At 40.4% G+C, this 235,293-nt stretch overlaps 3 protein-coding genes and 1 long non-coding RNA gene across 12 annotated transcripts in view; 1 reads left to right on the forward strand and 3 right to left on the reverse strand.

The window, feature by feature from the left end:
• The window catches only part of Bst1 (bone marrow stromal cell antigen 1), a 20,823-nt gene extending 20,149 nt beyond the window's left edge, over positions 1 to 674 (reverse strand). The window contains exon 1 of one of the 4 annotated variants that reach the window (XM_047566878.1): positions 450 to 674. In XM_047566878.1, coding sequence (XP_047422834.1) covers positions 450 to 643 — 194 coding nt within the window. In that variant the 5' untranslated portion in view covers positions 644 to 674. Of the gene's footprint in view, positions 1 to 178; positions 402 to 449 lie in introns of those variants that run through there. The other 3 variants (XM_047566880.1, XM_047566881.1, XM_047566879.1) reach the window with 3 other exon arrangements.
• Positions 675 to 42,249: 41,575 nt separating this feature from the next.
• On the reverse strand, positions 42,250 to 52,745 carry LOC124994629 (uncharacterized). Its single transcript, XR_007110526.1, has 3 exons — positions 52,614 to 52,745; positions 51,152 to 51,260; positions 42,250 to 42,380 (listed from the first exon to the last, which is right to left on the reverse strand). It is a non-coding gene; the product is annotated as an uncharacterized LOC124994629 (long non-coding RNA).
• Positions 52,746 to 53,677: 932 nt separating this feature from the next.
• Positions 53,678 to 100,683, forward strand: Fbxl5 (F-box and leucine rich repeat protein 5). The gene is made up of 11 exons (XM_047566757.1): positions 53,678 to 53,864; positions 63,939 to 64,154; positions 66,314 to 66,409; positions 67,930 to 68,116; positions 70,134 to 70,316; positions 72,565 to 72,690; positions 77,206 to 77,354; positions 77,911 to 77,993; positions 79,117 to 79,842; positions 93,055 to 93,203; positions 99,899 to 100,683. The coding sequence occupies exons 1-11, from the start codon at positions 53,781 to 53,783 to the stop codon at positions 99,973 to 99,975; spliced, it is 2,076 nt and encodes a 691-aa protein (XP_047422713.1). The 5' UTR covers positions 53,678 to 53,780; the 3' UTR covers positions 99,976 to 100,683.
• A 2,139-nt stretch (positions 100,684 to 102,822) lies between these two features.
• On the reverse strand, positions 102,823 to 211,653 carry Cc2d2a (coiled-coil and C2 domain containing 2A). Of its 6 annotated transcripts, XM_047566708.1 has the most exons (38): positions 211,486 to 211,653; positions 207,133 to 207,189; positions 204,791 to 204,874; positions 202,850 to 202,973; positions 178,425 to 178,513; positions 178,012 to 178,113; positions 176,938 to 177,039; positions 176,053 to 176,223; positions 171,854 to 172,016; positions 169,774 to 169,910; positions 169,061 to 169,192; positions 159,854 to 160,063; positions 158,847 to 158,953; positions 154,520 to 154,660; positions 151,387 to 151,543; positions 150,418 to 150,656; positions 148,011 to 148,188; positions 140,109 to 140,265; positions 138,262 to 138,409; positions 136,346 to 136,484; positions 135,660 to 135,863; positions 133,881 to 133,973; positions 132,735 to 132,826; positions 131,819 to 131,833; positions 130,072 to 130,239; positions 127,693 to 127,798; positions 127,386 to 127,495; positions 125,955 to 126,051; positions 125,376 to 125,474; positions 122,837 to 123,013; positions 118,623 to 118,826; positions 115,749 to 115,838; positions 114,289 to 114,402; positions 112,319 to 112,453; positions 107,993 to 108,115; positions 106,692 to 106,750; positions 104,694 to 104,871; positions 102,823 to 103,604 (listed from the first exon to the last, which is right to left on the reverse strand). In XM_047566708.1, the coding sequence occupies exons 2-38, from the start codon at positions 207,169 to 207,171 to the stop codon at positions 103,416 to 103,418; spliced, it is 4,872 nt and encodes a 1,623-aa protein (XP_047422664.1). In that variant the 5' UTR covers positions 207,172 to 207,189; positions 211,486 to 211,653; the 3' UTR covers positions 102,823 to 103,415. The 6 variants fall into 6 exon arrangements, 5 of the variants coding, with proteins under 5 accessions (XP_047422664.1, XP_047422665.1, XP_047422662.1 ...); XM_047566709.1 differs by lacking the exon at positions 131,819 to 131,833; XM_047566706.1 differs by lacking the exons at positions 207,133 to 207,189; positions 211,486 to 211,653 and adding an exon at positions 204,266 to 204,544 and having other exon boundaries at positions 204,791 to 204,820.
• Positions 211,654 to 235,293: the final 23,640 nt, after the last annotated feature.

The raw sequence follows: 235,293 nt of genomic DNA on the forward strand, positions 1-235,293 counted from the left end.
TCGGAACCCCCACCACAGAGCACCCCTCGCAGTAGACTCCTCACTCCGGTCCCTCACCTCCAGACCCCCACCCTCCACACTGGCCCCTGCCCTAAACCTTACCCATCTATCACGTCAAGATTCGCTAACACCCCCACCATGACCCTGGATCTGTTTCTCCCTCCCCAGGCGCTTTCACCTCGGACTCTCCCCGGCTCCACCTGCCATGCTCACCGCAGCTCCGGCCTCAGCAGTGAGCTGTACTCGGCGCAGCGGCCCAGGAAGATGCTCTGCAGGTGCGGGCTGGTGCCCTCCCCGCCCCACCGCTCGCCCGCCGCGCCCGCCCCCAGCTGCAGCAGTAGCAGCTGGAGCAGCGGCAACCACCACGGCGCGCACCCTCGGGCTGCCATCCAGGGGACTGGGATTCCTCCAGCTCGGGCCTCCTGGGCTCCTCCCACTTCCCCTCCTACCACCAGGGCGGCTCCTCCGAGTTTAACTGGAGCGCGATTAACACCAACCATCCTCGCTTCTCCGCTGCTCCGACCAAGACCGAGAGAGCTTGGGAGTCACCCGGCACAGGGCTATTGTTCTTAGCCAGAGTCCTCGAGATTGAAGCCCCAAAGAAGCAGCGAGAGTGGAGAATAGGCGAGAGGACTTCAGTCATCACAAGACTTCTGGCCCCAAACTGTGTAACAACTTTGGCGTCCTTTTTCCCAAGGGTCGATGGATGGGTTTTGCTTGTTTTCAGGAAATAATAACCACAAAAGCCAATGTTTATTGAGGCGTTACTATGTACCGAGCACTCCACAAGCCTATTCATTTACTTCTCACATTTCCCAAGCTAGGTTTATGATTATCCTTATTTTACAGATAAGTAAATTCAGGTATATTTACAAACCTCTCAGAGGCCACAGCCTCCTTACTGACAGGTGCCCGAGAGCCGGAATTCAGAGGACTCCACGTCGAGGGCCAAGTCCGCAGCTCTTACCGTAACGATGGCTATGGACTCTGAAGCTTTTTTTCTAAACCAAACTTCACATTCTCCTGTCTTAGCCCTTCCTCAAGTCAAAGTCCACTTTCCAGAGATAGGCATTTTCAATAATTTTTCCTGGTACTTACTTCCACTTACATAACTAGCATGCTTACATGCTGTTTCTAGGCTTCCGTTTTGAACATTATTTTTTGACTTCCTAGTATGGAAAAGGAGATTTGGGCATTAGCCCCAGACTTCAAGGCATTCTCTTTCACCCTTCATCCTCCCCTAGGGGGATACCACCACTTTAAGTCAATTCTGCACCAGCACTTACATTATTATGACCTTGTGACTGTTACCGGTGGCTGAGCTTGTACCACTCTCTGATTACATTCCCTTTGGTATAAACCTAAAGGCCATAATTGTCTCTTCCTCCTCCTTCCTGGCTTGTGTTAGTTTGGCATTTTATGTGCCTTAAGACTAAGGTCCAGCTGTCTGCAAGACATGTGCATCTCTCAACGTGCTCATCATGAGCCTTAGTCAATGTTTCAGGGAATGTGTATGATTTCTTTCTCTCTTCCTTTGTGGATTTCCCGGAAACATTCTTCATTGAGCCGTCCAGCTTCCTGTTCCAACCTGTGCTTATTGCTCAGGTTATGATCACTCTTCCCTCTCTCCTGTGTTAGCTGCCCTATTTTCTAGACCTCATGTCTTCCTCCTTCATTGTTTTAGGAACACATCTTTTAGTAGGTTCTTTAGACAATAATAGGAGCTAAACTTTCTGACACTTTCACATAGGGTGAAATATCATTCTTATACCCTCTTGCTTATCTGAGAATTTGGTTACATAAATTTTAAATGGGAAATCATTTCCCTTTAGGATTTTGAAGACAGCATTCCGTTGGTTTCTACATTCTTTGCTGCTGTTAATTAATCAATCAGAAGCCATTCTCCTCCTCTCTCTCTCTCTCTCTCTCTCTCTCTCTCTCTCTGTGTGTGTGTGTGTGTGTATGTGTGTGTGTGTGTCTGGAAGTTTTTAGGACTTTTTGTTCTCAGGAGCATGAAATTGTAGAGATGAAATTGGTGGAGGGTAGTTTTCTTTCATTGTGCCAGATAACCAATGGACCATTTAGTCTGCAAACTCATATCTTTATATCCTAAGAAAATTTTTTGGTTTTTTTCAGTAATTTCCTGTACTCCAATTTGTTTTCTCTTTAATTCCTATTATTCATACAATGACTTCCTAATTAGATTTCCCAGTCTCAAAGTTTCTCATATTTTTGTCTCCTACTTTCCTTTGTCTTTTTTCTTATACTTTCTTAAATATAAAATTATCATCTTCCAACTCCTCCCTTGATTTTTTTATTTGTACTGTCAAAATTTGGAGCGTTTTGATTTTTGTGTATGCTTTGTTTTGTTTCATTTTGTTTTGCGGCTCCTCTGCTGCTTCATAGATGTTTCTGAGGCAGTTACTACAGGTATAGGTTTTCTGGCTTTCTTTTAAAGTTTCTTCTGCCAATGCCTGCTTCCTTCCAGTACCTTTCTATCAGTTTTCATTTTGGTGACTAGATTTAATGTGAGATTTTCTCACATTAAATAGTCTGACCTTGGCTAATTGATTGTTTTTGTTTTTTTTTTTTAAACATAAAATAAACATAAGACACTAATTAGAAGCATCTCCAAGCACTGTCAGGGTTCGTCCAGGGGCGGCTGCCCTGCAGCATGAAACTGTGCTTTCTCACTAGGAGACTTGTCTGGCTTTCCCAGAGAGGAGCTTTAGGACATTCTGCCTGGAAGGGGTTAGCCTGAATGCCAACAATGGGGATCTCGCTACTCACGATGTGGATTTTCAGTTCTCTCTCCTGTCCCACCACATCTACCTAGAGCTTCTGGCCTCATCGATGCCTAGTACCCCAAGGTCAGAGCCTCTGCAGGGAGTGTGTTCTGTCTTCGCCTGGGTCCTGGGTCGCGAGAGAGGAATTGCTGCTGCACAGGGCTGCACAGGGCTGCAGAGGGCGCGCTTGCACCCGCCGCCGTCCCTTTGATTTCCGGCGCCGCCCCACCCCCACCCGCACCAGCTTTCCTCTGGGGAGTTCATGGCAGCAACCGACTTTTCTCTCAGCTTGCACGCCCCGTCCCTGCTGTCAGCTTAGTTGTCAGCTCCATGTCCAGCATGCTGTTGCTTCGTCGCTTCCTTTCTACCTTCCCAGATTCTGCTGCTGCAATCTCTTCTGTCCTCTTTCCCCTGGTGGTTTATTCTACTTTCACTGTACTTACGTTCACTTGATTATCAGTGGGAGCAGGCTGGGGAGTCTGTGTAGAGGAAAGAAGTTCTTCATACCTTAATACACTTGCAAAACATGACTTTCTCCTGATGTATGAAGCAACGGAAAATACACACTACCGCTTCTGAAGTATTCGTGCATGTGAAGAAAATCCGAATCTGAGCAAGCAAGTCTCTCCATGTAACCAATAGTTTTCCGGAGATGCAGGGACTTAGGCACAGGTTAAATGACAGCACAGGAAGCAAGCATTATGCTGGAACTGGCTGGTGATATTTGACAGATGAATTTTCTGGAATCTTGTAAGCCATTATTAAACAACATTGTTAAATGAATGTATAATTACTGATGTATTTAAAAATAAATACTTATAAACTTACAATCCAAGAAATTACATCAAAATCAAAGGTAACAAACACCCCACATGCACCACTTCTTAATTATTTAAGAATGCTGGTCCCAGAATCCTGTGGTGTCATGGAAAAATCAAACCTCAAACTCACAGCCCATGAGCTGAGCTCACTGGTGGCTGGGCAGCTTCACCTCCAACAGAGATCTTGTATCTGCTGCCTAATTCTGGGCAGAAGGAACTTTCCCAAGTCAGCCAGTCAGTGTAGAATCACCATGAATCACCAGAAGACCTCAGAACATTGCCACAGCTTTCACACTGGGCTTCCTCATCTACCCACCTCTGAGTAGCCTCCAACCTAACTGGCCCAATAGCCTGAACCTGGAGTCACACAGAAGACCCTCAAAGTCAGCATCCTTCCAGGAGACCAATCTCTGCTCTCAGTTTGTCCCAATATTGTCTTTATTCAGTAGCAGTTTCTTTAAGAAAACTACCTGTCTATAATTTGTCTGCAGGCTAAGGTCTAATAAAATGAAAATAAATGAAAAAGTCCACATAAAATGCTTGCTTAAAACAGTACCTGAAATTTAAAGAAAATTGTATACCATTTTTATTTCTCTGACATAATTATATATATAATTGGTACCAGGACTCCAAACCCGGGTGCTTAACCACTGAGTCACATCCCCAGCATTTTTTTTTTTTTTGAGACGATCTCACTAAATCACCTTCCCAGCTTGCTGAGGCTGACTTTGAACTTATGATGAGATTACAGGATGTGCCACCACACCCAGCTTGACATAATCATTCCTGAGTTTTCCCTAGTGTATGATTTGTAAAGGCAGGTAGGTAAATGGAACTATGATGTTCAAAGAGCCAATAGACTGAAAACATGATTTTATAGTATATGTTGTATTTTGAACCTTGTTGCCTCCTTATCAGTAAAATGGGGAAGCATGGTTTTTGTTTTCCTGTTTCTGATTTGGTGTGCTCACTGATGAACCTGGAAATGATTTGCTGGGCTCCTTCGTGTGCCAGACTTTATGCCAAGGGTTAAGGATGCAACCGTGAAAATCAGTCTTCACCTGGGAGAGTTTGCTCCCAGCCCTCAAACTTGAATCTAGTCAAGCATCCTGATTTTACTGTTCATTTATAAGAAATACACATGATAGAAAAGGTTAAATACATAGGATAGAATGAAAGTTGTCAAATTCAGAATATGGGAAATTCAACCAGACAAATGACCTAATTTCTACAACATATAAATGTCTAAGGGAAAAAAAGGGAACTCGGGTATATATTAAAAGAGACATAAGAAATGTCAATCAAATGAAATACATGTATGAAGTGTAGCTTCTAATTCAAAAAACAAATGTGAAAAACATTACGAAAATATTAGAATAATCCAAACTGGATATTAGGTGAAATGCTGTATCAGGGTTTACTTTAGTGCAGTTCTGGCTGAGAGCAGGGTAGAGTATGTACACATGTGGATGGGGGTGGGGGAGGGAAAAGAAACAACGCTGGCTAAATGTTGCTCATGGTGAGGCTAGAAGTTGGGTTTTTGGTTTATTACACATTCTTTACTTTAGTGTACACATGAACACATTCATAATACATATTAATTCAATTCTATTAATTTTATGTATCTGCTACCTGGTATATCACTAGTCCTTGTTGAATAAATGAGTTATCTGAGCTAAGAACACTAAGTATTTTAAGAAAACCAACACAAGATCAAAAAAGGTAGTCACTAGCGGTCTAATACAATTACCCAACAAATGATATATATTCTACATCAAGGAAAGTGACACTGAAACCTATAAAAATAATATACTCCATCAGCTTCAACAATACTCAACTCATAGCCCATCTTTAAAAAAATTAAAATTTCCATTAAAGATACTCACAAAGTCCTGTTTTATATCAGAAATGAAAATTTTAAAAGTTCATTGGTTTGACTTTTTTTTTTTTTTCTTTTTCCTTTAGTGGGGGGGTCCTGCTATGTTGCCCAGGCTGGCCTCAAACTAGTGATCTGCCTCAGCCTCCTGGATGGCTGTGATTACATATGACACTGCACCCAGCCCATTGGTTTGACTTTTACTGTGTTGCTTTGCTTTGTTAGTCTATATGAGAAACCATGTTTTAAGCCTAAATACACAAAATCAACTCTATTCCCCATATGACAGACTCATGATCATGCACACATTTGCTATTACCTATCAAATATCACTTAAACAAAAATTTTCAATTAGTATAAGATCGTGAAAGCATATTAGCTAAAAAAATGTGATGCAATCTAGAGGTAAAAGAAAATAACAGAAAGTATGTAACAGTGGTCTACTTTAGCCCTTGCTGTTCTGCCTCTGTGACTTATTTTAAATTTGAACATGTTTCTTTCCCTCTCTTCTTCTTGCAATCTCCCCCCTCCTCCCTAATCTCAGGGAAAACAGGATTACCTGTCTTTCTTTCTTTCCCATCCTAGGCAGTGTTACCTGTCCTGGAGCTTACACCCATGGCAGGAACAAAGTAATTCAGACTTGGGGATGACACCGGAATATCTAAGAAATTACTATCAACCAAATTAACAGGTGAATCACAACTCTAAACAGAGAATATGAATTGGAAGAACACAATTCAGTTCATAACACTACCTCTAAGCTATTAGCTAGGGGAACTTTGGATCCTGTTTGAGAAGACTGGTAACAGTTTAGTTCAGAATAGCAAAAAATATAATGGACAATTCAACTGTGCACTATTTCTAAAACACAATGCTACTCAACCGTAAAAAGGGAAATACTACAGCACAGAATTAAATTTGCATTACTCTTAGAAAAAGTGTTAAATGGAAAAACTTAGCTACATAAGTATACATGCAACAGAACTCCATTTATGCTAAGGTCAAAGAAAGGCAAAGACACAGCTAAACAGCTAGATACAGCTAGACAGCCCTACAACTACAGTCAATTCCAAAAAAAAACAAGATAATGGATAACACAAAATTCAAGAAAGTATTTCTTCTGGGCATAAGAAATATATTCATTCAGAAAGGGACACAAGAGGCTTAAAAAGTTACCTAAACATTCTACTTCTTACCTAGGATGTTGGGTATATGTGCTCATTTTTTGGTATGGAGGATTAAACTCAGGGGCAGACAGGGTCTCACTGAGTTGCTTAGCACCTAGGTTTTGCTGAGGTTAGCTTTGAACTTGCATGTGTTCATTTTATTATCCTTTTGTGGTATAATTTCAAATATATTTGTTCTTTGTTCTGGGTTCCTAGTACACAGCTCTTAAAACCCTTGGAACTTCCTTGAGTGATAGGAATGTTTTCTGTAATTCATAGTGTGTCACTTTCAATACCTAATTTTATGTTAATGAAATGACTCATGGCAGATGGAAGATAAAGACCCTAGGTAGCTTCAGGATGGAGGCTGGTCACTAGAAAAACCAATTAGGTGTATGTAGAGTTGGAACTTTCAGCCCATCCCCCACCTCTGAGAATGGGAGAGGACCTGAAGAGAGTGCCAACTAGTGGCCAATGATTAATCAATCATTTCTGCGCAAGGAAAGGCCATATAAAAATGTTTAAACGACCAGGCTCAAGGAGCTTCCGGTTGGGAGGGTAGCCTAAACAGAGAGGGCGGTGAAAACTTTGCACCCTGTCTCCCACACCTTGACATATCCTTTTTTCATCTGGTTATTCCCAAGTTGGATCCTTCATACTGAAACTATAATGAAGTATAGCACTTTCTGAGTCCTGTGAGTCATTCCATCAGATTATGGGTGGGAATATTGGGAACCCTCAAATTTACAGTCAGTCAGGCACAAGTGCCGGTAGCTTGGAAACACTGGGACTTGTGGCTACTCTCTGCCGTCTTGTGGGAGTGAGCCACTAAGCCCTTATCCTGTGGGATGTGTGCTAACTCTGGGTAATTAGTATCAAAATTGAATAGAATTATAGGACGCCAGTGGTGGAGAATTTCCAGTGGACAGGATGTATATTTAAGTATGTATATGCGTATCTCTTTCTTTATATATTTAAGAAGGAAAAATGCAGCTACTATAAATTTAAAATTAAAAAAAAAAAACTATGATGTTACATATACCTTTAATCAGGGGCAAGTCATTATCCCATGACCTGTGTCTTGAAAGAGTTGGGACTGCCTGAATTCTCACATTTGGTATTTTATCTTTCAATCTAATGAGAATGCCTTCGTTAATTTTATACACAAAACATTATCAATGCATTATCAATATGCATTTTATGGCATATTCCTCAAGAATTTATCTAGAATTTGGCACACAAAAAATTGAACTTCATTGCCATTTGAGTATAGAAATGAAAACAAATCAAAGCTTATCCCCAGGTGGCATTATAATAACAATCATTTTATTTTCCCCAAATTTAGAATTCAAGAGTGCAATAATAATTCATGAGGCTATAATTCATGCAAAAAATGAAGTCATAATTCTAATTTCCCACATAGATATATTCCATATATACTTTATTACAGTCTTAAAGTAACCCTTGTCTGAAATATTTTCCCTAAAACAAGGACACAATAATTTTTGGACAAACCAGGTGTGGTGACATATGCCTATAATCCCAGTGGCTTGGGAGTTTGAGGCCGGAGGATTACAAGTTTGAGGTCAGCCTCAACAATTTTTTGAGGATCTAAGCAACTTAGCAAGACCCTGTCTCAAAATAAAAAATAAAATGGGTTGGGGACATGGCTTAGTGACTAAGTGCCCTTGTTCCATCTCTGGTACCAAAAAAATGTATATACAATAATAACAATAACTTTTAGACAAAAATAATATGGTCTTTTGCCTTCCTTTCTAAATAAACCACTCATTTCAATATATTTACCTGAAACTGGCATCTTTTTTAAAAAAATAAAGCTAGTATTACCTAGTAAATCAGTTTTTAATTATAATCCTATTATTTGATCCTATGGAAAGATACATATAAGGTCACTTAAATATAAATGTTTATCTGTGTTTTAAACTTCTGGATGTATTTCCCCTAAATTATAAAAACCCTTATGGTTTTCAATTCAGAAAAATTTTAAATGTTATACATACCAACTGCAAATACTATAAAAAATTGGCAAAATTTCCAGAACACCTTCAAGAAAAAGTAAAATAATTAAAATCATTTGAAATGTCACTTTCTTCCTCTTTTCATAATCTTCTTCCTGTTTTGTGAAGTGAAGTAATTGACTGCTCCAATTAATTTCAGCTAATGAGCATGTGCTGGAGGCCCTGCAGCACATGCCTGTAATCCCAGCTACTAGGGAGATGCAGACAGGAAGATTGCAAATTCCAGGTCATCCTAAGTAAATTGACATGACCCTGTCTCGAAAATAAAAAATGGGGATGTAGCTCAGTGACTGAGCACTCCAGATTCAAGAAACTAAGGAAAATAAACTTGGGTAACATTTACCCACATCTTTCCTGTTGGTGAATTACTTGTCATGGAGGAAGGCATATGGATTTTGATCACAAAAGATTTAACTTTTCCAAATATCTTTGAATCCTTTTAGACAAATATACCAAAGTCACTGTTTAATGAAAAAAAAAAAAGTTACAGTTCAACAGTCAGTCAAAATTAAGCTTTCCTATCACACAGCAATTTCTTTTTTATATGTTGTTTAATTATTCTAACTCATATCCCCATGCTTTTCAAGATTTTACTGACCAAGTTTTCATCTATCAAAAAAAAAAAAATCAATCAAAAACAGCAATACCACACATTCTCTGCTGATGGACTTCACTCTGTGAAGGAAAACTCAATATATTTATCACATTTACAAATATATTTCTTCTAATAGAGCAGTTTTCTTTTGAGACTCTAGTCACCCCTGCAAATGTAGAAAATGACATGTATTTCCTGAAACACTGTTTCTAATATCCCAAGACTAGAAACCACATATGTCCTTTTGTAGGGAATTGACTATATAAATTGAAATATAGCTACAAAATAGAAAAATGTGATAGGAAAAACAAATAAGTTTAATCAAATACTAGTAAAGAGAAATATCCAGAATATACTGTTAAGTGAACAAAGTGAAGAATGATGCAGAACATACAGGAGGGCTATAGTGAAATAAGAATGTAGATTTTTATTTGCTTGTATCTACATGAAGTATGGAAGGATTAACAAGCACTAATTAAAAATGGTTACCTGCAGGAATAGTACTAGACTACTAGGAATAGTACTAGATTGGTACCAAGGAGGAAGTGAGTCTTCTTAGTGCATTTCTTTCATGTAGTTTGAAACATGTAAAATAAGTATTTGCTAAACAACAACAACAAAAAAGCCGATTTAACAAATCCAACTGAGAGAAGTAAAACATTCAAATTTTTTTTATTTTTAATTGACATAATGACATATTTATGGGGTACAATGTAATATTTCATATTGTATACTATGTGGAATGACTAGTTCAGGGTAACTGGAATGTCTAGTGCCTTGAACTTTATCATTCTTTATACTGGAAACATTTGAAATTCTCTCTACTAGCTATTTTGAAATATACAATTGTCAACCATCATTACTCTGCTGTGCTACATCAGAGTTATTCCTCCTAACTGCGCCCCTGGAAAGAAGCAAAATTTTTGCAATTTCAAGTAATGACTAAGCTATTAAAGCTGTTAAAGGGGGCTAGGGATAAAGTCGGGTTCAATCCCATGCACCGGAAAAAAAAAAAAAAAAAAAAAAAACTGTTAAAGTTTGAGAAATAGAAATGCTGACAAAGTCGCATGAGGTCTTAAGAGTTGAGACTCAAGCTTCGGTACCTTTTTTTTTTTTTTTTTCTATTTCTTAATTTGTAACAAAAGACCATAAAATACACCAATTGGAAAGTTGGTTGTAACAAAGATGCACTGATTTGCACAGTCTTACTTGTTAATGATCAAGAAATGTGTTCCTTTAAAGTAATTATAGGGAAGATAAAAGTATATATATTTCAAACTTATTTGATGACATGCAGATTTATTTTAAAAAATCAATGACCTGCTAACCTGAAGACACAGGACTCCTATGGTTATTAAATGCAATATAGTACTCTAAATAAGTATAATTATACGAAGCTCAAAAGTCTCCACAGTTCTCGCACAGACTCAAAATTCCTTTGGAATGTACACTTTCCGGCTCGGGGCCTTCACCAGTTTGCCCGGAGGCCCAACGGTCCAGAATCCGCAGAGTCCCGCAGGCCGGCCTCAGAGCGTCCAGAGCTTGGTTACCGCCAGATCCTTCAAACAAGTCCCGCGGGAAGAGGAAACGCCGCGAGAACGCCGCGAGAACGCTGGAGGCAAGACCGATCCGTTGCCCCCGCGCCCGGCTTCGCGCATGCGCAGATCCAGTCCTTATCCGGCAGGCGGTCGGGGGCGCGAGGTTATGCCGGAAGTGGCGTAGTGGAGCGAATGGGAGGCCAGCTAATCTGCCGCTTTACGGACAAAAGCCGGAGGCGGTGGGCCAGGCCGGGTCCTGGTGGCTGGAGGTGAGAAGGAAAATGTCCGTTTCTGATGGGAGTGTTCCGTGTCCTCTACAGCGAGACCCTCCGGGGTTGCCTGGGCGAGTCGAGGTCTGCAGGGAGGATGGGAGCAACGGTCCGATGCCAGCGGAGGGTTCCAGGGTCTACTGAGCGGCGCTGGCCGAAGTCCCTTCAAGTCCTGGCTGCGTCCCTGGGGCGCCAGAGGGAGCCAGTCGGCAACCTGGGAAGAGAGCGTTGCAATCCACCTACCTGAAGCCGGCGCGGAGTTCCCACCCGTGCGGCCTGTGTGCGCGGTGACCCTGCGGGAAACGACAGCGGGCCGCGGGGTCCGGGCAATTTTAAGTTGTTGGTTATACGACAGATTGGCAAATCCTTCGGGAAGGCACCGCGCTTTATAAATACTCTTAAAGGAAAGGTAGAAACAAAATTACTGCACGTGTGCACTCACCATCCAGCTGGAGAAATAAATGATAATATAAATAATTGGAGTCCTTCGTCAGCTCCCCCACATCGCATTCTGTTCCCCAGGGGCCTCTTGCTCGTGATAACCACTCTTACAAGCACCTTTATGTTTTGCTTTTTAATTACATGTACAGAACGTTTTGCACAATTTTAACAATCAGCAATTTATATATGCTTTGCACCTAGCTTATTAATGTTATTTTTAAGATTCATCAACATTATGTAGCTCCAGTTCATTCGTAACAGCTGAACAGGTATTCTGTTATATTAATAGATCAACGTCCATTTTCGGTTTTTTGTATCCCCAGTCTCCAGAACTTTAGATGTACTTAACTATTAGTTGAATTAGGAGAATGCTGTAGCTTCTGAGCTAAATCCTAAAAAATACAGAGGATTTCAAGTGTCTAAGAAGGCAAGGGAAATATTCCAGGCAAAGGGCTAGCTGAAACAAAAACAGGCTTGGGGGACGGGCATACTGGCCCATTCCTGCCTAGTTACTTGGGAGGCTGAAGCAGAAGGGTCACAAGTTCCAGGCTAACCTCCTTAGCCCTGAATCAAAATTTTAAAAATGGCTAGGGATATAATTCAGCGACAAAGCACCCCTGGGGTCAAGCCCCAGTACTTCCAAAAGGAAAAGAAACAAAAACAAAAAAACATGAACTATTTCAAAATATTGCATAGTTTTAGAGCTAAAAAAAAAAAAATGTAGACTGTCTGGAGATAACATGATGGAGAGACCTAAAAAGATGAGGCTTCAATTTAAAGGCTGTTACACTGAGGCATTTACAATAGTGTAGAGCCACTAGAAGCTTCAACTGAACAGATGTGTTTTTTAGAAGATGTTATTCATAGTACCTGGGGACTTTACCTTAGAATGTAGAAGGTTAGTAATTTATCAAGTGTTTGAGCAGTGATGATTAATGCATTAGGTGTTTAAGATGACCATGCAGTCTCACTTAAAATTCTAACTTTTCCTGGTCCATTCATGTTATTACTTCCCTGGACAATTGTTTCATATTTTCTTCTGTCAAACTTGCAACATTTTCAGCTTCTGCCTGACACTTAGCTTATGCCTTGTATCCTATTTCCATTAAAAAACGACTTCCCTATGCTTTCTAAACACATTTACTTGGTTTGTACTCTAAGACACTGCTTCTGCTATTCCTGTGGGTGAAGTGTCTGAGTTAGAAATTGTTTAAGACCTTTGAGAATGATTTTAAATACAACAGTAATTGGAGCATAACCAATTATAAACTCCCAAGGAGGATAAAAGACAATTGTTTCTACATTAATAAAAATCCATATATACTGTACTATAAATAAGGTACTGTTTTTTGTGTGTAAGTTTCTTATTTTCAGGTAGATTTAGCTATTAAGTTTTATAAGCTAAATTTACATATAGTTACATATGTTTTTATAGGATCATTGTTTCTACCACTTCTAAACATTGCAAGAAGTTTATTTTGAAAAATGGCATCTGTGATGACCCTATTTTAAGCTACATGTTTTATTAGCTTTTTCTTACCTATTACTAAATGGCCCAAATATAGTTTGATAACTTATTTTACAGTGATCATGATAAAAATAGAATGTATATTATATAATTTACTGTAGTTACATTAATTTTTTAATTTATTCTTTCAAATATATTTATTGAGTACCTACCATATGACAAACACTATTTGAGGAATTGTGGATAAAAATATGAGTGGAAAATTACTGATCTGAAACCAAATCACTTGACCACATGAATGCACCTTCCTGTGTGAGAAAGCTTCTACAAGTATTTGGTCACCTTAGTTGAAATTCTCTGGAAGGATGACTGACTAAATGCAGAATTAAACAAAGAGCACTCTCTGACATCGTAATATGGCTACAACAGCCATCGTTAGTATGTACATCTTAAGCATCAGTGTACACATTTGTGGGTAGGTGATGTTTTGGCCAGAAGGGACCTATCCCAAAAGAAACCTGGCTGGGTTATGGAATCATACTTGCTCATATTCTGGTGTGTGTGTGTGTGTGTGTGTGTGTGTGCGCGCGCACATGCAGTCTGATTTACATTGAGTTCTAACTGAATGTATCTCTGTTTAAATCAAAGCTTCAGAACTTATGTTTAGGACAGATTGTCAGGTTTGACCCTATTTTCCCAAACTCCTTTGGCTTTCCATTAAGCTCCTTTCAAAGGCATAAGTAAAGAAAGAGAGCAAACCAGACTGTAACATGTTCTATTTAGCAGTATTTTTCTTTAGCTATGTACAAATATGTAAAATACCTAGGAAGAGATGGCAGAAGGACAAATGTTCCATTTTGGAACTCTTATCTATGATAGAAGGAGAGTCAATAATTCTTTTTCTTCACCTGTTAAAGGCAGCAGTGCCTCAAGGTTACTATGAATTGCTCTCAAACTTTTCTTATTCATTAAAAAGGGTCTAGATATGGTTACTTTTCCAGCAATATAGTTTTGGTCTAATATATTGGTGATGCATACTGTGCTCGGACATCCAAGAGATGTCTGCCATAAACTCTAATCATTTTGATATCCTTGGCAGGTAGAGGACATAAAACCTCCAGAGAAAAATCTTGCCTGTTTCAAGCCAAGGTTAAATATTTGGAGCATGTCCTCTTTCAAACATGTAACCAAGATTAAGTCAAAGGCACCTACCAGGTCTTGAATTCTCTCTCATATCCACACCTTTCAAAGTATGACCAGATACCACATATAGATCTTTTGCCCCTAAAATATAGTTAATGCATTTAACATTGTTGACTTCCTGGAAGAACTCATGGCCTGTAAAATTTGTGCTAAAAAATAACAAACTATATGGGGCAAAGAGGGTTAGAGCCAAACAATACAACTTCATAATCAGTAACACAATAACATTGTAAACTATTCTCAGGAATTGTTTCAATCCATATGGTGACAGATGTGAAAGTGACTTCAAGACCGAAGAAGTTTTTATACTCACAGATCCCTAGAAATAGGATGCACAACACCCTACACCACACAGGGACACCATACAAGGAAGCACCAGGATCACTAAGTGAACAGAGGATGTACAGTGGGAACCAGGGAAACATTTGTTTGGTTTTCTTGGGAAGGAAGAGGCAAAGCAAGGTAAGCAGGTTTGAACAGGTTTAAGATTAGCTAGTTTGAATAACCTTAACTGGTTTTGGGCAGAAGGGGCTTTCCCTAATTGCCTGGTGCCTGGTCATGGAGTGATTTAATGGCCAGGTGTGTACAATCCCAAAAGGTAGGTGTAGGGGGAGCGCTGAGTTGATTTTTTTGCACAGGAATTAATTAACCCTTGGAGGGGCAGTACCTCTCCTGCTCAGCAAGTCCCCACCCAAGTGCCAAAGCATCAAGAACACAGAAGATAAGAAAACTAAATAATAAGTCCTAATGAAAAGTATTTGAACAGTTAAGATTAAATTCTTAATAAATAACAGTCCCCCCAAAACAGCCATGACCAACACAGGAAGTATATGTGGTGAATGAGCTATACTCCTTGGCTGGCTGTACTCAGCTTTGTTAATACACTTTAACAAAGTTCCTAGTGCTGACTTCCAGGTTTTACTGACTTTATTTTTCAGTATACTGATCTTGAGTGAGATGGTTTGGCCTATGGAAGTAGGCCTATACCAGTGTAAGATGGTGAGGAGAGGAGCTGTGGCCTTCGGCTTCACCACCATGATCCTGGATATCAAGTCCCCATAGGGACTTTGCATTGTGATGCTTTAATATTATGTCTCTGGTCTTATTCCCAGGTCAAGAATGCATTCCAGGAAAGTTCCCTAAAACGTTATCAGCTCCAACCTGATAGTTGAGCTGGCCATGGAAAACCTCATTGGATCCTCACTAGATCTGACCATAACTGTCATTCCCCAAAACTCTTCCTATCAAAAAGTATCAGGAATGAAAATCTAAGACATGTTCCTGCCACTTCAAGAAGTTCCTGTTACAAGGTTTAGCAGATAGGTAGTTTCTTTCATCATCAAGGCAGATACTGAAGCCACCAACACAGAAGAGGTCACAAAATGTCTTTTTGTCAGTGTTCTTCACAGTAGGTGTGTTACCCATTAATGAGTCAATGAAGTCAATTCTGTGAGTTAACTGGATGTTTTTAAAAGAAAATAAAATGTAAAGTACAAGAATGTTTTGTGTAGACCCTTTGCCTAAATTATGCCCATCTCTAGGAATATTAAGGTCCATTTCAATATAGGTGTCACTTGGTGTCCACGATGGCAAGCTTAACATGCACTCTGCCTTCATTATAGCATGACTCGCAACTAGATGTGAAATCTGACATTCATTTGCAAACTCTGAGTACATTTTTTGGAAAGATGTTATATAGACTATGTATTCTTTCCTTTTTTTTTTTATAACATTTATAACATTTTAACCAAACTAGAATAAATTACTGTTAAAATGGATTATTTCTTTATTAAAGAGGAATAATAGAATAAAATATAAAGAAACATGTTCTGGATCTGGAAGTGTGAACTTTGAGCAAAATATTGACTGTAATCTTCCAAATTCAACTTCATTAGAGCCACTTTTCAAAACAAAAAAAGCAAGTACAAGGTATTATAATGAAGATTATTTAAAATATGGTTTTATCAAATGTGAAAAGCCATTTGAAAAGGATAGAGACCTCAGTGTATTATTTTTAATAATATTCTTGGAAAATGAAATCTTAAAACCTTCAAAATTAAAGACATTTGGAAACAGCATGGTAAACTTATTGATAAACCTCTTGAATATCTTCAGAGAAAGAAAAAAGACAAAGTTATCAACACAGTTTCTGCATTGTCCTACTGCTGTTAGTGAGAAAGCCTTACTTGGCAAATTTAGTTGCATATTGTGTGGCAAAAGGAAATGGCTCACACAGCTGCTGAAAAAATTACCCTTCCAGCATGTTTGGATATGGTATGTACAATATTTGATGATAAGTCAACTGATAAAAACTATATGTAGCGACAATACACTGTCTTTTCGAATTTGTACTATTGCAGAAAATTTAGAATCAACACTTATTCCTCGACTACAATCTGGTATAGATTTTGCAGTCCAGCTGGATGAAAGCCCTGGTATTGGAAGTTGCATAGTACTTTTGGTTTATGTCAGGTATGCATGGCAGGATGATTTTTTTTGGAGGACTTTTTGTGCTTTTCAAATTTAACTTCTCATTTAAGTGAATTAGATATTTTTACAGAATTGGAAAAGTGCATTGTTGGACAATATAAATTAAATTGGAAGAATTGTAAAGGAATTACAAGTAATGAAACACCAAACAATTTGAAAACACAGCAGAGTAATTAAAAAGTTGCTGGAAATTACTACTAATAATGTTGCTGTGTGGGGAAAACAGTGATATTTTCCTACATGTAGAACATTTCCAAGCATTCTCAAAGACATTGTTATGGCAAGTAAGGCTTAAAGTAATCATCCTAGCCACCACATGTTCCCAAGGTTTTTACAACATATTGAAGAGAATATTATTAATGAAAACAATTTGAAGGAGATGAAATTAATGGTATTGTTGCATCTCACTTCTCTCTCATACTTTAAACCATTTCTTTCCTGACGAGAAATTTAAGGCATTAAGGAAAAACAGTTGCATAAAAGATCCATTTGCTTTTCAAAACCCTGAATCAATAATCGAGTTGAACTTAGTACCTGAAGAAGAGAATGAATTATTGCAGCTTAGTTCTTCATGTACATTGAAGAACAATAATGAGACCCTAAGTGTATCAGTGTTTTGGGTTAAGGTAAAGGAAGACTCCTTTGCTGAGCAGAAAGAGTATCCGGCTATTACTACCATTCATGACAGCTAGATGGCGTGAGCTGGGCTTCTCCATCTTAACCCAGTTAAAATCACAGGGAGAAGCAAACTGAATGGTGCAGCAGATAGGCGAGTCACGTTGTCTTCCTGTGCTCCAGACTGGAATGAGCACACTGGTCATGTTAAATCAAATCTTACCTAGTTTTTGCCTTTGTATTATGTTTAGTGTTATTTTGTAATATTTTCCATTGCATTTAAATATTAGTGTAACATTGTATGCGATAACCTTATTATGCTTCATGTTATGCTTTAATATTAATAAAATCAGTGATTTTATGTTTATTGAGCTGAAAATTAGTGAAGTGCAATGAGAAGCAAGCAATTCTAGAGACATTTGGGATATAAAAGTGAACATAATAAAGATATTCCCTGGTGAAGTTTATGTCCTGGCAAGAGAGAGACATGAACCTAACTTACCTAAAGGTTAAGTTCTTTAGGAGTAGTGTGATGGGAAAAGTTTTGGGGACCAAATCATGAAGGACTTTGAAACAAAGAACAACAGAAAGATTTAAGTAGAGAGTAGGTGTGATCTGAGTTAGGTTTTAAAAGACTCACTCTGGCTACTATCTTAAATAAAAACGAATAAAGTGAAATTAAATGTTACCTCCCTAAAGAGGTCTTTCTTAACCACCTTAGGGCAAGTCCTCCGCTATTGTTTCCTTTTTTTCTTTGTTGCATGTAATTTGTGATAATTTGATTAACTTAATTACTAACTTGTCATCCTGCTAGCCTGGAATGAATGTTCCATAAAAGCAAAGATCATATTCATTTGCACAATACATAGTGTGTATTCATTATACATTTGCTGCAGAACAAATGAATCAGTGATTACATCTGTAGTTTGCAGTCATGTACCAGAAATAGATGAAGGTGTGGCATATTTCTTTGCTTCTTTTTAAAATTTGGTTTTGTCAAAAAACCTCTATAAACACCCCAAAATGGCATTGATTCATATTGCTTCCTTATTCTTGCTGCTGCTTAAGCAACTTCTATGTCTTAACTCAAATTACTGCAACTTCTGCTCCTTATGTGTTCCCTGACCCTACTGGTTGATATTCTTTTGGCATGTTCTTTTTAAAATCATAGGGTAACAATTCCTTTCTTTCTACCGTGGCACCTAACCTTGTGCTATTTACCAGATTTTCAATTCTATTGAAGGTAATGGATTTTACCCCTTTTTAGGCTGCTTGAATAGTGTTGGAAAACAATTCTCCATGGACAGCTCACATTTTTGCATAGACCAACCCTCTGAATGAAGGTATTATAATTCAAGTTAAGAATGTTTTTAAGGAAATATTCTAAGAGGGTGAAGCTAGACTTTGTAGAAACATCCCAGAAAAGGGAGAAAAGACCTTTTTCCCTCCCTAGAGACATTTGCTTATACTGCATGAGTAATGAGTGATTGCTGTTTAGAGGGACAGTTGTTTGTAAATATCCCATTGTATCATATTAGGAGTCAAAAGACTTAAATAACATTTTTGAAACAGTGTCCTAATTGTGTGTGTGTATGTATATATGTATATATAAAAGATTACAGTGAATAATATGCTTTTCCAAATTGTGTTCCTCTGTAGTCTTATCTCCTTTAATTTTCCTTATTTTATTAAGAGAAAAACTAAGGCCCAGAGAGTTAAATATTTGCCAAGGCCAGACATATGCTTTAATAATAGAAGCAGGGCTCTCTCTTCCCACACCTTTTAAAATGTGGTCCAGTTGTATATACCTTTATCTGATGGTATATAGGCCTTCAGAGAAAAGCCAGAGGTAGTCAGGATGACATTTTTGCCTGTCCAACTAAAGATTTGATGACTGAGAAGTCAAGACTAAAATTTTAGTTCCCTTGAGTAGTTCTATTTTTGTACTGCCACATGGTAGCTAAGGATTGAGTTTGAAGGCAGTTGGGCTTAGATGGGATCTGAGACTGAGGCCTAGTAAATCTAGGAGAGGGATGCAAGAAAATCTTTATAGGCTACAATGGTAGGTCATTATATCCTAAATAATTTTTGTTTGTGATACCTCATTTTTATACTAAAATTCTTAGTTTCTACTTGTCTTATAAATATTAACTAAAAATAACTATAAACCAATATTTGAAGTAAATGAATAATAGAAGAAAATATAAAAAGTGTGAACTAGAGGAGGTTGCATTCTTCTTCAGCTTATATTACTGAACATGAAATCAGTGATGTGGAAAAATCTGCTCTAAGCCTGGTTCCGCTTCACTGAAATGTCTTACAGTTGCTTTGTCTGTTTGGTGTGTAAAGGGGTCGCCACTGGCAGGCTCTCTGCCTTTTTTTTCCCTCAGTGACTTCTAAGGAAGTGATGAGAATTTTGCAAAAGTAATAATTGTAGATATATGAGAAATTAATTTATCATCAAAAGCCATTAATGATCATTTTCTAACATAGAAATTAGATAGCTGACAGGAAGAAATGTTTTATGACTGCAGAATCTTTATATTTGTAAGAAAAAATGTTACTATCACATATAATTTCACTAATATTTAAATGCAACACATAGTTCCAGATCCATTCTACTTAGCAATGGACAGACATATGTTATCAAGATATTGAACAACAGTTATGAAGGACAGTGAACCTGAACAACAGGAAACTAAGTTAGTTATATAATTGCTCCAGATCACTGCATTGAGAGCATTTCCGGGTCCCCAAACAGGAAAGGTGAACATGCATTCTGGTGGAGTCCCTGAGTTGGGACGGAGCCTGGTGAAACCAAGGTGCTAAAGTTGCAGTAGAGAGTCCTAGAAAGGAGAGAGCTGCACAGAAAGAATTCTAGAGATGTGGAACAAATCTCACTGAGTTTTGGGGTCTGATCAGTGCATGCATGTGAGAAAATAACAAGAGGCCAAAGAAAGGAGCACTCAAAAGTATTAGAGGTAATTGTGTCCTGTTCCAAGAGGCCTGTGAAGAGTACCTGTTCCCAGGAGACAGACTGGAAACCTCAGCATTCACAGAACCTCGAGAGTGTGTATAGAAGGCTCTTGCCTCAGTTGTGGGGAATAGATAGTGCTACTCTGGGCTCTTGTCTTGTTAACAAGCGTTTGAAGCATCAAACTATTTCCAAGAAACTGTTCCAGATCAAAGTTCAAGAAAATTTATAGGGATACAAAAGTATCCAGTACCCAGGAAGGCAAATTTTGCAATGTCTAGCAAAGGAAATAAGCAGGAAAACAGGACTCATAATGGGAAGAAAAATAACAGATGTTAGAATTCATAGATGTTATATTGTAACTTCCATATTATTCAAAAAGTTAAGTAGAAACATGGATAAATGTCAATCAAACTTGTAGAGATGAAAACAAGATGTGACATATACACTTGGTGGGATAAATGACAAGAGATTGCAGAAGATTCATGAACTTAAGAACATACCAAGTAGAAACTAGCTGAAGTCAAACTCAAATAGATGGTCAGCAAGTTGTGCACAGCTTTACACAGACTAACATAAAATGTCTCTAATAGGACAAAAAAAGGGGGCGGGGAGGGTCATAAAATATTTGAGGAAATGCTAGTTTAAAAGTTTTCAAATTCTATGGAAACTATTAATCCACAGATCTAAGATCAATGAAACCCAAGCACAGGGGGCATGAAAAAAAAAAAAAAAAACAACACCAAGGTACACCATAATCAAATTGTTTAAAAGCAATGATAAAAAAAAATCTACCAGATGTGGTGGTGCATGCCTGTAACCCCAGCAGCTCGGAAGGCTGAGGCAGGAGGATTAAGAGTTCAAAGCCAGCCTCAGCTAAAAAGCAAGATGCTAAGAAACTCAGTGAGACCTGTTTCTAAATAAAATACAAAATAGGGCTAGGGATTTGGCTCAGTGGTTGAGTACCCCTGAGTTCAATGCCTGGTACCAAATCTCACACACACACACACACACACACACACACACACACACACATACACATAGTGGAACACATAAAGGAATACTACTCAGCAATAAAAAGGAATGAACTGTTATTTATGAGGTTCATTTAAATTACACTTTCATAAAGCTTTTTTAAAAAGTTTGAGTCAAAAAAGTAACATGTAACAATATAATGTTATTTCTTTCTAAATTATCTCCTTTTTATCATATTTTGCAAAAGTTTGAGGAGTATAGAGTAGCTAGGATATTTACTGCCCTAACAGAAATGTCTTTTTGAACCCTTGGATATGTTTGAATGTTGAAATAAATACCTTTAATTGTGCTTGAATATCAATTATATATGTGATGTTATAACTTAGAAAATGTCTTTGGAAATATTTGTTTTAGTCAACTTTGTGTCACTGGGGCCGTAAGAGCTGACAAGAACAACATACAGGAGGACAAGTTTATGTGGGCTCAGGTTTCAGAGGTTCAGTCCGCAGTCTCCTGACTCCATAGCTCTGGGCCTGAGATGAGGCAGCACAAGATGAGTCATCACTGAGATGAGTCCAAGGGTGTGGCAGAGGAAAGCTACTTAGTTCTTGACAGCCAGGAAGTAGGGAGCACTCTGCTCACCAAGGACAAAATACAAAGCCCCAACAGCCACCCCCAGTGACCTACTTCCTCCAGTCAGACCCTGCCTGCCTACAGTTACCACCCAGTAATCAATTCAAATTATTAATCCAACAAATGGAGTAATCCATTGATTAGGTTACAGCTCTTGTAATCTGATCCTCACCTCTGAACAGTCCCCACATTCTCTCACACATGAGCTTTTGGGGGACACCTCATATCACACCATAACACCAAAAAATAAAAAGTATTTGACTAAGTAGTTTTTTGTTGTTTTGTTTTGTACTGGGGATTAAACCCAGGAGCATTCTAATCCTAACCCTAACATCCTCAGTTCCTTTGTTATTTTATTTTGATTCAGGGTCTTGATAAATTGTCCAGTTGGTCTTCAACCTTTTGATCCTCCTGCCGCAGCCCCAGGAGTTGCTGGGAGTACTGCTGTGCACCACTGCACTGGACTTTCTATCAAGTAGTATTGAGTGTTTAATGAAGGTAACGTTAGTGTGAAAACAGCAGAATGTCTTTGAGTGCCAGAGTTCCGTTATCTTGTGCATTAGTTGATACTTGTTGAAGCAGGTATTAGAAACATGGGGGGGGGGGGCGGTATTTCTGGCCATTCTCTTCCCTTTTGTGCTTGTTTTGAATTTTTCATCATAAAACATTTGTAAAAATTTAAATCACCTAAAGTCTATTTTTTACTCCTATAGATTTATGGAATGAAGTTTTACGTGAGATTATATTTAAACAACGTGTCATTTACTAACTGATCCTGCTACGCATATCTAACAAGCTGAAAATGTTATGCAGTTTGTTCTTAGCAAGCTGGACTCTGATATCTGCACAGACTTGTAGTGAGCATTGCTTCTAAATGTTCTGCAGTGGTAAGTCAGTGGGCTTGGCTGGGGCTGGGCTGGAGGCAGAGCACTGGCCTGCCATGTGTCAACAACGCATAGTTCCTGATTCATTAGTTGAGATTTAAAGTTGTACATACCAAATGTAACACGTTGGAAGAAAATATGTGAGATGTTGTTTTCTCCTGTCCCACAATATTCTTTGTTAAGGATAATAAGACTTTATCACTAACAACAGTGAAATAAATAAGGAATGAGTCTTGGAACATGAATATAGTGTTTTTCCCTTTCTTTACCAATAAATTCAGCTTATTGTTTCCAAACAGCTTTTTAATTTTGAAAATTTTAAACTTTTATTTGAAGAATATGATTGGCATATTTGATAAACCCACATAGTAAGTTATCTTCATTATAATATTTGGACCTTTTTCTTTTTAAAATATAGGTTGAATGAAGTCTGAATTTGTTGTTTAAACTCAACATTTCCCTTCATATTATTGCTTATTTTACATCCCAGGTCCAGCTGGTGGACATCAGTGCTGTTTGCTCTTTATCATTCTTTCTTATTATTTTTTCTGAAAATATGTTTTAGGTGCAATTTATGTTGGTTTGATTAAAATGCTATAAGAGCCAGATGTGGTGGCACACATCTGTACTCCCAGTGACTTAGGCTGAGATAGGAAGATAGCAAGTTCAAGCCTCACTTCTGTAACTTGGTGATATCCTGTCTCAAAGAGGAGTGGGGATGTAGCTGGGAGGTAGGGCACCCTGGGTTCCATCCCCAGTACCATACACACATGCATACAGACTACAAGTTTCAAATTCAAATATGTCAAAATAGATCATGTTTTCAACATGTGAACCAAACACTTAAATCTGACACTTCTTTTGTCTTTATACTTTGTCAGTAGCAGATAAAATTCCTTCACACATTAACTCAACTAATTAATTACATTAACCAAAAGCATAATTGTATAATTACTAGATTTTCCATTAAGGTTATGGTTAAACTGAAGTCAGATGAGAAGACAGCAATCAAAATACACTAACCAATTCACATTTTATTTATCACATCCTCTATACAGTAATTATTTTTCATAATAATGGCTACATTTGATCATGGTATTTGTGGGAGTCAACACAGTCCTTGCTCAGCTTTGAGGAAGCTGCATGGGTGCTTTCTATTAAAAATAATATCTGGGTTTAACCCAGAATTATCTTGTAACCTGTATGTGACTCCTAGTTTTTTTTTTTTTATTTATTAGTTGTTTATCAATCTTTATTTATCTGTATGTGATGCTGAGTGCCTCACACAAGCTAGGCAAGCGCTCTACCACTAAGCCACAATCCCAGCCTAGTGATCCCTAGTTTTTAAAAAAAGCACTATCCTGTGCTATTTGATTCAGTGTTTAGAGGTAACATAGGGCTTGACTTGGTCTCATCTGAGTGGAATGAGTCTTTCCAGAGCTACCTGTCAAGCAGGAGGGCAATACAACTAAGTATGGAGCCGGTAAAGAAGATAAGTTGTTAAATAAAAATTAAAACTTCCATTTTAACAAACATTAAGTGCTTATGTGATATGCCAGGCATGCCCCTGGATACCTTCACATATTTTCTCATGGATTGCTGTGAATGTTCAAGAGTGGAACCTAAATAAGGTGACATATAATCAAGTGCCATTTGCACTCCTGTGATTCAAATCACTAACAGTGGGATGAGATTTTTAAGATTATTTAATAGTTGCAATTTCTAATAGTACCAAAATGGTTTATGACAATCACAGTGAACCAGAAAGTCTTCAACATCTAATACTTCCTCTTTCGTAATTAATATTCAGATTTTTGATTGAAATTTTGTATTAGTAGACATTTATGGACTATAATGTGATGTTTTTACACACATGCAATGTGGAATGATTAAATAAATTAATATATCCATCCCTTTACCTATCAGTTTTTATGGTGAACCATTGGAAATTTATAGTTTTAGTTATTTTGAAATATACATTATTGCTGACTATTGTCATCATGCTGTATAACAGATCTGGAAATCTACTTCTTTCTATTGGAGGCTTCCTACCCTTTGATCAATGACTCCCCAGCCCATCCTCCCCACCCCCACTGCCTCTCCTGACCATCATTCTGCTCTCTACTCCTGTGAGTTCAATTTTGGATTCCACTCGAGTGAGATCATGCATTATCTTTCTTTTTGTGCTTGCTGTATAGTAATTTCTTGCTAAATGAAGCTTATTGAATACAGTGAATGAAAGGCTAGCACTGTTTAAAATCCCAATCTAGTAAGCAAGTGGAGGAAGATTCTCCGTTACTACTATATTCCCAAACATGCTGTAGTTTCATCAAAAAACAACGTGACATAAAACAGCAACCCAAATCAACCTTACACTTTTAAAATCTGAAGAGTCAACTTAATTGAAAATATTTTGTTTCATATGAGTAAAATAAGGAAATGGGTTTTTAAAAAATATTAATAGGAAATTGAAGCAATTCTGTATGCATTTGGCCACATGGAAAGTGAATCAACTTCCTCTTGCTTCATGGGTGTGGCATGTGGTGTGGCATGTGGTTTGGGACAGTTCCTTTATTGGCTCAGATTCATTTGGAGGGTGCTAGAAAATAGGTGCAAGTAGGCTGTACTCACTAGATCCCTAGTTATGGTCAAATAAGCCATGTTTTTATTTTTTGTGTTTTCTTCTCCTTTTATTTCAGGATTTCTGTGAAGTTTTCAAGCAAGGGTCAATCCTTAATTTGTGTTCCTTTCCTCAGATAAACTAACTCTGCTATTTGGCATTTTGTTTCTTTTTACTTTATTTTTCAGTGGTGAGGATTGAGCTCAGAATCATATACAGGCTAGCAAGTCCTGTACACTGGTTTCAGCCCCTAACTTTTTATTTTTTTATCACAAATTCTAAAGCATTTGTTGAGGCATTAGCATACACAGAACTCTGTGCTAGGCAATGGAGTTGGGTGGGAAGGGGTGAGACAAGTTATACGTGTGAATTATATACTTTGAACATTATTAGCTGTGGGTACTTTGGGATTCAAATAAATTCAGGCACATCTGGTAAATTTGGCAGTGGCTCTATAAAAGTTCTACCAAGTTTAGCTTTCTTATTAGATATTGAAGTGATGGAGACCAAAAGCTTTGAAGATAAACCCAAAGTCTCTAGAAGGGCTATCATGTAGTTGCCTTAAAAGATACAGGTTCTGCAGCTAGACTGTGTAGGTTTAAATCTTGGCTCTGCTATTTACCAATGGGATAGCCTTGGGTAAGATGCATAACCTCCCCACTTCAGTTTTTATGTCTGTAAAATCTGGATGATAATGGTGTCTATACTTCATACAGTCATTCTGTGAACAGAAAAAATTTCATGCCCAAAGTCCTTAGAATAGTGCCTGCCACTCAGGTTCATTTGCTGTCATTTTCCTAGTTGGGTCACAGCATGAACAGTGGTAAAAGTCAATGACAGGCCGGGAATGGCAGCACACCATAGCTCTAGCTATAGGGGGAGGCTGAGGTGCTAGGATCACTTGAACCCAAGGGTTCAAGATTGACCTTGGCAATATAGCAAGACACTGGCTCCAAAAACAGTAAAAATTAAAAAAAAAATAAAGTCAATGAGATGAGAAAACAGAAGGCTTGGCAAAATCAGAGGATAGAGAAAATGGCAAGTTTACTTTTGGAACATAATGAATCTGTGGTTTCTGGTGCAAGGTAGTCACGTAGTATTTGTTGAGTAATAATAGAAATTAGCAAATTTTCTCTTTTTTTGAGTACACACACATACACATACACAATCACTTGCAAACTCTTTACCTATGTAATCTTTGATGTCTTGGCAGCACAGCAAACAGATTTATGACTTAACAATGTTAGCAAGGGCCTCATTCCCAAGAGGTAAAAGGCATGCTGATTTACCCCGCTGGTATTAAGTGAGAAAGTGGCCCATCTAGGATTGGAACCTAGGAAATATGATTCCAATGGGAATGTGCTGAACCACTGTAGTGGCTGAAAACATCTGAAACTTCCAGCTCCTGATATTTCAATGTTAGTCTATTAAGATATGGTATCTTACTTCATACAGTGTTAGATGCTTAATAGTAAAGATAACTAGCACTTATTGAAAGACGACCATGTGCCAGGCATTATACATACATATATTGCCTTCAGTCTTCTCAGTACGCAGGTATTACAATCAATATTTTACTGCAGCATGTAGAAAGTAAGGCTCAGAGATGTTCAGAAACATGCCTATAGTTGCATAACTAATCTGCTGCAGAGATTTGGACTCAGATCGGTTTGTTCCCAAAGTCTATTCTATTTCTATCTAAATTTAGCTATATTATGCATTTGACCCTCCATGTCTGCAGGTTCCACATCTGTGAATCTAACCACTGTGAATTGAAAGTATCTGTGGGTGAGGGGGTGGGGTGGAATTGTGTCTTTTCTAAATAGACAGAACATGTCATTATTTGACAATGCAGTGTAACAACTATTTACATAGCATTTACATTTCACTGGGTATTATTAGTAATCTAAAGATGATTTAAAACATACAGGAGGATGTGTGCAGGTTATTTGAAAATACTATGCCATTTTACATGAGGGATTTGAACAATCTGGATACCAGGATTTTGGTATTCTGGAGGTTGGTGAGTTTCCTGGAACCAGTATCCCAAGGATCCTATATTATTATATCATATAATTAAGTGTTGCAAATGATGCCATTACTTCCATGGATTCTGAAACTCTTGTCAAGTTTGAAAAATTTTAAATATAGAAGTAGAGTCAGTAACTGGAATCATAATTCTCAAGCTTCAGTTGCACAGGAATCTTATTATACACAATCCAAGACCTTGCCCAAATGCATTGAATCACATTTCAGAGGGTGACCCTCAGATACCCCAGCTTGAAAAGCTTCTCATGTGACTGCATTGCGGGTTCTCTCAGGACCATGCTTGGAGGAGCTGTGCAGGGAACCGGGCTAGTTCAGCTACCCCCAGCATGCAAGCTCTGTGGTTGACGTTTACTGTACCAAGAACCCTGAAACAGCATGCATTCTGCCTCCTGCTCTGCTCTCCGTTACTTGCATTATCTCCACTCTTCACTCCTTTTCACTTACAAGGTGCATGGCAAGGCTGCATGGTCAGACTCTATTTATTTATTTGGTGGTACTGGTGAATGATCCACAGGCACTCTACCACTGAGCAGCATTCCCAGCATTTTTTAAATTTGTAAGATTTTGAGTCAGGGTTTTGCTAAGTTGCCTAGGCTGGCCTCAAATTTGCAATCCTCCTGCCTCAGCCTCTGGAGTAGCTGAGATTACAGGCACATGCCACCAAGCGCTGACAGACTTGTTTTTAACAGTTAGCAAAGGTGTGACAGTTGTGCAGGGAAAGAAGACTGGCTTTAAATCCTACTTCCGTGTTTCTGAACTTTGGTTCCCTCATCTGTAAAAGTGAGCTGCCATAACTTAATTTATAATGTGAGATGACAGGGTGCCTAGTATGCAGTTAGTCTTTCAGTAACTGATGATGGCTCTCACTGTGAATTCACTTTATCCTTTGTAGAAGGTCACTGAACTATTATGCTATACGTAAGAAAGGAATTTCTGAGGCATGTTCAGTAGGAGACTGGCAAGATTACACATGTGAGAAAACACAGTGCTTCATGAATCACCGCACTTTTATTTCAGCCCATCCTAAAGTTGACTCAACATAGACATTTATATTTAGCAAATATTGTACAGTAATCTCATTGTTCACCCTGCAGGCTAGGTCAATATAAACTACTATTTTCTTTTGTTGATCAATTATTCTGCTATCAAGACATTATTTTGCCAAAAATCTGGTAGTAATAATTGCATCCATTTCTACTTTTTTTCTGGGCATTATAATGTTAAATAACAAACTTGGTTACTGTTCTGCTATATTTTACTTTATTCTTTTTGGTACTAGGGATCGAATTCAAGGGAACTTAATCACTAAGCCACATCCCCAGTCCTTTTTATTTTTTATTTTGAGACAGGATCTCACTAGTTGCTTAGGATCTTTTTAAATTGCTTATGCTGGCTTTGAATTTGGAATTCTCCTGCTTCAGTCTCCTGAACTATTGGGATACAGGCGTGTGCCACTGTGCCTGGCTTTGCTGTATCTCGTTTCCAAAAAGCACATGTTTACAAAAATAAGTATGTAACTTTATGTTATTTAAGATGATGGACTGATAAAATTAATTCCTTCCAGAATACTATAGAGGAAAAGGATTTTAATATTTTTAGGTCAGAAAGTGTAAAGGGAGGGTCACTCAACATTGAGTTTTTTATAATACAATTATTTCTAAGCCTTATTTTTTTCAAAGGAGCAAAGCCTCTCTAAAGAGTTCTTTGGATGGTCTTATTTTTCTCCCTTCCCCCCCCACCCCTCCCACCCCTCTTTTGCTTCTATACAGTCCTTCCTTCCTCCATTCTTGCCTCCCTCCCTAACCCTAACCCTAACCCTAAACCTAACCCTAACACTAACCCCTCCCACTCCCCAATATGTGTCATCATCCACTTATCAGCGAGATCATTTGTCCTTTGGTTTTTTTGAGATTGGCTTATCTCACTTAGCATGATATTCTCCAATTTCATCCATATGCCTGCAAATGCCATAATTTTATTATTCTTTATGGTGGAGTAATATTCTATTGTATATATATATATATATATATATAAATATATATATATATATATATATATACACACACCACAGTTTCTTTATCCATTCATCAATTGAAGGACATCTAGGTTGGTTCCACAATCTGGCTACTGTGAATTGAGCAGCTGTGAACATTGATGTGGCTGTATCTCTGTAGTATGCTGATTTTAAGTCCTTTGAGAATAGGCCAAGGAGTGGGATATAGCTGGGTCAAAAAGTGGTTCCATTCCAAGCTTTCTGAGGAATCTCCACACTGCTTTCCAGAGTGGCTGCACTAATTTACAACCCCACCAGCAATGTATGAGTGTACCTTTTCCCCCCACATCCTCGCCAACACCTATTGTTGCTTGTGTTCTTGATAATTGCCATTCTAATTGGGGTGAGATGGAATCTTAGGGTAGTTTTGATTTGCATTTCTCTTATTACTAGAGATGTTGAACATTTTGTCATATATCTGTTGATTGCTTGTAGATCTTCTTCTGTGAAGTGTCTGTTCATTTCCTTAGCCCATTTGTTGATTGGATTATTTGTATTCTTGGTGTAGAGTTTTTTGAGTTCTTTATAGATTCTGGAGATTAGTGCTCTATCTGAAGTATGAGTGGCAAAGATTTTCTCCCACTCTGTAGGCTCTCTCTTCACATTACTGATAGTTTCTTTTGCTGAGAGAAAGCTTTTTAGTTTGAATCCATCCTAGTTGTTGATTCTTACTTTTATTTCTTGTGCTATGGGAGTCCTGTTAAGTAAGTCTGATCCTAAGTCGAAATGTTGAAGATTTGGACCAACGTTTTCTTCGAGAAGATGCAGGGTCTCTGGTCTGATTCCGAGGTCCTTAATCCATTTTGAGTTGATTTTTTGTGCAGGGTGAGAGATAGGGGTTTAGTTTCATTCTGTTGCATATGGATTTCCAGTTTTCTAGCACCATTTGTTGAAGAGGCTATCTTTTCTCCATTGCATATTTTTGGCACCTTTGTCTAATATGAGAAAATTGTATTTATTTCGGTTTGTGTCCATGTCCTCTTTTCTGTACCATTGATCTACCTGTCTATTTTGGTACCAATACCATGCCGTTTTTGTTACTATTGTTTTGCAGTAGAGTTGAAGTTCTGGTATTGCGATACCCCCTGCTTCGCTCTTTCTGCTGAGGATTGCTTTAGCTATTCTGGGTTTCTTATTCTTCCAGATGAATTTAATAATTGCTTGCTCTATTTCTGTAAGGTACGTCATTGGGATTTTAATGGGAATTGCATTGAATCTGTATAGCACTTTTGGTAGTATGGCCATTTTGACAATATTAATTCTTCCTATCCAAGAACATGGGAGATCTTTCCATCTTCTAAGGTTTTCTTGAATTTCTTTCTTTAGTGTTCTGTAGTTCTCATTGTAGAGGTCTTTCACCTCTTTTGTGAGATTGATTCCCAAGTATTTTATTTTTTTCAAGGCTATTGTGAATGGGGTAGTTTTCCTAACTTCTCTTTCTGAAGATTCATCACTTATGTATAAAAATGCATTGGATTTATGAGTATTGATCTTGTAACCTGCTACTTTACTGAATTCACTTATGAGTTCTAAAAGTTCTTTGGTGGAAGAGGGCATCCCTGCCTTGTTCCAGTTTTTAGGGGGAACGCTTTCAGTTTTTCACCATTTAGAATGATATTGGCCATGGGCTTAGCGTAGATGGCCTTTATAATGTTAAGGAATGTTCCCACTACCCCAATTTTTTCTAGTGTTTTGAGCATGAAGGGATGCTGTATTTTATCAAATGCTTTTTCTGCATCTATTGAAATAATCATGTGATTCTTAACTTTAAGTCTGTTGATATGGTGAATGACATTTATTGATTTCCGAATGTTGAACCAACCTTGCATCCCTGGGATAAAATCCACTTGATCGTGGTGCACTATCTTTTTAATATATATTTGTATGCGATTTGCTAAAATTTTGTTGAGAATTTTTGCGTCGATGTTCATTAAGGATATTGGTCTGAAATTTTCTTTCCTCGATGTGTCTCTGTCTGGTTTAGGTATCAGGGTGATCTTGGCTTCACAGAATGAGTTTGGGAGGGTTCCCTCCTCTTCTATTTCATGTAATACTTTGAGGAGTATTGGAATGAGCTCTTCTTTAAAGGTTTTGTAGAACTCAGCTGAGAACCCATCTGGGCCCGGACTTTTTTTTGTTGGTAGGTTTGATGACCTCTTCTATTTCATTGCTTGAAATTGATTTATTTAAGTTGTGTATGTCCTCCTCATTCAGTTTAGGTAATTCATATGTCTCTAGAAACTTGTTGATGTCTTTGAGGTTTTCTGTTTTGTTGGAGTATAGATTTTCAAAATAGCTTCTAATTATGTTTTGTATTTCACTTGTGTCTGTAGTGATATTTCCTTGTTCATTCCGAATTTTAGTAATTTGAGTTTTCTCTGTCTTTCTCTTTGTTAGTGTGGCTAAGGGTTTATGAATTTTGTTTATTTTTTCAAAGAACCAACTCTTTATTTTGTTAATTTTTTCGATTGTTTCTTTTGTTTCAATTTCGTTGATTTCAGCTCTGATTTTAACTATTTCCTGTCTTCTACTACTTTTGGTGTTGCTCTGCTCTTCTTTTTCTAGGGCTTTGAGCTGTAGTGTTAAGTCCTTTATTTGTTGATTTTTACTTCTTTTGTTGAATGCACTCCATGAAATAAATCTTCCTCTAAGTACTGCTTTCATAGTGTCCCAGAGATTTTGATATGATGTGTCTTTGTTCTTGTTTACTTCTAAGAATTTTTTTATTTCCCTCCTGATGTCTTCTGTTATCTATTCAACATATAATAGTGTATTATTTAATCTCCAGCTATTGGAGAAGTTTCTGTTTTTTATTCTGTCATTTATTTCTAATTTCAATCCATTATGATCTGATAGAATATAAGGTAATATCTCTATCTTCTTGTATTTGCTAACAGTAGCTTTGTGGCATAAAGTATGGTCTATTTTAGAGAAGGATCCATGTGCTGCTGAGAAGAAAGTGTATTTGTTCTTTGTTGGATGGTATATTCTATATATGTCCGTTAAGTCTAAATTGTTGATTGTGTTATTGAGATCTAAGGTTTCTTTATTCAATTTTTGTTTGGAAGATCTATCCAGTGGTGAGAGAGGTGTGTTAAAATCGCCTAGTATTATTGTGTTGTGGTCTATTTGATTTCTAGAATTGAGAAGGATTTGTTTGACGTACATGGATAAGCCAATGTTCGGGGCATAGATATTTATGATTGTTATGGCTTGCTGATTTATGCTTCTCTTAAGTGTATGTAATGTCCTTCTTTATCCCTTCTGACTTGTTTTGGCTTGAAGTCCACATTATCTGAAATGAGGATGGATACTCCAGCTTTTTTGCTGTGTCCATGTACATGGTATGTTTTTTCCCATCACTTCATCATTTCTTGTAGGCAGCATATTATTGGATTTTTCTTTTTAATCCAATCTACTAGTCTATGTCTTTTGATTGATGAGTTCAGGCCATTAACATTCAGGGCTATTATTGTGATATGATTTGTATTCCCAGTCATTTGACTCATTTATGTTTTTTGACATGATTTGCTTTCTCCTTTATTTGGTTATTCCTTTAGGCTAGTTCCTCCCGTTGCTGATTTGCATTGTTGTTTTTCATTTCTTCCTCATGGAATATTTTGCTGAGAATGTTCTGTAATGCTGGCTTTCTTTTTGTAAATTCTTTTAGCTTTTGTTTATCATGGAAAGATTTTATTTCGTCGTCAAATCTGAAAGTAAGTTTTGCTGGGTATAAGATTCTTGGGTGGCATCCATTTTTTTTTCAGGGCTTAGTAAATGTTGTTCCAGGCCCTTCTAGCTTTTAGGGTCTGGATTGAAAAATCTGCTGATATTCTTATTGGTTTCCCCCGAATGTAATTTGATTCTTTTCTCTCACAGCCTTTAAAATTCTGTCTTTATTTTGTATGTTAGGTATTTTCATAATAATGTACCTTGGTGTGGGTCTGTTGTAATTTTGTGTATTTGGAGTCCTATAAGCCTCTTGTACCTGGTTTTCCATTTCATTCTTCAGATTTGGGAAATTTTCTGATATTATTTCATCGAATAGATTGTTCATTCCTTTGGTTTGTTTCTCTAAGCCTTCCTCAATCTCAGTAATTCTTAAATTTGGCCTTTTCATGATATCCCATAATTCTTGTAGATTCTGTTCATGATTTCTTACCATCTTCGCTGATTGGTCAATTTTGTTTTCAAGATTAAATATTTTGTCTTCAATGTCTGAGGTTCTGTCTTCCAGGTGTTCTATCCTATTGGTTATGCTTTCTATGGAGTTTTTAACTTGGTTTATTGTTTCCTTCATTTCAAGGATTTGTTTGTTTTTTTTCTTTCAGTATCTCTAACTCTTTATTGAAATGATCTTTTGCTTCCTGTATTTGCTCTTTTTTTTTCTGTTATTTTTTTAATTTATTTTTATTATTGTACACAAATGGGATACATGTTGTTTCTCTGTACATGGCGTAAAGGCATACCATTTGTGTAATCATAAATTTACATAGGGTAATGTTTGATTCATTCTGTTATTTTTTACCCTTCCCCCCACGCCTCCCACCCCTCTTTTCCCTCTATACAGTCCTTCCTTCCTCCATTCTTGCCCCCCTCCCTAAACCTAACTCTAACCCTAACACTAACTCTTCCCACCCCCCATTATGTGTCCTCATCCACTTATTAGTGATATCATTCTTCCTTTGGTTTTTTGAGATTGGCTTATCTCACTTAGCATGATATTCTCCAGTTTCATCCATTTGCCTGCAAATGCCATAATTTTATCATTCTTTATGGCAGAGTAATATTCCATTGTATATATATACCACATTTTCTTTATCCATTCATCAATTGAAGGACATCTAGGTTGGTTCCACAATCTGGCTACTGTGAACTGAGCAGTTATGAACATTGATGTGGCTGTATCTCTGTAATATGCTGATTTTAAGTCCTTTGGGTATAGGCCAAGGAGTGGGATAGCTGGGTCAAATGGTGGTTCCATTCCAAGTTTTCTAAGGAGTCTCCATACTGCTTTCCAGAGTGGCTGCACTAATTTGCAGCCCCACCAGCAATGTATGAGTGTACCTTTCTCCCCACATCCTCGCCAACACCTGTTGTTGCTTGTGTTCTTGATAATTGCCATTCTAATTGGGGTGAGATGGAATCTTAGGGTAGTTTTGATTTGCATTTCTCTTATTACTAGAGATGTTGAACATTTTTCCATATGTTTGTTGATTGCTTGTAGATCTTCTTCTGTGAAGTGTCTATCCATTTCCTTAGCCCATTTGTCGATTGGATTATTTGCATTCTTGGTGTAGAGTTTTTTGAGTTCTTTATAGATTCTGGAGATTAGTGCTCTATCTGAAGTATGATTGGCAAAGATTTTCTCCCACTCTGTAGGCTCTTTCTTCGCATTGCTGATAGTTTCTTTTGCTGAGAGAAAGCTTTTTAGTTTGAATCTATCCCAGTTATTAATTCTTGCTTTTATTTCTTGTGCTATGGGAGTCCTGTTGAGGAAGTCTGGTCCTAAGCCGACATGTTGAAGCTCTGGACCTACTTTTTCTTCTATAAGATGCAAGGTCTCTGGTCTGATTCCGAGATCCTTAATCCATTTTGAGTTTAGTTTCGTGCATGGTGAGAGATATGGGTTTAGTTTCATTCTGTTGCGTATGGATTTCCAATTCTCCCAGCACCATTTGTTGAAGAGGCTATCTTTTCTCCATTGCATATTTTGGGCACCTTTGTCTAGTATGAGAAAATTGTATTTATTTGGGTTTGTGTCCGTGTCCTCTATTCTGTACCATTGATCCACCTTTCTATTTTGGTACCAATACCATGCCGTTTTTGTTACTATTGCTTTGTAGTAGAGTTGAAGATCTGGTATTGCGATACCCCCTGCTTCACTCTTGCTGCCAAGGATTGCTTTAGCTATTCTGGGTTTTTTATTCTTCCAGATGAATTTCATAATTTCTTGCTCTATTTCTGTAAGGTACATCATTGGGATTTTAATTGGAATTGCATTGAATCTGTATAGCACTTTTGGTAGTATGGCCATTTTGACAATATTAATTCTTCCTATCCAAGAACATGGGAGATCTTTCCATCTTCTAAGGTTTTCTTGAATTTCTTTCTTTAGTGTTCTGTAGTTCTCATTGTAGAGGTCTTTCACCTCTTTTGTGAGATTGATTCCCAAGTATTTTATTTTTTTCGAAGCTATTGTGAATGGGGTAGTTTTCCTAATTTCTCTTTCTGAAGATTCATTGCTCATGTATAGAAATGCCTTAGATTTATGTGCATTGATCTTATATCCCGCTACTTTACTGAATTCACTTATGAGATCTAAAAGTTTTCTGGTGGAATTTCCTGGTTCCTCTAAGTATACAATCATATCATCAGCAAATAGGGATAGTTTGAGTTCTTCTTTGCCTATTCGTATCCCTTTAATTTCTTTGGTCTGTCTAATTGCTCTGGCTAGAGTTTCAAGGACGATATTGAATAGAAGTGGTGAAAGAGGGCATCCCTGCCTTGTTCCAGTTTTTAGAGGGAATGCTTTCAGTTTTTCACCATTTAGAATAATATTAGCCATGGGCTTAGCGTAGATGACCTTTACAATGTTAAGGAATGTTCCCACTATCCCTATTTTTTCTAGTGTTTTGCGCATGAAGGGGTGCTGTATTTTATCAAATGCTTTTTCTGCATCTATCGAAATAATCATGTGATTCTTGACTTTAAGTCTATTGATATGGTGAATGACATTTATTGATTTCCTGATGTTGAACCAACCTTGCATCCCTGGGATGAAACCCACTTGATCATGGTGCACTATCTTTTTAATATGTTTTTGTATGCGATTTGCTAAAATTTTGTTGAGAATTTTTGCGTCGATGTTCATTAAGGATATTGGTCTGAAATTTTCTTTCCTTGATGTGTCTCTGTCTGGTTTAGGTATCAGGGTAATATTGGCTTCATAGAATGAGTTTGGGAGGGTTCCCTCCTCTTCTATTTTATGGAATACTTTGAGAAGTATTGGAATGAGCTCTTCTTTAAAAGTTTTGTAGAACTCGGCTGAGAACCCATCTGGTCCTGGACTTTTCTTTGTTGGTAGGCTTTTGATGACTTCTTCTATTTCATTACTTGAAATTGGTCTATTTAAATTGTCTATGTCCTCCTCGTTCAGTTTAGGCAATTCATATGTCTCTAGAAACCTGTTGATGTCTTCGAAATTTTCTATTTTGTTGGAGTATAGATTTTCAAAATAGCTTCTAATTATGTTTTGTATTTCAGTCGTGTCTGTTGTGATATTTCCTTGTTCATTCCGAATTTTAGTGATTTGGGTTTTCTCTCATCTTCTCTTTGTTAGTGTGGCTAAAGGTTTATCAATTTTATTTTTTCGAAGAACCAACTATTTATTTTGTCAATTTTTTGTATTGTTTCTTTCGTTTCAATTTCGTTGATTTCAGTTCTGAGTTTAACTATTTCCTGTCTTCTACTACTTTTGGTGTTGGTCTGTTCTTCTTTTTCTAGGGCTTTGAGCTGTAGTGTTAGGTCGTTTATTTTTTGAGTTTTACTTCTTTTATTAAATGCGCTCCATGAAATAAATCTTCCTCTAAGTACTGCTTTCATAGTGTCCCAGAGATTTTGATATGATGTTTCTTTGTTCTCGTTTACCTCTAAGAATTTTTAATTTCCTTCCTAATATCTTCTGTTATCCATTCATCATATAATAGCATATTGTTTAATCTCCAGGTGTTGGAGTAGTTTCTGTTTTTTACTCTTTCATTAATTTGTAACTTCAATCCATTATGATCTGATAGAATACAAGGTAGTGTCTCTATCTTCTTGTATTTGCTGACATTAGCTTTGTGGCATAATATATGGTCTATTTTAGAGAAGGATCCATGTGCTGCTGAGAAGAAAGTGTATTCGCTCTTGGTTGGATGGTAATTTCTATAAATGTCTGTTAAGTCTAAATTATTGATTGTGTTATTGAGATCTATGGTTTCTTTGTTCAATTTTTGTTTGGAAGATCTATCCAGTGGTGAGAGAGGTGTGTTAAAATCACCAAGTATTATTGTGTTATGGTCTATTTGGTTTCTAAAATTGAGAAGGATTTGTTTAACATACATGGATGAGCCACTGTTTGGGGCATAGATATTTATGATTGTTATATCTTGCTGATTTATGCTTCCCTTAAGCAGTATGAAATGTCCTTCCTTATCCCTTCTGACTAACATTGGCTTGAAGTCCACATTATCTGAAATGAGTATGGATACTCCAGCTTTTTTGCTGAGTCCATGTGCATGGTATGTTTTTCCCCATCCTTTCACCTTTAGTCTATCGGTATCTCTTTCTATGAGGTGAGTCTCTTGCAGGCAACGTATTGTTGGATCTTTCTTTTTAATCCAATCTGCCAGTCTATGTCTTTTGATTGATGAATTCAGGCCATTAACATTCAGGGTTATTATTGAGATATGATTTGTATTCCCGGTCATTTGGTTCATATTTAAAATTTTATTTATTTATTTTTGACACATCTTGGTTCCTCCTTTATTTGACAGTTCCTTTAGGATAATTCCTCCCTTTGCTGATTTGCTTCTTTGTTTTTTATCTCTTCCTCATGAAATATTTTGCTGAGAATGTTCTGTAATGCTGGCTTTCTTTTTGTAAATTCTTTTAGCTTTTGTTTATCATGGAAAGATTTTATTTCATCGTCAAATTTGAAGGTAAGTTTTGCTGGGTATAAGATTCTTGGTTGGCATCCATTTTCTTTCAGAGCTTGAAAAATGTTGTTCCAGGCCCTTCTAGCTTTTAGGGTCCGGATTGAAAAATCTGCTGATATCCGTATTGGTTTCCCCCTGAATGTAATTTGGTTCTTTTCTCTCACAGCCTTTAAAATTCTGTCTTTATTTTGTATGTTAGGTATTTTCATTATAATGTGCCTTGTTGTGGGTCTGTTGTAATTTTGTGTATTTGGAGTCCTATAAGCCTCTTGGACTTGATTTTCCATTTCATTCTTCAGATTTGGGAAATTTTCTGATATTATTTCATTGAATAGATTGTTCATTCCTTTGGTTTGTTTCTCTAAGCCTTCCTCAATCCCAATAATTCTCAAATTTGGCCTTTTCATGATATCCCATAGTTCTTGGAGATTCTGTTCATGATTTCTTACCATCTTCTCTGTTTGTTCAACTTTGTTTTCGAGGTTAAATATTTTGTCTTCAATATCTGAAGTTCTGTCTTCCAGGTGTTCTATCCTATTGGTTATGCTTTCTATGGAGTTCTTAATTTGGTTTATTTTTTCCTTCATTTCAAGGATTTCTCTTTGGTTTTTTTTCAATATCTCTAACTCTTTATTGAAATGATCTTTTGCTCCTGAATTTGCTCTGTTAACTGTTGATTGGTGCGATCATTCAATGCCTGCATTTGCTCTTTCATCTCATCATTCAATGCCTGCATTTGCTCTTTCATCTCATCGTTTGCTTCTCTGATCATTTTAATTAAGTACATTCTGAACTCCCTTTCTGTCATTTCTTCTGCCATGCTGTCGTTGGATTCTATTGATGTAACATCTAGATTTGTTTGGGGCATTTTCTTCCCTTGTTTTCTCATATTGTGCATTAATCAGTGGGTCATTGAGATATTGTAGATTTCCTCTATCGACTTATAATGTCCCTGAAGATTGCTAGTATATCCCCTCTTATCCTTCAGTAGCCTGAAGTCTTGGAGGAAGTTGATAATGCAGAGCTCCACGAAGAAGCTGCCTCTCTAGGGGTGGTGACCCTCAGGTGGCATATATTCCCTGCTAGTGGGCAGAGGTGCCTCCACTTGTTGACCAATGGTCATCCAACGGGGAACTAGGCTATGGGCTGAGGCAAGTCCTGTTTGTGCCTGTGTCTCTGGTTTTACTGTCCCTGTGAGAAAACCTCTCCTGGCAGGGAAGACTCACTCGGTGGGGACGTCTCGCTGGTCAGTTCCCCTCCTAGAGGTTCCCCTCAATCTACAACTACCGCCTGGGCTGGGCTGTCTTCCTCTGCACCGTTCCCAGGGGCCCGGACCTACCTCCTGGGCCTGGGAGCCTCACCCTCCGCAGGCAAGTCTCCTTAGGCTGCCTCTCCTAGAGAATCTGCCCGCAGTCCTGGAAACTTCGCTCCGCCCCTAGGCGTGTCTCTGTGGGGCTCTTCCAGCAAGAAGCCACCTAGCTCCTGGGACCCTGCTCTGCACCTAATCGCCTGGCTATGCAGCCCCTCTTTTGAGCCGCCACCTGGAGCCCCGTACAATAGCTCCGAGACCCAGAGACCCACCACACACCTCCTCCTCTGGACAGGGGCCCGGGTTCTGATGCAGTCACTAGGAGCCCAAGCAACTCACTTCGCGTCTCCTCCTCCCACCAACCGCCCGTAGCCCTAGGCAGTCACTCCAAGCCCAAGTGACCCGCCCTGTTCCTCCTCCTCCTCCTCGGGGTAGCCCCCCGGGTGTTCGGGAGCAGTGGCTCCGAGACCAAGAGACCCACCTCGCTCCTCCTCCAGGCAGGCCACTGGTCTTCAGGAGCGGTCACTTTGAGTACAATCAACTCACCACTCGCCTCTTCCTCTGGCGACCGCCTGTGGCTCTGATGCAGTCACTCCTAGACCAAGTGACCCGCCGCGCTTCTCCTCTTCCTCCAGGCAACCCTCCGGTGTTCAGAAGTGGTCGTTCTGCATCCAAACAGCTCGCCACGCAGCTCCTCCTCAGGCAGCCGGCCGGAGTCCCAGTGGTTGCTCCGAGTCCAAGCGCTGTGCTGAGCCGCCTCCTCTACGATGATCCCAGTTGTCCGTGTTTACTGCTCCAGTGGGGGGAGGGGCGTCTCGCCAAGCAACACTACTTCACGAAGTTCCCTGCGTTCTGGGGCTACTGCCCCATCTGGGACGCCTCCCCAACGGGAGAGACTCACCCGGTGGCCTTGAGCTGGTCCCAAGTCTCTCACTATCTCCTCTTTTGAATCCTGCGTCTTGGAGCAACATGAAATGCAGCCGCCCTCTAGGCCGCCATCTTGAAACCTCCCCTGTATTTGCTCTTTTAACTGTTGATTGGTGCGATCACTTAATGCCTGCATTTGCTCTTTCATCTCTTCTTTGAATGCCTGCATTTGCTCTTTCATCTCCTCGTTTGCTTCCCTGATTGTTTTAATTATGTACATTCTGAACTCCCTTTCTGACATTTCTTCTGCTGTGCTGTCACTGGGTTTTATTGATATAGTATCTAGGTTTGTTTGCGACATTTTCTTCCCTTGTTTTCTCATATTGGTCAGATATCAGTGGGACTCTGAGATATTGCAGATTTCCTCTATTGGCTTATAGTGTCCCTGTAGATTTCCAGTATATCACCTCCCAGCCTTTAGTAGCCTGAAGTCTTGGAGGAACTTGATAATGTAATGCTTCCGAAGAAAGCTGCCCCTAGCCCGCTACTGGGGCCAGGGCTGGGGGCTGGTTCTGCCTGGAAATCCTCTCACTGGGTGGTCCTGCTCCTAGAAGCTGGCTATAGACAGGGCCTGCCCCCGCCTGAGGGAGCCAGGCTGCTGGGGCGGGGGACTCTCCCTGTCCTGCCTTGGTCCCAGAAGCCACCTGTGGGCCGGGGCCCACTGCTGGGTCTGGGGCTTGGAGCTGGTTCTGTGCTGAAAAGCTCTCATTGGGCGGTCTGCTCCAAGAAGCTGGCTGTGGATCTTGCCTGCCACTGGAGGGAGCAGGGCTGCTTGGGGAAGTCTCTCGCTGCCCTGCCCTGCTCGGAGAAGCTGCCCCCTGTCCGGGCCTCCCGCCCGGGGCAAGCTTCACCTGGTGGGAGAGACTCACCCGCGGCTGTATGTTGGTCGGAGTCTCTCAATACCTCCCCTTCTTGAATCCTGAGTTATGGAGCATCGGGAGATGTAGTTACCCTCTAGTCCGCCATCTTGGATCCATTGGTCTTATTTTTTTAATGTACACAATAATTTTAGAGACTATTGAATGCTTAGTGTTCCAGGCACTGTGAAAGCTTGTTACAATTATTAACTCAGTTAATTCTCTATGAGGTATGTATTACTATTTCTTCTGCTTTATAAGTGAAGACCCAGAAACTCAGAGAGTAGGTCATTTGCCCTGGTTCACACAGAAGGATGGATGAAGCTGGGAAGGGTACCTAAATCTGATTCTGAGCTCAGACACCTAACACACAGCTATTCTTTTTTTTGTTTTTTTTTTAAATTTTTTATTTGTTCTAATTAGATGGCAGTAGAATGCATTTATACATTTTGAAAAATCATACATAAATGGAGTATAATTACTCATTTTTCTGATCGTACATATTGTAGGATCACATTGGTCATGCAGTCATATATGAACATGAGGTAATATGGTCTATTTCACTCTAGTATCCTTCCTACCTCCATTCCCCCCTCTCCTCCCTTCACTCCCCTCTACCTAATATAAAGTAACTCTATTCTTCCTTACCTCCCTCCCACACACTTATTGTGAATTAACATTTGCATATCAGAGAAAATATTCCGCCTTTGGTTTTTTGAGTTTGGCTTATTTTGCTTAGCAGGATATTCTTCAACTCAAGTGCCATAATTTCATTTTCTTCACATTCTTTCATTCACAGCTATTCTATCCCTAGTACACACAGAAACACACACATTCATACCAAAAGAATAATTTTTTTAAAAAAGTGAGAAGGTTGAGTTTTAGTCAAGATGCTATAGAGACTAAGAAAGGAGAGCAATGTTTATTAACTGTTCAAATCACAGAGATCTCTGTTCGCTCTCCTGTATCTGTTCCTCCCTTCTTCTACAGTAGCCAACCCCCTGTTGGCTTGGTAGATGGCCAACAAGAACGCGTAGTCACTCTTCTCACCTGTTTACAACAAGGTGATCTATGTGATATAAGTTTCATCCTATGGGAAATAAATGGGAATGATTTTTAGAGACTCTTAGGAGATAACTAATATGTAGGAACGCTTAGACTCTCTTCCTTTCTTCCATTTTACTATCTGCAATGCAAATGCCGCTCTCTGCACTTAAAAACAAAGACCACACCCTAGACGTGGCAGATCAATGGGCTGGAAGGAGCCTGTTCCCCTAAAATGACAAAATGGAGAGCTGCCGAACCAGGCCTGGACTACACTGGTCTTCACATGAGTGTAGTAGTCAGCTTCCAAGAGGGCCCCAAATGACCCTGGTATCTGAGATGTATATCCTTTTATAGTCTCCCCGCTGTACTGTGTTGATCTGTCTGACCCATAGCATCTGGCAGAAGTGGTGTCTTTCGAGAGTACATCATAAAATCCTGGGTAATCTTGGGTGTTCACACTCCTTCTCTTTCTTGGCACTTAACCTTGGGGAAAGCAAGCTGACATACTCTGAGCAGCCCTATGGAACGTCCCATGTGGTGATCTCCTAAAGTCCTTTTATCTAACAGTCTATAGGGGTCCAAGACATCTCCACAGTCACTTGAGTGAGCTGAAGGCAGATCTTTTAGTCCTGTCAAGTCTTCAGGTGACTATAGTCCTGGCTGAAAACTTGACAGCAAGTTCATGAGAGAATCTGATTAATTTTTTTGGTACCAGGGATTGAACCCAGGGGTGTTCCACTGAAACACAAAAAAGGGCTGGGGAGCCCTTTTTTATTTTTTGAGACAGGGTCTCACTAGGTTGCTTATAGTCTCACAAAAGTGCTGAGGCTAGCTTCAAAATTGCAATCCTCGTGCCTTAGCCTCCCAAACAGTTAGGATAACAGGTATGCACCACATGCCTGGCTCATGAGAGAATGTGGGCTAGCATACCCAGCCAGCTGAACCAGCTCTAAATTTCCTGATCCAGAAACTGTGAAATAATAAACATTGCTGTCTTAAACCACTAAGTTTTTGGTGATTTGTTGTGTAACAGTAGAAAACTAATACATGAGACAAAGAAAACCCTATCTTGTTTAAGTCATTGTCATTTTTTATTCTTTCACTTGCAATGAGATCTACCTCTAACTTCCTTCTCCAGTTAAAATTATAGAATTAAAGAAACAGCTTTCAAGATGCTAGACCTAGGGTTTCTAGAAATTGAGAACTGGCAGAGTCTAAAGAGAATGTCTTGTCCCATTGCCTTGCATTAGAGGTAAAAGTAATAGTGTAAAAAACATTTAGTGTTTGCTATGCCAGGCTCTCTGCCTACTTCTATACAGTTCATTCTCAGGATAACCTGAGAGGTAGGAACTGGAGCAAAAATAACTAACATGGTTTTGGCACCATTATGAAAACACAAATAACCGGAATGGAAGCAGACCTCAAACAGATCAGCAAGCTTTCCTTTATTTGGCAGCAATCAATCAGGCAATGGAGGAGCTCATTTTCGGAGTGGAAAATGGTTGTAGGTTACAGAGGGGCTCTGAGTTTTATGTTACAATGAGGGTGAATTAATCACTGGAGACTTAAGCAGAATGTGTCAGTTTGGGCAGTCAGGAAATAAGTTGTAAAGAGTCTGAAACTTATTGTTACTGGGAAGGGTTGAAAGCTCAGAACTCTGCCAGAGTTCACTGTTTATCTTCTTCCTCTGGGACCCATTGTTACCCCAAGCTTCACACTTGGCTTTTCTCCTTCCAGGACCCATCCGCAGTGGGAAAGGGCAAATGTCCAGGTCTCAGTTTCAGTATTCACCTCCTCCCTGCAGGACCTATTGTGGTTGGGATGGGATGAATGTTTGCTTTTGGTGGAGATGCTGCCCATGAACTCAGGAAGGAATGAAAGTTTGCACTCCCCCCCCCCCCAGGGGCCTATTGTTACTGGGAGAGGATTAATGATTGCCTCCCTCCTCCCTCTTCCTCCAGGTCAATTTTGGGGGGTTATCATTTCACTACCCTGGTATTATCATTTTCCATATCCTTCAGGGACTTACTATTCCCTTTACATATGAGGAAACTGGGTCCACACACTTATCCATTTTTCTTTACTATCTTGCTACCATTAAACAATCCAAGGGCTGGGGTGTGGTTCAATGATAAGAGAGTATGCTTAGCTTGTTTGAGGCATTAGGTTCTACCCTCAGCATGAAAAGAACAAAATATTCAACCCCGCTGAAGGTATATACCTGCAATTTCAGCTACTCAGGAGGCTGAGGCAGGAGGATCACAAGTTTCAGGTAACTTAGCAAAACCCTGTCTCAAAATAAAAAATAAAATGGGCTGGGGATGTAGCTCAGTCGTAAAGCACCCCTGGGTTCAATCCCAGGTACCAAAAAAAAAAAAAAAAAAAAAAAAAAAATCCAATTACAAATGTTAACGTCTTGCACACAAGGGAGAAGACCTATTATAGGCCAAAAAAAAATCAATTTGGTAGATATTTTAGGAAGAGTAAATGGAAATGATCATAGTTAAACTGGTTATACAAAGGAAATAATGATTAGCTGAAAGTACCTAATTATTGATTCACTTATCTGGGTAGTTTGTGCCTGATTTCACAGAACAGGTTAAGTATTTGCCCTGCAGAGTCCTTTTTGCATGTGTTGTAGATTAATTAATGTTTTATTAATTATTTAGCACTCATTATCACTCAATAGAATCCCAGGCCAAGTTTGCAGTTGAGGAAACAGAATGGGCATTGATTTGCCCATGGTCCTTTGAGTATAGATAGATAGTGGCAGAGGTGAGATTAGGACTCAGACTAATGTATGTATTAACCACACTGTTTCAAAACAAGTTAGTAGTCAATGAATAGAAATTCCTGTCTTTCTGCCTGTTAGCTGTCAGCATTTTAAAATATTCAGAAGTCTGTTTTATGCAACTATGAACTTTTTTTTTTTTGATACTTGGTTTTTAGGTTTTTGTCTTTTTTTAGTTTTTGAACATCAGGGCTAGAGAGGAAGGAAACAACTGATATTTCCCTGAACACCCCCGCCCCTTTGGACAACAGGGATTAAGCAATTGCCTGCCAGATTTCCTCATTACAATGACTGTAAACCTGATGATTTACAGGAAGCTTATCGTACTTTTTCATCCCAGAAACTGTGATACTTTCCCTTACTCGTACATGCAAATGCTGTGTTGAGATATCCCTGAGGCAGTCACCTTTCCCTTGGGCTATACTCCCTGCGAGCCAGCCATAAAGGAGCCTTTGACAGGCATTCACAGAGTTGGTGTTGACTTGGCAATGTTTATTAAGAACAAAATAGGTGGGGGCTGGTGTGTGGACAGCGCTTGCCTCCCACACACAAGGCCTTGGGTTCAGTCTCTAGCACTGGAAAAAAAAAAAAGAAGAAAAGAAAGAAAAAATATAAAAAAAGAAGCAGAGAAAGAACAAGATAGGTGACATTACAGGCATTTTTAGGAAATCAGAGGCTTTTGTCTGAAATGTTTGCAAAGAAACCACTTTACACATTATATTTCCATATTTGTAATGAAGCAAATTATGTTTTTGTAATATTTAAAAATACTTCTACGATCATTTTAAATGACTTAAGGTTATTCTACCACATTTTATGGTGTGGTTTACGTTCTTCTAGGGGATGGAATTGGAAATCTGGGCCAATAGGTGTTCCCTGCTAAGCCTCACCCAGTATCCAGTTTAGGAATGAATTCCCAACCAAGGGGTCAAGGTGAGAAACTCTTAAAGGGAGGAACTATTGTTGAGCCAGATTGTGGAACCAAACTAGATGCCCTTCAGTTGATGAATGGGTAAAGAAACCGTGGCATATACATACAATGGAATATTACTCCGCAATGAAGAATGATAAAATTATGGCATTTGCAGGCAAATGGATGAAATTGGAGAATATCATGCTAAGTGAGATAAGCCAATCTCAAAAAACTAAAGGACGAATGATCTCGCTGATAAGCGGATGAGGACATATAATGGGGGGTGGGAGGGGTTAGCCTTAGGGTTAGGGTTAGGTTTAGGGTTAGGGATAAGGAGGGTGGTAAGAATAGAGGAAAGAAGGACTGTATAGAGGGAAAAGAGGGGTGGGAGGGGTCGGGGGGAGGGAAAAAAAATTATGAATCAAACATCATTGCCCTATGTAAATTTATGATTACACAAATGGTATGCTTTGACTCCATGTACAAATAGAGAAACAACATGTATCCCATTTGTGTACAATAATAAGAAAAAAAAAAAGAAAGAAGGACTTTAAATGTAGCTTATTGGGGCTTATTTTTCTTAGAAATCATTTATGTACATTACTGAAAAAAGTGAAGGTTTGTCTGCAAAGGCCTTTTGAATTCTCATTTATTCTTTTTCTCCTCATTTATTCCTGCAACGAGAAATATTTTATTCCTATTATGTATGCCTACTACTTATTCTGGGGATATAGATAAAGGCAGATAAGTATATTACCATATAGTGTCAAGTACTTAAAATTGCCAAGAAATAAGACACTTATTCTTTTATTCATGTCATTGTTCTGATATTTTGTTGTTAAAAATATGATGTAGGGCTAGGGATAGAGCTCAGTTGGTAGAGTGCTTGCCTAGCATGCACAAGACCCTGGGTTCAATCCCTAGCACCACCAAAAAAAAAAAATAAATAAATAAATAAAAAAATAAATATATATATATATGTATATATATATGTATATATATATATGATGTAGCTAATGCTGTAGTCATTACAGGACAAAGTTGAATTAATGAAGAACACCTGAAAGATAACTTCAGCTAATTCAGAATGGGACAGGTAACAAATACTGAATTTCCTTAAAAGTTGTGAGGTTTTCAAGAATAGTAATTTAAATTTGTTCAGTGTTAAATGAATAAAAACAAAGTCCCTACAGCCTCAGGTGGGTGATTCTTCTGAAACTGTCAATACTAAGTTCAAGGGTCACTTCTACCAGAAAATCCTCTCTAGCTATCTACAAACTAGAGTGAGAGACCTTTCCCGGTGGGTCCTCAGGACCTCTACTTGGTCTGAATAATTGTATCCTTCTCTGATTATTTGTTTGTTATTCCACTAAGACAGAATAGGAATCCCACAGCAGTCACCTTTGGCTCTAGCTCAGAGGTTAATAGCACATGTTAAACATGTAATTTGTTGATATGAATTAATTAACAGAGTTGTCTTTTCAGTGTAAGATCTGGACACATTGCAAGATTTAAAAAGCACTGATTTAAATCTTGGATTTTTCATTCACTACTTCTCTGACCTTGAACAAATCAATGGCTCTCTTTAAACAATGGCTCTCTTTTCTGTTAAGTGGGAAAAATAGTAGAACATTCCACATATTATGAGGATTACACATGAATTCTTGGAAAACATTTACAGTGCCTGGTACGTGGTAACACTGGATGTATTTTCATTGTTTTATCTCCACCTTCTTTCCTTTACCCCGACTATCATTCTGCTTTTCTCACCTTTTTATTTCTGTCCTAACTGTCCCCTTTCCCTTTACACCCCTTCTTCTTAACTCTTTTATTATCTATGCCCTTGTATATGTCCAACTATTTCTTTTTCTTGTGTATGGGGTATCAGTGAGCCTGTAGGGAAGAGAACTCCACACCTTAAAAAAGGGGAACAGGCCAGGTGCAGTGGTGCACACCCATAATCCCAGCTGCTCAGGAGGCTGAGGCAGGAGGATCACGAGTTCAAAGCCAGCTTTAGTAACTGAGGTCCTAAGCAACTCAGCAAGACCCTGTCTCTAAACAAAATGTAAAGGGCTGGGCATGTGGCTCAGTGGTAAAATAACCCCGGGTTCAATCCCTGGTACCAAAAAAAAAAAGGTGGCACAGTATGCTGTGCCTGCATTCCAATGTGCTTCAAGTCAAGAATGGGAACCGTGTGCTCCAAACATTTTGTTTTAGTCAGTTTTCCACTATTGTGACAAAACCTGAGATAATCAAAGTATGAAGAGATAAGATTTACTCTGGTTCATACTTTTGGAGGTTTCACTCCATCAAGGCTCTGATACTTTTGGGCCTGTGATAGGCATCAATGGCAACAAGTGGCAAAACTGCTTACTTCATGGCTGGGACCCCAAAGAGGAAGGGTCTAGGGTCACTACATGCTTCAAGGGCTCACTGCCCATTGACCTGAAGAGCTCCCACCTGTCTCCACCACTTAAGGGTTCCACTACCTCCCAGTAGCTCCACAGCCTGTGGACCAACCCTTTAATACATGGGCCTTAGAGGGAGCAAACTTGAAGTTCTGAAAATGGATACCAGGACTCATTGGATGCAAAGAGCAGGTGAACAGTCAAATGCCCACAGTGGGGCAAGGCCCCACCTTTATAACAACTATGTGAACTCTAAAAACTGCTGGTGACAACTCTGGCTTGCTTGAGAGACCTGGGAAAATAGTGTCCTGTGTGTGTCGTGGAGGAAGTAGTACAGGGGCTTGGTGGTGGTCTAAGGAATAGAAATCAGGTAGAACTCACTGGGATGGCTTCATGGTGACAAGCTGGGAGACTCCTATATCAGAAGGATTGGACATATGGCAGGAGATTGGGACAAAGATCTCCAAGTACAAATATAGGAAGCATCTGGATATGTCTGTGAGGGAGAATGGTACTTCCAGAGGCTGGACAGAGCTCTGGCATTACAGATCAATGGTGATTGATGCTAAACTGAATGCTTTTTTTTTTTAAAACACTCTTTTTTTATTTAAGTTTTTTTTAGTTGTAGATGGACACAATACCTCTATTTCATTTATTTTTATGTGGTGCTGAGGATCGAACCTAGTACCTCTAGTTGACAAGGTTTTGCTAAGTTGCCCAAGGGGAGCTTGAACTTCAAGTCCTCCTGCCCCACTCTCTTCAATAACTGCAATGACAGGTGTGCAACAGTGTGCACAGCTAGAGGTCTCTCTTATACTTTTTAATGGTGACCTACTTTTCAATCGATTGGATGGGCTATAATTTCTATGATATCCAGTATCCTATTAATGGACATTTATTTATTTCCAAATTCTTTGTAGTTGTTGTAAGAAAGGTTTTATCATATCTTAGGAACAAATTTTTTTCTTTTGTAGTGTTTTGGACTGATTTGTGTTTTCCCAAAATTCTTAAATTTATTAAGCCCCAACCAACAGGACCTCAGAATGGACTATATTTTGTAGACAGGACTTTGAAATGCCAGGTATTGTGAAGCACACCTGTAAGCCCAGCCAAGGGAAGTTGATACAGGAAGAGTACTAGTTAGAGGCCAGTTTGGGCAACCTAATGAGACCCTGTCTAAAAAAAAAAAAAAAAAAAAAAAAGTGATTAAGTTACAACAAGGTGGTTGGGGAGGGCAAGTCAATCTCACTGGTAGATCATAGATTAGACATACAAGAGATGCACACATGTAGAGAAAAGCCTGAGTAGGGACACTTTGAGAAGGTAGCCATCTCTATGACAGAAAGAGGCCTCAGAAGATGCTAAGCCTGCTGACACCTTGATCCTGTACTTCTGGCCTCCGAAAACTGTGAAAATGAATTTCCATTTAAGCCAGCCAGCATGTGGTATCTCGTTATGACAGCCCTAGTAAACTAATATACATAGCAACGTGTCTGTAATTATACAGTAAAAACCAATGGGGCAACAGTGTTCAGTATTTAATTTAAAGAAAGTAAAGATTTAGCCACTCTGGAAAGCAGTGTGGAGATTCCTTAGAAAACTTGGAATGGAACCACCATTTGACCCAGCTATCCCACTCCTCAGCCTATACCCAAAGGACTTAAAATCAGCATACTACAGAGATACAGTCACATCAATGTTCATAGCTGCTCAATTCACAATAGCCAGATTGTGGAACCAACCTAGATGCCCCTCAATTGATGAATGGATAAAGAAACTGTGGCATATATATACAATGGAATATTACTCAGCCGTAAAGAATGATAAAATTATGGCATTTGCAGGCAAATGGATGAAATTGGAGAATATCATGCTAAGTGAGATAAGCCAATCTCAAAAAACCAAAGGACGAATGATCTCGCTAAGTGGATGACGATACATAATGGGGGATGGGAGGGGTTAGTGTCAGAGTTAGGGTTAGGGATGGGGGCAAGAATGGAGGAAGGACTGTATAGAGGGAAAAGAGGGGTGGGAGGAGTGGGGGGAAGGGAAAAATAACAGAATGAATCAAACAACATTACCCTATGTAAATTTATGATTACACAAATGGTATGCCTTTACGCCATGTACAGAGAAACAACATGTATCCCATTTGTTTACAATAAAAAAAAAGAAAGTAAAGATTTGAGGAAACTGTAAACAAATACACTCTCATATATCTGATTAAGCTTCATTTGCATAGAAAGTATACTAAAGGAAAATAAAAACAAATGTAGCATTTGGCATTGCATTTCAACTTGCTGGCTATCTTTTATTTTGCCATCATTCATATTGAAAGCTTTACCCCTAAATCAATTTGGTTTGCTATAGCAGTTGTTGATTGGCTATTTTGACTAACAGGGATGATCAAATTTGGTTAGGATTACGATTCCAACTGTTTTGTAATTACACTGCTTATTTTCACAACAAACCCTGCTTTGGAGAAAGTGCTATGTCATAATGAAATAAACAGAGTTAAATGCTTTAGAATTGACCTTCCCTGACAATCTTTTCCAGAGCCCTCAAAACTAGGGGCAGAAAATTCTACAGAAGAGGCCTGGGGTCATTGTATTTTTAGGTTGCCAGGGAATAAGATTTTTTCCCCCTGTAGCACGCAGTTTTTCAGGGAGAATGAGAGTGGGGAAGAGACCCATCAGTCCTACCAGGCACGCCACCATATGGGTTTTCACAGCTTTGTTCACAGGCCTTATCCTATGCACTCTCTTTGCAGTTGCCAAAGGCTGGTTTCTTTGAATTTGTCTGCTTTTGTACCTGAAGAAATCACACAGAAAGGTGATTCAAGTGACAACCGGGTCATAAGAACATTTCCTATCTATTGTAGTTGTGAGAATCTACAGTTATGACACTACATTGATCAGTGTCTTCTCTCTCCAGCTACAGTGCATTATAAACTAATCATTTATTCTACATATCAGGTGATTAATTGCTATATTACTCAGTATATGGAGCTTAAGTTAACAGCTTCTCTTGAAGGGAAAAATGACCAACAGGCCTTATTTATTTATTTTTATAATTTAATCTCTTTTCCTTTTGTCATCTTAATTTTTTGAAATAGCCAGGGCCCAAAGTAGTTGTTATTATACTTCAGCCAACTTACACAGTTACAAATCTGAGTTATAACCTTTGTGTGTAGATGGACATTTTTGTTGTTAAATACCTTTATAATGTGGTTACTTTGGGAAATATGCAGTGAGCAATGCAGACACAAACAGGTGCAAGAGAAATACAACAAGGTATTTTCAAAATTAGTAAAAATGAGGAAATTACAAGAATTCCATGAATTTACCTCATTCCTTCTTTCTTTATTCAGCAAATATTTTTTGAGTACCAGTGGTATGACAGACACTGTTCTGAGTGCTGAGGGTACAATGAGCGCCTCTCATGGAGCTCAGTTCTCTATAGAATTGGTTCACCTGAGGTTTGATCAACATTCCAAGACAGTTGGTGTGAAAGATCAGTGTGAAGTAAAGAAATAGAGGGGAAATAAGAAAATGTCTTTTGAGGTACATTAAAAAGTACAGAGGCAAAGCCCTAAGGGAAGAGAAAATAAAAGGGGGGAAACAGGGTGAGAGGATGAGAGGGAGGGACTGGTAAGGACTTTGTCTATCCTTCTGTTCCATTAAGCATTCTTCCTATTTCCTCAGAACAGACTGGAGAAGCCATCTGTGTCCCAACTAAGACAGTGCCTGGGAGGGTATTGTCAGACCAGATTCATAAGCCAGATTATTCACTTACCCTAGGCAATTACCAGAAAGTCTTTGACAGTTTTCTACAGCGCTAGCTCACAGAGTTGTACTTATGTACAACTTCTTGTACGTATGTACTTACCGATTGAACCCAGGGGCACGCTACCACTGAGCTACGTCCCCAACCCTTTCTATTTTGAGGGAAGGTTTCACTGAATTGCTCAGGTTGGCTTTGAACTTAACGATATTTCATCCTCAGCCTCCTGAGTAGCTAGGATTACAGGCGAGCCCTGCTTGTTGTATCTAATATTAACAGTTTTCAGACAGTACTTAGTATGTGCCAAGTGCTATTATGAACACTTCAAATCTAAGAACTTGCTTAATTCTCCTAAAAATCTTACGAGGTAGGGATTATTACCCTCATTTCACACATGACGAAACTGAGGCACAGAGAAATCATGTAGCTTATCCAAAGTCGTAGAACCAGTATTTGGCAAAACCAGGAACCTTTCATCTCCAGGGCCTTGTTTTGTGCCACTGCTCGCTCACATTGCCTGTCAATAAATGGCACATGGTACGATTAGAACCGAACAGGTACACTCCAGGGCAAGGTTCTCTCCTACCTCCTTATACTCTTATTTTTTGAATGTTGGGCCCCCATGTTGTCGAGAAACTACGATAGATAAGAGATGCTGGGGTGAATGCATCCATCTTGCCCTCCTGGCTTAGGGCACGGAGCAAGTAACACACCCTCCCCACATTCTCAGCCTATCCGGCCCTTGCCGTTCCTTTTGGGTCCATCACTCCTCCAGCTGAGCCCTGGCGGGTTGGCTGGTCAGGCTGAGCGGAGCCTGGGGTGAGGATGGCCAAGAGACCCGGGGACCTTGCTCGGGCCAGTGACGCCGGTGCAGCCCCTTTCCTCTCGCTAGGCCTCGTCTTAAGATGGAGGGATGCTACTGGGCTCTCCCGCACCCGCCCTCGGCCTCACGCCCGGGTCCTGCCAGGCGCCGCCGCTCCCCGCGTGGGCCGCACGTTCCCCCAGAACCCAGCCCGGGTTCGCCTGGCTGGGCCGGAGCCAAGCCCAGGCCGCGCCTGGCATGTGGGCAAGGCCGCGGGCGCGAATCGGAGGCCGGCCCAGCAGGGCCGGGTCGCGCGCCGGCCGAGGGGCATCGCGGTCGGGCGCCCAGGTGGACTCGGGGCTCGCCTTCGGCCAAGGCGCGGGGCTGCCTGGGCGTCCAGGCCGGCGGGCGCCCCCGAACGCCACCTCTCGCTTCACCCGCTGTTTTGGGGAGGCGAAAATACAGGGCCACGGCTTAGTTTCTTCCTGCGACACACTAAGAGGACAAGGAATGGGTGTGGAGGCGGGAGGCAGAGCCGCGAGCCTCCGCGCCCGGTCACGTGGGCCGCAGGGACCGCATGGCGGCGGCCCGCGCGCCCCCGCGTCTCCGCCGGCCGGGCGGCCCGGACGCGCGCGCCGACGGGGCGGGCGCATGCGCAGGGGGGCGCGCCGCCTCTGCCCCGCGGCGAGGGTGTCTATGGAGAGGCGGCGGCCGCGGCTGCTGAGGCGGAGGCTGAAGCCGCGGCGATGGCGCCTTTCCCCGAAGAAGTGGATGTCTTCACCGCCCCGCACTGGCGGATGAAGCAGCTGGTGTGGCTCTACTGCGACAAGGTAACGGAGCGCGGGGCCTGCGGCTCGGGGCGGCGCGGCGCGGCGGGCGGGCGGGCGGCGAGCAGCAGGCGGGTCCCCGGGGCGGCCTGGCCTGCGCGGCGCTCGCAGCCCCCGGGGTCGCCGCCTCCTGCGCAGCTGTCAGCGCTGCGCGGCCCCCGCGGCCCCCGGCCCCTCGGGAGCCGCCCCCAGCCCGGCCGCGGCCTCGGACGTGCCCTCGGGGCGCGCGGCGCCGCCCTGACCGGCGCGTCCCCCTGCCCGCGGGCCTGGCGCGCGGAGGGGAGGGCGCCGCCCGCCGCCAGCCCCTCGGGGCGCGGGGCCGCGAACCCCGGGACCCCCGCCGGCCGGCCGGCGCGGTGGGGCTTCGCGTCCGCGCGGGCAGGCCGTTGCTGCGGTCCTCTCGCCCGCAGTACCCGCCCTCGGCCTGCTCGGGGCTCCCCGCGTTTTTGCAGACGCGCGTGCATCCTTGTGCAACTCTGGCTCGCTTCCTGGCGCGCCGGGCAGCGGCCCCAGCTCCCCTGCATTTTACCTTCGAGCCGTTCTCTGGCTGGAATTGGGAGAAGAAACGGTTTAGGAGAGAGTGGACCTTCACTCTTCGTTTATGGTTCTTGTTTTTCTCACAACTTTTATTGCCCGGGGTATTTACTCGCTGTAAAATTTGCTAGAAGACAGCTCTTCTCTGCTGGAATTCTTTGCGTGGGCTCAAATAAAAGGGGCCTCGGGAAAAGTTGGTTTGACTGTGGGAACCCTTTTGGATTATTAATTGGTGCAACCAGCATAAGCTGGAGAAGCACTTTTAAAGTGGAGGTAGCCCAGGACCTTTTGCTAATGACTTAATTAAAATTACCCTTATTTGTCAATTTATGTTGGGGAAAGTCATATGGCTATCTTTAAAACTTCGGGCGGTCTTATTTCTTGTAGAAGTGAACCAGATAAATAGGATTTAAATGCATGTTGTTTAAGCATAGAAATCAACTTACGAATTTTCAGAAATTACATAGCATTAAGCAGAACTGCTGTCGACAGCAAACAGAGGCTCTTAACCCAGAGAGTCGGTTGGAGGATGCCCAGAGTGTGCATTGCTAGGCCACACTCAAGACCAGCAGTTGAAAGCGGTAAGGTTGAGTTTCAGATCTTAGCACAAACATCTCCTGCCCCACAAACATCTTTCTCCTCCCCCTTAATTTTGAAAATGAAAAAAACAAAAACAAAAACAAAAACCCCCAAAACCCGACTCAGGTGTTTAAACACTAGAACTGGCCAGAATGGTGGTTAACAACTTGGTTGCCTATTAAAATCATCCAGAAAGCTGTTAAAAATTCTGATATTCAAAACCATTGAAATTAGGAGAGTGGAACCCAGACAGACATAAAGTGTAATTTAAATCTCTCCAGGGGAGTGCAGTGTGCAACCAAGGGTCAGAAACACCTACCAGGAGACTCTTAAGGAATGGATGAGCCTTTCAGCTCATCAGAAGTGAATTTTTCAGTTGTCTGTATTGTAGTGTTTCTGTCTTCCTCGTCTTTTTTATTTTGTTCTAACAGTGTCCTTTAATTGAGGGAAAGAAAAATGGGGAGGTTTCCCCTTTCTCAGAAATCATAAAGAGAAGTTATGATTTTTCTCTGCAGAGTTTTCTCTCCAGTTTATATCCAGGAGGTAGTTTAGGGGTCACCTGCTATTGAGTGGAAAATTTTGTGCATGTATACATTTTTCTAGTTTTTTTCACTTTTCCAAATAAATGTGACCTGATAATCACAATTCATTTATTTGCTGAGAAGACTAACCAGCCTTAATTTTGTTTGTTTTGTGGTGTTGAGGCTCTGACCCCAGAGCCTTGGGAGTGCTAGGCAAGCACCGTATTACTGAGTTATATCCTCAGTCCCAGCCTTATTTCAACAGTTTGAAGAAGTTAGTCATCATTCTTGTGTGTCTTTTCCTATTGATTGATAACATTTGAACAAATTTTGAAAATAAAGTTTGCTTTTTTTTTTTGTTTGTTTTTTATTGTAAACAACTAAAGTTGCCTTTTTAAAAAAAAGCAATATTTGAGTCAAATAAAATTCTTACGTGTTCCCTTTTGCATAACATGTTTAATAAAGCATTTTCAATTTTATATAGCATTAAGTCAAATTTTTCATGAATTTATATTACTGTGAAAAAATTATCACTAATTCTGATTTGATTGCATACAGTTAATGAGATTATTATATGTGTTTATGAAGAAGACTTAAAAGTCCAGTTTTCTGAACTGTGACCAAGGTAATTTAGAAAAGAAAAAAAACCGCATAGGAATTTTACATCATCATTTCCTCTTGATTCTGTTAACCAGTGGAAATCTCTCCTAGGATGTCCTTTGTGAGCAAGAGTGGAAAATTATGTATTTTGTGATGGTTAAATGGTCTTACAGAATTAAGAGTTTCTTGCTTTTTATTTGTCTTTTCAAGTTTTACCATCATCGACCTTTAGTTGTATAGATCAAGGATATCAAATCCATATAGCCTGCAATAAAACTATACCAAATGAAAACTATTTTTTAATGGCCAAACTGAAAAGCTGCAAAGGTATATTTCACTATATTCTAAATTTTGACTCTGAATGTCCATCTGGTATCTACAAAGAAGTCAGTTTTTTACTTTTCCAATATTGAACTTTTTAAATATGGTATATTTTAGAAGCAACTGTTTGTTTACAAACGTTATATTGGTTATTTCTATGCTTAGACTAATTAGAAAATTTCTTCACATGTGGCTGTGTTAAACATCGCTGTATGCATCTGATTTAATACTTTGCTCATGGATTTTCTCTTTTATAAAGATTTTATGGAAAGGTTTTTTCACCTTTGTCATCCTGACAGTGCTTTGGGTTAGGTAAAGGCAGGGAGTATTTTTGTTTTTTATCTAAGTATTTGTAGACCCAGATTAAATAGGCTGAGGTTATGTAAGCAGTTAGTTATAGTTCCAAATGGAACCCAAGTCAGGATTAGGACCCCTGCTTAATTTTCTTCATGTGAAACCACAATACTTACTGATGTTTTTGGTAGTAGTATATTAAGAGATCTTTTTTGCTAATTCACTGATTGGAAGGATTTTGGTAAAAATTTGCATTGATTGATATCCTTTCCCCATTTTACTCCAATTCCTGTCTTTTCTGGAATCCTCAAAACTTCATTAATTCTGTCAGTGAGTATGGAATTTCTACTTGTCAGTCTTGTTTGTAGTAACTTGTTGGTAGTGTGAGATGTGGTCACTATTCTTAAGGAATTCACAGTTTAATATGTATTACCACCTGTGTTAGGATGAAAATCCAAACTGGGAATCATGGGAATAAAGGAAGGCTATATAGTCATTTCAGCAGTGAAGTGTTAGGAATTGTTTCTTTGGATTCATTTCTGAGAACAAAATGGGTAGAATTTGTAAGGACGTGGTTAGTGCCAAGATTCCCAGACTTATATGTAACTCAGTTATAAAATTGCAAGTGGTGCCAGGCATGGTGTTGTTCACTTGTAATCCCAGTGGCTTAGGAGGCTGAGGCAGGAGGATCTGGAGTTCAAAGCCAGATTCAGCAAGGGTAAGGAGCTAATCATCTCAGTGAGACCCTGTCACTAAAGTACAAAATAGGGCTGGGAATGTGGCTCAGTGGTTGAGTGGTTGAGTGCCCCTGAGTTTGATCCCTGATACACCAAAAAAAAAAAAAAAAAAAAAAAAAAAAAAAAATTAAAAATGCAAGTGGCGGAGGCTTTAAGGAATGCCCAAGTTTTTCAGGTAAGGATAAAGTGCTATCTACTTTATTAGTCTGTATAAAAGAATGTTTTATGATAAAAACTCTAAGGAGGAAATATAAGCTCAGAATAACTTGAATAGTTTTTTTAAAAAACACAGATAAATAGCTTTTTGATCAATCTTTCTTTCTTTTTTTTTTTTTTTTCAATTTTCTGCATACCCATAAAAACTATTGACTGACATTTGGGAAAGTTGGTTTAGTGGAGAAGTTATTGAATTGAGAACTGGGAGAGAAAGGAAAAGAGAATTTAATGAGTTCTTACTACATGCTGATGTCATTTCTCCTAATCCTCATAAGAACCCTGTAAGACAAGTATTATCCCTCATTTAAAAATGAGGAAACAGTCTTAGTGGTTAAAATAACTTATCCAACTTGTTCAGGTAGTAATTAGTAGAGCCTGAATTTTAATCTTAGGGTTTTTTCCCCTTTCTGAAACCTGTGTTTTCTGCATTATGTCACTGGTTCTGCTGCTTATTACTCTTACGATTTTATGCAGAACAGTTCACCTGTGGGTCATTGTTTTCTACATCTGTTAAGTAAATTTGACCAGACAATATTAGAGTTTTTTATTGAGCATAAAATCTAAATGAAGGCATTGTCTGGCCATGTAGATAGAAAATAAAAACTTGAGTAGTAATTTTGAGTTTTTATGTATTTTCATGCCTATTTTTGAGTTTACTGGCTTTAAGTGGCACAACACTTAAGACTTAGTTTCAGGCAGGGTTGTTATATTTTAAGATGTAGAGGGTCTGAGACAGCCAGATATAAATTCTCATATGGAAGAGACCATGTGTGACTGTTATTATTGTTAATTGTGTGTTCTGTTCCATATGTACACATGTGTCTCCTTATAAGTATATTCTACTGTAAATCATTGTTTTTAAAAATATGTCCTGTGACCTACATTTTAAGTTGATTTGTGGGTTAGAAACAGCATTTAAAAAGTAAAGTGTAAAATAAATATTAGAGTCCATCATAAGTTAGAGGGAAATATCATGTCCCAAAGTCTGTTTGAACTGCTTGTGATACCTCTGTATCTGGATTGTACTGTGTTGTATGATGTAGGTCATGACAAGTGTTTTGAACAGCATTTCTCAAGTGAAACATTGTTGACATTCTGGGCCAGACTTGGCATGGGGGCTGTCCTCTGCATTGTAGGATGTTTTGACTGCATTTCTGGCATTTATCCACTAGATGTCAGCAGCATTTCTCCAGTGGTGACAGATCAACCTGTCTCTAGATCTTGCTCTTTATCTACTGTGGGGCAAAATTACCCCTGTGGTGAGATCTTTTGCTTTAGAGTAAATGTTCTTCTATTTAGTTCCTTGGATCTGAAAAGATAGCTTTGTGATTGGGCCAGCCTTCATCTCGTGGAAAGAACATAGGCATTGGAGTCTCAGAGACCTGATCTGTTTTGTTTACTACACAGTTGTATGATTTGGGGTAAATTATTTCTCGGCACCTCAGTTGTTTAGTATATAAAATGGGGATTACAATACTTCCTTTCTAGTATTGTTTTAAGAAGTAATACTTAAAAACACCTATTATAGTGCCAAGCCTATTAGAGGCCTCAGTATGTTGTAGAAATTGTTAGTATTTAGCAACCCCCATCAAGTGTATGTGTTTGAATACTTTGGTGGATACAGAAATTTGAAAAAAACCTATTTATGTAAATAGGTTTTTAAAGAGTTATATTTTATATCTTCTGGTTATTTTAACTGCTAAATCGAATTTTCAGTAACATGTTAAAAACATTTGCACTTTTCATGTGGAGAAGAACTGACTTAGTGTTTTTAATGACCCTTTTCATTTTACTTTATTTTTCCTCCTTGTCCTACTGTTCATCAAATTAACAAATGCGTTGCATATTTAACACAAATGAAACTCATATCTTCAATCTATTGTATAAACCTTTCCTCCTTCATCCTTCATCTTTTCATCTGTCGATCATTTTCCCCAACTTTATTGGGGCAAAGTTAATTAAAATTGTATCCATTCAAAGTATACAGTTAGATGGTATAAAATGAATATACATTGTATAATTACCAAGATTAAATTAATCAACATGTCCATTACCACAAATTGTGTGTGTGTGTGTGTGTGTGTGTGTGTGCGCGCACGCGCGCGCACACACATGTGTAATGGAATGAGGATACTTAAGTTCTACTCTTTCAGCAGATTTCAAGTAATGATACAGTATTATTAACTATGGTTACGATGCTGAACATTAGATCCCCAAATCTCAGTCCTTAAAACTGAAAGTTTGTGCTCTTTGACCAACATCTCTACAATTTCCTCCACCCCATGGTCTGTGGCAGCCACTATTCTGCTTCTGTGGGTTCCATTTTTAAAAGTTCCACATATAAATGAAATCACACAGTATTTGTTTTTCTGTTTCTGAATTATTTCACTTAGCATCATGTCTTCCAGGTTTATCCATGTTGTTGTAAATACTAGGGTTTCCTTTTTTAACCCTGCATTCTTTTTTGGGTACTGGAGATTGAACCCAGGGCCTTGTGCATGCTAGGAGAGCACTCTTCCCCAATGCTACATCCCCAGGATTCAGGGTTTCCTTTTTTAATGGCTAAATAGTATTGCTGTATGTGAGATGTGTGTGTGTGTGTTTATGTAATCACATCATCTTTATTCATTCATTTGTTGGCAGGCACTTAGGTTGTTTGTGTATCTTGGCAATTGTGAATAACAGAGTAATGAACATGGGAGTGCATATATCTCTTCTAGATACTGATTTCGTTTCCTTTGGACATATACCCAGAAGTGGAATTGCTGGATCATATGGTAGTTCCATTTTCAGTTTTTTTGGCAAAGTTCTCCATCCTATTTTCCATAATTGTGGTACTGATTTTTTAAAGGACTTCTAATGATACTTTTATTTTGGACCAAATACAGAAATAATAGCAGAGAAGCCCAATAGAGCTAGTTGATGTTATTGTCTGTGTCTCTTTGAATCTGTTAATATATTAATAACTTATAATTATGGTATGTCCATAAATTCATAATAATATATTAAAATATAAATAACATCTCAATACTATATTAATATATTATGAAGTCATCCACATGAACCTTATGAGGTAGTTGATATAAGTAACCCCACTTTTTCTGGTGAAGAAACTGAGATGTAGGGATATTTAGTGACTTGTGGCAGAATCAGTTCACCATCTGGCTTCAGAGTTCATTCTTTTAACCACTACACTGAACTGAACCTACAATGTAAGAGTCATTTTACATAGCCATTTGTTTCTTAGTTTGTAGCATGAAAACTGGTTTTTGCCTTAGTCTGTTTTTAAGTCTAAAAGAATTTCCAATAGTCTAATGAGAAGTTGTGCAAAATTTTTTGCATGTCTTTTAAGATGGTACCTGTCTTAACTCAAGTATGTTTAATTTTTTGCCATTTAAAAATTTTAGCTATTAATGCTTTGCTTTATGTCATATTTCTACAAAATTTTTGGTAGTATTTTTTTATTTACATTCTTTTTTTTTTTTTAGTTGTACATGGACACAATACCTTTATTTTATTTATTCATTTTTATGTGGTGCTGAGAATTGAACCCGTGCCACAACCCCAGCCCCTTGAAGGTATTTTCATTTATGTAAAATGACACATGATATTTGCACCAATTAACTACTAATGAATTTTGTTATAATCTTGTGTGGCATTTCTTAGTATTCTTTAAATCTGCAGAATGGATTTAACCAAATCTCTGCCTGTTGTTTTTTTATAGTTCAACAACTAAACACTGTTTTTGAATTGTCAGTTAGTTGGAAAGAAAACAAAGAAAGTTATATGAAATTTCAAATTTCATGGTCCGTAAATACAAAGTTTTATGGAAATACAGCCACAATCATTTGCTTACTATCATCTGACTGTTTTTGTGCTACAGCATCCTAGTTATATTGTTGCTACAGAACATCTGCCCTACAAAAGCTAAAATATTTACTCTCTGCCTCTTGACAGAAAAAGCTGACATCCTGTTCTGGATGATGTACTCATCATGTATTGTGGTTAATTATTCATTGTCCTATTTCCCTTCACTGGATATAAACTCCATAAGGGAAGAAATCTTCATTTTGTTCACTCATGTATCCCAAGTACCAGGAACAGTTGCTGGCTCAAAATAGCTGCTTAGTAAATATTTAAAGAGAAGAAGTACATACATTTATAAAATAAATGTTTAATTTTCAAAATGATAATAACTCATACTTAAGTATCACAACCGTTTGAAGTAAAGTTATTTCGTTCCCATCTAACACCGAGAAGAAACAGACATTAAGTGAAAAAGTAATTTACCAGGATTATACAACTACATAAATGGTAGAACTGGAATCTGATCCTAGGTTCTCTAAAAGTGATTCTCTTAATTTTGAGACAGGATCTCATTAAGTTGCTTAGGGCCTTGCTAAGTTGCTGAGGCAGGCACTGAGCTTGTGATCCTCCTGCCTCAGCCTCCTGAGCTTCTGGGATTACAGGTGACTTTTGACACCTAACCTATACTGCCTTTTATAGAATATACTTAAGTTAATTCTGTTATGTATAGTGGAACAATTTTGCTTTAGGAGTTTGTGAGTTGTCTTTTTTTAATGCTCTGTCATAAGACCACAGTTGCTACCAAGAACAGGTAATAAAATAGCCTAGATTGGTGCTCCATTTTAGAAATATTAGCTCAGACTTTAGAAAGCAAGTCTAGGAATTATTAGTATCAGCATTTCTCTTTTCATTTATCTATCTGTTGTATTGAACCTGATCAGGCTTCAACTGGGGCACTGTACCACTGAGTTATATCCCCAGCCCTGTTTTTTTTTTGTATTTTGAGACAGGGTTTTGCTAAGTTGCCCACTCCAACTTACATCTCCCAGTTTCCTGGGATTATAGGAGAGTGCCACCACATCTAGCAGACTTCCACCTTGAAAATGAGTTTTGAAAGTAGAATTGATACAGTAGAACATAGATTATTTAATATAAGGTAATGGAGGGTTTGAATATTACTTTGAATTTTAACTTGAACAGATTTCTTGATAATTTGTATATTTTAATTATTAGAATTTAATTTGCCACTATGTGTAAAAATTTAGAATTACCTTGGAATAGGCATTTTTCTTTTGTTGAATATTAGAATTAAAGAAACTTAAAATGTATGTGTTTCTTCCTATTTTTATTGATTTGTATCTTTCCTTCAAGTGGATTTACTTTACTCATATTCTTGTGTGCTAGGTGTCCATTACACTATTATAATGCCTCCAGCCCAGATGAGTAGGTAATTTCCTAATTATTTGAATATTGGTAACAGTTTTCTTAAAAAAAAAAAAAAAAAATTCCCTAAATTATCTAGTAATATTCTAGCAGTCAATATTTTATAATTATTTCTTGTTCAGATCAGCCTCATCTTGATATTAAATTGTAACAAACTATAATAAAATGATTTTGGATTTTTAAATTGTAAATTTTTGATGGGTGGGTAACTGGGGATTGAACTCTGGGGCACTTGACCACTGAGCCACTTCCCCAGCCCTATTTTGTATTTTATTTAGAGACAGTGCCTCACTTTTGAACTCTTTTGAACTCCTGCCTCAGCCTCCCAAGGCTGATTACAGACGTGCTGCCACTGTGCCTGGTTTAAATTATAGAAGTTTAATACCATAAAGAACATCGAAACAAAAAAGCATTTACCACATTCTCGTAATGCAATTCTTTTAATATTTACCACATCCCTATAGTGTATCTGCTTGTATTATTATAAATAAATAAATATAAAATAATGGAATTTTAAGTTTGGGACTGGTTCTGATCCTTTTTAAAGAAACTGTGATTTGTGTGTGCATTATTTTTCTGTATCAAATCTTTAAGGTTGCAAACCATTTGGAAGCTGGGGAGGAAAAAGGAAAAGAAAGGTGTTTTGTGGGGGATAGCTTATGAAAATCAGATCAGTGTAGAGGAAAGAGAGGAAAAGCGGAAACAATAGGGAATGATATTGGCTAAGTTATGTTGTTATGTCATGTGCATGTATGAATTTGTAATGATGAATCCCGCTGTTATGTACAACTATAATGCACACATTAAAAAAAAAGATGGAAAAAGAATGCAAACCAACATCTTCCTGGTCTAGTGTACCTTTTAATCTTACTATTATAACTTGCTTATTTAGTACAAATTTCCTTTATTTGTACTTCAATAAAACCAAATGTAAATATCTTTTATGTGAAAAGTGAATATTTATTATTGATACATTGCTACATGTTTGTATGTATTTATTGTCTTCTTTTTAAATTTTTATTTAGCTTTCTAAAACCAACTTTTCCAACAACAACGATTTCCGTGCTCTTCTGCAGTCTTTGTATGCTACTTTCAAGGAGTTCAAAATGCATGAGCAGATTGAAAATGAATACATTATTGGTTTGCTTCAGCAACGCAGCCAGACCATTTATAATGTACATTCTGACAATAAACTCTCTGAGATGCTTAGCCTCTTTGAAAAGGGACTGAAAAATGTTAAGGTGAGTTGCAAAAATTGGTATGTAACTATTAAAATTTATACTGTCTTCCGTTATGTCATTGGCAAAACTTGTTAGCAATTTGTAGTAAACGCTATTAGGTTAAAGAAAAATGTAGTGTTTCGTTAGTTAAAGATGGCTATGAAGACTTCTTCAGTAAGGACAGTTAGAGATGGCTTTGAAGACTTTTTCAGTAGGGACGACTGCAGTAGGGGCTTGCAGTAAGGAAGAGAGATCTGACTCAACTCCAAATATACAAGTTGGGGTTTATAGCCAGAAAGCAAGATGGGGGTCAACGGATAGAAAGTTACTAAGAGGAAAAATTTTGATAGGAGAATTCTTGCTAGGTTAACTACAGGATTTTTACTGAAAACAGGCCAGGGTGGTAAGAGACTGAGGGTAGAGGATGAGGAATTTGATCAAATATGGAGATGGTCATATACCAAGGGTAGAAGAGTTTTGCTAAACTGACTCAGCAGGATTTTTCCTAAATGTACTAAAAGGGCCAAGGACTGAATCCAAGGTCAGGCCTAGTTGAGAAGAAAGCTCAGAAGAACCTGGTTTAGTTTCATTAGAGTCTGTTAATTTTGACATTATTGCTATTTAACAAAATTTTATAATGGATGTCCCCTACCTAGTCTTAAAGTTGTTTTCATGAGTGAAATATTATTACCATAAAATTGTTATATTCTGTTAACATTTGCTGAATTCTGAAAGGAAAGCTATCAACCCAGGCATTCCTGACTCAAGGTAAAATTGTTACTTAGTCTGAATAAAAACTTCTAACTTTATAAATTTTATTTTAAAATTGAGGGCTGGGGATGTATAGTACAGTGCTTGGCTAGCGTGCGGGAGATTTTGGGTTTGATCCCTAACACCACAAACAACAACAACAACAAAAACCTCAAAACAACAAAAATTGCTTTATAATGTTTACTATATTTTATTTTCCTAATTGTAGGAAGCAGGGTGGTTAAACATGACAATGTTTTTGTATAATATAAAATTAAAGGCAGGTGGGATTGAACCTAGGAGTGCTTTACCTCTGAGCCACATCCCCAGCCCTTTTTTTATTTTTTATTTTTATTTTTTAATTTTGAGACAGGGTCTCACTGAATTGCTAAATTTAATTGCTAATTGCCTTGCTAAATTGCTGAGGCTTTCCCCAAACTTGGAATCTCCTGCCCTAGTCTCCTGATTTGCTGTAATTACAGGTGTGCACCACTATGCCCTGCAAATTAAAGGCATTTTTGAGTATAGTTTAGGATAGTACTATAGAGATTTTCTTCTTAATTCTATATGTATTACAGGATATTCGAAATTTTATCTTAGTTTATTTCCTTTCTGGTTCAGTGAAGCATAGGTTTAAACTACCATGTGCCTGTCTCTTAGATTTGATCCTAGAAAGACTGTTTTGCAGCAGGGTGGAGGATGGTTTGAAGGAAAAGAAACCTCAAGCAGGAATAGTATTATAAACAAATTATTCTGATAGTCTCCAAAAGAATACTTAGTAGCTACTTGTTGGGGAAATGGTTGATTGGGTAGGATACTGAAGAGTAATGAGAGATTTATTGTTCTATTAAATAGTCCTTTGTACTCTCTGAATTTTGTATCATATTCATGTATTATCCATTTAATAAGATCTGAACTAAAGTAATGTCTAGTGGAAATAGAGAAGAGGGAACAGATTTGACATTTATGCAGGAAATGGGACCGATAGAATGTAGTGATTAGGAGGTAGAAAAAACAGAGAAAATAAATGATTATTGAGCTTGACTTCCTAGGATTAGAAGGGGTTCTATTTGAATTGTTTATGTAGTCTTGGTGGACATTTATGGGAGGAGGAGGAGGCCTGGGTGGATTTCATGGGCAAAAGAGTGATATGGTGTAGAAAAACAAATTTGGTAATTAGGGGATATAAGTGCAAATGGAAGCCATGTGGACATGCTTAAGGAACATATGTAAAATTCCAAGAAAATATGACATTGAATTAAGTAAGGTCCTCTAATACTAATAAAAGTACAGAGGCCACTGTGCTGTTTATCAGTGTTTTTTTTTTTTTTTTGAGGTTTTATGTTGAATTTAAACTCACTTTTTGGGATCAGGTACAATATAAATAATGAAGCAAAATTTTCGTTGAAATACAATATTTTTGTTTCTAGAATGAATATGAGCAGTTAAATTATGCAAAACAGCTGAAAGAGCGGTTAGAGGCTTTTACAAGAGATTTTCTTCCTCACATGAAAGAGGAAGAAGAGGTAAGTAATTTTTTTCCATTGTGATTTAGATTTACAAAAATTTAAAAATATTATTTTACCTTAGTTTCTTCAAAATATTACATAGGAAGATATGTCCAGTTGATGGAGAGAAGCCTCCAGTTGATGAAGAGAAGCTTCCAGTTCCTTTTGGGAACCAAAGAAAAACCCAAGGGAAAAAAAATGCATAGTTTTAAAATTCTCATGAAGGCTGTTGCTTTTACAGAATGAATGATCTAATTTCATATACTCAAGAAATATGTGTTTTTGGGGCTGGGGTTGTAGCTCAGTGGTAGAGCTTAGCATTTGTGAGGCACTGGGTTCAGTCCTCAGCACCACATAAAATAAATAAATACAAATTAAGAAATATGTGTTTTTATAAGTGCAAGTGGCACTGGTAATAAATTTTTATGTCACCCTAATATTTTTGCAGAACACTTAGATGATTCTGTGACTTTTGTATTTTCTGTGTGCTAATTACAAAGAGTTTTTAGAGGTTTTTTTTTGTAATTAAATGATAGTTTTAAATTTGTCAGTCTTCTGCCTAATACACATGTATTACAATATTGTTGATTAAACCAGCAGAACATATTCTCTTCTTTCTCTAATATGGAATGAATGTCGGTGTAAGACACAAAGAAAGTACTTTATTTTTTCAACTGTAAAACAGTTACTGTAATGATTTTCAACTATGGTTTCACCTTATAATCAGATTGGTAATAATAATTTTTAAAAAACCTACTTCTTTTTAAAAATTTTTTTTAAGTTGTAGATGGACACAATACCTTTATTTATCTTTATGGGGTGCTGAGGATCGAACCCAGTGGCTCACACATGCTGGGCAAGTGCTCTGCCACTAAGCCATGACCACAGCCCAAGAAACCTACTTCTTAAGCCCATGCCAGGCCAGTTAAATTAGGTGGGTGGCATGGCATGGATCTTTATTCAAGGTTCCCCAACTCATTGTAGCATGAAGTCAGTGTTGAAATCACTGAGTTACTAGAGCAGTGTTTCTTAAATTGTGATCAACCTATTAAAACTATCTGTGGAACTAAAAGGAAAAAGCCTTGGTTCCATGTCTGACTATTCTAATTGTATAAATTTATCTATAAATTTCCACGGATAAGTAGCAAGGAAACCACTGTACTAAAATAATGATTAGAGGAAACATCTTCAAAGTCCTGAAACAATATTGAATAGCTCAAGGTCTCAGAAGCGTTTTGACTTTTATGGTTCTAGTATGCAGGGTGTCATTCTCATTTGAGGAAGAGGCCCTGTTTAAAAGCCTTCTTGTCCTGATGTTTTAAAATTATTTAGGGTCTGACTTATTAACTGATGAAACCATAGAAGGGTCTTTTTGGGGATATTCTTGTTGTTTTTGAACAACTGACTTAGTGATAATAACTAAAATTTTTATCTTATTAAAATATATAGCTACAATACTACACTTGAGTCAGTAATAATTTAAAGGGTATAGAGTAAAATAAAACCAAGCTTCTTTCCTTATGAATATTTTAATTTAGGTTTTCCAACCCATGTTAATGGAATATTTTACCTATGAAGAACTTAAGGATATTAAAAAGAAAGTGATTGCACAGCACTGCTCTCAGAAGGATACCGCCGAACTCCTTAGAGGGCTTAGCCTGTGGAATCAAGCTGAAGAGCGACAGAAGTTTTTCAAGTATTCTGTGGATGAAAAGTCGGACATAGGTGAGATTCATTGTTTGTTTATTTATTGGTACTGGGTAGTGAACCCAAATGGGCTTTACCACAGAGCCATATCCCCAGCCCTTTTTATTTTTTCATTTTTTCAGGCCTTTTTTTGGGGGGAGGGTAAACAGGGACACTTGACCACTGAGTCACATCCCCATCCCTATGTTGTATTTTTATTTAGGGTGTAACTGAGTTGCGTAGCGCCTTGCCTTTGCTGAGACTGGCTTTAAATTCACAGTCCTCCTGCCTCAGCCTCCTGAGTTGCTGGAATTACGGGCATGAGCTACCATGCCCAGCTTGAGATTTGTATACTTAAATAAAGAGCAGTTTACTAGTTCAGGGCCTCTAACATCTTGTTATGAATTGTAGTTTTGTTTGAGGAATCATTTAAGTCAGACTTGCATTGTGATCAGTTGAAATCATTTATTTCCACTTACACAGTCTTGAAAACAGAAGTTTCTGTTTTCAAACTTAGTGTTTATGATGATGTAACATACACACACACACACACACACACACACACACACACACATCCATTTGCAAGATAGGGTTCCTTGAATGAATTTAGATATACTCTGACCATATACAGAGCACTTTTGTAGTATCACCTAACTTTTGCGTTTCATTGACTATAGTGGGTACTTTTCTCTTTCATTGTGTTTTTTCATTAGTTTTTAAAGTCAATGTGTTTATGCCCATGGTCCCTGACTTGCCATGGTTTGACTTAATGATTTTTTAACTTTATAGTGGTGCAAAAGTGATTCACATACCATACTTCAAATTTTGAATTTTGGTCTTTTCCCAGACTAGCTATATGCAGGATGATATTCTTTTGAAATGTTGGGCAGCCGCAGTGAGCTCTCAGTCTTATATTTTATTTAATGAAGTAGGTAAGATTCATGTTGAAACAAAAATTATTTTATAAGTTAAGCTATGATTAAACTCATAAAGCTCGTAAGCTTTATTCTGAAATGCAGCTTGTGCCTTAGATACCAAGCTAGAACTTGTTGTCTCTGGTTTAATTGTAATTATAACATAGGATTTAAAGGCATCACACTTAATATATTTAATTTTCCCACTCCTTCAAAGCATATTATAGCTGCATTAAGTTTAAAATATTTGGCATTTTCAAAGTGACAGTTTAAAGTAATTTGATCATAACATTTGTATGTGTAAATTGCTTTATGAAGACAAATCAGGTATACAACACTAAAATTCTTCATAGTACCTTTAGTGATAAATCTTTCATATTTTATATTCTTTATTGTAACATTCATTTTCACTTTTCTTTCAGAGAATTGGTACTGAAATAATAGATTATAGAAAATTGTATAACCAGTGACTGACTTTCTGCAGTTGTTACTAACAAAAGATTCCTTTTGATGTGTGCCAGGATCAGAAATAGTTACATTATGTTGTCTCAACTAGCACATAATTTAATAATTTAAGTAGGTTAAGGCACCTATAGGTTAAAGAAGTCAGATTTCATAGACCTATTATATGAAATTTGAAAATCAAAGAGAAAATACAAGGAAGGACTAACAGGAGCCATAATGCATGAAAAAAAAATGTCATGAAATTTGTGTGTGTCATTAAAAATACCTTGGGGATCTCATAATCTGGCTGACTCTACTTGTTGATTTAAAGCGGTATAACCTGTTTGGTTCCTTTTTCAAATGATGCTACTCATGCTACAAAGTGAGTATTGTTTTTTTTGTGACGCCTTTGTAAAAGGAAGTCAATTCTGTGTTCACTTTGTAGCTCCCACTGATGAAGTATGATCTGGGCCATGATAGTTTAACCCTACGGGTTCTTAACAAGTTAACATCTCCATGTTACCTCTAATACGAGTTGTTTCCGTTTCACATCTTGCAAGCAGGAAGGAATTAACTTCAGGCACTGGATTTTACTTACAGAAAGGTGATCGTAATTTTTTTACTGCATTTGCTCTTGTGTCCTTTACTGCTAAAAATTTTTTTTTTTTTTTTTTTTTTTTTTTTTAATTTTATTTCAGAAGCAGAAGTGTCAGAACACTCCACAGGTATAACCCATCTTCCTCCTGAGGTAATGCTGTCAATTTTCAGTTATCTTAATCCTCAAGAATTATGTCGATGCAGTCAAGTCAGCACTAAATGGTCTCAACTGGCAAAAACTGGATCACTTTGGAAACATCTTTATCCTGTTCATTGGGCCAGAGGTAGGTATATTGGACTTTTAGTTTGTTTAAAAAATATTTCCATTTGTTTTACTAGAGGGATCTTTGTGGCCAGACAGGGAAACTCAGCTTGACCAAAAAGTAGATTTCATAGTTAGATGTTGTGTTTTCAGTATGCATTTTTAGAAAAACTAGCAATGCTAAAGCATTCATGGGTAAATGATATGTCTACCATTTCCTTTAAAACAATTAGGAAAAAATAGTTGGGAGAGGGAATACAAAAAACATGGGCAAAATGTTGATAATTGTTGAAGATAGGTGTTGGGTATATGGGCATTCATTGTTTTTTCTACATTTGACTATGTTTGGAGGTTTTTATAATAAAAACTTACAACTAAATGTATTAGGTTTTCAGAACTACTTTAATTATATTATTTAAAAATATAAACTAAATTAATTTTGTATAATTTAAAGATGAGGCACCATAATGGCTCTCTGTTGGTGGTGGCTGAATCTTTTTTTGTGTTTAACATATCTTTTTGTTCTTTTTAATTGCTAATGCTTCATTCTCTAAACAATAGGGTTATAATAATTAATTTCATTTTAAGTTATTCATGCATATGAACAATTTAAGAGAAAATTTTCTTTTTGTGAGCATATAATGCAGTCATGGAACAAATACAACTAATATGGTGTACAGTTTTCTGTCACTAAATTAGAATAATTTGTTCTAGGTGAGAACTAACCTCTAAATTTGCATTAATTTTTTAATAGTTTTCTATGTGTGACTTTAATATGGAAGTATGTTTTTTCAGATGTTCAATTTAAATTGTGAGTCTTATTTTAAAATAGTTTATTTGTTACAATAACATGTAGCATTTTTGTTTTTTGAGATCTCTCTGTGTTGCCCAGACTGGCCTTGAACTTGCAATCCTCCTGCCTCAGCCTGCTGAGTAGCTGGAATTACAGGCGTGGGCTACCATACCCAGCTGGTAGAACTTTAAAAATAATCTGTTGTTAGATACTTAATATTTTTCATGTGATGCTATTTGGAGAATTAGGTAGACTTACATGACTCAAATGATTAGGATTCTTATGTGGAATGTGTTTTTAATTAGTCGTAGGATAATGACATTGAGCAAAAAGTTAAATAAGGCAAACATGGATATATCAAATAATTTTTTGTTCAGCTATTTTTAATTGAGAATTTTTAAGAAAAGTACGTAATTAGGTATGATTTGATATGAATGTCACCAAGTGTGATAATGCTGTGCTAATATCCATGAAGTCACCCAAATCTTTAAATACACTTTTTTTGGTTTCAATATATATAAACAAAAAGTTCCAATAAAAAATGGCTTTTGTTTACTTATGATATTTTAGTGTTTTTTTTTTTTTTTTCCTTCTTCAAGGGGATATTTGAAATATCTGGGGATATTTTGGCTTGTCCCATGTTTGGATATTTTACTGGTAGAGGCCAGAGTGCTGCTTAGCACCCTGCAGTACATACATCAGCCCTTCACAACAAAGAATTGCCCAACCTAAAATGTCAGTGGTGTCTAGATTGAAAAACCCTAAATGTAGATATTAAGTTAAAAGTTTAGTAAATTACCTCTGCGTTGTCTCTCACTTTACAGTTTTATGATTTGGTTGCATTATATTCTCCAGGATCTATAAATTTATGGTTTTGCTTTACCTTAGTCTTTCCTTCTCATTCTGCTCCCACCTACTTCTGAATTGCTCACTGATTGCTTACTACAGGGTAGAAAGTTGCGTTTCCTTTCGTTTATTAGCTGTCATCGTAATGGAGCCAGTGTGAAGCCATGGTAGGAGACAAAGGTTAGGTTATTTTCAGTGATTTTTAAAATTGCATGTAAGGCTATTGATAATTATTTTTCAAACAAAATAATAACCATTAAACTTATTTCTGTAAAAGGTAAAATTAAAAAGCTTTTTATAGAGAGAATAGATATACAGCAGAGTATAAATTTTTGTACTTTTGTTTCATTGTTTTAGAAAGATGTATTTGGAAAAATATCAGCTATTAGTTTATTAATTAGTTGTTGAACCCATATAGAGATAGTTATTTTAAGTATGTTTGAAATTAAGCTTATGCTTATTTAAGTGTATTTTTCTTAACCATCATTAAATATTTCTAAAATAATAGCTGATTCATTGTCTAGGGCTCAAACCTTTTTTGTGTAGAGATTTTTATTGTAAATAGGTTAATTTTTTTGTTGTGATAGGTGATCTGATCTTTCTGTGTTCCTCTTACTTATTCATTGAGTAGGTGACTGGTATAGTGGTCCTGCTACTGAACTTGATACTGAGCCTGATGAGGAATGGGTGAAAAGTAGGAAAGATGAAAGTCGTGCTTTTCAGGAATGGGATGAAGATGCTGATATAGATGAGTCTGGTAAGCCACGTTTGGAATCACAATTATTACATGGTGTTTTACTAACTAATATTTAATAGTTATTAGGTGTTAAGAGTCATGTGTTTTGTGTATTCTAAAGAAACTAGTAGGTTTTTAGCCTACTTTTTAAAATTTGAAGGAATAATAATAATAATAATACTTTATTTGAACTTTTAAAAATGTGTAGTGTTGTTTCCCATTTTTTTAATATTCAAATAAAAAAGCCAGAAAAGAATGCCTGTTTCCATATGGAAATAAAATACATTCATTATAATGCTTTATAGTTTATAACATGCTTCTTAGGGCCATTTCATTAAGCCTGTTTATGAGCATTATTGAGTCATCTGTGACCTAGAGGAAGGAACCATGAATCTGTTGAGTCTTTTTATTCATTTCTAAAGTCATAATACTTGCCTCATAAGGTAGTTGTAGAATTAAGAAGTAATGTATATGGAAACTCTGGGCTGGGGTTGTAACTCAGTGGTAGAGTGCATGCTGGGCACTGTGGAGGGAAAAAACAAAAGTTCCACCTATGATATTTCTTTGTAAGTTGTAAAATGTTATAATCCCTGCCCTTAAAGAACTTACAAGTAGAAGAGAATAAGAATAATTACTTCTTAATTTGTGGTACATAATGAAAGATACTGCAATAGATGTAAAGAGAGATCCTGTTTGGGAGTACAGAAGCGAAAGATCTATATTCTTTCATGAGTATCATTTTAGATAATTACTAAAAGATGATGAAATACTCAAATAACAAATGAGATAGTCTTCTTGGTAAAACTGAAACTAAAAAATTTCTATTTATGAAACTTCCCATTTTAAAAAAGAAGTTGGCTTGCCAACATCATTCTAAATGGAGAAAAATTGAAAGCATTTCCTCTGAAAACTGGAACAAGACAGGATACTCCCTCTTTCACCACTTTTATTCAGCATAGTGCTTGAAACTAGCCAGAGCAATTAGACAAAAGAAATTTAAAGGGATATGAATAGGAAAAGAAGAACTCAGACTATTACTATTTGCTGATGACATGATTCTACATTCAGAAGATGCAAAAAATTCCACCAGAAAATTTCTAGAACTCATAAAGGAATCCAGCAAAGTAGCAGGACATAAAATCAATACCCACAAATTAAATATATTTCTCTGTACATAAGCCATGAATCTACTGCAAGAGAAATTAGGAAAACTTCGCCATTTACAGTAGCCTCAAATAAATTGTTAGATTGCTAACAAAAGAGGTGAAAGACCTCTACAATGAAAACTACAGAACAGTAAAGAAAGAAATTGAAGAAGACCTTAGAAGATGGAAAGATCTCCAATGCTCTTGATAGGCAGAATTAATATTGTCAAAATGGCCATACTACCAAAAGCTTTATACACATTTAATGCAGTTCCTATTAAAATCCCAATGACATTCTTTATTGAACTAGAAAAAGCAATCATGAAATTCATTTGGCAAAATAAGACACCCAGAATAACCAAAGCAATCCTTAGTAAGAAGAATGAAGTGGGAGGTATCACACTACTAGACGTTAAACTGCACTACAGAGCCATACTAACAAAAGCAGCATGGTGTTGGCACCAAAGTAGACATGTAGACCAATGGTACAAAATAAAAGACATAAACAAACTCACAGAAATACAGTGTCTCATACTAGACAAAGGTGCCAAAAATATTCACTGGAGAAAAGATAGCCTATTCAATAAATGTTACTGGGAAAACTGGAAATACATATGTAACAAATGAAAATAGACCTCTATCTCTTACCCGGCACAAAAATCAACTCAAAGTGGATCAGAGACTTAGGCACTAGAACAGAGAACTTGTGCCTTATAGAAGAAAAAATAGGCTCAAATCTTCATCATGTCACCTTAGGTCCTGACTTCCTTAACAAGACTCCTAAGGCACAAGAAGTAAAATCAAGAATCAATAAACAGGATGGACTCAAACTAAAAAGCTTCTTCTCAGCAAAGAAACAAAAAATAATGTGACGAAAGAGCCTACAGAAAGGGAAAAAATCTTTAATGTATACTACACGCACCTCAGAGCACTAATCTCCAGATATATAAAGAACTCAAAAAACTGAACAGCAAGAAAACAACTCAGTCAATAAATGGGCTAAGTAACTGAACAGACATCTCTCAGGAGAAGAAATACAATCCAACAAACATGCGAAAAAATGTTCATCATCTCTAGCAATGCAAATCAAAAATACTCTTTAAGAATTTCATCTCACCCCAGGCAGAATGGCAGTTATCAAGAATACAAGCCCTAATAAGTAATGGCGAGGATGTGGGGAAAAAGGTAGAGTCATACATTGCTGGTGGGAATGCAGATTGATTGCATCTAGGATGGAAAGCAGTATGGAGATTCCTCAGAAAACCTAGAATGGAAACCACCATTTGACCCAGCTATCCCACTCCTTGGTTTATACCCAAAGGACCTAAAATCAGCATATTACAGTGATGCAGCCACATCAATGTTTACAGCAGCTCAATTCACAATAGCTAAGCTTGGAACCAACCTAGATACCCTTCACAAACGAATGGATAAAGAATTGGGGTATATATACACAATGGAATACTACTCAGTCTTTAAGAAGAATAAAATTGTGGCATTTGCAGAGTATTACTCAGTCATAAAGAAGAATGACTAAAAAAAAATAAGTTGGCCTGGTGAAAGAATTAAATATGTGGAAAGTAAGGACCATAAGTATAGAGGTTATTATTTCAGCAACTAAAGTAGTTTATTTTTTTGAAATGAAGATGTCATATTTTGGTATAGTTTTGCAAGTTGGAAGGTACTTCATAAGGAAGAGGTCTATTAATACCAGTTAGATTGGGAGGTTCACTTGCCTGTGTCAGACATTGTTCTAGACTTGAGGGATATCATAGTGAATGAAATGGAGAAAACCCTTGGTCTTTTTGAGCTAGAACTTGGAGAGGGGAACAGGCAATAAATACAGGCAAAGTACATACCATAGGAAAAGTGACAAAAGTTATGGAGAAAAAGAAGGGAAAGTATACCTGGAAGAGGGGAAAGTGGCGACAGTTTTAAATAGAGTGATTACGTTCCCTTAGAAATTTGAGCGAAGACCTGAAGATGTGTCTTCTCACATGTTACCTGAGGGAAGACTTAATTTATCTTTTCAAGAAAATTAACTCATAATACTCATGATAAGAATTTTAAAGGCCTAGTATATTTGTTTCAACCTTAAAGGTTGAAAAAAGATGTGCATCTTTTCCCTTCACATCCAAGGAGAAGGTTCAAGGGCAGAGTACTTGCTTTTGCATATGCAAGACTCTGGGTTCAATTGGCAACACCAAAAAACAAAACAAAACAGAACAAACAAAACACCAAGAAATATAAGGAAAATTATACAAAAAGGATTGAGCCATTCTGAGGTAATGTGCCAGTTCATTCATTAGTGGATTCAAGACTACACTGTGGCTGGATGCGGAGGCACACACCTGTAGTCCCAGCCCTCGAAGGATGAGGGGGGATGGATTCCTCGAGTTCAGGAGTTCATGATCAGTCTGGGCAACTAATGAGAACCCTCACAAAAACGAAAACAAAACAAGAAGCAGACTCTGGATTTACCATCTACTTCAGTGCCTTTTCAGTTTGTTTTTATTAGTTGTGGAGAGAAGCTATTTTTTCCTTACAGTATATTTACAATTTTTTTTTGTTTTTTAAGATTTTGCAGTAAACAGTATACAAAAAAGAATGACTTGGAAATAAATTTGTAGTAGAATAAATAGGGTTCACTAAAGTAATCTTTATTTCTTTATATTTTGCATATATAAGAATTAAATATAAAATTATGAGTAATATGGTATTTGATCATGTCCCTTTTGTTTACTATACTTTATTTATTTTAAGTAAATCTTGTTCTCTTAAACTGATGTTTTGGAAACATTCCAGCTAGGTCTTTAGGCATAATAATAATAGGATCCTGAGAAAGGCTTTAAAATTATTAGCTTGTTCTTTTTATTGTAATAAGTATGTTTTTCTTTATATCAAAAATTGGAGTTTGTAGTTTCTGTTGTGGTTGGTGTTACAGTCATGTAACCTGCTGTAAACATCCAAGATTTTCAGCAGTTACTAAGTAAAATTCAAAAGCCATGTTTATTTTCAACTTCTTAATGATTCTAAGGTACCTTCCCTTGCTCAATTCATGATGATCAGACTGGTTGAGTTCTGTTTCAAATTTCTTTTAGTTTCCTGTCCTTTTTACTAAAGTAGAATAACTGGTGGTGTTTTTTTTTTTTTTTTTACTGTGGGCCATTTTTTCTCTTTACATATTATATATTCTGTTCTTTAGAAGAATTATTATTATTTCAGTATTCAGAGTTCTTTTCAAAACTTTTTTCATTGCTTGAAAATGGAATTGTTTATAGAAGAGCATTTAAAGGCAGCACAAAATATTTCATATTTAATTATTTGGTAAGTCTTTAGCCTTATTATAAAATTGGTATATTAAGTTCTGACTTTTGAATTCATTTTGCAGAAGAATCTGGAGAAGAATCAATTGCTATCAGCATTGCACAAATGGAAAAGCGTTTACTCCATGGCTTAATTCATAATGTTCTACCATATGTTGGTACTTCCGTAAAAACTTTAGTATTAGCATACAGCTCTGCAGTTTCCAGCAAAATGGTATGTATAGATTAGCACTAGTTTAGATATTAAGAAAAAGAGTGATATAAGTGGTTTGCTTATTCCTGAGTTTAAGGGGAAAACATTATTGAGTATCTTCCCATGCATAGGTAGCTTTCATATTATTTCAATTCTTACAATAATCCTTGTATTGTGGGTATCATTACCTCCATGTTATAGATAAGATAACTGAGACAAGGAGAGGATTAAATATTTTATTCTCAATTTTATGATTCTCTGTAATATGTAAGGTATGGTGAGATGGGCAAAATGAAATTCATTGTTGTTATTAAAGTATATCTTGTGACTTTTCCTACATCAGAATCTCCTTGGGTAGTTCTTTAAAATGTAAGTTTCATGGGTTCAGTCTCACAGCTTCTAAAATAGATTCTCAGAGACTTGAGCCCAGACGATGTATTTGTAATACGTTATTCAAGTGATTTTGTTTTTACATGCACGTATATTTGAAAACTACTGGATTATATATATTAATAATAATCTGCTGCTTATCTAACTAAAGATGAACAGATCTTCAAAGTGACTTTTTTCCTTCTAGGTTAGGCAGATTTTAGAACTTTGTCCTAACTTGGAGCATCTGGATCTTACCCAAACTGACATTTCAGATTCTGCATTTGACAGGTTAGTTTTTTAACAATATTTAAATATAATTAATTCTGGCTGTGGTTGTGACTCAGTGGTAGAGCGCTTGCCTAGCATGTGAGGCACTGGGTTCGATCCTCAGCACCACATAAAAATAAATAAATAAAATAAAGGTATTGTGTCCATATACAATAAAAAAATTTTTTTAAAATATAATTTAATTCTAAGGATTGGTAGAATTGTTGTGTAATTTTTCTTTTATATAGTTGCAGTTTAATCACACTTTTTTTTTACTATTGTATCTTGTCATGTATGACTGTAACTTGATAGCATCCTCTAGTTCTTTACTTCTTGTCCATAGGTCTCACCTGATCCTGTATCATCTGCCATCTTTACAGTTGGGTAGTGTGTGTAATATAGGCCTTTGAGCCACCATGTAGTGTGATATTATGTTTTTAAGATTTCATTTGGGAGCAGGGGTTGTGGCTCAGTGGTAGAGAGCTTGCCTAGTATTTGTGAGGCACTGGGTTTGATCCTCAGCACCACATATAAATAAGTAAAGGTTCGTCAACAACTAAAAAAAATATATTAAGAAAAAAAAGAGTTCAGTTGGGCTCTTTTTAGCTAAGCTCCCTTTTAATTCTTAGCAGTTTTTCTGGTAGTGTACGACATTTTTCAAGCTTCACCCTACATATTATACTTCCTTGGATAGCTTGGATAAATTTCCCCTTTATTTTAGATTGCCCCTTCTCTCCCATCCTAGCATTTTCTATTTCAAAGGAAGAGATAAATTCTTTTTTTTCCCCAAGGCTAATGATAATCAGTTTCAAGAGCTTGTTTCATCTGTATCTTCAATTAATTATTAGTTATTCTTTCTTTTGTGTGTATACTTTACTTTTAGAATATTAAACATAATTTTTTCCCATCTTTGTCTTTCTTCCATCCTACCTTTCTGTTACGCTAGCAATGCCATGGGTTCCTAATTATTCTTACTATCTTTTTGTATCCTTAGTACCAAAAATAATGCCTGATAATTGTTTCTGTGTTTGAGTATACAGTAGATTTAAAATTTTTCTTCTGATATCCTTCTATATACATGTAGTCAGATGCTTTTGAAGAAATTAACAACATCCATTGATAGTCTTGTCATTCTTAATTATAGTTGGTCTTGGCTGGGTTGCTGCCAGAGTCTTCGGCATCTTGATCTGTCTGGATGTGAGAAAATCACAGATGTGGCTCTAGAAAAGATTTCCAGGGCTCTTGGAATTCTGACATCTCATCAGACTGGCTTTTTGAAAACTTCTACAAGCAAAATTACTTCGACTACATGGAAAAATAAAGACATTACCATGCAGTCCACCAAGCAATATGCCTGTTTGCACAATTTAACTGACAAAGGCATTGGAGAAGAAATAAATAATGAACACACCTGGACTAAGCCTGTTTCCTCTGAAAGTTTCTCTTCTCCTTATGTGTGGATGTTAGATGCTGAAGATTTGGCTGATATTGAAGATGCTGTAGAATGGAGACATAGAAATGTTGAAAGTCTCTGTGTAATGGAAACAGCATCCAACTTTGGCTGTCCCTCAACTGCTTGTTACAGTAAGGATATTGTTGGACTAAGGACTAGTGTCTGTTGGCAGCAGCATTGTGCTTCTCCAGCTTTTGCATATTGTGGTCATTCATTCTGTTGCACAGGAACAGCCCTAAGAACTATGTCAGCACTCCCAGAGTCTTCTGCAGCATGCAGAAGAGCAGTAAGGACTACGTTGCCTAGGGGAAAGGACACAGTTCACTTTGGGAGTGAAAAACCTGATCAAGAGACTGGCCGTGTACTTTTGTTTCTCAGTCTTTCTGGATGTTATCAGATCACAGATCATGGTCTCAGGTGAGTAATAAATTCCAGAGTAATGGACATGTTCTTAGTCTCAAATGACTTACTTAAAGCAAGAGGTTTAACCATAGTCTAACCTACTTCAGAAAGGTAGAACAATATGACTTTTGATACAGGATGAATTTTTTCTGCCAGTTAAACCCTTTGTGATATAGAAGAATTTAAATTTAAAAGTTTAATAAATACTTTGTAAATGACTGCATTATATTTTTAAAGGTATTTTAGTGAATGAATAGGATGGTTTTTACAGATAGTGTAACAAAATATGTATATCATTCGGTTGGTTTGTATTATTTGTGTATATTATGGTTTCACATAGAAGATTTAGAAAATACAGAATATCTGTGGAAGTAATTTAGTTTAGTTACACAGCTGCTGAGGTGTGCACAAAAACCAAAGCACTGACAGAGCTAGACTGTAGATTAATTGTGTAGTAAGAGTTTAGAATTTTTGAGTTTTGATCATGATCTGCTTATGCTTTAAGTCATAAAGGTAGCATGTGAAAGAAGTTCTGCATTTCCTTTTTTTTTCTTTTTTCTGGTAAGCATAATCTTTTAGCAAATTAAACTGAACCACTTTTTTCCCCCCCTAGAGAAAAAGAGAAGTAGAGGTGAAACATTCATTAATCCCAAGAGGTAGTTTTCCTTAATATCCAGGTTCTTCTGTATGTTTCATGGGACCCACTTGGAACTCTGTTGGTCATGAGTATTCTTAGCCGTAGTGTTGAAGACAGTTCCATGGTTCACTGGCTTTGGGACCAGACAGATTTGGGATTAGATTCTGTTTTTCTGTATAGCTGGCATAGCTGTGAGGCTTACATTAGGTGAATAATGTAACAATGAGATGCAGAGAAACAAAATACATTTTCAGTAAGCAAAAGCTGCTTACTGAAATAATTGCTTACTGTAATAATTGTTTGATCTTTGATGTGAGCCTTTAGAAAATTGATTATATATTTCTCTTTAGGAGAGAGATGTCATATATTTTAGATATGAAAAATTTACTTAGCACAAACCTAATACTCCATGCTTAAAAAATATACTTAAGCTATGTGCAATGTCACATGCCTGTAATCCCAGTGCCTCAGGAGGCTGAGGCAAGAGGATTGAAGGTTCAAAGCCAGCTTCAGTAAAAGTGAGACACTAAGCAACCCAGTGAGACCCTGTCTCTAAATAAAATACCGAATGGGACTGGGGATGTGGCTCAGTGGTCAAATGCCCTTGAGTTCAATCCCTGGTAACCTTCCCCTCCCCACCACAAAAAAACAAAGAAACAGACAAACAAAAAAATCCCCCTTACGGCCAGGCATGGTGGTGCACATCTGTAATCCCGCGGGTGAGGAGGCTGAAGCAGGAGAATCAAAAGTTCAAAGCCAGCCTCAATAATTTAATGAGGCCCTAAGCAACTTACTGAGACCCAGTATCTAAATAAAATACAAAAAAGAGCTGAGGATGTGGCTCAGTGGTTAAGCCCCTCTCCTCCCAAATACGCACACACAAAAGCTGTGGTGGCTCATTGTCTATAATTCCAGCTACTTGGGAGGCTGAGGATCATAGATTTGAGGTCACAATTTAGGGAGACCTTGTCTTAAAAAAAAAAAAAAAAAAAAAAAAAAATTGTGGAGTTGTCCTGAGTACAGTCCTCAGTGCTGGAGCAGGGCGGGGGCACAGTAGTGTATGGTTGTGTGTGTGTGTGTGCACTTAAGATGAAATCATACAAACGTTCTATAAGTCATCTGTGGTAAGCAGAAGTGTTTTCTATGAGTAAACTACCATTACAGTTTGACAAATATAACCCTATTCTGAGTTTTATTCCATTAATTTTGTAATACTTTTATGTTTATGTTCCTAACTTTAACAACTTGATTTTAAAGTAAAAGCAATTATTGGTTAAGTTCAGAACATGATGATTCACTTTCCATTGCCATTATTTTTCATTACCATCATACCTTATTAAAATTTGTTTGTGACTGTTCAGCTGCATTTTCAATAAGACCAGTTTTATTGTTTCTTCAAAGAATAAAGTAATTCATACAACCTTTGAAATATTTCAGAGCTGCAATGATTTCAGACCATATGGCAGATTTCCTATCTTTCCCCAGGATATTTTTTTCAGGATATTTGAAAGAGCCTAGAATTTATTAAAATTCTATATAATGAAAAATTGATGTCAGAGGCAGTCATCATTTTAATGAATCTAATTAAGAGGTGTTGTTTTCATTGAAAAAGGATTTAGAAACTTTCTGGTATTAGGATCCTGAGAGTGCTTCTGTGAAAGAAATTTTAAGGCTTTATTTGGATTCCAAAAACAGGGTTTTTTTTGTCGTTCTGGATGAAGTAGTTAATTTCCTAATTAAAATTTGCTGAAGAACAGAAGTGTTTTTTGGGTGGTGTTCCCTGGTATGATTTTTGACCTTTATTGTTAAAACATTCTGATACTATTATCCTTAGAAATCATTTAAATGAATAATTTACTGCTGTTGGGGTTAGAAGTAATTGCATTGCCAGGTGTGGTGGCACACGCCTGTAATAAGGGTTCAGGAGGCTGAGGCAGGCCCTAAGCCACTAGGTAAGACCTGTCTCTAAATAAAGTACAATAGCGGGCTGGGATGTGGTTCAGTGGTTGAGCGCCCCTGGATTTAATCCCCAGTACAAAAAAAAAGTCAATTTCATTTCTTCTTTAGCATTTTCACAAGTAATGAGGATTTTGCTTCTAAGATATTCTTAAACAACTTGGATTTGAAGGGAAGACTTCATAATGGGAACAAGGGAATACCTAGGATCTGTCTTATGTGGTGACTAATTATGAAGTCTGCAATCTGAGTTTCAGATTCTCTTTTTAATCACCTAAAGCACTCCTCCTAATTTAGACATTTACTGAACACCTACTATGTGTCTTGCCCTGTTCTAATTGCTAGGGATCCAGAATAAAGAAGACAAATTTTCTACCTTAATGAAGTTTACAGTCTAATGATAGAAATAGATAGTAAACATAAAATGGATCAAATATTCTAAAGAAAAGTAATATAGGATGACAGGATAGAGAATACAGAATGCTACTTCATTATTTGATGAACTGAAAACTTCTTTGATAAAAAGAGTCTTTTGGGTAAAGTTCTGGATAAAATTAGTGTATTTTGTATACATTTTCTGGGAAAAGGCTAAGGAAATAAAGTACAAACTTAAGATTTAAAAGCACCTCTTTTTACATTCACTATATTGGATTAAAAAATGTTTCAGTTAACCACTTATAGTAATATAGTAACAAGTACAACTGGTTTCTGTAGGTTTGAAAACAAATACAACTAAAGAAAGCATATATCTAAATTTTTGGGAACAGAAATATTCAGGTATACTACTTGGAAACATTCACTGTATCCCTTTGCATTAGTCACTGAGTTTTATTCAGGGATCAGTAGAATGAGTTGGCAAGTTTGTTCCGTGGGGCTCACTAAAAGAGCATAACTGTAAAAATGTAGGTCGACAATCAAGTTTTTAAACTGGAATGAAGTCATAGAATTGCATGCGACCTTCATACACTGTTTTGTGGTTTTTATTAGGAATGGACTAAATCTTGAATTTTGATAAGAAAATAGTCTCTTTTCTAAATTCTTAACCTTTGCACCCTTCTTAGAGTAGAATCAAATACTGGTTCATTTTTAGTCAGGCTTATTTCACTTGGCACGTTTCAAGGATCATCCATATTTTAGCATGTATCCGGACTTCATTCTTTTTTATGGTTGAGTAATATTCCACGGTATTTTTTTAATTGTGTTTATCTGTTCATCTATTCTTGAACACTAGTTTCTCTCATCTTTTGGCTATTATGAGTAGTGTTGCTGTAAACACAGCACACAAATGTTTGAGTCATTGTTTTGATTTCTTTGAGCAGTCTTGTAGTTTTCAGTGTATAAATCCATGATGATATTTAAATTCCTATTTTACATTTTTTTATATTGTTGTAAGTGGAATTGTTTAATTTTCTTTTCATATTGTTCATTGCTTACATATTGAAATAAAACTGATTTTTGTATGTTTTATATCCTCTGCTGAATTTATACACTAGCTCTAACAATTTTTTAATGAATTCTCTGGGGTTTGCTATATATAAGATCATGTCATTTACTAACATAGTTCTTTTTACTTTTTACTTTGCAATTTGAATGCCTTTTTGATTTTTTTTCTTGTCTAATTGTTTTGACTAGAATTTCCAATATTATGTTAAGTAGAAGTGGCACCACTTTTGATTATTATAGCTTTGTAGTAAGTTTTGAAATTGAGAAGTGCGTGAATCTTATTTTTCAAGATTGTTTGGCTATCTGATGTCCTTTGAGTTCCATATGAGTTTTAGGCTTTTTCTTCTTTTTTTCACTGAAAAATGTTTTTATTTTATGTACAAATTATGGGCAGATGTTATAATGATAAATTCTATTTTCCATAACAATTAGGACTTATTTAAAAAAAGAAAAGAAAACTACACAACAAAATTTAAAAGATACTGGGATTTCTTTGCTTCTGGATCATTGCTGGGTGGGGTTGGGAGTGGTGGGGGGAGATTGCTCTAACAGGAATCACAAATTAGAATTGAGTATTCTCTAAAGCAGAAATAATATAGTACCCTTTCAAGTAAAGATTATTCAGCTTTTCTTAAAAAAACAAAACAAAACAAAAAAAAAAAAAAAACCTGCAACTACCTGGCAAGAACAGGTAAACCAGGTCAAAACAGCCCAGCATAACTAGGCTTTGTTGTGTTAGGCCATTATGCTCCTTTACGCTAATAAATGAAAACAGAAAATACTGAAATAAAAATAAATGATTTTGAGATTGTCATACAAATTCTTAGTTCCTTGTTGTATCCTCCCTTCTATAATATAATAAAGGGAACATTTTACTTCAAAGAAAATTTTATTTTATTTATCATTGGCCATGAATTTTTATAATTAGTTATTACATAAATGCTGCCTAGTGTTTTGGACTTTTTCTATTTCTGTAAAGAATTTCCTTTGAATTTTGATAGGAAGTGCTAATCTGTAGATCCCTTTGCTAATGACAGCAATATTAAGTGTTCCAGTGTATGAACATGACTACCTTTCATTTATTTAGATAATTTTAAATTTCTTTCAAAATGTGTTCATTTTCATTGCACAGATCTTTCACACTTGGTTAGTTTCTAAGTGTTTTCTTTGATGCTATTTAAATGGAATTATTTTCTTTTTCACATTGTTAACTATTTATGTAAAGAAACACAACTAAATTTGTGTGTTGAATCTGTATCCTGCTGTCATGCTAAATTCACTTTATTAGTTGTAACAGGCTTTTGTGGAATCTTTTAGGATTTTCCATATATAAAATGGTATCATCTGTAGAGATATTTTTATTTCTTCCTTTCCCATTTGGATGCCTTTTATTTCTTTTTCTTGTCTAATCATTTTTCCTGGAAATTCTAGTATTAAGTAGAAGTGGCAATAATGAGTATTTTTAATCTTGTTTTTAATCTTAGGAAAAAGCTTTAATCTTTCACAATCAAGCATGATGTTTGTTTTGTTTTCATATCTGACCTTTATCGTTTTGCAGAAGTTCCCATCCTATCTTAGTTTACTGTGTGTTTTATCACATACTTTTTCAGAATCAAGATGATCATGTGGTTTTTTTCCCCCTCTATAGTGTGTATTATGTTGATGGATTTTTGTATGTTGAAAGTTGATAAAAACTCTTGGTCATGGTAAAAAATTCTTTCAGTAAGTTGCTGAATTCCATTTTCTAGTATTTTGGTGGGGAATCTTGCATCAAAATACTGTATACATGACCTTGTAGTTTTCTTTCTGTGTCTTTTAGTAATGCTGACCTCACAGAGTAAGGAGGAAGTCTTCCTCTTCAGTATATTTTGGAAGAATTTGATAAGGATTGGGGTCAATTTTTGAATATTTAGTAGAGTTCATCAGTGAAGCCATCTGGTTTTGGCTTCTTCTAGGGAGGTTTTTCCATAACTGATTTGTTCTCTTGCTTGTTGTAAGTCTGTTCAGATTTTCTGTTTCTGCTTTTAGTACTTTTTTTAGTCACTTTTAGTACTTTTTTTTTTGAGTCACTTTTAGTACTTTGTTTAGTAATTTTTCTTGAAATGTGTCTATTTTGTCTAGGTTATCCTATATATACAGTACTATCTAGCAATTTTAAACAATTCCGTAGAATTGATAGCAGTGTACTCACTTTTATTTCTAAGTGTGTTAATTTGTCTTTTAATCTAGCCAAAGGCTTGTAAATTTTTTTTGATGTCAAAGACTCAACTTTTAGTTGTATTTTTTATTTTTAGTCCATTAATTTTGTGTTCTATTTTATCTTTGCTCTAATCTTTATTATTTCCTTTTCTCTGCTGGCTCTGGGTTTAGTTTGTACTTCTTTCTCCAATTCTTGAAGTTGTACAGTTAGGTTCCTAACTTTCTTATTTAATGTTGGCATTGACAGCTATAAATTCCCTTAGATACCTGCTTTTCCTGAATCTCAGAAGCTTTTTTATGTTGTTTTCATTTGTATCACTTTCCTTTATGACTTCTTTGATCCATTGGTTGTAAGTCCATTCTTTAACTTTCACATATTATTTACTTTTCATTTTCCTTCTGATAATTGCTTTGTAGTCCCCTTGTGATTAGAAAAAATTACTTTCTGTGATTTTAATCTTTATTAAGACTTGTATTGGCACAACATACGATTCATTCTAAAGAATATTCCATGTATATGGAATATTATACTAATTTTAGTTTCCTTAGGATGGTCTGTACTATCTTCCATAATGGTTACACCAGTCTACCTTACCACCAAAGGTTCCTTTTTCTCTACACCCTCCCCAATGTGTTATTTCTTATCTTTTTTGATAATAGCTATCCTAATAGGTGTGAAATGGTGTGTCATAGTAGTTTTGACTTATACTTCCTTGATAATTATGTTGAGTGCCTTTTCACGTACCTATTTTTATGTCATTTTTAAAGGAACGTCTCTTGAAGTCCTTGTGCTCATTTTGAAATTGGTTATATATTTTCTTGTAAGTTATATGTGTTCTTTATGAAATCTTGGATATTAACCCCTTATTTGATAAATGATTTGGAAATATTTTTTTTCCAATCTGTAGGTTGACTTCACTTGTCTGATTGCTTTGCTATGTAAAACTTTTTAGTTTGATGTAATTCCATTTATTTATTTTTGTTTTTATAGTCAGAGCTTTCGGTGTGACATCCAAGAAATCATTGCCAAGGCCAGTGTCAAGGAACTTTCTCATTAAGTTTTCTTCTAGGAGTTTTATGTTTTCAGGTCTGATGTTCAGGTTGATTTTTGTGTATAGTGCATATGTAAATCCCAACACCTTTTATTGAAGAGTCTGTCCTTTCCCTATTGTAATTTTTGGTGACCTTATTGAAAATTAATTGGCCATATGTTTGGATTTATTTCTGGGATCTCTATTCTGTTCTGTTGGTCTGTGTGTGCTTTTATGTTAGTACTGTTATGATTACTACAGCTTTGTAACATGTCATTTTAAATCAGGAAACATAATGCTTCTACCCGTTTTTCTCCCATCTCGGAATTTGCCTTGTCTATTAATGATCTTTAGTGATTTCATATGGATTTTGGATTTTTTTTTTTTTTCTATTTCTGTGAAGACCGTCAGTGAGATTTTGATAGGGATTGTATTGAATCTAAGTATTGCTTCAGGTAATATACACATTTTAACAACAGTAATTCTGAGCCATGAGCATGGAAGATCTTTCAATTTATTTGCATCCTCTTTAATTTCTTTCATCAGTGTTTTATACTTTTCACTATTCAGATCTTTTACCTCCTTGGTTACATTTATCCCTGGATGTTTTATTTTTATTTGATGTTATTGTAAATGGAATTGATTTCTTGATTTATTTTATGGTTAAGTTGCTATTTTTGTATAGATTTTTGTATGTTGATTTTTTTATCTTACAACTTTATTGAATTCACTTATTAGAACAGTTTTGGGTTATTTGTGGAGTCTTTCAGGTTTTCTGCATATAGGATTGTGTCATCTATAAATAGAGATAATTTTACTCTTTTATTTCCAATTTGAACTTTTTTATTTCTTGCGTAATTGCTTGTGATAGTACTTCTGCTATTATGTTAGATATAATAGTGAGAGTGGATGTCCCGCTTTGTATAGATCTTAGAGGAAAAGCTTTCACTTCCTCTCCATTGATTACAATGTTAGCTGCGGTAATTTTTTTCCATAAATGGCCTTTGTTATAGTGAAGAACTTTCCTTCTCTACCTAAACAATGAAAGGTTTTATTCAAGAAAGCTTGTAGAACTTCATTGAGTGCTTTTTCGGTGTCACTCGATATGATCATGTGGTTTATGTCTTTCATTCTATTCATGTGATGCATCACATTATTGATTTACTTACTTTAAACAAGCCTTGCATGCCAGGGATAAGTCTCACTCGATTATTAGGCTTTAATTTGTTGTGCTGTTTCCATCTGTGTTCACTCAGACATTGACTTGTAGTTTTCTTGAGGTATCTTGTCTTCCTTAGGTATCTGCGCAACACTGACTTTGTAAAATATCAGATGCTTGCTTCAGCTCTGTTTTGGTTTTTGAAGAGTTTAGAAAATATTTGTGTTCTTATTTGGAAGTTTGGTAGAATGCAACTGTAAACCTATCTATTCCTGGGCTTTTCTTTGTGGTGGGTGTTTTTAATTACTACTTTTATCTTTTTATTACTGGTCTACTCAGGCCTTCTAATTCTTACCAGTTCAACCTTGGCAGATTTTATTTTTCTAGGTCTTTATCAACTTGCTATAGGTTATCAAATTTGGTGCATAATTATTCAAAATAGTCTCTTAGGATCTTTTTTATTTCTGAGGTGTCTGTTGTAATGTCTCACCTCTTATTTTTTATTTTATATATTCAAGTCTGTCTTTCAAATAGCTAAGGGTTTACTGGTTTTATTTTTCAAAAAAAAAAAAAAACACAACTCTTTGTTTTGTGGATTTTGTTTCCTGTGATCTTTCTGTTCTCCATTTGATTTACTTATGTTCTGATCTTTATTATTTCCTTCTTTTTGCTAACTTTGGACTTAGTTTTTTTTTTTTTTTTTCTTTTCTTGAGATGTAATGCTAGAAAAAATGTTAAAAAAATTTCTTTTTTTAACATAGCATTCCTTGCACTAAAAACTTTCCTTTTGGAACTACTTTCTCTGTATCCGTAGGTTTTGGTATGTTGTGTTTTTGCCTTTTGTCTTAAGATGTAAATTTGTTAAGATTTGTTTTGTTGCCTACCATATAATCTTTCATGTGTTAGGGAAGTATGTGTATTCTGAAGCTTTTAAATGGACAGTTCTTTAAATATCAGGCCAGTTTTGTCTAAAGCTTAATTCTATCCTTATTAATTTTTTGTCTAGCTTCATTCATCTGTTGTTGAAAATGGGTACTGGAAGTTTTTCACTATTTTTGTACTACTGTTTCTTCTTTTATGTTCATACTATTTGCTTTGTATACTTGAGTGTTCCAATTTTGGGCATATACATATTTACAGTTGTTTTATCCTCTTAATTGAGCTCTTTTATCATTAAATAATGGCCTTTTTGTCTCCTCGGCTAGAACTCTATTTAGCCATATAAATATAGCCACCCTTGCTCTGTTTTGGTTACCATGTGCGTGGAATTTCTTCTTTCATTCTTTCATTGTCAGCCCATGTGTCTCCCTCCTTAAGACTAATGCTAATCTCTTGTAACTAATGCTAATCTCTTGTAAGCAGCATATTGTTGGGTCTTTTCCAGTCTTTTTGACTACTCTGTCTTTAATTGGAGAACTTGATTCATTTACATTAATTGTTATTATGGGTAGATAAGAACTCATTATTGTCATTTTGTTAATTGTTTTAAAAAATTCTTGTTTATCTTTGTAATTTGGAGATTTTCTGTAGTGCTGTTTTGGTTCCTTTCTCTTTATTCTTTATGTATCTGTTACAGTTGGTTGCTGTGTGTTTACCATGAGACTTGCATAAAACATCTTACATTAGTAATCACTTATAACAACTCCAGTTGTATACATAAACGCTGAACTTTTACCCTTTACCTCACAATTTATATTTTTGATGTCACAATTCTCTTCTTTTTTAAAAAACATTTTTGTCATAGATGGACACAATACCTTTTATTTATTGATTTTTATGTGGTGCTGAGGATCGAACCCAGTACCTCACATGTGCCCGGCAAGTGGTCTACCACTGAACCACATCCACAGCCCACAATTTACTTATTTCATATGTCTGTGTCTTTCTCTTTTTCTTTTATTCAGCTCTTTGATCATTCCATTATCTCCTGGCCTGCCAAGTTTCTTCAGAGAAATCTGCTGATAGTGTAATGAGAATTTCGTTACATGTAGCTTGACATTTTCCTCTTAACTGCTTTAAAATTTTTTTTGTCTTTTACTTTGACAGTCTAGTAAAATTGTGCCTTGTAGAGAACTTAGTTAAATCTCTAGACATGTTTGAGCTCCATGGATCTGGATATCCATCTCTTTTCTAAGATTTTGGATGTTTTCAGCAATTATTTCATTAAATAAACTTTTTTTTGGGGGGTACTAGTGATTGAACTCAGGGGCACTTGGCCACTGAACCACATCCCCAACCCTGTTTTGTATTTTATTTAGAGACAGGGTCTCACCGAGTTGCTTAGTGCCTGACTTTCGCTGAGGCTGGTTTGAATTTAGGATTCTCCTGCCTCAGCCTTCCCATCTGCTGGGATTACAGGCGTATGCCACTGCCTCTGGCTATCATTAAGTAAACTTTCTGTCCCTGCTTTTTCTCTATTCTCTTTTTGTAACCATTATAATGGGAAAAATTGTCTTGCTTAGTGACTTACTGGTATACTGTAAGTCTCGTAGGTTGTCATCACTCTTTTTCATTGTTTTTCCCCCCAGTCTTACTAGGTAATTTAAAAATACTTTTCTTTAAATTCAGATTCTTTCTTTTGCTTGATGTACTGTGCTGTTGAAGTTCTCTTTTGTTTTTATTTCATTCATTGAGTTTTTAACTCCAAGATTTGTTTGGTACTTCCTTTATTTAAAAAATATGCCTCTCTTGAATTTCTTATTAGATCATAAATTGCTTTTTGTGATTTCATTGAATTGTCCTTCTGTTTTTTTTATCTCACTGAGTTTCTTAAAGTCATTATGTTCAATCACATTTGATCTTTCTGTAACTTCCCATTATTGATTTCTGTTCATTTTTTACGTTTCTGTCACAGCTTATGTCAGTTGTGGGAAACCTTTTCTGACCTCCCAATGCCCCTCTGCATATTCCCAGGCGAGCATTCATCATATGATATTATAATTGCTTGTTTACTTTTGTACTGGTTTGATTTCTCACTAAGGGTCAGTAAGGCCAGTGACCACATAAATCCCTTACTCAAGTGTATTTGTAACATGAAATTTTATACCACATGCAGTTTGTCTTGCATTGAGAAACCTCTTGAGAGTTTTTACACCACTTTTTGAAAGCTAAGTATTTTAATTTCTATGAACTGTTCCACTTTGGGGGTGAGGAACAAACCCAGGTGCAGTGGTGCATGCTTGTAATCTCAGTGCCTCAGGAGGCTGAGGCAGGAGGATCACAAGTTCAAGGCCAGCTTCAGCAACTTGGTGAGACCCCCGTCTCAGAATAAGAATATTAAGTAGGAAGGACTGAGGATGTATCCCAGTGGAAAGTGCTCCAGGGTTCAAAAAAAAAAATTAAACTTTAAACCATGCATTGCCTTATTATTTCTAATACTGGGGTGCCATCAAACCACGGAGTTTCTGAACCGCTATTGCTGTTAAAGACTGTAGAGATGGTAGCAATCTATGATTTAAAAACAAAAAGTTCTTTAAAATCCAAATGTAAGTTCAAAACTATATTGATTTCCTCTTTTAAACATGTATTCACAGAACTTTCACCATGTACTCTTCCCATTCTTTACTATGGGGTAGCCTCACTGAATGCATTGGCAATATTTCCATAGTGCTCTCTAATTCCTATATACCTGCATAATATTTTTTTTTTTTAACTAAATTCATTGTATTGTTAGTTTCTTGGCCTTCTCTTTTCTTTTTCTTATTTCTCAATTTTTCCTGTTGCAATATTATTGTTCAATAATCATTGTACAGAAAACTGATATTCTTAGTTTTGTTCTTAAATATATGTTATGGCTCTATCACTGTTGTTTTTGTACCCTTTCACTCTATCCTATTTATATGACTGTTTATATTCTTGCACAGTATGCTAGTAGGTTTTTTAATTGATGTGTAATTCATATACCTTAAAATTAGCTCTTTTTTTTTAAATGTAAAATTCAGTGGGTTTTAGTATTTTTACAAAATACTGAATACTGAGTATTTTTAGTATTCCAAAAAGAAACAGTACTTATTAGCAGTCACTCTCCATTCTTCCTTGCCCCCCAGCCCATGATAAAAGAAGCCCTGCCTTCCCCCCACCATGGACTAACCTGTTCTGGAATAGTAATATTAATGCACTCTTATAATACGTAGCATTTGTGTCTGCTTTTTTCACTAGCATCACGAGGTCCATGCCCTCATTGCATGTGTCAGTACTTTGGGCTACATAACATTTAATTGTATGAATATATGACATTTTGTATATCCATTTTTCAGTGAATGGTCTTTTGAGCTATTTTAAATTTTGGCTACATGGATAATGCTGCTGTGAATAGTCATGTACAAGTTTCTATATAAATGTGTTTTCATATTTTATTGGGTAAATACCTGGGAAAGGAACTCCAGGTTATATATGCTAACTAATTTTTTGAGGAACAGCAATACTGGTCATTAGGTTTAAAACTTTAATAATTTAGTAATTTTTTTTTTTTTTATACTTTTTACTTAGGCAGTCTGGTAGGAGGAACATTACAATCACAGGTTCAGTACTTCCTTCCTGTAAGAGCTGAAGTAATGTTCTTATAAAAAAAATTTCACAAACTTTTTTTACTGAATTTCTTTTGGAAAAAATGTATAGAGTTCTTCTGAGTTAAATGTATTCCTACCTGATGATGAGGTTAGTTATCAGTGTTTTACAGAAATTTTTAAATTTTCTTGTTACCAAGTTGAAAGTTTTGCTGAACTAGTGTGGTTCAGTGAACCAGAGGAGCAGAAATGTTTTCCAGGCTAATGGATCTAAGTGTGGAATCATTTCCTTTACAGGGTTTTAACTCTGGGAGGAGGGCTGCCTTACTTGGAGCACCTTAATCTCTCTGGCTGTCTTACTGTAACCGGAGCAGGCCTGCAGGATTTGGTATCAGCATGTCCTTCTCTAAATGATGAATACTTTTACTACTGTGACAACATTAACGGTAATGCCTTTTAACATTGAGATAATTTTGAAGGAATTGATTTTTTAAAAATTCTATAAGTTCTAATTATTTTTATGGTTTCTATTTTATGGTTTATTTCTAAATTCCTAATTACTCAAATTGTCTTACTTTCAGATTTAGTTCTTTAAATTTGATTAAAATTTTAAGCAGTCACAGATTTTCATTAATTAACTTCTTGAAAGGTAAGTTTTTCTTGGGGGATAGATATTTCAAGTGTCTGTTCTGCCAAACTTTTGAGGTATATCGATTAATCATTTAAAAATGGTAAGTTATTGTAGAAATACTAAAATTCTTATAGAAATTTGAAAATTCCTCTGGTCTTGTGGCTTTCACTAACAATTTAGAGGTATTGATGTTTTAGATACACTAATTTCTTAGGGGTGGTACACACATTTTTCTTGTAGGACCGATTTATTCAGTGCAGGAAAGGAAGGAGGGCTTTCAGCAATGTGAACTCTTTAGGAGCTCTGGGTCTGGTTCCAGGTACATTTCAGTGAAGATTGACAAGTGCATAGCATATGGGGTTGAGAGGAGTCTGAGATGCTTTATATATGGCTGAAGTTTAATAATATTTTGGAGGTTGATTCCTGAACCTACTTTTAAATGTCATCAGATAAATATTTCCTCATTTTTTTCTTTTAAGCCTATCTACAGTGGGCCTAATAATACTCTTTCAAAATACGTTCAGTGCCACTTTGGCACTGATATGTCATTGGTAGAGACTGGATTTCCCAGAATCATAAAAAGCTGTCCTTCAATTATTAGTAAACAAGTGAGCCTCCTATGTTTATAACTGGAAGAAAATTTAGATCACTCAGATTCTGCTGTGTACCTATCTTTTTATACCACATACTGTTTGGTGCCTTTGAGAGTCCAGTTCATTGTAATATGTCAGGAAGACCAGCTGAGTTTTTCTATCACAGAATAATTGACAGGAGCCAGGAAGACTAGAGAATAATGACAAGGTAGATAGGTTAACAAATTGCTATTTCTCAGAATTACATTTTTTCTTAAGATGTGTATCAGGAGATGGGAATTTTAGTTCTAAGATTTACATTGTTTTGCAGGAGATGGAGTTCTTGATATTTAGTGCTAAGTTGGAGCATATCTTTGCTCTCTCTTGCCTTCAGTGTACAATAAGGAACAGTGAAAATGAATGTTATTTTTGTTGCAGCCCACTAAGCCTATAAAAACAAAGCACGTTGATGCGACGAAGCAGTTACCTTTGTGGATGAAAAGGGTTTGAGAAGGGATGTTTTTTTAAACATAAAGTTATATATCATTGAAGTTTCAGTGTACTTTTTAAGTTATAGGACTTATTATCAAAATAATCAGTAAGCGATTGTTTCTCATAAGAAAAACATTTTATTCAGGGCTTGGGCTTAAATCTCACAACCTAATTTGTTACATTTATTTTTGGCTATATAGATGTTTGGGGTTGTGAATATTGGGTTTCAGTTCATTTTTATTATCTACCTTTTTGTATTTACGCATTTTAAAACTTTTGAATCAATTTAAATAACAATGTTTTAATGCTTAAAGTCTTTTATACTTTGTCAATATTCTTTTTATCTTAACCTATTTGAAATATGTAACTATTATAGTGTTCCAAAGGAGCTGCTATATTCCTTCTGTTCAGTGAAAAAAAAAATTCATAGATGCTTGGTAATTTTTGACCAAAAAATCTGACTTTGGAAGATTTGGCAGGAAACTGCAGTGCTTGAATAATTCAGTATTAAATTCTCTTTTATGACTTATCAAAGCATGATTTGGGAGAAATGGAAATCTTCAGATTTACAGGGTGACTTGTATTCTAGATTTCCAAGTAGTTGTCGTTAAATAAATGTTCTCTGGGGCTGGGGAGATAGCTCAGTTGGTAAAGTGCTTGCCTTGCAAGCACAGGGCCTTGGGTTCCATCCCCAGCACCGTAAAAAAAAAAAAAAAAAAGAAATGTTCTCTATTTTCCTTGAAAGGACATATGGACAACCTAGAAAGTATTAGAATTGTTTTCATTTTGGAAGATGACACTTTTGACACAGTGTCTTTTAAAACAGCTCAGCTAATATTCACTAAATATTTAGTGAATGTGGGGGGAGGCTTTTATTATTTCTGAAAGCAGTCTGTTTTCAAAGATATAGTGTTATAGAATAATAAGAAAACATTGAGGTGACAGATCATATTTTAAACATTTGAAAGTAACTTTTAACCAAAAATGTGTTTTGTTGAAATCTGTTAGTAACTAAAAGACTATTGATAAGCATTATTCATTGACTGTGAACAGTAAGTGTTAATTAAAGCAGAATGGTCTGTTTCCTAAGCACTAGCACTAGCAGATTTTGGAAATTAGTAATTGCCTTGAGCTATACCTATATTAAAAGCACTGCTATAAGATGCAAATTTCAGTTCTTCCAGTGATTCTTCATGACTTTTAAATTTGTTACTTGATTTGAATTTAAAAGGCTTCTTAGCCATAACATTTACAGAATTCTTTATCTTTTAAGAATTGTTCATCGGAATGGCATAGATTAGAGCTCTGAAGAACATTTGAATAATGGTAGCAAATACACTTGTACTGATTTGCATTTCAATGCATGTATAGTTTATGAATTAAGATAGATTAGCTCATAGTTCTGCAGGTGATACAGTCTCAGATGATTTGCTTTCTTATATTTCTAATTTAAGTTAAAGAGGAATTAAAGGTAAGTAAAGGTAAGTGCAGATGTACAGCATGAGTGATACATAGTACTTAAAACCTAGGAAGGATAAATCCATTCTGTAGTAAAAATTTGAGGAAATAATAGCCACCTTCATGTAATATTTTAAACATTTTCTTCCAAAAGTTATTCTTTGCCATGCATTTTAAAATTTTACTTAATGCATAATCATAATGCATATTATTAATGATTGTTATTCTTTAATATAGTTTAGCCCTCATACATTATAACCATTTGAATTTTCTCCTATATTGAGGTAGAAATTTGCCTGAGATGAGTCAGATATTTAAAGGAACTCTCATTAGAATTTTTAGTGTTTCTTAAGTGTGGATAGCTGTCTACTTGACATACTTAGCAACTCAAAACATTTCTTAGTTATATTTCTTTCTTATGCTGCCTTACTTTTTCTGTTGTCCATGTGTTTTCTTTTCTCAGCATTCCTTCTGTGATGCTTGTTACGTTAACCTTGCTCATAGTTGCCTTACTTTGGGAATTACTGTTCTTCTTCCCTGTTTTCTACAGTTTAAGAGTAGGTTTTAAACAGAGGTTGTCTTCACTTTTACTTTGATCTTCACAATAAAATGCTTTGATGAATACTATTGCTTTCATGGATCATTAGGATCAGATACCAATAACTGTTCTATTAATGACCTTATGATGGTATTGTAATTATGAGGCATTTAATATATTAGTGATTATGTACCTATAGGCTCCTCTAGTCTGCTTTTATGTTTGAAAACACCAGTATATTAATTTCCTCTCTTTATACATTTAGAATCCCACTGAAACTTATTATAGTACATATTATAAGGAGTTGGCACATTTTATATTAATATCAGCAAGAATTTTGTTTTGTGATGAACTGACATCACTGTTGTATTGACTTTTTACTTAATCCAGGGCACAAACTTTTATGTCTACATTTTTCTTCTTTTTCCCCCCACCATGCCTTAGACTATGAGAGCAAAGTGGCACGGGTGGCCTGGGTGGAAATGGAGGATGCCAGATCCTGTATCTTTGGGGTGGGGTGGAGAATAGCTAGCTGTGTGGTGTCTGATGGGCGTGAGTCTTCAGGAGAATAGTTTCCTTGGTCCCATTGCCCCTTGGAGGTTCCTACTTACTTTTTTCCCTTGAAAACCTGTTGTGTACTTCACTTCCATTGCTTTCAGCCATTGTTTATGATCTTTCCACTGTTGAATTCAGTATGGAATTTCTTCTTTACGTTTCTATCATTTAAAAAAAAGGACATAGCTAGGTGCAGTTGTACATACCTATGGTCCTAGCTACTTGGGAGGCTGAGGTAGGAGGCTCTCTTCAGCTGAGGAGTTCGGGGCCAGCTTGATCAGCGTAGTGAGAACCAGTGTTTTAAAAGAAAAAATTTAGACATTTTGAAGCGTTTTTGGGTGTTTAGCTTGCAAAATTGAGTCTTATTGTCTCATTTTTCCATTAAAAATAGAATTATATACTGATAAAAATCATAATCAGTTATAATTTGGCAAAAACCAGCAATTAAAAATTTCTGCAGACTAAGTGTCATGGCAGGGAGATGGTACCTGAGGTAGGGCTTAGATCTTGGAGAAAGGTACTGTAACCATAGAAAGGGTGAGGAAAGACAGGCTAAGGAGAAATGTGGGGGTCTGGGTGATGCCTGGTAGGTAAAGCTGGAAGCACATTCAAAGGAAAAACGGCCAAAGACTGGCTGTGGGTGAAGAGTTTGAAACCATAGCATTCCTTATCAGGGCATTTCTAGTAAATACTAATGTGTACTAAAAAATTTTATCTTGGGGCTATGGATATTGCTCACTTAGTAGAGTGCTTGCCTTGCATGCACAAGGCCCTGGGTTCAATCCCCAGCACCATGTGTACACACACACACACACACACACACACACACACACACACACAAAAATTACCTTGACTTTGTGACTCACATTGTGTCAGGGAAAATAATATTAACAAAAAATGCTGCTTTGTAAATTTTAAATATTTGGCACATTTAACTTTTGACTTAAAAGTATAGATTTTTGATGAAATAAAAATGACTTGTAGCTGGGTGCAGTGGCACATGCCTGTAATCCCAGCGGCTCAGGAGGTTGAGTCAGGAAGATCATGAGTTCAAAGCCAGCCTCAGTAACAGTGAGGTGCTAAGCAACTCAGTGAGACCCTGTCTCTAAATAAAATACAAAACCAAAAAAATAACAGAATGAATCAAACAACATTGCCCTATGTAAATTTATGATTACACAAATGGTATGCCTTGACTCCATGTACAAATAGAGAAACAACATGTATCTCATTTGTTCATAATAAAAAAAAAAAAAAGAAAAAGAAAAAGAAAAAAAAAAATACAAAACCAGGCTGGGCATGTGGCTCAGTGGTCGAGTGCCCCTGAGTTTATTCCCTATGCCCCCTCCCCCCAAAAGAGGACTTGTAGTAATCTAATTTTATATTTAAAGTAATTTTAAACTTTTTTTTACTAAGGAAAATTTAAAAACATGTAAACAGAATAATATAATGATTCTTAATTACCATTAACTTCAGCAGTTATACAGCTATGGCAATCTTTTTTCATCTATATCATTACCCATTCCCATATTTGCTCCTCCTGTTAATTTGAAGCTAATCCTAGACATCATGTCAATATTAAGTTTAAACATTTGAAAATAAATCATAAGCTTTTGCTATCCCACACAGATGTGTAAAGTTCACTGTTTCTTAAATATATGTTGTCATTTCCATAGTGAAATGTATGAACATTACACTTTAGTGACTGTACATCCCTTTTCTTTTGTGTATGCCTATTTGGAATGCAAGGACAAGTTAAATTTCTGGAAATACATGTATTTTATATGTTCACTTGCAAGGAATTACTGTCTCATAGTGGTATTAGCATAGTGGTCTTGTTGAAATCTTTTTAAAAAACAGTTCAGATTTTAAATACATTTCTAAGTTAAACTAGTCCAGTGTTCTCTAATTTTTCAGTTACAGTCCATTTGCTGTGTTCCAATGTAAAGTTACATTTCATGTACTTTTTTCATTTTTTGATCTTTGTAGTAATCACAATTATAAATATTTTGGTTGTCATAGTGCATATATAAAGAGCTAATTCGTTTTTTGTTCATGGTGCAGACATAGTGAAAGTCTTCAATATAGTTGAAACAACCTTTTCCGCATTTGCCTGCCTTTATGAAAACTCACTTATTCAGATTGCTTAACATTTAAATATGTGCTGTGAAACTTTTTTGTTATTTTCTAATTCTCAGCTATGTTCCTTAATTAATCTTTTATCTAGTGTCTGGGTAGCATAGTATGGGATAATTATTCACAAATATTTTATTACTCTTCTTTGTAAGTGAATACAATTTTTCATTATGTCTTAGATGTTTGTTTAATTACTCATTATATATTCAATTTTGGAAAATAATTTCATCTAACCTTACGTGATTTTTTCTTACTATAAATGTTAAATAAAAATATGGCAAACATGTTAAGTCTATGTCTCTCTAGTATATTTTGTTTTAAACTTGGAATATGATATTTGTTGCTCAATACTGGATTCTTTAGCTGACCTATTACATACAGATGAGCTTGTTTTTGCCTTAATTACATTTCTAGGAAAGAGGTTCAGATTATAAGAATATGTCTTTAAATGAGCCTGGCAGTTTTACTTCTCTAGATTATCTACCTTTCTTCTTGGGTTTTTATTTTGTAAGGTTGTTGCCAAAGAATTATTTCTTTATCTTCCTTAATTTGCCTTTTAGACCGTGAGAGATACATGAAAGTCAAGCTGCTATTGGCAGTTTTATTCTGATTAATTTTTTATACATTCATTATGAGATTTACATCTGTGATATCAGTGTACTGTTGGGAAAACAAACTTCTTTGCTCCTTCATAAGCAAAACTATTGTTATATGATCTCTAAGAAATTCCTCCTTTCACATTTTTCTGTTTTCATGCAGGTCCTCATGCTGATACCGCCAGTGGATGCCAGAATCTGCAGTGTGGTTTTCGAGCCTGCTGCCGCTCTGGCGAATGACCCTTGACTTCTGACCTTTGTCTACTTCATTTAGCTGAGCAGGCTTCCTTTCATGCACTTTACTTATAGCACATTTCTTGTGTTAACCATCCCTTTTGATTGTGTCTTGTTTTGGCCCCATTTATTACCACTTCAGAAATCTTAATTTACCAGTGAATTGTACAGTGTTTCTCTTGCAAAATACATTTTTGTTTTAGGGATTAGGTCATTTCATAAGGGTGAGAACAGTCTTATTTCTTTTAAATGGAATGCTTTGAAAAGTATGTTACTAATGCCATGCCATTTAAAGAATTTTTTTTAGGTTATTTCGAGTTTTAAAGTCAGTGGGGTTATTGCTTCTTTTTATGTAGAAACACTGTACTAAGCTTTGCAGATCTTTTCAGACATACATTTCTGAAATTTTATTTTCAAAGAACACACATTTTGGAAGTGAATCTCTTTTCTGTAATGTTTTGTTTATTTGAACAATTATCAGAGGGCCAATTCAAACATACCCACCTCGGAGATTCTTTAAGGTTGTAGAATAAATTGGCTTTTTGGTGTTAGCTCAGTGAGCTAGAAGAGCACCAGTCTATTTGTATTTGCTTTCTTCCAAGACCCCTGGTTCCCACTGCTGCCCCTAAATTGTCAAATTTGGGAGGGATTTTTAAAAATTCCACAATCATTTGAAAAAATGTATAAATAAAATCTACTTTGAGGTTTTACCAAGTAATATCTTTTGTGTTGTCATTTTATTATGAATCTCAATCCCGATTTATGTTAGCATAAAATAGCATTAAATATTTTGTCTTTTATGTTTCTGTGAAATCATGACCCTGACAGTTTTATACAGGCATTAAGTGTCACTGACCTGAGTTTTCTTTTGAAATTAGTCATTCAACAGTCAAAATTTGAATCTATAATTTTATCTTAATTGCTTTGTAAAAAGATTGTGTGAGACCCACTATTCAGAAAGGCGTATATTAGGTCCATTTTACGTCATCCTTTGTTTTCATTTTTTGTCATGAAGAAGAAAACAGTCAGTAACATGCCACTTTTTTTTTTTTTTTTTTTCAACGAAAGTAATCATAGTCAAGATCTTTGTGGCCTCTGGTATCTTTTGTTTTGGGGAGAGCAGGAGTAGGACAAATATAAACTATAGATAGGCAGATTTTACTTTAGACTCAGAAAACTCTTAGTGCTGTCTAAGGATGAAGAAAAAGTCTCGTTGGGTATAATAAGGAGAATTCACAGATGCATTTTAATTCAACTAACACTTGAAGAAAACACAAGGGAAAGTTATTTTATAAGACTGATGGTTTCATAGTTAATGTATTTTTATTTCCTCAAGTATTAATACAGTTTATTTGAAAAGCTGGCATCAGGGACTATTTTGAGAAAACAAACCATGAGAATTCTTCTGGAGTGAGCCTCATCTTGCCCCTTACTTCCTCTTCTCTGTTTACACAGATTGAGTGGTAAAAATTGCATATTCACAGTGATGCTCCTGAGTCATCAAGGGGGAACTAAGGTTTATCCCTTGTGCAATCAGAAAGCAATATAATATTTTCGAGGGAAATTTTTTGATCATCCTTATGGGGAAAAAAAAGTCATGATTAAATGATGTTTCAGATTTGGCTTAAATGTTATCCTTGATAAATTAATTAACTTTGAGCTGCTAGTTTCCCAGGGGTTCTAAGTATTTGAACTGCTGCATTTTTGTTTTGTTTTATGCTACTTGATGTTAGCAACCCATTTTGGTTATCTTGAACCAAACTGGTTTCCAAATGTCAACATACTGTCCAGTCAAAGCTCTTCTACCACTTCCTCCTCCCCACACCATTGTATGGGATCATACTAGAATCTGCATTTCATTTTTATACATTATCCTGTTTTTCATTATTAACTGAAGGGGATAGTTCATGTTCAATGAAACACTGTATACTTGGTGTAAATTTGTCTTGGATTTTGTGATTGATTTCCTTCTGAGGAAAAAAAATGCAGCAGTTACGTGAAGTACCTCGTGGCACCTGACAGATATTAGGTGCTTAATGCCGGGCAGTGTACGAAGTGCTCTATGTGTACTAACCTGTTCAATCTTTATATATGCTATGAAGTGGATAATGTGATTATTCCCATCTTACATATGGGGAAAGTAAACTAACCTGCCCATGGAACTCAGCTACTAAGTGGCAGAACTAGGATTCATCCATACTTTCTGCTCTTTACTGCTGTGCCATTCTGTATATTATTTTATGGTAACTGTTATAGTCAGTCATGGAACTGTCCCCTGAAGAATTCACATTAGAGATAGCAGAGGTATGTCAACACACAATTACAGACTAGCTTGATGGAGGAACACTGGTAAAGCCAAGTTGCAAGTTGTTCCCTAACTCTCTGTCTTTATGGGTTTATTTTAGTTTAAAGTGAGCTATATAAATAGTTCTTAACTGGAGGCCATTTGTCTCAGAGGAGGTAGAGGCCATTTCAGGAGATATTTTTTCTTATTACCACTTGGCGGAAGGAAGGGCTGCAACCGGCATCTGGTAGGTGGAGACCAGATGCCCAAAAAACGGCTTTCTATAACAAATGGTTACTTGGTCCTGAACGTCAGTGCTATTGTCAAGAATCCTGCTTTATATATTTCTATTTTGTTTCTAGATAAGCAACAGTAAGTCTTTTTTAGTGAATCGATTTTGTATGTATGTGTTTGTCTTCATTTGGGCTGCTGTAACAATACTAGGGAATGGGTGGCTTATGCAACAAACATTTATTTATTAGTTCTGGAGGCTGGGAATCCAAGAGAAGTCCAAGATCTATGAAGCCAAGCAAATCCTGGGTCTGTTGAGGATAGCTTTTTTGGTTTGTAGAAAGTCATCTTTTTATATCTTCACATGGCAGAGAGAAGAAGAAAAAGAGGATAGAGAGCAAGCCCTTTCCCGTCTCTCCTTAAAAACAGTACTGAAGCTGTCAGGAGGCCTCTGACCTCTTGCCCAATTATCTCCTAGAGACGTCACTAAGTATCTTGGCATTGTGGAGTAGGGTTCCTGACGTGAATTGCAGCATGGTACACATGGGAGTCTACAGCAGTGTCTTGAGGTTTTTGTTTTTGTGTTTTCAGGTATTGTTTTTCTGGGTCTTAAAAATATGGTTGACATTCTGTTGGACAGAAAGGAGAAGCATTTCCCAAATAGGAGGTAAGCAAGAACAGAAAGCACAGGTCTAAAACCATAGTGTACCCCACTGTGGGAAATCACAACTGGATTTATGGTCACAGTGGCAGAGGCAAGATAGACAACCAATAAGAACGCTTGTTTTTACACAGTTTGAAAAAGGGTAATGATAAATTTATTTCATTATTTGAAAATATTTTCTTCCTTCTGGTATGATCAATATAATTAAAAATGTTCCCATATGCTAATTGTAATTTTTACATGATGCAGAATTTTCAATGAAAAAAATCACCTGTTGCGTATAAGGGAGGCAACATAGATCCAAACAGACAAAACGTTTTTGGGATATGGGTGGATATATACAGCTAAAGCAAACTCGACATTAGGAACATCGATGTTGTGTACTCCAGTGCTATATACGGCTTCAATTAAAGGCTTCACCTCAGAATAGGGCATATGAAGGGGAAATCCAGAGAACTAAGGGGGAGAAGAAAAACAAAAACATTGGTAGTTGTTAGTGAGGTTTGAAGATTTCAGTGTTTTCTTAATACAATAAGTCTTCTGGGTCATGAGGTCATCTGGTCAGTTTTTCTATTTGGCTATATGTTAACAACACAGAAAACAGAGGACCTTAATACCCGTGTTTATTTAGTTGCCAGCATTTTAGCATAGAAGATACCTGTCAGTCATCTAGTCATTCTTGCCTGTTCCCTTCCCTCTTCATGATCAGGCCTAGTATTTGCAGTAATCTGTGCAATTCCGCAGACCTAGGTTAATCAGTGCACTTTACCCCCATCACAGAGATTAATCGAGAGGAATGGGCATGTGATCAAAGCGAGCCTCAGGAAACTTGCTAGAAATAGTGGTACACAGATACTCTCACCTGCTCTAGACAGCATGTACAGGTACTCTCAGGTGTGTGACTGCTCACCTGTTAAGTTTAACCTAATTAAACCAGTACTGTTTTCTACTCTTCAGCGCTGTTTAGTGTTACATTATTTGAGCTGAACACATTCTGCCTAAGAACCTGTCCTTAGTCTTGAGTTTTACGCAGTGACTAATCCACTTTGACCTTTACACTGTTTAACCTATAAGGTTATCTGTCTTAGTTATGTAATTGCCTTATGGGTGTGGTTATCCAGCTATAGATAATGAACACATGGTACTACCAATAGGCAGTAAAGAGGAAGATATATTGTATGTTAATAAAGCACTTAGCAGGGAAAAATAATCAGTATAAAAGCATGTCCTTTAAAAAACTGATCTAGAGTATTTATTTTCACCATTATGCACATTTGAGTCTAATATGATTTAGCCAGATGTTTTCATTTTAATACTCATGATGTTTCATAAAAGTATTTTTCATAGATCCCTGTTACAAAAAATTATGGTCTTTTAATATGAGGCATTTTGTTATTTGTTACTGAGGCTTAAAAGTTTTTGAATTACATTTTTAGTCTATGCTGCTTTATATATGTACTTGGAGGAGCAATGTAGGTATTATTGGGTAATTTCCAGTATGAAATTGTGAATCCACAGGTCAGTTGAGAAGCCATTTGTGCTTACCCTGTAGTCTCCTAGCTGTTTCAGCAGTTCTGCTCTGTGGTCATCTTCTATATCTTCTCCTTGACTTCTTTCCAACAAAGGCAAGAAGTGGCGCAGCGTGGAGGTACAGTACCTGTTCCACCGCGTCAGATGGCGTGGCCTCCAGTCCATGATTTTTTCTTTTAATATTTTTTCAATCCTGTTCATAAAAAAATAGATTTCATTTTTGGTGATTTGACTTATTCTTTGTTAAAAAAAAATGTGGTATCTGTGCAGTGAGGCGGGGGTGGTGTTCACCGGTTGTAGTGAAGCTACACCGGGTGTAGTGGGCTAACCCCTGGGATTCAAAACTTAACACAGGTTATGTATAGTTGGGTTGGGAAATGGACCTATAAATAGAAAGTGTATGACATCCTAAGGGCCACCACAGATGCTTGAAAAGAACAAAGGAGTGCTGAGTGTGCTGAGTGGAAGCTATCTAAATGCAGTACATTTAACCAGATTTTTTATTATCACAAAATATTTTATTTTATATTGGTAATGTATATGCAGATAAATTAGACCCAGGCATGAGGGGGTCCAGCTTATATTAAAAGCCTCAAGTAGTTGTAAGGCTATTAAATGTCTCATATTGATTATTTTCCCTAGCAACTTTTATTCATGATAGAATTTTTCTAAATTGCCTTAAAACTGCCTTCAAAATATAACCATTAATGCAACTTAATTTTTATTATGTATACAACTTTATTGAGGTGCTGGGGACTGAACCCAGAATGTTGTATATGTTAGGCAAAGTGTCCTACCACTGAGCTATACCTTCACTCCATTTGAGATGTGTGTGTGTGTGTGTGTGTGTGTGTGTATACATACATAACAAATTTTTAATGTATGTATATATTGAGTTCATAGAATATGAAGCTTAAACATAGAACGAAGGAAAATAACCACCATTTATTGAGCCATTATTTACCAGGTACTGTGTTAAGGGTTTTTTATACATTTTTATTGAATCCCAGCAATAACCCAGTGAAGTAGGGGATATTGTCATTTACACGTGGGGGGGGGCATTTTGAAGTAGGATAAGTGACTTGACTAAGACAAGAGCTGAGGTTCAAATTGAAACACTACTGATTAAAGTCTCCTGTACATCCTCTAACCCAATGCAGATTTGGAGATCCCTTGCTTAGGAGCCATAGAATCCCTTCCTTTTTGGCACTGAACAAATTTCTTTGTTTTGGGGTTCAATTTGGTCTGAGTTAAGAGGGTATGGATGAATTGCTAAGCATTTTGATATTGGAGAAATAAGTGACTTGAGACTAATCAGCAGTATGATGAAGCTAAGAGAAGCAGCAGATTGAAGATTGATTGTTCTAGATGGGACTCCTAAATAAGATTTTATAGAAAAACAGGGAGTAAATTGGTATTTTGTAGTAATAATGTCTTAAAAGGAGTCACATTTAATCTTAGGTAACTTGACATGTTCTTCACATCATTTGGTCTAGTGGAAATGGTACACAGAAAGATCTGACTGGGCTCCCCTTTAACACTTAATGAATATATGGGCTACTCTGAACTTTGGTGTCTGCATTTATGAAACTGGGAGAATGTGTTCTGTTTTACAAGGTGAGTGGAATTTCAGGGACTTGTATAGGCTCTTACTGACCTCCATGGGTTGGGTTCTTAAACTAGCGGAAGGTCTGCAAGCCACTAATTGGACCAAAGAGGCATATTTAAGCTGAGGATTATGATATGTCTCAACAGAACCCATAATAACATGATGGTGAGCCCTAACCCGAGGTAAGGTCTTTGGAGAACTGTGTGTTAACTGGTACTCTACCACACCATGCTGATGCTAAAACCTGATTTTGAGCATGGGATTTAGAGGTCACTTTTGTAAACATGAATTAAAATTTAATTGCCCTAATTATTTCATATTGATCTAGGCTGAGGGTTGTTTAAAGTTTGGTATTACACTTCTAGTGGCAGATTATGTGTGAATTTATGAAATAATTACATTACCTGTCTTGGAGCTCAGCTGCTGCTGCTTTGTCGGTGCGTTGATAAATCAGCTCTTCAGGCTATAAGAGAGTTCAGAAATGGGAGAAATCACCTACACCTAGTTGAATAGGTGTGCTTTCCTTTTCTAAATTTACAACTTTAATTTTTTTTAAATAATGAAATTTCAGATAATCAGGCATAGAGAATAGTACAAGGGATGCCAATGAGCCCGTGACCCACCTAAGTAAATTAAAGTGCTCTGAAGTTCCTTCTCAATTTCATTTTTTTCTTCCTCATCAGAGAAGTAATGACCTGCATTTGTCTTTTAACACTCCTTCATTCAACAGATATTGAGTGGCTACTCAGTTTCCAGGCACCTTCCCAAGTGATGGGAACAGAGACATGGCCAAGAATAAAAATCTGTCTTCTTGGTGCATACATTGTAATAAATGAAGATAGGCAAATTAATACAAGGTGTTTGTGATTTTACTGTACTCCTAATCAACAAGTACTCCTAATCAACATTTGTTGTTTTGCACGTTTCCTGAACTTTAATAATTATGAATATTGCTTTTTCTCCCAGTGTACAAAGGATGATCCCAAACATATACTTAGAGTACTTAATAAGATGCATTAATGTTGACTGATTTAATTACTACAAAATATTCTATTGTACCAAAATTTCTTTTATCATCTAGTTCTTAAACTATTTCAAACTGTGTTGCTATGAAAAATCTCGTATATTTCACCTCACATACGGGAGGATTTCTCTAGAACTAAGTGTTTCAGCTTTTTCCAAAGATTTGTGCCACAGTAAAACATATATTTTATACCATAAACCTCGTAATGCATAACACATGTATCTAGTTATCAAATGAACAAGAGTTTCAGTGAACAGTGCTCAAGCTCACCACCTACAGGTCAGAACTCTCCAGCTACATCTGTGAGCCCTTAGTGCACTGGACCTGCAATTGATGTCACGTCTCATTGGCGTAGTTAGGAGATCAATCTAGTGAATTGAGACCGACATTTTAAAAAACTATGTAGACTATATTTTGTGGACTATATTTTTTATGTCATGGGACTTTTTGTATCATAATTTTTTTCTGTCAGGGGTCTAAAACGTATTTGCCAGTTCTTTCATATATGTAAGCATACATGTTTCTTAGTGTGATTTGACTCAAATAGTTTGAAAAGCAAATTCTGTTATAAACTAAATACCTATGAATAGAACTGAGGGCAAAGAAGAAACTAGTTACCTTGCTATAATGATTTAATATTCCTTAATCTTTTGTGCACAAGTCTTAATAAAATAATTATACCTGAACACTGGAAAGGCCAGGATATGGAAGGCTTCTTGAAAAAAAAGATTTCCACAGCTTGGGCTTGGTGACATCAAAGTTTATCCTTAGTGGAGAATCATATTGTTGAATATTAAACCAAATCTAAAATAAAGACAATTACATTCGCATATAGGTGAGCAGATATGTATGTTCACTCTCATGTATGTGTGTATGATACAGAAAGAGGCAGTAGAGACACCAGGTATTCCACAGGCTACCCCCTTTTGTCATTTTGTGATTTGTGAAAATCCTACCCATTTTACAATCAGTGGCATCACACAGTTGTCACTGGCCATTTTTCACATTTTTTAAATCTGAAGTTGGGGTGAACTTTACTGTTGATTATAGGTTTGGTGAAATAAGGTAGTTCCCGATGGTAAGAAACCTGAACACTTAAGATAGGCTGACCTTCCCGACACTGCCCTTCCTGGAAAGCCTCCTGATTGAGCTGTGCAGCCACTTCTTTGTTTCCATGGCGCTCACACTGTCTGAGATGACACTTGTCTTGAGGCAGTGTAGCACACGGGTTGGGAAACATGACCACTTGTGTTGGAATTTTGGTTCTAACATTTACAACTCTGGACCTTGGATGGTTTATGTAACTACCATGTGCCACAGCTTACTCCTCCATAAAAGTGGGGTAAAACTAGTAATAATCTCAGAAGGTTGAGGGGTTTCAATGAGTTGATTCATCTGTACCTCTCACAATAATACCTGGTATGCAATATGTGCTCAATAGTTGTTAGCTCTTTTATTATTTATCATTGTTTCCTATCCTTCCATATCCTCACCACACTTACTGCCTGAGGACACTGGCTGTGTCCTTTATTTACTAGTACCTTGAGCATCTTTGGATCTTCTAGCATGTAGGCATGGTATGGAGTAACTGCATGGGTGGTCAATTTGTTCCTGCAACGTATTTAAGTACTAAGTGTTCACTCAACATATTTAATCAAGCACGGATTCAGTTTTAGTCATCGACAGAGTTGTGAATGAATCCACCCTCTTGGGTCTAAGGGGATGATATAACAAATCAGCAAGTAATACCTGGGGTACGCATGACTGTGAATGAGGTGGAAGAGTGATCCTCAGCCCCATTCTTAACCCCGGACCATAGGCAAACCCTTTTCTCATGTTGTTGTTCAGATCCTTCCACTAAAAGGGACAAAACCTCCTTCCCTGCACCTTGACTTATGACCAGTAGATGGGACGGAAGTCTGTGCTTAAGAGGCTTCGCGTGTTCCTGCTTGCACTTTTGTGCCTCTCGCCACGTCCCAGGTTAAACATGAGCAGAGCTGTTGCATGCTACCCACAGGTCTGCAGAGAGAAGCAAGAGCTGCTCAGCCTCCACTAATGCCCTTGCAGCTGACCCACAGCCCCACAAGAATAAGCGTGTGAAGCCATGTCAGGTGGGGATATGTTTTGCTATCATTGTGGCAATAACTGGAGGCTTTGGGGAAAACTAACATGCAGGAACATGAACTTTTAATGTGGACAGGGAAGTTCTTCCTGCAAAAGTGACCTGTGATCAGAAATGGAAAAAATGAGGGAGAAATTTACAAAGATACCTAATAAGGGGAGGTGGTCATTATATGGGGAAAACAGGCAAAGTGTGTTTGATGTGTTTGACTAAGAACAAGGCATACAAAGTGGCTTTCAAGGAGTGAGCAAGGTGGAGAGAGCTGGTGAGGGGTGACAGCAGCAGAAATTAAAGACTGTGCCTGGGAGGAGAGTGGGCTTGGGGCTGGGACCCGAGAGGGACTTTTACTTTTTATTTGGTACCCTGAATACGTGTATTTAGATTTCTCCCAGGAGCACACCTATTGTTATAGATAGCATCATAGTTAATAATAATAGTTGTGCTCCTGGGAGAAAACTAAATATGGAATCTTTATGAATGTTTTTTAAGAAATGTGGAAAGAAAAGCCAGTGGGGGAAAAAATACACTTTTGCAGAAAAATGAAAAACGTAAGTCCTTTATCAGCAAAACCAAGGAGAAAGAAAGTGGTTTTTCATGAAGAAGGGATTAGCTGTGTTACATATTTGGAAAAGGAGAGAAGAGAGGAATGAGAATAAACCATTGGACTTATTAGCAAGACAATGGTACTTCTTTTTTGGGGGAATGGGTACTGGGGATTGAACTCTGGGGCACTCGACCACTGAACCACATCCCCAACCTTATTTTGTATTTTATTTAGAGATAGGGTCTCACTGAGTTGCTTAGCGCCTTGCTTTTACTGAGGCTGGCTTTGATCCTCCTGCCTTAGCCTCCAGAGCCACCGGGATTACAGGTATGTGCCACTGTGCCCAAAAAGGCAATGGCATGTCTCGAATTTAATTTCTGTAGTGTGATCAGGAAGAGGAACTAGGTTATAGTGGGGTAAGGTCTGAGTGCTGACAAACTGAAGCGGGAAGTATGACTAATATTTGAAGAATTATAGAAGGAAAGGAAAGACAGGCAATGGCGGTTCAGGGTGTATCTAGGTTGGAGGAAGCAGATTTTAGAATTGCTGGACTCTTGAGCAAATAAACAGGTAGACAAGCAAAAACATCTAGGGGGAAGTTGGGTCAGTTGGAGAGCCAGATCTTGGAGTAGGAGTGGAAACAAACGCAAGTGGAAAGGGGAGAAACTTACTTCCTGGAAAAGGAGTGAAGGAGAAAAAGGACTGAACATCCAAAGAGGTGGTGTGGTGGGGAGGAGAGCAGCTGAGGTGCCAGAGAGCCAGGCCACAGTCCGCCGCAGCCAGGTGAGGCTTAGAGCAGAGTTAGGACAGCTGCCATGGCCGTGCACATTGTGAGCCCCTGTTACTGTCTTTAGGAGGATTAGGCAACCATACAATAACTGTCTTGAGAGCTAACAATTGTTTTGAGAGAAATGAGAGTTCTTCAAAGGATTTTTGAGAGCCTGTTGACCGTCTGATTACTAATAACCTTGATACCCAAAACAGATGGAGTTTAGCAGATCATTTATGATTATGACACTTTAAGTGTAATAATTGACATGGTACTCCACAGTACTATTTTCACTTCTGTAATTAAGAGGAGTAGCCATTTGCTGGACACCATGGAAGGCAGGTACTTTGATGGGTGCTTGGCATGTATTTATGTATAATCTATCAAAATGTATAAATGCATTCTACTGTTATGTACAACTAATTAGAACAAAATAATTTTAAAAAATGAGTTATCTTCAAAGTAGAGTACAGACTCAGGTATGGGAAGAAAATATTAGATCTTCTAATTTATTTTTATTTTTAAAGTGCTTTTAAAATATTGCTACACATGTGAATATATATAATTTAGAAATAAAAACACATGTGCTGGAGATACATGCACACTTTTTACCGACAGATGCACAGAGTTCAGTGAGCAGTATGTGATGAGTATAAACACCATCAGCCAAACATGGGAGCGCTGTGAGCATGTGACAGGTGTTCTGCATCCATTTTCTCATTTACTTCCTACAACCCTCCATCTTCACTTTCTACTTAGAAGTAATGACCTCACTATCACCTCCATTTTATCAATGAAGACACAGTTTGTGAGAAATTAGTTTCCCAAGCTCACACAACTAGTAAATGATGGAGTTTCAATTCAGACAATCGGACCCCCTAAATCATATTTGTAACCACTGCTATATAGTATCCCTCAATAAAATCAAACAGCCCCCCAAACGACAGAATCACTTTTGCAGGTCTGCGGTACCTGGGAATCTCCCCTAAAAAAAGAAAGAGGGTTGGGAAGTAGTTCAGTGGTAGACCTGTCGTGTGTGAGGCCCTGGGTTAAATCCCCAGTACTGCAAGGAAGAAAGAAGAAGGGAGGGAGAAGAAACCCGTTCTTTTCAGGAGATAAAGTTACCTTCATTTAGTTTTAAAAAACCTATGGGTCAGGCAATGTACATGCTATTTTTTTTTTTTTTGGCGGTACTGCGGGTCGAACTCAGGGCCTTGTGCTTGCGAGGCAAGCACTCTACCAGCTGAGCTATCTCCCCAGCCCAATGCTATTTTAGAAGAGAGAGCCAGGACAGAAACTGAGGTCCCCAATCCTGTATTTTAAATTTCATTATTCTGTTTCTCTGCAGATCAGGTGACAAGTTTTATTTAGGAGCATTTAAGTGACTAATTCTGCCAGTATACTTGCCACTACATTTCTTCAGCTGTGTGTGTGTGTGTGTGTGTGTGTGTGTGTGCGCGTTAATATAAATTTTTTGGATATGTAAGGTATTTAAATAAATTGATCAATTAAAAAAAAAAAAACAAATCAACAGTTAACCAACCATGTTTAAGAGGAAATGGTAATACTCACATTATCAGGACCAATTAAACAGCCCACACTTTTCAAAGGGCAGAATGTATCAAATTGTCCATAAAAGTGTCCACTGCAAGGATTCCATATTAAATAATGATTTTGTTCCCAAGTTAACACATAGGCAGTTGGACCCTGAAGGGAAATATCCATGAAAAAGTTTCCAATTAATGATGCAAGTAAACTCAATAGTAGTTTGCATAGACATTTTGTTATTTTAGTTGAACCTCGAATTTCTAAAATCCCATGGTTAATGGAGAAAATTAATTTGAAGTTCTAGGTTGTACTGATTTTTAAAATGAAATCCATTTGGGGGGAAATTTTTGCATCTGATGTTAGTATAGTGTCCAAATAAGGACAACAGTAACCCAACCAGAACACTTTAAGATTGGTTGAAGAACTGTCATTATTGAAAATAAGCAGTCATTGGCATTTTCTTGTTAGAGTCAGTAGAATTGCCATTTAGGTATCAAGAAAGATATTTGAATTCTATTTCTGATAAAAAAGTAAGGTATTTGATATACATTTGTAATTATGTACATGCATAGAAGATTTGAAAGGTGTTACAGTTTAAATCTTAACTGTCCCCCAAAAGCTGGCATACGGAATGTCTCATCCCCAGTGCAGCCGTGTTCAGAGGTGGGGCCTTTGGGAGATGACGGGACCCTGAGGGCTTTGACCTCATGGATGAATCCTTCATCTGTGGGTCCACAGCTTAATGGTTTGGAGGCAGGGGTTTGTCACCGAGTGCTCTCTCTTTGCTCTTGGCTACCATGAGATGAGCACTCTGCTCCACCACTCACTCCCTGCTATAACGTTCTGCTTCATCACAGGCCCAACACGGGGGCCAAGTAACCAGGGACTGAAACCTCCAAAATCATAAACCAGAATACATCTGTCCCCCTTGTAAGTTGATTATCTCAGCTATTTTGTCACAGTGATGGAAAGCTGACTGACATAAAATGATACCTGCCTAAGTGTTAAAATTAAGACAATACCTTGGAGGAGGGTAGGTTTGGGGCTGGAGCCTGAAGAGGGACTTTTACTTTTTACTCACAATATTTGTGTATTGTTATAGTCTTTTATTACAATGAGGATTGATTTATTTATTGCTCATGCATAATTTCACTTTACAATATGCTTATAATAGCCTTCAAGTTGTGAAGTAACTTGCTTAGGGTCACTTGGCTAATGAGATGTAGACATGGAACCTTAAACCCAGGTCTTACACTTGCTTGCCGGCTCTTTTTTCCCTTGTGCCAGCCAGCTGCTCTTGCTATCTCATGCTCAAGGATTCCTAGTGTCTCCTTCTACCTCACCTCTATGGCCTCTTTTTGAAATATTCTTTGCATAAGCTGCTTCAACCCATGTGAAATTTCTATCCTTGGTTCTCAATTATTCATCATTCCCCAAATTTGGGGGCTCTTTGCTGTGACTAGGAAATAAAATTCTGATAGTCACTAAGTCTGCAATATAATAAAAATAGCAATAATAACATAAAAATATAGTTGTCAACTATAAAAATATAGTTGTCAACGTTCTTTTCCTTGCTCCTGGGTTATCTGGCTTGTCCCCATTGCCTGCCAAGTTAGCAGACACTCACGTCATGGAAGCTGTGGGCATGAAAGGAGAGATCTCTCGCCTTACCACACTGCTTTGAATCCCTTCCCTCCTTAGGGTGTAGAACACGAGATTCCTAAGGAATCAGAATGCTCAGGAACACGAATAGGGCGAGGCTTATACTAAAAGGACTGCCAAACAGGGACTTTGGATGGTAAAGGGTCTGGGTTTGCTAAAAAACATTTTGAAGTGCTGTGCAGGGTCCTTAATGCCTTGTTAAACCATTTCAAGTTACCAGTGGTAGTTAAGGCATCTCTGGGCAACTGAGAGAATTATTATGAAAACAAGTCCTGCCATGATCTGAACATCTAACTGGGTTGGACAAATACAGTCAGCCTAAGTGTTCTCACCTCAGGAATAGCATTGCCCATCACCAGCCAGGCCTTCCTACCCAGGAACAGAAAGTAATTACATAGCAACACTGCATGCTCTTCCTCATCTCCTGCCAGGAGATCAAGAAATTGCTGACGAAAAGAAAAAAAAAAAAGGTGTTGAGTACTTCATTCCGGATTGACCATGCAGGATTTCAGTAAGTCACAGTTGAAATTAGTGCCTTAAAGCGTAAGACCTACTTTAAAAATCTTTTCCAAAATGTTGACCCTGTATTGATAATGCCTTAAAACAGCAACAACACTTCTGGTGAACAAGGTGTTTTCTTTAACAATAATGCTCTCAATGTGGATTTCAAGAATCAACACTCAGTATGATTGGGGCGGGGTAAGAAGGGAGACACTAATTTCAAAGTTTTAGTTTTTATTTTGTGTATATGAGAGCTCACTATGTGCTCAGTGATCCTTAAAGTGCATTTTTTACATTAATTCATTTTGTCCTAGATTAACTTTTTCAGGGAAGTATTCTTGTTTCCCAGTTTTGCAGGTGAGAAAGTAGAGGCACGGATCAATAAAGTGATCAGGCCAGTCTGCTTCTAGAGTACGTGAACTCTTCTAGTTTTCACATAGCTTCTTATAGATCCCTCAAGGTTATAGATTTTGTTTTCTGAAATTATCAACATTTACGTTGCCAAAATATATTGGGGAACAAAAAATATAAAGTGTACTTAATTTCTTCAATTTAGGACTATCCTTCAAAGGAGGCTGTATAATACTCTAATGCAAAGAGTACAAAGTGAGATCTGGAAACAGAATGAGTACCTAAGATGTTTGTTTCGTATTACCTAAGATTTAGTTGAAAATTCATACACCACGTATCAATTGTAAATTCCACAAAATGGAGGTTTTGCTCATATCCAGGCCTCGGTACAGTGCCCAATATGTGGTAGGTGACTGTCTTAAGTAAACAATGATAATGACATGCCTCAAGAAGTCCACAAATTAAGGATTATATCATTTCCAATTATAGAGTGCAATTTTGATTTTTAAAAAAATATTTTTCTAGTTGTCAATGGACCTTTATTTTATTTATATGCGGTGCTGAGACTTGAACCTAGTGCCTCACACATGCTAGGCAAGCACCCTACCACTGAGCTACAACCCCAGCCCACACAATTTTGATTCTTTTATGAATAAAACAGGTATAGTAAGGTAATAATACTAGATGGATAATTCAGCATTAAGACCTCTGAAGTGTCATTTTTTAAATTCTTTCTTTAATTTTTTTTTTTTAACTTCTGAATTTTGGGATAATTGAACCAGGAAGCGAATCACTGCAGAATTTAGTTCATATGGTCAAATAGATCTTATTTTTGATGACAAATGAGTGTTGCAGTTGAAAATTATGCAAGCCATTTAGCGAAGATGCAGTTATGTTAGCTCAATTTAGTTAACCTCTCCCTGGGAGGGGAACAACTTACATCAGACGTGCTCCAGAGATCACAGATACCGGCGAAGGAAACGGTGTCGGGCAAGAAAGGAATCAAGGACACATATCGCGCGACCAGGGCCTGTATACACAAGACCGCTTTAAAAAATTGTTTCCAATAAAATAGAAAAATTAGAAAGCTGCAAACCCTACCGCATTTCTGAAAACAAGTTTCATATGTCATGAAGAATGACTGCTCACTCTGTGCCCGCTGTTGTGTTACCTTCATCTTCACCAGATAGCCTATGCAGAAGGTTATGGCTGTTGTCCATCTTCCACCAGATGAAGAAACTGACTTTTGTGTCCCTTGAAATGTCCTTATCTTATTCATTCTTTTTCTCTTCTCCCTCTCCACTTCTTCACTTCTGGGTACAACAGGACTTTCCAGGATCATGGCGTACTTTCCCTAGCTCAGTCCTGAAAGCAGTGTTTCTCCAAGGAGCCTGGTTCACTTCAGAGGGGGATGGGATTTAGGGACTGAGATCTGGACATCCTCAGAGATATAACTCATATTTCTTTAATTTAAACACCATGTTTACTGGCCTATCCATGTTTCCACTTGTTTGAATTTTTGTGCATTTCCAAATTTGTGCATTTTCATACTGATTTGTAAGAGGATTTTGTTTTTTGTCTTTTATTCTGGTGCCCATTCCTTTATGTATTATATATGTTGTAAATATCCTCTCCTGATTTGTGGCTTGATTTTTCATTTTATTCATGGTATCTTTGGATAAACTCAAGTTCTCAATCCACCCCACCACTGGGCCGCTGGGGATTGAACCCAGGGCCTTACGCACACTAGACAAGCACTCTACCACTGAGCTACATCCCTAGCCCCTCAAGTTTTTAATTTTAATGTGGTCGCATTTTTATTTTTTTTATGATTTGAACTTATTTCGGACATACATTATTCTTATCGTCTTATTCTGTAATTTTACTTTCCATACTTTTTCTGTGATTTCTTTTCCCCTCCCAACTCTCTTCACCCCATTTCATTTATTTTCTTGCTAGTTTTAGAAGTTACACACACTCTGTTTATTTACAGGCTAATCTAGAAATTTCAATATGTATATTTAAATTAAATTCTAAACTTAGTTATCTTTACCCTTATTTTGAAGAACATCAAGGGCATTAAAATACTCTCATCAGCCCTGTCCTAATACACACAGCCTGCTATCTGTGGATTGAGACCTGAAACCGTGAACGCCATATAAACTTTCCCTCCTCTAAAGTTGTTCTGGTTAGGTCTTACAGTGAAAAAGCTGACTAAAACAATATCTATTTTTCATCTTGTGCCAATAATTCTGTCTACAGTCTTTGTGGTCAGATGCTTCAGGTTATTGTTTATGCTAATTCTTAAACTTCTTTATGGTGACTTATTTCATTGATGGTCTTTTATGGTATATTCATGTCTTTTAGAACTTCTGTGGATTTTGATTTTTTGAGACTGAGATGAAATGACTCTTCTAGAAGGATTTGTGTTTGCTTTTGACAGGGATCTGGGATTGTTACAGAAGTGAATACTTTCAACTAAATATTTGGTTGAAGTTTTTTTGAGTCCTACAGACAATATAAATTCTAATCCCACATGTGAGTAAGTACAGGTCAATGATCAGGTATTCTCTGGTGAGACTCTATTTCTCTTTCATCCAGAGGCAAGGCTAGACAGCCTGGATTCCTTCTCAGGGTGGGGACTTCCCACATTTCCCACTGAGGTCATTGTCCTCACTCATCTTTACCTGAGTCTCTAAGCTGCTAGCCTGCTCTAGCCCGGGTCTCCCATCTCCCACAGCCTGTGGCTCACTGAAACTGGGCTCTAGTGGTCAGGAAGGACAGCAGACATTACTTCAAGCCCTCGCCCATGTGGAATATTGTTTTCTTGTGTCTGTATATTTTCCCCCTTCACTTTACTTCTATTTCAGCCACAATTTTTAAAATATTTCAAATATTAATGTATTTTCACTCTTAAGTGTTCTCTGCAGGGAGAAATCTCCTGTACATCTACTATGCTAGCCAGAATGGAAGTCTTTATTAGGTTTCCAATAAAAAAAGTGACTTGAAAAAATGGCATGTAGAACACAGGGTTGTTTTTTAAAATATACCTACATCTGCAAAACATTTCATCTTATTTCTAAATCTTTATAGGAATGACTATTAGCAGCAGTCACTCCCTATGCCACCCCTCTCCAAAAACATTATGTTACTCACTTAAAAATGTCCTGTTTAACACGTGGCTTCTGTTTCATGAGTTTGTGGTGGCGTGGTTTGAAGTCAATGAATGGACTGTGTATATTTAATGGTCCAGTATGGGTGCACTTTGGAGTGATAACTTAAATGCTGAAAATGCTTAAATTGTTGAAATAATTTTTTTTGCTTAATTTAAATCAATGATGCTTATAGCATTAAGCATGGTACCAAGTAGTTATTTCAGTATAATAGAAAGCACATGAGTTCTGAAACTAGAGGCCTTGGGGTTCACATCCTAACAAAGTTATTGAGAATACACAATGAAGACATGCTTACATAAGACATTTTGAAAGTGCAGAATACCTTCCCAGATGTTGAATATTCACCATCGAATATAATGCCAGGGACATAGTAGGCACTCAATAATTATTAATGGAAAGAATGAATTAAGAACTATTTATTTTCATCCCTGGGACCTACAGACTCTTCTAAAGAAAACAAGTCTTGTGGCAATAAAAAAGTCTTAATCATTACTTTCATCACCAATGACCTTGACATAAGTAATATCTTTTAAATAGTACAAAATATGGTACATATTTTAAATAGTACAAAATATGGCAAGATACTGAAAATTTAAAACATTTTTAGTAATGTCTCTGATTAGCAATAAAGTACTTACTGCTGTTGCCTGTGGATTATTGGGGTAGGCATTAAGGAGCTCCTTAGGAGGGTTTAAAGGCTTGAGATACCGTGTTACAAAAACAGTTTTTCCACTCATGTCAATTACGGTTGTAAGGCACTGACGATTCAGAAACTTTAAGGCACATTCAGCTTGAAACTTCTCTGTTGCTTGAAGCAATTTCTCATCTTCCTGAGACTCAAACTTCAAAAAGAAAGACTTATGGGTTTACATATGCTCATGGGAGACACAATGGTACATGTTCAGATGCAACAGTCAGCGTGAACTAACGGTGTGGTCTGGGCAGCATGAGTAAGTGAATCTTAATAAAACCATTACATCTTGGTGTCCCTGCAGCTTTATTTAACTATATTTATAATTTAAAAATTAGACTGCTTTACTAAACACTTAACATACACATTCAATAGGATTAAAAGAAAATAGTGAACAGGAAAGCAGCCATGTGGAAACACTGGAATATTAAAGTACTCTATAAAAAACAGACTACAGCATGCTGATTCTGATTTGTGAGCCCAAGCAATGGTGTTTTATGTGCATTTTGATGTTGGTTTTAAGACGGGATGACCCAGAAATCTATCACCTCAAATGTAAAATATCTGTCACAGATTTCTAGGATAGAATTGTGAAGCCAGAAATAATTGTACTTTTAGAAAGATGGAAAACTATGAACAAAACTGGTTCAAAAGAAGGTACCCAGTCAAGTTTATCCCTGTTCCTTTAAGCCCATCTATTTACTTATTCATCCAATTACTTGAAAAATGTTTGCTAAGATTCTAGAAGATTCCAGGTATTTTGGATATGTGATTATGAAATAATCCCCTCAAGGAACTTCTAGCCTGGAGGAGAACATGGACACCAGGTGCTCAACTCCTTGCCCAGAGCTTCTACAGGGATAGGCACAGGGTGCTAGGGGAGCAGCTAAGAGAAGCAGCTATCAACGCTGTCCAGGAAGAACACACAGATCTTGAATCAGAACTGACAGCTGACTTTCCAAGTGGATAAAGTGTGTCAGGAACTTTTTCTACCACTTTGCCTTGGTGTTCTGTATCTTAACTCTATAGCAAGCTATCGCGGGCAGGGCCTGTGTTTGGGTGCATTCCTTCCTACCCCTAGCCTGCATGGGGTAACCCCCTAAAAAGTATTAGTAGTCATTAATAGTTGTTTAGGCCACCAGGATGCCATTTTATGATGTGAAACAGGAATTTAAGTAGTATGGTATGTCTGTGATTTAAGGGTCAAGGAAAAGCTAAATGCTAAAAGAATCTGGGTGTTTGTTTATTTTGTACGAGGGATTGAACCCAGGGGTGCTTAACTACTGAGTCACATCCCTAGCCCTTTTCTGTATTTCATTTAGAGGCAGGGTCTCCCTGAGTTGCTTAGGACCTTGCTAAGTTGCTGAGTCTGGCTTTGAACTCATGATCCTCATGCCCCAGCCTCCTGAGCCACTGGGATTACAGGCATGCACCACTGCGCCTGTCTTGGGTTGTTTGCTATGAAGCAAATTTAGGCAGAACTGTTAAATTCAAAATTCACTGGACATGAGATTTGGGGGAGTCTTAGCTGGCTACATTTTTTTTTTAATTTTAATTTTTATTGTAATTAGCTGGCTACATTTTTTGACCTCTAGGTTAATGGTTAATGAAACACTTATGGAAAAAGCAAACAGGTTTATCCTGCCTTTTAACAGCTGCACATGGCAGTCCCTACTGAGCAGAAACAACTGTGAGAGCTAACCTGTCTCTCTAAGGAGCAGCTAACGGACTTGATGTGAATGGACACATGGGGATAGCTCTTGGTGTGCAGGCGACCTTCACACTAATGCCTTCTTAATTCAATGCCAACCAAAATTCACTCTGACAAAAATGTCCAAGACATCTTTTGGGGGAGTGCTGAGTTGAGCCCAGAGCTTTGCACACACTAAGCACATGCTCTACCTTCAGTTACCCAAAGCTGGACATTCTTCATGGACCTGCAGACATCTATATTCACTGCCGAGGGAACACACAGGCATCAGGATCCAGCACCCATCCCCGGGACATTTGACATAGCAGCTAATTAAAAGCTAATAACTACCGACTGATGAATTATAGAACAAAGCACTGGGTACCTTCTTGAGCATGTTGCTCATCTATCATAGGCAAGAAAGAAGAAAAAAGAGAGGAAGACTTTATTAACAGCAATGTTTTTAAAAAACTCATTTTTAACCAAGTTAAGGAATGTTAAAACAGTGTTTCAGGAGTTGATTCTTTAAACTTTTACATTCATAAATACCTTTAAAAAATATGGAGGGATTCCCTATGGGAACCTGCTGCTGCCCATGTGGATAGTGGGACTCTAACCTGCTAATCCCAGAAGTTACTGCTAGTGGCCCAACAACTCAAGGCTGTGGTCCCAGTTGTTTCAGGTGAGAGCTTCTCTCAGAGTCTACAGGTGAACCACAGGGTGGTGTTTTCTGCCTGAGTGTTAAGGATCCCAGGGTCCTGTCAACCAACATGCTTTCCTTATCAAACAGCAGCCAGAGAGAAGCCCTCTTCTTAGAAGCCTAAGGGAAATGCTTCACACAGCCACAATGGGGCAGTGAAATGCCACTAAAGGCAGCATTAGGGACGACGCTGCAGGACTTGAGGACCTGTCCTGAGCCCCGGATGCCTCTCCAGGGTCCTGCCGCAGGAGGTGAGGGCTGGGGAAGGAGGCCTAGCACAGAGCAGTTCAGGTTTGGTTTTTTTTTTGCCAGTCCCAGACAACTTTGGCTTTTCGGAAGACTCGCAGCTGACTGCCTTTTCTCTTGTTAAGAATTGCATAGAAATAACGAGTTCGTCTTTTGTCCAGCAGCATTCTTCCATGCTAATATTCTTGTCCCTCTCGAGTTTATACATGAAAACAAACATTCAGAGCATATATTTGTCTTTCTGAAAATATTTCGAAATGCATATATTTTAATGTTTTCTTGAGAACCTGAGCTTTAGTGACAAAGCCTAGCATATAAAATTCATTTGAATTTCAGTCCATTTGTATTTCCAATAATCCCTGTGTCCTAAAAATGCCTTGCAAATGGAATATAAAAAGGACATTTCTCTGTGAACCAAGTTGTAACACAGGAAAAGAAACAGCAGTGCGCTCACTTTTTTTTTTTTTTTTCCCATCTCCATCTAAATCTTGATTCCAATGGGAAAACAGAGTCAGCAGAACACTAGGTTCTGCAGCGCAGCTTGGAGGTTGTGGCTCTGCAGGCTGTAAGGTGAGTGGCGTTTCCACCTGCTTATCTGACTGCTTTACCTGGGGGCCTAGAGCTCTGGGTGCTGGTTGAGTGAATACAGGGTGGAGCCAGACAGAGGTTTACCGTCACCTCTGCCACGTGCTGCCTGTGTGCCCCTGCAGAAGAAGAGTCTGCTTTTCCTCACCTCTAAGTTGGAGACCCACACCCAAGACACCTGTGAGTGCGAAAGAAGAGAACATGTCTCCAGTCTCTGACAGTGCGGAGGACAGAGTAAGTGACTTCAGATGTATTAGTGGTGGTTGTTACTACTGGATTAGTTTATATATGCATAAGAGGTCACAATAACTTCCAAATCCAATGAGGGCAGTGTGTGTAAATGCTATGTAAGCATTTATGTTAGGAAAGCTATTTCCTGGTGATGAAGGTTGGGAACTGTTAACAAATGGAAGTTCTAGACATTCTTTTTTCTAGAGCTGTTTCAAAGAGTACTTGTGCAGATGTTTGTTTATTTTAAGAAATGAATGGTGATGACCCTTGAAGGTCATCTGGCTTTATGAGCCTATGAATCGACTCAATACATAGCACAGCCAGGGATGTGAGGTCAGAACATGGAAATCTATTTCGGCATGCTTGCCAGCTAATGTCAAGTGAAAGAGCAATCTGATGTTCTCATTTGTCATATTTCATTTTCTTCACATTGAGAAAATTCTTCTAAAAGCAGAACATGTTCACATTTGTCTCGCTCTGCCTAAAAGTTTAGACTGCTGATTGACCTAATTATTGGCTCAGTGGAAGTGCAAACCCACACATCTCTTCTCTCCTCGTCATTCTGTTCAAACTGAAAAAATAATAAACAGAGATAGATTGTAGTAGGAGAACCTGTTGGTATAGTGCAGAGTTGGCAAACTCCACCTGGTAAGCACCTCTCACGCTTCACCGGCAGGGGATGTGGGTTCCAGACTCCAAGCAGGGTTACCTTTTCTCGAACTGACTCTCCAGGAACCAGCTGAGGCTCAATGGTGATGAACAAGGTGATGTAGGAACCTTCACTTAAGCTTCGGACAGAATCGAAGCCTCGTTCAAGAATCATGTTTCTCTCCTTACTGTAGCCCAGAAGAACTGGGGGAATATCTATTTTAAATGTTCCATCAATCTGTGAAGAGAACATGAGCTGGTAAGCATTCTGGCGATTTTCCAACAGAAGTTCAAAGACGAGTCTCAACTCATCAAATAAAAATCACTTAGACTGGCATAGGAAGCCCATCCCATCTTTCAAGCCTTGTCTCTTTCATGGATACTTGTTATCTCTTCCACACTCATAGTTTATTTCATTTGTTAGATTATGGTTTTCTGTTGGACTTTATAATTGTGTGCACATTTGTCATATTCTTCCAGATAATTACTCCCTGAAAATATTTTCCCTCTTTTTATCATCCTTCTCTGACATGTAAAAGTGTTTTGTATACACATTAGGTTGCTTAATAAATGTGCCCTGCATGATTGATCAGTCACTTATTCAGAAATAACTTATGTAGAAGTTCAAAAGCCAGGACTTTCTCACTCTTGTAAAGTTGAAGCAACAACGAATTTACAGAAGACTAATGCTGCAGAATTATTAAAAGCTAGAATTTAAAATTCACAAGTTTGCAAAGAATTCAATTTTTATTTTAGTCTTTAGTGGGTATTTAGATCTCAGGAGAAATAAAGAACTTAAAATTTCAGTGAATAATAGCTTTTAGGGATAAATTGAATAGATTCTTATTTATTTTTCTCCTTACACTGACAGAGCACCCCAAAGCCTCTATCTAATCAGATGACAGGGTAGGGGGTGGGCAGATAAAAAAAAAAAAACAATCACATAAAAAGTACAGCTGAAATAACGGAGCACATTTGTTCTGTAAAATAGGTGGATGACACAGGAAGGAAGGAGTACTACCTTGAAATATTTGAAGTGTAAGGATTTAAGACAGGGTTTTTTAACCTGGGTTCTGGTGACATTGGGGCCAGGTCACTTCTGGAGGGCTGTCCTGTGCATTCAGGTGTTTGGTGCATCTTGGGCCTCTGCACACCAGATAGCATAGCAACCTCCACCACAATTAAGCATGGAATTTGGAGTCAGACAAAACTTCTTAAAAGACAAATGTAATGAAATCAATCTCCAAAGATATAATGAAGCATATAAACCAAAATGTGGAATAGTTCTCTGTCCTTTTACCAGTCCTAGCATGTTGGAAGTCATTAAAAGTTGAATCCCAAATGTGCTGTAGGCTTTGTGATTTGAATAAGTTACTGAACCTCTCCATTTCTTCATCTTTGAAATGGGAATAGTGATCCAGAGGTGTTGTGAAGCATAATCAAGGTGACATATAAACAATGGTATGTAATGTGCACCCAATATAGTTACTACAGAGTCAGGAGTCTACTTGTTCAAAGCAGCTCCAGAGAAAAGAATCAGGACCTAACAATCGGAAGTCTAGGGAAGGACATAGATTACAGCACAGTGCAAAGGAAATCTCCACAGCAGAGCTCTTGGAAAGAGAACAGACTGCCTCAGAGTAGTGAGGGCCTTGTCTGTGATCTCCAGAAGCACAACAGAGCCACAACATCACCAGGTCAAGCAAAGGGTTTTGAGTAACTACTTCTGAGTCTCTCCCAAATGTGAAGTTCAGCAATGCCAAATGTAACAGGCAGTTTGATTTGTAAAAATGATGCCTTTTTTTTTAATTTAAAATTTATTCTAAGAGGAAAATGTAAATTCTTTGGGCCAGAACATCACTGCAACATGATCCACAGACTAGTCTTTTTCCCCAGGGACAACTGCAATTCCAGTTGATGCTTGAAACTGCAAGCAATCCAAGGTTCCCTGACTGGAGTTTGGGTCTTGGTCTTGCTGGAGACTGTGGCCTAGGTAGTGTTCATTCTGTGTGGTCATCACAGCGGCTTATGGTCTCCTGTGGCTGTGTATTTAATACTGGGGTGTTAAAGGATGTTCAGAATCTTTAACTGTCCCAGATTAGAGCTACTAAGTCATTCAGGAGTTGCCAACCTAATGGATCCCCTAAGTAAAATGGCTAACTCTGAAGACGGGAACCTTTGTGGAGCATGCTGGTGCTCATGGATTTTCATGTTTTAAATAGTGTGCATCGCAGAACTATTAATAGAATGCATATCATTAAATGGGCCATCGTCCATTCTGATTGTTTCCTTCAAATTACTTTCAGGCACCATCCATTCCACTTCTATCATTTGGACAATTCTCCACTTTGTCCCACCACTGCTTCCGTTGAAATGTTTTAGAAATTCGAAGATTTGAACAGTCCTATATTAACTGTGAACTCTAAGGAACACAGAAGTTTAATAAGCCATGCAAGTCTGACAGAAGATCAATGACTTCATATAGTGATTTTTATCTTTCCAAGGGCATTGCTCGTATATTCTCTCAGCATTAAGACTTTCACAGGAAAAATGGCTAGAGCTGAGCTTTTTCTCATGGCACTCTGACTTTAGGTACTTACCCTTGCTTGGAAATAGATAGTGCTAAATGGAATTTTCACACATCCCAACCAGTGTCTCTCAATACGGGTATGGATTCCACTTCCCCTTTCACGGTCATCCTAAAGGACACATGGGAAGTAATAATTGTTTAAGAACTCCAGACATTCATTTAATTAATTTGACAGCAGGAGAGCAGCAGGATTTTAGCTGAAAGTCTGTGGCCTTGGGTTTCACAGACCTAATCAGGTTCTGGCTCAGACACTTTATTAAATGACTCTAGGAAAGCCATTTAGTTTCTCTGAACTTCAGTTTTCCCATCAATGAACTGGAGATTTCCTGATCTACTTCATAGGGTCATTTCAGAATTGAGTAAGACAGCCCATGCAAAGCACTAGTACAATTCCTGGCGCACCAAATACTCGGCTGATAACTTAAAAAGCTAGTTCTCTTTCCCATCTCTCCCTTTTCCCAACTATGCTTGTCAAATTTCAAATATTTCAAGCACAACAAAAATGGAAATTGTGCTTAGGAAATATGTAGGGGGTAGAGGATTTGCCAAGTGCAGAGTTCAGATGTTTTCCTTCACACCGAGAACTTACCTCTGAGACGTCGTATAGTACTTCATCGAAAATATTAATAAACACATCATCTTTCACTGACTGTAAACTCGCTGAGCTGTAATCCCCATTAGGAGCCCTGCAAAATAACACGTGAACAGGGACCGTGGAAGTAGGCAGAAGAGAAATGATCAGCCCTCAAATGTCAACATTTGAGCAACACACAAGTAGGAGCACAGGTGTGGGATTAAAACCCGTGCTTTCATTTCAAGGATTTATCTTGGACAGGGATGCCGTCACGTCATACCTACACCCCGAGGGAGAGAGCCCTCGATTTTAGGCTCTGTGCCCATCCAAACCCTCTGCTGGCTAGTAAGGCTGTAAGCTTTGCAAGAAGTCATCTTTTTGTCATTGTTGTTTTTAGATGTACCTGATGGTAGAGTGTATTCTGACAATCACACATACACGCAGGGTAACTTATTCTAATTAGGTCCCACTCTCGTGGTTGAACACGACGTGGAGTTACACTGGTGGTGTAGTCCTAGATGAACATAGGAAAGTGATGCCGATTCGTTCTACTTTCTTCCTATTCCCATCCCCCTCCCTGGAGGAGTCATCTGGGCAGGGCTGTGGCGGCCTCCAGGGGTGCTGGTCAGTGGTGTGCTTCCTAAGCAGCTGGGCCCCAGAGGGTGCCTCTCCGGGGAGACCACTGGCAGCATAAACCTGCTGCTGCTCTGTGGCTGTTGAAGGGTCCCGCTGCCCACGCACAGGGCACGGCTCCTGCCTTCTAACACTGCGTACCTGAGGCTGGAGCACCACAGGTGTTTCCCTGAGCAATCTCGTTGCTCTTTCTCCTTTCTTGTGCTCACTCTCTGGGTCACAGTGGTACCTGGCCCTCTGCTCTGGCTTAATTAGTTGTAATCCTTGCTCTGCCTCTAATTTACTCTGTGGTTTCTTAGTCACCTTCCCTCTGTGGCTTTTAGTCTCTTCTCTATAAAAGCAGAGGGTTGGATTAGATAAGGTCATTTCAAGTACTAAAGTGATAATCTTTTAAATATCTAAAAAGTTTTGACCAAAGTTCTGAAATGCTTGTGTATTTCTTGTGAGGGAGAAAGAATCACTTCTGGGGAAGTAGGGAGTTTCAGATTTGCTTCAGGAGAGGACATGAGGAAGAAAGGAAACGCAGTATAGAGTGGTCGGGGGAGGGAATGAGAAAATTTGGGCGGGAAGAAACCAGAACCTGGTGGGAAATAGAGTGTCCCAACAATGACCCCAGGTTTCCAGACTTGGACATCTTTCCATTTTTTATTCTTGAATGCAGTCAGCTGTGGGCCTGAGAGGAAAACCATGGGACTTGGTTCTGGAGCCCACCAGCTACAAACTTTTTGCCATGGTCTTTTCTGGCTTAGTCTCTGTTTCCTTTGCATGTTTTCAAAATATCCGATAGTTATTTAAAGAGGAACATATGCTCACCTAAACGGAAGGTCAAGTTCTTCATTCCAGCTGGGATTGGGCCCTTCAGCTGTTGTCGTGTGGCAAATTGTTCGTTGAAAAGAGACTTCTACAAAAGGACGCACTAAAACCTTCAAAGCAAGAACAAACCCTGCGTCCATCATGGGTAGATGAATCAGTCTGTCCTCAGCAGTGGTAGGATATGCTTAATAAATGGTATGTTTTTGAAAGAACATGAAGCAGGATGCAAGACTCCACGAAGTCTATAGGCGGTTCCTAAAACCTAAGGGTCAAGACTGGAAGCTGAACCAGTGTAGGGGACTCTCACCTGGCTGAAGGCGTGGTCGGGGCTGTGGGCTGGGCTGTGCGCGCTTGGGGAGGCAACACGCTTCTCACTGAAAGCCCTGGAGGATCTCGATGGCTGCTGGAATTTGCTAGGAGGGAAAATGTATGAAAGAAATAAGTGATACGAAGAGTCTTAATTTTCTACTGAGAATATGGTTTAGTCCTTCAAAGATATATAGTCCTGGTGGCTGTGATGACAGCCGTTGTCCCTGAGTTGTTCACACTTCGGAAGGCTCGGTATTCGCAGGTCCTCCCTGGTCAGTTGGTGGTTATAAAAGCCTTCTCCAGATTCCATTTCCAGGCCTGCATGTCTGGCTGAGAACTGAGGAAAAAGAAAAATGTTCCTTCTCTCTCCTCTACTCCCAGGGTCTGCCTGAGTCAGGACCTGACTTTTCTCCAGAAATGAGAGGTAAAATCCCTCTGGGTAGCAGAAGCTGACCAGAAAGTCCTGCCTCCTTCCCATCTCAGTTTTCTCCCCCTTTCTCTGAACCTGTGCTTTCCAATGGCCACAGAAACAAGCCCCGGGCAAGGCCCGTCTCTCTGGGTCTGCCAAACCTCACTGGCAAAGGGCAGGGACTCCTTGCTCCAGTGAGGACTCATGGTCTTGCCTCTTTCTCCCTCATGATTGCATTCTTAAAGAAACAAATGAAGATTATTTCCAGAAAGCCTCTTCCAGATACCTACCCCGACCATCCTAACAACCCACTTGCATATCTATACTGAATGTTATGGTTTCCCAATTATTCTGCGTTCGTTACTGAACAAAGTACAAATTGTCTCTATCAGATGCTTGACTTTTCACATCAGTTTTCAGACAATCTATGAGATGGTATAAGTGGAACATTTAACATCACAGCTACCCACTTCTCTTTGGAAACATCAGTTACATTATTTAAAAAACAAAACAAAACGTTTGTTTAGGACATCCTTTATTTTAGGCCCAATGTCTGACTCAGGATGAAAAAACAAACAGGAGAGTTCAGTTCAGACTAAACAGGACAAAAGGCGGGTAAACAAGCAACCTCAATAAAGTGCCTGTAGCCACAGGCAGGGGTGTAGGAGCACAGAAAAGGAAGTGGAAAATCCTGCCTGGGGTGCGAGGGTAGGGGGTGAAGATTTGGGCAGGTTAAATGGAAAGAGCTGATGTCAGCGCTATCTGGATGCATCTGCTTTGAAACGCACAGCATGGAGGACCAATGATGTATTCTTGAATTATCTGAATGAATGGTTTAATAGTTTAAAGTATTATATAAAGACCAAAAATAAAAGGAACACCTCTATGTTCTAAAAAAAAAAAAACCAAAAAACAAACAAACAAACAAAAATGCAGAACGAACACCTCTGTGTTCTTTCTGTGTGGGTTTTCACCCCACAGCTGAGCTTCAAGGCAGTCGGGGTGGCTTGGGGAAGCAAGGCCCCGGCAGATTCAGGACTCAGGTGGACACTTAGAAGGAGCAGAGCAATGAGCATGGATGTCAACATATGGTAATGGGTTGAGGAAAAATTCTGTGAAGAAGACAGGGCCCAGCAGCGAGTGAGCACGTGGAGGGATGGAGAAATGAAGAACAGCAGGAGGAAAGAAGACGCTAGCAGCTGGCCTGGGGCTCTCCCGTGGAATCGGACGGTGCCAAGGGACCCTGGTCACGCCTCTGGCATCCCCTTCCATTTTCCCTCTAATGAAGGAAGATGGTAAGAGTAGTGAGTGTTAGCTGAAATGACACGTGATCTTGTTCGTGTTGAAAGGACCATATATTCCCTCTTCCATGACACTGGAAAGGGCACCAGCAAAAAGAAGTTCTAACTCTTGGACCTTCTATCTCTGCTCTCCAAACGTATAAGAAACTCAGACTCATCTCCCCTGAGGTTGTGGGCTCCCCACTGCCCCCAGGACAGTGGCCATGGTAGTCCGAACTCAGTCCTCTGAACAGGCAGGAAGGAAGAACCATAATCGGACGCTTCCTGTGTATCTGCCCGGCTCACGCCCTCTTCTGTGACCCTGCCTCTGCTAGAGGGGACTAGACCATGGATCGACCCCTGACCCCAGTTAGCACCTTCAGCTTCTGCCCTGAGAAGGTGATGCTTAGCTGGGGGCACCCTCACATGAAAATGAAGCAAAAGGAGGGACGCGGTGAGTGCCACACCAGGAGAACCATCCCCCCTCGGGGTCCACCGTGCAGCTCAGCTGTACCTCTGGTCCATGCTCTTCAGTCCCACTGTGAGCCCTGTTGAGCCTGAATTCACGCTCACATGCCAACAACAGGCCTTGGCTTCAGCGAGGGCTCCCAGGCCCATGTGAAGAGCAAGAGGGAGCACCCTCCACGAGACCGCCTCTGCTGGGCGCCCGCACCCGCCATCCCCTCACCTTGCTGGTGGCTTCCTCACTGGGATGTCATAAGCCCGCACAATGTTCACCAGCAGCTTGATGTCTCCATCCGACAGGTTCTGGGCTGTCACCTTCTTCCGCCCTTTCCTCCTTGGCCTCAGTGGCCGCTTTTGTTCTGCCAGCTTGAAAAGGCTCAGGCCCAAAATGCTAATGGTTACAGAACAGGATTAGAACTCAAAGAAAAAGAAAGAGCTAGAAAACGGGCGATGACTTTACCAAACTCTGCCCCAGGATTTCTCATGGCCTCTGAAAACTGTCCTGTTAAGGAGAGTGGAGAGTCTAGAAATCCTGCCCATCCACAGCTGGCTTGCGGAACATTTTTTTTTGGCTACTCCTCAGAGGAAGAAGAGCCATGCCCGGGCCCCGGTCTGCCCTCCTGCCTGGCTCCCTACCTTGCTCACCTGCGGCCCCCAAATATGCCCTCTCCTCCCCCACCCCTCACCATTGCTCCTGTCAGTCCTGCCTCCCCCTCGGGGCCAGCCTCACTCACCTGGAAGGGACCTGCCACTCTGCATCCACCCCATGGCATTATTCACTGCTCCATCCACATGAGGCAGTGTGCACAGCTGTGTGCACACAGCCTTCCTGGGCAGAGCTGGGGACCTCTCACTGTCTGACGTTAGACAGCACTGGGTGTGAATCCTGGCTCCGCTCCTTGCCTGAGAGCAAATCATTCCACCTCTTGAGGTCTCTGTTTCATCCTCTGTGAATGAGCATAATTTTCCCCACCTCTTGGGGTGGCTGGGAGGATGAAGCAGGAGGGGCGTGAAGCTCCTGGCACTGATCTAGCTCTCTCTAGGTCCCTAAAACATCGCTTCTGGGATGAGGCCGGGACAAAGGTGACTATGCTGGAGGAGACGAGGAGGTGGATGGGGAGAGAATCCTTGTCTTACCAATCTCTCCCTTTCACTGAGATGAGATTCAACAAGCACTTCCGGGAAGATGAAAAAAGAGTCAGGGAACCCCAGGAGAAAAGTCCAGGGGGAACCTAAGTTCTTGCTCAGAGACTGAACAGGAACACAGAGGTGACCGTCTGAAAGTGGACATTAATGACATGCCAAAGGGCCACAGAACAAAGCCACTTCGGCGGGGCTCATGGTTCTCAGCTTCGCTGCTCAGAGTCCAGCTGGTGGAGCAGCCTCTTGTCTGGGTCCCTCTTTGGATGGGGGCCCTGCAACTCCTGCCTGGCACTACTGGTGGCTCCCACAGGCAATCCCAAAGGGTTTCCAGGAGCTGTTCCACTTGTTCTCCAGGGTCCTGCACAGCAAGGTACCCTCAGTGTACCTATTAAGCCCTTCTGTGTATCAGGGACAGTGCTAGGACCTACTTATAATGAACTCATTCTTGGAATATAAGTTTACCCCATTTTTCAGTTGAAACTGGAGACTCTGAGAGGTGCTATGATTTGCTGAAGGCTTCTTAGGAGGGGAGCTGGGGTTCCAACTCAGGTCACTGACTACAGAGCCCCCCTCTGAGTCACTCTGCCAGGACACCTACTAACCCAAACTCAGGGCCTCAGAGACACAAGTCTTGCCAGGCATCCTAACATGGCAAGTTTTCTCCCTTATCAATGCCTCCCTCCCAGGAAGTGACTCCTGGCTTTGATCTCCCACAACCGTCAGCCTGGGAGTATCACATGACTGGGACCAGTAAATACAGAGACATTCTGGTTTAAAGCCAAGAGCAAACTGAAATTAAAATAAAAAAAAAAGAAGAATGAACGTACCCCGAGCCTTCAGAACTTAATGCAGAAAGTAAAGCAGGAAGAAAAAAAAAAAAAAAAAAAAAAAAAAAGAAAGAAAGAAAGAAGGAAAGAAAAAAAAAGAAAAGAAAAAACAGCATGAAAAACCATCATTTGTTCTAAGTGTCATTTTCACGACTGTGTGACATTCAATGATAGAACTCTGCAAAGAGAGGGGTTTCCATGGGAATTTTGGAGACACTTTCTCTCTTCTGTTCATGGATGGAGGTGGAGGGGGCTGCCTTTCACTAGTCAGATGGGGGAGAGGAAGGACATGCACAGGGAATGACCTTTTTAGGACAATAAAATTTGACCCCAAAAAAAGTCACAAAGTTAATGGGCCCACAAGACCACCTTTCACCTTTTATGTGCTCACCCCTAGCTGAGACCTTTCAAGATTATTCTAAAAATGGGGAGTCAATCGAGCAAATACAGTCAGTTCCCAACTTCCATGTCAATATCCGTTTTCCCTGCTGCCCTGTGTCCTTCCTGTGGGGTGCCTGAGCCAGACCCCCTGCCCTGTGACACAAGAGCCTCTGAGGGGGAGCTTGCAGCCACCCCCATGGCCCTGTGATGGGGAAATTCTGGCCTAGGGAGATCAGGAAAGCAGAAGAGGAACTGCAGGCTGGAAATGCCAGCAGGGCTGGTTGAACGGAATTGTGGAAATGGCAGGTAGTGAGGTGGACTTGGAGACGGGCAGGTGAGATGGCTGTCCTGGGTGCCATGGAGAGCCTGCGGCGACTTGTCCTAACAGGCCCCTCAGGTGGACCAGGTCTCCAGCAGAGCTCTGGGCCATGCATACCACATCATGCTTAAAAGCTCTCGTAGGGCACCTTTCATATAATAGAGTGAGAACAAAGATTTTACAGGAAGTATTAATAGTGGCTTTGATGATTTTTACCTGATATTGGGAACTTCTTCTTCTACCACCAAATCAGTAAGAAGAAAATGGTGTTTTGCAAGTAGGAAACGATTTATCACTGATTCTCTAACCTAGGGAAAGAAATCAGCTTTATTTAAAATGTTCTTATTCAAACATCATAGTTCACTCCTTCCAGTCTGCCCTAAGGCCACCTCGTCCCCTCCCCCGCTCCAGCTGTTCCTTTCTCTGCTCTACAGCTGGTCGCTTGTTGTCAGCTCTCTAGTCCCCCCAGGTCCCTGCCCCCAACTGTCCACTCCTTAAAGGCAGGGGTTTTCTGTTTTGTTCACTGTTACATTTTCAGAAGCTGGAAAAGCTCTGGATACAAAGGATAGTAGAATTCTGCTGGAAGAATGCATCACCCATCACAGAAAATAAAAATAGGACCAGTCTGGAGCACACACAACCGATTCTGAAGTCCTTTCCTTATTCAAAATGATGCATGTTCTTATTTAAATAGAGACCTCAGGGACCAGGAGGGCAGCCCAGTGGTAGAGGACTTGCCCCAGCATGTAAGAGGCCTGGGTTTGATCCCTAGCACTGCAGAACAGTTAAAGTAAATAAATAAAAAGAAATACATAAAAACTTAATAAAATAAAGGACCTCTAAATGCCATAAATTCTTTCTTTTCTTTCTTTTTCATGCATGAGCTATATCATAGATAAATTAGATGGGGGAATGTGTTCACTACAGCATTTGTTACAAATTAAGTTTATTGAAGGAAAAGAAAGTAATGAAAAGATTAAATGATGTTTCAACTTCAATTTTTAGTTTTCTGGTGAACAAGGCACTTAGTGTGTGGTTTTAAACTTGTTTTTTTTCCTGATTACAATGGTAATCATTGTAATACAATATAACATAAATGTAAGCATTCAAATATTTGAAAAAACATGACTGAGAAATTGAGTCCCCTGTAATCATCCCCATTTAAAATAATCACTGATAATAAGCTATGACATATCCTAGTGGTTTCATTTATTCAAAAGGTAAAGGTAATTGTCAGGTACATACTTTTATTCATGTGGTTTGCACAAGATGGTACAGTCATTTGTAAGAACAGAGAACCTCCCATCCTACAGTGCTGGCTCTTTCCCCGCTGTGAAACCTGTTTTAAGTGATTTTTCCTACCTGCTGGAGGTACTTGGCTACAATGGCCCTATGGGTGTCTATGTGATCCTTGGTTTCAATCACATTTCTGTCTCGTAAACGCTTCTCATAGTCCTAAAATTAAAAGGAAATGATAATTTTAAGATTTAAAAGTACTCTCAGATACTCTCCTTGGAGTCAGGGAATTATTTATCTCATGCAGTTCAAGTCATAAATTATGGGTCCAAATGCTTCTTTCATCTTCCTCCTAAATTTTGGTTCAGAACTGATCTTTGGTGCAGTATCCAGGATTCCAAGTCAGCTGGTCAAGCTGCCTTACCAACAGAAGAGAATTCTATGCAGTGTTGAAAAGTTCAAATGCTCAAGCAGGAAGACAGAGAGGCCACGGAACAGAGAAAGTGGTCAGAACTCAAGACACTAAACTCATCAAGCAACTTCACTGAACTCATGCTTAAGTTTTGCTTTATCCATTTTAGTAAATCAATTACAAAAATAATGAGAAACCCGGTGAAAACATTACTCCATCCTGTGACATCTGGCTGCCCTGGTGGAACAACCACTCTGAGGAGGACAGGGGTTTCCTCTGGCAGCGTCAGCTAGGGCCTCTCCCTTCTTCTGTCACTAGTCTATGTGCCTGGGAACTGCCGTGTTTCCCTTCATGACTAGTCTCCATCACAGTTAAAAGCCAATGGGTGGCTTCCAATCCAGGTCTGGTGACTCAGAGCTACTCCCCAAGATTTCTGAACTTGGGGCAGGAGGACTCACCTCCCCCTCTGGAGGCTGAAGCCATCAGATGTGAACTTGAATGATACTAGTGATCATATGGCCAAGCAGAGAAAACCCATCTGCAAATCGGGGTAGGAAGCCACCGTACCAGGAGCCCTGACACTGCAAAATGTCCTGGCCACAGGTAGGCCCCGCATGGGGGGCACTGAGACACAGCTGCCTTCCCGCTGGTCCTGTGTCTTTGGATAGTAACCCTGCTTCGGGATTCCATTGCTCAGCAGACTCCAGTTGGTGCCTGAGGTGGTTCAAAATTGGATTTCTATCCCTTGGGATCACAAACCCAAACTAAGGAAAAAATAACCAAATAACTAAGAACCAAATAACCAAATACATCCTCCAAGAATAATTTCAGCATAAAATGTCACATTGGTATTAATTTTTAGTTGGTCTCCACATACCTCGTCAAATACAAATGTGTCTGTTTTCCACTGGTCTGCCCCTTCTACACAGCCTGTGCCCTGCAGTTCCTATAAAGCTCCTCCACCCCTGCCCCTGCCTTTGCCATCTGCCCTCCTCTAAGCCTCTGTTCCTACTCTTGCCCTTGACTGGGATGCAGATCCGGCCCATCTCCTCAGTTCCTTCCTGCCCCCGCAACCCCAGGCTGTTCAAAGCCTGCCCATCCAGGTTTTCCTGGAGTGTTTTGCCACTGAGCCTGGGACAGGGTGCTTGGCAGACACCTCCTGCATTCAGACAGACCTGAATTCCTGGCCAAGGCAGGAGTAGCCACATGAGCCCCTGGGATACCTTTCACCTTACAATTCTAAATGTAGGCATTTCAACCACTTGACTCAGAATCCTGGTTACTGGTTATTTTACATATTGTTACATTGAGGCAAAGAGATTAAATACCAAATTCAAGAAAATGGACAAGTTACATATAAATGTGTTACATAAGAAATATAATATGGCTATTAAGGAATTTAATGAGGACAACAAAGTTCATATACAACATTATACCAAGTGGCATAGCAGACATTTTATTATTTTTCTAATCCCTTTTAGGAAATTTCTTACCTGGAATATCTTTTCCATAATTTCTCGGTCATAAACTGGAACTTGCTTATAATTTCGGAATTCTGGCACCTCTTGGCTTCTAAGACAAAGAAGCCTGAAACGTTTGGATCGACTTAATTCCTCATCTGAGACAAAGTTGAATTCCTGTTGCAGCTGTTCCAGTCGAAAGAAATCAGGGACATAGGACTCACCACTGGTGGCCACCTATGGAACCAGAAAATGCGCAACACCAGGTGACGTGTGGATTTCACTGGAAGAAACCTAGCACTGATTTTGGAAGATGTTAAACAGTTTCAGATGGGCTGATTTGAAAGACAAACTTCATTAAAACACAGAAGAAATAGAATCTTTCTTCAGAGGCTGGACAGAGCTACAGGAAGGAGCAACAAAAAGAAGCTGGTATCATTGCGTGTGGCTGTGTGTCTGACCAAGTGTTTCTGAGCAGCAGCGCTGCTCCTCCCAACTGCATCACCAGGGCGGGGAGGGTGTGGACGCTCCCGTGCTGGTCTCAAAGCCAGGGAAGGCATCAGGCAGGAATTTAAACCTTGCACTCACCCGGCAGGTGGGCCCTTGGTGCTAGTGGGAGAACATGGTGCAGAAGAACAGAGGCACAAAGGGCTCAGCCATTTCATCTCTTATTGCCACCTCCGCCTTACAAATGGCAGGTGTGCCTCTGGCCACATTACCGAGATCAGCTGCATTAAAGGGGCATTGTTGGGGTCGTTCGGGTCGAGCTTGGACTCTGCTGCCCACTTGGCCAACTTCTTCATGTCCGTCAGTCCTGACGTGCCAATAGATGAGATGGCATCTGCTCTCTTCAAAGCACTGGAAAAATTAATAAACAAATCAACAAGAAAAACCAGTTGATTCTAATGGATACAGAGAATGAGAAATTCCTAAGACGATGAGGCCTGAGAAAAAGGGAGTGACAATGAGGATCATGCATTGACAGCTTTCATCTCCCAAGGCAAGTGTTTTCCAGCTGCTGGTTGCAGGCAGAGAGGAAGTGTTTTATCATCCTCAAAAGAGACATTCTCTAGGAGGTGTTCATCTCCTCCAAAATAAATCCTCTTCAGACACTGCCCACAGACCTTGACCAAAAAAGTTCAAACTCCTGTGTCCAAGAAAACTGACAGGCACACTAGACCACCCCTCAAAATAACCTGTATAAACCCAGTTCCTTTTTTTGTTCAGTGGCTTATGTTCTACCAGGAAAATGGGTCCATGGACGCCATTTCATCCCTGCACCCCCCTGAATAAACAGTTGAGACGATTCATGAAGTTTGCATCCTGCCGGGTCTGTTTGAGCTAACATTCCATGAGTCTGACTTTACTACAGAGAGGTTGCATCAGGACCACAGGATGCCAGAGAACTGCTTATCCTCCCTGAGAGAAAAATCTTCACGCAAGGACGTGTGCCATTTTTCTTGATGATTGCTATTAAAGGTTATAGGGCAATAGGAAATACGAATGGAAGAGATGCAAATGTGACTCAGTTCCACAACTCTGCCCTGTGCATAGTCATGCCCTGTCCTGGCCAGGGGAGAGGAGCCTCTGCATGTGGTCCAGGAAGTCCTGAATGCCTCACATCCCAGGTCACTGGGACCCTCAGATGCAGACAAACAAAAGAAAAAGGCAATAGTGGCACAAGGAACTTAGGCCCCAGCTTTGGACAGTGGGATTCAAAGGAGGTGCCGGCATCAGGCATGGTGGCCTTGGGGCTTTGTCAACAGTTCTGTGTTTCCTGTAACTCAAATCCTGTTTTACCTCCTCCTCTGAGGAATTGGAAGCACTAACCCCAGGAGGTTTCCCTAGCATTAAGCTCAAGCGAAATGAATGCAAAAGGCCCAAGTCCAGCACAGGGCATGGCACATCTCCGCAGAAGCAGCTCCTGACGTGGTGCGAGCCCACCTCCTTGTGGTTGGAATGGGGATGCAGAGGGTAACGAGGGGACCAAACGAGGCCTGTTCTGGTTTTCCACATGTTGAAAATAGCTAGTCTTGGACTTGGAAAGTGTTTTCTTGATGATGAAGATAAATCCTTTCATTTAGGAGATGAGGCAACTGTGGAGCTGATCAACTCAAGATGCGTCTATAGGGAAGGAGAGAGGGAACCTCTGATGGAGGAGACAGGGCTCCTGTGGCCCAGGCACCTAGACCAGCACACTGCCCAGGGGCTGCCTGGGGTGGTCTGGCCAGGCCAGAAGCCCTTTCCCCTCTTCTGAATAAGGAGGAGGCAATAGAGGAAGGGGCTGGAGAATAGGGACTTTCGTGCCACCAGAAGATTTACAACCATCATTAGCAACCTCTCTGAGGGCTAAATAAACACAACCATATGCTGGGCACCTCTTCCCCCTTGCAATATGGGGTCAACAGTACTGTGAAGAGGAAATGAGATGCTTTCCTCAACACTGATAAATACCCAATATTTGTTAGGCTCTTAGCATTTTAATTTTTATGTTAAGAACAATTTTTGAAATACCCTGAAAACATGGTCACCTGACAATAAAAGGAAAGGATGTGATATTTTGAGCTTTCCCTCCTTGAAAATCTTTAATGCCAACACCGATATGGGCCATCAGTTTGTTCGAGCCACATGTTACCTCCGAAATCCGATGTTCTGCTGTGACAATGGAGGAACTAGTGGGATGCCATTTTCTCCAAGGGCCCATGCCACGCTGTGTGACACCTTTCCTGAGGTCATTAGAGTCAGTTGATTGCTGCCATCGGCTTCAAAGGAGAAGGGCACTCCTGGGGACACATCAGGTTAATAAGATTAATTTATGTTTTGAAGGAAGACCGAGTCTAGTCCTAGCAAGAATGCAGATGGCAGGCAAGTGGAACTTGGAGTAGGTAAGGTGGCAGGTGGGAGCACATGATCTAAGCCAGTGCCACCAGACTGCTTTGGGTGATGATGCAGAGAACCAGCCTTGACTCTGTCACTAACAGCAGATGTAGATGTCACCAGGATGAAAGGGACTTTTGAATAAATGACTGAAAAAAGTGGAAGTGAGACATGTAGATACTTTTGGAAAGAGACTTCCTAACAGAAGGAGCAAGTACAGGACCCTGAAGTGGACCCCGAGTTCCAGGAATGAGCACTGCAAAGCCGAGACAGGGCCTGGCAAGCATTGAGCACATAGCAGACGTTGGTCACTGCTCAGCTATTGTGGCCACAGCAAGGCCCTGCTCAACTGACCTCCACCAAATGGAAACGAAGGGCAGCTTGTTTAGTCAACTAAATGAAGAAAAGATTTTCAGGCCCTAAATATAGTGACTTCACAGTCTGGATTTCCAGTAACGATTATTCATGCAAAACCATAGCACTATTACGCCATAAAAGCATCTTCACGTTTCTGTCCTTCATATTGAAAGGATTTTCACCTTTATCTTCAAAATAGACTGATGAAACATTAAAGGTGTTTGTTATTGGATCCATTCAATGAATGAGGAAGACAATACCCAGAGAGGTCCTATGAATGCTGGGGTCACACGCTTGTCTAGGTCAGAGCTTCGACTAAGCCTGTGACTTCAGATTTTATACTGGTGACTGGATTTGGGTCTTAAAGAATTCTTGCAGATAAAGTTCCAGGTATGAGCTAAAAATAAAAATCACCAGGAACATGAGGAAACAAGTCACCACGAATAAGAGGCAGCAGAATCAGACCAATACGTGGATAGGTATTGGAATGATCAGATAATCTTTTAAAAATTTTAATATGTTTCAATAAGACAGATGAATGAATGAAAAAGAAATGATTGGGAGTCCAAGGAAAGAACAAAAGGCAATCAGAACCAGCAAGACTGATTGGAAAAGAACTAAATAGAGTTTCTAAAATTGGAGATGGAAGGAAAAGTGGAACGAGAAAACAATGATGAACTACAATGATTAGACACAGTCAAAGAATGAACTTGTGACTTGGAAGACAGAGTTAAAGAAACTACATATAATGTAGCAGTGAAAGAAAATATATTAAAGTACAAAGATAAATTAAGAAACATGGAGGACAGTGAGAAGATCTATCATATATCTTATTAAAGTTGTAGAAGATAAGAAAGACTGTTAAGGAATAATCTATTTTACTTACTAAAGTTTTCGCCATGATTTTAGCTTTATAAATATCACCATGATATATATTTTTATGTACAAAATTTTGTCTTTATTTCAAATTATTTTCTTATAAAAGATTCTGATAAATGGAATTAAGGAATGGAAGGGAATTTTAAAGCTCCTTAATTCACACTGCTAAACACTTTTATAGTTACATGCATTTACATGGCCAATAGTAGTTTATAAAAATATCTTGACAAAAATATATAATATCATCATTTTAGTATGAATTTCTGGTAGCAATTAAAAATTATCTGGTTGCTGAGAAATGTGAAAAAGATGTATTCAAATCTGATAGTGAAACTATAAGTCATATTGATGACAATTCGCTTTCCATACCACTTCCAACTCCCTCGTGGTCCAGTGTCACATGCTGGTTACTGCTAAATTCCACTTCTTCCATGGGAGCCCTTCCAGTGATAACAGTAGTCTCCGGGATAGGCAGAAACACTTCTGCTAGCAAGGTAGTACTACTGTGTCCAATAGTTTCATAGACCTGAAACCCAGAGAAGAGAAATAGCCAAGAAAAAACAGCTATTACTAAAATGTGCTTACTCTCAGATACTCAGTCCGTATTGTTAGTGTTTGTGCTGGTCACTGTTCCAGCTCAGAGGACACGTCTCAGAGTAGAAAGTTGAGTTGTGTTACTATGATCCCATGGAAACTGACTTTCACCCACTTGAGGTCAAAATGTTGGCCCTGAGGTCCTGCCTGGCTAATCTACTGGGGAAGGGAAGTTAATCCAAGCAACAGGCTACTCTGGTTGTCCTATTCTAAAGTAACACACAAATTACTTGGAAAATGGGCTTCTTTTTTTTTTTTCCGGATTCAGGTGACCTTCAGAGAGCAATGCCATCAGGTGACCTGGGTGTGACGTAAAGGACATGCCATTAGATGTTTTATACTGTATGTACCAAACTCCAAGTCAGTAGGATCCTTGTACCAGGAGGCCTTGAGAGTATCACATTTAAACTTGCTATTTGGTAAATTTATCAAATTCTACCCTTTTAGAGGTCATCCTATTGGTTGCTCTATAGCCCAACCCAGCTCCTTCTCAGTCCTCCCAAGACAAAGCCCACCAGATCATCTGCAGCTCTGACACTCCTTATTGTGATGTGTCTCTTATAGTGCCATCGCCACAAGGGGAAGGGCCCATTGCCAAGGCCACCACAGATTAAGAACATACAATCCAGGCTCAGCTGGACCCACCACTCCATTTGGTCCAGTTTCCCCTGTATTCTTGGCCCATCTCACTTTTATGGCGAGATGACAAAGTATTCCACAGTTCTGCTGGCTTCTGTTCTGTGTTTTACTCTTTTTCTCCATGATTGGTCCCTATTTTTCTGAAAAAGCTAATTTTACTGTTTGTATTTCTACTAGTTAATCTTTATATTTTCCTTCTTACATAATAAAGTCCCCTTCTAATCGATATATTCTACTCACCATGTGAATGTACAGGGGTCATGGATCCTCTCCACCCACCCTCCCTCACAGGGCATGTGATCTGAAGTCTTTTCCCAGAATGAGGATGAGTTGGTGGCTGGCTACCATCCTGGGCTCATCTCCTGGGATCCACCAGCTCACATTGGAAGATGTCTGACTGAGCTTGGAGGGACTAGTGGGGGAAAATTTGCATAGGAACTGAACTTTGCATAGGACCTCAGATTTCATGTTGCTGTGAGTTGTTTCAACAGACTGGGTCCACCAAGACCTGTGATGCTCACGGCTTTCCTGTGGTGTGACGGCAATGCCTACCTAACTCAGGGGCTCCACTGAGAGTCTATAAATGGCACATGTAAGTCATACTGTCTGGATTCAGGTTTATCAGTAAAAAAAGCAATATTTAGAGCTGTATTAAAATTTTAATGGGAAATATCAAGCATATAAATACAATAATAATAATAATACAGCAGGACTCTATTACCTTGTGTTGGCTATCACTAATTTATGGTCAATCTTATTTGATTTATACCCTCAACCACTTCCTTTCCTCCCATATCTTGAACCTAAACATCTTTTCATCTACCAATATTTCAATGGGCATCTTTAAAAGATAAGGATATTGCTGGGCACTGTGGCACATCCCTGTTATCCCAGTGACTTAAGAGACTGAGACAGGAGAATGACCAGTTTGAGGTCAATCTGACAACTTAGCAAGGCCCTATCTCAAAATAAAATTTAAAAAGAGCTTGGGATGCAGCTTAGTCAGTGGTAGTGTGCTTTCCTAGCATGCATGAGGTCCTGGGTTCAATTCCCTGTACTGAAAAAAGGGGGGGAGAATGATATAAAATAAGGCATGATTACAATACTCTTACCATAGTAATTTATTAGTAACACCAGCTATTATGTTTCAAATTTTCTTGAAAACCTATATATTTTGTTTGAATCAACCAAAAGGCATTCCATACATTGCAAATGACTGATATGTCCCTCAAGCCTCTATGAATTTGTGAGTGCACTTTCTCTCCCCATTTCCATGGATTCCAAATTCTGATGGGAAAAGGAGTGCCATTATTGCCTGTCCCAATACCTCTCAAGAGCCTGCAGTTCTGACTCTCCATACAGCTTCACACGTGGTCACCTATTCCTGCACAGGAGACTCAGGTTAGACCTGTTAACTGTGCACTTGTTGCATGAAGTTTCAGCATGAGAAAATGGTGTGTTTTCTTTCATTAAAAAAAAAAAATGTTTAGCTTTTTTAAGTAGCCAAAATTTTAACTTATTGGGATATCCTTTTACATAAAGCCCACTAGGAGCTTTAGGTCTGTCTGGTTTATGGTGAAGATTAAATAAGAAAACAGACCCAACAGTTCTAGTTCTATTACAGCTCTTGGAACAGAACCACCGAGGGTTTGTTTACTCTCTGACTCCAACGGGTCTGCAAACGTACCCCTGCCAGACTTGAAGCAGGCACTAAATATTTGATGCTAGAAAGACCTCAAGAGATGTTCTGGGCTTGTTTTGGTATTTATTCCTCCTGGGTGTGGCCTGTGCTGGTCATCATGCTTACTGACGAAACACTGGCCATATCAAGGGCACTTCTGGTGGACTTCAGTGCAAGAGTCCTTGTTTCCAGTCTGGAGAACCACATTCCCATCTAGTGTCAGAGAGGAACTAAGTAGACTCCTGGAGCTGAGTCTGTAGGACAGGGGCCACTATGTCCTCCAGGGCAATGGAGGCAGGGTCCATTGGGACTACTACTCACAAGGTAATTATTACTTTCCAATAAGAAAAAAAGGATTCCATCTGAGAAAGCTGAAAAGCAGTCAAGATATTCACCAACTTTTCACCCTACTCTTTGAAGATTGCAGAAGTTCTGGTTAGTGCCTCTACCTACCAGTGATGCCTGTAACTGTTCACCAGTTAGGATGATCAAACATGTCCCCCAAGGGGCAAACTTAACCACCTGAGAAACACCACTCTGAGCAAATGATGGATGTGTTTGAAAATGGAATATTAATTCAGCAACAAGACAGGAAATCTAATTTGATTTACATTTAATGGTTCAAAAATTCTGTTGTGAAAGCAAAATTGAGGCCAATTATGAAATTATATTTACTTTTCCTGCTTTGGAATATTGTTTGCTTTAACTGAAGAATCGGCTACAAATTTAACTACTAGCAAGAAGAACCTTGGAAATCAAGCTAAGAGAGATTAAAAAGTGCATTCCAGGCTGGAAATATGCTAGGTGGTAGAGCACTCGCCTAGAATGTCTGAGGCCTTGGGTTTGGTTCCTAGCACTGCAAAACAACATAAAACAACAAAAATTCCATCCAGAAATAAAGCCTGTATTGCATGGGTTTAGTCATATTTCCCTGATTAAAAAGACAGTTTCATTCCTTGCACTGGTCATGTTGGAACTCAATGAGTGTCTGCTTTTTGATCTGTCCTGGATGTTGTTCATCCACCCAGTTAGTCATCTCCTGGGGAATGGCCCTGTTCCAGCTCAGTGTTGAACCACTTTCCCTTCCTCTGTGCCCTCAGACCCCTTTCCTCCACTGGAAGGTGCAGAACATCTGGCATGCTCCTCTTCACGGCCGTGTCCTCCTTTCTGTGTCAACACTCCTTCCTCAAGGGACCTAAGTCCACTCCCATCACCATGCCCCCTCCCACGGCTCCCAGGACTCTTTGGGACCTGGTTCCCTGCCTCCCCTCAACTTGCCTTCTTATTTCCAAAGCTATTAATCTATTCTGCTCTGGCTGCTCTGCTCACAGCGGGTAAACATGCTCACATCAGCCACACCCTGAAGTCAGCCATGATCCCCTTTCTATTTCTCTCCTCTGCTTTTCTGCCGAGCCTCTGGGAGGGAGGCCTTCTCTTGGTGTTTCCTCCTCCTAGTCTGCAGAATCCGGCCACCTACATCTGGGATTGCATCTAGTTCATCTTCCTGTTCCCACAGAGACTTGCAGGATTCTCTCTCAGCAAATGCTTGCTGGATTGCATGTTCCAACCACAGATGCAGCCTGGTCAGGTGGTTAGGAGAACAGGTACAGGGGCCAGGTCTGGCCTCTTTCCCGCTGTGATGATTCAATGGGTTTAAGTAAAAAGGGTTTAAAATGGTGGCTGGACTACTGTCATTGTTGTGTAACTGTCACCTTATGGTAGAGATCATTAAATATCCACACGGCTCAGTACGTGGGGTGCCTGGGATTGCCTTCTGAGACTCCTTGGCAGTAATTAATTCTGAGTCCAGCAAAAATGTCAATCATGGACTTTGCTCTTTACTGTTATTCCTAAATAATATGGTGAAATGAGGATAAAAATCTAGAGTCTAACAGGCCTGGATTTGAATTCGACTCTGCCACTTGACTCAACATCTCTGAAACTCAGAATAAGAGTACCTGTGCTTTTCTCCAGTACAGCATGAGATGGTACATTTAAGTGACCTGGCCCTGCAGTTGATGTCATAAATGTTATTTCCTAGACACCTCCCCCATCTACCCCTGAACTGTGTACACTCTTGCCTTTGACATTAGATGACCACCCGTGTCCTCACCCTGCTCCAGGTAACCTGTCCTCCCCAGGCAGCCACCTGCCCTTCCCACCTGCTCCTGGCCACCTGACTCCACCCCGCATCCTGCGCGGCCTCCTGTATCTACTTCCCTTAGCTCCTGGGGATGACTTGCAACAGTCTGCCTCACTGTCACCAACTAAAAGCATAAAGTAAGAGGAGTATGAAAAATAATCTGTTTTGGACTCTATTCACATAGGACCAAAAACAATCACAAAAATGAGCAAGACACGGGGAAACAAAGACCTTGTCCACATATCACTGTTTTCCCCGCTGTGATGGTGCTGCTCCAAAGATGAGCTGGAGAAATCAGGACAGGCCCTGGGAGGAGATTATGCGCCTCAACTCCCCATCTCTGTCTACATGCTGGAAAGTAAATGCTCAACGGGACTGATTCCTGTGGGAAAACAATAATGCTTAAAAAATGTGCAACCTGCCCAGCGGTATTACATAACAGTCGTTAGTCTATTTTAAGCTGAGACTGAGAATGTGAATGATAAACAAAGAAATGAAGGCAATCATCCCAAAGCTCTTATACTTGTAAGGCAAATTTGCTTTGTAAAAGGTAAGGCATGTATTTTGGAAGGACCTCAGAAGCTGAGAGTTTCAAGATCTTTCTGGAACGATGCTGGCCTGGCTCAAACTCCCCTGCCCTGGAACTCCAATCTCAACCTTCTCCTGGGGCCAGTGTTGATTGCTATTTCTTTTACTCCCTTAAAGCCAAACTGTCATCAAGCCCTGGGTCCCACCGTTGAAGGTTGTTTTAATCTATCCCTTCCTTCCATCTCTGTGGCCAGGTCTTTCCACCCACTCCTGGCATCTGTGCCAGCCTTTGGATTCATCTGCTTCAGGACTGCCTTAGTATTCTCATCTCACGACTGACTAGCAAGCACCGGGCCTGTGGTCAGAACATGCATGAACTCAAACATTGCAGTCAACACTCTTCCATCCAGTGGCTCTTCACCTCTACACGCCAGCCAGTGCTGTTTCTCAGTCCTTCTCTCTTATCTCCCCCCTGGACTGATGCACCTGGAGCCAGGGCCCTGTGCACCCCTTTCTCACATGGCTCTCAATTCTTCACCAGTGATCCAGTGGTCACCCAGCTGGTGGCTGCCTCGCTTACTTCCCCATGCAGTCTGGGGGCTCCCCACTCCCACCTGAAGACAAAAATCACCTCATTTTATGCCCTGCATTTGTTCAGAGTTGTAAATTACAAGAAGAAATAGAAATTTATATATAGTTTTCCTACAGATGATATGCAGAAAGGAAATTTTTAGGGTTAAGGAAATCTCAGGTTTTCACCAAACCTCCAACGTCAATCCTACTGCTGATACTATCATTTACCTTGAAAATGTACTTATTTCTTCTCTCACTTATATGAAATTTAAAGTAATAAGTTCTATTAAAATAAATTCTATTATTTTCAAGTTCCAGAATGCAAAGACTTAAAAAGAAATTAGCTGGCATTTTAAAGGATTATATGAGTGACTGGCCTAGGCCAGATTCTAAAATTTCAAGAAAATTCTTTTAGTTGTGCAGGTATCATTGTTTTATCAATAACCACATTGATAATAATAATATCAAGGAAGCTACTTGGTTGAGTCTTGATGCTTAGTGCTTTGTAAGTGAGGACCACCCATGCTGCCCCCAATCCAGGTCCCAGATGCCAAGGTGTAGAACAAAACTGCCAGGCTCTGGGTACCCATGCTGGCCCTTGCACGGTTCCCCTCCCACTTCTTCCTCTGTGCTTCCTTCCCATTGTCACAAGAACCCCTATCTTCACTGTCTCAAACTTTTCCTGGATTTAGAAGGTTGCTAAAGGTTGCTGAGGTTGGTACTCAACACACAGGGCAAAGCCCTAAGCGGTCAGAAGAGCTGTCTGCACAGCTTGGGAGGGTCCTAGGGGCAGTAGCCTTGGTTAAGCACCCTGTTTAATGGTCAATTGTGGGGAGGTCTGGGGTCTTGGAAGCAGGGTCTACGTGATCAAGGTGGTCCTTGGGGGCAGGGGCAGCAGCTGCTTTCTACTTGGTACAGAAGCATATAAATGATAATCATTACACATCTCTAATGGTACCGGCCAACTTCAGATCAGTCACAATCAACAGGCAATGGGTGCCGGGAGTACGCATTGAGAGGATTCTGAAGTTAGATCCAGGCTTGGGGTGGAAAAGGCCATGGCTGATTGCCATTTCTGTCCAGAGTGGTGGATGGGACTGAGAAATTTCTGCCTACGTGGTGACTGAGGACAGGTGACATCTGTCTGGGTAGTAGATAGGAAACATGGAACACGTGTCTCTTATCTGCAGCCCTAGTTGGCATGCCTGTTAGAGTCATGAGAGAAACCCATTAGCCTCACAGGAGAGGACGAGCAAAAGAACACTCAGCCTCGAGGCACGTGTGTCCTCCAAAACTGACATCTACCCAGATCCTCAGAAGGTGACCTGATTTGGAAATGGGGACTCTGCAGGTATAATTATTTAAGAATCACACAGAGACTAGGCGGGTCCTAAATCCAATGAGAGTGTCTTTGTAAGAGATAAAAGAAGCACACAGAGACCCCGAGGAGGCCATGTGAGGATGAGGCAGAGATTGAAGCAACGCTCCACAAATCACGGAGCTCCAAGAGCTGCCGCAGACTGAAGAGGCAAGAAAGGATTCTCCCCGGAGCTTTTGAAGGGACTGTGATCTACTGATACCTTGACTTCAGTCTTGGGGCCTCTAGGACTGTGAACAAATACATTTCTGTGGTGTTAAGTCGTTAAGTTTGCAGTACTTAGTTATGCCAGTCCTGGGAAACTAAAACAGACAAAAGCAAGTATGTTGCTAACGTTGGGATTTAGGCTGGTGGGGAGATTTATTAATTTTGGGGGATCCTAGCACCTGTACCCCATGTTTATCACCTACCACCTGTGATGGTGGCATAATTGGTTTGTCTGTTCTATTATGCTAGGGTCCTGTAGACAGGGATTTTGAAGTATTTCTTCAATGAATGAACTTGCGCCCCACACTCCCAACTCTTTCAGCCGCTCACCAATTACTCTGCCAGTCTCTTCAGGAGCTGTGGAGGGTAACAGATGTCTTCACACTAAGACTTTAACATTAAGAGGCTGACCTGTTCCTCCAGAAAATCTATCAAGATATCTGCATTGCCAACAGGTGATTTAAAACTACCCCACACCTTCAATGACCATGCCACTCTCGGGCCAGTGACTATGATTGAAATGTGTACCTGAAGTGTTAAACTCTCTGGCCAGTTGAATATTTGTAAGTTGAAAATCTGTCCAAAGTGAACTTGGAAGTCTGCGCTGAGCTGCCGACTGACTGTCCTGGACACCTCCTTGTTGTTGAAGAGCACCTTTAGGTACACCCAGCGCCTCCTCACGTCTTCTCTCCGCAAGACCTCCACCCTGCAAAGGAGACCACTCGCAGCTGGGATTAGTGTTAGTTTACCAAGGATCACTGGCGTGTTGGATAAGTGGACACTGGACATAACACGGGGGCAACTAGCCCCCGTGAACCAAAACGGCCACCTGTCTTGCAGAGCTTACTAGAATAAAATATCACGACATGGAACTTATGGATAAGCCATTAACAGGCACTGAAAAGCACACCTTCAGAATGATCTGCCACTGTCACCACCTCCCATCTTCATCATCTCCAAATAGAAATTTTCTACTCATTAAATTTGGTGGTAGTTTTTTTCTGTACCGGGGATTGAACTCAGGGGCACTCAACCATTGACCCGCATCCCCAGCCTTATTTTGTATTTTTATTTAGAGACAGGGTCTCACTGAGTTGCTTAGCGCCTTACCATTGTTGAGGCTGGCTTTGAACTTGTGATCCTACTGTCTCAGCCTCCTGAGCTGCTGGGATTACAGGCATGTGCCACCACACCTGGCTTGGTGGCAGTTTTAACTTTTACATCTCTACAATTTAGACCTATTCCAGACACAAAATTGCTCAAATGACTTCAGCATTTTTTTCTATAAAGAGCATTTAACACCAAATTGCAAGAAAATTTTAAAACACCACTCAGAACTATTGTTCCAGGGACCTCATGCAACAGGCAGAGCAAAACGCCCTCCGTCTATCACGGTCTCCCTTACTGATGGTCCAATGAAGGGGTGATGACGATCTTTGGCTTGGAGATACTGGGTCGTAATCCCAAATCCCAGTGAAAATTCAGAAACTTATTAGGACTGAAATGTAGATGCTCAGTCAAAATGGAATATTACCTAATCCAGCCCCAATTTTCCTTTTGACAAATCATGCTGTGTCAACCCATATCTTGAATGTTCATGGCAAAGTGACATGATATGGTATGTGTGTTTTGAAAATAGTTGATTTCACTGCTTGGTAACAGTTTATTTATGTATCTGATATGTGGAGTTGAGACCACATGCAAAAGTGCATAAGAAGTTACAATTTTAAAGATTGTTGGCACATTAAAAGAAATGTGAAATCATGGAGGTCATGGGAAGACTTATAATGGCATCGTAATCAACCCCCACATCCTAGTGAACTTGGAGACTGACCTACTTAGCTCAAATTCTCACTTTTAATGTTGGTATGCTGAAGATACCCGTCTAAGGTATTCACCACAATCATGGTAGGTCTTGAAGTTATTGGAGATTGAAGTCTGGGGTCTGGGGCTTTCAATGACTTTTTAACACATTCCCTTTAATTGATTATGATGTGCTGCAACGTGCATCAGAAGCACCCGGAGGCCTTGTGAAAACGTGGTTCTCTGGCCCCACCCAGACTTTCAGGCTCCAAGTACTCCGGTAGAATCTGAGCATCTGCTTTCTATTGAGTTCTCAAGAGATGCCAAAGTTGCTGATCTTGGGGCCACACTTGGGAGAACTGTGGCAATAAGGTGTAGGAAATAAAATAAACAGGGAATCTAAAAGTATCTATAATTTTTTAAAGAGAAAAGAGATGTAATGTATGTTTATAAATTTATCACACATATAAACCTACAGAAAGTGATATTTCTCTTAGGCATCACATAAAAATGAACCCAGGGGCACTTAACCACTGAGCCACATCCCCAGCTTTTTTGTTTTATTTCATTTAGAGATAGGGGCTCTGCTAAGTTGCTTAGGGCCCCACTGAATTGTAGAGGCTGGTTATGAACTAGCAATCCTCCTGCCTCAGCCTCCCAAGCTGCTGGGATTATGGGCATGTGCCACCTCGGCTTAGAAATGTATTTTGATCAAATCCAGAGGGTCTGTTTCAGAGAGCTGGACTTAAATACTAGCCATAGAGCACACCTGTAACTCTATTTGGGAGGTTCCACAAGGCCTTCAAAGACGGAAGCTCTGGCAAATCTCTGGTCTCTGGTGTAGGCAAAATCAAGGGGCAAGGAGCGGCTTGGGTATCTGTACAGGGAGAGGGGGACATGCTACCCGTGGACTGAAAAGTGCACTGAGGTGACAGGTAGGCCAGCCAGCCTCAAAGCCACACAGACGGCCCCTGGGGGAGCAGGCACTGATGGCAGCTGAGAGACCTCCTACAGACAGACAGCTCCACGCAAGCGCTCCCCTGCGGCAGGTGCCCACGCACAGGCAGCCGAATCCTGCGGAATCACCAAACGCGAGCGGGATCACTCCAGCGTGCATCTACACACTGCTCACCTGGGACACTGCTCGTTGGGCGTCACGCTCCCCGCCAGGCTCAGCTCGGGGTGCAGGATGGGCTCCCCCGGCCGCCTCCTGCAGTGGGCGGCTCGCTCCCTCACCCTCCGCTCTAGCTCTCCGGGGTCAGTGGGCTCTGGAGGGACCGGCTTCACGGGATCCTCTCCCGGAGGGGGCTCCTCTGTCTCCTCAGCGGGGTGCTCTTCCGCTGCCTCTTTCTTCTTCTTCTTCTTGGCCCTCTGTAGAGCAAGAGGCAGCCTGACGTCAAACAGGAGTTTGGGCATTTCCTTTAAGGGCTGTCTGCAGCGCTAGACAGAGCTGGAGGCAACCCAGCCCACCAGGCTCACTGAGGCGAGTGACTGGCCACCTGCCCTCTCTGGGCCTCAGTCCTCTCACCCAAGTGGGGACCAGCCTGGGAAGCTCCTCCCAGCACTGCCGATGAGACAGGATGCCTGGTGCCCCAATGAGCTTAAGAGTGTAGCTATTGGTGTGCTCATGAATACCGGTTCTGCGGGCCAGGGATAGGGATCACAATCAAAGGAAGGCTGGAGCGCAGCGGGCATTGCAGGTCACCCTGATCTTTTCCTTGTCGCCCCTGGATTCAGTTTTGCTGGGTCCTGTGCGTAGTTGCATAGTTTCTGAGGGAAACAGAGGTGCGCTACATTCCATGGGATAATACAAGTAAATCCCTAGCGCTCTGCTCCACACATTAGCTGTTACTATGTTGTTACTTGTTTGTTCAGGCAAGTAAAAGAGTGCTACCACTGAGCTTGGGACAAAGCTGGCTCTGGTGTCAGCTAGCTTGGTGTTTTTTTTTTTTTTTTTTTTATACAAAAGCATTAACCAATTACAGCAGAGCCAGCTGGAGACCCCCCAGTCGGCCAGTCCAGTTTCCTGCCTGCTGTCCCGGGAGCTGCCCTCCTGCATCCCGCCCACCAGCCCTGCTCCACACCAAGCCGGTTTACAAACTTGGGCTTTCTTCCAAGCTTTCCACTGCTGGTAGGAAGCTCTGTACTCTTCCATCTTCTCTTCGTACTCCTCCGTGTGTTCTTCCAACAATTCCTTTATTTCAGTTTGAATTTCTGCTTCATATGCTTCTTCGTCAGCTTTTTGGTCAACCTTTTCCCTTTAAATGAATTTACAGTACCTTAGTTATTTCTTAGAATTAAGCAGGAGAGTAATGATTGCAAAAGATGCTTATTCTGGGTTTGCTATGGGCGGGTTGTTCCTCTGAAAGTGTTGTACATATGTTATGGTTTGGATGTGAGGAGTCTCCCAAATGTGTGAGCCAGTGCAAGAAGGTTCAGAGGAGAAGTGATTGGGTTGTGAGAGTCTTAACCCAGTGATTTAATCCCCTGATAGGGATTAATTGAGTGGTAGCTGAAGTGGTAGGGTGTGGCTGGAAGAGGTGGGAACTGGGGTGTGGGGTATTTGTATCTGGCGAGTGGACTGTCTTTCTGTCTTTCTTTTCTGATCATGATGTGCCCTTCTTCCCTCCACCACACTCTCCCACCATGATGTTCAGCCTCCAGGAAAGGAGCTGGCCTTCTATGGACTAAGACCTGTGAAACCATGAGCCCTCAAATAAACTTTTCCTCCTCTACAATTGTTCTGGTGAGGTCTTTTAGTCACAGGAGCGAAAAAGCTGACTAAAACAACATATTATCATGACCCTATGAGAAAGACTGTCATCACCTAAATAGGTGACTGCGGCACAGAGAAGTTATATAATTTGCCCAAGAACACACAGTTGGGGCCTGGGGTTGTGGCTCAGAGGTAGAACACTTGTCTAGCACAAGCGAGGCCCTGGGTTTGATCCTCAGCACCACACAAAAACAAAGGAATTGTGTCCACCTACAACTAAAAAATACATACAAAAAGAAAAAAGAACAAAGAACACACAGTTGGTGAGAGGAAGGGCAGGAGTCTGCCCTCTCAGCAGCAATGCCTCTCTGGGTTAATGACCCACAAGGGCTGCCGACACAGTGCCAGTGTAGAAGTGTCATTGCAGTGATGTTATTAACCCTCCACATCTCTGAGGAACCGCTTGATTTTGTCACTTGGGAGTCCCTGAAACCACTGTTTTGACATTGGCTTGATGTGAATGTTTCTGTGATGATTTTGCTGATATTCCCTAAGGAGGTAAACCCAAGCTAAGGTTTCCCACGATCTGTTCCGTAGAGCATTAGTTCTGGGAGATGTCCTACCAACAAAAGGTGCAATGGCCACGTTGCACTAGATCACTTAACGTGAAGGTTTCCTTACTGCTGTCCCTCTGGAGGCCTTTCTGTGTTACCAACAGCCTGCCCTTCCGGGGAGGCAAGGCAAACACACAGTGCTCATATCCCGCCCAGCACTCTGCAGGTGGTGCACTTACTGACTGTTCTGATGCAGTCTGGTTTCCGAGTTCTACCCTCTGAAATTTCCTCCATACATTGTAGATAAACTTAGTCAAGCCTCTAGAGCTGATGAATGTCTAGGCTCATGTGACCTAGTGGCTTAGTGGGGAGCCGTGCCCCTGTCAGGGACCAAGAAGTTCTCATTCTGAGAACATTCTGACCTTTACAATAAGCAGCAGCGCCCCTCCCCCCTCCTGGCTGATAATTCTGACAGTATGGCGCCTATGGTGCCGTCCCTGCTTCTCTTCCGGGACTTCACCTTCCCGCCGTTGCGAACCTCACCTTCCCGCCGGCGCGAACTTGCAGCCTATCAGGAGCCCAATAGAAGAACACAGCCAACCAGGCTGCACCTCGTCATACCCCTCATTCCCTGAGCATATAAATACCCCTGTGTGAACAATAAAAATTTGCAGCTTGATCAGAATTCCTGTCTTGCTGCCTCTCCCTGCGTCTCTTGTCCCTTCATTCCTTCTCTCTTAGGTTTGCCGTTCTGCGTTGATGTCCCGCGGGTCGGGACATGCCCCAAGGCACAAGCTCTTAGAATTCTCTAGGTTAACTACCAAAGAATCCCTTGAGATATGCAGGGGTACCTTGCGTTCATAGACCTTGGGAAAACTTGGCCCCCAAATTATGATCCATCTCTGATATATAGAGAACGGTTCCCTTTCTCGTTATTAATCAGAGGCATGAATAAACTAGTTGAGAGTTCAGTTATTTTTTGGCAGGAAAAATCATGCTTTATCATAAGGTGGATAGACAAATCAGGAATGTGAAAACAGGGTACTCTAAAAGAATTTGGCTATAGTTACTTATGGGTAAATTTCCTAAAGACATACTTATGAAGAAAGGGAGGGAGGGAAGGAGAAGATGAAGGAATGAAGAAACAAAGGAAAAAGGAAGAAGGAGAGGGAAGGAGAGAAGAAATTGGCATAGACTTATTTATTGCTTTTGTGTGGGATGGGTAGCCTAGGAGATGGAATTGGGAAGCAAAAACACTGGACCTTCTGGGAGACATCTGGGTTTTTGTGGGATAGAATATCTGAATTTTTTATTAGCCAATGAACTGAGCAAATGACTAACCTGAGCAGAAATGGTAGATGCTCTGTTGGGGACCTTGTATCTAAAAACAGCATCCATGATTTCTGCTCAGACTCACCATTTCTACTTTCAGGTGTATTTCTGGAACTCTTGGGCACACTTATCTTGAGGAACAATCTAAAAGTGTCTATAAATAATTGAAATGCAGAACCAACTCTAAGGCCAGTCATCATTAAACTGGATGAATTTTGCCATGTTCATGTAATGAAATTTTTAAAAGCAAAGAGAATGAACTACTGCTATGCACTGTAGATGAACATCAGATAACACTGAAGAAAAGAAGCATGTATGTACTGAAGACTGCACAGTGCACTCTCACTTCTGTAGCTCAAACACAGTAATGTTAAGCTGTGCATGCTGATTGCAAAACTATAAAAGTGAGGAGACAGGATCACAGAAGTCCTGAGGGTTGTTACTTCCGGGGTAGAGTGGATGCTGGTGGAGAGGGGAGCCAGGGCTGCCCAAGTGCCTACACTGCTTCCTTTCTTGGCCTGGGGACTGGTTACAAGGCTACCCATTTGCCATTTTTTAAACTGTATCTATCTTACATATTTTTCTTGATGTATGACATAGTCCAATAAAATAATATAAAAAAGAAAGCCTACTTTCTCAAAACAAGCTTCAAAGGTGTATTTGTAAACCTCTGGAACTCTCGGAGGGATTTCATCTCTTTCCAGACTTTTATGATGGTCTTCAGCAGGTTTCTGTCTTTCTCTTGTTCAGCATCACGCAATTTTCTTGTTTGCCTATAAGATATAATTGTATGTAAATGTTTATTAGAGTTATTTAGGTATATTTGCAAACAAAATTGATGATATATTCAACTAGGAAACTACAGAATTTTTAGACAGTACTAGAAATCCAAACACCAATGTGAATTTGAAGGCAATAGGTTGCTGATCTATGTTTCAGAGGTTTATTTGATTTTGTTCTCTCTAGGTGAATCTGACTTCAATTAAACTAAATTACCTTTAAAATTTTTTTATTACAACTATGCACATTTAAACTAACAACCTCCTTTGTGGTTATAAAAATAAGGAACCCAGCAATAAAGGCAGTTCTTCAGGACTAAATTTTTGTAAACACTGCAAAGAATGTGGCTATTGCAGTCAACAGCAAAACACTAAAGGCTTTCTGTCATAAGAGATCACGGGTTCCCCGCTGAGCAGATGAAGTCATGTTATTGCACATCTTGGAGAATTTTCAGCGCTAATGAAATGACTCGTAGTTTTGGCTTGAACTAAAGAGGCATCATTTGAAAATGCTTTCGTCTTTATTTCCATTTTAAAGTATAGGTGAAGTATTTAATACCCTATTTTAATTCCTCTTTATGAATGATAGGCCAGATCCAGACCCAAAGTGTACCATATTATGCCATTACTGAGTTAGTTAATCAAGGAGGGAAGTATCTAATTTTTTAACAAGTGCCATGTAGCATTTCAGGGTACCCAGAAGTGTCTTAGAGATGTCTCTGTCCCCAGGGAGTTGATAGTTCAGCTCAGGAGGCACACACACACACACATAAGTGATGATAACAGGATGTGGGTTTGCCTGAGGGACCACCACAAGGACCAGAGGGAGCACTGCTGACCTGAGGGAGGCCTGAGTCTGGAGGCCCAGGTCTCAGTCTGTAGAGATGGCTCACAGGAGCGAGGAGGCCTGGGTGTCTAATGGTTCAACTGGAGGCAGCAGAAAAGGAAGGTGGCAAAAGATGATAGCCAGCTGGTGTTGGGTAGCCAAGATCAGGACTCTCTGAAGTGCACAGTGACAGAGTGGAAGATAGATTCTGCTTGAGGAGTGTTGGGCACGGAGGTGAAGGGTGCAGTTGTTGAAGGAGACCACCCAGGCCCGAGTGCTGGCTTTGTCCCTTACTGGCTGACCTTGAACAAGCGGCTTCACCTCCATGCCTGTCCGTAAAACAGGTGCCCTAACAGAGCCCACCTCCCGGGGCTTCGGGAGGAGTAGAAGAGTTCCTGTACCCTCTGCACAGAACCCAGCCTGACCCCGGTAAGTGGTGCACAAATGTTATTTGTCATTATCAGGTCACCTGTTCCTCTCTTTGGCCTTTAGCTGCTACCTCCTTTGCCTTATTTTTTTAAAAAAATTGCACCATAAACTTACTTTACCAGTTCCAGGATCCCTCAGGCTTTCTGATAAATTTAAAAATATTTTTTCTACCTCCTTTTAAAGTTCCTATCAAAATCGTTTCCCAGAAACATTAAAAGAATGCTTAGAAAGATTCGACACTTGAGCTAAAGGAGCAAAGAATTTCCAGAAAATATTTAATTAAAAATTGTGGCCAGTGCTATGAAGAAAGAAGAGAAGACAGCTTGAGCAGGGAGGCAGGGGTCGATTTTCTGCAACCCGATGCAGATGGTGTGCAGTGTGGAAGGATGCCCGGCTCAGACAAGGGCTTGGGAGACACTGGCATCTACATGATTTTGGAAACCACCACCATGAGATGTCCCATATTTTTGGCTTGACCTAAAGTGGATTCATCCATGAGAGAATGCAGATTTTAAAAAGGTTAAAAGGAAAACAAACACATCTGAGGAACTCTGATCTGGGCAGAGGAGGAAGATCAGGCTAGAATGGACAGGAGGCAGCTGGTTGCAGAGGGACAAGGACATCAGGAGAGGGAAGAGAAGGCCTTAACAGGCAACGTGCTGGGTGGCGCCAGTGCCCAGGGGCCCTACAGCACAGGAGTGGGAGGGGCGGGGCTGGGCCTGGGCGGGGCGGCAGACGGCGCCGTCGGAAATGCTTTGGAAGTTTGGCGGTGCAGGGAAGTACTGATACACAGTGGTAGCTGGACAGGCACCTGGGGTCATAGAATTTTTATTTATTCAAGCGTGTGCACATCTTGGGTGAAGTCTCAGTGGAGAAACGTTTCCCTGTAGTATGAGAGCATCCTTCCTTGAATATCCTGGTTCCAGTTTGGAGGACAAGAACCACGGGCATGAGGCTGCCATGAAAAATAAGATACAAAGCTAAAGAGGGGCTGGCCCAGGTTAACTGGACCAACAGAGGGCGCAGCCAGTGCTTGGGGGAGGTCTGGGGATTCCTAATCTCCAGATGGCAGGGGTTGAAGGAAATGGGCCCAATAACACAGACATCCAGGGACAGACCACCTGCCTAGAATTTGTTCTATCATCAAATGAAAAATCAGTAAAGGACTGAAATCCCCTCTCTCACTGGGTCATAAATGCTAGCCCTCAGGTTTTCATCTCCAGGGGTGGCAGAACCATAGCAAAGGGTTTTCAATCAGTGAGTCCACCAGGCATTGCCTAACACAGATCTGTTTTGTTTTAAAATAGCAATAAGTAAATATAATTTTACATCCATAATAATTGCTTTCAGAAAAACTTGATGTCACTTTTCTTACCCAATTTGTGCTAAACCAAACATTATTCTCATGTTGAGGCTGCAATGTTTTCCTTTTAACATAAAAAAAATAATTTTCATTTTTCAGACAGGGACTGTAGCTCAGTGGTAGAGCATTTACCTAACATGTGAAACCCTGGGGGCTTCCATTGCTAGCACTGCAAAAGCAAAAAAAAATTTCATTTTTAAACACACTCTTCATGTTCTCCAATTATAGTAACAAACCAAATTAATTTCTGCTTTGCTGGAAGAATTTCCAGCTCATGACTGGATCGCAAAAAGCAGAAGATAACACTGAAATCCTTGATTTATTATTTCCTATGTTAAGAATTTGTTATGTGGAAATACATGAAAATACACAGACTAAGGAATTTTAATTATAGTTTAATTTAAATAAAAAGAAATAGGAATAATGCAAATGCCTGTCAATTGGAGATTGCATAAACTATAACAATCTACATCCGCTCATCCCTGAATGGTGGAGACTTAGACATATTGTAAGACAGAAAGTTCTAAGATGCATCATACATAGAAAGCAAGCTATAAAATGCAATACTCCTTTAAAAGTAAAACACATATACATAACATCATACAGAGAACTGGTTGGCAGAAAACTGGTAACCAGGATTTTGCCCAGGAAAAGGGACTTTAGATGATGTTAGCATTTTACATCCTACATGCCTTTAATGTTGGGCAATGATTAGGGTTTTACTTTTTGAATTTTAAAATTATGAATAATTTGAAGAAACAGAAAAGCACAGATAATAAATACTATGACACCTATTGACACATTGTCTCCTTGACTCAAGATTTTTTTTAGATGAAATACTATAACTGCATTTAAAGACCCTCTTTACTCCATTCCCATCCTTCCCTCCCTGGAGGAGGAAACTAGCATGTGTCTTTTCTGGATGTACCGTACTCACGGGTTGCCTGCAAGAAATGGGTACAGTGTCAGGTGTTCCTTAGGCTTTGTGAACCACGGCATACTGTGAGCATCCTTGGATACCTGATTTTTTCCATTCAACATTGTTTTCCAATTTATCTACATGGGTATGTGCAGATCTAATTCAGTTATCTTAACTGTGGTATAGACATGCACTATAGACCAAGGTGTGTTCCTGCAGAATTGGCTTATTTCCAGTTTCTTATTTTTATAAGTGACACTCTACATCTTTGCAGATGTCACCATGTGCATGTGCACATGTGACTCCTTAGATGCACACATCTGAAGTAGACCTGCTGGGTCCTCATGAGGGGCACTTCCAAAACTTTTTACTAATCTATGTTTGCACTACTCACCAAAGTGGTGGTTGTAGGAATTTTTGCTTATCTTTGCAGAGAATGAGTTACCATTTCTCCACATCTTCCTTCTTATTATTGGACTTCCAATTTTGTGTTACTTTGATGGATGCATCTCATTATTTCATTTGGCAAAATTTTATATGTATTCAGTACATTGAGGAAAACTATTCAGAAAAATAAACATTAAACAAGTACATATCTAACAGGAAAAAAAAAGCAATAATTGCAATTATAAACTTTACTCACCGAATTTCAGACTTATATTCATTGATGGTTTTTTGGTTTGTATCAAGAGACTGCTGAGGTGTTTCTGGATTAAGACTGGTCTGAACAGCATTTCTTAGAGCTTGGAGCTTAAAAAGATACAGGTTTTGCATTAGAAACTATTCCTATTGCACACGGTGTGACTGGACCCACCCAGCTCTCCTGGACAAAGTAGTGTGAGCATTGGTGAACAGATGTTCAAGTACCCAGCTGTCTCCAGACTTTCACCAAAATGAACTCTCACAGAGAACTATTCCATCTGTTCGTAAAAATCTGCAAGAATAAGAAATAGTGTTTGTTCATTCTTGTTCTATGGCTCAAATAAATAAGCTGCTCTTGAGAAATACTACTTTTATGTGAGTGTCTGAGAAACCAGTTTACTTTCAAAGCTGACAGTGGATCTTTCTGCATCCTGGACACACAATGATGTTCTTGTGATATGAAGAAATCATAAAATTATAGACCCATTACAGGAGGTATTATAGATTAATCTCTTATTTGGGCAGTAAAATTTAAAATCAGAGCATGAGACTAAAATTGCCTGTAGTCAAAATTACCCATAAAATTCCCATGTGATAGTGTTACATTGGAAATAAATGGCCAAGGGTGGCCATTCCATTGAGCATCAGTTGAAGCAGCTGGCTTGTTTAGGTGCAATACTATGTCAACCACCTATAAAAATGAGAATGTCTCTAAAGACAGATTTTTGAGTCACAGTGGTCTCAGAAACAGAGATAATTTTGGCAAGTGATAGCCGCATGGCTTCCACCTGATATCATTCTTGCCATACCATTTGAAAGTGAGTGTGTACCAGTGAGTCTGTACTTGCTAAAAATACAACATCTATACCCATCCTTTTGCCTCTAGGCAGAGCAATGTGTCAAATGTCCCAGACAGAGAAAGGTTTTGTTGTTTTTGTTGTTGTTTAATCATTTGGGCCCATCAGAAAAAACTGGCCCATCAACAATAAGCAAGGAGATCAAATGTACCTTATCCGTAAGAAATTTTGCCTTGTTTCTCTGCTGTCTTGCAAGATACTGGTCATATAACTGGGCCAGCTTGGCTGCCAAAACATGCTCTCGGCTAAAACAGGGGTGATGAGTGAAGATTAACCCTGAGATGTCGATGTCCAGTTGGAAACTTCCAGGAGGGTCTCCAGATCCAATCATGTGCTTACTGCTGTGCACATATTTCACCGCCTGCCAGAGAGAACAGGGAGTGGGTGGGACACGGTTAAAGCTCATACTGGGTAGTGCTGTTCTCATCTTCCAATGGAAGCAGTCGGGTGCAAAGTTCCTCCTGCCCTGTCCAGTCAGGGGGAAAGTGCTTGTGGCCTATTTAGCGTCCTACTCCTTTTGGAGTACTTGAAAAGGAAAACAGAAAACCCGGACTGAGAAAAGAAATCACTTCCTTCTTGCTTTCCTACGTCTTTCAGACTTCATTATTCTCCAGTCAACTCTAATCCTGTTACTTGAATTCTGAGATTTTGTAGCTAGTGACCTTGAAATTCTTTTAATGTGAGAAACATAGATTCTAGTCCAAACTGATCATTATTTGGATCATAGATATACTCCCACGTAACTAAAATTCTAAAACATGTGGAGAAGTTTTTGTTTTGTAAGACAGCAGCAAGAAACTAACACTTTCTCAAGCAGTTCATGCTGGCACCCATTTTTCCTGGGGAGGGACGAGTCAGTATTTAAAATAATAGAGGAATAGAGGTAGGGAACTGGCAAGCCCAGGGTGCCAAAAACAGGAATGGCAATTCCCAGTGAGATTTTCTTGGATTATTTGGTGTATAATGCAACAGGTAAATCTTTGTTTTCCTTCCATAAAATCTTAAAATGCCCTACATCAATCACTGCTGGTGGTTGAGGCAGGGAACTTAAAGGTGGAATGGAGACCTCTTTGATTTTTTGTGTTTATTTTTTCTCCTGGCTACAGACACTGCCTATAGTCGGGATGTGGTGGTTTGAGACAAATCACTCAATTCTTCTCTTTTGCAGACATGAGTTTCGGAAGCTATTTGTGTTGTCTGAAAAACAATAATAGAAGATTATGTGGGTAAATGCTTTATTTACAAGTTGTAAAGTTAAATAGAAATTGTAAATCTCTAGTTGGAACTGACGCTTCAGTCCTTTAGACTGTGGGTAAGAGGGTCTATCATCTCTTCATTTAATCATTCTGGATGTTATCATGTCGTGCTCTGGGACCTCATGCAATATGTTTTCCGGCCTCTATATCTTCATGTACAGAAATGGGATGCTGAGGAAAAGGATTCAAGTAGCATATTGTGGATCACTAGGCCTCACATGAAGCCCCTCCCAGATATGATTTTATTAATTCAAGATTAATGGGTGCTTGCAAGGTAGTTGGGGTTTCCTTTTCAAATAGCAGTTAGTTTAGAAGGGAAGAAAGCCCTGGTATTTGAACAGATGTGCAGAAGAGGCGTGGGAACCCAGAAGGGATTCCTGCATTTGAGTCCGACAATTATAAGATATTATTTCCTATCAGCAGAACAGAAAAGGGGAGACCCATGTGTGTACATTATGTGCAATACTGTAGAAATGTATGCCCATTTGTTTTATAGTGTCATCTGATTTTCAGTTACTACTAGTTCTCAAAATGGTTGCCAATATCTGTATTTATGGTAAAGTGGATCCATATGAGTCTGTTTTCCAGTCTACTTGGGACTATGTTGTGTTGCTGCCTGTTTTGTGCTGGTAATGACAGGAAAGAACATTTGAATTTCAAACTTGTTTCTAGATTTGTAGGCTATTAATATATATTTAGGATTTATGATTTCTTTAGGATTCTGATACAGTGTGCCCTACATTTATATTAATGAAAAATCATTTTCTTCTATAAAATAACATTGACTCTGATGTTTATTGATGAGACATTTTTATAACTATTTTAAAAAGTGTCCTTGTAAAAAACTGATGTGTTCACAAACATTATAGGCTTGATCAGGAATGGATTATCTTTGCACCTTCCAGAATATACTCTATTTCCCAAATCTGCTTCCCAAATTGGCCTAAGCCCACATTCCAAGAGTTGCTGGTGGTCTCTGCCTTCAGCTCAGCCCATCCAAGGAGGAAGAGCTTCCAGGACCCCTGGTGCCATCGGACTGGACTGCTCAAAAGACTCCAGCTCTCTTCCTGTTGGAGAGAAAGACCTAGTTCCTTGTCTCTTTGTGGCACATGTCCTCCTTTGCTACACATGGAGGACTGTCCTGAAGACCGTAGCGACACTGTCCCTCAGGCATCTCCACCGCTCTTTCACATCGTAGGTCAGCCCGGGTGGCCTTTCAGAGGTGAGCTCTGGTCGTCAGAGCACTTGAGACAACACCAATGGAGGCCCCTTTCTTCTCTCTTTCATTCAGGTACAAGTATTCAATTATAACCTGTGTTGGTGTCAGAAGTTTATAACCTGCCTGTGGCCACTACATGTCTGATGACCACCCAGATGACCTGGATTAATTGAGAATTGCGACCTCACAAAGAGATGTACAACTGCACGTCAATTTGTCAGTTTGCAGATGGGATGGAAAATTCTTCTCAGGTGGCTCTGCGCCTGCTGGTTCTAGCCTAGCCCTTCCTCCTTCCCTGGAGTTGCAGAGTTGTGAGATCAACTAGGGTTTGGCTCTCAGGTTTCTTCTTGCACTCTTCTTGATATGAGTAAGCAGCATTGGTAGACGGCTTCTATTTAATTGGAATGCTACCAGCGTCACCTGTACCTTGAATCTCCTTCCTCAAATCTGCATTAACTCATATTCCAATCACTGCTGATGTTCTTGGCCTTAAGCTCAGCTCAATTAAATGTAATAGGCTTCCAGGACTCCCAGTAGCCATGGAGCTAAACTGATCTAAACACCCCAACACTATCCCTGTTAGGGAGAAAGACTCCCAGTTCCTGTTGTTGTGTCTGCTTTCTTCTCTTATATACTTAGAACTATCCTGAAAACAGTAGCAACTACCTCTCCCAAGGACAGATGGTATTTATAGAGTGTATGTCATTGTAAAACTGACTTCATTCTTCAGTCTTCAATTGAAAACTGAAAACCAAAACTATGAGGTAATGTGTATAGGTTATCTGTTGATATTCTCAGAATGTTCCAAGATGCATATCAATGGATAAAAGAATTTAAACAGAAAAATAATCATCATCGGTGGTATTAAAATGGGTTCCTATACTTATCCTAGGAAAATAGTAGCAATGAAATCTAAGTTTAGTCTGTATCCCATAGTAGATTCTGAAACTATTCTGGGTCTCCCTGGGGAACTTTCTCATTTCTTTCTCCTAGGGACACACCATGTCTCTTTGACCTTTATGTTGGTTGGGTACACAATCCACTTACAACTGTCCTTGGTATTGAAAATGAAATGTGGGAAAAATATGATCCTTTTCATCTGGAGTCATTAAGCAAGGCCATCTAGGGTTGTAGAGGAGTAGCCTGCTTATGCTAGGAGAGAATGAGGCCCACCAACATTCAAGGAGAACCAGAGGAAAGAGAAAAAGAGGAGGAGGAGGAGGAACAGGAGGAGGAAAAGGAAGGGGGAGGGGAGGAGAAGGAGCAGAAGAGAAGGAGAAGAGGAGGAGGAGGAGAAGAAGAGGAGGATGAGGAGAAGAAGAAGAAGAGGAGGAGGAGGAGAAGAAGAGAAGAAGAGAAGAAAAAAAAAGAAGAAGAAGAAGAAAAAGAAGAGGAAGAAGAAAAGGAGAAGGAGGAGGAGAAGGAGGAGAAGAAGGAGGAGGGGGGAGGAGAAGAAGGAGGAGAAGAAGAAGAAGGAGAAGAAGGAGGGGAGGGGGGAGGAAGAGGAGGAGGAGGAGAAGGGAGAGGAGGAGGAGGAGAAGGAGGAAGAAGAAGGAGGAAGAAGAAGGAGAAGGAGGAAAAAGGAGGAGGAGGAGGAGGAGGAAGAAGAAGAAGAAGAAGAAGGAGGAGGAGGAGGAGGAGGAGGAAAGAAAGGAAAAGAAAAGAAAAGAAAAAGAAAAAGAAAAAGAAAAAGGAAAAGGAAAAGAAAAGAAGAAGAAAAGAAAAGAAGAAGAAAACCCTGGTCCCAGTCTGAGGTCCTTGTTCCTAAAGCTCCTCCTTCAATCTTGTGGTTTATCCCCAGATACTTCCTTGGTTTTCTAGGCCACCAAGTTCCTTCTTTGCCTAAGCTAGTTTGCACTGGGTTTCTGTCATTTGTAACCTACAGAGCCCTGACTAACATAGTGCTTAGGACACAGTGGGTGACTCCTGCTTGGGCGAAAAGTTGGGAAGAAGAGCGGAGCGGAAAGGGCTAATTTTATCAAGGGCAGCTGTGGAGGAGGCTGGAATCCTGACATGTTCCCGAAGAAGGAGCCGACAAGTGGTGGCACCTTTGACATCTGATTCCATCTCTGTCTCCCACGTGGCAGAGTCTCCCTGAGGCCACGCGATCCCCAGCTGAGTGCCGCTGAGAGCACCACAGATGTTCGGTTACAGATGGAAGGGAGGCGGGAAGGGAGGGGCTTTGAGGACTGTTTTTCAGCCTATTTCATAGTTGTAATTATCCAAACTGCATTTTATATTATGTTCTACCTGCAATGTCCCATCTGGCTTCATTATTATTATTATTATTATTATTCAGTAGTAGTAGTAGTAATATTTTGGTACTGTGGATTGAACACAAAGGTATTTAAACCACTGAGCCACATCCCTAGGCCTTTTCGTATTTTTTATTTAGAGACAGGGTCTCACTGAGTTGCTTCAGGTCTCGCTAATTTGCTGAGGGTGGTTTTGAACTTGTGATTCTCCTGTCTCAGCCTTCCGAGCTGCCGAGATTACAGGCAAGCACCACTGTGCCTGGCTCCATTTGTCATTTTTACTTTTGGATCGGTTCCTTCTTAAAATATGATAATTGCATTCTTTCTCATTTGAAATTTAACTTTTTTCTCTATGATATCTAACCTCTGTTTGAATTTCTCTATGTTTAATGGTCTCTTCTCAATTTAGGAATAGCAGAGTATTTCATTTTTAAAAACTATGTTTTTCGTCATTAAAGAAAATGTTCACAATAGCAGGGATGAACACTCTTTCCCCCCGAGGTACTGGGGATTGAACTCTTAACTTTGGGTCTTATGAAATTGCTGAGGCTGGACTTGAATTTGAGATCCCCTGCCTCAGCTTCCCAGATAACTGGAATGATAGGTGTGTGCCACCCATGTGCGACCATAACTTCCTTCTAAATAAAACTCCTAAATTACCTTCTGGCAGGACATACCATCCATCATTCAAATTGATGGTCTAGTGCACCTAACCAAAACAGAAGTGGACTTGACTTTAACTGAGGGATAGTTTCTGTCGATCCTGTTGGGTGGAGTTAGCAGCAGACCTGTGAGCACTGAGACATAAGTGTACCAGGGCCAAAGGAATCGCTGACTCCTGATCCAGCATCTGACTTGGTTTTTTATCATTGGATAATAGAACTAAGCCAGGTCCTAAAAAATGCTACTATTTGGTAGAAGAGACAACTGAGACAAGAGGAGTAGAAAAGGCATTTCTTCTAAATACACTTAGGAAAATCACTTTATAGGTATTCGGTTTTCATTTGCATTGAGCTCAGTGCTGGGCACCCTGCCACGTGCTAGCATTCACACCTGCCCCTGAGAGTCACGCTCAGACAGAGGGGGTGGGAGAAAAAAATGGATGAATCATCCATGAAACAATTGGTCTCTACCTGCCCATTTTTTCTCTGCTTCTGCATCATGTCAAAAACTCCTAGGTAGAAGGTCTGGTTGACATGAAACTGAAAATACAGGATATATCATTTAAAAAAAATTAAAGGGGAAACACTGCATAGAGCAATGGAAAAACAGGTTTTGGCATCAGACCTGAATAAATGGAGGAAATGGTTAAAGTAAGTAAATAAATAAATTGCAAAACTACTAATTCTGAAATGAAAGGGTTGTGTTTTGAATACCTAAAAGGTTGCATAATCATATAAAGAAGACTGGGATAGACTAGCCAATGATAAACTTAACAGGTAACTTGTTAGGAAAAAAATTTAAAAAATTTAACCGAAACCACTGCACCTCTGTCTTACACTTTAAGACCTCCAGACTGCTTCAACTCCCCCACCCGTCCCTCTAAGCAATGCCCTGGAAAGACGCCAGCCCTTGGGATTTACCTTCCTCTATCGCCTTTTGCTCTGTGCGGCAGTATGATAAGCCCCTTTCAGTGAAATGATTTTCTTTCTCTACTTCCCTATTTCTACCCAATAGGATAGAACAAGAAGATCTACCCTCTCAAAAACGTTGGGAGGGAGAGACTATTTGAGATCCCACTGATGACTTTCTGTGGCTAGCTTATTTCATTCAGCAAAATGTCTCCCAGGTTCATCCATGCTGTGGCAAATGGGAGGATTTTATTCTTTTTTACTGCTGAATAGTATTCCACTGAACGTGCCCTCATTGTCATGTGTTAAAGGCTTGATTCACCAGCCCATGGCTGGGAAGTGGTGGAACCTTTAGGAGGCGGGGCCTAGGGGAAGGAAAAAAAGTCTGTGAAGGTGTGCCCTCAAAGGGGATATTGAGACCCTTTCTTTTCTTTTGCTTCCTGGTGCCAGGAGGTGAGTAGTTTCCTCTACCACATGTACTGTCTCATCACAGGTTCTAAAGCACAGGATCAATTGACGATGAACTGAAACCTCCAAAACTGTGAGACAAACTTCATTCTCTTTTAAAGTTGCTTACCTCAAGTATTTTGTTACAGTAATGGAAAACTGAGTAACACATCCACTGTGCACATATACCACATTTTCTTTATCCATTCATCCACTGATGGACAGTGAGGTTGTTGCTTTAACATGGCTACTATGAACAGTGATGTGGTGCTTAGAGGGGGACAGAAGGACAGGAAGGTGTTGGTCAGAGGATGCATGATTACAGTGATATAGGAGAAATAAATTTAAAGAGATCTATTATACGGCATGGTGATGAGTTAATGATGACGCTTCTTAAAAAAAATGCAGAGGGTAGATGTTATAAGTTACCAGGAAAAATTACTGTGAAGTAATGTATGTGTGAATTGACTGTAACTAGTAACATTATGTCTGTCAATACTGTCCTTTTCTACTCAGTCTCTCACTCTCAACTGGCTGCTTCCCAAAGGGGAAGGGGAAGGAAGAATGGCTCTGACAGATGATTGGCCGGAGCCCAAGAGCCTGGATCCAGGTTTTGGACTGAGCAAGGTTAAGCTGAGGTCTCTGGCGGTATCCTGCATCTGGGAGACCGGCATAGTTTCTTTGGCATTCCATGTGGAAGCTCACGGGAGCAGTTCTAGTGGCCCAGCCTGCGACTAGATGGGGAACGTCATCCATGGGAGGTGGACCGGGCAGCTGTCTGGTCTTGGACCCAAGCGGTGTTGCATCAGCCAGTCTTACTCTCAGGGCAACCAATAACCTGATCCCTGACTGCAGAGCATTTCCAAATGAGTTTAGAACTTCTAAAGGAGACAGACAAGATGAATCGAGCTCCCTCCTGCCCTACTCTCCATATTAATTATTCTTCTGTTTTCTAATTTTAACTCTCAATTTAGAGCTTCACTATATCAGCGTTTCACGCTGAAATGGATGGACAAATGAAAAGATGGACTGAGAGATTATTTGATATATGCGTAAGTTCATACTGTCTGGATCACTAATTATATCATGTATCTTTGTCATTTAACCAATAGATGATGAATCCCTCAAGGGCTGAGCTCAGGTTTGTGCTTGTTTTGCAAATCTGCTCCCAGGATCATATTTCTGTACAAAGTAGCCACTCATTAATACTTGTCTCTGATAACTATATTTTACAGAAACTTACAATTTTAAAAAGGGGCATACACATACATCATCTCAATACCTACGCTGACCCAATGAGGCAGAGAAGATCAAGATTATTCTTACTTTTCAATTAAAGAGACAGGTCCAGGGAGGCAAAGGGACCTGCCCAGAGCCACACAACAGAGCGACAGCATGCCTCTGCTCAGATGCTCTGAGTCCAGCCTGTGTCTTTTCAGCTCCTTACCCCAATTTACAGAATGACCTTTACACCCCCCCTCATTCTATTTTGTCAGTATTGAAATATTTCAAATTCAAATTCACAAGCATTTCTGAGGGAGGGGGGACCCAGCGAAGCAAGAGCAACATTAACTAGGAGTGGGGACAAGCCCATTTACAATAGCCAGTACTTACTAAGTTCTGTTGTAGGTACTGAGATGCTGCCATAGTTTGGAAATGGTCTGTCTGCCCTCCAAAGATTCAGGAGGCTTGTTCCCCAGGGTGGTAGTGTTAAGGTGGAGGAAGCTTTAAGAGGTGGGGCCTGGTGGCAGGTGGTTAGGTGGTGTGGCGCTGCGCTGGATTAACACTGGCCTCCTGGAGTGTATTCGTTCTCAGGAGGATGCATCGTTATAAAGCAGGTTCAGCTGTTCTGGGCGCTCACTCTCTCTGTGGCTTCTGCTTCTGCTCCTGCCACTGTGATCCATCTATTGTAAAGCCCTCACCAGAGCGAAGCAGATACTGATGCCCTGCCCCAGAACTGTGAGCTAAATAAACCTCTCTCTCTCTCTTTTTAATAAAGGGTTAACCCGCAAGTATTTTGTTATAGCAACAGACCAATACATATGTATCATCTCATTCAATCTGCACGGTAGTCCTAGGAGGTGGACATTATTACTGTGTCCATTTCATAGATGAAGAGATTGAGGCCCAGAGAGCTTGAGGATGAAGTTCATCCAATAAGTGGTGCAGGGAGGACTTAAGGTGGACAGGTTGGTACAGAGCCTATTATAATATAATAAAAAGGATTTGCAGGAGTAGCAAATCTCCAGTTAGATCATAAAGAGATAACAAGTGGGAAATTATCCTGCAGCGTATGTGTGGCAACCGAAGAGAAAAAGAGGGTCAAAAGGGGAAAAGTAAAAATTAGGGTGGCCTCTCTGGATATGCAAATAAAGATGCTGACGGGGCCATTCCTGGCTAGGAAACTCATTCCATGTATATGAAGGGACCAGAAGGGACTAGAAGGGACTAGAAGGGACTAGGTATACCTGTTGCTTTTCATGCTCTTTAGGAATTATTAAAAAAAAAAAAAAAATCAAAGCAGAAGTTACAATCAGCACCCCAAGTTCCCCAATAAGCAGAGCCTTCCGTTTCATTTACTGCAGCCGGAAGGGGAGAGGGGGAGCGTACCTTTCTGTACAAGGTTTCCAGCTCTGCCTTGGTGCTCTGCTCCCGAGTGGACAGCTGCGGCCTGGAGGGATACGGCCTGAGGGGGCTCGGCAGGGCTAGGATTCTGCCGTCGTCTCCAAACCATCTCCTTTCCTGCGGCCGAGCACACAGAGGGACCAAAATTGTTTCTCTTTGGATAGAAAATGGTTTCCAAAACAAACATTTGTAGGAAAATTCTGTGGTGACATCTGTATTTCAGGTCCTTCGTCCTACCCCAGCAGAACTTTGAAGGTTTGTTTCCCCTGGAAATTGAGCTTTCACTAATAGCCCCTGCAGTTCCCTGACCACCCGCGCCCCCAAGAAAGTTTAAGAGAAAGTTTAAATGACTACTTCAGGGAAATTTTATGTTCTGTTCATTAAAGATTTAAGCAAGAAACAACTATGGGAGAAAAACTTGAAAGTGAGAAGAACATTCTATCTATGGACCCTTAAAAAATTCTGCGAATGGGGGAAGGTTGCCAGTCTGATTTAGCAGAAAGTTCAGATTCGGCTGGCAGACGCTGGGTCTTAGCAGCTGAGCGGTTGTGTTGTTTGAGGATCATGAAATGTAAGTAAGACAAGTTTTAAAAAAATCCAAAATGAAGGAACCACTTTCTGCAGAGAAACCCAAAAGGACAGGAGCGGACGCAGTGGTGTCCAGAACACCGGGTCCGCGGGGAGCAGGCCCCACTCACAGGCTCCTGCACCAGCAGCCTGTTCTCCATGATGTTCTGGTTGGTGGGCGCCACCTCCGGTCTCGCCCCGATGTAAAGGCCTTCGTCTTCCAGGAATCTGGGCTGCACATTCTCGGGAAGCTTTTTATAGGTCGGCACTAGATGGTCCACAAATAGACAAACGTTAGTGCCAGCCTCGACATTGCAAACCATGTTTGGTGAATTAAAACAACCCCCAGAGATTTCATTCATGTTCTTGGAAACTGCAGATTTACCATATTAATTTCCAGCAATGAAGAGATGAATGTGTTCATTTGCAATATCATGTTTCAGAATCATGTATGTAAGGGATAAGACCTAGAAGAATTCAGGACCTGACTCCCCAGCGTGGCCTACAGAGAAGAATCAGCATGAAATGTTCCCTCAGAGGCCGAGGCACATGCTGTAGCTCTGGTGCCCTTCCACTGAGCTGATTCATGGCAGGCATTTCTTCATGCTCTTCCTTCTGTACAACAGATATTAGTTTTTGCTTCACTGGGTTCTGGGAGAATTGCATGGAGAGAGCGTGAGGGGATGCTCTGTAACTGCAGACGCTTCTTTGAGGGCTGCGGCATAGCTCACTTGCCACCCTTGGAGCCTTCTGGGGTTCCAAGGGGAGCTGTGTGCAGCAACGAGAAATGAAGGTGTGAACAGGGTCGTGCCAGAGAGTGATGTGAGGTGCAGAAAATGCAGAGGTGACAGTGACTTAGGGAGGGGAGGGGATCACTGGAGGCGACTGGAGATACAAGAGAAGTTTTTCTCAGGAGATGCCTTGGCAGTGGCCCCTGCAGGTTGGGAAGGAAGGAATCGGCGGTGGGGAAGGAAAGCAGATCCAACAAGGACAGAGTGTTTACAGCCAAGCTCCCCCAAGGACGATCCCATCCATGGAACGCTGCGTGCATGTTGGTGACCCATAGGTCAAAACAGAACTGATAAATGTCCATCGCCCAGTGGTGTGGTCCCTACCATCAGGTGTCACTTGCTACAGTACTCAGTACAGTAACACTTGGTGTGCGTTCTGGCCTGGAAGCCACAGGCCATGACAGAGCCTAGGTGTGCTGTGGGCCAGCAGGTTTGCATAAGAGCACCCCGTGACGTGCACGCAGTGACAAACCCACCTAGGGATGTGTTTCTCAGAACGAGTCCCCATTGTTCCCTAATGCATGACTGCACTAAAGACTGGGCATGCTGGGGAAGCAGAATCTTCCAGAACCCTGGTATTCACATGCCAGATACCACCTCATCACGAACCTAGCGGTCTCCAAAATTTTCACTAAAATATTTTTAACTCCTCACCCAATATATGTCTGCTTCTTTATCGTTACACATGCACTGCTGTGCCTCCAAGATTAATCCAAGAAAGGATGAGGTGATAAATAAACATAAGCAGCAGTCTTGGTATGCTCCTCCTGTACCCCAGGGGTGAGCAAACTCTCTTTTGGAAGCGACTGCTCTCGACAATAGCAAAGCAGCAGGGACAGGAGTTAGATTTTTGAAGATCTACTGTGTGAGTCACAATATAGACACTTCACTCATGTTATTGCTTCAATGCGCCCAATCAGAATAAAGGCCAAAGTCATCTCTTAATACAGGGGGCTCTATAATGGGACTCAGATGTTCTGTCATCTCATGTGTGGACTACTAGGCTGGTAAGCAGGAGGACCCTGGCACTCTTACAGGAAAAGAGCAAAAAGACCCAGGCCACAAAGGCAGCCTGGAGTGGCAATACAGGTTCATCAGATGCTCCCTCAGAACCCTGCCGTAGCCCCGAGGGCGAGGAACCTCACCAGCCCGAATCTCAGGGTCCCTAGAACTGGTCACTGACCTGATGAAGAGGCCCACCCGGTTCCCTGTGGTTTCTTTTGCCGTTCTCTGACTCATTTTTTGAATGGGTTTTTCCCCATGGTCTGTATTTTTTGTCTTATGATTATTTTCTTGATTTTAAATCAGATTAGAAATTAGAATGAGTTCTGCGCGTGGGCCATCCTTATATATCAGCCATATTTCATCTGAAGGAAGTGAAGATACCCATGCGGAGTGGGAAAGATGAAAGAGGAAGTACCTGTCAGTCTACTGGGTATGAAGAGGATTTCTTTTTCTTTCTGCAGCCAAACATGGACGCTTTCATAATCTGCAGGTCTGATGGCCACAAAATCATCGACCACATGATCTAAGCCCAACAGGAAGTCCTCAGCATCCTTTCCACTCAACAGTTCTTCCTCATCCTGCAGGATGTTAAAAAATAACAAGAAAAAATCAGGCCAAGATTCTTAGTTTACTTTGGAGAATAATTATTGCTACTGAGCTCATTGAAATTAACAGGTCTTGCAACAAACTTCCTTTACCTTTTCTTGCTTTTCATGAAAGTACAAAATTATTGACCTTTCATATGTAACAAGTGGGTTTTCCTTGATTCTTTTTCACTATCCTATAGACCTGCGAGATGTCGAAATCAGAAAGCAATCGAAATCCTGACCAAGCCCACCTCCCTTGAAGGCACTCATCTGTTGATGTTTATGTAAAGAACTTGGCCACAGAAGTCATGTGGCATTTAGCCTTTCAGGGGCTGGGCCACAGGCTGTGCTTGGATGGCCTGGCTTTGAAGCCCAACATCTCCTGCTGCTGCCTGGGGGACTGGAGGGAACTTATTTTACCTTCTGATCCTCAGTTTTATCAGCTGTAATGTGGGGATATTAGCAAAGCTTATATCTCGGGACTTGGTGAGGACAAGAGAAAATCATGCACGCACAATTTCTAAGCCCAGAGACTGAGATACGCTGATTTTATTTTCCAAAATTTTCTCCTTCTTCATCTTTCTCCTTTGTATTTCTCCTCTTATTTTAAAAATTTAAACCTGGCATCCGTGTTTGAGCACGTCTTTTAAACCCTGTGGAGACTTCCAGAGAGCTGAGGACAGGGGTGGTAGCCTGGCTACTGGTCTCCTAATATTTCTTCTCCAGATACACAAAACAATAAGAAAAGAAAGCTAAATACTTATGGAAACCCTGCTTTCAACATAACTTGAAGAAAGAGAATGACAAAAATATCAAGGAAGTAAAAAGGAGAGTCCCCAGTAGCAGTGTGTGGTTTGTCATGCTCTTGGCCTACCTGCTTTGGGGAGCAGGGCAGACAGACAAGGGAAGCCAGCGCGGGGGCCTCTGGATCATCTCCAACTGTCCAGAGGATCTAAATCTACTCTGAGTATGAAAATGCTTAGAAAGTGTCTGGGCAGACAAGAGTTGGGACCGCAGGGTTAGGGTCCCAGAGGGTGTAGGATTCAAAAGGGTGGTATAGAAGCACACAGTGAAAAATCTAAGAAAAGGGGGCAGTAAGCTTTGGAGGTGATAGGTGTGATCTCAGAGGATCCCTCAAACTGATGCTGCTACATTCTAAAGGTGGAGCCTAAATTTCCCTTCAAGAATGACTGTCCTCTCAGTCTATGCCCAAAGGACTTAAAAGCAGCATACTACAATGACATAGCCACATCAATGTTTATAGCAACTCAATTCACAATAGCTAGATTGTGGAACCAAACTAGATGCCCTTCAACAGATGAATGGATAAAGAAACTGTGGAATATATACACAATGGAATATTACTCAGCCATAAAGAAGAATAAAATTATGGCATTTGCAGGTAAATGGATGGAGCTGGAGAATATCATGCTAAGTGAAATAAGCCAACCCCCCAAAACCAAAGGCTGAATGTTTTCTGATAGGTGGATGCTGATACATAATGGAGTAGGGGGGCATTAAGTGAAGAATGGAGGAATGTTGGGTTGTGTACAGGGAAATGAGGGGAGGGGAGGGAGCAGGGGGAGGGAAAGATGGTGGAATGAGACAGACATCATTACCCTGTGTACATGTAAGATTACACGAATAGTGTGACTCTACATTGTGTACATCTAGAGAAAATGAAAAGTTGTACCTCATTTGTGTACAATGAATCAAAATGCTTTCTGCTATCATGTGTAACTAAATAGAACAAGCAATAAAAAAATAAAATAAATGCAAAAAAAGAAAAAGAATGACTGTCCTTGGGAACTTGCTGCTGGAGTGTGGAGGAGGTGGTGGCATAGGACTTCTGAGACTGGGTCCCCAAAGGCACTGTGGCTTCCTGTGAGTCTCTCTCTTGGATCACTTGCGCTGGGGGAAGCCAACTTTTGGGTCATGAGAACTCAAACAACGTTATGGGGAGGTCCCCAAGGAGGGATGGATGGCCAAACCCTCCAGGCCCAGCCCGCCTCCAGATGTCTGCAGCCTCGACTGTCTTGGCTGCAGTCTAATGAGAGATCCTGAGCCAGAGTTACCTGAGTATTGACTTGTGAGACACGAATACTGTGGATTCCCAATGTAAATGTTCCCAAGCTTTCAGAGACCTAGCTAAGAAAATACACTTCAGGGAAGCATGTTGTGAGGGAGAAGATGATAGGTGAAGCCCAGAAATAAGCCAACCATGCAGATTTTGGAATGTTCAATTGTTTTCCACTTTCATTTTTTAATGTGGCAAAATATATGTGACATAAAATTTACCATTTCAATGTTTTTAAGTGTGCAGCTCAACAGCTATGAGCAGATTCACACTTCTGTGCTACCAACCCCACCATCCATCTCCAGAAATCAGAGACTCTATACACATTAAACAATAGCTCCCCTTCCTTCCTTCCCCGGGGCTCTGGAAAGCACCATGATAGATTCTGTGCCTATGATTTTGATTTCTCTAGGTATCACATGGAAGTGAATCACACAATATTTGTCAGTTAGTAAGTGTCTTATTTCATTTAGCGTAAGTCTGTAAGCGACATCTATGTGGCGGCAGGTGTCAGAATCTCTTTCCTTTTGGAGGCTGAAAGACTTTCTGGTGCACTTATGCACCACAGTTTGCTCACGCATTTATCAGTCAGTGAGCACTTGGCTGCTTCCTCCCTTTGGCTATTGTGAACGACGCTGCTATGAACCCTGCTGTCCAAATATCGACTCAAGTTCCTGTTTTCAAAATCTTGGGGTATATGGGGTGGGAGGGGGTGAGGGGAGGAAACATAGTAGACTGAGCCGGACAGTATTACCCTACGTGTATGTATGATCACAGGAATGGTACGAATGTACATTTTGTGCAACCATAGAAAAGAAAAGTTGTACCCCATTTGTGTACCATGAATCAAAATGCAGTCTGTAAAAATAAAAATAAAAAAAAGTGAAAAAAATAAAAAGAAAGGTAGCGTTGATCTAAAAATCAAACGGAGATCAGTAGAGGAAAGGGGTGAAGGGATGAGAAAGGGGAGGGAAGGGGAAGGGAGGGGACCGTGCTGGGGAGTGACATTGGTCAAATCATATTGTGTGCATGTGCAGATATGTAACAAGTCCCATCGTCTGTGCAACTCTAATGCATAAATAAAAAATGGGGGAAAAGAAAAAAAAATCGGGGGTTATATCCTCAGAGTAGAACTCACGGGTCGTGTGGTGACTGTGTTTGGAACTGAAAGAGTCACACACTGCTCACAGCAGCTCTTCCCTTCTCCAGGTTGCGCGGAGGGCCAAGCGTCCAGCCTCCACAGCCCCACCCACACTCTTTCCTATTATTTTTAGTAACAGCCATTCTGATGGGTGCGTGGTGGCATCCGATAGTGGTGTTAGTTTGCATTTTCCTGATGCTTAGTGACATCGAGCATCTTGCCATCTATTGGTCATCTGTATGTCTTCTATGGAGAAAGCCTTAGTTAAGACCTTGGCCCAGTGGGGCCCCATTAATATACACAATTCTAATGGGTATCAACTAAAAAAGAGAAAAAGAAGCCCTGGTCCATTTTAAAGTGGTGTGTTTTCTTTTTATCTCACAAATACCACCCGCAATTATGGAATCTGGGTTCTAGCGTGGTGGAGGCTTTGGATGCAGAAAGCTGCTCACTGGCAGGTTGTGGGGAGAGAAAGTGTGGCTGCCTCTGCCTTTAACAGAGTCCGCCTTCTAATCACTGAGGAGACTAGCAAGAAAAATCGGTACACCATGTTACTTCGCTTTTTTCCTACAAGAGAAAGATGGACAGGTTTAATGAAGGCCCTTACTGCTCAGACCGTGGGGTGCCACCAAGCACTGCAGGGAGCCATGCGAGGCTGACTCCACTCACCAAGCTGCGACCCTACAGCTTTACTGGGCCACGGCTGAGCTCTTCCCCACGGCACTGGCAGGAACCGGCCGCTTTCTTCCCCGCTGGGCCACCCCAGCCTGGCAGGACCCCTCTCTGTGTTGCCATCTCACGATTAATACCATTTTGCTTGCTCCTAGGACAGGCGGTTCTTCCTCCCCTTCCTCCTCCTCTTGACTTGTTCCATCTCTAGCTTTTCCTTTTGGCTTTTCCTCTGATTCCTCTGGTTCAGGATCAAAGTTGAAAGTAAAGAAGTTGTAGGCCTCTTCTGCAGAAGGGAAACCTGGGGGCGCCTAAGGAGAAGCGGGAGCGACAAGCAGCTTCAGAGGCTTTGAACCGAAAGAGTGCCACACAATCAGCTGGCTGCCAGCTTTACGCTAATGTTCTCGGGCACATTTAGGCCTCCTGACTGTTGTCTCTGTGGAAAGTGCTAGATGACTAGTAAGGAATTTTAATGAGTGCAACAGGCAGTTGGAAACCTTTTTAAGTAAGGAACTCTAATTAGTTATTTTTTAAAAACCAGCAATTATTTACATTCCGGTAAGCCCATAAATATATTATTTACAGCAGTAAAAGCTTTAGAAAAGATGATTAACATACCAAAATTGGATTCATTGTTCTACAGGTCAATGCTGAGACAATTTTGCTTAGTTATGAGAAATACAGGATTTGTTAACTTAAAAAAAAAAAATGACCTTTTTTGGTTTTGGTATTTTTTGTTAGTCCCCTCTTCTCTTCTCCATAATGGAAGGTGACGCAGACCGAACAACTTGTCTCATCACCGGTATTTCCTGCCTTCCATGCACTCCCCCTTCCTCAAATGAGGCAGTTTCTAATCTCTTCAGCTAGATGCTAGGACTTCTGGAAGTAGGAATCACTTCCCATTCTTTTTCTTACATGCTCCATGGCAGCAGGAATGAGGTATGCAGATGGCCAACTCTTACCAGATACTTTTTCAAGCACAAATAAACAAAACGAGCATGGTTTCAACAGACAGGATTTCTTACCTGAGGTTGAGACTTGATTTTTTGCACAGAATCACGGAACTTGGCTCTTGAATAACTTTGGACGTCATCTTTTTGTTGAATGCTTTGTACCTCTTTATCAGGCTATATGAGTAGAAAAAAATGATAGATGGATGAACCATGGGAGTCAAGAAGCTAAGGACGAACTAAATTAAGGGTAAACCCTCCCCAAACTTCTCTTCTGACCACTGGTGCATCTCATCATTCCAAAGAAATGAAATGCTTATAAACTTCGAATATCCTTGAAGGTCAAGACTGACAAAAAAATACAAAATTTTATGCTCAATAAACCCTAAAATGAAAAGTGTTACTTCATTCTATAGATCAGTAAATTATCCATGACACAGAAGGTCGTTTCCCAACGGTTTATAAAGAAAACTTTCAGTGATGTCTGATTATAAATAAGTTCAATGCTGCCCCCCACCCCATTTCGCTGGGCTCCTAAGGGCATCCATTGGAGCACTGACCACCCTATACCTCCAGTGGCTGCTGATGTGCCTGTCACCCCCACTGAGCTCCTTAAAGGCAGGCTGTTAAGGAGCCAGTCGTGGCTCACCATGTTCTGAGCCTGTCGGATCCATGACAGGTGGGTGTCTCCTAAGATTCTGGCTGGGCAAGGTAGACGGTGTTAAAGGATTAGATCCTGAGTTGCCTGGACAGGGGACGTGGATCACAGGTGGAGAAGTTTTGGTCCTATCTAGTGAAGGCCAGGTTGTTCAGAATAATTTCCATGATGCTTATGTGTTCTCGAAGGTTTGCATTCAAAAGAGATCAAGCAGCGGCTCGTGTTGGTGAACCTGGATTACTGACCAAGGTTTGCCAACTGGCTTCCCCCTTTCAGTCTGACCATAGCTTCTAATGACGACTCAGAATTACAGAGAGAGGGTAGAACAGGGGCCAGGAACTCTTGAAAACTCTGTGAACATGTGTTAACTTACCAAATCCACAAAATGGTACCCAGAATTAGGTCCTGGTATGATCCCTATTTTACAGAAGTGGACGCAGATCCAGAGAATAGAGAAGATACGTGTGAAAGTAAGAGGGTCCACTTCTCACCTCTGTGCCAAATCCAGTCTCCAGTTCTCTCTCCTTGGGATTTCGTAGGCGCCTGGGTCGCGGGGTGGGGATTTCCTGCAGCAATGCACTTTCTGCCTTGGACTAAAAAGCCAAAAATTACTGCTACGTGTCATGAGGAATGAAATCCTCATTCATCGTCCCTCTGGAAGCAGCAGCGGAAAGCACAGGTGATGCCTCTTTGAGGGGTCACAGCCGGGGAGACGGGTTGGAAGAATGACATTAATTGTCACACATAATTTTCATCCGTGCCGATGAAAAACCCTACATTAACATTTAGAATTTGAAAAATAAATTGAACGGTGCTGGATTCTGTGTGGTTGCACCCAAAGCAAGTGGGGCCCACCTGGAAAGCAGCACTGGGCGAGGAGGAGGCCACCCATGCAATTCCTCACCCGTGCGGCCTGCAGCTTCTCCCTCATGCGCTCCCTCATGGAGAACTCGGCAAAGCCCGTCCTGGAAGCTGCAGGAATTGGAGGTAAGCCTTTAAAAATAAAGGAAAATTACTTTAAAGTCTTTTTTTTTTTTTTCCTAAAGGGAAAATTAAATTTAAGAAGTGAGAGAATGCAATTTTATTTTGCCAGTTCAGCCCTTCACATAAGCGGACATGAGAAAATGCTGACGACCCTTCTTTTGACATGGTGAGTGTCCGTCTTGGCTTCTTTGAGACTGACGAGAGAGCCTGGGTCCTGCCAGAGGCTGTCACCTTGACTTAACTAAGAATAAAATGAATGACATGTGACTCTCCAAGCCACACAAACAATTACCCACTCAATTACCATTGGGAAGATGCGCTCAGATTTGCTGATTTGAGAAGAGCCTTCTCAAATGGATGGCTGATGAGTTTGGGTTTTGGATTTTATGTTTTAACTTTGACCAGAGAAACTTTTCCACAGGATCAGGCCACAGCCCTGGGTGGCATTGTGGAGACACTATTATTGAATATGGATGTAAACGTCTGGGACCACGGGGCAGCTACCCTATGTCAAATGCACGTTCTCCTCAGTCTTCATGGGACCCTGATAATGGCCACAGAGAGAGCCCAGGTGTTACCATCACCAGGTGTCATGAAGATGAAGACTCTGAGACCCGTGAAGAGATGCCTGGCTCCACCATCACTCACCCAGGCTGCAGAAGACTTGGGATTAGGTCCCAGTTATATGTTCCCTGATGTGCTACACCATCCAGAATCTATAAAGAACCCCAAAACCTGACACCAAGAATACAAATAATCCAATAAACAAATGGGCTAAGGAAATGAACAGACACTTCACAGAAGAAGATCTACAAGCAATAAACAGATAGATGAAAAAATGTTCAACATCTCTAGTAATAAGAGAAATGCAAATCAAAACTACCCTAAGATTCCATCTCACCCCAATTAGAATGGCGATTATCAAGAATACAAGCAACAACAGGTGTTGGCGAGGATGTGGGGAGAAAGGTACACTCATACGTTGCTGGTGGGGCTGCAAATTAGTGCAGCCACTCTGGAAAGCAGTGTGGAGACTCCTTAGAAAACTTGGAATGGAACCACCATTTGGCCCAGCTATCCCACTCCTTGGCCTATACCCAAAGGACTTAAAATCAGCATACTACAGTGATGCAGGCACATCAATGTTCATAGCTGCTCAATTCACCATAGCCAGATTGTGGAACTAACCTAGATGCCCCTCAATTGATGAATGGATAAAGAAACTGTGGTATATATATACAATGGAACATTACTCCACCATAAAGAATGATAAAATTATGGCATTTGCAGGCAAATGGATGAAATTGGAGAATATCATGCTGAGTGAGATAAGTCAATCTCAAAAAACCAAATGACGAATGATCTCACTGATAAGCGGATGATGATACATAATGGGGGGTGGGAGGGAGGCAAGAATGGAGGAAGGAAGGACTGTATAGAGGGAAAAGAGGGGTGGGAGGGGTGGGAGGGGTGGAGGGGAGACAAAAAATAACAGAATGAATCAAACACCATTACACTATGTAAATGTATGATTACACAAATGGTATGCCTCTACTTCAGGTACAAACAGAGAAACAAGTTGTACCCCATTTGTTTACAATAAAAAAAATTTTTAAAAAGTTTTAAAATCTATCCCAATATAAAAATAAAAATTTTATCTTACAGAGTAATATTGAAAAAAAATAGGTAGAAATGAAATGGAGTCTTTGATAAAAGGAATTTCAGTCTGGTTGAAGCACAGTCATTGCTGGGTGGGAGGAAGAGTTGATGGCAGGAGTCTGGGGTTACCTGAGGGGCCTCATGGGAGCCTTGATTGTGTTCTCCAAGAAGGCGGAGGCCTTTAAGAAAGTGGAGGGAGGAGGGAGTCAGTGTTGCAGTGTTCTTAGAAGCAGCACCTGGGTGCAGGTACTGGATGGTCGGGTTGGAGTGGGCAAGGCACCAGGGACTCGGACTGGGACATCGGGGTGTAAGATGATAGGGAAAGGGGGTCCTTGGGCATCAGTGTAACCTCACCGTGATGGGCAGGTGGGAGGCAATGAAGAGCGATCGGTGGTTGCAGTAGCAATCGGATCATCTAGGAACTTCTTAGACATACTAGGTCTTAGGCCCTGCCCAGCTGACTGAGCGCAAGCTAGGGGATCTGAACACACTCAGGTTGGAAGACTCTGGTCTAGAGAAAGGAAGAGAAGGTGTCTGCGGGCTCACCTGAGGCGGTCAGGAGTGCGAGGCTACTGAGGGGAAGCAGATGCGGAGGGACCAGGCTGGGACTTCCAAGCTGAGTTTGCTCAGAGCCAGGACGAGTCTGAGGTGCTTGTAGGGGACACTGTGCTCTGGGACAGGGGCCAGGCCCAAAGGCAAAGAGGGGGGGAGCATTTTGACCAAGGAGAGCTGAAGGTTTGAGAAGACTCTGAGGGAGAGATGCTGCACGAGAAAGGTCCTGCCGCTGACCACCCCATCAAGGGAGGCAGGCTGGCGGCTGAAGACCAGCGGTGGACAAGAGGCAGAGAGAAGGAAGTGAAGCGAGAAAGACCACAGCTTCGCCATTCCCAGCATCTGCCTTCTGCAAACACCGACCATCATCTGGGCTTCGAAGCCCATTTCTGCAGCATGCCGGGTTCCCGGGTTCCGGGTTGTGCTACCTTCCTTTTGCGATAGAAAGACATAGAGAGTATACACATCTTGTCCACAACCGCACTTACTCAATGTCTTAATGGAAGCATGAAATATTTACGATGACAATTATAATCTTGCATGTGTTTGTTGAGGTTCAAAGTTCTTGAAAAGAATCTCGGTCAGCTCACTAAAATGGCCCTTGGCATTCTTTTTAAAATCAGTTTTAGAAAGTCATCATTTTCCACCTTAAGCTTGTGTGACCACAGCAGATGACATCCCTGTGACACAGGTCTTGAGGCTTTTCCTTGGCTGCATCCATCATGTTTGCATTTATATATCTCTGTGGTCATTTGATTAACACCTCTTTCCTCCCAGGTTCTAAGGTGCCAGTCATGTAGGGGAGGTGCACCCGAAGCGTCACTGAGCATGTGGTGTGCTGGGCGGGAACCGGGCCTCTGGTCGCCTCGGAGCTTGCCAGTGCTCTCTGGCCGGTCACCTTCCCTGTCTCCCCTCCCTGAGAGACAGAGGCCCTTTCCAGGCTTAATAACACATTTCTTTGAATATGTAAAATCATCTTGCTTATTTACTCCCCTTTAAAGGAGATGAAGATATTGAGTTTTTCCAGTTTACTCAAAACAGTTACTACTCATACCTGGTTCACAGAATACTTTTCTGAAATCTTCTTTTTTTCCCCTTTTTTCTTTGTGGTGCTGGGGATGGAGCCCAGGGCCTTACTCATGCTAGGCAAGTGTTCTCCAGAGTCGCATCCCCAGCCCTTCTGATTTTTTCTTTAAAATAGAGACAAAATATTTTATTAAACACCATTGCTTCTGAATAATAGTATTTTTTTAAACAAAAACCTTAAAATTTTTGAAAGAATACAAAACAGTTTTTGCCTGATATTTTTGGTAAGGATGATATTGATTTATTTTCATATACTGTATTTTGTAGAGCAGTTTAGGTTCACAGCAAAATGAGAGGAAGGTAGGGAGATTTTTCAGAGCTGCTTCCCACACAAGGCACAGCCTCCCTGCCCCAGGGTAGTAGGTACAGTGTTCCAGCTGACGCACCAGCCTGGGCGCATCCTTGTCACCTGAGACCACCATTTACCTCGGGTTCACCCTGGGTGCCTACTTCTGTGGGTCTGCACCAACGCACAGTGTCACAGTTTCCCCAACAGAGCAGCACACAGAGCGGGTCTGCTGCCCTTGTGCTTCTCCTATTCTCCCCTCCCTCCCATTATCCTTGACAACCACTGGTTTGTAAAACAGATCTCTATATTTTTTTTGCAGCAAAAGACAGTTAGAGGCTATACGGATTTCCAAATCTGGTCTGCACAAGCACTTAATGACCTGTCACCTCCCAGTTAGCATGTGACCAGCTTTTGAGCAAGGACCATGCTGGAGGCTTTTGTATCTGGTACACAGTCATGATGGACCAGTCGAGGAAGAACACACAGAGCAACAGTGAGGCATGTGGGTATCGTACTTAAAAAGGCATTTTAACAAAATAAATATACTCCTCATTTGGCTGAAACCAGGTGATGATTATGGCGGCTTCTTTAGGATAGCCCCATGGCACTAGCTCACTCCCTTTGATACAAACGCTAAGAGGGTTAAGTGTTTTACTTTTATTTTGGTAGAATATGGCGAATAGTTTCTTTAAACCGCTTTAAGGCAGGCCGCCTAAGGTATTTTGTCCCTACATTATTGTCAGTGGCTCCACTTCATTCCTAAGGAGCCGCGTGATGCAAACTTGCTAGACTATATGCTCTGGTGCAGAGTGAGCGGCCTTGCAGGCTGCAGGAGGGTGTGACTTCATGATCACATGAAGAGGCGCATCCAGAAAGTGGCTCTCTGACACAGCAAGGGAAATCTGGCACTGAAAAAGTTCCTGCGCCCTCAAATGTCCAGTGAGTGTGATGAAAGCAATTTGTAAAGTTTTTAAAGATTGAATTGGGGGTATGCAAGAACTTATGGCTTCCGAGGAATTTCCGGACATTCCATTAAATATATATATATACAGGTCTATGTGGTTAGAAATTCAAATTTCCTGGACAAAGAACGCACTTCTCCAGAGGCAGCAAGGGACCATCGGTGGGCAACTCTGCACTCGCTCCCCAGACAACCCATCAGCCAAGGCGACTCAGCCTCATGTCTGCACGCAGCTTCCAGATCTATCCACCCTGCCTGCTTTTTCTGACAGTACCCCTTTCTTTCTCCTCACGGGCTTAAGAAAATGGTGGACAATTTCCATTTTTCTCTCAACAACTCTGGTATGCCTGACTCCTCAAAAACCACAACCTCATGCTCCTAAAAACACAGGAATTGCATATTGAAATAATTTCCTGTTTCTCTCGTCTTATGTCCCCAAATAACATGGTTCAGAATCCTGATGCTCATGCCATTACTTGATTCTTTAAGAACAGCTTTATTGACCGGTAAGTCACATGCCACAAAGCTCATGCTTTTAAAATATGTAATTCAGTAGTTTTTATTTCTCTCTTCATCAGTATACAGATTTGGGTTGTTTCCACTTCTTTGACTATTGTCAACATTGTTGCTATGAACATTTGTGTATGAGTAAGTATGTGGACACACATATGTTTTCAATTCTTTTGGATACAGACCTAGTTGCTGAATTGTTGAGTCATATGCTAATTCGAACTCTATTTTAAACTTTCTTAGGAACTACTAAAATGTCGATCCAAAGTGACTGCAGCATTTTGCATTTCTGTCAGCAATGCACAAGAGTTCCAACTTCTACACATCCTTGTCAACACTTATTATTATCTGTCTTTTTACAAAATTACAGTCATCTTACTGAGGTGAAGTGATATCTAAGAGTGGTTTTGATTTCCATCTCCTAATGGCTAATGATGTGAAGCATCTTTCATAAGCTTGTCAGTCAATTATGCATCCTTTTTGGAGAAGGCCTATTTAAGTCTTTCGTCTATTTTAACGTGGGGTTATTGGCTTTGCATGCTCTAGCTACTACTCCCTTTTCAGATATTTGACTTGAAAATATTTTTCTCTTATATGGGTTGTGCAGAGCTTTGATGTCATCCAGGGATAAGAGCCTCGGGACTTCTCAGGCCCTACCTGGGCATACAGGAACAATGTTGGGACTTTTCAAAGCCACCAGTGGACAACGTATTCCCCAGTTTTTCCCTTTAAGATTTTTCATCATTCTCTTGTAGGCCCCCAACTGGCAATGCCACCTCTGCCAAACAACCCCTCTATGGCTTCCCACAGATGTCCCGTTCTCACAGAGTGAGCTCTGATTTCGTCCAATAAGAAGAACTCCTGAGAAAAGAGCTTTTCCGTAAGCTGAAGTGCGCAGGTCAAATAGTGACAACTGCCAGGCAGTAGGACTTGTGAGAAGATCCAGAGGCATTTCCCCTCCAAGGACTTCAGGGCGGTAGCCTTCCCGGCCACCACAGTGGTGGGACTGTGAAGCTGGGTAAAGAGGGACAGGATTAAGGCAAGGGACCAGGACACCAAGCTTGCTCTTCCTACTGAGAGTCAGCTGCTTTTCCGAAATAGAAAACTCCTTGGACTGTTGCAAACCTTTAGATACTTTATTAAAATAAAATAGAATAAAGTTTATTTTGATAGCTTTCACAATGTTCTGTTTGGGGAAGTGGGTTCTCTTCCATGGAAGTGGGTCCATTCTGGAAGCAGCCCCATCTGCCTTTACCTTTGCAGGGATCCCTGCGCCTCTAGCTAAGCTGTTTCTCTGTGGCTCTTGCTGCCTAGCCCAGAGCTGCCGTATACCTTGGAGTACACAGGGCTTCACAAGGACACCATGGAGTTAGAAACAGGCCATCTGAGGGTATTAATTGGGATTATCTGAGTCATAAGGGTTGTAGATCAGGTAAGCAGGGTGATGACTCTCTCTTCCATCTCCTACTCTAGATAAAGAATATGCCTCTCAAAAGTTTTCATTTATTTAAATTTCAGTCATTAACAATTATTGACTGAGAGAGCCACAGGCGGTTGCCAGAGGAGGAGCTGCATCGCAAGCTGTTTGGACTCAGAACAACCGCTTCTGAACACCGGGGGGTTGCCCGGAGGAAGAGGAGAAGCACAGCGGGTCGCTTGGTCTAGGAGTGACTGCATCAGAGCCACAGGCGGTTGCCAGAGGAGGAGGCAAGTGGTGAGTTGATTGCACTCAAAGCGACCGCTCCTGAACACCGGTGGCCTGCCTGGAGGAGGAGCGCGGTGGGTCACTTGGTCTTGGAGCCACCGCCCCTGAACACCCGGGGGGCTACCCCGAGGGGGAGGAGGAGGAACAGGGCGGGTCACTTGGGCTTGGAGTGACTGCCTAGGGCTACGGGAGGTTGGCGGGAGGAGGAGACGCGAAGTGAATTGCTTGGACTCCTAGTGACTGCGTGGGAAACCGGGTTGCCGTCCGGTGGAGGAGGTGTGTGGCGGGTCTCTGGGTATCGGAGCTATTGTACGGGGCTCCAGGTGGCAGTTCAGAGGAGGGGCCGCATAGCCAGGCGATTAGGTGCAGAGTAGGGTCCCAGGAGCTAGGTGGCTTCTTGCTGGAAGAGCCACACAGAGACACACCTGGGGCGGAGTGAAGTTTCCAGGACTGCGGGCAGATTCTCTGAGGAGACGCAGCCTAAGGAGACTCGCCTGCGGAGGGTGAGGCTCTGAGGCCCAGGAGGTAGGTCCGGGCCCCTGGGAACGTTGCAGAGGAAGACAGCCCAGCCCAGGCGGTAGTTGTAGATTGAAGGGAACCTCTAGGAGGGGAACTGACCAGCGAGACGTTCGCACCAAGTGAGTCTTCCCTGCCGGGAGAGGTTTTCCCACAGGGACGGTAAAACCAGAGACACAGGCACAAACAGGACTTGCCTCAGCCCGCAGCCTAGTTCCCCGTTGGATGACCATTGGTCAACAAGTGGAGACACCTCTGACCACTAGCAGGGAATATACGCCACCTGAGGGTCACCACCCTAGAGAGGCAGCTTCTTTGTGGAGCTCCGCATTATCAACTTCCTCCAAGACTTCAGGCTACTGAAGGATAAGAGGGGATATACTAGCAATCTTCAGGAACACTATAAGTCGATAGAGGAAATCTGCAATATCTTAATGACCCACTGATTCCTGAACAATATGAGAAAACAAGGGAAGAAAATGCCCCAAACGAATCTAGATGTTACATCAATAGAATCCAACGACAGCATGGCAGAAGAAATGACAGAAAGGGAGTTCAGAATGTACATAATTAAAATGATTAGGGAAGCAAACGATGAGATGAAAGAGCAAATGCAGGCTTTGAATGATGAGATGAAAGAGCAAATGCAGGCATTGAATGATCACACCAATCGACAGTTAACAGAGCAAATTCAGGAAGCAAAAGATCATTTCAATAAAGAGTTAGAGATATTGAAAAAAACCAAAGAGAAATCCTTGAAATGAAGAAAACAATAAACCAAATTAAGAACTCCATAGAAAGCATAACCAATAGGATAGAACACCTGGAAGACAGAACTTCAGATATTGAAGACAAAATATTTAACCTCGAAAACAAAGTTGAACAAACAGAGAAGATGGTAAGAAATCTTGAACAGAATCTGCAAGAACTATGGGATATCATGAAAAGGCCAAATTTGAGAGTTATTGGGATTGAGGAAGGCTTAGAGAAACAAACCAAAGGAATGAACAATCTATTCAATGAAATAATATCAGAAAATTTCCCAAATCTGAAGAATGAAATGGAAAATCAAGTTCAAGAGGCTTATAGGACTCCAAATACACAAAATTACAACAGACCCACACCAAGGCACATTATAATGAAAATACTTAACATACAAAATAAAGACAGAATTTTAAAGGCTGTGAGAGAAAAGAACCAAATTACATTCAGGGGGAAACCAATAAGAATATCAGCAGACTTTTCAATCCAGACCCTAAAAGCTAGAAGGGCCTGGAACAACATTTTTCAAGCTCTGAAAGAAAATGGATGCCAACCAAGAATCTTATACCCAGCAAAGCTTACCTTCAAATTTGACGATGAAATAAAATCTTTCCATGATAAACAAAAGCTAAAAGAATTTACAAAAAGAAAGCCAGCATTACAGAACATTCTCAGCAAAATATTTCATGAGGAAGAAATAAAAAACAAAGAAGCAAATCAGCAAAGGGAGGAATTATCCTAAAGGAACTGTCAAATAAAGGAGGAACCAAGATGTGTCAAAAAATAAATAAATAAAATTTTAAATATGAACCAAATGACCGGGAATACAAATCATATCTCAATAATAACCCTGAATGTTAATGGCCTGAATTCATCAATCAAAAGACATAGACTGGCGGATTGGATTAAAAAGAAAGATCCAACAATATGTTGCCTGCAAGAGACTCACCTCATAGAAAGAGATACCCATAGACTAAAGGTGAAAGGATGGGGAAAAACATACCATGCACATGGACTCAGCAAAAAAGCTGAAGTATCCATCCTCATTTCAGATAATGTGGACTTCAAGCCAATGTCAGTCAGAAGGGATAAGGAAGGACATTTCATACTGCTTAAGGGAAGCATAAATCAACAAGATATAACAATCATAAACATCTATGCCCCAAACAGTGGCTCATCCATGTATGTTAAATAAATCCTTCTCAATTTTAGAAACCAAATAGACCATAACACAATAATACTAGGTGATTTTAACACGCCTCTCTCACCACTGGACAGATCTTCCAAACAAAAATTGAACAAAGAAACCATAGATCTCAATAACACAATCAATAATTTAGACTTAACAGACATTTATAGAATATACCATCCAACCAAGAGCGAATACACTTTCTTCTCAGCAGCACATGGATCCTTCTCTAAAATCGACCATATATTATGCCACAAAGCTAATGTCAGCAAATACAAGAAGATAGAGACACTACCTTGTATTCTATCAGATCATAATGGATTGAAGTTAGAAATAAATGAAAGAGTAAAAAACAGAAACTACTCCAACACCTGGAGATTAAACAATATGCTATTATATGATGAATGGATAACAGAAGATATTAGGAAGGAAATTAAAAAATTCTTAGAGGTAAACGAGAACAAAGAAACATCATATCAAAATCTCTGGGACACTATGAAAGCAGTACTTAGAGGAAGATTTATTTCATGGAGCACATTTAATAAAAGAAGTAAAACTTAAAAAATAAATGACCTAACACTACAGCTCAAAGCCCTAGAAAAAGAAGAACAGACCAACACCAAAAGTAGTAGAAGACAGGAAATAGTCAAACTCAGAGCTGAAATCAACGAAATTGAAACAAAAGAAACAATACAAAAAATTGACAAAATAAATAGTTGGTTCTTCGAAAAAATAAACAAAATTGATAAACCTTTAGCCACACTAACAAAGAGAAGACGAGAGAAAACCCAAATCACTAAAATTCGGAACGAACAAGGAAATATCACAACAGACACGACTGAAATACAAAACATAATTAGAAGCTATTTTGAAAATCTATACTCCAACAAAATAGAAAATTTTGAAGACATCAACAGGTTTCTAGAGACATATGAATTGCCTAAACTAAACGAGGAGGACATACACAATTTAAATAGACCAATTTCAAGTAATGAAATAGAAGAAGTCATCAAAAGCCTGCCAACAAAGAAAAGTCCAGGACCAGATGGGTTCTCAGCCGAGTTCTACAAAACCTTTAAAGAAGAGCTCATTCCAATACTTCTCAAAGTATTCCAGAAAATAGAAGAGGAGGGAACCCTCCCAAACTCATTCTATGAAGCCAATATTACCCTGATACCTAAACCAGACAGAGACACATCGAGGAAAGAAAATTTCAGACCAATATCCTTAATGAACATCGATGCAAAAATTCTCAACAAAATTTTAGCAAATCGCATACAAAAACATATTAAAAAGATAGTGCACCATGATCAAGTGGGTTTCATCCCAGGGATGCAAGGGTGGTTCAACATCAGGAAATCAATAAATGTCATTCACCATATCAACAGACTTAAAGTTAAGAATCACATGATTATTTCAATAGATGCAGAAAAAGCATTTGATAAAATACAGCATCCCTTCATGCTCAAAACACTAGAAAAAATCGGGATAGTGGGAACATTCCTTAACATTGTAAAGGCCATCTACGCTAAGCCCTGGCTAATATTATTCTAAATGGTGAAAAACTGAAAGCATTCCCCCTAAAAACTGGAACAAGGCAGGGATGCCCTCTTTCACCACTTCTATTCAATATCGTCCTTGAAACTCTAGCCACAGCAATTAGACAGACCAAAGAAATTAAAGGGATACGAATAGGAAAAGAAGAACTCAAACTATCCCTATTTGCTGATGATATGATTGTATACTTAGAGGAACCAGGAAATTCCACCAGAAAACTGTTAGATCTCATAAGTGAATTCAGTAAAGTAGCGGGATATAAGATCAATGCACACAAATCTAAGGCATTTCTATACATAAGCGATGAATCTTCAGAAAGAGAAATTAGGAAAACTACCCCATTCACAATAGCTTCGAAAAAAATAAAATACTTGGGAATCAATCTCACAAAAGAGGTGAAAGACCTCTACAATGAGAACTACAGAACACTAAAGAAAGAAATTCAAGAAAACCTTAGAAGATGGAAAGATCTCCCATGTTCTTGGATAGGAAGAATTAATATTGTCAAAATGGCCATACTACCAAAAGTACTATACAGATTTAATGCAATTCCAATTAAAATCCCAATGATGTACCTTACAGAAATAGAGCAAGAAATTATGAAATTCATCTGGAAGAATAAAAAACCCAGAATAGCTAAAGCAATCCTTGGCAGAAAGAGTGAAGCAGGGGGTATCGCAATACCAGATCTTCAACTCTACTACAAAGCAATAGTAACAAAAACGGCATGTTATTGGTACCAAAATAGAAAGGTGGATCAATGGTACAGAATAGAAGACACAGACACAAACCCAAATAAATACAATTTTCTCATACTAGACAAAGGGGCCAAAAATATGCAATGGAGAAAAGATAGCCTCTTCAACAAATGGTGCTGGGAGAATTGGAAATCCATATGCAACAGAATGAAACTAAACCCATATCTCTTACCATGCACGAAACTAAACTCAAAATGGATTAAGGATCTCAGAATCAGACCAGAGACCTTGCATCTTATAGAAGAAAAAGTAGGTCCAGAACTTCAACATGTCGGCTTAGGACCAGACTTCCTCAACAGGACTCCAATAGCACAAGAAATAAAAGCAAGAATTAATAACTGGGATAGATTCAAACTAAAAAGCTTTCTCTCAGCAAAGGAAACTATCAGCAATGCGAAGAAAGAGCCTACAGAGTGGGAGAAAATCTTTGCCAATCATACTTCAGATAGAGCGCTAATCTCCAGAATCTAAAAAGAACTCAAAAAAATCTACACCAAGAATGCAAGTAATCCAATCGACAAATGGGCTAAGGAAATGAATAGACACTTCACAGAAGAAGATCTACAAGCAATCAACAAACATATGGAAAAATGTTCAACATCTCTAGTAATAAGAGAAATGCAAATCAAAACCACCCTAAGATTCCATCTCACCCCAATTAGAATGGCGATTATCAAGAACACAAGCAACAACAGGTGTTGGCGAGGATGTGGGGAGAAAGGTACACTCATACATTGCTGGTGGGGCTGCAAATTAGTGCAGCCACTCTGGAAAGCAGTATGGTGACTCCTTAGAAAACTTGGAATGGAACCACCATTTGACCCAGCTATCCCACTCCTTGGCCTATACCCAAAGGATTTAAAATCAGCATATTACAGAGATACAGCCACATCAATGTTCATAGCTGCTCAGTTCACAATAGCCAGATTGTGGAACCAACCTAGATGTCCTTCAATTGATGAATGGATAAAGAAAATGTGGTATATATACACCATGGAATATTACTCTGCCATAAAGAATGATAAAATTATGGCATTTGCAGGCAAATGGGTGAAACTGGAGAATATCATGCTAAGTGAGATAAGCCAATCTCAAAAAACCAAAGGAAGAATGATATCACTAATAAGTGGATGAGGACACATAATGTGGGGTGGGAAGAGTTAGTATTAGGTTTAGAGTTAGGTTTAGGGAGGGGGGCAAGAATGGAGGAAGGAAGGACTGTATAGAGGGAAAAGAGGGGTGGGAGGGGTGGGGGAAGGGAAAAAATAACAGAATGAATCAAACATTACCCTATGTAAATTTATGATTACACAAATGGTATGCCTTCACGCCATGTACAAACAGAAACAACATGTATCCCATTTGTGTACAATAAAAAAAAAAAAAAAACAACAATTATTGACTTTCACAGCCTCTCTGTATTTTCACCAATTTTGTTTTATTGAGATCTCTAATACAGCTCAATCAAAATTCAGGGTGGACAATAGAAGATTCTCAAGCACAAATATACAGAAAATCTGGCAGGGAAGTGGAAGGCATTTGAGAAGAAGGAGATGGTATGAAATTTCCAACGGCTAAGAAAGAGTTTATTATTTCTGATTTAGCCGACCGTGGTGATCAAATCACTGTGATGTTTAGATTCCTTCGGGAAACAAAATGGATAAACAGTTTTATTTTTAAACATAAACATTTACAAGAGGCCAGAGATGAAATCTTTAGCGACTAAAACTATGATAAAAATTTATGGCAACTTAAAAACACACAGCTAGTATTTCCAGAACTCTTGGAGGCAGGGGTGTGGAGGCTCGGGCCCGCTGGCCTCAACTATCCCACTTCTGCCCCTCCCATTGCTCAACTCCCCCCATAAAAATCATCTGCCTTGAAAAATTCCAGGGACGGAATGTAAATGAGGAGTCGGACAGTGTGGGACAGAAGGCAGCGTCACTTCAGTAGCAGAAGCAGGACAGGAAGAGAGGACAGAAGCCAGGGCCCGGGAGGAAAGCGAACCGGGTGGAGAGTCAGAGGCAGGAACCCAGCATGCCCTGCGCACCACGGTGGTTCTCTGGGAACAGGGCTCTGCCCACCTCCAGGCAGGAAGAAGGCAGGGCAGGGAGAGGGCGGGAAGGTGAAGGGTGGCTGGCCCTGGGGCGTAAGAATGGGGGGCATTATTTTCTTTTACTTCTTTCTCCTGATTTTCTAATTTTTATAAAATAGCCTGGTATCACTTATGTCTCACTACAGAAAAAGGAAGTCAAAACAGGCTCTCCCTGAGGTAGGAGCCCCCGCATGGCTGGTGATTCCGATTTGCGGAGCCGCTCTGGGGGGACTTCTCTGGTGACTTTCTTCTTTTCTAGTTCTCCCAGGTTTTTTCTTATGGCCTTGTTGACGTTCTCATTTTAGATTAGTCGAACATTCGGAAGCCCTCATCTGGCACAACTCTCCCGAGTTCCTTGGGCCTTGGGGTTCTGTCCCTGCCTGCTGCCCCTTCCTCTTTGTCATGCCTCAGTTGACCCCCAAGGCTTGGGGCCTATCTGTCTGGACGAGACCAGGTGCTTTGACGTCATTGTGGTGTGGCACAGGGCAGGGGGCTTCACACAGGACTTCGATAGACTCCCAGAGCGGCCAAGAACATCTTTCTTTCACACACACACACACACACACACACACACACACACACTCTCACACACACACACAATGTAAAGAGATACCGGGAAGCCACACCATCAGGTCACAGAGGAAGAGGGAGTCAAGCTGGCGGTGGGGGCATCCTAAATGGCTAGGGTTGGGTGTTGGGCTGAGCGAGAGTCATTCAAGGGAAGAGCAGAGGAATGGCAGGACCTATTTTCCTAAGCTCACTCTGGCTGCTGCGGGGAGGACAGAATGAAGGAATGAGGGCAAGGAGAGCAGTCAGGAGGCTGTTGCTTTGTTCTAGAAGAGAGGCACGTGGTCTGGACCAGGGTGGTAGTGGTGGAGGTAGTGAGAGAGGGTCCTGTTTTAGATTTATTCTGAAGGTGGAGCAGTGCTATTATGGTTTGGATCCGAGGTGTCCCCCAAGCTGTGTTAGTGCAAGAACAGGCAGAGGGGAAGTGATTGGTTATGAGAGCCCTCACCCCATCAGCCCATCCTAATTTGAATGGACTAACAGGGTGGCAGCTGAGGGTAGCTGAGGCATGGCTGGAGGAAGTAGGTCACTGGGGGGTCCCTAGAAGGGTTCATCTTTCCTGCAGCCCCTTCTCCTTTCTCTGTCTCCTGCCTGCTGAGAACTGAACGACTTTCCTCCACTGAGCCCTTCTGCCATGATATTCTGCCTCACCTTGGCCCCGGGCAATGGAATCAACCAACCATGGACTAAATCTCTGAAATCATAGCCCAAAATAAACTGCTCCTCCGCTAGAGTTGTTCTCGTCAGGTGTTTTGGTCACAGCAATGAGAGAGAAGCTGACTAACAGACAGGCAGGTCTTGGTGGTGATTTGATGTGGGCAGATGTAGGCAGATAAAAGGACAGCGGTCAAGGGTGATTCTTGAGCTTTTGGAACAAGCAATAGAAAAATGAAATATCCACTTAGTAAGATGGAGAAGATGTAGCAGGAACAGATCAGTGTTGGGAGAGATCAGAAACTCAGATTCAGCTGAGTAAAATTTGAGTCATCTCAAAATAGATCATAGATCTAACTATGTAAGTAAAAGCTAAAACAATAGCCTCCTAGAGGAAAACACAGGGGAAAAATTCATGACCTGATGTTGTGCAAAGAATTTTTAAATACCACTCCAAAGCATGAGATATAATTAAAAATAAATTTGAGTTTATCGAAGTTAAAAACATTTGTACTTCAAAAACACTATTGAGAAAGTGAAAAGACAAGCCATTTGCTTAGAGAAAATATCTACAAATTATATGTCTGATATATACTTATTTTAGAATATATAAAGAACTCTTTACAACTCTACAGTATGACAAAAAAGTTTAGATAGAAATTTTATTCAAAGGATAAACAAATGGGCTGGGATTGTAGCTCCGTGGTAGAGCACTTGCCTAGCATGTGTGAGGCCCTGGATTCGATTCTCAGCACCACATATAAATAAATGAATAAAAATAAAGGCCTATCAACATTTAAAAAATATTTTAAAAAGAGGATAAAGAAATGGTTAATAATATAAAAAATACTCAAAATCATGAATCATCAGGGAAATGCAAGTTAAAAACACAATGAAATACCACTATATAGCTACTCAAAAGCTAGACAGTTGTTCTCTCCTTACCTGCAGTTACCTGTGGCCAACCACAGTCCAGAAATATTAAATAGAAAATTTAAGATATGAACAATTCATAAGTTTAAAATGGCTCACTGTTTTGAAGAGTGGGATAAAATCTCACACCACTCAGCTCCCTTCTGCCCAGGACACGAATCATCCCTTTGTCCAGGGTATCCCTGCTGTATACACCACCAGCTGCTAAACACTTGGTAACCATCTGGGCTGTCCGATTAACTACCGGGATGCTTGCAATGCTTGTGTTCAAGTCTCCTTAGACTTAATAATGACCCCAAAGTGCAAGGGGGGTGATGCTGGCAATTCCGACATGCGAAAAGAAGTGGGGAAGTGCTTCCTTTTAAGTGCAAAGGTGAAAGTTCTAACTTAATCAGGACAGAAAAAATCATATGCTGAGTTTGCTAAGACCCACAGAAAAAAATAAGATATTTCTAGAGGTAATATTCACATAACTTTTATTACAGAATATTAACATTGTGAATCTCTTACTGTGCCTAAATTATAAGTTGAACTTTATTATGGGTAGTTATGTATAGAAAAAACAGTATGATCTGCAATTTCAGGCATCCACTGAGGGTCTTGGAACATGACCCCTGTGTATCACCAGGGACCTTGTAGTTAAAGTTAGAGGATACAGAGAAATTGGAACTCTCGTACGCTGTTGGTGGAAAGTACAATGATGCAGCCACTTGGGAAAACACATTGACCACTTCTTAAAAAATTAAACAAATTCATCATGTAACCTAGAGAGTCTACCACTAGGAACCTTCCCAAGAGAAATGAAAACATAAGGCTACACAAAGACATGCTGCAGGTGTTCAGAGTGACACTGTTTATAATAGCACCCAAATGAACATAATTCAGATGTCCATTAATAGGTGAGTATATAAACAAAATGTGGTATGTCCCTAAGATGGAATACAATGCAGCCATAAAAAGGAATGAAATGTAGATACATGCCACATATATGAATACTCCCCCAAAGGAGCCAGATGCAAATCACTGCATAACATATGGTTCCATTTACATGTAATGTCCAACAGATCAGTGTTTGTCTAGGGTTAGGGTTGGGATTGGAGATAAGTAGATCCAAGGGAACTTTTGGGGCTAACAAAATCAAAATTGGATTGTAGTGCTATGGCAAAAGCCTTTATGCTTACAAAAAATCACCGAAGTGTGCACTTACAATCATGAATTTCATGATATATAAGGTTACCTCAATCAGGCTATTAAAAACATAAGTTGTCTTATTAGATATGCAAAGTGGTTGTTGCATATTTAGGCTAGAGAAGATGCAGGCTGGAGATATCTGGGGCTGGTCAGTGTACAGATGGGATTTAAGCCGAGCAATGACAGCATGAAGGAGTGTTGATACAGAGGCCAGGTCCTGAGCCTGCAGGGCTCCGACACTGAGGGTGGGGTGTGACCACCCGAAGTGACAGAGGGAAGAAAGAAAACCAGGCAAGTGTAGCACCTAAGGCAAGGTAGAAACCCAGGAGCAGTGCAGAGCTGCTTCCTTTGCTGCTGGAAACCAAGGAAGCTTGGGACCAAGAGCTGACAGGAGTTTAACCAGTGGGCAGTTCACTGGCAACCATGACAAGGACATTTTTGGTGGATGAGGGGGGATATTTTAGATTTGGAGTGCATTCAAGAGAGAATCAGAGATGAAAATGGTAAAAGATGAGCCTGGAGCCATTTGGATTTGAAGAAACTTTTTGAAAGGCAGCTAGAGAATCGAAGCTCTGACTAGCGTGAAATATGGGTCATGCTTTTCACACGTCTCAGTCCTTCCACGGGGTCCTCCGGGAGCCCTGTCAGGTGGGCAGCTGTGGTGTTGGTTTACGGTGGTGTTTCCTGTGTCCTCCTGGGCCTCCTCTGACCAGAATGTTCTTCCCATTCTGCAGCTGCTGGACTCCAGGGCAACTCCCAGGACCCCACTCCCTGGGGCCGCCCTCCCCAGGTCTCAGACTGTATTTGGTTACAGTATGTAGTGTGTTGGGTCAGTCTCTCCAGGTCTTGGTGACCTAAAGTCAATTATCCATTTCATTTACACCAAATTTCACTGGATTCTGAACTTTCTTTTCAACCAATACTGAGAAATTGGCTCTGAAAAGAGACTTTAATCAGAGACACTAACATGAATGAATGGGAAACAGATGTTAGTAATGAAGAAATCTATGTTCATAAGAAACTACTTAGCGTTTGATGGTTATTCTCTTAAGAGATGGTGGAAGATGGAACCATGGTGGAATGTGTATACTCTAAAACGAGATGTTTATTTGATTTGGAACTAGGACATGTTCAGTGAAAGGCTTTATTTGGATGCTCTGACTTTATATGTGTTTGATTAGAAAACTAGAAGTCAAAGTTTTCACGGCGGGGCTCTGTGAGGTTGTTCACAGGGGAGATGGCACCTCTGGGCATGAGTCTAGTGCCGTGTGTGAGGACATAGGGTCGGTGATATTGGCCTTTCAGTTTCTGAATGCAGCCTGACCTTGACAACCCTGGACCTGTAGCAATGCCATAGTGTGACAGATGGGCACAAGTTCAAGGTGGTAGTGTTGAGGGGCAGCCCAGATCCATGAGAGGTTTGGGAGAGTCAAGGGAGGAACATTGGCATCCAGGCGCAGACTCGGTTGTAAGGGACGCTATTCAAGGTGGCAAGTGCACACGCCTGCACGGGGCAGGGCCTGGAGCAAAGACCAGAGGAGCCAGTTGGAGACCGAGCTCACCCAGCACGTCCTGTGCAGCGCCATCTGCGGGTCAGCACTGGGCCAGGCAGAGTGGAAAGGCGGTCTCTGGCCTCCAGGTCTCCAGGTCTGGTGGTGGTGGTGGTGACAGGGCCGGGCATCCATCACAGGATGACTTCAGATACTCACATAGCCCAGGGGGCGTGGGAGCACAGGGCCTGCTGTGCCCACCAGGAGTAGGGCATGCTTCTCAAAGGGACAGCATGTTTTCATTGATTTATTTAAGATGAGATTTATTTAGGATAAGACAAAAAACTACATAAAAAACAAAAAATTAAAAAAAAAAATTAGGCAATGGGGTAATTCTAGGGAAGGGAAAAGCAATGATCTACCCAAGTGTCAATCTTTTGGGAAAAATGAGGGGTAGTCAGATTGAGAATCTTGTGAAACCTCTGAGCTGACTTTTGAGTACTTTTTTTTTTTGCTTATTTTCCTTCCTCCCCTCTGAGGGGCCGGGGATTCGAACCAGGGCCCTTGCGCATGCTAGGCGAGCGCTCTCCGAGGTGAGCTATTTGTTCAGCTCCTGAACTGACTTTTGTCTCATATTAAGAGTCTTCCATGGGTTGCTGAGAACCGCTGCTGGGTTGGAGCATTGCCATTGCATCTTTTGTGGGAAAACCAGCCAGGGTTAAATTCGTGGGTGGAGAATGGCACTGTAATGCAGAAAGCAAGACTGTGGGCTTTGGGGTCAACAGACTTGGGCTTGGATTTTGGCTCCATCGCTTCTAGCTGTCGATGATCTCTGGACTCTAGTCTCCTAATCTATAAAACAATGTCTGAGAACAGGAGCGCTCTGATAATTAGTAGCATAGTACACGTAAAGACCTGAGTTGGGTGCCTGCCAGCCCGTGGCCTTGCTCAGAAGGTGGTCTTAAGTTCTCAGAGTTCAAGGCTACCAGATGGATCTGTTTATCTGTCTGCCTACCTACCCATTGGTCTGTCTGTTTATACCCCCATTCCCTTTCTCAGGAGTAAAAGTCTTAGATAAATCAGAGTTCCATACCTTTCTCAGTGTCAATCTATGGATATAAACTTTCTTGTTAGGACTCGGGGAGCACTGAAGTTGAGGTTTCATCTAGAAAATGGAGGCAACAGCATTTATAGATTGTCAGGAGGAAAAGCCTCATGATTCATTTATAGACTCTTAGCTCCAGCCCAGGGAAGACAGCCTTTCCCAGCAGGCTCACTGGCAAACATGCAACTTCCCCTGAACATTTAAAAGAGAGGAGGAGTGCAGGAAGGTTTGACGCATATGGAAATCAACTGATGCAATACGTCATATTAGCCGAATTAATATCAAAACCACATGATGATCTCAACTGGTGCAGAAAAATCATTGGACAAAATTCAACAGTTTTTCATGATCAAAACATCCAAATAAACTAGAAACGGAAGGCAACTACCTCAGTATAATAAAGGGACTATGAAGGTCATACAGTTAACATCATATTCAATGAAAACCTGAAAGCTTTTCTTCTGAGATCAGAAACAAGGCAAAAAGATAACTACTCTCACCACATCTATTCAACATAGAGAAGTCTTACCCAGAACAATTAGGCAAGACAAAACTCAAAGTCACCCACACCAGAGAGGAAGAAGTAAAATGATCTCTGTACACAGATGACATAATCTTATATACAGGAAAGCTTAAAAGAATCCATGAAAAAAAAAAAAAAAAACTGTTACTGTTAGAACTAATGCATGAATTCAACAAAGTTGCAGGATACAAAATTAACACATAAAAATCAGTTGCATTTATGTATACCAACAATAAACAATCCAAAAATGAAAGTAAGAAGATAATTCCATTTACAATAAGATAAAAATAATACTTTGGAGTAAACTGCTAAGGAGGTGAAAGACTTGTACACTGAAAACTTTAAAACTTTGCTGAGAGAAATGAAAGAAATCACAGACAAATGGAAAGATCAGAATACTTAATGTTGTTAAAATGTCAATACTACCCCAAACAGTCTATAGATGTAATGCAATTCCTATCAAAATCCCAATGGCACTTCTTTTGCAGAAATAGAAAAATCTGTCCTAAAGTTTTTAAGTAATAGAAGAGATCCTGAATAGCTAAAGCAATTTCAAAAAAGAACATAGTAGGTTTCACACATCCTGGATTCAAAGCATATTACAAGACTATAGTAATCAAAACAGTATGGCACTAGCATAAAGACAGTCATAAGAGCAGTGGAATAGAATGGAAAACCCAGACATAGGCGCTGGAGTGTGTGGTCAGCTGATTCTTAACAATGGTGCAGAGATCACTCAATGGGAAAGACAGTGTTCAACAATGAACAGCCACATGCAAAATAATTAAGTTGGCTCATTACCTTATGCTATATACAAACATTAACGAAAAGTAGATAAGGGCCCAAACATAAAATATAACACATTAAACTACTAAAGAAAACTTAAAGGGAAAAGCTTAGCGATATTGAATTTGACAATCACTTCAATATAACCTCAAAAGCACAAGCAAAAAAAGCAAAGAGACAAGAGATCTGCATTAAGCTAAAACCTGTGCTGCAAAGACAACACAAAGAGTGAACACAGGGGACAGAGCCCTGCTGTCCAGAGGTGTCGTTTCAGCAGAGCAGATAACCAGCCCACAGGAAGCTCACTGGAGGATCTGGGAGGTGATGTGTACACCAAAGGAAAACAGAGCCAGGCGAGAGGACAGTCTGTGTGACAGGGTGGGCCAACTGCCTCTGTTCTGCCCTGGTCCCTTCCAAAGTCTATCTAAGCACAGCAACTTTCAACCTTGAGTCCAGTCCCTTAGTTCTCTGCTCAAACCCTCCAGCAACTCTCATCTACTTGGATTAAAAGTCCAAGGAGCCCCAGGACTGGGTACAAGTCCCCTCCCCCTTTCCTCCGGCTCACTCTCCTTCAACATCCCTCGTCTTCTGGATGTTCTTGAAACACACCAAGCACACTCTTGCTTTATGGCTACTCCTGGAACGTTCACCCTACTGAGATCTCTCACTTTATTTTATAAATAGCAGTTCTTCCTCTCATTCCACTAGAGTCCTGTTCCGCTTATTCTGTATCTTTCTCTGTAGTATGCCTCACCAGCTGCATGATACATTTATCATGCTCATTTCAGCTGTATTCTCTCTTTCCCTCCAACGGGACAAAAACTCTGTAGGTATTGAGACATTCCACTCTTATTTTACAAATAAACTGAAGTTTAGGAAGGTCAGGAAACTCGCCCAAGTGAGTAAGACAGGTACCCGCTTTGATGCCAAAGCCAATGGACTTAACTGCTACAGAATGACTGCCTTTCAGTCAATTGTGTAATAAACACACGGAGAACTTCCCTCACTGGGAACCAAAGCTCAGAAGTCAGGAAGCCATGAGGACTTTTGAGCCAGGAATGAGCCAACCAAAGTGGACTGATGGGGGAAAGTGGCAAACTCAGATGGAAGGACTAAAGAGCCTTGGGCCTCAAGACTGACTCTGGATTTGGTGTGAGGTTTATTATTTCCGAGTGGAAAAGTGAGATGAGGAGAGTTTTAAAGAAAGACCAGGGTGGTGGTTTTAGAATATGGCCATAGGTTCATTGACACGCCTTCCAAAGGTGGAGCCCAATGTCCCTGATTTTAAACGCGGCTGGATTCCGCGCCTGCTTCCAGCAAACAGCAGGTGTGTGCGGCCCAGGCGAGGTAGAGGTCTGCGGGCGTCACTGCTTTCGCCTTCTCCCCACCCGCATCTGCACACGCCGTGATCCCGGCTCCACCGCCTGCGGCCTTCCCCGAGGCCCTCCGTGCAGACTCCCGCAGGCTGCGCGGGGGCTCCTTTCCACCCTCACTCTGCCGCCTTCCCTTCTCTCAGCCTCCTTACTCCTTGTGACCTGTCTGTCCCTGCTCTAATGTGCGTGGGTGTAATGAGTGACACCTGCTCTGCTCTCCTGACCACGTGGCTGGTCCTCGGCTGGTTTCCACTCCTCATTTCTGAGGGATGCAGGCCACACAGGCTTCTTACGCATCAGGTGCCCCACTCCTCACATTTTCTCTGCATCTGGGCCCACCTTGCTTCCAGATCAGCAAGAGCTTTCAGCCGTATTCAGGGCTTTCTAGATCCTGGTCATGTCCTGACTCAACAGGCATGTCTTATTGTAACTGCATACCTTGGATTCTCTGAATCAGAAAAAAGCTTTTAATCTTGACTAATGTATAGATTAACTTTCTTCGTCTCAGATACTTTATACTGTTTATTTATCTAATGTCCCATAACATTTAAAGTACTTTCATATCCAATTATTGTTTAATCTTTATAGTCACCCATATGACCATAGTGGACAGTTTATCCCTCTCTGCTTTTTTTTTTTTTTTTTTTTTTTTTTTTTTTTTTTGTGATATTGGGACTTGAATTAAGAGGTGCTCTATCCCTGAGCCACATTTCCAGACCTTTCAGTTTCTATTTTGAGACAGGGTCTCACTAAGTGTCCAGGTTGCCCTCAGATTTATTTTCCTCCTGCCTCAGCCTCCCAAGGTGCTGGGACTGTAGGCATGCACCACAGCACCCAGCTCTACATTTTAGAAATAAGGAAAGAATCTACTTTTCATAACATTAAGCCTTTATTGCTGGTCACCTCCTATGACATTTTTTTTTCAACTGATTTTGAAACAACGACTTAATGTCTAGTAGTTATGCTAAGGACTGAACTGTGTTTCGCTCAAATTTGTATACTGAAACCCTTACCCCCAAAGTCATTGTATTTGGAGATAAGCTTATAGGAGGTAATTAGAGTCAAGTGAGCTCATAAGGGTGGGGCTGTGGCACGACAGGACTGGAGTTCTCACAAGAAGAGACTCCAGAACTAACCCCTGCCGTGTCAGCCCAGAGAGGGATAGCGGCCATCGCTGGAAGGGCCTCCCTGGACACTGGCCCTGTTGGCTTCATGATCTTGGAGTCCCAGTTTCCAGAATTATGAGAAAATACACTTTTATTGTCTAAATCACCCAGTCTATGATATGGAGAGCCATGTTATGGGAGCCCAAGCTGAGACACTTGGAATCTTCCATAATGAACAATTTTGAGCATTTAGAAAAAGAAACAGCTCTCTGGGATAAATTCTGGTTCTGTTTTTACTAATACCTAACAGCTCTCCTTGATTCACTGCTTTCAGATTAGAACCACATTTTTCTTAGGGTTGGACTTCAGATCAATTTACTTCCCAAACCCTCTAATTTCCAAGTTACTTTATTCCCCAGCTCTGCCACAGTGAAATAGTGTAGCAATTATGTAACGATCAAAAAGTATACCACACTTCTCCTCCTGTCTAATCCACTTTTCTTCATGAGAAGCAAGAGTGAAGGGCAATTGCTTTCCCTACAATGAGCAGATAATGTTCCTTGTCCCCAGAAGAGCAAATACTGTGAAATACAGGCCAAGGTTCTCGGGAGGGGACGGGTAAGCATGGCGGGGATGAGTGTAGGTCACTGAGCTCAGACCTTCCTCATCTCCACACCCAACTCAAGTTCCATGTCCTTGAGGTACGTGACCCCCAACTACGTCCTTCTCCTTTGACTATTTTATTATCTGCACCATTTCTATTTTCATCAATGCTTTCTAACTTATCTGGTTATAGAAACATGTCCCCAAGCTGGTGTCCTGTTTCCTGGACAAATGCTAACCTGGAAAATGACTCACAGATTTGTGGCAAAGTGGGCTGGACAGGCAGTGACCATGCATAAAAAAATAATACCCCTAAAACTCAATCTCCAGAACGCAATTAAAAAGTACCGGCTGAATGGATGGAGAGGCACTTACTGCGCGGGCCCCGTCGGGCTGGCACGCTCAGGAGGCCAGTCTCGGGCTCTTCCTGCCCGGGCTCCTGCTGGGAGCCAAGGTGGGATTTTTCTGACACCATTTCTTGGGGGCCAGCAGCTGACAACTGTGAACAGAAGAGCAGAGGTTCAACGATGCCCAGGGCTCCTGTCGGCTTGCTCCTCGCCCGGGATGCCGTGGGTTACCAGTGAGGTGATGGGCCTTGGTAACTATTCAGACCTGGACAATGACAATCCCTGACACCCAAGTCACTGTGGGTCTCCCGCTTCCCCCAGAAAAGCAGCATCGGCCCTGAGTTTTTCTAGGAGGTTTCTTTTTAAAATAAAATTACCGAAGTATCCCCAAATACGATGATCATTTTCACCTTGTCTAGGTAAAATGTGCAGAACGCTGCAGAAAATCACCATCGAGTGATCCGCTCCCCACTTCAAACACATGGGAAACAGCTGCTAGAGTGTGGCAGGCTAACCTGGGGCAAATCTGGAGTCCCCACTTTGGGCGCCCCCAGAATAGCCTCCTCTGTCTTCCCCAAACTCTCAGGGGAGGAAAATGAGTGGGCAGAGTTGGCAGCGCTGCCTCTGTGACCCGACAAGGGGGGCTTGCTGCCAGACGGACTGTGGGCTTGGGGCGAAAGCATTGCTGTCTCATCTGTAAAACCAGGGAAATGTCACCACGTGGGAGGCGTTGTACAAAGCACAGCAGTTTGGCTGAAAGAGATGGCCAGGGTGGACCCGCGGCTTCTTAGTGAGGCCACCACTCAGGGCTCTAGTGTGGGTGGAAACTGGTGGGAAGCCTGCGGGTCAGTGCTGCGCCGTGCAGGGCTGGCAGAGCCCTCTCCTCCGGCTGCTTTCTCCGGCTCAGTCTGCAGCCTCAGCCCTGCTGGCCCAGGCTCGCTGTGCCTCTGGCTCCACACCAGAGGCTTCAACTCTGCTCATCGGCCGCCTTTGTCAGGGACAGAGCAGCAGCAGGCTCTAACTGCAGGAAGGGGTTAAAGCGTCGGGGTGTCGATCTGGCTCTAAGTCTCTCAGGTGCCCAAGAGTGGACAGAGGCTGGCCACGTGGGGCCAGGCATCTCCTCTCCGCCTCCAACCTGCCCTGGGGTGGCCTCACTCCCGCCTGCAGGAAAGACAGCAGGCGGATCCTCTGCCCAGTTGGACCGAAGTGGTGTGCGGGGGCCTGGAGGAGCCGGGAGGGAGGCTTCTTCCCCGACTTGGCTCTCCCAGTGCCTCCCACCTCCCCTGTCCATCCCTCTCCACGTGACCACTGGCGCAAAATGGCGTTCCCCTTCCCTCCCTCCCAGGCTGGCTGCTCCATTGTTCCAGGCAATCTCATCCACAACAGCCCTTTCCCGGGTCCCTTCTCAGAGGAGGGCAGCTTCTTACCAAGGGAATGGATTTACCTCGAAAAGGCTTATCCTGCATGGGGACGCTCCCAGCCGAGGAGGGGACTCCTGCAGAGGTGGGGGAGGGACAGCCAGCAGACCCAGAGCCGGAATCGGCCTCTGGCTCAGACTGAAGTGGAATTGGGGCTTGGAGTTGGAAAAAGAGGGAGTTCCCACAGATTTGTAATCCCGCACTGCCATCTACCGCCTGTGCTGGTTTATGGCCTTCACTGACAACGCTCAGAGGTCGGGCTTCTTCCATGTTTCTGGACTTCTCTCTCAGGAGATTGGAGAAAACTTAAAGGGAAAAGCACTAAGTATGGTCACGGCCTTATTATGAGGGTCGTCTACGTAAGCTCCCCACCAGGGTCCAACACACCGGGCATCTGTTTGCATCCCTGCCTCACTGCTTCCCTGAGTGGGCCCCAAACTGGTACCCACAAAGGGATGCTTCCCTGGGCAGATTCTGTGTGGGCCCCTGGGGGTGCAGGCCGGTTGATCAAGGGCACCAACATGCAGACAGGCTTTCTCATCACTGCCTACCCGTTTCTTTCTTGGTTGTCTTTGACCCTTTGGGTTCTTCTTCCGACTTCCCACAGCAGCCTCCTCATCATTTTCAGTGAACTCCTTTGTTAAAATGCGAAGGGGAGACAAGGAGAACATTAAGAGAGGGAAAGAGGGGTGTGTCTTCCAGGTATTAAAATTAAAATCTCCATCTTGACCTGGGCTTCCATCTGTTCACATTCACTGTGGGTGAGGAACAGTTAACAATCTAAGTAGCCACCACGGTCCACCCTTCACAAGAGACCTGTCTGGAAAAACTATCAAAACAGAATCATCGCGAATGAGGTGGTGTAGGTGGCGGACCCTCGTTCATGCTTACAGCGTTTATTGAGCGCTTATTGTGTTCCAGGCCTGGCGACACAGAGAAGAAGAAAACATGCTCCCCACTTTCAAAATCCTAAGAAAGGGGACAAGTGAATCTGCCAGAAAGGGTGGGGAACCATAGCCCAGAACAGACTTCAGAGTCATATTGGGGTTTCATGGGTTGGTTTTTCTGCTTCCCAACTTTACCAGCAGGTGGGGAGAAGGAAAACTGCAGTAAGTCATTGCGAAAGATTCAAGTTAGAAGAAATTTTGGCACATCTCTTTGAAAAGGGAAAATGGCAAATGTCATTCGCTTTTTGCACATTATGCTTTCTAATGTCTTAGACACCAGGTGTTAGAGCTGAAAGTCTAAAGCGCTCAAGCTTTAAAGTTTTATCATAAAACAAGAAACTGCAAGACAAACACAGAACCTCTTCCTGGTACCCCAACTTATGAATCTTCTTTTTCTGAAATTGGGAAATATTTTGTTTTTGTACTGGGACAAAGTTGGAACACAAAACCTGCATTTTAATGATATGACATAAGGTCTTCAATCTCACTCAGACTGCTGTGTCGGGATTAGGGAAGGCGTGGACTTCAATCACAGAGAGCAGAGCTGAGATCCCACCAGAGGATGGTCTTGGTTCATGCGACCTGTCTGTCTTCCCCATCCTCTGAGCAAAGGTGTCAGCCTCTCTCTGGCTTCCTTTCCCTAGGGCCCACCAAATGGAGAATATTCTTAGCTCAAAGATTCACCAGCTTGATTATAAGGTGATGATAACATCAAGGTGTGTAAGTCTGGTTCTAAATTCAATTCTAAATTTTTATTGGCTGAGAATGGACGTGTGAGAAATCTAGGTCATTTTTTTCTTTCCAATGTTTTAATCCTCAACCACTGACAGACTGTCCAGTAGGACTCCCAGTAAGATGAAATGTCAGTTCCATGAAGGAACAGGATGTGGTCCACTGCTTTATCCCCTGGGACAAGAGGCACAGAATATATTTGCTGTACAAATGAAGAGAAAAATAGAGATTTATGTGGTTGATTCCTACTTGATATTTTGCTCAAAGTTAATCTGCAAGGTTTTATAATGAGTTCCCTCAGGCATTTTGAGGCACTGCATGGGAAATAGCAAATTGTCTCCTTTCTGTGTCTATGGTCTCAAGCTGATGAGCCCATCAGCCAGTGGAGAAGTAAGGATTCTTCTGTTCAGTGGTCTACCATTTCCAAATTGTAGACAGCTGTCCTTCTCTGGTCTTGGCAGTGTTTTAGTTAGTTTTTGTACACTATGAGTCAGAAATTGCAAGACTCCAGGGATATAGGGTTTTATTAGTACCGTAATCTACCACTATTACCTTCATTCTGAATTCTTAAGGAAATCAATATGCTTCAGGCAGAACTGGGCTCCAGAAGTACATAGTAAGTTAGAGCTGTATTGGGTTGGAATTCATGAAATGATGACAAGTTAATTTCAGAGAGTTCAGGCGGAGGTAAGACCCGGAGTGCCACAGGGCGGCTGGCCACACATCTACCCACCTCTGTACTGCATGCCTGAGTGCTGAATGAAATTAAATCTGGTCTAGGACGCCTCTGTACCTCGAACCCTACTTGATAAACTACAACCTAATTTAGTGTATAAACTAATTGAAAGCCTAACTTCTTTTGTAACAAACACCCGAGTCTCAGACCATCATGGCAGCCAAGTTCAGTAAATCCTTGGTGGCCAACTGATCAGACCATGCTCACCTAAGGCAACTCTGAGCTGCTATGAGTCAAGCTGTTCCCATATCTCACTTGCGTTTTCTGTCCTTAAGTGCTGTCTACCCACATGTGCAGGGAGCTCTCTGAACCTCTTCTGGTTCTGAGGTTATTCTACTTATGAATTGTTCCTTGTTCAAACTCAGTTAAATTATTTGTTTAAAGATTTTTCTTTTAACATATGCAATAAATGCTTCTTATTGGCCTTAACTTCCTCATTTAAAACACATCCCAAGGGACCATCTAAGTAACGACTTACCTCTGTAATTATTTTTATTTTTTCTTCCCTGGAATTCATTTTGGCAGTGATGGATCTCTGAAGACAAAGAACAATGAAGAAGTCAGGCATTTTGAAGTCAATGACATATTGTTCTTAACATCGATGCATATGAACTAGACCTTAGTCTGAGTAGAATTTCTGTCCACCAGGGAGACTTGCAGATCCTAGGACTGGTGGAATTATGCAACAGAGGAGAAGTGAAGCCATGACCCTGGCTTCAATGCACATAGCCTTGAAGTCAGATGACCGTGGTTGGAATCCAGTCCTGGTAGGAAAATCTCATAGCTTTTCTCCCGTAAACCTCCACCTTTCTGTCTCTTCTCATTCTCTGCCCTTGATCTTGGTTCCCATTTTTTTAAGCAAAGAGATGAGATCAGAGAGGGACCCAAGACCATTTCTCCTCATTTACATCTCAGAGTCACTTCCACTGCTCAGGCGAATCATCCTGCTCTCTTCTGGCCAGCACCTCCGCCTGTCCCTGGGCCCCAACACTGGGCTCCTCTAGGACCTTGATCTGGACAATTCCCCCTCTTTCACCTGGATAATCATTTCTTTCTGCTTTCTTGGCTTAGCTCATTCCTATCAGGGTCAGAAGTGCTATAATTTGTCCTTTCCTAGAAAAACAAAAACAAAAAAAGCTAGACTTTACTTCTAGTGCTTACTCAATTTTCATTCTTTATAGGAAAGTCCATTAAAACATTCTCTCTTCCTGTTTTTTTTTTTTTTGTTTTTTTGTTTTTTTGGGTGCCTGGGCTTCAGATTATATTTAGAACTTAGTCACCTCTAAGTACCTCCACTATCAACACCCTAGCACCATCTCCTCTCATATAGACCACTGTGAGAATCTCCTAATTTCTCAGCATTGAAGCCACAGTGAATAGTTGAAAATTTAAGTGAGAGTATGTCATTCCACCACTCAGAATCTTCCAGTGAATTCCCTTTGTCAACCAGGTAAAATCCAGATCCTTTCAAAGTTCAACAAGGTCCTACGAGATTTTGTGCTTCAATTGTCTTTAGGACCTTTGCACTTGGGGTTCCCTCTGCCTAGAACTTTCTTTTCTCCAGTATCTACACAGTTCTCTGTCTCTTTTCCTTCCTTCAGGTCTTGAATGAAATGTCTTTTTCTCAGTCAGGACCTCTCTGACAGGTCACAGTAAAATGGTAACTTCTCATCCCCCAGAACTTCCTAAGTACCTTCCAATGACCTCTTTTTCCACAGCACTTATCACCAATCCAACATATGCACTCACTTGTCAGCGTCTGCCTGTCACCATTAGTAGGTAGCTGTAACAGGGCAGAAACAGTATTTTGTTCATTGTTTACCCCCAGAGCCTTGGACCATGGCACACACAGACCTCAATTTATATCTATCAGATGAACGCAGAAGTTACTACTGATAGGCTGCCTCTTCACAGCCATGTTCCGGAACATTTAAAGCCTCCCTGTCTGGGTGCTCTGAAGATTAATTGAGGGAATGTGTGGAGAAACACTAGGCCCAGGCCTAGTATCATGGAATCCTTGGCTGGACTCAGTCAGTGAAGCAGCTCATTTGAGGTGTTCGGGGTCTCCTTGAGCTTCCTGAGGAATTAGCATGGAAAAGGGAAAGGATCTGAAATTCTCTTTCCTGCCATACAGACTCCTCTCAAGGTAGAAAAGGCAGAAGGGAGAAGGAGGAAATACTGGGGAATGAAATTGGCCAAATTATGTTGTTATGTTGTGTGCACGTGCAAATATGTAACGACAAACCTCACCATTGTGTACAACTATAATGCACCAATAAAAAAATCAGAAGAGAAATGATGGAAGCAGATCAGAAAAAAAAAAAGAGGTGAGAGGGTAATCAAGAGCAGCTGAGCGGGAATTGCTAAAGGAAAAGAAAGCTCTCCAATAAAGCACTCTGGTCATTATTAACTGAGGGAAAAAAAAAAGAACTGTGAAGTATTTTAGTATGTAAAAAATGATTCTCTATAAATAAATATATCACACATGGAAGAAAGAAATAGATGTAGAAAATGAAAAATGTAAGGAGATTGGTTTTTTTCTCCACATTCTTTCCTGATCATTACCTTCGAATGTGTTTCTAAGGAAATCAAATGGCACCAGAATCTATTTTTCTCACGAGTGCTGTTGCTAAGAAGAGATAAATCAACACCTCTCAACTTCAATATGCCACTTGTCATCGCCGTTTGCATTGGGTACTTGTTAAATATATTCTTATTGGCAACATCAAAATAGGACCCGTGATTTACTGCACACTTATTTTGTACTTTCTTTAGATATATGTCCTCTTTATTCTCCACAGTAACACTGCTGGCCTAGTAGTACATGCTCCAATTTATACAAGCAGAAACTAAGACTGATGGGTTATGCGATTTGCTCAAGGTCATAGACATTAAAAAATCAAACTCAGAATTCGATCTCAAGACTGTGATTCCCAAGTCCTCCCCGTTCACTGCCACCTCTTTCTCTCTCCATTTAGTCTTACTTTTGCAGTGTAACTATTCTAGGCTAGTCTATCATTCTGTAAATTCATTTCAATTTATAACTGAAAGCTGTGAAGCTTTGTACATGCGATAAAAGGCTTAGGCTATGTTAGGTCGATGGTTTATTTCACACAGTGCAGAAAACCAAACATATTTTTCAAGGAAAGTACTAACACCATCATCAGAACAAATAGATGGTCCCTAAGGGTCATCAGCAGACCAGAGCCACGTCCTGAGGACCGTGTGGGAATCCTACAGGGTGCAGGGAAAGGAATGAAGGAATTGGAAAGAGACAAAATTGCATACAAGACATCTGAATCATGGCTGCCAAAAGAGATAATGTATTACATGATTACAGTGAAACCATGGGTTTATGGAAAGACAGAGACCTTGTAAAAAATTCTATGCATTGGTGCTCAAATTAGAGCTCTACTGACCAGTCTGTGGCCTTGGAGTAATGCCTTTGCTTCTTGGTAGAATAAAGATCCTGCTTCCGCCCTTGAAGGGCTCAGCGATAGATGTGTAGTCAAATGCCTGTGTGGACCAGGCTCTCTATTTTGGTAGGTTTTAAGAAGAGGTGGGAGGGGGCTACGGCTCAGTGGTAGAGCGCTTGCCTAGTATACTACAAGGCCCTGGTTTCAATCACCAGCAAACACACACACACACACACACACACACACACACACACACACACCAAACAACAACAAAAAAAACCCCAAAACCAGAAGAGGTGATAGTAGAGAGGGGGTGTGGAAGAAACAAATGAGAAGGGGAAAGAGCTTAGAGGACAGAGGAGAGTCATAAAAAAAAATCCTGAGGGAACAGTCAAGAGGACAGGAGATGCCACATGCACCTTTTTGTATCCAATATCTAGTTGTATAAGTTATTCTAGCTTTCCTTAGTATACAGTTAGTGACAAACGACTTCATAGAATCATTTAATCAGATGAATTCAGTCTCTATTGCACTCGGAGAGGGCATGTAAAGCCATATTTGTGCTGCTGTTTGGCACACGACAATGCATCCAAGTGCTGGGAGTCCCTCCCTGGAAGGGTGTGCTCCAAGTACCTGCCCATAAACCGCTTAAGGCACGCAGGTCCTTGTGCTCTTACTACCTGTTTATAGGGCTGTCTTCCCAGCAAACCCCCAGTTTCCGGCCAGGTCGAATTCGTTTTTGCATGCTCTAAACTTAAGCCACGACCTGGTGTGTTGTTGATGTTCCGTAAACTCTAGGAGATATGTATAGAGAGATATTTCATTCTGCCAGTGAATTTCTTGGCAGAAAAGTTTATATTAAAAATGTGATAGCAGACGTGTATTTCTCCTTAGACTTTATTAGCTTTTCATAGCACCTCTTTGCAACGAAGGGGAACAATCAGTTGAAACCACAGCCAGCGGATCGTCCTGAGGTCTTTTGGCAGGTAGGCAACCCTCAGCCTTGTGGTTGAGTTCCTTTTCTGTCCAATGGCAATAAAAGTGAAGCAGGCCATAACTAGCACTTGAACCAATTTGAACTAAAAGGCCCAGAAATGCAACACGCAGCAAATGTTTTGCCTAGTGTTGGTCGGAGAGCATTTCCACTCAGGTGTCGATATGACTGTGGTTAACTGGATTTACATTTCCTGCAAACCAGACACCAGACGGCAAGCAGCTCAAATCAAAGCTCAAATCAAAGCTGCCACGTAATGCTCTACACTCCTATTCCAAAAGGTGCAAAAGCACGCAACGCGAGAGCCCTTACATTTACAATTCATTCAATCCACTCTCAGGGAGAGACTGAACGCCAGCCGCTGCTAACTGAAAACAGGAAACCGTAGCTGCAGCCCTGGTCCCGTTAGAAAGTGGTTTACCTTAAGGAACTTTACGAAAGGCACTTTGCAGATTCCGCTTTCTGGGATGGAAGGGAGGTGGAGAGAGACGGCCCGGGAGTGCCGATGAATCTTCCAGACTGGTTGGGAGGAAGGGCTGAGCGTGGGTGAGGCCGGGCTGCTCCCGGGCAGCTGCAGCCATGTCTCAGGGCGAAAACACCAGCTTAGCAACACGTTCCCAAGGAAGGTCACTGGCGGCTTTTTTTTTTTTCTTTTAAAGTGACAGTTTACTTCTAGTTGAGGAATCCCAGTCTTGGGTATGCAGAGGGGCGCAGCCTACGGTAGGACACAGAAGAGATCAAATTAGTGATGAGGTGACCAGAGTCCATGGGTTCTAAGAACCGTACCCTCCCCCTGACATTTGATTGTCATGCATTTTTCCTAAAGGACAGGAGGTGCTCGGAGCAGGGGTGATTTAGAATCATAAAAGGCCACCTGGAAGGTGTCTAACTCAGAGCAGCAAGTCTTCCTGGAGGCACTTCTGAGCACCAGCAAGCGTTGCCCCGGGGTGATTTTGGGCAGCCGTGGAAGATTGAGTGCACAAGTTTAATCTCTGCTTTCTGACTCCCACTACAGTTCCTGAAAGGCGGTATCTATGCTGCGGCAAAAAAAAAAAAAAAAAAAAAATTAGAAAAAAGACCGAAGGAAGGGGGGAATAATGGAATGAGCAGACCAGGGGAAGCCGCACTCCACCAACACACGCATTGATTGTTTTCTCATTTTCCATATTTTTGATGCTCTGGCATTTGGAGCCTTGGTCCTGGAGAGATTGATTCTCCCAAACTAGCTAATTTCTAGAGATAGCAAATTAATTCCTTGAAATATGCAAACTCTCCTTTGATACACAAACCAACCAATCAAAACTCACACCTCCAACCACCTCTTATCAAACGCACACAGCAAGCCAATATTCCTCCTGTCCTGTTTCACCCCAGGGCTGGGTACAAGACAACCAGGGACCACCTCTGCAGTCCAGAGCTCACAGAAATGGTGGAGACTATCCAGGGCCAAACTCACCCAGCATCCCCACCCTGATCCAGCCACTTCTTCCCAGAAAACCTCAGGAATGGCCCTGGGCCATCCTCTGCCCTCTCTCTTCTATCTTCACTAATGCTGGTTCTTCCCTTTGGCTCTACAGTCCTTGTGCTGGGGTTCGAATGTGTCCCCCCCAAAGCAGGTGCTGGAAACACAATTGCCCCGCAATCACGCAGGGAGGTGGGGCTATTGAGAGGCTCCGCCCTCACCCACCCAGGGATGCTTCATGATGGTGGTGGTGGTGAGTCCCTCAGGGAAGGACGAGTTTACCCTGTTTTCTCTCTCCTACTCTCTTGTCATCTGTCATGCAACACACAGCAAGAAGAACCTCGCCAGATACCAGGCCCTTGATTTTGGACCTCCCAGCCTCCAGACCTGTGAGAAATACATTTTGTTATACATTTCCCAGTAAGTGATATTCTGTTGCAACAGCTCAAGACAGACCAAGACACCGTGACTGCTTTTCTAGTGATTTGTGAGAATACACTTATTTCTCAACCATCATTTCCACATCTTACCATCCCTGGTTAACCAAAAGTCAGAGTATGTTTTTTAGAACAGTGTGTATGTATGTGAAGCCAGAATTGGGGACAGGCAGTTAGTATAGAAATAGGGGATGGTGTCAAATGGAGGAACTGGAGGCCATGAAAGCCATCTGCCTCTGGAAGTTGGAGACTGCCCCTGGGAGAATGGAATGTCAAGGATCTCCAGAGCCCACTGATTACCAAACTTACCTGCCCTTATTAAGGACTGCAGGCAAGGAGCTGCTAATTAATGGTCCCTGGGCCCTTGCCTGGCTGAATCACTTTGGCCCTCCCCCTGCCCATCCGCTTCTCACTTTATGCATCTCACCTGCAAAACCAGGCCTAGTCACATAAGCAGGATTCTAGAACATCTGCCATGGCCCCCTTCTCCCCCTCAGGAAAAGTCTGAATTATTACTACTTTTAAATAAAACCTGCTTAATCTGCTTGCCTTGGCGAGCTTCTCTAGTGTTTAAACTTCAACATTAGAGGGAGCAGAATTCATTACCGGTCAACAGCGGATCATATGTATGTTGGCATGCTCATGTGCTGTATCTCTGTGTGTGGTGAGTAGCTATGTGTGTGGTGTGTGTCTGTGTGTGTGATGTGTATTTCTGTAGCTCTGTATTTCTGTGTGTCTGTATGTGTCTCTGTATGTGTGTGGTGTGTGTTTGTGTGATATGTGCCTGTGTGTCTGTATCTCTCTGTGTGTGGTGTGTGTGTGTCTCTGAGAGTGGTTTGTGTCTCTGGCTTTGTGTATGTGTGTGTGTGTGTGTGTGTGTGTGTGTGTGTATGGTGTGTCTGCCAGAGGTGCACGGAGGCATGAGAGGGAGATGAGTTCGCCCACTCTGCAGAGCTTCCTGGTTCAGGATCTGAGCCATGGTGTCACGGGCTGAAATGTTCCCTCCCTTCCTCAAAGACATGTTGAAGTCCTCATGCTCAGAACCTCAGATTCTGACCTTATTTGGAGACAGGGACTATAGAGAGGCAATCAAGTTAAATGAGGTCATCAGGGTGGATGTACTGCAGGAGGATTGTGTCCTCATAAAAGGGGAAACTTGGATACAGACAGACACGCACAGAAGGAAGACGGTGCGAAGACGCAGGAGAATACCATCTCCATCAACCAAGGACTCCCGAGGCCACCTGCAGCTAACAGGCCTGGAATAGCTTCTCCCTCCCAGCCCCAGCAGGAACCAGCCTGCCAGCACCTTGGACTTCCAGTCTGCAGAATTGTGAGACCATTTCTGTCTTTTAGAGCGGCTCTAGGAAACTAATAAAATGACACCAAAGAAAGTGGGGAGAATTAGGGCAGAAACGCAGGAAGACTGGAAAGTTCGTGTGTGGAGGGGCTGGCTCCTCGGCAGCACTTGTTCCAAACTCCCACGCGCCTCATCTGCTGCTAGGGGAGACTGGGGGTTTCTTCTCTAGGGAAGCAGTGTCGGGCACTTTGGAGTCTCAACTTTCCAGGTGCAGAAGAAGTGCTGATGCTCAGGATTGGCAATGAAATGTCAGAAATGGAGAGACCGGCAGGCCCCTTTTTAAGTCCTCAAGAACATAGGTGCCCAATCTCTGACCTCTGGCCCCTCCATCCTACCTCTACCAGCACTGAATTGGAAAAAGTGGGGAATTAATACTGGAGAAATGGACTGATCACAAGGGATGGACCCCAGATGCTGACATTTCTGGTTCTTCCAGAAAAAAAACAGATTGCCCTTACAGAAAAAATTGAAGAGTCTCAGGTTAAGAAATTCAACACTTGTAGTTATAGAAAAAGGGAACAAGTAAATGGAAAGGTAGAATTTATCAAAGGAATTATATAAGAAAAACTGTCAGAAGTGAAAGAATGAGTCTTCAAACTGGAGGGGATGATGAAGTGCTGGCACACAGAGACAAGGAAAAATTTCTGTCTCAGTTTGTCTTTTGCAAGTGATGGGAAAATATTCCCTAGAGAATTCATAACTCCTGGCTTGCACATGCAGTTATGCTCCCTGGGTCTTTAAGGAACCCCCTCAGTGGCACATTTTAAAAAGCGATCTCAGGCTAGTATCTCGGGGGAGTCAATACAAAACTTTTCTGGTGGGACCCTTCTTCAAGCAATAACAGCTCAAGATGCTCACAGGCAAGTCCCACTGAAGATGAGTTCACAATCCAAAATTAGACAGCACAAGCAGAAACTCTTGAGTCAGCCGACAAACCAGAGGGCACTATTACATACTCGATAAAACAATTATCAGATCAAGAATGTAAAAAAAAAGGAATGGCCAAGTGTTTAAGAACATAAAAGGAGAATTTGAAAATATGAAGAGTGGGTTTCTCATTTGCCAGTAAATAGATGGGACTGGAGATGATCATGCTAAGTGAAATAAGCCAGTTCCAAAAAGCCAAAGGTCAAATGTTTTCTCTGATATGTGAAAGTTAATCCAAAATAAGGTGGGAATTGGGAGGAAAATAGAGAGAGAGAAAGGAAAAAAAGGGAGAAGAAATTTCATCAAAATAAAGGAAACACCAGTAGAGTAGTCAAAGGGGATTGAGGGCGAGGAAGGAGGACAGGGAAAAGGAAGAACAGTGCAATGAATCTGACTGAACTTCCAAGTGCACATGCATGAATATAGCGCAGTGAATCCCAGCATCAAGTATATCCACAAGACACGACTTTAAAAAATCTATAAATAGGGCTGGGGTTGTGGCTCAGTGGTAGAGCGCTCGCCCAGCATGTGTGAAGCCCTGGGTTCAATCCTCAGCACTGCATAAAAATAAAATAAAGGTATCATGTCCACCTACAACCAAAACAAAACAACAACAATAAAAAATCTATAAATAAGCTGTGAAAAAAAAAAAAAAAAAAAAAAAAAAAAGAGAGGAAGGAAGGAAAGAAAACCGGGAGGGGGAGATAACAAATATAAGGAATGAAGGAGGTCCCTAATGCCCAGGAGAGTTCCTGAAGGAGAGAAGAGAGAAATAAGTTGAATGCCGAATCTTACAGATGAAGAATCTGGGTCAACTCCCCAACCTCTCTAGGCTTCTGTTTCCTTATCCCCCAAACAAGGTTAAAAATAGTAACTATTCCAGAGGGTTGTTATGAGACCAAGTTAATATTTGTAAAGTACTTAGGACAGTCTTGGCACATAGCAAATACTGAAAGCTTTGTTAAATTAAAAAAAATATGGCTGTTTGTTGCAAGGAATGGTTCACTTCAACCAGTCAAGGTGGGGCGTTGCTCACTATGAATTTAGCTAATTCATCTTCAGAATATGACCTCTCTGATCCTTTAACACGAAGCCAAATATGTTCATAGGAATTAAACATCTTGTAGTAAAGCTATAAAAGCATTAAAGTCCTCATTCCAAAGCATCATTTCTTGAAAACATTCTTATGTAAGCAAAATAAAAGAATCTAACAGATTTGTTTTAAATCCTAATGCAAAAACATTCTTTTAAGTGTTCCCAGCTGACTAAAGAGTTTTAATCAGGGATGTGTGTTGAATCACATATCACAAGCATTTTTTCTGTATCTTTTGAGATAATCAAATATAATTTTTCTGCTTTTATCAGTTGATGTGGTAAATTTCATTAACAGGCTTTTTAATGTCAAATTCTTCTTGTGTTCCTGGGATACACTTGATCAAGACATTTCAAAAATTTAACTGTTAGTTTAGTTTCTATTATTTAGATGTTTTTGCATTTATGCTTTTGACTGAGATCAACCTATTGCTTCCTTTCTTGTGTGATGTTGTCTTATTTTAGGGAAGAGGGAGTTATAACCTTGACAAAAGCAGACTGATTTCTTTTTTCTGCAACAGATAAGGTAAAATTAATATCAACTGTTCTATGAACTAGTGTACAAAATCTTGTGGATCTGGTGAGATTCTTTTTATTATAATTAAAAAATATAAATTTTGCAAGGCGCAGTATAGCTCATGCCTATAATCCTAGAGGCTCGGGAGGCTGAGGCAAGAGGATCAGAGTTCAAAGCCAGCCTCAGAAACTTAGTGAGTTCCTAAGTTTCTCAGAGAGACCCAGTCTCTAAATAAAATACAAAAAAGGGCTGGGGATGTGGCCCAGTGGTTAAACACCTTGGGTTCAACCCAGGTACCAAAAAAAAAAAAAAAAAAAAAAAAAAAAAAAAAAAAAATCATACATAAAGTTTGTCATTTTACCCATTTTAAATGTGCAGTTTAATGACTTTTAGTACATTGGCAAAGCTGTGCAACCATTATCACTATCTGTTTCCAATTTTTTTCATCACCCCAAATCGAAACTCTATACCTGTTAAAAATTAACTCCTTATACCCCTGGCTTTCTATTTCCCCTGGTAACCTCTAATATACTTTGTGCCTCTCTAAATTTGCCTTTTTGTGTCTGGCCTAATTAGCTTAACAGAATGTTTTAAAGATTTATCCATGCCATGGCACATTGGCATGACATTCCTTTATAAGTTTGAATAATATTCCATTGTATGTATACATCATAGTTAATCCTTTCATCAGTTGATGGGTTGTTTCCACCCTTTATATATTGTGAATTATACTGCTATGAACATTTGCATATAAATATTTGCTTGAGTCCCTGTTTTCAGTTCTTTGGGGTATATACCAAGGAGTAGAATTGCTGGATCATATGGTAATTCTATGTTTTACATTTTTTTAAATTCGTTTTTATTGTAAACAAATGGGATACATCTTGTTTCTCTGTTTGTACATGAAGTAAAGGAATACCATTTGTGTAATCATACATTTACCTAGGGTAATAGTTTTTGATTCATTCTGTTATTTTTTCCCTCCCCCCACCCCTCCCACCCCTCTTATCCCTCTATACAGTCCCTTCTTCCTCCATTCTTGCCCCCTTCCCACTCCCTATATGTGTCATCATCCGCTTATCAGTGAGATCATTTGTCCTTTGGTTTTTGAGATTGGTTTATCTCACTTAGCATGTTATTCTCCAACTGCATCCATTCGCCTGCAAATGCCATAATTTCATTATTCTTTATGACTGAGTAATATTCCATGGTATATATATATACCACAGTTCATTATCCATTCATCAATTGAAGGGCATCTAGGTTGGTTCCACAATCTGGCTATTGTGAATTGAGCAGCTATGAACATTGATGTGGCTGTATCTCTGTAGTATGCTGATTTTAAGTCCTTTGGGTGTAGGCTGAGGAGTGGGATAGCTGGGCCAAATGGTGGTTCCATCCCAAGTTTTCTAAGGAATCTCCACACTGCTTTCCAGAGTGGCTGCACTAATTTACAACCCCACCAGCAATGTATGAGTGTACCTTTTTCCCCACATCCTTGCCAACACATATTGTTGCTTGTATTCTTGATAATCGCCATTCTAATTGGGGTGAGATGGAATCTTAGGGTAGTTTTGATTTGCATTTCTCTTATTACTAGAGATGTTGAACATTTTTTCATATATCTGTTGATTGCTTGTAGATCTTCTTCTGTGAAGTGTCTGTTCATATCCTTAGCCCATTTGTTGATCGAGTTATTTGTATTCTTGGTGTAGAGTTTTTTGAGTTCTTTATATATTCTGGAAATTAGTGCTCTATCTGAAGTATGAGTGGCAAAGATATTCTCCCACTCTGTAGGCTCTCTCTTCGCATTGCTGATAGTTTCCTTTGCTGAGAGAAAGCTATTTAGTTTGAATCTATCCCAGTTGTTGATTCTTGCTTTTATTTCTTATGCTATGGGAGTCCTGTTAAGGAAGTCTGATCCTAAGCCAACAAGGTGAAGATTTGGACCTACTTTTTCTTCTATAAGATGCAGGGTGTCTGGTCTTATTTCAAGGTCCTTGATCCATTGTGAGTTGATTTTTGTGCATGATGAGAGATAGGGGTTTAGTTTCATTCTGCTGCATATGGATTCCCAGTTTTCCAGCACCATTTGTTGAAGAGGCTATCTTTTCTCCATTGCATATTTTTGGCACCTTTGTCTCTTAGTGCTCAGTAGCCTGAAGTCTTGGAGGAACTTGATAATGTGGTGCTCCACTAGGAAGCTGGCCTTCTTGGGGTGGTGGCCTTCAGGTGGGGTATATTCCCTGTGGCTCTGAGTTGGTCCCAAGTCTCTCAATACCTCCTCTTCTTGGCTCCTGGGTCTTGTCAAAGGTCCTCTACCTGTCAGTGTCTCAGGAAGGGAGTTGCCCTTCCAATGATGATGGCCATGCCCTCGGGAGTAATTCAAAATGCTTGCACCAGCCTATGAAGAAGCCTCTGGCTAACTCCATGATGGTGACGAACCTCAGCGTGGTGGTCGGGCGGGGTTGTTCAGTGGTGGCATCTGTATTTGACCGGTGGTTGGGGGGTTGGCTACCCGCCGCCCAGCCCCGCAAGGCAGGCGGGTTGGGTGCCCACCTGCTACCTCCGCCATGCAAGGGGCCTGACTCGCTATCAGCTCGCTCCGTGATGACGACCAACCAGGGGTGGCATCGTCCTAGGTGCAGAGGTCCTGTTTTACATTTTTGAGGAACTACAAAACCCTTTTCCCCAGTGGCTGTAACATTTTACATTTCCATCAGCCATGTATAAGAAATTTGATTTTTGCATATCCTCACCAATACTTGTTATTTTCAGTTTTTAAAAATTAAAACAACTTCCCAGTGTGGTGGTGCATGTCTGTAATCCCAGTGGCTCAGGAGACTGAGGCAGGAGGATTTCGAGTTCAAAGCCAGCCTCAGCAAACGTGAGGTGCTAAGCAACTCAGTGAGACCCTGTCTAAATGAAATACAAAATAGGACTGGGTGTGACTCAGTGGTTGAGTGCCCTGAGTTCAATCCCCAGTACCAAACGACAACAACAACAACAACAAAAAACCCCAAAATACCCCCTCCACATTCTTTGAGACCTCGCTCATCAAGAAGTGGGGTCCGTTTTCCCTCTACTCGTGTCCGTGTAGGCTGGTGTCTGAGCTGACTGGGAGCAGAGCAGAAGGGGTGCTGGTTTGCTTCCTGAATTCTGAGACTGAGCCATAAAGGATGGTGCAGTTTCTATGACGTGCTAGAACACGCATGCTCAGATTTCTGAGTCACCGCAGGAGGTCTACTCCTTGGAGGCCACCTCCCCGCAGGAGCCAAGTTGCATGGGAAGGCCACGTGTGCACGCTCTTGGCAGTCCCAGCCTGAGCCATCCCTGCCAAGCTCCAGACACGTCAGGGGATGACATTGGATGATTCCAGTCCCCAGACGTTTAGTTTCCTCCTAGGATTCAAGTTTTCTTAGCTGAATCTCAGACATGGTGGAGCAGAGATTAGCCAGTCAGCTGTGCCCTGTTCAAATTTCTGACTCACAGAATCCGTGTGCATTCTAAAAGATTCGTTATAAGCCATTATATTTTGGGGTATTTTTATGCAACAATAACAACTGTAGGAGTCTCCTCTTAAAAAAAAAAAAAGAATACATAGATGATTGAATGAATGAAATATTGTCATGACTTTTTTACATGGAACTCTGAGGAACATGCTTCATGCGTGGGGCGGCCATGACAAAGCACCACACACTGGGTAGCTTAAATAGCCAACATTTATTTCTCATGGTTCTGGAGGCTGGAAATTTCAGGTTGGGGTGCCAGCATGGTCAGGTGCTGGTGAGGGCTCTGTTCTTGTCTTGCAAGTGGCGGTCTGCTAGCTGTGTCCTCACATTCTGGAGAGAGCTCTGGTCTCTTCTTATTAGGGCACTAACCCATCGAGACAACACTCCCAAGACCTGGTCTAACCCTAATTACCTTCCAAAGATCCATGTCTTTATACCATCGCATTAGCAGATAGGGTTCAACACATGAATTTTGGGAGGACACAAACATTTTAGTTCATGCCAGAAGTATACCTAAAAGAAAAAGAAAAAAAAAATAGGTACATCCATTCAATTCTTTCAAGGTCAATGCCACTAAACCATGATGTAGTTGAAACCTTTTATAAAATTAGAACTTTGGAATAAATATCAAAAATTTTCAGAGCCTAAGATGGGACTCCTACATTGTTTTCTCTTGGGGGTAAAGGCACAGGGTGCATTATTTAGGTTGAGATGTGCTCTTCACACCTGCACACGTGTGACACAACTTTATCTTCAGATGAATGCACCATTCTCACTCTGTTCTCTGAATTTCACCACACTTAATGATCGTAGTTGATTCATTCTCCATGAACAAAATATGCATCACCAGAAAAGGTAAGGCTTGCACTGGAAACTGAAGAATCACCTTTGAATCAAAATTTTTATAAAAACACACTCTTCAACTTTGGATTTATATTTTCCAATTTATTGAATTATATATCTCTCCCTGAAATGTAGCTCAAACCTCAGCAAATTGGAACATTTCATTTCAATGGTAAATGGAGAGAAACATGTATTGACTCAGATATATTGCTCAGATATATTGCTGTATAGCTTATTTTCATTTTGTAGATTTTAAAGTATTTAATTTTCTTTCTCCATGCTGTGATTTCCAACCTATTTTGAATTACAATACCTCCTTGTCATGTGCTTCATTTCACAACTTTGTCACTTCTTAAGAGAGCTGTCAGAACTGTTAAGAACAGAAAGCCATAAGATTTATTTTATTTAGAGACTCACATCATAATTTGAAATAACTGGAGATACTTTTACACCTTAGGAAGAAAAAACAAAACGGCTGCTCTCGTATGTGTAGTAAATTTTCATTTTTTTTTCTTGTTGTTGTTTTATTGTTGGAAAGGTTATTTTCCTACAATTTTTGCATTCTGTTCTCTCCAACTACTTCCCTCAAGTGCATCTCACCGGTAAGTCCTGCTTCACTAGCTTAGTGTACAAATATCACAATTCTTTCATTTGTTGTTTGAAAACATGTTTGCCCTTTCTTGCAGGACACGCAGGTCTCCTTCTTGAAGCTTCATTGCCACACAGAGTTGTTCAGAAATCCTTAGAGGCAGGCTTGATTCAAAGGGTAACCCTTCGTTCAAATGCCAGTGGAGAGAGAACAGAAATTTCCAGACAGAATCTGCTGGAAATGGTTTCCAAGATATTTATGCATTTTTTCCTCAGAGCATTACCAATGTGTAGTTTTCTCTTGTGCCGGGCTAGCTCATACTCGGGGTAAGGGCGCAGAGTCAAGACCCAGACTCCAGGAGTTGGGTGGAAGCAAGCTTGTGGTGAGCAGCCTGCAAACTCGTTTATTGCGGGAACAACTGTACATTTTATAGGTTTCTTGCCCAATTACAATGTGCCATGGGGGATCAGACCACCAGGCTCCTATATGGGTTCCCTTGGTAACACTGAGTGGGGACAGTTGTTTACTTTCCTAGGTAGCCAAAGCAGAACGCTCCTCCCTGCACGTTTTCCTTAAACACACTTGAGACGTTCACTTCTGCTGTCCAAGAACTAGGATTTCCCCCAATCCCAGTGGACTGGGTAGTCCAGATACTCATACCAGAAGCCTTCCATTGGAGATTCTAGGGTAATATTCTTTCAGTTTGTATCAATGCATCTTAACCAGTGTTGATCCCCCCACTTCCAGCTTGGGGAGTTCTTGGTTATCACAAATGCTGGGGGATCTTGCTGTCATCTAGGGAGAGGAAGCCAGGGATGTTGCTAAATATCCTACAATCCATAGGATGGTCCTCTGACACCAGCTCCAACACACACTCCTCATGGGCCCCAAATGTCAACAGTGCCGAGGCTGAAAAAGCCTTGATTCTTCACCATGGCGTGCAGCGACACGGTTTGCCACCATTTCCAGCACCTGGAAGGGCTTAGACCTCAATCATAGGCTACACTTACACCAGAAAGAGCACCTTCCGTGCCCCCCACATCACCTGCATTCTGGTTTGGTCTCTGGATACCAGTCCACAGGTCACAATCTCCTCTCCATGTAGCGTTCCCCTCCGTGGTGCCAAACATATTTCTTGGCCGGTCAGTCTCAACTTGGACCATCCAAGTCAGTCTGAGGTTTCAATGCTGCTGAAATGCACCAGGAAAGAGACCAGGCTCTAAGTCCACATATTTTTCCCAGAAGGTCTTGACCTTTGCTAATTGACCCAAACCAAGTCAAAGACCAAAAGAGGCATTTGGAAATTTGGGGAGCAGCAGCAATGCCACAGACAATTCTGTTACATCCTCACTTCCAGGGATGTGGGTATTCATTCGTTTTACATTTGCATAATCAAGACAAGTTGCTCAAAGAACCTTCACTGAAACAAGATCTTATCCAAGGACACTTGTGGTCTCACTAAACAGAGGAATAGCTGACAGTCCCTCTGCTTCGCTAGGCACTCTGATCCATTTATCATTTTCTCATGCGATGCCACCAATTGTCTACAGTCTCCTTCCAATGCACCAAATGCTAAAATACTTGAGAAACAGGCAGTTTGCCAGACCTGCTTTTGGAATGACCACTCTGATTCCAGGTCAAGAGTTTTCATGTCCTTGCTGTTGGCAGCCACCGTTCCCTATGAGGCAATTCACTTTGTCCCCTGAGGGAGAATGCTTGCAGACCTTCGGGATTTGGGTCCTTGTATTGGTAGAGGATATATTGGCACCAAGAGTACGCAGCAGCACCTGTACTTACTTTGATTTATGTTAAACTGGAAGACTGTGTTTCTAATGTCCTTAGGTGGATGAGGGCATAAATAGAGTTTTCATGGACTTGCCTCTGAGCTCACTAACTATAGAGGAGTACATTGCAGATTCCAAAGAAACGGCTAGCCGACAAATTTCTGGAGTAAAATCGATCTGTAAATTGGTAGCTGCCTGTGTTCTCACCATGTGAGAGGTGGAGGTTGGAGCAGAGAGCTGAAGAACCCCAACCACTCTGAACCATTTTGCTCCCAAGAGGATCAGATCCCAAGAGGGCATTGCCATACTTGAGGGTTTTTCTCAGGGAAGGTTTTTCTCAGAAAAGATAGACACTGCTATGTGCTGTCCAACCAGGGTTAGACAGGGAAGCAGCCATGTGGGGGCTCATGAGGGTGGGATGCCCACCTCAGGAGGATCGACCAGGTCTCGTGGATTCCAGGGCCTTCCTACCTAGTTGCCAGCTCTTAGTAATTCTCGGTGTTATAATTCCTCTTTTATTTCTAAGACTGCAATAAAATCTTACGAATGTTCCTGGATCATCTCCTCCAGGTTGTGGGGCGATTAGAGACAGTTCATAACCATGTTAGAGATGAGAAGGTAAAAAATATAATTTTAGGAGTAAGAATGATGGAGTCTGTTAAAATCTTCAAAAGGCAAATGAATTCTAAGAACAATAGTTGGGGGTGGGGCATTGGGCCTGAGATTTGCCCCTTCCCATCTGGAGATTCTTTCTCTTTACTGCTGACCTGCGGTACTTTACCAAAGGATCCTGAGTTTTACTCCTGCTCCCTGCAAGATGCTGATCCATGCTGGATACCTAGTGCAAGGTGTTCAACTAGGGCTCTCCCTGAGTTCAAGCATCCTCAACCCTGGCAAAGAATCCACCACCATTAGAAGGCATCTTTCCTGCTTTATCCTCCCAGGGTTCACTGCTAACATAATGGTTGACACATCATTTTGTTTTTCCTTCTGGGTTCTCATGACTCAGGGAATTTTCTGGAACATAGCAGACACTCAGTAAAGATGTTGAGTGGTTGAAAGAACAAATAAATGCACACTTGACAGAAAGTTGTCCTCGGATCCTTTTTTGAGGATAAAAAACTTCCAACTGAAAGTCTGAAAAACAGTGTACCCTTGAATCCGGTGTGGTGATTAAAGAGGTAGAAAAACTGCTTCTGGTAAATTCAGGAAAGTCATCATTAGTGGGAGGGGCCCTGGGGCAAGGGTGGAGTCCTGAGAGAGTGGTAGCATTTAGCCGAAGACTGAAGAGCTGGCTTCAAATCTTAGATTTGTCATTTGCTAACTGGATAGCAAAGCAAGTAGCTTTTGGTTTTAGTTGATGTTTAATTTCAAATGGAAGCTTTTCTGTCCGTCAAATTATCCATCCATTTGACATTTATTTATTACCTGCCATGTGGCAGGTGTGACACAAATCTCTAGAGATTCAAAGAGGATTAAGGTAAAATCCTACCACCTTGCGGGGATGGAAACCTCTATCCACACTATCCACCTCAGTTTTGTAGTAATTCACTCTGAAACTTCAGTGTTGTCACTTTTTATTGTTTATTAGTTGCAGTATTTACAGAAAAGTAGCTTTCAAATGTGTGCCAAGCAATAGGAGGAATGAACTAATGAAAGTCAGAAGAGCTCGGCTCCTCCACATTCTAGAGACTGCTGACCCATTCCTCACCTTTTATGGATCTCTTTTTTCCCCTTTTGTTCTATGAAGTGAGCAGAGAAAGATGATCTCTAAAGCTTCTCCCAGTCAGTGCTTGGATTTTTTGAAGCTTAAGAAAAGCCATCCTCTAGTAGAGTCATTCTTGCTTACGGCCGCTAGAGGTCAGTACCTTAAAAAGTAAACCCGCCACATTCCATTCTGTTGCCATAAGCGTCCTCCTTGAGGCAAAAGCAAAATGGCTATTTGCTTACCTTGTTTTGGTTAGGAAGAAAGATTTGACGTTTTAGAGCCTTGGGATTGATGTCCTTCAACTCCTCTGGCTGAGCATTCACTGCGGGGTTTATTCACTAACAACCTTTGTGTGTGAGAGAGGACAAACAGAAGGTGCAGCCCTAGCCATTGAAGAATCTATTGTCTCTACAGATCCAAATGCATTTATGTCTGTGATAGGAGTGAAGAACAATTGAAGGGGACCCTCTGTAGAGCCAGCCCCTTCATATCCAATGATGCAGGTGCCGTGAGTTAAAGGGGAGATGTTTTCAGAGTAGCTCTTTTCTCCTATGTGTGGTAGGAAAGGCCTCATTTTCCCCTTTCCCTAAGTTCCTGACACTCTGAAAAATAGGAACTTCCACTTTCTTATAATTAGTGGCTTAAAACTGCCAATGACATGTTTCTGCCTTCGAATGGCTCCTTCCATGGAGAGAGGAGGAGCAATTCTGATTGGTGAGATGGCAAGAGTCTGACTTCTCTTGGCTTTGGTCACTGCAGGGAATGGACAGTGTGCAAAGGGTCACTTGCAGGTGTGGCTCTCTTGGGTATTATGAGCTTGACTTGGGGTGAGGCAGTCCTCTGTCCTCTTCTGTAGACACATCCGGGCTAGATCTAGAGCAGCTATTGGGAGGTTTCTCTCAGCTTCATGTCCTAGCAGCTTCTTTGATGGGGACTCTTAAAGGAAAGCCAGTGTTCTGGCCCATTTGTGCCTTCTGTGTATATTTCTCAATCAGCAGAGAGCAATGGGATTAAATGGAAGTCTTTCAAATTCTATCAGAGGAGGCGGGTCAGTGCTGTCCCTGCACAACACTTTTTGCCATAGTGATGTGGTTGGGGTGGGGTTTAAGCAAGAGCTGGCCTTGGTGACACAGGTTGGGGAAAGGAAACAAATATGGCCGGCCTCCATTTATCATCATTTTGTATGGTCAAAATCAAACCAAAGTGCATACGAAGGACAAATAGTAGACAAGAAGCCATTAAAATACAACCGAGGAGTATGTGGGAGAAAGGATTTCTTCTGTGTCATGGTCATGGTGCAAAAACATGAAGGATCCACAGAAATTGCCCTAAGAACAATGACTACATTCACTGAAATAGAGAGAACTTTCTAGGATCAAATTCAATCACTCATTTATATATTCAATACTGGGTATGTGCCAAGCATGGTTTTAGGCGCTGGGAACAGGGTGGACAAGACCCCAATCCTTCATGGAGCTGACGTTTATTTGAGAGTCTACGAGGCACTGTGGCAGGCGATGTCAATGCCTCTGCTGTAGACCTTGGCCTTAATTGATTGAGGGCTCTGACAGATCTCCAAAGCCCTCATCTCCATCTATACGCCTAAATCCTTTTTCAAACCTTGAGACATGTTTCTGCCAGGTATCAGTGGGATACCCATGGCTGAAGAAAGGACATTACTGGGAGAAGCCCTCTACCAATGACTCTCGGGAGCTGGCTTTTAAATCCTCTGCCCTTCCCCTTTGTGTGAACCGGTTCTGGGGACTGTGTGCTCTCCCATTTCCACTGCCTGGCTATCCTTTGGGATCAGCTCCAGTCAGCTACTGTGGTAGTTTGCTTAGCACTACACACTTTTGATGCTTCCTTTACCTCCTCAATAAACTACTTACACTTTGCTGCTGGCCTCAGGCTCTGCTATTTAGGAGACACCAGTTAAAACAATCACTCTACACATATGTTTTCACATTTGTTCTTGGAAGGATTCTGAGCTGAACATCCTGGTGCCTACCCAACGACACCCTTTGGAAAAAAGAACAAGACAAATCAAAACAACAACAAAAAGACTGGCCAACATGTCTTGCTGATGGGTTTTGAACAGGCAACTGTGTTATATCCAAGGTATTTATACTCCTAAGATGACTGGGCCAAAGGAGGGTTTTGATCCAGTTAGTGGCTAAGTCTTAGGCTGGCCCCTTGGCCAGTAAGGCCCCACTAAACCATGAGATCCTCACTCTGAGAGTAGGGTGAACTAGGAAGTGAAGAAAGAACCAGGCAGCGATTGAGCAATCGGAGCTAAGCAGAAACAAAACAAAACAAAACATAAAAACAAATTAAAACAAAACAAACAAAAAACTGGAGCACAGCAATGAGAGGCCTGGTTGAAATGATAAGAGAGCAGAATTCAGGAAGTAGAAAAGACGGTGAAGAAACCAGCTGGTGGTGCCAGGAGCCCATGCTTGCAGAAAGAAGCAGAAGCTTGGAGCAGAGTGGAATCGAATTCAGTGCTGTGGGTCAGAGTCAGGATGTCCCCAGTCCTCCACCGAGGTCGTTGGGGGCTGCTGGAGCCATCCAGCTCCTAGAAGCCCTGGTCAACGTAAGGATCCAGCAGTAATTATTCCTGCTCTGAGTTGGTAAAGAGACTATTTCAGAAAACAGTTGCTAAGTTTTGCTCTTTGGTTGAGGATGTGAAACTAGGTATGGCCTTGCCTTTCAGAGTTGAATTAGCTGTCAACTTTCATCAGAACTCAAAAGGAAACCAAAGGCTCATTTAATTCAGGGAAGGTAAACTGATTGCATCTCAAGGGTGGAGACTTATTGATGGATGGTGGTCACCTGGAGGCTTTACTGGGCATTCTGTGACTGCCCTGGACACAGTGGTAAGGAATGCGTGATGGATGAAGCAAAGTCTGCCAAGAGCAGGGTGTGAAGGCAGTCACATACTGTCCACCCACTTCTAATGTGGAAATGGAGGCTTACAGGACTTAGGTACTAAAAGTCAGATAGGGTGGATTTCTTTAAAAAAAAATTTTTTTTTGGTTCCAGGGATTGAACTCAGGGGCACTCAACCCCTGAGCCACATGCCCAGTCCTATTTTGTATTTTATTTACAGTCAGGGTCTCACTGAATTGCTAAGCACCTTGCCATTGCTGAGGCCGACTTTGAACTTGCGATCCTCCTGCCTCAGCCTCCTGAGCCACTGGGATCATAGGTGTGCATCACCGTGCCCAGCACACGGGAGTGATTTCTGAGACTATAGCTCATGTCTTCTACCTTTCTACTCATCAGCTTCTCTGACATCTTTCTGATCCAGTTAATTTTGACCATTTACAACTGAAGCTCTGAAAATCTTTTAAGAAAAATTATTATATGAGAAATTGTATGCCTAGTCCTTTTGAAGTTTACTAGAATCCACATTATGTCTTTGAAGGCAGTTCTAGGGGGGTAGAGTTGCCAGATTTAGCAAATAAGGATACAGAATACCCAGTTAAATACTTGAGATATACTTATACTAAACAATTATTTGTTGCATAATTTGAAATTCAAACTTGAATTTCCTGAATTTTACCTGGCAACCCTAAATGGAGGTAAAATAGGTTTGTGTATCTTAGTATGTGGTTGCATATGTATCCTAGGTCCTGAGCGTCTTACATGCCAATCATCTAATTATTATTGGTCAATAGTCTGATCAAGTGGCATATTCACTTCTAGTTCTGAATATAGAAAGACCTGCATGTTTTCTGTGGAACATCTTATCAACTCCCCAGCATTGTTCCTGAGTAGTTCCATCAACAAGAGTGTGCACAGCAGGGCCAGATTTGTTCTCTGAAGCTGCGGTAGGGATCGATGGCAGAGGCTTTGACTTCTCTTCTCTTTATTTCAGCCAAGGCAGCATCCCACAAATACTCTTGTAAAAGAGCACTTTAAGCACGTAAGAGCAGCTATGCAATCCCTCAGAGCGTATGACTTTCTCCTTCCAGGGCTCACAGTCATTCCTTGGAATGCTGACGGGATTGGGCAAGTCTCTGGTTCAGTGCGTTCTGCCACCTCCGAGATGGCACTGGAGGAAGGCCATGAATCCAGGCTTCATGTTGCTGCTCATAAACGCCTTTGCCATCTGACACATGCTTGGGTTCTGAATGACTTCATGCCAGAGCTAGCCCATTGAGTTCATAGTGCCGGACTATTAAAACCTCAATAAAATGATGTCAATTCAAGACTCATTTCCTTCCCTGTTCAAGTTAGGAGGGAATAATTTAAAAAATACACAACCTAGCATTATTTTGTATTAATCTTATTTGAAGGATCCCTGGGAGTAGAAGTCTGGGTAAGCCACCAGCAATTTTGAGGATAATGTCATTTCACACTTCAACCTGAAGTTTTAGGGGGTTTGTTTTTGTCTCTCCCCTTAAGACATTTTCTCTGCAATTCTTTGGAAGTAAAATAGTTTGCAACTACTCTGATGACCCAATAGACTATATAAAAAAGTGTTATGTAAAATAACTTAAATATGTTTATTATAAAGACTGGAAAGAAAGATCAAATGGTAGAAATTTAAAAATGTTTTTAAATTATTTTACTCAAAATTTTCTAAGCACATGTGCAAACACACTTTAAAAAATGAGATAATTATTGAAAATATTCCTTAGTAATCTAGTTTGTTCTATTATTTCATGATCATCTGTGGTGCTAGTACATTTCCACCCTCAGTTTTAGCTACTAGAGCTCATTGGAGAAAGGTACACAACTCATTTAACACATATTCTATTATTAGGCATTCAGGCCATTTCTCAGTTTTCCATATTCATATTGTAGGCTTTTCTTCAAGACTCTGTAATTAAATATTTGCAAACATTTTTAGTTATTTTTTTTTTGGAATGAGTTCTTAGAAATAGGAGATTTTGTGATTTTTATATCTTAGAAAAATAGAAATATTTTGGCGATAGTAAGAAGAACTTGCAACGAGGTCAGAGTTTCTGCTACCTCTTGATGCCTTTGGGATGGAGTACATGTCAACTTGAGGGTCTCACAAGGGAACAAATATGTATCTTCCCTGAACAAATGACCAACCATGTGGTTATGTCTATACAAAAGGTCAGTTAGAAAATGATTATTAGCACATACACAGATTGGGGGGCTGAGTGGGCTCTGTCACCATGCCAAGACTGCAGAAAAGTGGTTCTCAGCTGAGGACAATTTCTCCCCAGGGGACATTTGGCACTGTCTGGAGACACTGCTAGTTGTCATTACTGAGGACAGGTGCTGCTGGCATCTAGTGGATAGAGGCCAGGTACGCTGCATGTGTCCTCTGATGGACAGGCAGTCCTTCACGATAAAGAGGGATCCGGCCCAAAGTATGGCTGTGGTTGAGAGTCGCTGGCCTGGGTTAAGAAGAGAAGGACGCGTCCATCTGTCTCTTGGAAGCCACAGTGTGGCATTCAAGTTTCATAAGTTCTTTTCTTTAAAAAATTATATATATATTTATATGTAATATATACATATATATAAGTATATATATATATATATATAAATAAATTTTTTTAAGAAAAGAAGTTGATGGACCTTTATTTTATTCACTTATTTCTATGTGGTGCTGAGAAACGAACCCAGTGCCTCACACATGCGAGGCAAGCGCTCCACCACTGAGCCCCAGTCCCAGGCCTCTTAAGTTCTCCATTAAAATAAATTTTCTTTTTGAAAGGATTCTTCAGGTATTCAACACATTTGTCACGTCTTGGGCTTGGTATAAAAGCCACACTGGGGACACGGGAGGCTGTGGAAAGGTGGTTCTGTCAGGATTCATCCTGAGACCAGGTGTGCGTGTGTGCTGGTGGCAGTGTAGCCCTGCACGGGGGATTCAGCTCGCCTGGATCTTTCTAAGCATAATGATATACGGGGGATGCTAACATTTTGCCCAGGTGCTCCTTGGACAGAAGCAGACCTGACCCAGGGAGTCTGCACTGAACCCTTGGGGCCAGTCTTCGTTTTGCATGCAGAGCCAAGGGGTCAGGTGAATTCGGGGTTTGCAGAGCCGCGTGGTCAGTCACACTCTTTCCATAATGAACGAGCCTGATGGTGACCTCTTTGGCTCCCAGCTGAAGCAGAGGAAATCGAAGCCTTGTGGGGCAAAGAAGAGGACGGGGGTGGAGTGACTCCCCCACAGTGCCACGATGTGTTTGGAGGCAGCATCTTAGGTGGGGAGTGGATCCAGGCTCATGGCAGGGTGTAGCATTAGAGGTGGGTGGGCAGGAGTCAGAACCTGCATTTACTAAGGTTTGACAAGGGGGAAATCGCCCAATTGCTCTGAGCCTCGGTATTCTCATCTCTAAAAGGGTGAGAAGATAATTTAACTCATGATGAACTGGAAAGCTATTTGACTAGAAATTTGGACCCCGATTGCTCTACCAGCTGCCGATGCTGTTGCAAGTTCAGGAGGGGTTTTCAAGTTCAGGAGGGGCGTTTCCCCAGGGAATGCTCTGGCAAAACTCTCTGTTCATGACTGCAGGGTCGTGACCTCACGCCACCATGCAATTTTCTTGTAAGTGGAGCTGGATCACTTCTGAGACCTGACATCTCCTCCTGCATTAGTTACAGGCTGCCTTAAGCAATACCGAAAGGTGTCCCTTCTGTGCTTCTCAAGACAGGCTGCCTGTTCTGTTGTGCCAGCTGCATGGAATTTTAGAGACTTTAGAGTAGGAAGGGCTCTAAAAGAGAAGCCTGGAGCTGGTGCGTTTCATTCACCCTCCTACTCCGGTGGCTCCCATCCATTCTCTACAACGCTGTTCTGTTCTTTGTTCGGGAAGCCCATCTCTGTGCACTGCATCATCCAGACTCCACCACCCCTGGTGTTGATGGATCAGACCAGGGGAGGACACAGTCAGGTGACAGAGGGTGGAAGGGAGCAGGGTCAGGGGCTTACTGCCCTGGCTTCCTCCTGTGTTCGTGTGGTCCTGGCAGAAGCTCTTCTCCAGCACGTCTTCAGACTCTACCACACTCAGCAGCCACCGTGGCCTCCTGTGCCCTTAGGCTTCCAGATGGTAATGGGTTCCTGATGTCGCCAGTACTTTGATACCTTAACATCCCTTCTTGGTTCTTTTAACCCAACCTGCACCTTGGAATACAGTCCTTTCTTTCAGTACCATCCCTAATCCCTGCCCTATGGAAGAAGGTGCTTTGGTATGAAAAGGTTGGGGACCCCAGTGCTGGGGTAGGGGACCCCCGTGCTGGGGTATTTCTTAGGCATGAGAAGGAAGGGAGTCAGTGTCCAGAGGCCACCTACCAAGTTCTCTCGAGTTCTGCTGTTTTGAGAATGCGCTACTCAGGGACAAGACAGGAAGCCGTAGGGTTTACTCAAAAGGATTTCACTATGGAGAGTTGAATGAAAGGACTATATTCAAAGAGACCAGGAGGGAGGAGGGGACAGAAAGGGGAAATACTGGGGAATGATATTGGCCAAATTATGTTGTTATATTGTGTGTGTGTACAAATACGTAGCAATAAATCCCACCATATGTACAGCTGTAGTGCACCAATAAAATACGTAAAAAAATTAGAATTAGAATGTGTCACTACCAAGGGCTCTTTCTGAGAATAAAATAAGCTACTTTCTACAAGGATCCAGCCTGGTGCCATTTTTGAAGGGGACACATGGTAAATATGTGGCTACTGGTATCCTTAGGCACTGCTTTATGATTTCCCAACAAAACAAGAAAGAAGACAGGACAGCAATGTAGTTTGTGACCTAGGATGGCTTTTTGGGGCTGCTGTTATGTTGTCTAAGGGATGAATTGGATTTACTGGCCTTTTCGTGATTCTGTAACAAGACTTATCTCAAAGGATGCTCCCCCTTTTTATAATTATCAAAGATAATTGCATATATTGTTGCACCTTCCAGCACTGATGCAAAAAGTCAGAGGGTCTTAGGGAAAGGAGGAGGGCTTCAGTTGAGAATAATGTATTCTTTCATTAAAAGCATCATTTGGGGTAATGTCAACCAGTGGGATAAGATCATCACAGATGCTAGACTAATATAGTGAGAAATACTTAGTTGTTACCAAGTATTATCAAAAGTTAGGTTAACAGAGAAAAGTGATTCCACCAACACATTTACTTTGTATCACACAGATAAAATAAATGTGGTTTTAATTTTATATGGAAACACTGTAGAGAAGTGTTTTTTTGTTTTGTTTTGTTTTTGTTTTCGACTGCCAGTTTAACAATGCTTCTTTTGTGTAGGACTAGCCCCTTTATTTCTGGGGGGAAATAATCTCTTCCCCACCTTGACTCCATGGGACTTTGGTGGAGCAGATACTGTTTCTAGCTCCAGGGTTGGTGCCATGCAGCCCAGGTCAACGGGAACAGCACATGCCCCTGGCCAGGCACTGTTGCGGGATAGGCTCTCGATTCAGCAGGATGGAGAAGAGCCAGAACATTATCAGACAGGAGTCTTCTGTAAGCTTTTGGGAAAAAAGGCTTTTCTTTTTCTTGCTGAGATGCAAAATGCAACCTTGAACTGCTGGTGGCCATCTTTGCACAGGAAAGAACCTGCCAAACTTGAAGCCAACACCGAGGGGAGCTGATCTGTGATGCACAGAAAGATAAAATCATGGTACCAAGGATTGAGTACCTAGATCTGCCTCCAGAATTGTCTTTTATTTCACTTCCCCTCTTTCTTGAGTCAGTGTGAGTCAGATTCTGGCAGCTGTCATCTAAAGAATCTGGATTAAAACACAGGATGTTACCTGGCTTTTCTGATGGGATTGCCCACACCTCTCTGTCTGTCTCATTCTCTAGCCACTTGTGAAAGTTGTGACCGAAAGGACTTGCCTTCCATTAACTCATCAACTTTCATTGAGCACGTACTATGGCAGTTACCATGCAGGTCCTGGGACATAAAGATGAATAGGAAATCGTCTGCATCAGACAGACAGATGTAAACAGGCAGAGCAACGCGGTGAGACAGGGTGCAGGCCCAGCACGTGGGCTCCACTGCCAGGTGGCCTGGCTCTACCGTGACACTATTTATTTCACACATTGCTTCACCTCTTTCTTCCTGTTTCTCCATCTGTAAAATGAGGATTTTCTAGTACATTTGGGCTGTTGTCACAAAATATCCAAAATTGTGCAGATTACAAAGAACAGAAATTTATTTCTTACAGTTATGGAGGTTGGGAAGTCCAAGATCAAGTGCTGGCAGATTCAGTGTCTGAATGAGGGCCCACATCCTGGTTTATAAATGTTGGTCTTCTCATCGCTCTGTTCTCCTGTGGTGGCAGGGACAAGAAGGCAGTTCTCTGGAGCCTCTCCCATTCATGAAGGCAGGACCCTCTTGGCCTAATCACTCCCCAAAGATCCTATTTCTTGTTACCATCACACTAGTGATGAAATTTCAACATATGAATTCGGAGGACACAGAAATGTGCAGACCACGGCAAAGTCCAAGTGGGGTAATGTATATAACAGGTGCTTGGTAATGCATGTAAGAGGTGCTACGTGACTAGGCACTGCTTCGCAGATGGTAGGGAAGACGCCTGAGGTTACCTGTCAGTTCCCTCTGGCATAGGAAAGGGGATGGGTAGAGGAAAGGAAGTGACTTTTGAGCTGGTCCTTGAAAGATGAGCTAGCCAGGCAGGTAAGGACAGCAGTGGCCTTATGAGCAAATGAAACATGCTGTGTAAAGGTTCTACACTTGCACTGGCAAATCATTCCAGAACTGCGGTTATCTGCATTTTCTTGGATTGTGTAATATATATGGGTGACTTCTGCTTACTGTAAAAGTAAGCAGCAGCTAGAGCCCAATAGGCCCAATGTGCATGCTAAAAGGCACTATTATAATTGGTAGGTAGGATTGCACCTTTTGCAAATGACCAAATACACAGAAGGCTTATGTTAAAATGGCATTTAGAAGTTATCATTACTGAGAAGTCCAAAGAAAAATCTGATCATAGCTATATCTAGTTCAAGTTTCAAATGATAATGCCAATATCACCTTTTTCTCCTTT

The sequence above is a fragment of the Sciurus carolinensis genome, chromosome 10 (genome assembly GCF_902686445.1).
Source record: "Sciurus carolinensis chromosome 10, mSciCar1.2, whole genome shotgun sequence".
Lineage (NCBI taxonomy): Eukaryota > Metazoa > Chordata > Mammalia > Rodentia > Sciuridae > Sciurus > Sciurus carolinensis.

Bases quoted from the DNA above. Each gene is read 5' to 3' on its own strand.
- Fbxl5 (XM_047566757.1), top strand. From the start codon at position 53,781: ATGGCGCCTTTCCCCGAAGAAGTGGATGTCTTCACCGCCCCGCACTGG. The intron at 72,691-77,205 runs GTAAGCCACGTT...TTCATTTTGCAG, and splicing joins TGCTGATATAGATGAGTCTG to AAGAATCTGGAGAAGAATCA. The intron at 93,204-99,898 runs GTAATGCCTTTT...GTTTTCATGCAG, and splicing joins CTACTGTGACAACATTAACG to GTCCTCATGCTGATACCGCC.
- Cc2d2a (XM_047566706.1), bottom strand. From the start codon at position 204,448: ATGGCAGTGCGGGATTACAAATCTGTGGGAACTCCCTCTTTTTCCAAC. The intron at 160,064-169,060 runs GTACGCTCCCCC...TCTCTCTGGCAG, and splicing joins TGGAAACCTTGTACAGAAAG to GCGGTGAAATATGTGCACAG. The intron at 115,839-118,622 runs GTAAGTACTTTA...TTGTGTATACAG, and splicing joins ATAATCCACAGGCAACAGCA to GCCCTGGTCGCGCGATATGT.